This window comes from Prinia subflava, chromosome 14 (assembly GCF_021018805.1).
Source record: "Prinia subflava isolate CZ2003 ecotype Zambia chromosome 14, Cam_Psub_1.2, whole genome shotgun sequence".
NCBI lineage: Eukaryota > Metazoa > Chordata > Aves > Passeriformes > Cisticolidae > Prinia > Prinia subflava.
The window spans coordinates 2,468,541-2,756,898 of record NC_086260.1 but is presented as its reverse complement, the minus strand read 5'-3'; the positions used below and the strand labels follow the sequence as shown (position 1 = coordinate 2,756,898).

Sequence of the window (288,358 nt, the reverse complement as noted above, 5' to 3'; positions counted from 1 at the left end):
CAGCAATCCCAAACTTCCTCTCCTGGAGCACCCATCCCGTTGTTCCTCCTGTTGCAGGGGCTGGATCAGGCCACGGAACAGGAGTTGGGCTTTGGGTGGTGAATGAGGATGTGGGGGAATTTGAACAATTCCCACACATCCAGGCTCATTCCAGCCCCAGAAATGAGCTCTGGAGCAAGAGGCAGCCAATGCAGCTGTGGGAGGGTGGGGAGCAGGGTCACAGTGGATGAACATTTCTGAGGAATGGGTTAATTTCTCTGAATTATCTGAATTTTGAGAGACGTTGCATCGATCTGGGAACTCTCAGGGCACAGCTGGGAGGCCAAACATCAACCCGGACACTTGCAAGGTTTTCCTCTCAATGCTTTTAACTTCCAGCAGCCCAGAAATGAAGAGCAAAGTACTTTGTTGTCGTTGTTATTGCTGATTGACTTCAAACAGCAGCTGGAAACAGCAGCTAGGAAATAATCAGCTGTAAATTAGATCAGTACACATGCCTTGGTCCTGCTTTGCTGTGGGAATGTTGTGTAAGGAACAGCCAGATAATCCAAGGTCTTGATTGGGGCTGAAGAAATAAGAATAAATTTCCTGGATGTGTCTCAGAATACAGAAGGCAACAATTGATCATCTAGAAATATATTTAAAAATTCTTTGTATTTACATGATCCTGCCATTGAGGTAAATATTCTTTTTTCCCCCCAAGTTTTGTTAATGAAGCCACGACCCTGTGAGGATTTATCAGCTCTGTGAGTGATGGGACTGCAGGAGCCTTGCTGAGCTGACCATGGGGGACCTGCCCTGCTGTGTCCCTGCTCACACCTCCTCAGCTTCCCACCCAGGCGATGGAAACACAAGGAAATTGGACAAATACATCAGAAATCTGGGTTAATGAGGAGGATTTAGCTCAAGGATGTGCTGGTGTTTTCACAAACGGGACAGGACTGCGGGTGACGTGTCAGGAGATTTGTTCAGGCACCACTCTCAGCTCAAAGATCTCAGATCAAAGATCTCTTTGTCACAGAGCATTTGAAAAGTTTTCCAGCCAATAGCACATTGCTAAAGCTTACAGACAATTGTTCTACCAGTCACTGAAAGCACACACACACCTGCTTCAAAGGTTTGTGTGCTTTCTATTAACAATACACAATATCCCATTATTAAGCTTAAAACCTTCTCCTATCTTGCTAAGCATATTTTTCTGCAGTCTTAAGGTCTATTGTAGCCAAGCCTAAAAATCTCAAACTATTGTTTCTTGTCCTTGCTTGCTGAATTATTGTGTCTCCTCTGCTTTCAGGCTCTGCAGCTGCAGCTAGCTCTAAGTTCTCTGTTCTTTCTGAGGCCTGCTTTCACAGCTTCTGAAAGTCTTCTTACCTTTGGTATTTCCCACAAGAGGAGCCCTCTGTTACGTGTGGAAATGTGGTTTTTCCCTTCAGGAAGCCTTTTCCTGTTGGCTGATTCCCTGGGTTGAGGTGTTTTGCTGTGCTGTTCCCAGGCTCCTGCCAGGATGTGCTGTCACTCATTTCACCTTCCCTGCAGGCACTTCTTGAGATGATGAAACTCTTCAGTAGGACTTCCACTGAAAACAAACACAATTCCATCATTTATGATACAAATTCCTTAATTTTCCAAGGTTCTGTGCTTTATCTTCAGAATTACTGATTATTGTATTTTCCAATAGAAGGACGTGGTCAGCACCATAATTATCAGAGAATTCCAGAGTGAGGTGGAAGAGGCATTAAAGATCATCCAGTTCCAACCAGGCTGCTCCAGCCCCAGTGTCCAGCCTGGCCTTGGGCACTGCCAGGGATCCAGGGGCAGCCACAGCTGCTCTGGGCACCCTGTGCCAGGGCCTGCCCACCCTCACAGGGAGGAATTTTACTTTCTAGCAGGGATTTCATGAAAGCATCAACTCCATTTGTTTCTCCACAGTTTCCTATTAAAAAGCAAAATAAACAAGAAATCAAATATTTGCTGGAAAGTTATTTTTAAGCATTCGTTTCATGCTCTCGCTGGAGAGGTAAAACAGCCTTGTTTCCAATTATGGAATAATTTGTGTAATATAACAGGATTTCTGGATTTATTGTCTTGTGTTTTGTTTAGCTCCTGACAAAAGCAGTTTGTTGCTATGCGCTTGATGGGGATTGTTTTTTGGGGAATTTTTGCCTGCTGAATTCACATTTTGTGCACTGCTGAAGATTTGCTCTTGAAGGATTTAGCACTGAGGTATTAGAATTGGTGAGAAATGAGAGTGAGGGGGTACTGGTGCACCTGGGGATTTAACAGTGGGGTTTGCAGTGGAGAGGAGAAAAGATTGGCTGTTTTTTATTAGAAAGCCTTGCCCAGGTGGTGAGGCTGCATGTGCTCAAATGCTGAATATTTCCTTCTGTTTCCTTTCCTTCTGACACAAAACTGACTTTCACAACTGACTTTTTTTTTTTTTTTTTTTCCTCAATCCCATAAATACTGCATGTTTTTGAAATGGAAGCTGTTCCATCGAGCTAAAATTAGTTTAGACACTGTCATACTTTTGGAAGGAAATCTGAGTGCTGCTCAGTGGAAGTGACATTGGGTTGTACTGGAGTGAGTGACTGGATGATGGTTTAAATGCCCCTCTGGAACATGAATACAGACATTTTGATTAATGTCTTTGTCATGGGCAAAGATTATTTAGTTAATGATTTGCAGTTTCCTTTGCCTGGCTCCAGGAAATTGCCAAATCCCTGGGTGCCAGGGAGGAACCAAGCAGCTCGAAGCCATTGGGTTATTCATGTGTTGTCAGCACGTGCCCAAAGCTCCTCTGCATCAGGCTTGAAGCTCACAGGAGAATAAAGCTCATGAAATGCCAAAAATAAAAATATCTTGTATTCATGTATGGGCTCAAAAGGCCAAGGTTATTCGGGAAGGCAAATGCCATAACTAAAAGTGTTGCCCCCTATTCCTCCTGCTTCCCCCTTGCTTCTTGAGGTGGGGTCATGGTCTGGAATGTCCTTTTGGCCATGTGGGACCAGCTGTCCCTCCTGTGTCCCCCCCAGTGTTCCACCCAGTGCCATGGTGGCAGCACAGACACCAGAGCAGCCTTTGGCTCTGTGCTGGCCCTGCCCAGCAGAACCAGCTCCTCATCCCCTGCCTCCCAACCACAGCCCCGAGGGGAAATGAACTCCCCCAGCACAAAGGGGTGCAGAGGGGCTCTGGGGACATGGGGCACTGGGGAGGGGACAAGGGGTGACCGGACAGTGCCACCAGCACCCCGCTGCTCCCCTCCAGAGGCTCAGACAGAACGGTAAAATTGGAGTTCTGTAATGCTAAATGCCTTTATCAGCAGGGATCTCAGCGCTCACTTCTGGCAGTAGGAGCAGCTGTGATAATGCTGCGTGTGTGAAGGAGCAGCCCCGTGCTCTGTGCCATTTTTAGTTTCAAAGCTCATTTCGAACAAAACGTTTCGATGTTTACGTGTGAAGTTCTCTGTAAGCAAATTCATTTCTCCAGCCCTGTTGTGTACAGCCAGTCCCCTTCTCTTCTAGATGCACATTCTATTTTTTTTTTCTTCTCCTCCCTCTTCATTCTCAGCTTTCAGAAAGACAGAAATGAAAGGAGCCATTCAAGGTTTAAACAACTTAAGCAGTTACTTTTAAATTATCTTAACATGATCAAAAACCTTACCAGATTTACCCTTTGGAAGGTAATAAAATAATTTTGAATAGAATGTGACCAGATAAAATGAATATGATTTTATTATTCATGAATACTTTAACCCGAGTGCTTTAATGCCTACATCTCTCTATTATATTAAATAATGGGGAAACATAAAACTGTCACACTGGGGTTTGTAGATTGATTTTCCCTATGGATTCTCCTTATGCTTTCCTGAAGCTGTCCCTGCTGCTGCTAATGGAACTATTCCTTGGACACCTTTTCCCTGGTAGTTATGTTCTCTGTTGAAGACTCCAAATCCCCTTCCTGTCTGTGGGAGATTATCCCTCTTTTCACAGGGAACACACAAATAACTTGATATATTCCTACCCACACGTGCACCTCTGTATCTGCCTTCCTCTTTGGCATTCCCCTTTTATTTTTTCATATGTTCTCTGGGCATTTTTTCCCAAGATATCCCACTGGAGGGTAGATTTGGAAGTGATGTTGGGATATTTAGGTGAGAATCCCATTAAAGTTAATGAGACCTGTGGTTAAAAGCCTGTGCACTGCGTTAACAATGCACTTTACTGTTTATTGTCTGCCTGAGAGGAAAGGTCACATTGGCTCCTTGCTCCTGGTCCTGGATCTTTACCTGCTCCTTTAGATCTTGGAGGTCACTGAAAGAGAAGAAAGAAAGGCACAGGGCCTTGCAAATCTTCTTTTTCAGCTGCCATCATTGTTCTGTAGCTCCAGTTCCTTTTGAAAAAGAAACCTAAGCAGAGATGTTATCCCTAATTGCCAAAAGCACGGTGAGGGCAAGTTCCTGCTGAAGAAACACAAGGTTAACTGTGGTGTTTTGTGCAGAAAATCCCACCAGAACCAGGAGGAAATAGCAGATTTTCTGAGAAGGAGCTTTTATCCCACTGCGTGCTTCCAGAATAGGATGCTGGCTCTGGGCTGGGCACAGTTTGCTCATCCCAATCTAGATAATACATATTAACAATAAATATTTGCCCAGACACTCTAAAGCACAGCACACACCTCCACCTGTGTCCTTGCCTGAGGTGTTTGGGTCTGGAGATTCTGCTGCTGTAGCAGGAGGAGGAGATGAGCACAGGTCTGAGCTGAGAAGGGAGAGAAAAGCAGAAGAACCCAGGGAGTGAGAGTGAAATTCCAGCCCCTCCATCTGGGCTTGGGTTAGAGTAGCATCCAATTGATCAGGAAATTGGTATTTCTAAACACTGTTCTTAAATGCTCTGAAGAATAAATGGTATTTAAGTTCCTTGTGCCTCCGTCTTCTCACGGGGATTATGATATTTAAGTCTTGGTAAACATGAGCTGGGAGCCTCAGGTGAAACATGCAGTAAATGTAATCTTTGTAATGCCAGCAAGAGTCCAGCTTTAGATCCCTCTTTTCATTCATTTATTAGCCCAAAGGTGATCTCTGTTCTCTATTATGACAGAGTTTATGTGGCATAATGAGAAGTTAGCTATTCAATACAGTCCTCACCAACACTGCATTTTTTTTCCAGTTTCTAAACCTCAGTAGAAAATGACATTAACCATTGTATTGAGCTGTAAGAGATGAAGTACAACAAGGTTAAAGACAGCTTTTGTACTAAAAGAAAAATAAGCCTGAGATTAAAATTCTAAAGTTAAAAAAAAAAAAGAATAAAATACATTGGGTGAAATGAAAAACATTAAAATTAAATGACTAACACGGGTAGATGAAGCTCAGTATAAGTAGGAGGGTTTAAGATGAGAAGGCTTTTGTCCAAGAGTGAATTGGCTAATGATGTTGCTAATGTGGGATCCCACAGTTTGTTCCTGAAGTTGCTGCCCAGGGAGTTGTGATTGTGGAGGAAGAAGAGAATTGTGACTGTGGAGGAAGAAGAGAGTTGTAACTGTGGAGGAAAAAGAGAATTATGACTGTGGAAGAAGAAGGATGTCCCTCGCTGTGCCTGCCACCAACCACCAGCCCTTCCTGCCCTCTCATCTTCGTGTGGAGAGAAACCCACTGCAGTGGGAAGGAGCTGTGTTTGCATGGAGGACACTCTCAGAGATTGAGAATCAGAACCATGTTTTCCTGTTGGTGTTCCTTGAGGAATAAAATCTAAAACCATGGCCAGAGAAATGCAAACACCCAATGGAAACATATCCAACAGAGAGCAATGTTTGCTAACTTTCCCTGGCAGCAAGGTGAGCTGGGATATTGGCTTGTGTGGACAGAAGTGTTTTGCCCTTTAGACAGGGAGAGCATGAGTATTCCAGTGCAGACAGCAGGAACTAATTAATTGGTTAATAATGGTGTCATTAATATGCTTATTACTCATTTCCTCGGCGGTATCACACAGGTGCTCCAGCCGTAAATAGCTGCTGTGCTGGGGCTGTGCATGCCCAGAATGAGGAGTGTTCTGCAGGAAAGTGGCTCTGTGGTGGTGCCTCAGGATTTCAGCTTTTATATTTCCCATGTATTCCTAACCCTGCAGTTCTTTAGTGCAGAACTCCAAACTCCACACACAGGGTGAGCTGCTGCTTCCCCAGTTTGGGCACACACAGCAATTCCTCTCCAGGCCTGGCAGTCAAGGACACCTCACTGCCTCAGGCCTGAGAGATGGGAACAAAAGGGAGCTGGGGCAGCAAACTTGGGGTGAATGACTTCATTCCCTGAAGCTGGAATTGGGAGATGAAGCCCCAAAATGCAAATGGACCCAACTGATCAAACCTGTGACCTGGGGTCCATTTTTGGGTGCAGCCCTGGGGGGCTTTGTCTGCCCCAAATGTACCTGAAGGTGCTTCAATGAACAGAACAGCTTTTTATTCCCTCAGTTCTGTCTGCCCTCTGTTTTTAGGTAACCCCAAAGGCATCAGTGGGATCTCTCCAAGGGCTCTGATCCTCCCCTCCCAGCAGATTTCCAGGGACCCTCCCAGTGGAAAAGTTGATCCTGAACATCCTCACAGAGCTGTTGCCTTCCTCACTTTATTCAATACTTGTGTGAAATAGTGTAAACTGAATTAGGGTTTTTAGATAGAAAACAGATGCTTTTAAGATATTTTTCCCTGTTTCCAGCCATGACGACCCCTGAGTGAACACTGGCTGTTAACTTGCACATGGCCTGGCAAAATTCCCTGATATTTCCATATACAGTGACATACAAGGGCAATTCTTTCACATCAATCAAGGTGATTTGGGAACCTGAGTCCATATATAAAAAGGGATATGGGGAGCTTCCTGGGTAGGTGATGAATTGTGAACAAAATATTTCCTTTCAACACTTACGATCTGTCACTGCAGCTTGATTTTTGTTAGAATTTCTATTTCTAAGCAAAGCCACAGTTTCTGATCATTCTGAAAGTTAAGTTTGATGTGTAACAGGTCATTGCAAGTGATCTTAAGGTGCAAGAAGTTTGGAATTATCTGCAAGAAGCTGAGAATCAATATTTTCAGAGAGGGTGGAGATGGAAATGGAGATTGAAGGAAAAATTTCAAACCAGGTGTGTTAGGAATGTAAGAAACTGGTCTTACTGAAAATTGAGGGCAGTTAGGATTTTCGTTATTCATGTGTCTCTAATTCTTATCAGAAGCAAAAAAGGAGGTGCAGCCCTCTATTTTCAAAGGGTATCAATTAAATTTGTAGAGAAAAATGATCTTGGATTCTGGATATTTCCTTGACTTTGTGCCTTCACGTCTACATCTTTGTCTGGGGTCAGATTTGAGACTCCAACAAAGAGATGTAACCAGGAGGGGGCTGGAGAAATTGCTGGAAATGGATTTACCAGGCAGGTTTCTTAATTCCCTCAGTCTGCCTCTTTTCTCAAGTAGCAAAAAGGAGATTATTTTGCCTTTTCTTCTCTACTTCTTAATGAGCGTAAATTTGCTGCAATGGAAACTTTTCCTGTGTCCTGAAAAGTAAAATCAGGACACACCTGCTACCCAAGAACAATAATAATAACAATAATTGCATGACTACTATAAAAGAATTGTTGATGAGGCCTCAGTGGAGTTAGCAAGTGATGAGGATGCTCAAATGAGCAGCTCCATTTGCTTACAGATCCCCCGTGCTCCCACTTCTGCACTTCAGCAGTTGTTGGAGTGTTCCATGGGAATTTGGGAAGCATTTTTGGACTCACAAATGATAGGGAAAATGTCAGGAATGTTGAAAGATCTGCTGGCTCCTCAGCTGAGAAGACTGGGTATTGATTTATACAAGACTGCATCACGTTCATTTAGATAGGTGCTCTGTGTGTTGTATTTTTTTTTTCTTCCCCAATCAATATTTTTTCCAATTTGGCTGCTGGTAACAGTCAGGCTGTAGGCCAGCATTCCCATGTCAGCACAGAAACTCAGCCTTTGCTTTAATTGTCGAGAGCATCTGGCCCTCTTTGCCTCCTGCTTGCCCCATCTGAGCCACATCCCCTGGCTGGAGAGAGGGAGCCTTGAATTTGATAAAGAAGTTGGTTACAAGGCAGTCCTGCAGCTTAAATGCCATGACATTTCCTAGGTATTAACATAAGAACATTAAATTAAAATTAGGCTCCTCGGGGACCGCAGCTCTGTGCGGCCAGGGAGAATTCACTGGCTGATTCAGTGAGTCTCAGAGTTTGGGCTGATTCCTTCCAGGGATGCACAAAACCAGGAGGCAAATTCTGCTCTGAAATCCCCTGAGACAGCTCAGAATCACAGAATGAACTGGGTTGGAAAAGCCCTTTGAGATCATCCGGTCCAAGCTATGACCTCACACCTCCTCATCATCCAAACCCTGGCACTGAGTGCCACATTCAGGCTTTTCTGAACACCTCCAGAGATGGTGACTTCCCTTGGCACAGCTTGAGGCTGTGTCCTCTCATTCTGTCAGTGCTGCCTGGAGAAAGAGCCCAACCCCACCTGAGCACAGGCACCTTTCAGGGAGCTGTAGACATTGATAAGGGCACCCCTGAGTCTCCTTTTCTCCAGGCTGAACACCCCCAGCTCCCTCAGCCGTTCCTCACAGGGTTTGTGCTCCAAGCCCCTCTCCAGCCTCGCTGCCTCCTCTGGATGCGCTCAAGAGTCTGAAAGTCCTTCCTAAACTGAGGGGACACAGCTGGACACACCACTCAATGTCCTTCCTAAACTGAGGGGACACAGCTGGACACAGCACTCAATGTCCTTCCTAAACTGAGGGGACACAGCTGGACACACCACTCAATGTCCTTCCTGAACTGAGGGGACACAGCTGGACACACCACTCAATGTCCTTCCTAAACTGAGGGGACACAGCTGGACACACCACTCAATGTCCTTCCTAAACTGAGGGGACACAGCTGGACACACCACTCAATGTCCTTCCTGAACTGAGGGGACACAGCTGGACACAGCACTCAGTGTCCTTCCTAAACTGAGGAGACACAGCTGGACACAGCACTCAATGTCCTTCCTAAACTGAGGGGACACAGCTGGACACAGCACTCGAGGTGTGCCCTCACCAGTGCTGAGCACAGGGGCAGAATGACCTCCCTGCTCTTGCTGGCCACACCATTCCTGACCCAGGCCAGGTGCCAGTGGCCTTTTTGGCCACCAGGGCACACTGCTGGCTCATGTCCACCTGCTGTCCATCCCCAGGTCCCTTTCTGCCTGGGCCCTGTCCAGCCTCTCTGTCCCTGTCCCGTGTCTCTGGGGGGTTGTTGTGGCTGAAGTGCAGGACCCGGCTCCTGGGGGCTCTGCCTGGCCCGTGTGGGCTGGAACCAGGGAATTGAGCTGAGCCAGGCTCCAAAGAGCCCAAAGCCCATCCTGGGTGCTGTAAATTCACACCAGCAGGGCCCTGTTGAGTCCCAAATGGGCTGGAAATGAGTGTGGATGGCAGCAGTGTTGGGGTGGGGAGCTGAGGTGCATCTGAGCTCAATCCTCTGCTCAAAGCTGATTGCAATTAAACAAACCCACTCCCGGCTTTCCTGTGCAGCCATTCCAGAACCCCGAGCTGGCTTTAGTTGTTATCCACATCATCCAAGTGCTGCTGAAGCTGGGATGGTGTTCCTGGAGTTATTATGAAATAGGATCTGTTGTTCTGCAGTAAATTGGAAACTATAACTCGGGCTTTGATTAATCTTTCTCTGAAACATGGAGGTCATCCCTAACTTCCAGATATTTCTATTCTCTGTGTATATTAATTTCTAGTAGCCTGGGGTTTGATACATATTTCTCTGTTTCATTTCCACAATTAATGGCTCTAAGACAACACAGATAAAAATGCAAATGAGCAACTCATCTTTATGCTTTTCAACTACGTGTTTACAATTGCAGTTACAGTGAGCTTTTAAAACTGCCCAAACAGCTTTTCCTGCAGATAAGAAAATTATGAAGTTACCCTTCTAAATTACAGATTTTAAAAATTGCTGTCATTTTAAATAGCCGTATTTTTTATGTTTATTGGAACTCTTTTGAGTATAAATGCAACGCAGTCTTTCTCTTTTGCAATGCAGAGACATACATGATATTAGCATAAAGAGAAGTCCACAGACATATAAATATGTATTTTTTTCTTTTCTGCAATCTTCTCTGCAAAGATTTTAGAGTAGAGACCCATAAAAGTGAGCATTTCCTGCAATGGTTTTCTCTAAATTCTCTTCCCGGGTGCACTGCTGTGACAACATCCTGGAATCAAATGTGGAAAAGAAAGTACAAGAAAATTGTGGATCTTGACAAAACCATGGGGCTGTTACAGCTGCAGCATAATGGGGGCACTGGGAAATTAAAACTTCCCACTTCTCCCTGAGCTGCGTTTCTACAGCTGGCAGCGAGAACTTAATTTCTGATTATGTGTTAGTTAAAGAGCTGATACAGTTGGGAAGAGGCTGTTGTAAGAGGTAAAGTTTCCCTTCACCTTGCAGCTAAACCAAGAACTGAACTGGGGCAAGTGGAATAAGGAGGTCATGAACATTGCAAATCTGCTGCCTTGGGTGGGCTGGGTTTAAAAGTTTTATTTTTCCCCTGTCCTTTCTGACAAAGAATATTCTAAGGATGAGATGCTTTTTTTATTGAAGTGGTACCAGGTTAATTCTTCAACAGAACTTCTGGCTACGTCTGAAATACAGGGAAAATGTCAGCCTTTGCTCTCCTTGCCCCTGTCAGGGATTTGGAATGGGATAATCTCCAAGGAGATATTGCAATGGTAATGCTAAAAGTTGAGTTGAAGGCAGAAAGAAATGAAAGCACACGGGTAGTTTTGGGGTTTTTTTAATAGTCAGTTGAGGGGTAAGAAAAGAAATAAAGGAAGTAAAAAAAAAAGAAATGTTGGCTGGGGCAAACAGAATTTCCTCACAGCTCTCAGCAGGTTTGGGATAAAGAGAAGAGGCAGGGAATGTCCCTGCAGTGACATCCACTCCTGTATGGAGCAGGGGATCCAGCACTTGAATGGAGGCAACCAAAGCCTTTATTTTATGTTACTGCAGCCTTTATTTCCTTCAAATATCAGTGGTAACTGGGATCAGAACTGGCATTGGGGCTGCAGGTAGGCTGGCCTGATTTTAGGTTGTTTCCTCTCATTGCAGGTGGATATTTCCATGTAGCTTCCACTGTGTTTATGCTGGCAAGGATCACAGCCTGGAGCTGGGCTGGCAGTGAGTTTTTAATCCCAGTTTTTCTGTGACTCCATTCATGTTGCAAGATGTCAGAGCTCTGTATGGTAATGAGCAGAGATTTGCAGAGGTTTTGGTACAGATTTCTCATCACTTTTGTGTCAGATTCAGCTGAGCACGGAAAGCTGCACTAAGCACAGGGATTACAGCCACAGTGAAGAGTCTAAATCTCTTCTCTCTTTTCTGATCACATCACTGTGACTGTAATTATATTTCTGAATTATGTCCTACTGTCAGCTCCTACCTGCCTAGAAGAGGGTATTTGTTTTATCCTTTGTGTTGAGCTGTTTCAGGCAGCGGGGTTGGCAATGTCCCTCTGCTGCTCTGTCTCACATTCAGCACTTGATACCAATTAACAAATAATGGCACTTTCATTCATATCTTACTTTTGTTATTTAACTTCCCTGCTGTTTGAAGGGTAGGAGATGTGTTCTGAGCTCCTACTCTCTCACCTGTGTTCTCAAAATAAAATACACTCAAGCCACACTTCTCTGGGGGTTGTCTTTGCAACACAACTTCTGGGGGAAATTCCTCTTTTTGTAGCAGTGCTGCAAGAGGCACCACCAGGGTCTGTGGGAAGGTGATGCCCTGGCAGCAGAGTTCTCCTGACACCCTCCAAAAATAAAGTATTTTGGCCTGGCAGGCTCGAAGGGCCAGCATTTGCCTGGTGTTTCTCACCAGGACCTGCCCAGGCTCCAGGCTGTCCTGTGCTCAAATAAAGCCCATTGCACTTGCTTGGACTAAGATTTATCCTGCTAAAATCTGGCTCCCTGCTGTTAATGATTTACTCAGATCCCTTTTCACCATCAAGGGATCCACACTGGAGAGTAATCTCTACTTTTTTGGAGTTTGGTAAAACCCTGGTCCTGGGGAATTCAGTTGGTGAGTTCCTGATTATTGGGAGGAAAGAAAAGGGGAAAAGTGCTAAGCCCTAAATTTGTGACAATTCTCCTCAATAATATCAATAATCAAAGATCTGCAGTGACTGTTTGCAAGACGGGAGAGAGAGGACACAAACAATAAAACAATACAGAATTTTTTTTTTTAAAGAAGGCTTTATCAATAAAGGAATCTTCATTTTTTGTTTTGGAAGAATGGTTAGAGATCCTGAAAGTGATGCCTTATTATATTTACTGTGGTATCTACTGCATATTATGCTTTGCTTTCTATCTTTGGGTTTAACAGGGCCATCTGTCAAAAATATTGGTAATAGAGAAATACACTGGATAAGGCAAAAGTAATTACTCACTTTCCTTTGGTCTGATTTACAACAACTTAAGTCAAATAGAAAAGCAAATAATAAAGTTCCCAGGCAAAATCTGAGCGGTTTTGGTATCATCTTTCCCCGAGTTTGCTTTGCAGAATATAATTAAACCTGCCCTTGGTAGATAAGGAGCCCCCCTGCTCTTTCCCATCACACATGGGCTCACTTTGCTCCCCAGTGTTGTTTTGCAGAGTTTGCAGGAGGGGTGGCTCTGCTGGTGCTGCTCACTGTTAGAAATGAAATGCTTGACACGGCCAATATATCAAGCAGCAATTTAATAATTAATTAATTAGCTTGGTAAAGTGGGAGCAAAGGCAGCGCTGGGTACAGTGGTAGGAGTTTTCCCTTCTGACTGCACACCCATTGCTGGACTTGCTGGGATTTTATTTGCTATATTCATACATATTCATAAGCTTTCTCAGCAGTTTCCATTTCTATTTTAACGTCACAATTTAATACTTAACAGCCATAAACCTATAGATTGTCCTGTATAATTCTATAGACTATTGTGATCTATTTCAGTATTTCAATATTCCAGGATGTACATCCAGGATATGTTTTTCCAGATGGTGGGGTTTGGCTTCCAGATGTGAGGGTCCTGTTTCTATTTTCCAGGTCCATCAATCTCTGATAGTGATGTCCAGTTTCCCTCTTTGGGAGCCATCAATCAGTGAGCTGAAATCTTGTTTTCGTGTCCAGGATGTTTTCCCACCTTCTGTGAAAGGCCTGGGCCCCCTTCTTACTTCTTTTGTCTAAAAGCCTTTTTACAATCTAAAACTACAGGTAAAAATTCTTTAATACAAAACAAGCTTCTAAAGTTATAATTAAAAGTCACTTATTACAGAATAGCTTGAGACTTATAATAGGTAATTGCAAGCAAAAGATTTATTCAAAAACTTCTTTCCATGCTTTGCTCAGTTGTTTATTAGAACTCATCTTTATAACTGTCCCATGGCCATGTTCCACAACTACAATTACACAGATTTTCTTCATTTCCCTGACGCGAAACACAACTTTGTATTTCACATCACAGCCCTGGGGCTGACCCTGAAGCCCAGCCCTGGGGAGCTGCAGAGCTCCCAGGGGTTCCTGCATCCTTCCCACCCCCTGTGGCCATCCCCAAAGTCTGCCAGGCTGCTCTGCACGGGTGGGTTTTGGACAGGATGCTCAGCAGCCCTACAAGAGCTCCCAGCTTCTTTGTGTGATGTCTTGGAGCTGCTGCCTAGAGCAGAGACTAGACCAAATTAAAAGAATTAAATGGGTATTTACTAAAGGCTTTCAATAGACACACCTTGGGCATTTCAAAGCCCACCAGAGGCTACACCCAAGGGCTAGACCAAATTTAAGAGAATAAAATGGGGTTTTATTAAAGGCTTTCGACAGACACATCTTGGGCATTCCAAAGCTCCCAGGGGCTACACCCAAAGTGGACAATGGTCACGAGTTTTTCACACAATTAGAAATTTACTCTATCTACATATCAGGGGTTAATCCTCCCATTACAGCTTCAGGTAATGAAGTAATTTACTCCAGGTTTTCCCCCTCAGTTCACTGCTGTTTCCATCTCTCAGGGCCTTAGACAATAAGGTGCCCTTGAGTTTCGGGCCTAGAGAGGAATTGTGTTTGCATAAAATGGGAGAACAGCAGCTGGCAGGCTGTGGAGCTTAGAGTTATACACTAAAGGAAATGCTGCTTCCATCTTCTGCTTATTTGGGAATGGATTTGAATATTTGGGAGATATTTTGCCCACAAATTTGAGACAATAGAATGTAGCTACTAAAATATGCTTTACATGCACCATCATTTATATTAACTGGGGTATTATTATCCCAGTTACAGAATTATTTAACAATGAGTAGTCCTAGGGCATTAAGCAGGAAAATTCAAAGCCACTGAAACAATGAGAGCCATTTCTATTTAGTTAATTTTTTCTTCTTTTCTGTCAGTAGAACATGGTGGATGCCATTTTAATGACCTTTCTTTGTAAATAACCCAATTACCTCAATGAACTGACTTTGTGCACAGAACTATTTTTGTCTGGGGGAGTGGAAGGGAAATCAGAACAGGAAAGAGAACATTAAGTTCATTTTGGGTACACACATTATCTGCAATTTTATTGCTCCATCCCTAATTTTTTTCTTTAATTTTGTGCAGCATTGGGTCTCTCACCCTCCTGCAATTGCTCTTTGCATTGGTTCTTTTCTTTCCTGATTTTAAATGGCCAAAACAATGTGGGTTTTTTTGTATTTCCACTGAAATTTTTAGCTCATAAATTTGCAAAATACCATTACAATTTAGTAGATGAAGAAAGACATTTTTCACTGTTTCTTTCTAAACAGACTTGAACCTCAAAAAACACCACAATTTGGATCTTTCATGAGGCCTGCTGGAGACATTGTGGCTTTTATACAAATTATGTTGTTACCAGTGGCTTGAATCTTCAATAATTCCATGGTGGTTTTGTTCCATGTACCCTTTGGATGTGACAGATTGCAGTCCCTGTCAATAAAAAGGACATTTTATGGTGGTGTCCAGCGCTCTGACAATGGCATTTCTTTCTGTATGAACACACTGGGTAATTTTTCAGTCAGGATCTGTAATAACAGTGAAAAAGGAACTGCATCATTTGAATTATTGCAGGAATGTCCTGGGGTCTGTGCCCACCCTTTTTAATCTTTGTAAATGAAATTAGCTGAGGAGTTCCTTCATGTCGGGATATTTGAGAACTCTCCCCCTGCTTAGGAAGCCATTGGAGAATGGGAGGGTTTAATGGATCCATTATTAAAATTAGACCTTTTTACTTTTAAAATTTTCATGTTGAAATAAGTTTTGCCACTGCTCAGGGACAATAAACTACATAAGCACAACCAGCCTGTGTGTCAGGCAGAAAATAATGGAATAAGGCAAAATCACATCCAAAATGATATTAATATACCTACCAAAAATCATAGCAAGGGAAAGAAAATATTCTACAGTAAATTTCATGTATAAATGTCATATTGGATCTAAGGATAAGATTTATACCTATTTAAACACACTTAGGAATCAGATTTGAGGTAAGATATTGTTTAATAATATTAATAGAGTTAAAATATTGCTATCTCATTAAGGCAGGGGTAATCTGGTCTAATAATATTTTTAACTAATTTTTAATAAATTAATTAATTTTTTAAAATAAATAATTTAAAATCTTTTATGATCAGCATTTCCCTTAATATTTTTTTTCAAAAATTGTATAATTTGAAACTATTTTTCAACAATTTTTTTCTGGAGGCTTAGCCACTTTGTTTTCTTCATTTCTTCAATTGAAATATTGCCTGGCAGGTCATGTTTTATTCCTCCTGTGCCCAAAGATAACTGGGGATGGCTTTTGGAATCAGCCAGGCTTTGGTTCACTCCTGGTTTCAAAGGTTGTCACTCATCCTCCTCGAGCCACAGGGACACGGGACAGAGCTCTGTCTCCTGCTATCTCCCGACGTGTCTGTGACAATAAAATTTCCTCTTTCATGATGAAAATCCCCTTTAAAATAAAAGACAACTGAGGCAAACAAAAATAACTCCATCATGAAAGCAGCAGCAGAAGATGTGCAGCAGCTGTTTGCTCCTGAGTCAAACCAGCCTGAAAAAACCCCAATTTTTATGCCCACGTGTAGCTCTTTTTAATTATCCTATTACTTTAATCACACCTGCTGGCTGACATCCCACTCTGTGCATCCAAGCCTTGCCAGAGAGGAAAGTTGACTGGAGGGAATAAAATCTGATTTTTGAGTATTGTTACCTATTGTTCCTGTGATACTGAGGCTCTGTTGAGTTGGTGCTGGGGAGAACAAACAAGGAAAATATTTCTTTGCTCTTCTTGATGGGAGCTTGGTGGACTTAAAAGTGACAGCTCCAAAATCTGGAGACCCTTAAACCTATTTCTTACTGAAGCAACAAGAGAGATGTGACAATTAAACAGCTCGGTTGGTTTGGGTTGTTTGGTTGTTGTTGGAGTTTTGGGGTTTTTTTTTCTCTTTTTTTTTTTTTGCTCTAATCCAGCAAATTCTCTCTTAAACCTATTCCATTTTCTCTAAATCCCCAACAGATCATTCAGGCTTTAGGGACTCAGCTCAGGGCAAGCTACTTCCACTCTGTGTCTGTCTTTGTCATCTGCTGAGTGGGAATAAGAAAATTTTTCAGGGATTTTTGCTTTCTTGAGAGGAGGTGGAAGTAGTGGTGGACCTTATTGGTGCCATAACCTGCTCTAAAAATCATGAGAAATCTGCTGAAATGAACCATTTTTAAAATATTAAAATCTAAACAGCAGTGACAGAGCTTTGGGCAACAGAGACAGAAACTCCTTTATTGCCACAGCTCCTCAAAAAACTCATTTTACAAAAGCTTTTATCAGGTTGGTGTTTCCACTCATGGAAAACGGAGTATATTTTAATTGGTTATGTCTGTTTAGGGACAATTAATCTATTAATTGTTAATTAATAATTCCTCTGTGGAAGTTTCTGGTGCTTTCAAAGCTCTGACTGGAGTGAACCAGAGAAGGAACCAGGAAAAACCCAAATATTTGTGTGGTGTAAATGCACCAGTCTGGAAGGTTCTCACCCACAAAAGCAGACTTGATATTTTCCTCTGGAAAATCATTCTTGGATAAGACTTGGATTTGCAGAGCGAGCTGGGATGCTCAGCTGGAACCAGTGGTCATTTTAAAATGTTCTGGTGTCACATTCTGTATTCCCTACATTCAGTATTTCTGCTGCAAACGTCAATGATATTACACCACGTGTGAATAAAAGAAGGGAAGATCTTCATGTGAAGCCAGAGAACCTAATTAAGGCAGATCATTAGGGAAGGGGCGGGGAAAGAATTGTAAATAATTGGGGTGTTTTAGTCAGAGCGCCACTGTAGCCATTTGGCTTAAATTTATGGATGTCAAAAAGTCATTTAATTTTTTCCTTAGCAGTGAACCATCTATTTTGACTGATTTTGCACTGTAGGCTCTCACCAAGATTGGGGTGGTCAGGAGAAAACTCTTTAGCTGCAAACTACAAAAGATTTCACTCTTTAAACAAGAGAGTGGGGAGAGAGTGGACTGCAACTGCAAAGGAAATGAAGGGGTTCCTGTGAATTACATGAATATATGGATAGATTTTAGTTTTCCAATAAAAAATAAAGTTGCAAAGCAGTTGATGGCACCTCAGTCCATGTGCACAGGTCTTACCTGCACTTTGTTAAACAATTTCAAACTTGCCTGGATATTTAAAAGGGAACAGCTTCACCATATAGAGAATTTATATGGGAATATATGGAAGGCTAAACGTTACAAACAGCTTGAAATGCTGCTGGGTTCTTTGTGCTGCAATAACAACTCCAATCCATAACTGGAATATTTCTATACAAGGATACCCCTGTGGGATACTTTGGAATGTGTTTATTGGAAAATTCTGGAAGGGTTTTCAGTAGGCAGTGAAAAATCACCTCATCCTTTTCCTCTGTCCCTGTGAAGTCATCCCTGACACACCACTGGATCTGGAATTTTAAGGGTAAGATTTTGGCTCTGTTTTAAGATCTTGGCACAGAATGGAAGGAAAAATGAAACACAAATGGGAGCATTGTGCCTTTGTGCCCTCCATGGTGCTGACTTTGGTGTTTTCCACCATTTCATTATTCAGAAGAGCCTCAGTTTCTCCACACACTCCAGTTTTAGTGTCTGTTCTTGCTCAGGGCTCCTTATTCCTTTGCCCTTGCTAACAGCAGAAAGGAGCCACTGGTTCACTGCAGTGAGACAACACAAAAGAAGCAAAAGCTCCTCAATTTTCTTGGCTGTGCCACCTGCAGGATGGGGAAATCTGAATTTCTGAGCCAGAGCAGTGCTGCACACACACACACACCTGAGCTGAATCTCCAGGGCATCCCAAAAGCCTTCCTCCCATCCTGTTTGCATATTTAATAACTCCATGAAATTAGCGTAGATTTCCGAACGGAGCGAAGGCAATTAAAAATTGCCTCCAAAAATGACGGAGCGAATTAGCTGATCCTCTGCATATCCAGGCATAATTAGGAACCAATAACAGCTGGAAAACAAACGCCAGCCTCAGCTGGAGGTGTCAGGAGGAAGGCATCAGCCAGCACTCCTTCTCCTTAGCCCAGCCCCAGCAGCAGATGAGGTTATCTCATCATAATATGGAATAAACAGGGCCCAGCTGCTGCCCTCGAATTCAGGAAAGAGAGAAGGTGAAAATTGGTGTGGAAGAGGCTCTGACTCAGGAGATGTTGAGAAGATGGAGAATGAAGAAGCTCTTTGGGGCTGAGGGCCTTTCCTGCCTCTGTTCCCTCTTCCTTCTGATGCCTTTTTATCTTCCCTGTATTCCAGGCTCTGCTGCCCAGGGTGCAGCTCTGAGCTCACACTCAGCTCTGCACACAGCAGGGACACAAAACAAATCCTTCTGCTGCACACCAAGGACAATGGTGACAAATTTTCAGCCCCAAAAGCACAGACAACGGTGGGCTGAAGATTGAGAGCTTTATTTCACTGCAATATTTGACATTTTGTGATTCAATAATCAAGAACTGGAGCCTGAAATGCCCCTTGTCTTTTCAGGGATTATAAAGATAAACAGAAACTGGACTATTCCTACAAGTTTTACTCTTTCTGTTCTTGCAAAGCTCAAACTCCACATGAAATGTTTCAGACTGAGGCTGGTAATGGGAGGCTGAGTTTACATCTAATTTCTCATAAAAACCTGATCAATTCTGGTTTGATCTCCATTTAACTTCTCAGGAATTTTTGCAGCTGGGTAATTGCAAAAGTTTTTGCACAATCTTGTATCTGGAAAAAAAAAATCCTTTTTTTTATTAACAGATTAGTTATATTTACAGGACTTTGGTTTTCAAACAAAAAATTCACATATGCTTCCAGGTTTGGAAATCCATATTTTTTCCCCTCTTTTCCTGAAATAGGAGCTCTGTATTTTTTTCCCCAGTGATGTATGAGCTTCATGGGGGCACAGTAAGGACAAATCAATGAGCCAGGTGTGCCCAGTGAATCATCAGGGGCTTAAAACTGCCTCAAGATATATTAACTCAGGGTGAGTTATGCATGAAAATCTCCATTCTCCTAAATATCCATCAGCATGATTTCTGGATAATGGAAAATTACCAGTTGTGTAATCCTGATTTCATATAATGGAACTGGGGCCAAATTTATGAAGTCCTGTTGGGTTTTAATGCAATCCTTTGTGCCAAAACTGGGGAGAACTTCAGAAAAATATGGGCTGAAAAAAGGCTTGGTCTCCGTGTTCCAGAAACCAAAAACACAACTTGCACTTTACTGCAGCACTGAGGGAAGTAGACCAAAAAAAAAAACCCAAAAAAGCTATATTCCACAAATCCTGATTCCCACATATTTGATTCCTGCATGAAGCTCGGGAAAACCTCATAGACATCCTTTTATATGTGCAAGTAAATCAAGTAAATTCTATTTATTTGGTGTAAGCTTTGTAAGCCTCCTCTTACTTTCAGATGCAATGTTTTGCTCAGCAATTTTCATAAAATCATGGAATCCCAGACTGGTTTGGGTTGGGAGAGAGCTTAAATCCCACCCAGTGCCACCCCTGCCATGGCAGGGACACCTCCCACTGTCCCAGGCTGCTCCAGCCCCAGTGTCCAACCTGGCCCTGGGCACTGCCAGGGATCCAGGGGCAGCCACAGCTGCTCTGGGCACCAGGGAATTCTTCACAGGGAACAATTCCTTTCTAATATCCATCTAAATCTCCAACTCTTCCAATGAACACGGCTTTTCCACTCCTTCCTGAAATATCTTTTGCACTTTTGCTCCTCTGCTGTGCACTCAGGATGGAATAATTTTTTTTTTTTTTTTCTTTAAAATGCTGGGAGGTTTTTCCCTGCAGGATAACCCTTCATTATCCTACAGCTCCTCAGGGAGCAGCTCTGCCCTCAGACAGGGAGGCCCCAAAATCTCCATTTCACTTCAGGAGTTCAGATTTGACTGCAGCATTTTATTTTTTTTCCATCCTTGAAGGAAAAGACAGCACCATCTGCTCTGTCTACAAACCTCCTACCTTAGGAACTCTCAGAGTTCTGAAAATCAGGATAAAAAGGATTCCATTCAGTAGCCACCTAAAGGTTAAATCCAAGCCTATGTAAAGAAGAAGAAGTGCAAGAAAGATCCTTTGTCTTAAATCCATTTAAAGTCTTCCAATTGTGGCTGTAGCAGGACTTAGTGCACAGAGCTCATAAAGCTCCAAAATAAAAGGGAATTTCAGCACCTGTAGGAACCTGCATTTCTCAACTATTACACATCAGTGTGAGGGGAATTTTGTGGAAATCCTGAACAGCAGCAACACCTGAGGGCAGGAATGAGCTGAATGAATGATGCTGCACCCTCAGCCAGGGAAAAGGAAAGGTTCCTGTGAGGTAACTCTCAGTCCACCACTAAACCTTGTCCCCAAGGGCCACCCCACATGTTCTTTGCACTTCCAGGGATGGTGATTCCATTTCCTGGTCAGTCTCTTCCAATTCCTGACCATTTTTTCACACTTTTCAGTGGGATTTTTTTCCTAGCCAGCATTTCCTGTTGATGGGAAACTGATGGAAAGGGGAGGGTGAAGACGTTGATGTCTGACTGTGATTCCCACCTTTCCCAGGTGTCGAGGATGTGGCACCAGTGGAAGGAAGGAAGGTTGGTCCTGGCTGTCCTTGGAAGACTCCAGCTCTCCTGGGATCCTTCCTTGGAGTGTAACAGGTGAAAGGATAAATTCCCTTGGTCGCAGTGCACTTACATTGCAAATTTAACCAACTTTTCCAACATCACAGCGCCCACCCTGAAGCTTCAAAGGAGGAAAAAGGCTGATTTAAGCTGCATGAAACAACAAAATCCACAGTGTTCATCATGACAGCAGAGGAATTCTGCATTTCTTTAAAACTCAGCAAAGTTAACACTACTCCCTGACTGAAGTTGGGTAAAACCCCCAATTTTTTATGAAGACACTCATTATGGTTGCATATATTAAATTATCGTTTCAGGGAAAGTGTGGCTGATGTAAGTGAAACCCAAAAGAAATCCTACACAGGCTGCAAAAGAACAGCTGAAGTTTTTCTTCAAAATCAGCTTTTGTGTTCGTAATGTGATAAAAGAACCTGCTGGTGGCAAAAGTTTCTTTGTAAAATATGCAGATTCTAAAATAATGTTTTAAAGGCAAGAAGGAAGACTCAATGTGAAAGTTGTTCCAGCTCTTTAGAAACCAAACATCACCCATGAAATCGAGCAGATAATTTATAAATTTAGAGGAGTTTTACATGAAAATGGTATTTTTAGCTGGACTTTGGCATTAGAGTGTTATGTTAAATGCCCAAAGTCCTTAAAATATGGAGAGTGCAAGACAATATTAATCTGTTTACTTTAATTTTTCAAATATATGAGTCACAGTCACATATTTTTGTCTTTTGTGCCCATAATTTTGAGTAGCTTTAAGGATTTATGACTAATACAGGGCATGACTGTCATTCTTTTTTTCTTCTCCTCAGTGTTAAATATGTGTTTATATTTTTAAAGCCTGTTTTCAGAATTTGTTCTACATTTTCCCTGAGTTCTGCTCCCAGTATCTTTTTCCTGCAGTTGCTCAGTGTTTTATTTAAAGTCACCTAATAAAGAGCGTGAAGTCAAGGTTTTCACACTGTAGGAATATTAGACTTTAAACAAATGTCTTTATCACCCTTTTGCAGTCAGTGTTCAACTAAATGGATGAATATTTGACTCAGTGTTAAATTTAAAAAAAAAATATTCGTAAAAGTGTTTTTAATGTATTCCCTTTCCCTTCCCAAGTGCCATGGAAAACAATTCAGGTTTCAAGAGAGCCAGGAATGAGAGTATGAAGAATATTATGTAAATATGAGTATAACTGTGAATCTCCTTCAATATTTGCAGTCCTTGTGCTTGTGATTTTAGCCACTGAGGGAAGAAATACAGCCTTTGCTGCCTTCATTGTTTTAAATCCTGCTAGGACAGAGGCAGTGATCCAACAATAAAACCTGCCCCTTCCTCTCACTTTTCTTATGTGAATTATTAATAATTATTGTCATTCTTTATAATTCAGTTTGTCCTTAAAACAAGGGTGGTTCTCACTGCAGATCTGCTCCATCGGCTGTGGGAGGGCCTGGCTCAGGGCACTGGGGTAAAACCCCAGGTTTTTGTCAAGATACTCATTATGGTTGCTTATATTAATAATAGTTTCAGGGAAAGTGTGGCTGAGATGAGTGAAACCCAAAAGAAACCTTACACAGGGTGAAAAGGACAAGCAGCACTGGTGCCTGGCACACCCTGAGTGCAGTGAAAACCCAAAATCTCCTTTTCCAAACTGCTAGATCTTCATTTGGCTGGAGCCAGGCTGTCAGAAAAAGCTGGCAGTGCTGTTCCATCAGTGTTTTGGGGTGTGTAGGGGGTGCAGGTGGCTTTCAGGCCAGCCTGGTGTTGGCACCAGCAGGTTCTGGCTGGCTTGAATCCTGCCACAGATGAGGATTCTGGATGTCCACAGCCTTGGCATCTCCACCCTGCTGCTTCAGGACACCTGAGCAGCACAGGAGGCATTTCTGGGCTCCTGCAGAAGAGCTGCAGACCCAGAGGTTCCAGAGATCATCCCCCAAACCCAGGGGGGCGTGGAATTATTCACCTGTGTGTGCTCCTCATGGAATCTTGACTCTTCTGCAGGCACAGGGCTGCACCTTTCCCATGCCTACAGAACCAGGGGGAGTCCAGTGGACTTCATGTGGAAGCTCAAGGACACAAACTTGTCTCTTCTTCTTTTTAATCCTCCTTGTCACAGCTTGAAGTGTTTCCTCAGTCACCAGGAGGAGGTGATCCCACTGGAACAGCTTCTTGTGGAAGTGCTGACCCGCTGACTGTGACCCCTCCAAGATTTCCTGAGGCATCTTTGTCACTTCCCTCACTCTTCTCCAAACTCAGTGTCTGACACAAACTGCAATTCTGCACCGAGAGCTGGCATCACCAAAATCACATTTCTGCTTAATGTAGAATAAAAAGGCTCCTTTTGAGTCCTTTTGTGTGTATTTTCTTGTATTAATAACCTGGAATATTGCAGGTGAGCAGGATTTCCTGCACTCCAGAGTTACCTTGGTCAGGAATAGCCTGGGAGCTGCCAAAACAATGTAGATATTTAATGTGTATAAACCTCACAGATGGTGGTGTTGTGTTACTCAAGTTTATATTGAGAGATAAATTTTCCTCATCTATGCTCTGATTTTAGACAGAGGTTGTTGCTACAAACATAAACAGAAAACTTTGGCAAGGTGATAGATTAGCAAATTGAATTAACTTCCCCAGTTTTTTCAGGGTGTGAGCCTGGGCAATCCTTAGAGCTCTTGTGAAAACTCTTCTGAGCTTTCTCTCATCAGAAGGAGCCTGGTGGCAGCTCCCAATGGCTCTCAAAAGTGGAGAGCCAGGAATGTGCATTTAAAACTGGCACAGCTGCCTTGCTTTCCCTCAATGGCTCCCTCTCCAAAACTCACTGTGCTGAAAAACTGCCGTGGAACAGAATCATGGAATACCCTGAGCTGGTAGGGATCCCCAAGGATCTTCAATTCCAGCTCCTGGCCCTGCACAGGACACCCCAACCATCCCACCCTGTGCCTCAGAGCTGCTTTTTTCCTTTTAAAATGCAGCTGGTGAGTCCTCACATATCCTCAGTGGAAGCTCTGGCCTTATTTCCCATAAATGAGGATCATCATTCAGATGCTATCTCTGGTCTGGAGCAATTCTTTGGTGCCTCCTTCACCTGGCATGTTGTTTCCTGGCTTATTTGATATTCTGCTACCTCTTGGCATCACCAAGGATGTCTCATAACCTCATAACCTCATCACCAAGGATGTCTCATAACCTTATTCCTGTGGCCTGGAAAGTCAGCCCTTGTCCCCCAGGATGTTTGGGGTTCTTAAGCCATTGCAATCTAAAGTTTCCTGATGAAGGGAAGCAGAGGGGCAGAGACTGATCTGATGTCCAGGACAGGACCTCAGGGAAGGGCTGGAGCTGTGCCAGGGCAGGGTTAGGTTGGGTTTTAGGGAAAGGTTCTTCCCCCAGAGGGTGCTGGCATTGCCCAGGCTCCCCAGGGAATGGGAACATTCCCGAGGCTGCCAGAGCTCCAGGAGGGTTTGGACTCTTAGGGATGCCCAGGGTGGGATTTGGGGGGTCTGTAGGGCCAGGAGCTGGACTGATGATCCTTTTGGGTCCTTTCCAGCTCAGGGTATTCCATGGTTCCATATTTCAAACCACCAAAAGCTCAGGCACGACATCATCCCTGAAATGCAAGAAGAACTTGAGATGGGTGGAGGGGAGCTCTGTGACAACAGAGAACAGGAGGGAGAAATTAGCACTGATTGCCCTTGAAGGCCCAGCTCACACTGTGGAGGCATCTTGAATGTGTCACTTGGGAGCAGCAGGTGGCAGGGACTCTAAAAAGCCACCAGAAACACTTCCAGCACTTCAGTCTGAAATTAGCTTTATTTCCTGTACACCCACCCCGGCTGGAAACGCTGTGGTACCACAGGGGAAGGACCTGTGAGCAGGAAGGAGAGGTGTTATGAAATGCCCTGATAGAACTTCAGCATCCACAGTCATAATTATTTCATTTTATTCATGTGTGGAAATGATTTACCAGCAGGTCTTCAATAAAAAAAGAGAAAAGCTCCTGCCTTTAGTGCACACACTCCTGTGTGCTTGCAAACAGAATGCTGCTTGCCTCATGAGCTCACAATGCAAGGAGAACCTGTTACAAATTCAGTCAATGATCCAACAGGAAATTAAACCTTTTAAAAATGGATGAACCAATGGACCAAGTGTAATGGAAGAAAATGCACAAAATGGGAAGAGTGAGTCATTAACTTGATTTAAATATGATTTTTTTCTTTCTTTGGCGGTACGGCACCAAGGTCTGACATGATTTCCTCTTTCAAGGATGCAGCAAGATGGGAAAAGAATTGGAATTAAACACTGCAAAGATACAATATTTTTCTTTTAATTAGAAAAAAACCTCGGTGTCATACCAGGGAGGAGAAAAATACCAGAAAATATTTAAACCTGTGAATCTCAGTTTAATATAAAGTCACCCTTTTCTATGACCCTGAGGAGGAATGGAATTGTTCTTTTTCTATGATATTTAATTATATGCAAGGATAGGAAAGACAGAGGAAAGCTCTTTTACTCTGAATCTGAAGAACTCAGAGCAAGCCAAAAATGCCAATTATTGCACAATTCCCACTCCCAGACCACAGCACTGGGATCTGATTTAAGGAACCCGGCTGTCAGCTTGATTTAAGGATGATGGTGCTCTCACTACAAATAATATCCCACTGCTGAAAGAAAAAATTCATTATTTGCAGACAAGGTCCTTCCCATGAACACACATCCAATGCACATCAAGTCATGGAAATTTCTGAGGTAGTGGTTTGGTTTAAGGAATTTATTTGCAGGGGTTTTTTTTGTTAAGTTACTTTTAAGTTTTCCTTTCCTTTGGTGATTTACACCCCATTTTCTCTGCCTGTATGAAGATCACCTTTGGGAGGTCTTTTCCTCCTCCATCAAAAGTTTTGCCTAATTTCTTTTTTTGGGAGGTAGGAGTGCAAGGGAGGAGCTGCAGCGTCATCTGTGTGCTTTTGAGGTCCTGGAAAACAACTATTTCCTTGCTCAGGATCATCTATAAGTGGGAGTGCGATAAAAATGGCAAAATAAAATAATTTCCTGAGCCACAATGGTCAGTGGAAGTCTCACAGTGGGAGAAAAGCTCCTTTTTGGGATGCTCTCTGTGTATGACTTGTGATGTCCTCTTTGGCACTATTTAGGTGACAGACTGTGGAAAACACTTTTGTTTTAGTGGAGCTCCTCACAGTTTGTCACACATACCCACACTAATAAAAGCATGGCAGGAATAATTAGAAAATCACCCTTTAAGAGGAGATCTTTAGCCACCCCTTTGCCTCCAAAGCTGATAAATTCACTGATAAGGGGCAGAGTGACTGGGGGCACCAGAGGAAATCAAGGAATGGGAGTCCCTGGTAGTTCCTGAGGCGTTTAATCCCAGTGTCCTGCTCGGAGCAGTTCCATCCCAGCCTTGGGAGGAGCAGGCACACCCCCAGGTCTGCTTGGAGCTGCTGCCAATGGGATTATTCTGCAAATGAGGCATTTCCCAAGCCATAAACACAGGGATGCAGGCAAATCCTATTAACAAATAACAGGATTTGTGCTTGCACTGTTCCTCCCACTCACCACCTTCAAAATTTACCCCGTGCTGGCTGAACCGTGGTTCTGCATGAAATCAAGTGAATTAAAACCCATTAAAAAACCCAGCTAAAAACCCCCATCGGATTGCACTGAAGTGTGAATAATGATTCAACACCATCAGCTGTGGTTGCCATAAGAAACAAGATTTCATAACCTATAAAGTGTAGAAGAGACGGAAATGCCACAAGCAACATGAATCTACTAAAATGATAACCAAAATGGGATCTTATTTTCAGTGCTGGAGTAGTTTTGGGGGTATTTTCCCAGCTCCTATGATTTCCCAACAAATCAACAAAAGCAGCTGTAAACCTAAACAGTTTTCAGAAGCCTGAAGGCTCAATCTGATTGACTGTATTATCCACCCTTTGTTAATAGTCATAAATGATTTGTTTCTCTTGGAGAAAACCAAGAAGAACTACAAATAAAGGACTTTTATCTGAGCCATAAGTCACTTCATATCACAGTCTGCTGTTGCACGGTCGAAAATACCATACAGAAGATGAAATTTGCTCTGAATATTTGCAGTGTTTAATATTTTAGAAGTCCTAGCGTATCACTTCGGGAGAGCTGTGTATAAAAACATGAACACAGAAAATGTTTATTTCATTAATAAAAAGTAGAGCAAGCAAGCAGAATAGCATTGCTCCCAAGGACTGACTGGCTGAATTTGAAGCAGAAATCTCTGTTTTCCACGCCTTATTTCTCGTTTGTGTGATGAGGATAAGTCAGCACAGCCCAGGCAGGTCAGTGGGTGATCCGGGCGCGAAGGCAAAGCGCTGTGTGACACATTGTCAAGAGGAAAAAAAGGCTGACGAACACTGGGAGATGTAAACTTTGAAATGCAGTGAAAGTTGTCAGGAAGGAAGCAGAACTGGGGGTGTTTTGTGCAGCTTTGACAGCCGTAGCTTTCAGGAAAAGCTCGTGTTTGGGTCTGCAGAGTAACCAGAGCAGGGTGTGATGAATGGCCCAGCACATCCCCTCGGAAGAGTTTGCACAGGGAGAGAGATGAAAGGAAAGGAAACCCACAGAGCTCTCTTTTCTACACTCAGTAAACACCTCTGGAGAGGAGCTGGGCTTTGGAAGGGATATTTTTATGTTTGAATACAAATGGGTTTCTCCATGTTGTCCGTCCTTCCAGTGGCATTGGACATTTGGTGTTGGCTGCCAGCAATTCCTGGGATAAAACACAACTGTCCACATTTTCCTTTTACTTCAGTAAAAAAAATGGCTAGCAATTAGAAAAGACATGATTTTTTACTCATTTCTCATTTCTGCATGCACTAATAAACTCAGGACACTGAATTTCTCCAACCCTCATTATGGGGACTTCAGGTAAATAAGCACAGAGACATCAAATGCAGGAACAAACTGAGACTGAAGAAGTTAGGAATAGAACTTAATTTCATTTCCTTTATTTCATTTCCATTGCTTTCCTAGCTGATTTCTTTTTCCTTGCACAATGCCATGTTGACACACACAGTCCCAGCTAAGTCACTGCGTGAGGTGTGGCTTTGCACTGCAGACCTGTGCAAAAAAGTGGATTTAAAGTCAAGTGGGGAGCTGCAGGTGAGCCCATTGTGCTGTGTACTCAGATTTTATTATTGCCTGACTGTTATTTAAGCCTGCAGAGCAGCTGGTTAATGTTATATGGATTCATGGGAGGTGTTCCTCAGTATCATTTCTGTCAGGTCCTGGATGAAGCCTCTCCTTGTGGAATGCATGCAGGACTTAAATAACTCCTGTTTGTGTTAGCTCCTCAAATGTTAATACCAGGCTCTGTTCTGCTCACACCTGCACATCAGTTTTTGATGAGTAGGAGCCTACCAAAATCATAACTGAATTTCCTGAATTTCCAGAGCTGGACCAATATATTCAAATGTTTTATTTGGGTAACTTACATCTTCCTGCTTTGGTTTTGCTTTTTGCCTTCTTTTCCTTCCCCTCTTAATTCTTCATCTCCTTTCCATTTAGTGTGAAATTAGAATAAAAAATACTTGGGGGTGAGAAGTGCCTTCATCTGACTGTAAATTCCACAGAGTGGTCTTGGTAGAGCAAGATAAATAACATAAATTATGGTAAGGATACATTTAGGGGCTGGATTTTTGATGGTGTTCTTTTACAGACACCTGCCCTGGTTAGTCTGCAAGATAAATAACATAATCAGATCTATCAAGGAACTAATTTTTATATGAAATGTGAACTGGCAAGTTTGGGCAGGCTGGCAATATTGAGAAACTCATGAGCTTTCATCTGCTAAAGGCTCTGTTGATTATTTTATGTTCTTGAGTGTCCAGCTGTAATAAAGCTCTACAACTCCTCCTACAACTCTTCCGTGGGTCCAGTCAACAGCAAGTCATGCTCCTACTCATGAACTTGGAGAATCTAATTTATGTATGTTCATTAGATGTTTGTCAAAAATTACAAACTTTATTCATGAAGCTTAGCTTTCGCCCATGATTACTTTAGATAAACAGGCTTTCATTATCTTGTAAGAAATAAATCCTTTTAGAGACTTAAAACCAATGCTTCTCAGATCCAAAATTATTAATTCTCCTACTTAAGGAAGTAGAGCTCTCCTGAAGCTCGTGTGAGTGCCACAGATAAATGATTAACATTGCTCTTGCATAATTGCAGGGCCAGGTGAAATGCTTGCATATATATTTCATTGCTATAAAAGGTGTATGAATCCATACATTGCATTTTAAAGATAGAAAAACAAATGTGAGCTGCAGCAGGCTGGCACAGAACGAATTCTGCTTTGCATTTTGGAAGGGCTGTAAATCACTGGAACTCTGCAGTCAGAGTTTATGATTTCCATCAAAGAGCACGAGGGACATATTTCACTGTAGTCTATCCATTATTCTGCATATACTCGAGAAGAGAAACTCAAACAAAGCTCTCATTAGGAAACATTGACAGAGGACCAGCAGAGAATTCATTTACTGGTACATGGTGCTACAGCAAAGCAGACAGCCAGGGCCATATATCAGAGTGCCGTGGGGATGGAGGGCTGAGGAGGAGATGTGCATCTGGACAGGGGCTTTTGTACAGCTCTTCCAAGGTTTCTGTTTGTTCTGATCTCTGGCAGCTTGAGAGCAAATGAAAATTGATGGCAGAGGTGTCAGGGGCTGGGAGGGCTGGCTGCTCCCGCAGGCGCCGCAGCAGCAGGGCAGGGCCAGCCCCGTGGCACAGAGGGGACATTCCTGGGGCAACCAAAAGTCAAAAATCGCAGTGGTGGGGCAGCTCAGCAAGGATTCGAGTCAAGAACAGGAGCAGTGATGAGAGCCAGGGTCAGCCACATCCCCTGGTCACCAAGCAGGGACAAAGGGAAGGTCCAGGTGGGACATCAGAGCCAGGGTTGGGGACAGGATCAACAGCAGGACCTGAGGGTGCCCAGGTGTGCTCAGGGCAAGGCTGAGGACCCACACCTGAAACGGGGCTGGGGAGGAGCCAGGAGAGGCTGCCCAGGGCACTGAAACCCTTTTGGTGCCCTAGGCCCCAAAAAACAAATCTAAATGTCCTGAAGGACTGCTGGGTTCCCACCAGCCACTCTTCTTGCAGCAGGAGTGGTGAGGATCTCCATGGATACACACCCAAAGGGCTCTGTGTGTTTTACAAATGTTTTATTGATTTATCTGCACCTATTTCATGTCCCCCCTGTCTCCCAGGGGTGAAGGTTGGAGCTGCTCTTAGGGTTAAAGTCCTGCTGGGGTAACAGTGTGGAAAGCACTGACAGGATCTAATGGCTTGGCCAGAATAAATAGAGAACAGGCAAGAGAAATATTGTCTCAGCTGGGTTTCTGAGGCTTTGGGTGCTGGTGTGGTTTTGGGCATTTTATTTTGTGTGTTTGAGAAAATGCAGCAAAAATCTGTGATGCATAATTTCTGGGGAAATTATTTTTTTAAATCATGCTTAGTTTTTATTCTAGTTTTGCAGGTATCAATCAAAATATATGCAGCCTGAATAATATTTAAACTTTAATTTACACTTAATGAAATGGATTTTGTTGCTCTTTTGACACTGGGGTTTTTTTGTGCGTTATTAGGATGATGTGATGTGTTCATTGGGCTTCTTTGTGGTAATGATTGTTATTTAGGTTATTGCTGGAACCATACCCTGATACCTCCACACATGGAGATGTTAATAATTGGAAAATTGAGGTTGTGTAAGGATTTGTGGAAATAAATGCATGGCTTTGACACAGCATGGACTGAGCCACTCTGCTCATCTTTATGGGAAATAAATTATTTTTCCCCTGCTTTGGAATGATGAGTGAACTGGGGAAGAAGCTGGGATAGAAACAGATACTCCAAAAGGCCAAATGTGTTAAGTTTTGTTATTCAGTCTTGCTGTAGCTCAGTTTTCATTGCTGCTATGAACCCAGACCTGCTTTAGGAATGGATCTGAAAGCTTTTCCATCAATATCCTGAAAGGAATGTGCACATTTAAACCACTCCAAAGGGCTTTATCTGCATCAGCAGCAACTGTTGCATTTCAGATCTGTTTTATACAAAATTTGTCTGCTGACCATTTGTTTTTCTCCCAGCCAAGCCGTGGCTCTGCCAGGGGTGAAATGATCAGTCCCGTGTCAGGGGTTGTGGCTCGAGGTCTCTCCAGAGCAGCCCTGTGCTGCCAGTGGGCATTTCCAGAGGGAATTGGGAATATCAGCCAGCTTTAATTGTGTTCACTGCGAGGGTGATGCTTTTTGTTAAGTGAAAGGTCAGGAGGAGCTGACCTCGTTTAACGTGGGCTGAGGGGAAGCTCTGACTTTGCACAAGGGCACGGAGAGAGAGGACAAAGGAGGGTAGAGTTAAACTGGATATTGGGAGGAAATCCTTTGCTGATGGGGTAATGAGGCAGTGGATCAGTTTGCTTGGAGAGGTTGTGGCTGTCCCTGGATCCCTGGCAGTGCCCAAGGCCAGGCTGGACAGGGCTTGGAGCAGCCTGGGACAGTGGAAATTGTCCCTGCCTATGGCACTGGATGAGCTTTAAGGTGCTTTCCAACCCAGACCATTCTGGGATTCCGTGATAAATTCCAGGAACCTGGAAAATGTTTCTTTGTCTGGCAAAAGCACCAGGGGTTCATGAAGCCAAAGGCACAGGCTCATGGTACCTGTGCCTTATTTAAGGTTTTTCTGATCAGTTTTCCCTTGGTGTAGGATCAGGGAATGGTTTTGCTGCCACATCCATTATTTGTCAGGATTTATGCCTTGGAGGATTCAGCCACTAAGTTAAATTGGTGTGTGATGGAAAGGAGGAAAAGATGTGTGGGAGCCTCTGGCTGGTCTGGGATGAGGATCTGGGTTGGGAGTGTTGATTCTGGGAATTTCTTGATAATTTTTATTATATACATACACCTGGTCTGAGGGCTACAGACTCAAAATTTATTGTCCTCCAAAGTGATATCACTACTGTAATGATTTTGGTGATGAAAATATGCACAATTCCTTGTCCTTTTTTCATTCCTTGTCATAAAGAGACATTAATATGAAGATCCTAATTCTTTTAAACAAATGCAATAGAATGTACCACTTTACACACACTGAGAACACCTTAGTGATCAAAATGCCTATTATTGAGGAAGGAATTAAAAGTTATGCTACATGAAGACCTCAGTCTTCAGGTTTAACATCCTTGTAGGTGGTGTGAAAATCTATTTGGACAAGAAATTCTCTCTCCCAACTCCTGTGGACTGAGGGAATGAGCTCCAAGTGCCACTTAGGACACTCCTGGCTGATTGCAGCCCCCTGAGTGACAGCAGAGGTGAGGGTGGGGGGCTGGAAGGGGAGAAGCAGTTATGCTCACAGTGATTTATGAATTTCAAATAATTGATGTTTCCAACCAGGGTTCAGTTCTTCATCAGTGAGAAGCACAGCTTGTTTATCACGTTCTTAAATGGATGGAAGGAAATATGTGCATATTAATGTGAAAAAAAAAAAAGACACTTTATAAATGGCTGAGCGAAAATTTTCCATGAGGTTTTAATGAGGATAGATAATAACATGGAAGAGTGGAACCAAATTTGGTTTTCAGTCATATCAGAAGGGACACTTAGTCACAGTCTCCATAGACTTGTTCTTCTGAGGGGCAGTTGTGTTAAAGAGAAATCTCCAAATCTGCTGGATGGGGATGAACTGCAGCTCTGGCTGCTTTCTCAGCTGGATAATGGCTTTTCTGGCCCAGGAAATATTTCCATTTACATGGAACACTGACAGCTGAATGAGTTTCTCTTTACTAGCTCCAAACCACAACATCCCGAGCTTTGGTTTAATCTCAGGGCAGGCTGCAAGTGACCTTTTGATCACATTAGTATTTGAGCTGTTTTGCACTGTCTGTGAATAAAATCTGTGGTATCTTTAAGGATTTAAGAAGTTATTCACCAATGGTTCAGGAATATTTGCAGCATTTAAATAAGGAGGTTATTTGTTGTGAGAAGCCAAGGAAGAGAAGCACGGCCCAACTCAGCCAGGCCTCCTCACCCTGAGAGGTTCTCAGGATCCCTCTGTGTTCCAGGTGTTACACTGAGGCACTGCCATGATTTCTGTGTGATTTTCCTAATAATAATAATAAAACTGCATGGCAGGTGGTCTTATCCACATCTCAGCCTGCCAGCCATATTCAATTTTTGCTGAAGATATTGGTCTCTGGGATATAAGAATTATGTTGGGTTAAGGTTTGTGTGTAGGAAGCTTCTTGACTTTTATACTGACCCCAAATTCCAGCCCTCTTTCTGGACCCTACAGTCAGAGAAATGCTCAGTGTGAAAGGATTGATGGTTAATGAGGTTTAATTGTAGAGTGGGATGCTGAGAGTTGGGGAATCTAAAGAAGCTGATTTCCAGCAGGAGGAGAGGAAGGAGCAGGGTGGCAACACCAGGCTTGTCCCTAATGGATATTAAAGTAGTTGGGGCCTGAAGCTCTCAGCTCCAGTATTTAATAGATGAGCAGCAGCTACAGCTGTCATGCTCTATAGTGGAACAGCACTATTACTATTTTATTACCTTTGATTAGCTGAAATTGTATCTTATAGCCAGCAAAGCCCCAATAAATGTATTTACCAGCAGCTGTATTTCTGCCCAGCCCTGGCACCACGAGGAGCTGCTGCATTAGAGAGCCCCCATCCATCACACTTTGGATTTGAGGCAATATCCTCTCCCCAAATGAACGTCATCACCTCCTAACAGCTGTGGCCACCAGCTCAGGCATGCTTGATGAGCTTGTCAGTGTTTCCAATATAAATTCTGCCTTTAATAGATTTATTTGTAAGTTAGGCCTACTTAGCTATAAAAATCTGCTCTGGGTTGGGACTTGGCATGGAGGGCACTCCTTGGATGGTTTTCTTCACAGTCCTTCTGTGCTTGATTGAAAACTTTTTGCCAAATCCAGTCAAGCATAATAAACTTCTGGAAATAGGAATTAAGGGCCTCGATGGCTGTGTGGCTGTGGTTTTGGTTTCTTCTGGGGGGGAACAGGCAGAATCTATTTATTGCTGATGTGATCTTCTGTCTCCAAAGGGTGTTTGGATATTATCCTGCCCCAAATGGTTCACTGAGAAATGTAGCCCTCCAAAATATCAGCTCTGTTCCCTCCCCTAAGGATGACAGAAATTGGAACGAGAAAATTTTGTGTGGATGTAACAAAATTTGGGCCTTGGCGTTTATTTTTTTGGTTTAATGTATGAAATCCTCGAGTTCAAAAATACTTCAGAAAGAAATAATTCCTGTATTTTGGGTATAGTGAATAATTTCAGCTTCTATTTTCTCCCCTTGTTTCTTGGGTGATGCTGGCCCTAGAACACTCAACCTGTAAATAGGCAGTTTGATTTAGCTGGAAGAGAATTTTTGCTAAAATGCAGTTTCTCTAGAGAAATAAATATCTAGTTTTAGCCTTTAGTTGACACTCCATCAATTGTTAACAGAAAACTTGTTTAACAATGTCCTAAAATGAGACCTGGTAACAACCATGCACTCAACATGCATTTATCAGCAGAAATTTAAATATGGATACATGATGACCAGATGTTTCCATTCTTATAGCAAGATAAGACATCTTAGCAGTCTTTGTGTTTGAAAAGCAGGTGATGCATCTGTTATTTTTTTGTGAGTTTTCATCTTGGTGAAATAAATTTTCAGGCAGAATTCACGTAACTGCAAAGAGAAGCTCCAGTGGATGCCAACCAGCCAAATTTGGTGTGGTCCACGCTTTTTCTTCCTCTCTTCCTGGTCTGTGTTTCTGCTCTGCAGGTGATTGTGTGTCAGGAGTGATCCAGCTTTCCATGGAAATGGGAAAAACTGCCAAGGCAGCGCTCAGCTCAGCGGCTCATTCCCATTTATCTACCTCTTGTAATCTGTAATTAGCTGCACTTCCCTCAAATGCTGCTGGCACCAACATTTTCAGGTGTTCTTTAAACTCCATCTCGAGGATCAGCACCTTGACTCCCTTCCCAAGCCTCTCTGTGGCTGCAGCTGCTGTTTGTTCATCACCAGAGTTCTGAGCTGGCTGTGAGTGGCTGGAGGGGTGAGAAATATCCCAGTTTGACCTCTGAGATCAGGTTTGGAGCAGTGCAAATCCAGCCTCCCTTCTGCTGCCTTTAATGTCTTCCAAACCTGTCAGCAGTGGAAGGAGGCAGGATTCAAACAGCCCTGGGATACGAGGGGAAAATGAGAAATGGGGAGCTCTGCACAGAGCAGCAGCACCATGTGCTATCAGCTCTCTTGAAGCCTTGTAAACCTGTCAGAAACATTCGTGCTAATAGTCCATAATACCTTGTTGTAGAAGCAGTAATCAGTGATTTCTGAACCAAACTGGCAATTCAGAAATGAGTCATGGCTCGCATTGATTTTTATTTTTTTATTTTTTATTTTTTTTATGTGGTCAGCATCCGTGTCAGGCAGTAGCAGCAGCAGCAGCAGTGTGCTCCCATCCCATTGTCACAGGCACAATTCAGGTCTCAAACCACGAGGCACGATTTTGACCTATTGCTATGCAAATTCCCTTCCAATGTGTGTTGGTAGTGTAGAAAAACATGTTTTGACTAAGATCTGAAAGAAAGGCTGCTATTAGAAAGCTGTAACGGAGCCGTTTAGGGCCCAAACTAATAATTTGTTAGGAATTGCTTACCGAAACCTGTTCTTAAAAATTTCTGTTAAGAACAGACTTTAGGTCTAAGGAAACCTGCATTTTCTGTAAACATGACAGCATTCAATGCAGATGGGCAAGAATATTATGGGATGTGTATGGAGGTGGAGATAGGGATGTTTGCAGTGTTAGGGATGTCTGCTCTGACTCTGGAGTGGCACTGAAGCACCGACAGTTCACCCCCACTCATCCATCTCAGAGCCCTCAGGATGTCCCAGTCCCAGCTGTGCCCCATCCCCACCCTGTCCCCAGCCCTGAGCTCTCAGTGCCACCTCCAGGTGACACCTCCAGGGATGGGCACTCCAACCCTCCCTGGGCAGTTCCAATCCCTGATTCCAATTCCACCCTTTCCATGGGGAAATTCCACCCTGAGCCTCCCCTGGTGCAGCTTGGGACCATCCCCTCTCCTCCTGTCCCTGTTCTGATGCCTTGGGAGGGCTGAGCTGGAACAGAGGCTGGACAGAGCCAGTGAATAAAGCAGGGATTTATTGAAAGGCCTTTAGGGCACACCTTGGGCAGGACAAGAGCCTGGCCAGGGCTGCACCCAAGGTGGACCCAAAATGGTCCCAAAATGGACAAACACTCACCAGGTCTCACACTTTGATGAGTTTTGGTCCATTTGCACATTGGGGTTGAATTGTCCCATTCCAGCTCCAGGCTGGGAGGTCCCATCCTTCTTGTTCCTCCCTGCAGCCACCCTTGTTTGTGCTTTGGGGCTGAAAGTTGTCCTTGGTGTGCAGCAGGAGAAGGATTTGTTTTGTGTCCCTGCTGTGTGCAGAGCTGAGTGAGCCTGAGTGTGAGCTCAGAGCTGCACCCCTGGGCAGCACAGAGCCTGAAAAGTGTGAAAGAGAAAACCTGAGGCATTCAGTTCCCTGGGAAAAGGTCTCACCTTGCCCCACCCTCCTGTCAGGGATCTGTGTGAAGCTCAGAGTCCCCCCTGAGCCTCCTCTTCTCCTTTCCCAGCTCCCTGAGTCCCTCCCCACGTCCCTGACTCTGCAGACCCCTCCCAGCTCTGTTCCCTTCTCTGAACCCACTCTAGCCCCTCAGTGTCCTTTCCCATCTCTGGAAAGCTCCAGCCAGCTCTAATCCAGCCCTTCTCAGGGTTTCCTTCTTTCCCCATCAAAGAGAAAATTCTAAATTTCACAGCCCCCAACTCTGAGCACTGACAGAGTTGTGAGAGTTCTACTCCAGGGCTAACATTTCACCACTTTTGTGCCTGAAAGGGAGAAATCCAAGTCAGGAATGACCCCTTTGGGTGCTGAGGCTGGCAGAGGCTGAGGCCATGGGTTATTCTTCTGTGCCATGGGTTATTATTCTGTGCCATGGGTTATTCTTCTGTGCCATGGGTTATTATTCTGTGCCATGGGTTATTCTTCTGTGCCATGGGTTATTATTCTGTGCCCTGGGTTATTATTCTGTGCCATGGGTTATTCTTCTGTGCCATGGGTTATTCTGTGCCATGGGTTATTCTGTGCTGTGGGTTATTATTCTGTGCCATGGGTTATTCTGTGCCATGGGTTATTCTGTGCCGTGGGTTATTCTGTGCTGTGGGTTATTATTCTGTGCCATGGGTTATTATTCTGTGCCATGGGTTATTCTGTGCCTTGGGTTATTCTGTGCTGTGGGTTATTATTCTGTGCCGTGGGTTATTCTGTGCCGTGGGTTATTATTCTGTGCCCTGGGTTATTATTCTGTGCCCTGGGTTATTATTCTGTGCCATGGGTTATTATTCTGTGCCATGGGTTATTCTGTGCTGTGGGTTATTCTGTGCTGTGGGTTATTCTTCTGTGCCATGGGTTATTCTGTGCCATGGGTTATTATTCTGTGCCGTGGGTTATTATTCTGTGCCATGGGTTATTCTGTGCTGTGGGTTATTCTGTGCCATGGGTTATTATTCTGTGCCGTGGGTTATTATTCTGTGCCATGGGTTATTCTTCTGTGCCATGGGTTATTATTCTGTGCCATGGGTTATTCTGTTCACTCTCTCAGTGCTGTAGGGACAAGAACAAGGTTAGCAATTCCATTACAGTTTGATTTTTCTAACGCCATTTCCCTGTCTGGCAGAGAAGGTTAAACTCAAGACACAGAAACATTTTCTTCTGAAGCCTTGACAGTGGTTTCATAAGGATTTCGTGGTCTCCACCACCTTTTCTACTGAGAAAAATCCAGTTGGTGTCAATATTTGCAGAGCTGAGAGTGGACCAGATATCAGAGGTGGTTTATGAAATGTTTGCAGTCCAAAACCAAACAGGAAACTCCCAGGCCTAACACTGTAATGATGAAGGAAAACATCCCTCCAGGTGCTTGCCAGGAGAAAAGTGAAACAGAAAAAATAAATGTTCATAATTTTTAATTTGCCCTGAATAAAAATGATTATGGAAATTGATAATAATTGCAATATATATATAATCACTGGGTTTAAAAGCAACTGTCATGTGGACCCGTACTGAAAAAGGTATTATGAGGCTGCTTAATGAGAAAAAGAATTGTTAATTTTCTTTGCTTAGGATTAGTTTCTGGAGGAATTGATAACATCTGAAATTCCATTTTGAATTACAGTATTCCCTCTGTCCTGTCTTTAGTGAAAATGCACCTTCTCAGTATAACAAATGAGTTATTTCTTTATTTCCACTCTGACACTGAACTGAAAACTACAAAAAAGTGGTAGAAGATGAAATAATTTTCTTATAATTTTCCTATTCAGGAGCCAGTGGATATTTATTTGGTATCCTGGAGATGATTAACATTTGGAGAGGGAGATCAAAAAAATGACATGCAACTAAAATAAAAAAATGAAAAGGAGACAGTAGATATTAAGTCAGACAATTTCTCCCCTTGAGATACTCCATGAAATTCCCATATATTAACTTTAATTTCTTTAATATAAATTTTCAGAAGGGTTGATCTTTCTGTGTACAGAGGAATTACCTGTTATTAATGCAGCCCATTAAGCTGTGTGTATTGAGTTGTTCATCCTGGTGATCGTTCCCAAACTTTCAGAACCATTTCTGGAATGGCTTTTCCATGAAATCCACGACCTGTCCATCACCCACGATGGTGTGCTGGGGGCTGGGGGTTTGAATTGGGGTTTGGTTTGGATCTGCTGAATTTCTGACTCTTCAAGGCATCATTTGCTACCAGAACTCTGCTCCTGTGTTCTTCTGTTTCCTCTCGCTGCTGCAGCCCCTGGAAGAAAATCAGGTTTGCTGTTGTAGTGAAAGAATTGGGGATTAACTCCTCCCCAAAGTCCCCAGCACAGTTCTCAGCTTTGTCACATCTCCTGCTTCCTCCTCCCCATGGCTGCAGTGTGGGAAAAGCAGGAATTTGGTGTTCAGAGAGTGGTGGGACCCCACTGGGGCTCCCCCAGGAAAAAAGCACATTAAAGGCTGCCAGGGACCAGCCCCAAGGAGCCATCCAGAGGCACTGAGGAGGAAAATGTAAATTTTCTATGTTCATCCCAGCACATCCAGCTGCAGATAAGGCCTGGGATGATAAGCAGCAGGCAGGATTGGACCACAATGTGAAATTGCAACAAATTTATCTGAAACACATGGTTTATGTTCAAAGGGACGCTCCCTGAAATCACTAGGGAACATCCTAATCACAGCTTCAGAATTCAAAGTGTAATATTTTATATCTGATTCTCCCATTTCTTTTTTCCTTCTGAAATACAATTTCCTGATATAAGGAGGGGGCATCTCTTCAGTCTTTGATTATTTTTTGACTACTTATTTTTTAATTAGCTTTTCTATTTAATTAGCTTTCCCAAATCACTCTCAGTAGTCTCAGAATATTTGTGGAACAATCTGAACTCCCTCTGGTGGTCAGACAATACTTTTGGAGTCTTACGTCCTAAATCATGAGGGTTTTTTTCAGGGAAATGTGGTGGTATCAGTGGTTACATATTTAGCTGCGAATTTTATGGTATCTCTCATCTATCTTTATGGTATTTTATTTTATGGTATCTCTCATCTAATTCTGTGATGAATTTGGCATTTAAAAATTCAATATGTCATACAGAAAATCCGCTGAATCACTGCAAATAGAAATTAATTGTGTTCAAAAATACAGGAAATGCTCAGGGTGTTGTGTTCCTCGAGGGTTTTAAATATGCCTGAAATGAAAGTGCTTCCTAAACTTAAATTTCAGGATTTGCATGACTCTGCTGACAACAGCCTGTGCTGAACAGAGCTGGGGAGCTCAAACCAATCACCACAAATTCACGTTCTGGTCTGTTCAAATGTGACTTTGGCAATATCAGTGAAGGCACCCGAGTGCCAGTCCTGTGTCTATTAGAAGAGCAGCATCATTAAGTGTGTCATTGCCTATCAATAGCACAGCCAATGTTAGCAGAGAAAAAACCTTTCTGGGAGTATCTTTATCCTCAGCCACGTTCTCAGGCCATTCCTAGGCGATGGCTCCCTCTTCAGTCCTGCAGCAGAGATCGACATTTCTCCTGGCAAATGGAATATTTGTGTTTTATACGAATAATGCCAAACACACGCATTGCCTTTTGCAGAGACATTTACTCCAGAAAAGCTGAACAAAACAATGTGCTGAATACTGGAGGCTTCATGACCAACTTAATTTGAAGCTCTTGGGCTCTGTTTCTCCTTCTTGGGTTATTTTGTTTTGAGTGATTTCTCCTGGATGGAATATCAGGTCTTTGATCTCTGGACTGATTATGTGAGGTTAGCAAAACAATTGAAACAGAGGAAAACACAGCTGATATAAGAAAGGGAGCCACTGAACAGTGCAGTGTGTGTTAAACTGGCAGTAAAACAATTAGGATGTGCACTCATGCAATAAGCAAACACAGAAATATCTGCACACAGAAACATCTCGAGCAGAGTGAGCAAAGCTGATTCCAAGCTCAGGTTGATAATTTAGGCCATTTCATCCTCGTGTTGTTTGACTAATATCAGCAGTTTGCTCTCCCATAAGTACAAAATGATGTTGAATCCTAATGGCCACTTAAGTCATGGAAACAATATAATTAGAGTAATAAATACAACTTCATGTTTTCATAATTAGAGTCATAAATACAATGCTGTGTTTCTGTAATTTACCTGATTGTTATCTGCAATTTATTGTTGTTAGCCCCTAGCACTTGAGGGCCCGGGGAACAGGGGAGTGAACAGACAGAATGTACTGACTGTCCTCAAAATTAAAATTAAAAATCCTGATTCCAGAGGGGGAGGATGGCTGGGGAAGGTCGTGGTGTCTGCAATAATGACAGAACAAGTGACAATAATGACAAGAGCAACAGTCACAGAATCCCAGAGTGGTTTGGGTTGGGAAGGACCTTAAGCATCATCCCAGTCCAGCCCTGGGCAGGGACACCTTCCACTGGGGCAGGGGGTGCAGCTGGAATGGGGCAGTGGAGAAAACAGGGATAGCTTAGGAAAGCTGCAGACTTTGTGAAATCAGGGATGTGCTCAAACCTTTATACCCCTATTCCCTTTCAGCCTCTACCATGACTTTTATTCCTGTGTGGACCCAGGGAATCCCCTGGCATTCCAGCTCCCATAGTTGTTATTCCTGTATTCCTCTGAAGAATTGGATATTCTCTGAACGCATCCCCATGAGTTCCCATGCTGTGGCCAGGGCACCCTATGGAAAACCACAGCAGCCCTTGTCACTGTGGGCCTTTAAAAAATAGAGTCCAAAAGGAGAAAAGAGCCTCGGGAACGCTGAATTCCCATCGATGCAGGGATGACACTGCTCCAGTTCTGTCTCTTTTTTAAACCATATTTTTAATGCAGTGTGAAGGGACTGTGAGCTGAGGGCTGGGTGGTTTTGGGTTGGTTTCTTTGCAGACAGGTCTGGTGTGATGCCACAGAGCTGCTCCAGAGGAGTCAAAATCCAGGTCCATGAGCTCACCACGTTCCAGGAGCTGCTGCTCCCATCCCTCTTTCAAAGGACAGATGTGCAGGGACACTGACACCCTCCACATCCCACAGCTCTGGCAGCAGGCCCAATTCTGTTTATTGAGACACATTAGAGTGACATAAACAAGTAATGTTGTGCTAACAGGGAGTATAAAATTAATTTTGTAATATTCTAAAGGCGCAGTCTCTTTTTTTTGTTGTTTTCCTTCTTTCAAGATCACCTGTAAATCCTTCTGTTCACTGAGGTGTGTCTGGCACTGCTCAGAAACACACTGATGTGATGTGGGGTTGGAACTTCCAGGGTAAACTCTAAATGCTCCAGATGTGCTAAAACTGCCCAGACTAATTCAGATAATTTATGAACAGGAAGCCTGCCAGCCTCGGTGTGCAATAGCTTGGCACCTGCTGCTGGGAAGTAACAGATTTATTAGGAAGTCCTGTGACTCTTTCTTCTCCTTTTTGTGCTGAATAAATTCTTTCTGCATATTAATAGACATATTAGGCAGTGGGGTATAAAGTTCTTCTATAGATTTTTATTCTTTCGAGTGACAGAAAGAAAATTCAAGTGTTCCACTCACCCATCCCCTGATGCCTTTGCCTCATCAGGAAATGATTCAGCAATGCTGCTGCTGATACCAAAGCTTTGTTCAGAGGGTGACACATCAGAGGGTTTGGGGGCTTTATTTTGATTTTTTCTCTTTTTTTTTTTTCTTTTTTTTTTGTTTTGTTCATTAGCAGTTTGATTGCATTTTTGCACCATCAGAGGAAACCCGTTGTTAATCTGTTTAAAGAAAACGATGACATCACTGTGCTTCAAGGCAGATAATTATCTGTGTTAATTACATAAATGTGGAGTCATTGCCTCAGAGAGTGCCCCTGAAGTGTCCCATGGGGGTCACAGTCAGAACAGAGCATGCAAACAATAAATGCAAACGATTATTCCAACCAAAATTACCCACTGGCTGCTGGAAAACCAGTAAATAATTTACTCAGGGTGTGCTATTTGAAAAGCTAAGCAGTGGCAAAGTAGCATGAAAACATTATTGTCAAAAAATTTATGAGATCAGTAGTGGGTAAGAAATTATTCATATAGATCCTATGAGATTCACTTCACCAGCTCTAATTTGAGTTTTCGGAGCTTTTAAAATCACTGCAGTGGTTGATCAGGCTTTGATCAGTGTTTATGTCAGGACAGGAGTGTGGGGATCCTGTCTGGTGGGCACAGCTGAGCTGCAGGGCTGACATTTATGGCTCATTTCCTTGTTTTCCTTGGCACCAGGGGCACAGAATTCCAGGAATTAGGGCCCAAAAGTCTCCCAGGTCTCATTTTTTCATAGATTTCCATTCTTAGAAGGTGGAAAATCATCTGGAAGGACAAGAGATTTTGGGTCTGCTTTAGGCAAAACCAAAAAAAAATAATATTAATAATAAAAATGAAGTTGCACAGTGCTTGGATCAGTTTTTCCACAACCTTGATCTCACATCCCATACCTGGGAGCTGGAGAGAAAGGGACAACTGCAGATCTAAACTTGTGCAGCTGAATTAGGATCCACCTTCCACTTGTCCTTTATTATTTTTTGTGTTGAGACCAGTTGGGGTTTTTTTTTAATTTGTTTTAATGGGTTGCATTTTTGGGGGGTTATTTCAATTTAGTTGATCAATGTCTTGGGACTTTTTTTTTTAATTTTTTTTAATGGGTTGCATTTTTAGGGGTTGTTTCAAATTAGTTGATCAATATCTTGGGACTGTCAGGAAATGCATCAAGCGAGTGTTTCCTGTGTTGCAGGGGACATATTCACTTAGTAATAAGATTTTATTCCCCTTTTTTCTATATCTGAGACCAATAATAAAGAAATTGTGCACAATAGCACCTCAGTGTGTTTCTTTATTTTAAACCTAGGCTTACACATGGCACAGAAATACAAATGTGTACTTTGGTACATGCAAAATAGGAATAACACTTTAAATGGGTGGGTTAGGCTGGCATCTAATTTGCATTTAAAAACATTTATTACTAGTTAATGAATCAATTGATTGCTCAAAGAGCACTTAGTGAGATTTATTGTGTTATCAAAGAGAAAGTCAGTGGCTAAATCAGAGATTGCAGTTGTCACTGGGGGTGTCACTGTGGCTGCACCCTCTCAGGAAGGGCTGATAGAGAGGGCAGCTGTGGGTGGCTGAGGGGTGAATATTGGCAAAAACATCTTTAAAAGAAGCCAGACAGTTGTACATAAATAAAATAAGAGCAAACACGGGGGTCTGAGTGCAGAATCCCAGAGGAGAGATCCCGTTCACAACGGGTTTGGGTTCAGGTTTGTCCCAAAAAATGGAGTTGGAGGGAACTTTCTGCACAGCAGCTGCCAAACTACCCTGAAACATCAACGTGGTCTTGGCAAAAAGAAACCCAACAAAGGATTTATCAGCTCTGCAATGTGTAAGAAATGTCCAATATTTTATTTAGAACAAAGATGTGTTGGTTTATTGAGAGCCTTGCTCAATGTTCCAGCTCCCACTGCCCATTGGGTTGTGTTGTCCCTTAAAAGGATTCTGGTGGCTTTTCCTACCCATGTTTAAAAAAAAAGAAGTGAATTCCTTTCAAGGTCTGAAAAGTGACCTAGCAAACATCCTGACTCTTGGTTTTAAACTCTCTTCTACTTTATATAATTCCAAAATTCCCTTGGAGTGTTCCTGACACTAAAAAAGGCTAAAAGTTCCTGAGACTAAAAGTCAGCTGTGCCTCTTTCCTCTCTGTGACTGCTGCATCCCAGAAATCTCTTTAGGGAGAACTCTCCTTGTTTTCCTTCAAGAAATACGAGCCAGTCTGCCTTGCTCTCCTTTGCTAGAACTCAGCAGAAATGACATAATAAATTAGAATTTTAGTTCTGATTGAAATGCAGGCGCTTTCTTGTTCCTCTTGCCACATCTGCTGCCTCGGATTTCTGTTTGCTCTTGCTCTGCCATCTGCTTTTAACAATAGCAAGATTATAATTTTCAATTTTCGGTGAAATAAAATGCCTCAGGTGTTAATTCATGCTTCACTGGTATCATCCTCTGCTTTATCAGTGCTAAATATGGATCATTGTCTGACTCTGCATCCTTTTTCATTAGACAGTTTAGTATTCTGGCATGATTTGATTCACCTTATTGGACTGGAAATAATGGCCACAGTCTGATTTCTGTCTAAACCTACACTGCAGGGAAAGCTGCCTGAATTTATGCATCCTAATTTGGATCCTGGAAATATTGCTATAACCACGTCCAGTGTTTCCAAACTGTGAACTTAATTTCAGTTTGGAACAGCTCATTTTCAGTGGAAATACCACTTCCACTCATCACTCCTTCCTTACATTGTGCAAATGGAAATTCCCAGTTTTGCTGGGGAATATCAGACACAGTTTATTCTATTTCATTCTATTACATGGCAGAACTAATTCCTTTTACTGAGTGATTGCACATTCTGTCCTCAATAATATTTTTTATGAATGGTCCAAGTTTTGATGCACCCTCAGCTGTATTGTACAGCTATATGTACATTGTATACATATAATATATTATAAATCTGTTGTAATTGTGGAGAAATTATTTTGCATTTTGTGTTGCTTTGGAGTGAGGTGTCCTTCAAGGTCCCTCCCAACCCAAACCACTCTGTGTTTCTGGGATTTGAAGCTTCCATTCATTTAGAAGCAACTGTAGGTTGATTTTTGTGCCATTAATTAGTTCTCTAAATTTTATTAAATATCCATGTTCCTCCCAGCTTTCAGCTGCCTGAGCTGTGAAAATGCAGCTCAAAAGGGACAGGGTGTAAATCCTGCAATTCCTCCTGCCTGGCCCTGCTGCAGTCTGAGATTCCAGATATCCAAAGCATCCTGGATGAGTTCTTGATGACAAGATTTGATCCTCATTTTCCTAATTCACCAGAGAAAAAACAGCTTTTTCCTCCACTACAGCCCGTGCAAGGAACTCCTGGAGGACTGAGCTTCTTCAGGTACAGGTGACAACCCCAAAATTGACAATTTAAACAATCAAAGCTCAGGTTCAAACTCTGTTTTTAGGGCAGCTTTGGCAGTCATTTCCTCAGGTGCATGAGGACACCCCAAATACAGCTCATTTCTAAGTTATTTTAGATTTTAGGAGCTGGGCTCTGGTGGGACAATGAGCTGTAAAGGCAGGAATTTCAGCTGTAGAGGAGATTCTCTGTTCCTGAAAAGTGAATTTCCAGAGAATTGCACATAACTTTATGATATTGCATAATTTTTAAGGGATGCTGCAACAGACAACTCTGTTAATGCTTATCCAGACTGTTGTAACTCTTTTTGCAGGAGGAATTCACTGTGCTAAATTTGGAACAAAGTGCCTTCCAGGAATGATTTTAATAGCCAAGATAAAGAGCCTGCTAGTTAATAAAAAAATAGAAAAAAAAAATCAGAAAACTGTTGAACATGAATGTCAACATTTTTAATGGATTGCATTTTTTATTGTGTGCTGCATGTTTCTGTCAGGGGAATATGATAATTATAAACTAGGAGCAATAATGAGGGTTTGAATATTCATAGGCAATTAAAACACGTCTCTGTGCATTTTGTTGGTGCCCGGTGGGAAATGTTGCTCATTTTTTAGGAATAAGTGGTTCACAATCCTTGGTGGAAAATATGGGGTGGAAATCAAAACACCAAGCAGGGCACAACACTAACAAAGTTCTGTTGATGATGGGGAAGGAAAAACAAATGTTACAGCATTGATTAAAAACATATTAATGAGTGGTTTTGTGTTCCCATTGACTGTGGATTATTAAAATCATGGAATATCCTGAGTGGGAAGGGATCCACAGGGATCAGAGGGAATAAAAGCACTGCAGCTTAGGTTTGAACAGGTGTAGGGATGCTTTCCACAACTCTAAATAATAAATATCTGTTTATTATCAAAGAATAAATGCAAAAATACCCAAACAAATCTGGAAGAAAGGGGATGAGCCAGTAGAAGGCAGGAAAATAAAAGGGAATGTTAAAATAACTGGTGGATGTACGCACTAAAAATCCTTGAGGCAGCACTTGAAGCTTTTCCCTACAGTTTTATTTTGGTACAGCTAAAAGTTATTGCATCCATCACATTAAATGGACAGTTTGGCTTTTAGAGCTTGTCACATTAAGAGCAGATGATCAGTTTGCTGCTGAAGATGAATGAGCCCATGATTTTCAGGGATGTAGTCACATTTTCCAGGTTTTTTTTTTTAATATTGTGTTTATTTCTGAGACTTAAACAGGGCTTGCTTCAGAATTGCTCCCTCTTTGGAAGGGCTCTTCTCTGTAGATCCTTTTTTTTTCTGGTTTGGTGTTCAGGAAACATCACAGGCACGTTCATGTGCTGTGACACGGAGCTGTCACCAGCCCAATTTTGCTGTCAAGCACATCAGTGCCTGATGAGAACCTTTAGCAAATTCATCAGCAACTTTTGGGGAGGGATCCTGTGGAAGGAAGGAGCAGCAGCAGCAGCAGGGACATTTTGGCAGGAATGTTCCTGTGTCCCAGGCTGACAGGACCTGTGGGAATGACAGGACCTGTGGGAATGACACCTGGGGTTCTCCTGCAGGCAATTCCTGCATGGCAGAAATGGCAGGGAAAGGTTGGGGTGATGTGAGCTCGTCTCAGGCTCATCAATCTCGTGATTAATGAACTTGCAGGATGTGCTGCAGAGGAGTTTTCCGTGGCAGCTGCTCTGCTCCACGGTGGAATGCTGCTTCACAAAAAAAAATTGTGATGTTTGCCTCTCCAAACATGGAACTACACCAGATTTATGTCACCTCTATTTTGTTTTGTACCTTGTAATTAGGCATAGATTAAAAAAAAAAACAAAACAAAAAAAACAAAAACAAAAAAAAAAAAAAAAAAAAAAAAAAACAAAAACAAAAAACCAGTTTTATGAGTTTTATAAATAGTGAATCAAAATTCAAACAGAAAAGGATGAAGTTAAGATAGCCTTGATCCAAAATTCCACTGGGGTGGCTCTCCAGCTGTGCCCTTGCCAGCAGACAGAGGTGGCTGCAGGGGAAAGCTAATCTCAGGAAAAACCTGTGGCTAAATAATAATAAAAATATTTACCATTGCTCCAAAGGAGTAAATTTGGTAGCTTGGCCTTGACTGTACAGCTCAGCAGGGCTGGGCAGAACCTGCACTCAGTAATTTCAAGGCGATTTTAATTGATCTCCTCTGATCACCAACAGTATTCTGAAGGAAGAGACAGAACTAAAATGACAAAGGATTTTAAAAGTGGCACATTTTCTTCTGTGGATGTTTCTGTGGCAGGATCACATCCTGTGTGAGGGGCAGTCCTGTCTGTGGGAGCTGTGGCTGCAAACCTGGGAATGTTCAGGGTGTGCCTGGTGCACAGTGAAGAACCTCAGAATCAGAAGAGGCTCAGATGTTTGGGCAGCTTTTTATCTTTGTGTTTGAAGCAGTTTTTCCTCAGATAAATTCAATTTTAAAAACGAGGTGCAAAGAGATGAAATGATTGCTGTGTGTGCCAAGAGTTTCAGCCTTGAATGAGCTGTATTTTATATTTCTCCCACTGGGCTGTTCAGGCTGGGCCAAACCCAGCTCTCCATCAGCTGATGGAGTTGTAACTGTGCCTTCCTTAATCCAATATGGACTTTGGCCTAAAGTTTTTCCTTTTTCTTTCATCCTTTCACCCACTTTGACCCAAAGATGTGATTTTTTTTTTGGGCTGGTGCTGCTGTGACATGAGGGAAGTGAAACGTGGTCCTTCAGTCCATCCACCTTTCAGTCACACTAAAAGCTGCAGCTTTTATTTCTCTTTTCTTTATGGGCAGGTTCATTTCTTGCAGGTTCATTTCTTGCATGTGAGCGTGTGACAGTGACAAATCTGAGTGCACAGAGGGGACACAGACCCAGCAAACTTTGCTGTTCACACTTGACCCTGAATTTAATGCAGGGATCCAAAAAAAATTGTGAAGTTTGCCTCTCCAAACATGAAACTATACCAGGTTTATGTCATCTCTATTTTGTTTTGTGCCTTGTAATTAGGCATAGATCCAAAAAAAAAAGGAAAAAAAGAGTTTAATGAGTTTTATAAATAGTGAATCGAAATTCAAACAGAAAAGGATGAAGTTAAATATCCTTGATCCAAAATGAAGCATTGGCAGGGAGTATCGAAAAAGGGGTTTTTATTTTCCTCTGCCAGCTTGCTTAATAAAGCACAGCAAACATCCTTACACACCCAGAGACTTTTTAATTACTTCAAGAACTTTATTTAGACAATAGTACATCTGAATGTTTCCATCTTTTTAACACTTTCAGGTTTTCTGATGGAAAACCAGTGCATGTATTGAGGTGTTTTGGCATTGCCAAATTTGCAGTGCTTGAGTCAGAAATTATCAATAGCAGAATATTCCCAGCTTACTGTAAAGCCAGTACAGAAGTATTATAAGAGTTTGTTTTGGTTTTTGGGGGATTTTGTTTGTTTGTTTGTTGTTATTGTTGATGTTGTTCAGGTAGCCAGTTGTATGAAAATGAACATTTATATCTCCTCTTCAGGCCCGTATTTGGGATATTCAGCAGTTCCTTTAGTGTGAAGTCAAGAATAATAAGAAATATGTCCAGGAACCTCCCTCCTGAGAACTGTGGGGGGGAAGAAAACAACACAGGCAATGTAGACAGAACAATTTAATCAACCCAAGGACTTCAGAGGTGTTTTAGTTTGCCAGGTTGTAATTTTTTACTGGAGATGTCAGAAAAATGAGGGATTTCTATTAACAATAGGCAGTCTATGTACTGTTTTCAGCTTTCCTCCTTAACACAAAACATACAGAATTATTACCATAAAATATAAGCCAACTCCAAACCCTGATGAAGTGTTTTAATTTTGTTCCCTCCAAAAGTTTCCATCATTTATAAATAATAAACTTAAAAGCTGTGGCCATTTGCTGCACAGCTTCTGGGAAGTAATTTTCCAGCTCACCTTTCTTGCCCACCACAAGCCTGAAATCATCTGCAGAGTCAACCTCTCACATCTCACTCCCAACTTTTCTCCTCTCAGAGGAAACTCTCATTTTGTCAGCAAAAATGGCATTGGCTCTCCGAGGAGAGAAACACAGAAAACTCACCAGGGACTAATTCCTTTAATATATTAAAATACATTTTTACATGCCAGAATATTGCACTGTTCTTTGATGTCCCAGCATGGAGCAAATGATTATGGTTTCATTGTGGGTGTTTGCAAGATGATGAGTGATAAGGTAAGCTCTGTGCTCTCCTATTTTTTATTTTTTTTTTGCTTCTGCTTCGTGGGCCTTGATAAATAATTCATGGAGCAAAATTACTGTCCCAGAAAAAGGCAGTCTGTTTCATCAGCCCTTTCACACTTTATTGATTAACACATATAATTTTTTAATGTGCAACAGCGCTGGAGTTTTGAAGAATAGGGAGTTTGCTGCTCTGTTTCACAGAATGCTCCAGCAAGGAAGGAAAACTGGGACAGCCATGAAAATGTTCTTTTAGGCCAAAGAAGAATAATCCAGTTTGCAGTGGGAATGATGCTGCTATGGATACATTTTAAATTTCACCAGGTAATAGCAAGAACACATGCAAAATTATACCAAAAGGAGAAAGGATGATAAAGAAGAAAATTGAATTGTTTTGAGGAGTTGAGTGCTGGATGTGCAGCTCCTGTAAATCCTCATTTTTTCTTTCCATTCAATAGCCTGGTGCTGATCTTTGCTGGTGCAGATTTGCCCAGCTGAGGTGGCAAAGGAGTGGGATCTGTGATGGAAACAGGAGGGAAATGGAGAAAACACTTCCAGTTCCTGCACATGTGCAAGACTTAACAGGCACTTTAAAACTCTGTCCTTAAAAGCTGCTCTAAGGCAAAACCCACAAACCCTCACTTTCTGAACCTTGCTCCTACACTTGTCCCTTAAAGCCCTGCTGTGCTTTTTTCCACCACATTTTTCAGTTTGTTTGAGGCTCTGAGTCTCTAAAGAGGAACCTCTGCTCCTCTTCAGAGTATTTGAATTTCTCTGATTTACAGGTGGGGTTGCATTCCAGTTATTCCAGAGGATCCAACCCTTCTCCGTGTCCCCTGTGCTGTGGTTTCACAAACCCTCCTGGAAGGTTTTCTCCTCACCTGGCCCAGAGTGCTGTTGGTTTTTAACAAGAGAACAAACCCAGCTCCCTTGGGCTTCCTGGCACTGAGCACTGGTCAAGTTCTGAAAGTAAAAATGAAAATATAACCTGATTTCAAATGTCTGCATTGTGTGAGAAATGATGGCAGCTGTTCTCCCAGGCATTAATCTGTTCTTTTTGATCTGGTGGTTAGAACTTTTGTAAAGGAAAATTTAAATATTTGGGAGTGACTGTCCACAGACTGGGTGTAAACCTGGCCAGGGATGTTTCAGTGAAGTGTTTCACCCAAAAAGAAAGAGAATTTTTAACAGGGAGAGTTAAGTTTGCCAAATTTACCATGCAAAAATTAGAAATATTTTGGAAATGTCAGAAGAAGTGTTCCTAGAATTTTCAAAACCCAATCCATGCCTGTTCTAGAGCTGGTTTTATTTAAAATTTGTACCTGTAATATGCTACTGAAGGTTGTCAAGATTATCAAGAGAAATCTTGGAAGAGCTAAAACTCTTTTCTCTGATCCAACACTAGTTTTTATTCTTTCTTGCAGAGTATTTCAGAACTTTTATTCTAGTATAAATACCATAATGCAAAACACACCAATATTTCCTCACCAGCTATTTGAAAGATTTCTGTGTTTAAACGCTGAATTTATGAAATCATTGTAGTGATTCCACTTTGATTTATGAACACTCAGAACACAGATTAAGACTCTTTCTTTTCCTAGAGGAGGAGCACTGATAGATTTAAAAACTGAGTTTTTTTCAGTTGCAGATGGGATGTAAAGCACGGATGGCCCAGCCCCTGTGATGCCTTTGCAGCTCCCTGTTAATGTCTCTGTCATGGAATCACTGCTGTAAATCTTTACATCAGCCAGCAGTAAATGGGCAAAGGATGAAATTTTTATGATGGCTGCTGTAAAAATGGGTTATAGGAGTAATGATAGGATGGTCCTGGAAGTTGTTTCTGCTGGAAAAAGGGAAGGTGTTCCTCTCGTTAATCCATTCCTTCTGGAAATGGGAAGGCGTTAAAGGAAAGGCCACGTGCCTGAGGGCTGAAGCTGAGCAGGGAGAGATTAAATCACCTCCAGGGACAGCCACAATGTTTAATTTTGGCCAAGGTTCCACTCACATCACATCTGCAAACAGCTGGAAATGAGAACAGTGAGCTGAGGAGGGCTTGAGGGGGGACAGGGAGCGCGGGGTGCAGCGGATCCTTGGTGTGGGAGCCTGGCAGGAGCTCATTCCCTGCCACAGGGGACACTGATGGACAGGGAGGGGACATTAAATCCCACCCAGTGCCACCCCTGCCATGGCAGGGACACCTCCCACTGCCCCAGGTGCTCCCAGCCCCATCCAAGCCTCCCTTGGGCACTGCCAGGAATCCAGGGGCAGCCACAGCTGCTCTGGGCACCCTGTGCCAGGGCCTGCCCACCCTCCCAGGGAGGAATTTCTTTCTAACATAACAACACCAAATTATCCCCTCTCTCTCTCTCTCTTTTTTTTTTTTTCTTTTCTTTTTTTTTCTTCCTTTTTTTTTTTTTATCCACTAACAGATTTTATGTTACCTATGGATCACTCTGTGTATTTTTAAGCAGACACTGACCGAGGCTGTATTTTATTCCAGATGCATCCAGAAAAGATTCCAGTGAGGTATTTATTTAGAAGAAAGACATTTTATTTACAAGGCCTTCAGGATGCGTTCCGCTTTATGAAAGGAAATTAATGCAATTTTGAAAACTGGAGAAAATAGCTGTAATTGCAGCGTGCATGGAATGGGATTCTGGTGACAAAGCACCTGTCAGGTGCTACAGGACCCTGTGGAAAAAGGCATTTTCTGAAATGGATGGCTCCGTTGTGCTGGGTGCTTTTACTCAATTCACCAGCTCCAGCCCAGCTCTGGGACTGGGAATAATAAAGATATTCCACAGGAATAAGGAGCAGCAGTTCTACCTGCGCCTTGTTTGTGTTGCATTTATGGCTCCATGATCCATTGGTTTTTGGCTTTGGGAGCTGTGATCACATCCTGCCTCTCTCTTCCCCATTAAATCTGTTCCCTGGCCAGCTGTTAGATTGCTGGTTTAGGATCCATCATCCACATTATCCATTTATTAGTGCAGTGATGTGAGGGGTCTGCAGTTTGTGCCTCTGGGGCTTTTGGCAGTAATTAATTTCTGCACTGCAAATTTCTTTTTAATTTGCAGGACAAGCAGCAGACAAATGGCTTTCTCTGGTAAATATCTGTATTCCACTGCTGGGTTGGCAGGAGCTCCCCTCCTGCTGCTGTTTTTTGGGACAAGTGCTGCTGATTTATTCTATCCTGTTCAAAAAATCAGAGTTAGAAACAATTCTGAGGTGCTGTGGTAACTTTGATTACCTTGCAATAACCACAAGTTCTCCAGAACTTTGAAGAGCAGAATTTGGATGCTCTGCACCACTTGTTCATTATTTTATTTAACTTTGATCAGGCTCTAAAGGTGTAACAAAATGAAAAGTGAATAAAATGCACTGAAGTAACAAATATTTGATGTTGTGGTGCTCAGGGTTGAAACTTTTGGGGATTCCCTCAGGTTTCCTTGCTGGGGAGCAGAGGCAGAACAGGGACAGAGCTCTCAGGGGTGGCTGCTGGAAACCCTGCTCAAAATGAAGCCACAACTTCAACTATTTCAAGGATAATCTCAGCTTAAAAGTGAATTTTTGGTACATGACTTCTGATCCAAAATACTGATTTATGTTGTCCACTCACAGAACACTCAGTGAGCCCAATTCTTTACTTTTCTGTAAAAAAAAATCTAATATTAATGATCCTGTTGACATTTCATTGGCAACTTCAAACATCAATCCATTTCTACTGAGTGGTTTAACTTTGTTCTTCTTGTCCTGGAATTGGAAAATTTCTGCCCATGTTTCAGCAAAATTTAGTGCAAGTGAGCAAAACATTTCTGATCTTTAAATTGTTGCTTCAACTCAGATTTAAGTGGGAACAAAGAATTTTTTTTCTTTCAAATCTTGCTTTGTAATGACAGTAAGATGAATCAATAGAATTTTTGGTTCAAAATGTTTTTCCTTTAACTTTTGTATTGGTTTTGGGTTAAGCAAAATTATTATATATAAATATAAATTAATTTTTTCAAGGAAGGAAAAAAAAGGGAAAGTTACTTAAAGATGGGAAGAGAAGTGTCATGGGACTGGATTGGTGTTGTGTTTACATCTTCCATTATTGGGAAATCAAAATAATAATTGAAATGAGATACATCTGCTGAAGAGGACTTGATTAAAACCCAAATATTGCACTTGATCAAATCCTAGAGCTTGACCTAAAGCTGGCCAGAAATTCTCTCATCATAATGAGCCTTACTCCCAAGAGATTCCTTTTGAGCTTTAAGAAAATATAACAGGTATTATAATATAATAACTAGTGTGTTTAAGGAAGGGAAAATTGCTTGAGTATCTTGGTTAGAGACTAAAGCAGCTTTAGGAGTCTGCTGTGAAAACCCTAAGGAGGAATTTACTTGCTGGAGTTGTGGACCTGGATATTTTGAGTCACTGATGACATCCTAGGTCAAAAAAGCTGCTAATCCTTGGATTTTGGTTAAAAAAATCTGGTAAAATAACTAACAAGTAGTTATGGCTGTATATTTTACCTACAGGTATTTTTTTTATGCTGTTGGTCACCCAAGGAGGAGCCTTTAATTCTGGTATGGTTTACATAGGAGAAGAAAACTCAAGTTGCTGGTTTATGTAAAATTAGTTTTGATGGCTGTTCTAGTCCTTCTGTCAGAGGTTTTGCTCACCAGTTGTCACGTGGGGGATGAGAGGGGACAATAAATATCTGCAGGAGATGGTTTCTCTGTAATTGAGTGCATTCAGAAGGCCCCATTTGATTGAGTAACTTTCTAAGCTTGGGTTCTTTTAGTTCTGTCTCCTCGTTGGGGTTTTTTTAATCTCAACATGATTTGACAGGATGAATGCTTATTTTGTAATTATGTCTGTGCTAAATTCATTTTCCACTGATCATAATTCTTGAGGGACATCTACAGTGTCAGAAGGAGTTTTCTGGTTAACAGATACAACTAGAGCTCGCTTTGAAATGTGTGAAATGTTTCAGTCCAAAAACAAATTAAGAGCATTGTGATTGCATATTCAAGGAACATCTTTAGCATCACATTTCATAAAGAGTTCTAGTCTGAAACCTACTGTCACTTGCAAAAGGAGATGTAAAAGAATGAGAAAACATCTCTGGCATCACACAATTATATCTAAATAACTAAATTGATCTGAAATACATGAAGATTATAGTTTGCAATCTGTCATGGGCTCATCTCTCTAACTGGGGGACATATTTAATTTCTGAGATGCAAAAAGCTGATGGTGACCTGCTTTTTTCCAACATCAGTGCTGAAGGTTTTTCTGGCCTTAATTTAAATTTGGATGCAATCAAGTCCTGTCCTTTCCTCACCAGAGGCCTGGCAGAAGGTCTGTGGCTCTGTCACCCTTCACCTCAGCTGGGGTGGCTTTCTGGGCTCTCCTCCTCTCATCCTCTCTTCCAGAATCTTTTCCTCTCATCTTTCTCTGCTGGAGCCCTGTCCCAAACCTTATTCTTAAGAACCTATCAAGGAGGGATTATTTTATATATTGATTTATGTATTGATGTTTATACATGAATATTTTAGCTGATACAAATGGAAAAGGATTACATAAATTTTATCTCTGATTTCATTTTCTCCCACCTCCCCATTAATTCTTGATGTCCTTTAGAATGTGTCAAGCCAGCAAACATAATTTTTCCATGGGTCAGAAACATCTCTAGGGAATCTTTATGTCTGAAACCCTGGATATAAAAATATTTGCTGCATTTGTGACCCAAGTGAGCAGCAGCGATGCTCTGAGTTTTCTCTTTCACATTTTTCAGGCTCTGTGCTGCCCAGGGTGCAGCTCTGAGCTCACACTCAGGCTCACTCAGCTCTGCACACAGCACGGACACAAAACAAATCCTTCTCCTGCTGCACACCAAGGACAACTTTCAGCCCCAAAGCACAAACAAGGGTGGCTGAGGGAGGAACAAGAAGGATGGGACCTCACAGCCTGGGGCTGGAATTGGACAATTCAACCCCAATGTGCAAATGGACCAAAACTCATCAAAGTGTGAGACCTGGTGAGCGTTTGTGCATTTTGTGTCCATTTTGTGCCCATTTTGGGTCCCCCTTGGGTGCAGCCCTGGCCAGGCTCTTGTCCTGTCCAAGGTGGATCCTAAAGGCCTTTCAATAAATCTCTGCTTTATTCTCCAGCTCTGCCCAGTCTCTGTTCCAGTTCAGCCTTCCCAAGGAATCACAGCATCTCTGCAGGATGTTCTGGGCTCCAGGACAGCCTCTCTGAGCCATTCCCAGCTCCCTGCAGTCTCTGCACTCCTCTGCCCAATGCTGAGAACTCCCAGAGCTCTTTTGTCTGGAGCTGGATGTGGTTTGGCAGCTCATGTTTTATATCAGCTGTAAAGCCCTGTGGAGTGGTGATAACCTGCTCAGCTGTCAGGGAACTCCTATTTCACAGGGTTTTTAGGTGACCATAACTGCTCATTGATAATTTATCAAATCGTGCTGGGGCTAGGGGCTGGTTATGCAGGTTATATATGGGCTCAGTATTTCCAGATAAGGTGGCTGAGATATCAGTGCCTCAGCCATGCAAAATGACAGGGCACCCATCAGCATCTGGTTAATATTTTGCTGACACCGTGAAATGTTGGCATTTTTCACTGTCTGTGAAATCAGCAATCAAGAAAATCTCAGCTTTTCTCCCTCTTAACGAGACAGATCAATCAGTTCAAACTGGGGACAGCGTTCTGTGCAGCAGAGAGAGAACAAATGTTTGCAAACACTAGTGATGGCAAATTTCTCTGTGTTTTATAGTCCACCACAGCCCAAAATTGAAGTCTTTATGGCTGATGGTGTGGGGAAAACAGCCAGTCCTGTTTGGGAGCTGAGGGTAAATCCAGGAAAAGGAAATTACAGAGTCCCTGCCTTGAAACCCCAAACGCTTCAGACACACTTTATTTCTGAAGCTCTCAGCTCACAGGTTTTGAGATCTCCTGTTTCATCCCTGTGTGAAGCAAAGAAGATTGTCAGTGTCCAGACCACACCTCCACCACCGTGTCTGTCCTGATTAAGGGCTGAAATCTGCAGATGAAGTGCCTGGAGTTTGTCCTTGAGGAGAGCAGGAGGAGGCTGCCAGCAGGGAACTGTATTTCTCCCCCTTAGACGCCTTCCTTGAGAAAACTGATCTCCTTCTGGAGTGACTGAAACAATATTTCTCTTGATGTTATCGCCCATTTCTGCCTTTTCCTTTGAATAAATGTGCCCAGCTCCCATTTGTCAAGGGGAAGGAGGAAGAGGGGGAGCCCTTTGAGGAAGGGCCAGCTCATCACCAGCCCTTTGCTGTGATCCCCTCGGGCAGGCAGAGTAATCCCACCAGCTATCAAACCCCCTGATTGGAATTTGGGACAAAATCTCTCAAAAAACCAAAGATTTATTGAAGAATAAAATCCCTGAAACCTCCAGCATATTAGAAACTGGTACTGCAATGGTGTGAAGTGGGTAAAGATCGTGTTGCCTTCCCCATGCCATAAATTTGTCCAAGGAATAGACCCTTCCTTGCAAGCCTCAGTTAATCAGGGTTTTTTTAACCACTGTCTCAATATTCTAAGGGTTTTTTTTCAAGATGAATATAAATCATTCTCCCAATACAAGCAGATTTCAGTTAAATGTCACGTTCAGATGAATTATAATGATCAGTGAAAAAATGCACGACAGGAAAGAAGTCTGGAGAGGAAAATTCATTTAATGGATTCATTCCAGGCTTGTGTTTTGGAATTAGATGACCAAGTAGGAAATAGGAAAGTTAACCTGTTCTTCATGATGGAATAACTGGTATTGTTCCAGAAAACCAGGGGAGGTGGGAAATATAAATCACTGAATATCTAAACATCTACATCCAGATAAGGGTGTCTGTGTAAATCTAACTAATAGTAGTTAATATTTTAGGTATGATTTGATTTAACCTTCTTCAGAAAACAAGAAACAATTATAATTGTTTTTTTCTTGATAAAGTTAAAGGCAAAACTCAGTAATGTTTAAGAATTATGGCAAACTTGAATTTTGTAATTGTGCAGCCAAAACCCCTTTTTGGATAAGAGATATTTCAGAGTACAAGTGGAAACACTCATCAGTTTGGACAAAGAATTAATTTGTAGCTCTTTACTTACACTCTAGTCTTTTATTATTGAAATATCACATTTAGAGACTTGTAGTTCATTGTGTTAAATACATGAAGCTGCAGGAAAAAATAGGAGTTGATGTTTTCTCTGTGCACCTCTGAGAACACTGCTATGAGCAAAATAATTACTGCTGTGAGTAAAATAATTGTAACACCAATGTAGAATCTTGTGCTGACTGCAGCCAAGAAGTAGCTGCAGAGATTTCCCTAAATATATTAATTTGGAGTAATCATTTAGGTAACAAATATGGATAGAATGTTGTTTCCTTGTTGATGCCAGGGAGAAAAAATTGTCCCATGTTTCAGACAGGAAATATTTTATGGAATATTAAAGGTTTGATATAAATCCACTGAAGGCAGATAACCACGGGTATTTCTGCAGGTGTTTTGGTGTCAAATATGACTCAGTACAAGAGCCAGGAAAGCTGCAGTTCCAACCTCTAATTTATAACATCTTTGAGGTGTCAATTCCCACCCAGCAAACAGTAATAAAGCTCTCAGACAGAAGATTAATGAGCATAATTCCTGCACCACTGGCCTGGAAGTGGGATGTAAACCTGGAGTTTGGGTTCTGCAGTTGTAGAAAGGAGAATTGTAAATGTTGTTAGGAATGTTGGAGTCTGACTTACAAACTTTTACCAAAACTGTTGCTCTTAAAAAAAAAAAAAAAAAAAAAAAAAAAAAAAAAAAAAAAAAAAAAAAAAAAAAAAATAGAATATTTTAAGATTTCTGCTCATGGACGATGTAGATTTTAAATCTCTTAATTATAGATGAGGGTTATGTGTGTGAATATGTGAGGACAGTTGTGGCTGTCACTTCATCCCCCTGAGCACCCAAGTCCCAGTCCTGCCAGGACTTCCTGCCTCCCAATCAAACGTTAATGAAGCAAATCACTGCCCTGGAACTGCTTATCACGTCTGCTTTCAAATACTTCCAATTAAAAATAGACTAGAAATGCATTTCCCGTGCTTTCTAATGATGTTTCCCCTCATTGCCCCTCGTTTGGAGCAGAACTTTTGAGTGGGAATTGCAATAATTTGCCATTTGGGGTTCTGGGGATGAAGTGCTGGACGTGGGGACGTTTCCACCTTGGCCTGGTGACTCAGTGCTGGGGGAGCTCTGCCTGCACACACATTTTGTGCCTGCTGGCTGCAGCCCTGCTCTTTTCTCCATCCCACTCTTTCCTTGATCCTTTCCAGAGCAGAACACCCTGGATCCCAGCCCAGACCATCCCCAGGTGTTGTGGTGACCTGCTCTGCCTCCAGGTGATTGATCTGTAACCATACCCCAAACCTCTCCTCTGGACTCCTCATATCACCATTAACAGCTAATTATCCTCCTAGATCCCACTCATCCTTAAAAAATATGGTTAAGCATGTTCAGAACTTCTTAAACCTTTTTTTTAAGTTTTTTTTTAGCTTTTTTCTCTACGTGTGGAGGGAGAAATAAATAACGAAATGAGTTTTTCATTCGGGTTTAAAGAATGTGACCCTCCTTTTCTGGGTGCTGTCCACGAGCTCCCAAGGCAGGAATTTCCTGGTTAATTCCCACAGAATGTGGGGTGCTATGGACTCTCCCACAGCAGAGCTGGGACTGACTTTGGCTAAATCTCAAATCCTCCCCAGCCCTGGGAAGGCAGAAAATCACTCCTGTGGATAATATTCTGTAGGGTGGCAGCTTATTTTCTTTTGATTTTTTGTTATAAATATTCTGTCAGAGACATTTAAGAATCTTATCAAGGTTCAGTGGGTTCCATAATCCCATTATACAAGAATCATTACTTAGTAATAACCAGACGAGCAATAAAGAAATCAATACCTGCTCCAAAAGCACGGCCTGTGCTATGAAAATCTGCTTTTCCTTCTCATAACACTAATAAGGATGGTGGAGCTGATTTTGGTAGCTCTGTCCTACACATCAATCACAACCTTTCTGTGAGAGATAAACTCACTGAAAGCTGCACTGGAGTGGGAAGATGGGAAAAGGGAGTTGTGCTGGTGTAAAACCCTCCCTGATTCATTTTTGCCAACCTTTAAACCAGCAGATTGGTTATTTTTGCATGCAGATGGTTCTGCAGTGCTAAAATCACTCAGGGAGAGGCCACACCTTGCTTTCAGCTGAATTAAAGAGCATTAAGTGAAAACAGATTGATCAGCATCTCACAGACAGCAAAATGAGTGGGAGCTGAAATGGCTGCACAGAGCTCTGTAATGCCAAGAAAGAGAGTGCAGGAAATAAAAATAAGTTGGAAAAAATCCTAAAATCCCATCTCATTCCCACCTCCCACTGTCCCAGGCTGCTCCAGCCCCAGTGTCCAGCCTGGCCTTGGGCACTGCCAGGGATCCCAGCCCCTCCCCACCCTCCCAGGGAAAAATTCCTCCCTGATATCCAACCTAAACCTCTCCTCTTTTGGTTTAAAATTCTTTCCCTTTGTCCTACTTGTAGCATGTTTTTAGTGCTACATATTTTTAACTGCTTAATGATAGAATAAAAAGTTTGTAATTTTTTTTTTTTTTTTTGCTGTGTGTTGTTCTTAATCAAAATGATTTTTTGCTTGAAACATTAACCAATAATTTATGGTTAATACTGAGAGGGATAAAGTTTTTTCCCTTGTCAAAATAAAATCTATTTCTAATAATAATGAGATTGTCACTTTTCCTATTTTCCCTTTGCTTCCTCTTTTGTTTCTCCAAAATTGATGTTTTCTGATACATTTGTTAAATACAAAACGGAGCGCACAGGAAAGAAAAATCAATCTCGTTAATTACACGGCAGCTTTGTCCAGAATTCATTAACATTAATATCTTATTTTCCATTGTGCATTTTACATGGATTATTTGCATTCACAGACATTCATCAACAAGTGGTGGCTGAGATGGGACACAGAACAGAAGTGACAGTGACCTTCTCGTGGATAATAGAATTCAGATAATGAGATGGTGGAGTCACCATTTAATGACAGATCTCAGGCTCCCAGTTCCAAACTGGCAGGAGATCCAAGCCCGTGGCTTTGGGACAGAATTCCATGGGCTCCTTTAGAGAACTCCTATTGGGATGCTTCAGACAAATTACCCTCAGCAAAGAATATTACATTTTTTTCCCTTTTTGTTCAGGTGTTGGGTTTTTTTTTTTGTTGGTTTTGTGGGGTTTTTTTTGGGTTTTTTTGTGGGTTGTTTTTGTTTTTTGGTTTTTTTTTGTTTTTTTGTTTTTTTGGTTTTGTTTTTTTTTTGGTGGTTTTTTTTTGGTTTGGTTTGGTTTGGTTTGGTTTTTTGGTGTTTTTTGGTTTTTTTGTTGGGGTTTTTTGTTTGTTTGTTTGTTTTTGGGGTTTTTTTTTTTTGTGTGTGGTTCTTTTGGTTTTTTTGTTGTTTTGTTTTGTGTTGTTGTTCTGGTTGGGTTTTTTGTTGTTTTCTTTAGGCTTGGTTTTTCACACTGATTTTGACCTTTCCTTTAAACACACAGCACTTGAGACTTTTAATTAGTCCTTCTGTGAGATCAGTGCCCATGTGAATAATGGTGGTAGAGGTCCAAACCCATTTTCCAGGTGCCACAACCAGCAGGGGAGGAAAACCAACACTGCAATAAATAAAGTAAATTTGCACAGTAAATTCTCTCTGCCTTACACCAGCCCCGAGTCAGAATGGGCAGTCAGTGCCTGACTCTTGCTATTTACAGAGCTGAGAACTTTTCTCAGGGGTGTTCTTGCAGATTTTCCTGATTTCAGGGACATCCTGTGGCACATGAGGACACGAGGCTGTGACCCCTCTCCCAGGGACTTCCCAGCTCCAAGGGGAGGGACAAAAATGATCTGACAAAAATGACAAAAATGACCTGCAGGCTCCTCTCCACTGCTCCCACGAGCTACAGCATGGCTGAAATCCCAAGTTTAAAACACCATCAACAAAAAATCATTTAGGCATTAGGTTTTAAAAATATTCCTTGAGTATTTCTTAAATATTCAAAGAATTCTAAAGCAAAGACCTGGAGTTTTTTTTCCCTCAGTGCAGATGCCAATATCTGGAATTTTATTCCCATCTATTGTCCCTTTTTTTACTGATTCTTACTGTTTACTGTCCATCTCTTTTACTATTTAAAAGAACACATTTTAAGTGCATTTTTAAAAATATTATGCTTATATTTTACCCAGATATTCTACCCAAAGCAGATTACATTTATCCAATATAAAGATATATATTAGCTATATTTACTTTTAGTTCCACGCTGGTGTCATTGTGATATCCGCACCATCTTCATAAACCAAATTCCACGGAAAACACTGAGTTATATCTGATATAACCTTTTGTAAAACAGCTCCAGACATTATGTGAGCTTCCTTTAAAGCCTTTCTAGGAGGACAAAATTCCTTCCTTCTTCTTGCAAAGATGAGATTTGAGTTAATAATGACAATAATATTCACTAATAATGGTCACACACGTCCTTCCTTCAAACGAGTCGTTTGGATTTAGAGACCTTCAAATTCTTTGATCTCCTGATTTACCCAACAGCCAGCAAGGTTAATGCTTAATAAAGTAAAATGCCCTTTTTATAATCACTCCATTAAAAGTGAGCAGCAAAAGGTACATTAAATTAAAGTGTTTGTGATATGGGATCAATTTGGTGGAATCCCAGAGGTCTCCCCGTGCCTCATAAAGAGCTCTGCACTTTGAACATATCTATAAGTGACCCATGGAGAATTTCTCTCCTCTTTAATTTGAGGCATTTAAATTGCTTTTATTGCCTCCAATGGTGGGAAGTCCTGAATGAGGGATAAATTGTCCTGGAAAGGAATTAGGCTGTGGGGGTGTACAGCTTGAATAATTCATACCCTTGCAGCATTCAGAAAATAAGCTATTTGTAAATGGAAACAAAATTAATAATCCTATTCCTTAGGAAAAATTTCTTTTTGCCTCCTGTAAGTGGGAAGGATTTGTAGAGGTATGAATGAGCATATTCTGGATTATCCATGAACTGAGGGGAAAGAGAAAATCCTGATTTCTTGGCCCATTCTGAATCTTTACACCTTATAATTACTTAGAACAAAACTCTAAAAGCTTTTAGTGCCCTGCTGTTTGCTGATTAGTTGTCTCCAGGTGTTACACTTGTTTTTCTACTTAAGATAAATAGAAAGCAAAACCAAAAATATTTTACATGTCTGTGGTTGTTGGATTTTTTTTAAAAAAAGTAATTCAAAGATGCTTGTAAATGTTTAATAGAATTAATATCTGTCTTCATGTCTCTAATCTCAGTTAAAAATATGTGGTTTTTTCCTTGCAGTTGGCTCAAATTTGGAATACGGAGCATTAAAAGAACAAGCTGAAGTACAAAATCATCTCTCTCTTTGTGACCCGGGGATTTTCCCAATCAGGGTTTGACTTTTATGTGCCTGGAGCATCAAATTCTCCAGCCTGAGCTGGGGCACTGAGCAGGAGGCAGAGGACTGTGGTTACCCCAGTTCATGGCCAAAATGAGCCTTGCCAGCCTCTGCTGCTCCCATCATCATCATCATCACTCATTAACAGCCTGCCCTAATTACTGACCTCACACACAAGGACTTCCCTTTGGACATGCACAGGAATCCTCCTCTTGTTGTAACATCACTGTGCAACACCTCGTCCTTAGTCCTGTAATTAAAATTATTCCAGGTTCCAGCCCACTTCCCTTGGGCAGACCTGAATAACCAGACCTTGCTTTGGCATTTTGCATTTCCCACACGCTCAGCTCTGACTGGGAGCTGTAATTTATCAAAGGCACAATGAGAGGTTATCAAAGTCTTGTTTCAGCAGGAGAAAGAGGAACATTACCCTCCAGAGATAAATCTTTCATTAAACTTTACAAAGACCTTAAGCAGTTTCTACCCTATTTATCTTCCCTGTCTTTCTTCTCCACGCTCCAGCTGCCAGTGTTTAGAAAGCAGCACAGGGCAGGGAGCCAAAACAGGAGCTGATTTCTCAGCCAAATGGAGAAACTTGCCTTTCAGAGCTAACGTTTGACTTCATATTTAAAATTGCCCTTAACTTTCAAAATTATCATATTTTTTTTTGTCATGAACTTGTCCTGTACAAGCCCAATATTTTCAGGATGCAGAGAAGGTCAAAGAAAATATTCATAGAACAAAAAAGGTGAATTTGGTGAGGAATAAACTCATCTATTATTATTATTATTATTATCATCATCATCATCATCATCATCATCATCATCATCATCATTATCATTATCATTATCATTATCATTATCATTATTATCATTATTATCATTATTATCATTATTATCATTATTATCATTATTATCATTATTATCATTAATATTTGTCTTGTTTAGGAACTTCATGTCATTTGCCACTTTGCCAGGCAGATATTGGAATATTAAGGAATTTTCTCAGGTGGATCATGTTGGAGAGGATTCACAGAGGTGAAGTAGGTATTGAAAATAAAAACTTTCTCTCCTCCTGAGCTTCTGGGAAAATGCATTTATTATTTTATAATTTTGTTTTAATTGCAGTGTTATTTTTCTCTTCTTCCCTTTTTAAGAGATGTTCTTGAAGAAGAAGGAAAAGTATAAATAAACTAGAGTAAGGATTGCAGGGGGAGCAAAATTATAAAGTTGTGACTTGTGTAATACCATGGTTGTGATTAAATATTAAATTGATTCTTTGTAGGAAAAAAAGACACAATATTTGTCCAGTTCTGACTCAGGCAACACCAAAAAGCAAACTTTATTTTAGGTCTGTTAGGTTTCTCCTCATCCCATGGTGAAATATTTCATGGATCTGTATCTTTCCCCTACATGGGCTCTATAACAAGTGTCTGAAATTATATTTAGTTGATTAATTGCTTCTGTCATGAAGTTGTATGAAATTACATTTCTTTTCAAAGTCCCCTCTTTTTCTCTGTGAAACAGTGATTTATTTAATGACTGTAATGCACTCGGGCCAAATCCATTTAATGTTGTTATATCTATATTGAAATCCCTAATTTATTCATAAAAAGAAGGTGCTCTCTCTTTTAGCCAAGAATTTCAGTCAGAAGACAAGTGAGGTTTGACCTCTGCTACTGCACTGAGACTTTTCCAAATGTGTAATAAATTTTAATATTTAAATTCAGAAATATTTCGTTCTATTTTTAAAAAAAATTACTGAGGGTTAATGAAGAATTACAGATATGAAATAATTTTCAGCACTGGTGTCTAAAATAGCACATTTATTTCATCAGGAGGAATTCCAAGGGTCACATGCAGGAGGGGTAAAATAATTCTGAATTTGTTTACAAGCAGCAGCTGCAGAACAGTTGGGACGAATCTTCACACTTTTTTTTTTTTTTTTAATTTTTTTTAAGTGGCTTTAATGCATTTTTAAAGTGTCCTTACACTAAAATACCATCCAAATTAGCATTTCTGCCCTGACTCCTGCTCTCCCTCCCTTGTCAGGATATTTCTGAGCTGGTTTTGGTGCCATGTAGACAAAACCCTGTCATTGTGGGTGGTTTATTTTCATTTTCTCCTCTAGCTTGCCACATTTCCTGGCCAGTGCTCATCTCCTGGACTGGAGAATCTGTGGAATCCTGAACTGTAAAATCTTTTTACAGATTTCTGGAGGTGCATCTGTTTGTGGGAGATCCCAGTGCCAGATTTAGGATTTTGGGGATGGGAGCTGAGACAACAGCGCTAAAATTTAAGATCCCTTCCTGTGGTGTGGCTCTCCTGGCTCACTGGATGGTATTTAAATAAGGATTATTTTACTTTTTTTGTCCCCAGGGAGTAAAACTCTGGATAAAAAGCTCTTTGAAGAGGGTTCAGTATTGAGGAGTGGTCCTTGCTGTGGTGGCAGAGGCTGCAGTGGTGACAGCCACTGGAATCTTTTTTTTTTTCCAGCAGAGGACACTCCTGATGGCACCTTCAGCTGAGATCTGCATTTTGGGGAAGGTAACTCAGCTCCTGGGGTCAGGGAATGGTGAATCTGGGATGTGGAGGGAGGCACAGAGCTCCACAGAGCCTGGGAATAAAGGGAATTTCTGCAGGTGGAAGGAAACCAATAATGAAAGGTCTTGGGAGGTTTTCCTCCAGGTGTCTTGGGAGGTTTTTTAGCCAAACTCTCACAACAGCTCTAAAGCAAAGCAGGTTGTAGAAAACACTAAAAAATTTTGTTTTAATAGTTTCCTAGTCCTTTACTCCGGGATATCAGTGGCAAAGCAGCCCTGGCTCCATCAGAAGTCAATCTGATTTTTGACAATTTTTCCCCCAGGAGCCCAGAGCAGGTGGAATTGTTCAAAGGCAGCTTTGAGGCCAGGCTGTGTGAGCAGCTCCCATCCCTTTTCAAACACGAGGTGTAACGAGGAGTGAAGCTCCTGTTGTCACTCATTTCTGCAGTTCCTGCCTTAATGACTCCGGGATAAACACTGGAGTTCATTCCAAACCTAAGGACACGATAATCCTCACCCAGCTCTGAACCTTGCTCAGAGATGCTTTGCTTTCAAGTTTGCTACTTGGAATTTTTTTTTTTTTTTTTACCGTGGGATTGAATGTGTAAAGCTCAAATTAAAGGAATAAGTCATCACTCCTCAAAGGAAGCTGGCAAACTTTGTGTATCTTCTTTTTTTTCAGCTGTAGTTTTTTAACTTAAGTCCTTCTTGTCTTGATGCTGCTGCAGTGCAGAGTTCCCAAATAAGCTGAGAACAGCCTTATTAATCTCTGATTAGACAGGCAGCTCTTTAGTTTGTACCAGAAAGACTTAACAAGGGCAGGGAGGCAGCAAAAACTTCAGCTGAGCTCACGTCAAACTCCAAAGCTTCCCATAATGAGCTGCTTAAATAATGTCACACATTTTGCCATTGTCAAATGAGGCTGGTTTTAATTTTTTTCCATGCCTTATATCAGTTGCAGGTACCTAAAATATTGAAGGCTTCACTTACTGAGTTCTTTTAATTTCTTTTTTTTTTTTTCTTAAAAATGGGGAGGGGATTTACCCAAAACAGGGTAAAAGACCACAACAAGGTTAAAGGTCTGGCAGTTAAAATTACACAAGTGAAATTTCATTGATGCCAACTAAACCTTCCTGACCTTTGCGTTTATAGCTGGTTTATTCCAACTCCTGTGATTTATTAAATAATAATGGATGTTGGGATTTGGGACACCACAATTCCTTCTCCCTGCTTTGGCTGGCTGAGGTTTATGAGAGAAGGATAAGGATCAGCCCCTCCTATTTTTGGGATCCCTTAGGCAAAGAACTGAAATTCCTCTGCTGGGCTCTGAGCATCCTGGTTTACACCAGATCTTTATTTTGGATTCCTGGATGACATCAAGCTGATGTGGTGCTGCAAATGTGGGGTTTGTTCTCCCTCTTGTGTTCATTCCCAACCCTGATTCCACAAAAGATCCTTTTTGAAGCTGTTCCCACCCTAATTCTTCTTGTCACGGGTGAGAAAATTCGAGTCAAATCCTTGGTGAGTCACTTAAATTAGTTTTCTGAAAGGGATGTAGAGAACTTACAGGAGATTTCAATTTCTCTGCTGAAGGAAAAGAATGGAGAGGAGAAAGGGGAAGTTTCTCTCATGCTAAGAATCTGTTCTCCTAAAAATTTTCTGTCCTTCCTTGTGTTTTTCCCTTTTGCACTCTGAGGTGCAGTTTAGAGCAGCCTTCAAGCAGCACTGGATCACTAAATCATGCTAAACACATGCAAATATTCAAATTATCTTTCTGATAATTCCCCCTAATTCAAAGCCCACACCAGAAAAAAGCCTATGATTAAATCTTTTTTTTTTCTCTTTTGCAAACTGACAAGATATTTTCTTGCTTTAATTGACAAAAATAGGTTTGATAGTTTTGAAGCATTTAGTTATTTTGCTGCTGTCTTTGATCTGTCATTTGCTTGATTAGCTCAAATTTTGAAGGGAAAGGTTGATTTGAAATGGGAAATCTTCTTATTTTAATTTTGAAAATGCAAAAAGAAGACATTTTGGTAATTTTACCAACTTAGAAAATATTCAGATTTGCTGAACTGGCTGAAACTGGTTTGTTTTTGTTTTTTCCTGCAGGAGCTTTGGGTTTGAGGGTTAATAATTTTTCATTAAAAGGCATTTTTAATTTTTTTTTCCAGACTGATGGCTTCTGTTCTCCTGCTGAAGGGACTGTGAGGTCCCTGTGAGGTTTTAGAGAGAGATCTCAAAAACTCTCTTTAAGGCAAGTGGACTTCAGAGTTTTATCAGAGTCCAACTTCCCAACAAATCCATCTCTTTACACTATTTCCCTGCAATTTCCATGCAGTTATCTGGTTAGCTTTGTTCTCAAATATTCAGTGTACTCTTCAAACTCCCAGCCACTCTCATCAGATTGCTTTGCAGAAAGAACTGAGGAACACACAGAATTATTTTTGGAAGAAAAACACTTTCTGTAATTGGTGCTGCAGAAGGGCCCAGGTTTATTAGCATATGATTGCATTTGGGAAGTCTGAAGTGCTGCTTTAATTGGAAACTAATTTGACAAAGAGGAGGGCAGACACGTTATCTAAATTAAGAAACAGAGAAATAAATACGCCCGAAAGAAAGTCCTGGTGGTGTTTAAATTGAGTAGGAAATTCAGAGATATCCATCTCGGAATATTTCAAGGAGCAGGTATTGCTGTGAAGTCCCAGCTGCATCCTGAAATAAAACATTTTGTCATAGCTGCACATCTCAACAGAGTGAGCTGCCCAGAACACAGAGGCTTCATAAAGTTGATTTTTAGAAATAAAACAGACTTGATTTGGAAATAAAATGTACCATTGCTATGGAATATCTGCTCCTCTGGCTGCTTGCCAGGCACAGCCCGGATCTCCTCCTCCCTTCTCCTTCTCCTTCTCCTTCTCCTTCTCCTTCTCCTTCTCCTTCTCCTTCTCCTTCTCCTTCTCCTTCTCCTTCTCCTTCTCCTTCTCCTTCTCCTTCTCCTTCTCCTTCTCCTTCTCCTTCTCCTTCTCCTTCTCCTTCTCCTTCTCCTTCTCCTTCTCCTTCTCCTTCTCCTTCTCCTTCTCCTTCTCCTTCTCCTTCTCCTTCTCCTTCTCCTTCTCCTTCTCCTTCTCCTTCTCCTTCTCCTTCTTCTCCTTCTCCTCTTGCCTTCTCCACCCCAGGGCTTTATGGAAATCTCTCCTGAAGTTTCTGAGCTGTGGTGGATGAGGAGATTTATACACAATTTTTCCTCCCATCCATATTTTTACACGTGGAGGGATGTGCTAAGGGAAACTTCTCAGGGAATGGTTGAATTATTCTGATTTTGTCATTCCTCATGTTGGTAACCAGAGCACACAAAAACACAAAAATATCCTTTAATATCCAAGTTAACGGGTTTTGATCACATTGATATTTTCCCTGTTTTCCAGGCATCCAAGACATCAGACAAAAAGGGTGAGGAGCAAAATTCGGGGTAGTCCACAGGACTGAGGTGAGGTGTAGGGCAAGGCTCGGTGTCCTGCAGGCAGGCTCAGCCTGGGGCTGTGTCTGAATTCAGGAATTCTGTGCCCTGTGCCCCTCCAGGCTCTGGAGTGGACAACCACACTCTTCCCTCTGTTTTTAGAACTCCCTGAGTAGGGGAATAGAATAGAATAGAATAGAATAGAATAGAATAGAATAGAATAGAATAGAATAGAATAGAATAGAATAGAATAGAATAGAATAGAATAGAATAGAATATAGACCTATATTAATAAATCCTCACACAAAGTTTCCTCAGCACTGATCCCCCACCCATTTTGTCAGGAGGAGGTTCCCTCCTTTTTCTAGCCCTGATCTGGGTCCTGCAGCAAGAGTTTCTAATTTTAGTGAATTTAAGTTATTTAATGTGAAAAGTTAACTTGAAAAACTGATTCTGATTCATCTTCTGTGTCCTGAAGAAAGTCTCTAAAATGATCTAAAAGTAAAAAATAATTGCCTTCTGCCTTTCCAGGATTCATTAAAGGAATTGATTGACTTTGAGTGGCTGCAGAGCTGGCAGTGCAGTCTATTAATAGCTGCACTCTGAAGAGGTCCTGCCCTCTGTTAAGTGACCACTGCTGCCACTTGATGGGACCTGTGGCCTTGTCAGAGGAGCAAAAAGAGACCCTGGCACAACAAATGTCAAGTCAGCTCAGCAGCTGGGATGCAAATTGATTTATTCCTTACAAATTGTGCAGGTTCCACCTGCCAAAATCAGCCTGTTGCTGCTTTTGTGGGACCACTGCTTTTCCTGCAGGGATATGTGGGAACCATTCCAGCTTCCTGTGCTGCTGGAGATTTGTGTGGTGTCTCAATCCAGTCAGGAATGAGAAAATAACACGGAAATGAATTCCCAAGAGGGACTGGCAGAGGACAGGAAGGAAGAGCTTGGCCACCTTGGAGATGTTGGTGTGGCACGAGGTTGGGTTGACCTTCAAGCTGCCAAAAAGGCTTTCTCCACCCTGAGATCTGCAAAAAGGATGAAAAAGTGGCTCACAAACCTTTCTTTTCCTCCAAAGCAGACGGCTGAGATGGGGTCCAGCCTCTTCTGCTGTGGCACCAGAGAAAAGATGAGAGGAAATGGCCTCAAGTCATGCCGGGGAGGTTCAGATTGAGCTTTAGAAAATGATTTTTCACTGAAAGGTTGGTCAGATCCTGGAATCAGTCACCCAGGGAGGTGATGGAGTCACCACCTCTGGGAGTGTTCAAGAGGCTTCTGAATGTGGCTCTTGGGGACAAGGCCCAGGGGTGACCATGGAGGTGCTGTTGGACTCGATGACCTTGAAGGTCTCTCCCAATCTTGACCATTCTGTGCTGGCTGCTCGTGGTTATTTTGGAAGCCCAGGCATGGAAAACAACCTTAAATAATTCTGTATCAGCCCCATGAATGACTGGTTAGAGCTCCAAGGAGCTGGCACAGGGGCCAGCATTTTGGGAAAATTGGGAAATGGGAAAATTGCCCATTTTCCTGTTGCTTGTTTTCAAGAAAAGAAAGGTTTAAAACCTTCCAGATCTTGCAGACTTTAGGAAGAACGCAGGCAGACAGGGAATGCTTTGAACTCCCATAGAAGAAGGCTGTTAAAGTCAGTCTCTGTTACAAATTTATTCTGCTGTGGTGGCTGTGAATGTCCAAAGCCAGACTTGTTCTAGATTTATGTGGAGTCATACATTATGTATCAGCTATAAAAAAAAAAAGAAAGGAAGAAAGAAAGAAAGGAAAGGCTTTATGATTTAGCACTAAATTTTTAGAAAATAAAAATTCTGCTGAAAAAGGAGCTGTGCAACATTAAAAATGCCAGGCCTGTGATCAACACCTCCTCCTCCTCTCAGCTCTCTTTGATGCATTTCTATTTGGCCTCATGCTGGTAGGGGTTGTTAAATTTACATTTCGTGTCAGAGTCAAAAGTCAACTCCAAAAGCTGCGGAATTAGCATTTAATTATGAAACAGTTAGAAAAACCAAGAGAAGCAGGATTTTGGCCTTAGTAAAATGAAAGACTAAAATCAGTTATTTGTGAAAGGTTGATTGCTTGGAGTTCATTAGAAAAGTGTTCAGCACTTGGAATTTTACACTCTATAATGTCATAAAAATACTTTCCCAAACAGCAACAAGTGAAGATATTCCATACTTATAATCAGATCAGATAATTCTTTAAATACAAATGAAACCAAGACTACCCATTTTGAACTTTACAGCAGAGCTGGGAGCTGCAAGGAGGTTTGGAAAGAGAAAAGTGGCTCTGCTGGAGGTTTGACTTAAGCTCAGAGTGTCTAGAAATAAATAGAAATCAATCACTGTAGGTCACGTTTGACAGCACTAAAACTTAATTAAATGGTGTAATTTTCTTTTCAAATTACAAAACAGCCCGCAAATTGGGTAATTGTGAAACATTTCCACCGTGCTGATTAGAAAACTGAATACACAAAGGGATTTATTTTCAGCTGAAGGAAGAAAAGTGGAGAAGGGTGAGAGGACAGAACATGTGAAATGTTTAGAGGAGGAGTGGGATGTGTGAGACTGAGCAGGTCGTGGTACCCCGGGGCTGTGGGGCTGCTGAGCTCTGTCAGCAGCACCTCCACGGGGCCTTGGAGCTGCTTGGCAAAACTGAGTGAAAATGGTAAACAGTGAAACTGGTGTGAAAGCACGAAAAAATCAGCTTTATTCTACAAACAGCACCACAACTCCAGGGTTTGCTTCCACACCTGGAATTTTCTGGGCATTATCACATCACTGGCCTTAAGGGGTGAGCCACAGTCCTGTGGGATGGGGTTTCATGGTCATTTCTGGATGTGTGCTACTCAAGAAATGCAAGTTTGAGGTGGGTCAGGCACCAAAGTTCAGCTGTTCCCTCCAGGGACAGAGCACAGGCTCACTCCTGTAGGAACAGATTAAAACAAGCCTACCTTAAAAAGGTGGGGTTTTTTTATTTTGGTTTTTTTTTTTTTTTTTAGTAGGATGGAACACAAAGACCAGCACTTTATATCATCTTATTTGGATGATTTAGGTTCAGCATTAAAGCCTCAATCCAATTGTTTGGACTCATCAGCCTCAGCCTGAATCTCTGGTGACACCCAGGGGTCTCAAACTGAGAGCTGCCACAGCTGGCTCAGCTTTCATTTTCAAGTAAGGGTGACCTGGGCCCACAAAAAAAGGGTGGAAAAAAGAAAAAAATGGTGTTGCTCATCTGTTCTGCACCTCATTTACCTAAACTGTGCTCAAGATGGGAACTTCAGGGGGTGGAGAACAGTTCAGAGGCTCTGAGGAGCATGAAACCACTGAAATTCAGATTTCTTTCCAAGCACTGGGTTTTTTCACTCTTACACTGAAAAGACATGATCTTGCCATTTTTTTTTTTTCCTGGAATATTGAATATTTGTGCTACTTTGCAATTAAATAAGTCCAGTTTATCTCTTAGTCTCATATGTGCATAACAGTGAGGAGGTTGGAATTCTTCTTTGGATTCATGTCCCATCGGTTTTGTACAGAGGGATATTTACTAATAATGAATGTAAATACAAAGGAGAGTTCAAGCAATTAATTGTGGAAATGGGAAGAAGAAAATAACCCCAGTGTTGTACTTGGAAGCAGCTTTTCATTGGGAAGGTCTGGGAATTTTTTCTGCTCTTTATTTAACATAAAAGAAAGTTATGTTGGATTTGTGACCGTCTAGAAACTTAAACTAATGAAAATAAAGCTGTAAAAAATTATGTTTCTCATATGTAGTTGTTGAAAACCTTAACTAATTTCCAGTAGTTGTTGCGAAGTTATACCACAGAGCAATTACTACATAATTTAATGCTTGGTTCTAATTAATTTGTATAAAATATTACTTTCTAAGCCTTTTTATTGGTGTGGCAAATTTACATTGCATTTTTTTGCACCCTGTATATTGCAGCTCATGTAATTACTGCTCCTCCTGCTGAGCAATTAGTGGGAAGGAGTCCCAAAATTAAACTAAACAGAGCTCTAGAGCTGCCTGTGAATTTCTGCCAGAGATTCTGAGCAGTGCCATACACGAAGATATCAAATCCTTCCTGCTAAGACTGCGGGCTTCAGTTCTAGAGTTGTTAATCAATTTAATTGATTTAATAGGCTGTTAATTGATTTAATAGGCTGTTAATAGGCTAATTATCAGCGTTTCCTAGGCAAGACTGGAGTCACTTCATTTTCTTTTAGTGCTCAAAGACTTTGAGCATCTTGGATGGTTTTCACAGATCTTGCTCTGTAATAAATCCACTTATTAGACAGATAAAAATAGAGAGAGAATTTCATTTTAGTGTGTCTTTAACGAGTTTGATTATTCTCTGCCTGTTTACCTTGCAGCTTTATGGTTCTGTTTTCCCCAGTTTACTGCCTGATACTCCACTGAGCACCTCGTGCAAGGACTTTTATGGATGCATAAAAGCAAAGCGGAATTGTTTCCTTTGAACTGCTCCTCTCAATAGGAGCTGGTATCTCCTGGAAAATGATAAACCTTCGTTTAAAACCACATCCGTGAAAATCCTGGTAAAATTCATTCTCTTCTTGTGTTATCTGAGTCTCGTGGTGTGTGGAGAAATCTGAGTTTCCTTTTGTCCCATCACATAATTCAATTTTCCAGCTGAAAGCCCCATCCCCATCGGTGATCCTGGGTTTCCACAATGACACCTCAGATGGAGAATCATTTTAAGGTGAACTGCACATTCTGAAGAAAGATGAACTCCACACTCCAAACTTGATTTTTTCAGTGGTTTCAGCAGAAAAAGAAATGTTAAACTTTAAGGCAGAGCTGCCAAACTTTTCCTGGCTTCCTGCAAGTAATTCTGCCTCTCTGTCTCATGAGTCAGCCCAGCCTGGGTATAAATTTAGTAAAATGCAGTTTATATTTTCTTAAAACCGAGCTGTTGTTTTAAAATTAAAGTTTTCAATTGAGTCTTAAAGATATATTAAAAATGCCAACTTTATTTCAGAGCAAAGCCATGTATGAAAGTGAATTTTTATTGTCTAATTCTTCAGTGACAGTCGCTGACATTGGATTTTGGTTTTGCTGGGGGCTGAGATTCAGGAATATCAGGAATCTCCATCCACAGCAGGAAGTGGCTGTGACAGAAATTTGGGATAAAGACCCTGAGGTTGATTAAATCTTGTTGTCCGTGTTTATTTCTTCTTGATGTGGCTCCAGTTGGGGAGTTTGCAGCCCCAGGGATGTGTTCACACCTATTCCTCTGCTTCAGGAGAGTTATATTTGTAGAGTTTGGTCTACCTGTACATTAAAATTTCATTATTCTGGCTTAGAGTGCTCATTAATGATCACTTAAAACCAGCCCAGAGTGTCTCAATCTCTGATTAGAAGCAATGGGGATGTTTTCATTTAAACCTTCTTTGACCCTGGGGAATTTTGGATTTTATCCCCTTCCCAGTGAAACTCTGGGGAATACAAAATCCAGCAGTCAGTTCAACATGGAGTGATAATAAAACAATAAAATAAATAAAAATAAAATTTAAAAATAAAATAAAAAATAAATTAAAATAAAATAAAATTTATAATGTCTAATTCTTCAGTGACAGGCACTGACATTGGATTTTGGTTTTGCTGGGGGCTGAGATTCAGGAATACCAGGAATATCCATCCACAGCAGAAAGTGGCTGTTACAGAAAAATAAAATAAAATAAAATAAAATAAAATAAAATAAAATAAAATAAAATAAAATAAAATAAAATAAAATAAAATAAAATAAAATAAAATAAAATAAAATGGTGTTGTTGCTGTAGAAGAGGAGTACAGGTGACCCAAAACCTGATCCCTGGAGCTGGGCAGGCTTGGGATCATCACTGGTGCTGTTTTATCAGACAGCCCTGAATTCCCTGCAGACAAACCCTTTGAAATTGCCCTGTTAGAACAGGAAATTGTTTCGTTATTGCCCCAATTTTCCCTGACAAACTACTTTGTCTAATGAAAAGGATCTGCTTTCTCGCTTAGGAGGGAAGTATTAATAACTCTAATTGCCACTTATTAGCGATTTTACAAGATGCTGAGCACATAAGTACACTTTCCAACAGTCTATAAAAAAAGAACAACATTAAAAATAATGTGATCACTACGAATTGTTTTGTGGCTGGAAAACGGGATTTTTACAGAAATATTTGGACATTTCACATGGGGCTGTTCTGGGACAGGGAATGAGATCAGCAGCATTGGTATTTTCAGGACAGCAAGGGAGAGGAATCATCTGGTACAACTAAAAATTCTCCCTTTAAGTTCTTTGCAGCCTCACACAATTCAAAGACAAAACTTGAGTGTTGCCTGGTGCTCTTCTTGATGGGAGCAGTTGTACAGACAAATCCTGCAGGTAAATGAGTTATAATCTTTACAAAAGGAGTTTGGCACAAGCATTTCTGCAGGGTAATCCCTTCAGGAGTGTTTGTTCTCATTTGGGGATGTTCTGGTTTTATTTTGCACTGTCAGGTTCCAGTTTCTGCACGAAAATTCTGTAATGAGGCTTTGCATACAAAATTTGATTAAAAAAATAAAAAAAGGTATGTTCTGGATTGGTTAAGAATTGTCCTTTTAAAAGTTCAAATATCTAGTTTTTACTAAAATTGCCTGCATTTGCATTGAAAAAAGGAGATATAATAATAAGTGTGTGTATGTATACAAGGAATCACAGAATCATTAAGGCAGAAAGAGAACTGGTTCTGCCTCCACACTATTCCTGATACCCCAATTTATTTATTTCTCTATCTCATCGCAGCAAACTCCACAGAACAAAGCCCTCAGTGGATGGAGAGGCTCTGATACAGATCTTTCCTAAAGGGATTTGCCTCTGCAGGAACAGCAGGCATGGGAAACTCCTCTGGAAAGTGATGAGCACGAAGAAGAAGAGGCCAAACTTCTCCCACCAGTGAAGGGTTTGTGTCTCCTGCTTTGACCCGGGGTGTTCAGACCCTCCACCGATCCCTAAACACAATTTCCGTGGGCTTTTCACACCGATCTTGGATGTGACAAAGCCCTTTTATCTGCGGGGAGAATCCTTTCCCTTAGCACCACCCCGGATGAGAACCGATAATGTGCCAAAGGATGCTGCAATCCAAATCTTCTGGCTGGATTATCCTGGAGGAAAACGCATTTCCCAACACTCCTTTGAGTCCAGGAACATTTCAGGAACGCACTTGTGCTCAATCAGACGGATAATTCATTCTGTGCTGCGTTTACATCGGGCATTTCAGAGGGGCACAAAGGAGGAAGGAGATCAGGCAGTGCCCAAATGAATTTAGCCATTCCCATGTCCACAAGCACCTAAATGGATTACTTAGGAAAATCAGCAGTGCTCCTTGTACAGATGGGTAATAAATTCTGTTTCATTACAGTGACTGGTATTTCAAGATTTAAAATGAAGACTGATTAAATCAAGTGAAATACGCACGTAAGTTGTCATTATGTGGATGGATACACCTTACTCTATTAAAATTGGATTTTTGATTTGCTCCATGCTTTACTTTGCAGCTCATTTCTGATGACAGTTCATTCCTCCCACATCACATTATAAATTCAGCTGTATTTTAGCTTTGGATAGAACAGGGGGCTGTGTGTGTGTGGAGGAAACTTTGTTTCTCTTTTTCCCCCCTATTTTCCTGTGTCAGTATTTTACACAAGGTCAATAACAAGCTCCAGTGTGTTTACAATTACCAAGAGGATGAGATTTGTTATTGTGCCCCGACAAATGTGCTGATGCTTCCATTATTTATGGAGAGGAGATAAAAATCGTGCAACGTTCTGAGACAGAAGTAAGGTGTGTGTGGTTTATATCTGTATTTTTGATGAGTTCTCTTAATGGGGTATTGGGCAATGCACAGACCTGTGACCGTGGGATGTAAATTTTTCTTTGCAGTAAAGCTGTCCAAGGTTTGTGGGGTTTTTTACGACTCACATTTATGCAACTTGGGGGGGAAAAAAGGAAAATCTGACTTTCTGTAGTATTTAAAGCCAGAACTGATTGGTTTGTAATGGTTGTGGTCTCAAGAGGCGTGAAAATAAGACAAACATATTCACTTAGTACTGAGGGTACCTTTTAGGAAAATTTTTCGTGAGAATTTTTTGTTTCTTTTTGAAGGGACACAATTAATTTTTTAGAATCTAAATTAATATCCATGCTCCCGTGGCCCTTGGCTCAGCTGGAATTGCTGGGTTACACCACGAGCCTTGGGATGAGTCCACGGAGAGGAACAGAACCCAGCACGGGCAGAGTTTGGGAGCCCAGCCCAGCACGGGCTGTGGCACAGCTGGGACTGTCCCCTCCTGTCCCTGCTGGGACAGAGAGGGGTCAGTGTCCCCTCACCAGGCAGCGAATGAGGATAAGGTGGGGAAAAGTCTCATTTCCACTGGCTCATTCCAGCTCCTTTGGAGCTGGGGTATCCATGCAAAATCCCCTCTGTCCATCCCTGTGATGCCAGCCCCTCGCTCCCACGGTGTCACCCTGGGGTGACAGCTCTGTCCCTGCTCCACCTCCTGCTGCAGCTCCCCACGAGCCATCCCAGCAAATATTCCTCCCTAAGGGAGGGATTCTGCCCCGGGAGAAACCCAGAGCCCCTGCCCCAGGTTTGAAATTGCCCCGGGAGGAGCGTCTCTCCCTTTTCCCATGAACTCCGGGGAGCAGAGCGTGCTTGGTCTCCTCTCTGTGGCTGGAATTTGGAGCTCTGCATCCTGTGCCTGTGTGAGGAACAGCTCCTGCTCCTTTCAGCTTCTGAACCAGCTAAGAGCAGATTCCTTCTGCTCTCATTGGCTGAAGTCACCTGAATATGGATTTTCCCCAAGGATTTGTTCCTTTACCTCCCTCCTTTACCTCCCTCCAGCTCTTGCCATGAGTTCCTGCCTAGATCCAAGCAATGCTGCTCTTTCTGTTTTTATTGTGAGATGTAAAAGAATTTAATTTGTTTCAATTTATTTTCTTGAGAGAATTGATTTTGCACTAGATTTTAACAGCTTGGTTTAGGTGGAAAAATGTTTGAAAGCGAGATTTGATGGAGTTTTGCTTTATGTTCATCTCACAGCCTTTATTCATTCTTTAGCTAACTTGGGTAATGAAAACCACTTTGAATTCCAGAACTGTACAAAATTCTTACCAGTCTCTAAGAGATCCTTGAATGTTTTATTCTCTGGTGGAAAGGGAATATTTGCTAAGGACATCTTTGCTGAGGCTGGGAGAGCACCTCTATAACTGAGCATGGGCCTTTAGTGGGGTGTGAAGTCTTTTCTGTGGAGTTATTTTAAAGATCTTGAGAGCAGCAGCTTTTTCATAATTCAGTGTTAATTGTGCATTTTGTCTAGAACGAGGCCCTTTATGCACCTTTTTATTTTCTCTGCTGCCACTGCCGTGCAGCTCAATAATTCTATTTGTATCAACACTGCCAAACTACTTAAATTTTAATTTTTTTCTCCATCACACACTTTAGCTCTACCTCAGCTGCTGAATACCTTATGCAGGGGGGCTGGAAAAGTTTCCTGCTCACACACTCAGCGTTGTATTGTGGATATAGAAATGGGTCCTGAAAGCATTTTTGATGATGTGCTGCTCCTTTCCAAAAAACAATGAACTTTTAAATACCTTATTAATTATTTCTGTGTTGCTCTGATATATGTTTGGTGGTAGCTGAGATATGATGGGAATTCTTGAGCTGAGTTTTGCATGGAATAATCTCAGAGGAAATTCTTACTAAGGGAATGCAAAGCTTTTTTCCAGTAAAATTTCTGTGGGGATCCTGGTGCACTTAGGATAGAGATACAATTGGATAAGGGGGAAAAGTTGTGCCTGTTTAACTTTGAGTGAGAGGATTAAATTCTGCCTGCTGTGAAGATGAAGCACAGAGTCTTTAATTGCTTTTTGGGTGTGTTGAGGCTTTGTTTTTTTCTATTCCTGGTTTATTAATGCTCAAATCTCAGAATGGTTTGGGTTGGAAGGGACAATCCCATCCCACCCCTGCCATGGCAGGGACACCTCCCACTGTCCCAGGCTGCTCCAAACCTTTCCAACCCAGCCCTGGGCACTGCCAGGGATCCAGGGGCACCCAAGCTGCCCTGTGTCCCCATGCCAGGGCCTGCCCACCCTCCCAGGGAAGGATTTTCCCAATTTTCTGATCTGATTCTGCCTTTATCTCATTCTCCATCACTTTCTCCCTGATGGTGTAACACTTTGTTGTAGTCAAAATTCTGTTGTTGTATTTAGAGAAGCTTTGGGCAGCAATAGAGATGGCAAAGCAGTCAAAAAACCAGAAAATAGATATTTTAGATCATTCTTGCTTTTCCCTTTTGTACAGTGAATGTTTGATTGAAGGGTGAAGGTCAAGCTGAATTAAACAGCAATAAATGACAGCACAGACCAGGTATAATCAGTACCTAAATTAACCAAAACAAGTAGTCAGGATAACAGACAAAACTCTTCTGACTTGTTAACCACTCTTAAAATTTAAAGAAAACAAACAAAAGTCAGAAGAAAATCTGTAAATTGCTCTTCACTACCCAAATTCTACTTTTGTTGAGCAGGGATGGGAAGGGCTCTTCAAAGACTGCCACAATTTCCATACCTTTCCCTCTAGGAAATGCTATTTATTATTTAAAGCCTTTTTTTTTTTTGTTAGTGTAGCAGCAAAAAGGGAAAGCAAATATTCAATGTAATGAAGTTCATTACAACTCTCTCATACATGGAAAAGTTAGTGACAAACTGCCAGAGGTTATAAATATCTGCTTATAAATATTTTAAAAAAATCAGTCATCCAAGCATCTCCTTGTCATCAGCAAAGCAAACTCTTTAAATTTACAAAAGCAATTCCTCTAATAAAATGATGGTTCAGGGCTGCCATCAGCTCCTGCTGGTGATTTGTCACCTTGTGCTGACTCAGACAGAGCAGTGCTGCTGCTGCCACTCCTTGGGATGGAAATTGGGGCTCTTTCCAGGCAGAAGGAGCATTTGCAAGGAATATTCCTCACTCCTGGGCAAGCTGGGGCTGCCTGGCACTGGAAATGAGGGGTTTGATTCTGCTTTGCCTTGTGGTGAATCAGGTGCCAAGCGAGCCCTGCAAATCCCTGCAAATCCAAAAATTCAGGGGTATGAAACAGTTTGGTGCTTCAGTGAGTGAAGTGGAATAACAATTTGGGAGAGAAAAGGTGTTTTTTTGTGGTTTTTTGTTGTTGTTTTTGGTGGGGTGTTTGTGGTGGGTTTTTTGGTGGGTTTTTTGGTTTTTTGTGTGGTTTTTTTTTTGTTTTTGGGGGGTTTTTGGGGGGTTTGTTTGTTTGGTTTGGTTTTTTTGGTGTTTTTTGTTGATTGTTTGTTTGTTCGTTTGTTGTTTGTTTGTTTGGGTTTTTTGTTTGTTGGTTTGGTTTGGTTTTGGTTTTTATTACCATAGTGGAGTTTGTGAGGTTTCAGGAAAACAAGGAAATTACCATTGATGTAAAAAGTGGATGGAAATAGAGTCAAGAATTCCACTCCTCACCCCCAGAAACTCCCCTGGCAGCCTCTGCAGGCTCCTCTGGTGGAGTTGAGCCAATATTGCCATTAGAGCAAATTCAAAATTTAGGGACCTAAGAAATAACTCAGATATGTGAGTGTAGAACCAGAAAATATCTGTCCTTGGATTTGCACAGGTTACACCTTGGGGATCAATCAGATTAAATCATGGAGTCATCCCTAAAGAAACCTGGGAATATAGAGATTAATCCTTTGGTTTTAAATATGGATGTACAAACAACATCCAGTGTGGTGTTGTTCCATAAAACATCCTCATATTTCACACCCTCACCCTGTTTTTTGGTGTTATTTTAATTTACCTGCCTTGCTTCTGTTTTCTGTTCACACACAGGTGTTTTGAAGGGTTCCTTTTTTACTTTTTAATGCAAGGGGACCTCTGGATGCTCTACAAACAACAAGAGAGAGTAATGAAAAAAAATTAATGTCTGTTTGCTGAGCTGGGGAAGGCCAGGACTGGCAGGACAAGGGAGGATAAAGGTAAAATGTGCCACATTTGATTTCCCAAACCCAACAAAGCTGGGTGGGAGCTGTGCCTTCCATCCAATTTGTGCTGCCAGAGTGGCTTTAATGAGGTTTTTCTAAATGATATAAATAGAAAATTTTTGGTAAATACAGGAATTAGGTGCAGACAGAAGAATTATGAAAAAAATAATGGGGATTTTATAAAAAAAGAGCAGTGTTCAGCATCCCGGCAGGAGGGCAGCGGAGCTGTTTCCTCCTGGCATCACAAGAGGGCACTCAGCAATTGCATTTCTGATTCCCCTCCTTCGGAATAAACTCAACACTCAATTCTACACAAAGGGTTCTCATGCGTCACCGCAGGACCGGCTGCTGATAAATGACCCTCGGCAGAAATGTAAAATAAATGTTGTGTGCAAACAGCGCTGGGATGGCGCTTTGGGGAGCCAGGGAAGTTTTAATTCCGGGTAACAGGAATTTATTTATGTCTGAACAGAGCCTTCCAAACATTCCTGCAGGACAGGGAGCAGCTCCGAGCAGAACATTCACTGAAAGGGGAAAAAAATCCCAAAAAATCTGGTAGAAAAGAGGATTTTCAGGGTTTGGAAATGGGGAATGTGTCAAAAAAGTTCAGGTGGGAGAGGCAGCCTGGCTTTGGTGCTCCGTGCCAGGGAGGGCTGATCCTAAAAACCAGCTTAGCCCTGTCCCTGCAAACACAGACAGTTAAATATAAATACAAACAGCTAAATGTAAGCATTTAAGAAAAAATACAAATACAAACACTTAAATGTAAATACTTAAGAAAAAAATACAAATACTAACAGTTAAATGTAAGCATTTAAGAAAAAATACAAATAGAAACAGTTAAATGTAAGTATTTAGGGAAAAAACCCACAAATACAAATGGTTAAACATTTAAGTATCAATACAAATACAAACGGTTAAATACAAACATTTAAGTATCAATACAAATGCAAACGGTTAAACATAAACAGTTAAATATCAATACAAATACAAATGGTTAAACATTTAAGTATCAATACAAGTAGTTAAATGTAAGTATTTAAGTATCACTACAAATACAAACAGTTAAATGTTAAGTATTGAAGAAAAAATACAAACAGTTAACTATAAAAATTTAAATATCAATACAAATACAAACAGTAAATAGAAACATTTAAGTATCAATACAAATAAAAACGGTTAAAGATAAACATTTAAGTATCAATACAAATACAAACAGTTAAATGTGAACCACTCTGGATAAGAAGTGCAAACCCCTCCAGCTGTGTGCTGGTGTTCTGTGTTTTCCCTCCTACCCAAGAACCACGGAATCACAGAACCCTTGAGGATGGAAAACTAATCCAGGGTCCCTGAGTCCAGCCAGGAGGGAGGAGAGATGGGAACAAAGGTGTCAGGACAAAGGTTTGGCTCCCGGTGTGTGCCTGGAGCTGTGTGTGAGTTCTTGTGGTGGGTGTGGAGCTCTCCAGACACCCCCAGCTCTGGAAGGCTCCCAGGAGATCCAGGAGAGGTTTGGACAGGACAGGACAGGGATCCTGTGGGACACTGGAACATCACAGTGCTGAGGCTGTGGCAGGACTTTGCCTGGACTCATCAGTAATTGTTTGGACGAGCCAATTAATCCCGCTGAGATTGCCTTTAGAGGTGTTTTGTGCAGTAAGTTATTTTTGGGAATGCAGGCTGAGGTAGAGCCTCGAGCCCTGCTGTGCTCCCAGCTCTGAGCAGGGCTCCAAGCAAGTCCACCCTGAGGTTTTCCATCAGTCCACATCCTTTTTCCAGCTGAGAAATCGGTGCTGAAGCATTTGGAGCTTCTCTTATCTCTGGTTCCATGTGCCACAAGCTCTCTTGTTTAAATTAAGCCCCTCAGTTTCCACCAGAGGCTTTCCCAGAGAGAGAACTGCCCTGGCACCCCCTGTGCCCCTCCTTCAAAGGGGGGTCCTGAGCAATTCCGTGTGATCCAAGAGCTTCTCCCCTCTGTGCTATCATCAGGAAACACGAAGTTCTTGGCAGGTAAAAGAATTCTTGGCTGTTCAAGGCAAAACCAGAGACAGCAAATCCCTGCACCTGCCCCTGAGCCTGGTCCAGGATCCTTTCGTGGTGTCTTTGCTTCAAAGCAAAGCTGGAGCCACAAACCCAGGGATTTCTTACAGGGACCTTTCCTCCTTTTGTTAAAAGTCCATCATTTGGCTGCTGCCAAAAAGGAATCTAAACTTTGTCACAAGAAGCCTGTTTAAAGGAATTGCACCCTTCAGATGAGGGCATTCTAGGACAGATATTATGCACAATGTTCAGAAAGTCCTAAAACCCTGGGCCCTGACCCTAGAAATGAGTGTTGCTGTTTTCCTTCCTGTGCCATTCCCTTGCTTTCAAATCTACTGTAGTTAAAAAAGGATGTGGTTTCTCTTTTAAAAAGAAAGAGGAGCAGGAAGCTTGTTTATTCTGAATGATGGCAATGGTATCAAACATTTAATGTCCTTAAATGACCTGAAGTGTTCTAGCTCTGAGTTGGAGCCACAGCGTTGTTTGAGGTCTCAGGTTTGTGCCATCCTAAAACCCACAAAACTTTGATGTCCTGCACAGCTGCAGCATCTCAGATGGATGAATACACAAAAGATGTGGGAGCTGTGAGGTCATGAACCAGAGATGTTGCCCAACAAGAGCACAGAGAACAGCGGGTCCTGTTCAGATCAGAAGTGCTGTGGTTACAGGGTGGAAATGCCAGAGCTGTGATGGGTTCAGTCACGTGGAGTCGATTCATACTGACAGAGGATGTGTCCTTTTCTTCAGGGAGAGAGCCAAAGGTCAGGAAAACGTTCAGGGAAAAGAACAATTCCAAGTGCTGAGTCATTCTGTGCCAGTTCTGAGAGCAAAGGCTTTGTGTGCTGGGTTTGTAGAACATCAAACACGGGCACACAACTGGGGAAACACAAAGGGAAAGAAATCAGGTGGGAGCTGGCAGGGAAAGGCTCATCCTTTTCAAACCATCTTTCTGGGAGTGAGCTCTGTTGTGATTTCTAACTGGAAATAATGAGAAACAAAAGCCAAACATCTGAACTGGCCAGGGGAATCCTGCACAGCAGGGCCTGCTGTAGCTGTGTTGGGAGATTTCTCTTTGTGACAGCGGAGAAACCTCAGTTGGTGGGTGAGGGAGAGTGAGCCAGACAACTGTGATTTTCCTGGGAAAAGGTTTAATGAGAATGTGAGGTGAAAGAAAAAGTCTAATTTGATCTCTCCATAACCAAGATCCCACGTGTTTGGCATGAAAATTTAAATGTGGAGTGTTCATTTCACCCGTGGTCTGTAATCCTCCAGAAGGAGATTTCCCTTTTTCATGAAATACAACAACTCATCATCCCTCAACTCTCTCTGGTTGCCCAAAGCTGGTTTTCCTGCCTGCTGTATCTAATATTCAATAAAGAAGGGCAAGAACATTGATTGGGGAAAATGCCTTATGGAAAAAAATCTTATTGAGGCATTTGTGCCTCTCTCTTCCGTGTGGGCTGTAGCTGCTGAAAATAACAAGACAGAAAATTAATTCCATAATACACCAATGAAATTTTCTTTAGCTTTCCCAGGGATCTTGCCCAGATTTGACTTCTGTTGGTGGGATTAGAGGCTGAGGTCTCCCAGCTTTGCTCACAGCATTTGTCACCCCAGCAATTGCCTGGTGCTGCAATTTGGTAATTTTGGGCAGAGCTGTGGGAGCTGCTGGGGAAGGTCCCTGCAAGCCTGAACAAGGACACCCAAAAAGTGGATAAAAGACTTTCCTACTCAAAATACCAGATAAACAGAGTGTTAGATGGGTTTAATAATTGCTGCTGGCAACTCAACCCTCCTGCTGTTAAATACAACCTGGGAATGTTTAATGCCTTCAATAATCAGATATTTTTCATATATTTGTGGTACCTTCTGCAGGCTGTAGGAACCTGGCTCTAGGTCTGCAGGCTCCAAGGCTTTGGAGCAGTTCCAGTGAGTAATGGTGGATAATTTAAAGGAATATTTGCAATTACTATAATCCTTTCATTATACTGTGTTTTACATCCCCCAGCAACAAATTCCAGTGGTAGCAGCAACGAACTAGCTGAGAGTAACATTTCCTAATAAAGATCAGGGAAATGAAGATGACAATTGCTTCCCATTTTTCCTGCATCCTGTCATGATGTGAAAATTCACAGTAATTTCACTGCATAGAAATCTAATTAATCAATACATTGGAATTGCAGTCGCAGCAGCTACTAAAGTAGGGCTCAGGATTAATTTTTCCAGCTCTGACATTCAAACAGCATTTCTCTTTAATTCTGTTCTGTATTTCAGCACACAAAGTGCTGCATTTAAATAGGAACTGGATTATTTAATTATTCAAGTTGATTTAGGTGGGTAATTAAATGCTTCTGCTAATATATTATGTATTTTACATTTTATTTCCATTAAAAGTGATTTTTAAGTACAAACTGAAAAGATTATTTGAGTTTCCAAATCCATTTTCTAGTGCTTTTTCTCAATTGCCTGATTGCTCATCCCCCAGTATTTCCAGCTTTGAACCAAGAATCAGAACAAGCATTTATGGAAACCAACACGAGTTCCCACATTTGCAGTTACTTGTTTTAGTAACCCTTTTAATCTGGCATTTGAATTCCACCTTTTCCAGCTGCCTAAAACACTGTGAGCAAATTATCCTCGGCAAGTCACCCATATTTTCTAATTCACAGAACCATCTTGGGATGTGCTGCTGATGTCTCATTTGGGTGGGGTTTTTTTTGGTTGTTGGTGTTTGGTTTGGCTTTTTTTTTTTTTTTTTTTCCTCTTCAATTTCTGCTTTCAGAGTAGGACAGTGGCAGTGCCCAAGGCCAGGCTGGACAGGGCTGGAGCAGCCTGGGACAGAGGGAGGTGTCCCTGCCATGGCAGGGGTTTGGATTTATCTGATTTTTGATGCCTTTTCTCTTCCTCAGCTGTTTGAGCAAAGCACCAGGCCTGAGAGGTGAAGTTTCAGAGCAGTTTTTGTTTCTGGCTTCCCTCTGGAAGTTGGGAACCAGTTAAAGTTGAGCAACTTTCAGCCAGGAAGTCTCCCTGGCTACCAGAGGCTCGGGCTGTTTTCTAGGGACAGTGCAAAACTGGGATGTGGAAATATTGCAGATTCCTCGTGTCTTGTACACAGAGCACTGAAATCCCTCCATAACAAAATCAGCATTTATAAAAAAAAAACCCAATAAAAACAAAGGCTGGGATGAGGGGAGTGTTACATAGAACCAGGAACAGTCCCTGGATCTGGTGTGATAACATCACCACCCTGAAGATTCCTCCTGGATTTTCCTGCTCTATCACACAGCAGGGTGGTTTCCACACAGGTCATTATAAAACTGCCAGGCAGCTGCTCCTTGGCACTCAGGAGCTATTCTGGAAAGAACTGGGGTGCTTTAACAGGGTCATGTGCTCTGATGCCTCAGGATTTCAGCTTTTATATTTCCCATGTATTTGTAACCCTGCAGTTCTTTAGTGCAGAACTCCAAACTCCACACACAGGGTGAGCTGCTGCTTCCCCAGTTTGGGCACACACAGCAATTCCTCTCCAGGCCTGGCAGTCAAGGACACCTCACTGCCTCAGGCCTGAGAGATGGGAACAAAAGGGAGCTGGGGCAGCAAACTTGGGGTGAATGACTTCATTCCCTGAAGCTGGAATTGGGAGATGAAGCCCCAAAATGCAAATGGACCAAACTGATCAAAGTGTGCAAACCTGGGACCTGGGGTCCATTTTTGGGTGCAGCCCTGGGGGGCTTTGTCTGCCCAAAATGTCCCTGAAGTCCCTTCAATAACTAGAACAGCTTTTTATTCCCTCAATTCTGTCTGTTTTTAGGGAGCCCCAAAAGGCATTGGCTGTAGGGCAGGTTCCAGAGTCCCTCCCCACTCAGAGCATCCCAGCAAGGAGCTGTCCCTGCTGTCCCGGGGTGTTTGCTCTGCATTGTGCAGGGATCATCCCGTGCCTGACAGAAGCCCTGGTGACAGAATGGGCCATATCCAAGTTTTAGGGCTGATCTCTTGTGCATGAATTGGGTTTCTGTTTGAATTTTGGCCCTCTGCAAAGCTGGCTGCTCATTTTGCTAAGGCAAACTCAGAATACTAAACAGGTAATTAATTTCTGTTCTTTGCCAGGAGTCAAAAGGCAGTGTTCTCCAGGCATTGAAGGCTGTTGAGGATTTTCATGAAGCTGAGCATTTAAAAATATATATAAGTAGCACATTGCTGGAATTTGTATGCAAGTATCGCTGATATTCACAATTTCTTTTATTAGTGCCTGTGTTTTTCTTCTGGCTTATTTAAAAATGCTCTTTGTGGCGCAGTTGTGTTTGTTGAGAGGCTACAAAGCTCTCTAATGAGGTTAGGATGTCTGACTCACTTGTACCAGAGCAGTTTCCTTCTTGCAAGCAGAAAAGAGTGAGCCAAGCAGGGTGAGGAAAGGCACTGCCCCCCGGGATGAAATGAGACCTCTGTGCTTCCCTGGAGCAATAACAGGAAGATGAACCAGGCCACTCCAGACTGCCCCAAAAGCACCCTGGTGATCTCATCCTGCCTGCCTGGCCTTGGATGAGCTTTGCTGTGGGAGGAGGAGAGAGAGGGAACAGCTCCGTTCTCTGCTCAGGTCATGAAAAAACAAACATTTCCAGTCAAAAAGAGAAATCTTGGGGAGCTCCAGGCAAGCTGGGCAGTAAAAAGAATTCCTACTCTTGGAAGCAGAGTAGGAATTTTTGAGCTACGTGATGAGGGAAATCTCAGGCTGACTCAGGCCAAGGCTGTCAGCTGAGAAGTTCTTTGCTATTCCCAGCAAAAGAGTGGAGAGGTGCAAATAAATATAAATCACCTTGTTACACGGCCAGAGTGTGTAATTAAGGACTCCAGCCCTCTGAAATGGGGAATTAAAGACCCTGGGCTGAAGGAGGGCTTTGTGTCCAACACACAACATTGAAAATCTCATGAGGAGCTGTCCTGGAGAGGAGCTCAGCATTCTGAGCTCTGATTCCTGCTCTGATTCCTCCCTGGTCTGGTTTTCCCAATAAAGCTTCCCAACATCTGCCTGCTCCCCCATCTGAGCAGCCACAGAGCCTCCAGGCAGGTGGGATTTGGGATGATAAAGGAGATTTGGAAGCCCTAGACCTGGTGTGCTCAACTTTCTGCAATATTTTCCTGAGCTGAGCGAGAGGAGCTGACAAGACAAAGCCTCTTGGAAGCTCAGAGGGTCTGCAGAACAAGGAGCTTTTTCAGGAAAATCACAACTGAGAGAACCCGTGCTTGTTTTGTTTCCCAATTTGGATGGGAGGCTGCTGTTCCTGAGGATGTGTTCCCACGTGCTTCACACTCAGGATGGTTTTGACATCCTCCAAGTCTATGTGGGTATTTTTAGGACCGTATTTTTTATCCAAAAAATGCTCCAGTAGACGTTTGTACCCACCCTGGCAAAATCTGCAGCCAAAAAAAGCAGGGAAAGGCAGTGCTGGAAGGCAGCACCACTCCAGCCCCATGTGTTCAGGAGGCACAGCAGAACTGAAGCCAAACCCAGCTTCTCTCTCACCATTTTAAAGCACTAAATGTCAGGAGAGCTTGGCAGCTGTCAATAGAAAGCGTTTCCCCTTTCACACTGGTCATTATCTGAGTTTTATGCACACTAAATTATTTATTAATTTGCCTTAATAGAAAGAAAATTGTCATTTTAAACCCCCACTAAATATCTGACGGAATGTGTAAACTGAATTATGGCCAATATTGATCTGATCTTGTGTATATATACTGACTTCCAGTCACTTAAAATTAATATAATTGACTATAGGAGTGCCAGGCACGTTCCTGGAAGGCAGATTAATGATCTGGTGAAGTGATCAAGCACTTAGTGGCTTTTGGCTGATAAATCATTTCAACTCCTTTCTACGTAGGGCATTTAATTATGGTCATTTAACCACTGTTGACTGTTGTGCCATTGTATAAACTAAAGCAATCAAAACATTAACTTGAGAGTGGAGTTGGAAATTATTTTATCCACAGCCTTGCAGCTCCTGTATGAGCAATGCTGTCACTTAAGCAGGGACAAATTTGGCTTTTTGAAGGAGTCTTAAATATTTCAGAGAATTTCTTTCTTATTTAGCTGTTGGTTTTAGGGGGTTGTTAAATATTTTCACCTCTTTCTGTGCACACAAAGCAGAGATGCAGGGTTATGTAGCAATACCCAGGCTGCTCAGGGAGGCTGTGGAATCACAATCCCTGGTAAGGTTCAAAAAATGCACCTGGGACCGTGGTTTAGTGGTGGATGTGGCAGTGCTGGGTTATTGGCTGGACTTGGTGGTCTTAGAGGGCTTTTCCAGCCTTAAGGATTCCATTTTTATGTCAAATCAGGAGTGGAATAAATGCTGGAGCAGCTGAGAGGAAGGGCTTCCCTGGGGATCACACCTTAAATCCCTGCCAGTGCAACTAAACCAGTTGTTCTCTGGCTGCTCAGGTATGAATTTGGGAGTGTTTCAATATTTTCCTAATATTCTTCTTTGGCAGGGTCCCTCGCAGTGAGAAACCTTGCAGTGGAACCAGTTAATCAGTTTGAGCCCAGAAATAGTAATTTAAAGCTGAAGCCCCAAACAAGATTCTTTTCTTCCCGCTGGAAATCACTTTTATCTGCAGAGCAGGGCTGGCAGCAGGTTTGGCTCTTCCCCAGGGAGAACCTGCCTGTGCTGGAGACATAAAATCCTCCTTCCTCCCTGATTTCTGCATTCATGCTTGGAAAAATTGCCTGCCTGCTTAATTTTACTGTTTTCTTTCTGCTAATCTCCACCTTGGAAGGACTTTTCAGGGGTTTCAGAGGAATGGCAGAGGTTGACACCAGCAGGCTGAGCCACACAGGATCTGATTTTTGGTGTTGTTTTAATAATAAATGAGGTGAAATAGGGCTGGTGGCTGCAGTGGCAGCTTGGGAGGAGTCAGAGGGAGTTTGGGATGCTCCCATTGTTGCAGAACCCCCCTGATCACCCTTCCAGGGCTTTCCCTGCCTCCACACCCTGCCCTGCTCCCTGAATTGGGTGTGCAATTATTGGGGGGGGCTTGGAGCAGCCTGGCCCAGTGGGAGGAGTCCCTGCTGTGGCAGGAGTTGGGTTCAGACCAGCTTTAAAGTCTCTGTGAGCCCAAATCATTGCAATTCTGCCACTTCTTGGGTTTTGGAGGGAAAGTCAGAGGAATTGCTCAGGCCAAGGGAGGCTTTTCCCCCCACAAACCACAGAGGTGCTGCTGGAGTTCCTGTAGAGATGAGACAACTGTTACATAATTCTGCTGGGATTTTGGGGGGAATTCTTTGTTTTTATGGAGTAACCAAGGTGCCAGTGCAGCTGATGCCTTCAGTTTGAGCTGTCATGTATTCCAGCCCCTGTGCTGCCCAGGGTGCAGCTCTGAGCTCACACTCAGCTCTGCACACAGCAGGGACACAAAACAAATCCTTCTCCTGCTGCACACCAAGGACAACTTTCAGCCCCAAAGCACAAACAAGGGTGGCTGCAGGGAGGAACAAGAAAGATGGGACCTCCCAGCCTGGAGCTGGAATGGGACAATTCAACCCCAATGTGCAAATGGAGCAAAACTCATCAAAGTGTGAGACCTGGTGAGCGTTTGGGCATTTTGGGACCATTTTGGGTCCACCTTGGGTGCAGCCCTGGCCAGGCTCTTGTCCTGCCCAAGGTGTACCCTAAAGGCCTTTCAATAAATCTCTGCTTTATTCTCCAGCTCTGTCCAGTCTCTGTTCCAGCTCAGCCCTCCCAAGGCATCAGGAAGGCTTTTCCCCCTGCCTCAGTTCCCTGTTGGAGCCGGGGCTGGGAGGCTCTGGCTGCTCACTCAAGGACATCCTGACCCTGGTGTCTCCTCACAGCCACTGCCAGACCCCTTAGGGTGTCTTTGAGTGGCAGTGGTGGCCTCGGGTGACCCTCAGGGGTGGCACTGGGCTGTCCCTGGCTGTCCCATCATGGGGAAGAGGGGCTGCTCCTCCCCAGCCCCTTGGCAGGGAGTTGCTCACGGAGCTCCCCTCCATGGGAAAGCAAACTCCGAGCGGCTGCAGCGGGTTCAAAAAGCACACACTAATTAAATTAGGCTTAATCATTAACCTACGAGAGTTAATTTTCTGTTTTCATGTTCTAGTCGGAGTGGGGAAATGTAAATACAAATACAAATATAAATACAAATAAGCCAAAGAGGCGATGCCACCACAAACCCTCCTGACTTGGAGAGCCCAAAGGTGCTGAGGTTGGCCAGGAGGTTTGGAGGGCACCAGGGAGGGAGCCTGGGGTTGAGGAGGGGTCTGGCAGTGAGGCCTCAAAATGGGTTTATTTGGTGATGTTTTACACAGTAAATCATGGATTTCTTTGCATAACCTTTTAGTGGATACGATTTTATACCATTTATGCTAGAAATGCATAGCATTTCTAGCCCTTCAGTCCTGGTGATGTCAAGGTTATCTCTGACCCCTCTGGGGGCCTCCTGAGGTCTGGCAGTGAAGCCTCAAAATGGGTTTATTTGGTGATGTTTTACATGTCAAAATCACGAATTTCTTTGCACAACCTTTTGCTGAACACGATTTTATACCATTTATGCCAGAAATGAGCACTTAGCACTTCGGTCCTGGTGATGTCAAGGTTATCTCTGACCCTCCTGGACTCCCCACAGAGATCTCCCTGTTGGAGTTAATGTAGAACTCAGGATTACAAATTACAACTAAACATTTGATGATGGGAAAACACCTCAGATCCATCTTGGGATGGACTGGAATCAAGGCAGCCAGACAGGATTGAGGGGCTCTGTCCCCTTTTCTGCTGCTTTGGGTCAGTTTTTCACAGCTTCTCCTAAATGGACTGGGAATTCCTGCTGGAAGCAGGGGGAGGAGCTGTAAAAAGAGCGTGACTTTTGCTAAAATGTCATTGCAAGCTGTTCCTGGAGGAGGAATGAGGGAAAACAACGCCGTGGTGTGCGAGGCACTGCGATGCCTTTGTTCTGTGCCAGCCCAGCTCCCAGAGCCCGAGCAGGATTCCAGCCCTGCTGCAGTGACATTTGCAAATGAGAGCATGGCAAGTACCGAGTTTGGCCAGGATAAAATGCTCTTTTTAAGGGTGGGGGATAAAAAACTAAAAAAAAAAAAAAAAAAAAAAAAAATCTGGCTTAATGGAAAAGGGGAATCAGTCCAGGGGGAAAAAATATAAAAAGGTTTAAGAAGCAAAACAGAATTTGGAAAGAGTGGAGCACGAATGCCAAATCACTCAGGAGAAAGGGTCTTGCAGAGGTAGAATGAGAAGGGCTGGGAGGGAAGGGACGGGGAGAGGGGGGAAACAGCTTTTGGAATGGCACAGAGGCTTAGAAAGCTAAAATGAAAACAAAAGGCCAAGGGGGAACATTCACATGGATATAAGGAAGAATGAATGGCTGTAAGGCATTTGAAGAATGCCTCTTACAGTCTCTGAACTGAGGATCCTTTTAAATTTGTTTGTTATGAATTTTACCCTGTGTCCTGTTTTGCTGTTTGGTACGAGGCTGTAATGTGAGGAACACAGCCCCGTTTCAGGGAGCTGCCAGTATTCCCGGGGATTTCATGGATCTTAGCACTGCCCAATGTCCCTTTCACCCTGCTGAGGCAGTCACAGACTGACTGGGGGTGCCTTTGACCCCCTCTTTGTGCCCTCTGTGCTGTAACAAGGGCAAACTGCGAACCTCAACATTTTAAAAATGCGATTTAGAGGCCAGGAGGAGCAGCAGAAACAAACCCTGTCCCAGCACAAACCCTCAGCAGCAGCTGCCAGGGCTGGGGGCAGAGGTGAGCTGGCACCTTGGTTTTTCCCTTTCCATCTCTTCCTGAGCAGAGGAATTGCCAGCACGGCTGGAGAGCAATGCCAGCACATCCATCCTGGAGGCCAGGCCAGGTCTGACCACAGGGACAGCCCCTGAGCTCACCTGGAGGGGGAACACCTGAGGCTTGGTTTGCTGCTGCTCCCAGGGGTTTGCAGCCTGTTCCCATCAGAGAGGGGCCAGGTGAGACTCTGCCCTCAGGCAGGGACAGAGGGACTGTCCAGGAGCCCGTGGGATGATGGAGTGACCTCCTGGAGGTTTGGGTTCAGGGACAGCCCTCGGTCCTGCCCTGCTGGAAGGACCTGACACAGATTCAGGGCACCCTGCACCACTTCTCCATCCTGCCAGGCACTTTGTCCCATGGTGAAGAGGGGAGATTGAGATAGAAAAGGAATTCTTGACATTTTTCTGCCTTAATGGGGATGGGAAGCCGTGTCTTCCAACACTATATATTCAGAAAACAAAGGCTTTGACTGGCAATATAATCATAGCCTGGATTGATTATCAACTTATTGCATTTTCTGTCATCATTTGATGTCAGCTTACAGGAGCTGGATGTGCCTGCCGTGGCTGGGAGATTTTGTACCCAGTTCTTGCAGTTTCATTCCAGAGCTTTTCACATTCACCCAACAGTTCAGAGATTTCATTAAACACAGAGTTTAAGTAAACCTCCACACTGAAATTCATCTGCTCTGGCATTAGAACCGTGCAGAAACGAGACACATGGAAAACGGCTATTAAGAATAATTAATACCGAATTTAATTGACAATTACTTAGCAAGAGTGATATTTGGCTTTCAAAGGCCATCTACATTTACGGTGCGACACAGAACAATAAAAAGAAGCAATCTGTTTTATGGAGATGAGCATAAAGAGGGGGGAAATGCAAATGCTGGGCTCCTTTATCCTGGAGCAGGGCAGGTGCTCCATGGGAGGAGCTCACACCTTAATCGCAGCTTCTGAAGGCATCTCCTCGTTGTTTCCGAGTAGGTACAGGCTGGATTTTAATCTTTTTGGGAAAGGAGGCGAGAGCTTTTCGAGCTGGTGTTATTTACATATGAAAGATTCACCTGTGGTGTTCAGAGCGTGAGTTTACCCACGGGCAGGTGACTCACAGCCCCGGATAAATTCACTTTTATAGTCAATCCCCGGCACTTTGTGATGCCTGGGAGTGTTTTTGGTGGTTTTTTTTCCTGTTCATAGTTTGAACACTGATCTCCTACACTCCCCTTTGTTCCCATGCTCACATTATCACCTCTTCCTCACCCTTTAGGCTTTTCCCCCCACACTTTGTGAAGCTTTTAGATGAGGGCACAAAGGAAAGGGGATGGAAATGAACAAATTAGAGACAGAATCTGTAATGGAATGAATGAAAAAGGCCGAGCACCATAAGGAATCAGTAACTAATGAGTAGGAAGCACTGTACAGTATGTCATTCATTTAGCCCTCCCTGCTCGGGGTAGCAGCAGATGGTGCCCTGAGGGACTTGGATGTTCCCATCCATGCTCCAACACTACTAAAGAGGTGAGATGAGAGAAGGAGACGAGATGGATCACACCAATCAGCCCAGCAGAAAAATGGTTATGATTACATAACTAATGACCCAGGGAATTAGACAATATCAAAAGCAGGAAGGATGCCAGTGTGAGCTGTGACACGTCTGAGCAGCACAGGCAATATGGGGGCTGTGTGGTTAAGGAAAAAAAGGGGGGCTCCTCATCAAGCCTTCCAAAATAATCCTTTTATTTGACAGCAGTTTCCCTGGATGCTGAGGAAACTCCACCACTGGGTATTCCTGCAGTAGGTTGTGTACTTAAAAGTTCTCTTTTTGCCATATTTAGCTTGGCTGGAAACTGTTTTTTCTCCATTTTTCTGGAGAAAAAAACAGTTCTCATTTGGTGTGAGTGCAATAGGAAGGGGACTGGGGGCCCAGCAGCTGTGCAGGGGCTCTCAGGGTGGTTCCTGCTCCTGCTCCTGGCACAGGGAGTGTGTAGCTACTCCTAGGAGTGCTTCTACTCCTCCAGGAACAGCAGGGAGCTGTGTGCCACAGCAGTGTCCTCTGTAGGACCAGAGCTCTTGGTCACACACCATAAAAGGGTGGGATCATGACCCTACAGGAAACTGAAACATCCCACACTGAAATATTCCAGGGGAAAAAAACATTGGATGAAATTTGAATTTACACAGGAAAATCTTTTCTTCAGCTGATCTCCCTCCCCCAGTTCTGATCTATTTTCTCCTCCAGTTTATTAATTTCTTTCTAGAAATGTTGGGATTGAGATTGCAAACTCTTCCTGCCTGTGCTGCAGTCCTGATTCCAGGATTCTGTTGGAGGCTGCATATGTGCTGCCAGCTCCTCTGATGGAGAGAGCTGACTCTGTTGTCCCACAGCTCACAGGGCTGGCTGCAAAACGTGGAGCAGCCCCAAAAACCATACAAAATGCAGCTTTTTTGCCATCTGCTGGAAAATGTTAATGAGCTGATGATCTCATCCTCGATTTCAGACAGGTGTCCACATCCCCAAAAATGTGACGAGAAATGACATCTCTGCTGACAGTCTCATCAGATTAATTGGGGCTTCAGGAGTGAGCTAATTCTCACATCAAGAGGCTTGAGAACATACTGCGGGAGCTGTGTGAAGAACCTTGAACCCCTGCTTCTTGTCTTGCCAGATCAGAACAGCTTTGAGGGGCTGGATTAGGAAATCAATCCCCACACACTGACGTGCTAATCCCCCCAGGGACCCTCATTAAACACCCCTCAGAGCAGATATGTGCAAGCAGGAACTGCAGCAGTGCCACGTTTCATTTGGGGTGCTTCCAAACAGCTTCATACAAACGCATTTAAAACATTAAAGCGTTTAGCAAGCTCCCCAAATAATGAATTTGGGCATTAAGTGGGACCCAAGGTGTTAAAAGCAGGGGGAAGGGTGGGGTTTTGGTGGTACATGGAAAATTAAGGGGGGAGACTCGGAGGGGTGAGGGGGTTCTGCTGCAGGAGATGGCCATGCCAGGGAAAACCTCCCGTGAGGTGCTCCAGTGCCACGTGAAGCTAATTGGAATTTTTCTCCTCTTGGGACTCTCTTCTGTAACCTTTCCCCAATAATGGGGAAGAGGCTGCCATCTAATTTCAAAATAAATATATTCCTGGCTAATTTATATTATTTTTTTCCCTCTTTTTTTAATTTACACATCCTTTTCTCCCCACTGGGTGCATTTACAAACAGGAATAGCTGCTCTCTAAATAGATGGAGGCTCTTCCCTCTAAGGCTGGATTGCCACACTTGGTGGGTGTTGTCTCCTTGGGCCATTCCTGGCTTTGCTCGTCTCTGTTTTCCTTTTTTTTTGCACCAATTCCTGCAGGATTTGGGGATTTTGAGCATTGGGGTGATGCAGTGACATCACCATCATTCACCAGTTTCCATTGCCTGCCCTGCACAAACCTTGCAGTCCCTTTTTGGGACAGCAGATGTTTTTCCAAGGAGCCAGCTGGGGAGGTGGCTGAAATCCTACCAGGACAAGTGTTCTGCTGGTGTTACATTTGCCTGGGGGAAGGTGGGGAAAAAAAAAAACAAACAAAAAAACAAAACCAAAAAAACCCAAAAAACCACCAAAAAAAACCCCACAAAAAACCCACAAAACCCCCCCCCAAAAACAAAACAAAACAAAACAAAACAAAACAAAACAAAACAAAACAAAACAAAACAAAAACAAAAAAAACACCCCAAAAAAACCCCAAAACCCACAAAAAAACCCAAAAACAAAACAAAAACAAAAAACCAAAAAAAACCCCTAAAAATACAAACAAACAAACAAAAACAAACAAAAAACCCAAACCCCCCCCCCAAAAAAAAAAGGCAAAACAAAATCAAAAACCAAAAACCCCTGAAATATCCTGAGTAAACTCATTTATATTTTTACTCTTTGGACTTGATTTTCTGTAAGGAGTTGCTGACCCTGCAATTAAAAAAATAGCATTATTTTTGTTTTAGGCCATTCTGGAATTTGCAGCAGGGAATCAAATCGTTGTTAATATTTAAATATTTTGTAAAGAAGAAATAAAGCAGCAACAGCATTTCAGATCTGATATTTTAACCCCTCAAAACTTTTTTGTGGGCATAAAAGTGTGCATGATACTGAATGTATCAGTTTTACTCCATAAATGCCTTGCTATTCTTTCTTATTTTTGAAATATTTCTGTGGATAAAGACGGCACTTTCACTGCTCACCTGAAGTCCCCAAATGTGGTAATTTGAAATTTTTAAAGATTATTGACCAAAAAGACCCAGTGGGGCTGCTGTTACCTGTTTAATGCTTTGTCTGGTAAATGATTTCCTATAGGGAAAGTGATATGGACTACTGCAAGTCCCAGCTGAATGAAAAAATAGGATTTAATGTTTGGGGAATCAGAAAAGGGAAGAGCAGCAAAAGATTTGGATGTCTTCATTCTCATTCTTCATCAAATCTCATGTTTGTGTTTATTACTTGAAATAAATGATCAGCCAGCAGGAATGATGGCAGAGGTTTTGTATTTGGTGGGCTTTTGGGTTGGTTTTGGGGTTTCTTTTGGTTGTTTGTTTTTGTTTTTTGTTTTGGTTTGGTTTTGGTTTTTTGTTTTGCTTTTGGGTTTTTTTGGGTGGTTTTATTTTTTTGGGTGTATGTTTTTTGGGGGACTTTTTGTATGTTGATTGAAATGTTATAAGGACTTTACACTAATTATTCTAACTACTCAAAAACCCCAATATCTCATCCATTTAGAAAAAAAGCAGGTTCCTCCAACACACAAAACACCCAGATACGAAGTGCAATAGAACAATATTAATTTCCAAGTCTTATGTTCTTTGTAGTGGCTTCCATCAGATTTTCCTGAGTTTACAAGGTGAAGTTTACAAGGATATTTTAACTCTTTTCCTTCTCAGTTGCTCCCATAACCTTGTTTTAGCCCACCACGATTTGCTGCAGCTCTCACGAGTCAAAGGGCTGCTGTGTTCCTTTCTTTCCCCTGTAAAATCTCTTTTTTTTCAGTTTCCCAGATCCCAGACCCCACTGTGGCTGAGGATCACCCCCAGTCCTGCTCTGGAAGTTTTTCTCCAGCAGGAGAGGCTCAATCTCATCCCCCCAGGACACAGAAATCCCTGTTTTGTGGGGTTGTGTTATCAATTTAAACTTCAAATAAACATCTTACAGAGTTTCCTTGACTGTGAATTATAATTTCTTCCTTCATTTGATCCCCTTGCTCTTTCTTGATCCTCAAAGCAGGCCGTGCAAGGCTCTGTTTAATTGATTATTTGGCTGTTATCTGTTTCATCTTGCACAATTATCAAACGCTTTCTTTGGGGGTTTGTTAGCAGAGGATCAGCTGGATCAATAGCACAGAACAGAGATGTTAATTGCTTTATCTACAGCTACTCTCACTTTTAGTCCCCCTTGTCAATCCTGCATGTCACAGTGGTGTGAACTCGTGAGAGACTCCAAACATGCTGCAAATTCAAATTCATTTTGTTGTTTTGTGTTAGATGTGTAAGGTTTAGCCTCAGCTGACACAACCTTTGGGAGAAAATCCCAACTTTCTGGGCTCTTTTCTGACGTAAAACCAGATTTGATCAGTCAATGCTGTCTTATTCTGTCCTCTTGAAGTCTTGGCAGAACGCTGTCTAGAAAATAGGTGATCCTTGTTCCCTGCAATTCTACCCACTCCATTTGTAGAGATTCCACAAAAATTGCTTCTGTAGGGTCAGCGTGGGTCAGAGATCCTTGATGGGCATTGAACTTTGGGTTTGAAGTGACTTATTTTGATGAACAGCTAAAAATTTACACTTGCTTTCAACCTGATGGGAACAAAAACATCAGAACCTTTAGAAAAGCTCTCTTGGTTTGCAGACAAGTTAGAACCTGCAGGTTTAAATTAGGTGTTAGGAAGGAATTATTCCCTGGGAGGGGGGGCAGGCCCTGGCACAGGGTGCCCAGGGAAATTTTGGCTGCCCCTGGATCCCTAAAAGAGCCCCAGACCAGGTTGGACATTGGGACAGTGGAAGTTGTCCCTGCCCATGGATGGGGGTGGAATGAGAAGATCCTAAAGGTCCCTTCCAACTCAAACCATTCTGTGCTGCTACAACTCCACAACCTTCCTGCATGGGTTACGTTTGAGCCATTTTTAAAAGTATTAATTATATGTATTTCATGTGAGATATGAGAGGAAAAAAAATTATACATAAAGTTTCCAGCAAGCTGCCATGTAAATCGTAAAAGCTCACTGTTATCACTGGCGAGGAGCAGCCGTTTATGAAAGAGATTATTTTCTTTATTTCATGTTTTATAAGGAGATATTTGTCTGGTGAGGGAGTATAATTTGGAGTGGAAAGCAGATCATTTTAGGTGCAGGTGACAGGATGACAGAGAATTACATATCATTACAAGATACAGAGAAATTTGTGTAAATATTAATGCAGAAGAGGGGAAAAGAATGGGAAAAGTTGAAGGGGGAGTGTGGAGGAGGAAGAACAGACACGTGGGTCAGGTCAAGAGTGTGGCAGCTTTTAGAGCAGTGCCAGAGATGTTTTAATGTGTTGAGGAACTGGTGGAATCAAAGGAGAGGTGATGGAGCTGTAGGACAAGGATGTGACTGGTTTGTCAGCTCAGGGGTGGCAGTAATTCTCCTTCTGTCTGAATCTTTCCCCTTCCAAACTCAGCAGGAAGGAATTGAATTCTCGGGAGAAATTTTGTTGTATTAAAAGGGATCGACTCATTATGCTACAAACCTTATAAAAAACAACTGTTTGGAGATGTTGCAGGGTGATGTGACACCCTCTGGGATGTTGGCTTGGATTGAGAAATGCCCACACTTGGATCTTTCTCCCAAAGCCCTGGGATCACTGAGGGAATATCAACACAGGCAACACTCCTCTCTTTTTTATGTTTGAGCTGTTTAACCAACTTATCTTTGTCTGGACCCACAACAAGAGGGAGCTTTCAAAGCCACGTTATCATCCCTCACTTTCCCCCTCTTCTCAAGGCTTAGGTTTGAATAGAAATGTGTAAATAATTGGTCAATAACAGGAGGAGGCACTTACTGACAATCCTGTGAGGAGTCCTCAAGGTCAGATCCGGACAACAACCAGGGAGATTTCCCGTGAAGTTTTGTTTTTCTCAGTTCCAACTCTTTTCTCAGTTCATTTTTTAACTGTTGTTGCAGATTTAATGTGTATATATCTACATTTTGTGTGTGTTTGTGCAGCACAGGTTGAGCACACTGGAGACACATCAGAGGCAGTGATTGATTTGGTAGACAATGACCAAACATGTTTAAAACACTCCTTGTTCTTGTAAATGATAATTGTTCCCTTTTTTTTAATCTATCCTGAATAAATTGCCCAGACACAAAGTGTCATTAAACGCTCCTCTTTTACAGCTTACCATTTCCCCATGTCCAAATTTCAATATTAACACTGTGTTCCTTTGTGAATTGAGCTTTTATTCATTATATTCCTTTTTAGACTAATAGTTATTATTATGCTGCTCATACTTTAGCTTCAGAGCTAATTATAGTCTTTGGCTCTCTCCTTCTGGAATATAGATACTGATATATATTAATGCCACGTACCTTGCTCTCCAGCCAGCACTTATTTCACAAGGATGCTGTGATTTTGTCCTTTTAGGCTGACTAGAACATCCCAATTTTATTTATTTTCTTCTTTGCATTACCATTTCGCCTTGCTGAAAAGCATTATCAGGGAGAAATCTCTGCAAAGAGAGATCACACCCCTCCCTGGCAGGGTTGGAAATCCCTTAATGCAGCCATGTACTGTCAACTCACACATAATGAAAATGTCAATAGTGCTCAGATTGGAGCAGTTTAAGGCTCTGAAACAGATGTAGCTCCACACCACATAAATCTATTGAGCAGAGAGGGGGGAGACTGCTTGGTCACACAGCCATTACAAAAATAAAAATAAAAATAAAAATAAAAATAAAAATAAAAATAAAAATAAAAATAAAAATAAAAATAAAAATAAAAATAAAAATAAAAATAAAAATAAAAATAAAAATAAAAATAAAAATAATAAATTAAAAAAAAAAAAAACCCAGCCTGTAACTGAAATGAGCCCTGAGGATCCTGCCAGCAGTCACACTGCAAATAATGCAGAGTTTGATAAAGCCTGGCCCAGTGCTTTGGGTGGTGGATCCAGGGGGATCAGAAGGAATGAGATCCCAGTTCCTGCTCCCTGCTGATGGGATGGCAAACCCTGCCACTCCCACCCAGCCCTCAGCTCACCTGGCTGTAACACAGCAAGAAAAAAGTGATTTTGTTCAACCTTCACCTTGCTGAATCCTGTGCTGGCAGGGTGGAAGGTGGAGAGAGAAGTTCTGGTACAATCCTGGACACAATTCCAGAGGAGCAGCTATGGAAGGCTGGGATAAAATGATGGAATCTGTGGGACACACACTTTTCTTGGTGTCTGTCCCTGAACCATGCAGGAAAACCTGAGCTCTTCCTTTCATTTGGCATTCCTGCTTTTGGATTGGCTTCTTCAGATTTAGAGTCTCAATCAAGACACAAGGACAACATCTGAATCCACTCAGGAAATTTAATATCCTTCAAACAGTGCTTTGAATTTTCATTTTTATCTCCTGTCAAGTCTTTTTAGATGAATGTGAGTGATACACAGTTGGTTGAGACCTGTAAAATAGTCACAAAATTACGTGAAAACTGCTGTTTAATAATCAGTGGAAAGATAGCTCCCATGGAAGTGAGTGACCAAAAGGTCACACACATCCCAGGATTTATGAGCAGGGTAGTGTTCACACAATTTGTGCAATTTAGAAATTTCAGGGAGTACAGAGAAGACTCAGAGAATGGTGAAGTGGTTGGAAAATTTGTCTGTCAGTAGGAGACTGCAGGTGCAAAGAGAATATTAACAATTCACCCAAAGAGTCTCTGCCTTTCCCTGTGAGAACCCAAATGTGGATAATCAGCTCCTTCAAAAGTTACTGTGAGATGCTTGTCAGGGGAAAAAAAAGAGTCATAATCTCAGCAGGCAATTAACCATTTCTACTGCTGAATGTTTTCGTGGATTTTCTCTCAACAGCACTTTTCTTAGAGAAAATTATTCCACCTCCCATAAGATCTGCTTTGCTGCAGCGAGGATTTATTCAAAGAGCTTCCAGGAGCAGCGAGAGCCTGTGAGGTAAAATCAATGACTGAGTGTAGATATCAGCAAGGTTTCTGAGCTACTCGTGGTCCTGGAGAAGTTAACAGTGCTCCTGAAAACTGGGGAGCCATCCCTTAAATTCAGAGGATCTGAGCAGTGCTGTGCTGAGGGCATTGCTGGTACCTGTGCTGGTTTTGCTTGACAGGGCAGAGCTGTGCTCAGCAGAGATCCTGGCATGCACTGAGGGGGAAGAGGGAACACTGAGCCCATTTTTCCATATATTCATCATTTCCTTGCCTTGCCTGCACACACACACAGATTATGATTTTCCTCCACATTTCCTCCCTGAAATCTATGAGCTGTTTGTATTTACCTTCCCAACCACTTATTCTGTATTGTTCATGATATTTATTTACCTTTGAAATTGCTCCTAATTCCAGTTCCCATTAATCCCATTTAAAGGGTGGCCACATTGACATCCTGCAAGGACATGGAGGAAGGACATGGGCAATATCTCTATTAATGGGGGATAATCTTATTAATGAGTGAAAATAAATCAGCCTGCTGTTCAAAAAGATAACAATGAAAAGGGAAATTATGCCACAAGGAAACGTAACCACACTGGGGAGGCTTCCTTGTCTAGAAATTCTCTTTTTCAAGAGTATTTACAGGACTGGGAGAAGAAATGCCTACAGCACCCAATATTTCAGTGTTGTGGGTGGGATTTGTTGCTCTTAGAGCAACGTTGTTGTAAATTAGTCTTTGCCAGATGCTTTGTCTTGTGGCCTAAATTGCTGTAAAGCCCATTAGGGTGTATAATGCACATAAAAGGGACAGAGGAGTTGCAGAATCACTGCGATAAGGGATTATGTGTTCCTTGATTGTTATCCATTAAACAAAAGGAATTTCATCATCCCACTTGAATCTTGCCTTAGATGCTTGTGTTTGAATCCTTAATGAAGATTAAAGGCTGGAGCTGCAATCTGCCGATGGAATTTCTCCTCTCTTACGTTATTGTTCATTAAATTCCAGTTATTCCTTTGTGCTGCTGGGAAAAAAAGAAAGGAAAAAAAAAAGAAAAAAGGTGCCAGGGAAGCACCTGGGATGTTTTAAATCACAAATGCAGCTGTTGGGGAAGGGGTGATGGGCAGGGAGTGTCCTTGGCCCTGCCCTCACCCGTGGGGCTGTGCCATTGTCCCCCCTCCAGACTGAGAGGGACACAGGTTATTTATCAGCCCAGCAAAATGATGTATTTACCCTGAGATTCAAGGCTCCAGCCTGGCATACAGCACATTCTACATTGCAAATGCTTCACTGCAGGCTGGGCTGGGCTGGAGTTATTGGGGAATTAGTGGGATTTGAATATTCTCCCAAGAGCTGAGTCAGACAGCATCACTGCTAACCCTGGGTGTGTGCAGCATAAAATTGTAACCAAGCAACAAACTGCCCGTAGTATTTTATTCTTAGTGGCTTATTTTTATTATTGACACTCTTGGTTTGTTGATCTGTTTGTGTAATACAAAAGAAAATTTAAGAATAACTTTCAAAACTATTTCCCAGCACGATTTCTGTGGATATTGCCATTCTCCCATGAAAATCCTGTGTGAAATACATTCTGTTATGAGTTTTGTTTTCAGAGTTAAAAAGCTCAAAGAACTGAATAGAAAATAAGTGACCTGTGATCCGTTTGCCTCAGCTTTCCTTCCACCAGTTCATTTTCACTCAGAGAACTGAATTTTCCTCCCTTACAGCCTTGGCACTGTGGTTGTTTAGCTCTGGGGACTGTCTCAGGGAATTTTCTTTCTTGTCAGCAGCTGCTGAACGTGTCACCAGCTGACTCCGAGCTGTCCCATCAGCTGAGCCCCTGCAGATGGAGGAGAGGAAGGTCTGGCCCTTTCCAGGCTGGTCTTGAGGTCACTTCTTTGGGTAAGAAATCTGCTTCTGGAGCTCGGCAGGCTGGGATTTAACTCGTTCTGCAGGTTCTCGTGTGTTGTGGTGCTGGTGGAGAGCTGCATTTCCTCGTCTGGGAAGGACAAACCTCTGCTGAGCTCAGCCTGGGGGTGGCTCCACCAGCACCGGGGGCTTGAGCTCCTGGGTGAGACAGGAGAGAAGGACCCAGCTTGGCTAAAGCCACATGCACAGACACCTGGTCACAGCACCCTGGGACCAAGAGAGCACCAAGTGTGTGCCCTGCTGGCCCTTTTTCCTCCTGGGATCCCTGCTCTGCTTGGGCTGAAGAGCAGACACCGAGTTTAACACCCTGGCTGTGAGTGCTGAAGGAGGTGAAATTTGCTTTTGCCTTTTCCCGTGGTTCACTTTTCCGTGACTCAGTTTTCCTTCTCTCTTTTTTATGAGACAAATTATAGCTGTACCCTCCCTAGGGTACCTGTAGAGCTCTGACAGTGTCACCTGTGGGTCCTGTTGTGATGGTCTTGTGTCACTGCAAATGGGAAGAAAATGTTGTGAGGACAATGTAGACTGAGGCACTTTCCTGTTCTTTCAGGTGGAAAGCAGATAATACCTCAGGGCTTTGTTGTTATTCTGTTTTTCTGAAAGCAATATTCAGGGGAAGGTCTGCATCTGCTGAGCCCACCTCCTTTCCTTTCCCAGCTCAGAACTCTGTTTCTTTGGGGAGACAACAAGAGCGTGAGGGCTGGTTTTAATATTAATTTAGAATCCCAGTGTGGTTCCTTTTCAAACAGAAAATTGCTCTCTATGCTGAATGATGCTGATGCACGCAGGGCTCAGAAAACAGCCTCGTGTCTTGTTTAAGGCTTGGAAATTGGAAAAATTTCAAGATATGATGAGTGTGTAGATTTCCTGATTCTTTTTGTCGTGTAAGGCCCTTGGAAGATGAGGCGGCGGAGCGATTTCATGCTGTGCAAGATCCTGTCATTGGCAGGGTCTCTTTGGTAATGGAATTTGGGTTTCTCAAAGCACAGAGGCTGCGAAATCAGCCTGCATGAAAAGCCAGGGTTTGGGGCTTGTAATTGTGACACTTCAATGAGGAGCTTGAAAAGTGATGTTCAAGGCAGTGCTGCTGCCTGGAAGTGTCTCCCAGAGTAGAAAGGTGTAGGACAGAATGGCCAAAGCAGGAAAAATACCTTAGAAATAAAATCTGGTTGTGTAGGATTTGAACCAACTCCATCTCTAGCAGCAGGATAAGATCTTTCACCCCACCTGAATGATCAGGAGGTAAAACTGGTTTTTACTCTTTATTTCATTATACTGCCTATTAAAATCCTCATTTTAATACAAATGTAACCTTCCTGCACTAACATTTAATGGGCTTTTTACAAAAGGAAACTTTAAGTCAGAGTTTGGGTCCTTTATGATAAAGTTCCATTTTGGAGCAAAATAATTCCACTTCAATTTTCAAAGAGTTTTGAAGTCCATTGAAGATGGAGATAGGTGAATTTTTTTTCCTAGGATTTTTCTCCCTGATGTAAGGCACAGTAAGGCACACGGCACTTTTGTCAAAATAGTGGTGAAATTGCTACAATCTTTCATTTTTATTTTTGGTTCTGTGTTGATTAATCATAGAATCTTTGATTGGTTTGGATTAGAAAGGATCTCCTCATCCAACCCCCCTGCCATGGGCAGGGATGCCTTCCACTATCCCAGGTTGCTCCAAGCTCTGTCCAGCCTAGCCTTGGACATTTCCAGGGATGGGGATTAAAAGCAAACAAACTGTTATTACAACAATTGCCAAAAAAAAGTCACGATTCTTAGTGATTTTTCCCTTAAGCAGTGTCTTGCAATGCTTTTGAAAGAGGAGCTGAGGATATTTGTGTGTGCTCACAATGGAGGATGAGACAGATCCTGAGTGTGGCTCCAGTTAGAAAGAAAGAAAATTTGACCAGGAAAATGTTTATTTCTACCATTTTCAGACTGATGGCGTTTATCCACCTTCTCTTACAGACTAAAAAAACCAAACTACAGGCTGAGTGGGACGGGGTTTGGAATGTTACAAGGATGAGATGGGTGTGACAGCCCTGGCCAGTTCTGTGGCAGATCCACAGCGTCCTTGAACCCCACCATGCCTGGCAGAATTGCCCCCTCCTGCCCTGCCCTTTCTGCAGCTGAAGCTTCTGAACTCTGCACGTCCAGATTGCACGAACTTGGATTTAAATTTGGGTGTTTGTTCTCTGGATAAATATTTGTTATGGGTCCCCAAGGCCTCAGCCTTCTGTTCCGTGCATCCATAAAGCCTCTCTGCCACTAGCTGAGGACGTGGGCTGAATTGGCAGTGTCCCCCTGGTGCTGTTCAGCTCCTCATCACCTGAGCTCAGCTCTGGGCTCCCACTCCTGTTGGGTTTTTATCTTCTTTGCTCCCTGTTAGAGCCGGGATTAACGCACGGCAGTCACAGTTTTGTGTTTGGACTCGGTGTTTATTAATTCTTATCTATAGCACAGTCTCAGGAGTCATGAGCTCTAGCTAACAAGGTGGAAAATGGCTCCTCTCTAACCCTTTCCAAGGTCTTTTAAGCACTAATTATCCAATAACGAGATGACACCTATTTATACTTTTGACCCAATAATCAAATACCCGGGGTCTGCAGTGTGGACTTTTTCATCCAGTTAGGAAAAACCACCCAAACCCCTGAAGAAGGTGAAAGAGGAAGAACTTAGCCAAGGGCCCAAATCCTCCATACTGCTTTATATATATTACTATATACTAAAATCTTAAACTCCGTTTTTCACCCTGTGAGATCACACAATCTCTTTCAAATTACACACCCACAACCCCAGTGCCATCACTCAGTTTTGGAAGTCTGTTCCACAGCCTCAGGTCAAATCCAGTGCCTGCTCGAGGGTCAGTGCCTGTCAGCACAAAACCCCTGACATTCTCCAGGGTTCCAACACATTCCCAGTGCACATTTGAACTCAGCATCACTGAGCCAGGGCTGCACAGGGGTTTGTGCTGCCTGTGGGATCTGTCTCCATCCCCCTGCTCTGAGCCCAAATCCTCGCAGTGAAGAAAATTGCCCTGCCCGGGGACACCAAGGCTTTTTTGTTTTCATGGGGTTTAACCTGAAGCAGGCCTGTGCCTCTTTCTGGTGATGCATGGCTTTTCCCTGGGGGCTGTTTTACTTTTTAATGTTTTCTCATGTCCTGCAGATGGTCGTGTGGGCCTCCAAGGGGATGGGCCAGGTGCTCTCCTACACTCCTGCAGAGCATCCACTGCGAGGGTTATTGCCTCACACAGCAAATGGATGTGCTGGACTTATTTTTACACTCTGCAAATGAAACTGTGGAGTTTGTTTGGGCTGGTTGGTTGTGCTGAAATCCTTCATGAATCCTTGAATTGTGGTACTCAAATAGCAGAGGTTTTCCAGCATATAAAATAACACTCCTGGAATGATGGCAAACGATCTCTGCCCCTGTGTGAGCAGACAAGAGGAAGAGGGAGGCCAAAAGGCTGAGAGATGGAATACATTTCTGTAAAATCCTGTAAAAAATATGTTGATCATAGGAATAAGAGAGTAGCTACAGCTTCTCACTCACACAGGACCCTTCTCCCCTGGCCTGGAAAACAGAGTCTGGGCAGGATTCCCCTGGGGAGCTCGGAGAACAGGCGAGAGCAGAGCGATGGCACCTTTGGGTGATGAAGAAAAATAAAACCCACTAAAATCCTTGAGTTCCCTCCTCCCTCCAGCACTGCCCGTCCTTTCCCCTAACAATTTCCGAAGGGCCCTGGCTTAGGAGCAGGTCCTGGCAGCTGAACTCCTTGTTCTCTCTCGGAGCCGGGAAGGGGGGTGGGAAGGGAGGGAGGACTGAGGTTCATTTGAGGTGCCCTCAATGGGCGCTCACAATTAACAACCCAACGCATCAGTGCCCGCAAATAGCCTGAGTGCCCGCATTGATGGGCTCACAGAAACCTCATTAGCATCTGGTGGAGCTCCAGTGTCCAACTCCTTGTCCAGATTTTGGGGGTTGGAAAGCTGGGAAGTCTCTCCCTCTCCCACACACATCTGTTTGTGGTTTGGGATGGATCTTTGGGAGGAGGGATGTGAGGTTTGGAGGCTTTAGCAGCTTTTGTTTGTCACTGAATCATCAAAGTGACCCAGCAGAGGTGGGATAACACCACTCTGAGGGAGTTGGTCCCAGATTCCAGCCCTAAACTCTGGGGCACAGCACTGAGCAAGGTGCACTGAGCGGGAATCTCAATTTTAAACGGCTCCACACAGGACACAGAGGTTTAATTTAGTGGATAACAAACTTGCCCTATTCCCTGGCACTGCGGCCCGTGGATCAGATGGATTTCATGTGTGACTAAATATTCATGTATGAATGGCAATGGTCTCAAATCCTGCCCAACACGGAACTACATCTGAGCCCTCTCTGCAAATCTGAATTAAATGGGAAAAGCAGCCATGCACTTGGGGGAAGTGCTTGTTCACAAATCAAATTAAACATGAAAAGCTGAATAAATGCTAAAAATTAGGTTTTGATGAGAAAGCTTTTTTTTTAACAAGGTCTGTGAGGAATTTGGGGGATTTCATTCCTACATCTCCTGTAATGAAAGCATTCATGAATTCAGGCAATTTTTTGAGCATGACCATTTATTTCCAGTGAATGGATTAAAGAAGCTTTGGGAAAGCAGAAGGTGTGAGTTTAAATGCAGAATGTCAGAATTGCTGCTGTGAAATCTATAATTTAATCTTGCTTTATCATCCTAAGAAAAAGATGGATTTCCAGTAATGGATTGTCAGTTTTAAGCTGCGCTGTAGCTTTTTGTAACAAGCACAAGTAGATTCTTGTCAACCAGACATGCAATATTTTTTCCACATAAATATTTTCCCTTGTAACATTCTGTCCTGCTGCCTGCGTTTTTTAACAAGAGACCATTCTTTGCGAGGATATTTTCTCACATCACCCAACACGAGGGGTGAAGGACTGGGAGTAAAAAGCTTTTGCAATTAAAATTATCCTGTTTCAGTTGAAATCGTCTTTATTTATGCGGGGCAGCCGCTCATCATAATTTATTCAGCGATTTCTCTTTCTTCTGTACCTGAAGACAGGCCTTGCAAGTCAGAGGTTACAACCCTGCAAAGAGGAGCCAGTAATTACACCTGCCAGCATCTCCCCCTGGCCCCTGGCACAGCCACCCATCAAGGATAATTGGAAGTAGCTAATAGGATAAGCTTTTATTTCTTCAGGTTGTTTTCCTGTGTTTTCCCCCTGCTTAGCAAGGGGAAATCCATTAACTGGTGAGGCTCCACCAGGACTGTGCTGGTGGGCACACGAGGGCCGAGTCCTTGAAGCAGCAGGGAAAGGACAAACATCTTCAAGAGGGAGAAAGAGATGTCTTTTATCATCTCTTTGACATCTAAATTCCCAGCTGGAGCTGCCCCAAAGGAGCAGCAGCCATATGGGCTCCACCTGAGCTGGGCTGGGCAACAGGTTTGCTCTGGGGCCAGCTCAACAAGGCACAGGGGTTTAATCCAAGGAGCCAACAGAGCTGTGTCTGGGCATGGTGGGACAGGAGGAGACCCCTGGAGCTCTGGGAAGGACGAGAATCCACACCCTGAGAGCTGAGGGGTGAAGAGGAGCACCCAGCATCCTTTATTCCCTCAGCAGTACCTGTTCACAGCCTGGTCAGAGCAAGAAGTGCTCAGTGCTGGAGGCTGTCATAGCAGAGGTGCGAGTCCTGAGGCCAGCAGAAGGGTAAAAGTCATGGGGAGAGGATAAATCACAGCTCAGGACACCCCGTGGGGGATGAGGATCTCAGACCACAGACCAAGTTTGTGGTTTGCATCCCAGCCTGGCCTGTGATGCTGCTCTGGTGTGTGCCAGGTCCTCCTCAGGCAGAGGGGAAAGGGAACATGGATCTGTCCCCTCTGCAGGCCAGCTCCACAGCAATCCCTCTGCATTTCAGTCAACTTCTAAAAACGGAACAGAACCCAGAACTCCCCAGGGAAGGGAGACCCTCGGAGGTCAGAGAGCGGCGTGAGCGCGGTCGGCACTCAGGGTTTGCTGGTGGCTGGCTCTGAACCCACCCCTCCCTCAGCCTGGGGAGGTTTTTAACACATTTTGCCCAAAATCCTGATTCCCCTCCCTGCACTTCCCCTTCTGGAGCTGTCTCTGGCAGCGCAGTGTGTGTGACATCCTTCACCCAGCTGTCCCTACCCGAGGGCAGCGATGCTGTCGGATCCACTCCAGGGCTCTCCTAAGTGCCACATCCCTCCTGTGCCTGTCCCTGGGGATTTTAGATTTGCCCCTTGCAATCTTCCCCACACAGCTCGGTGCCTGCAGGTCAAGGTACGTCAAAATTCCTGAAGGGATGCTATTAACTCGTGTTATTTGGGTTTAAAATATGCAAACCCATTAAGTCGAGTCACCTGCTGGTTTCCTGCTGGATTTCGTTTCCAGACCAAATCCTGTTACCTTTGAAAGAGCACAAAAAGTGGGTTCTAAATAGCTCCTGTTAGGAAAAAAAATCAAAATTATGAATAAGGACGTTTCAAAGCCTTTAAACCATCTGCATGCTGCCAGCTTACCTATTGTGCCTTTAATTTAAAAGGAATGCTAAAATGAGTGCAAACACTGGAAATTATGGCTCTCTGTGGAATACTAATCTGTAATATTTGCATATTTCTGACATTTTAAAATTCCCCAGACTCTCATTCCTCCATGCTCCCGTCAGGGCAGTTTTGAGGACGTTCTGTGGTTGTGAGTGAGGAGTGAGAGCTGAGAGGATCTCATCAGGGTGATTTGGAGAGCCTCCTGTAATTTTGGGATTTGTCTGGTTAAAATCAAAACTCCATCCCTCAACATTTAGGGAGGCTGTAAGAAACATGATTCCATCTGGAATGCAATAGGATTTTCTTTAATCATCCTCTTCCTATGTCCTGTTGCACACTGCCAGTGTGCCAGGACTTTTATCCTCCAGCCAGTTCCTAAAACCAAACACGGTCAGGACCAGGCTGAGGGAGTGCTCAGCCCTTTATAAAACACCTGGATAGGATGGTCTGGATAAAATAAGGTGAGAATTTTTGCAACAACTTGGAATTTATATTTAAGGCTGGATTTTCCACAGTTTTTTCGGCCTCAGGTGATGCTGACTAAAATGCTCTTCTCTGTGGACCACAGAAAACACGGATTTTCTAAAAGGAATGGGAAAGATCATTCTGCTGCTCACCTGTGCATGTGCTTTGAGGTGTGTTGATGTAATGTGCAACTAATTTTGGTGCTGGGAACTGTGTTTTGGGGAGACACCAGTGGTACCAGTCATATTTGTTCTCAGGTTGGCCCTGCTTGGCTGCACTGAAGAATCTTTGCCTAAAAATCAGAGCAAGAATAAATCAAGTAGATAGAATAAAAATCTATATACATCTATTTCAACTGCTGAGTTAAAACAAATGTACACAGATTTACACAGATATAAAACCAAAAGCAAAACATTATTTTACAACTCATTCCAACACTAATTCCACACTGCTGCAGATATTCCTCATTTTTCTCATTCATTTCCACTGCAGAATTCCCAAAGCCCAGAACTTCTGCTGGGCTTTATCAGGCCTTATCTCCATCACCCTCTCCACCAGTTCAGAAGGATGTGACTGCAAGCAATTAACATTTTGATGCACTTCACCATGCAATTGCCAGCCTTTATTTTCTTCCCATTAAAATCATTGGCTCAGTTTACAGCTGGCTTGGTTTTTAATCTGGTTTTTGCTATTCCTGTGGTAATGGAATCCATTCAGTTAACACTCTGTGGGCTGGAGGGGAACACCAATCATTAAGTAATGCCTATTTGCCCTGGCCAGGCCTGGAGGAGGGTTTGCTTTTTGCTGTGTCAGGGGTAAAAATTTAGAAATTTGATGCTGTCAAGCATTACCTGAGGAATCCAGGTAATTATTTGGTTTCACTTGGCTGTTGGTGTGGGGAACCTCAGTGTTAGGATACTTGATTGTAAATGAGACAGTTTGGCTTTGGGTTTGTATTTGGTGGTTTGGGGCTTTATTTGGAGGGAGAACATGTCATATTTCAGAGGTTTGGGGTTTTTCTGGCTGGTAGTGGGGTTTTTTTTTGTTTGTTTGTTTCTCTTGGATTTTTGGTGGGGTTTTGTTGAGTTTTGGGTATATTTTTAATGGAATCAACCTTGTTTTGTACAGCAAAGGAAGCCTGGAGAAAATGTGTTTGAATTCTGCAGCCCTGCATTGTGAGATGAACAGCATGAGAGAATAGAGCAGGAATCAGTGAACCTGAGGTAGACTTGAACTTTGTGGACTTTTTTTTGTTGTAGATTTCTTTTCATTGCCATGGGAGGCATCTCACTGTTGGCCAATGCTCCTGAACTCATCACAACCCCCCTGAATGGGGAGCAGCCCTTCAGTGCTGCAAGCAAAATATCCACAATATTTGACCAGGATGAGGAATCTCCCTGCCCAAGAGGGAAGGAATCCCAGGAGGGGAGTGCCAGCCCTGGAAGGTGCCTGGAATTGGGGCACAATTATTTGGGAACCACTGAGCATCCATCACTGACTGCCACCCCACAGGTCTCCTCTGGCTGCCTCCACATCCTGTTCTTTTCTTCCCAACTGCTCCAGAAAGCATGAGGAACATGGCCAACATCCCTTTTTCATTGTTAATAGTTCTATTTTGCAGGGAAAGCAGATCCAGGGCTCAGATATTCAGTATGTATTCATTCAATAGTTGGATTGATGATCTCGGAGGTCTTTTCCAACCTTAGTGATTCCATGAAAACAGTAATAGGCTAGACAGGAATAAATCTGCCCTGCCTGAAATCCTATTGCAAATCATGGTGTGATCCACTGTTTTAGCAGTCATGTCAAAAAATTATGATTTTTTATTTTCCTGGGTAAGAAAAAAGCAACAGACAAACTTACGAAAATCGACAATTTAACATAAAATGCAAAGTAAGGTTTTTTTTTTCTCCAAGTCCTGTTCCAGCAAACCTCAATGCATAATTCACAGCAGTTTCACACACAGACCCATTACACAACTGGTGTGTGCTTCAGGAGGAAAACACACCAAATGTTTCCTGCTTGCAAATCTCACAAAATCCGGGGTGATTTTCAGTTTCACCAAGGAACAGGAGACCCACACTCCCATGGCCTTGAATTTTGTGGTTGGAATGTTTCATTGCCAGAGGGGGGAAAAAAAAAAGCTGAACAGCCTGTTCAATTAAAATCAATGGAAATTTTCCCAGGGACTTCAGTGAAACTGAACTGAACGTGGGCTCCAGATCTGTGAGGATGGCTGGAAGTGGTCCGTGGAGAATTCCAAGGCAGGCAGCTTTGAACTGGATATGAAACAAACTGGAGACGAAGTGCCAGGGGCTGCCAGTGGGGCTGTGATAAGGCAATGTGCAAACCCTTCCTCTGATAGCCCTGGAATTGGCTGCAATTAAGTGTGATTTTGATGAGGAGCACATGGAATTTCCAGCCCAGCAAGCAGCGCTTGTGCAGAATTCCTGCAGAAGCTGTGAGTGTCTGCAGGCAATCCCTGAGGCTGCTGTGTGTGCAAAGCCTGTGGAAACTCCAAATTCCCAAAAACTGGGAGAAATTGGGACACACTGGAGTGAAAGATTTGCCAAATTGGAGTTTAATGAGAGACTGGGAATGGAGGAGGCACCAAAACCTTTGTGAGGAACAGAAAGAAGGAGTGTGCAGGGCTGCAGACTGAAACAGGGAGTGTCCCAAGCCCTCTCCTCTCTCAGGTGGACGCTGTTTGCAGGGCAACCCCTGAGCTCACCGAGGTCTATTTTGCTTTTATTTTCAGAATGATGCTCTGGTTCACTCAGTGCAAACATCAAGGATAACAATCAGGCAGCTGCTGGGGCATTGACACGCACCATAAAGCTGGTATACATTGTAAATATGGTGCACACAGTAAATATGGTGCTCAAAGAAAAAGATTTTCATTTTTCTTCTCATTGTCCCTTCATTTCTTCTCTTTCACCTCTGTTATTTTGGGCTGGGTAGGTGCTGTTTTACCTCACTAAGGTAAATAGTGCCTAATTTAGGGGATGGTGAGGATCCTTTAAGGAATTCCCTAAAAAGTAACCTTAATTACTGTTTCCAGCTGTAAGGAAATGTGCCTGCCCCTGGCAATGCAGGAGATGTTGCTGAATGGTGACAACATCGTCCTCCACCTCCTGAGCATAATAATTCTTCATCTTTCCTATTTCAGCACGTGGAAGGGCTGAGCCTGTCTCTGAATGTCCCTGCTTGTGCTTGCCCTTATAAATTATATTTGTACAGAGCATTTTCTCAGTGATTTGGCTTCAGGAAAAGGCAAGAGGCACTTCAAAACAGCTCCAGCCCAGAAGGGATCATCAAAGCTGTCCTGGTTTTCAGGCAGCCTCACAGAAAGCAGCAGAGCCACGGCATCTGCAGGTGGAATTTAGTGGAAATGTGCAGTGTGAATGAGCCCGGGACTGGCAGGGCAGGGCAGGGGGAGCTCCCCGAGCTGCTGTAAATGATTCCTGCCCTCAAGGATGTGTCAGGAAATGCTGTCAGCTGCCTGCACTTCGCAGTGACAGGATTTGTCTTTATTGCCCCCAAACAAGGCGCCTGCCTGTGTTTTAAAATGGGGTAGAGGATTGTGTTTGAGCTCGCAGTTGATAATTTTGTTCATTGTCAGGTTTTTCTGGGTGAAGATTGCAACAAAAAAGATGTCTGAGCCCAGATTAAGCCTCCAGGCATCGGGTGATTTGGAGCTGGGCTGTGACCACGCTCCAGCCAAGTCTGGGTTTAATAAACCTGCTGGCATCTCTGGATGTCCCGTGGGACCCTCAGCTCTTCACTCTCTGCTGCTGACACAAACTTCTTCATCTGTGGTGCTGCTTTTTTTCAGGGGAGGAGCTTTTTACTGAGGATATTTGCTGGTTTATAGCCCTGTTCCTTTCTGCTTTGCCTTTCCCACCCATGGCAGTGCCTTTCCCTTGTTCCTGCTGTGCTGCAGGTGAGCTCTGCTGCTGGTTCAGCAGGGACCCGTGCACAATTCCATCACCATCACATGAACATTTTTACATGAGAACAATTTCTGATTTACCACCAGCTCCTGCAGCTCAAACTGCTCCAAGGGTGGGAACACTTACTGCAGTCGTGGTCTTGCAGGACTGGACATAACATTTATTTCTGTAAATGGCAGAAGTGCTGAGGAATTTGGAGTCTGGGTGTGTCCCACATTGAAATCTGCACGTTTGTACTGCAAAAGCTGTAATGTAAATACAATTATTCTTTAGTGGGACTTAATCTGGGCAGCTGAATCCACCTGAACTGGAGCTGGGATGAGCCATATTTGTGCTAGGAAGGTGTTTTAGCAAGGTTTTGTATTTCAGACAGCCCTTACATAAAAATGATGAGTTAATAGCATTACCCGAATTTCATGCCTTCATGCCCACAATTTAATCTACAATTTATGGTGGGATCCAAACCCTGCAGCTGCTGCTGGTGGAAAGCTTTTGTTCCTACCTTAGGAATTGCTGAACATTTCCCTTTTTGTACCTCAGCAGGGTGAAAACCACTGGGGGAAGGTTCCTTTATGAAGGGCTGGAGAGCAGCGTGGTCATTTTGGTTCCTCTCTGCAGGAAGGGAAGCAGGACCCACATCTGCAGGGTTTTTGGAGTTTTTGTAAAGCTCCTCCAACAGGAGAGGATCAAGGTGGGTCCTCAGTGAAGATCCCAGGAGCATTATCCCAAAATTCCATTCAGGGATGTGTAATGAGGAGCTGGATCCCACTGCTTTGACTCTGAGGTTACTCAAGTGAGTAAGAGCTTTGAGATTTGACTTCCCTGCTTTTCAGTGCAATACTTTGGATTTGTTCAGCACGAGATTCATATGAAATACTTCTAGAGAAGGAAAACCAGCAGGTTCTCAGAGCCCCAGCACTTGGCATCCCAACAATTTGTAATGATAGCTCCAGGCTAACTATTTTTTCTCCTTGACAATTTGTGCTGCTCAGCCCAAAGCAGGAGATCTAATTTGTCTCTAGAGCCACGGACAGAATGAAAAGTTGGCTTCCAACTGGATCTCAGGGCTCCACAGAAGGACCCTTGCTGTGGCCTGGTGCAATGTTGTTCTTTTATCATCAGATTTGAGCTCTAAAACTCTTCATTATAAGAGGTATTCCTTCGATTCCATTTTCAGTGTTATTTATTGTTATTTCTACAGCTATTATTTGGTGCATAACATTATTCCTTAGACAGTCAGCAGGTCTGAACATGCAAACGTTCAGATGCAAATTGCTGATATCTGGCACTGAATATGTATGTTTGAAACCAAACTCTGCTACTTGTGAATAATCATTATTCTTAGCTCTCGAATCTCCAACTGTTTAAAAGACAAAGTTCATTAAGTTAATTACAATTTCGTGATGGCAAATCATCTTGTTGGCAAAGTCACTCTCTTTGGGAAAGCAAAAAAGCCGCAATGTAATCAGATGCTGCAGCAGAAAGCAGTTTAAAAAGGCAAAATGATTGAAATGAGTGCATTTTTAAACTCAGGGCAAAGTCAGTGTGTGCCAGTCCCAGGTTCTTTGTGTCTTTCTTTTAGTCAAACAATTGATTTTTGTGTATTGTTTTTAAGTTGGCCACTGCAATGGGTAATTCATCATCACTGAGAGATAGAAACTCAAGCAGTCTCCAAAAATAATTGAATTTTTCAGAAATTCTCTAAGGGGGTGAAAAATCCATAACAGCCATTAAATCCTGCTCTTTGTAGAAGGAATATGAAATACTACAATTATGTTCAAAAAGAAAGAAAAAAATCCCTCTTTAATTCCAGTTGCTGAATCTGGAAGGAATAATTTGGTGTTTTGTTATGCTGCTTTACAGTTTCAATGGAATTTGAATGGAAAAATGTGATAACACGTATCAAAAATGTCATTTATAAGGGGAGAGAGGAAGCTGTTTAGGAATTGCAGACTGACAAAGGCAGGAGGTGACAGCCTTGATCTGGAGCTGGGATCTGCACAGGAATTGGTGATCCATAAATGAGGAACCGTTCAGTGCCTGCCCCATCCTGGCATTTCTGTGGGATCCTCATTTTTAGAACATCTCCAGATCTCCTTTTAGCTCTGCCCAGCTGTGATTCCTTGGATTCTGTGTGCAATTCCAGGCCATGGGAAGGAGAAGAATCCACCTTGGAACACCCCTCTGCTCTTGGCAACATCACAGCACCAAGAGCAGGATCCAGGTTTGAGCTCTTTATCCAGGAGATGTTTCAAGGCAAGTATTATCAAGAACATTTCTAAAACACATGAAGGAATTAAGACAGCTTCTCCAAGGTTTTTGTTCCTTTCCTTGTAGCTGTAGGATTTGAGTTGTCCATCGTCTTCAAAAATGGATTAAAATTCTTTATAAATCTGGTGTTTATCGGTAAGACTTGAGCTCTAGTGGTCATACATCAAATATTTGCTATCCAGGAGAGAGATCACAAATATCTGTGCTTAAAAAGGGCTCACAAAGATTAGGAGAAGGATCCATGTTTTTGGAAATGGACCTACACTGGCATGGGTTAAATGGGAAAGGAAGCAGATCCTGAGGAGTAAACAGAGCTGTGATAATTTATTACAAGAGATTTTTTTTCTATATACATAATGGCATGCTGTAAAGCAATAGATCATGTGAGATGAAGCCATAGCATGACAAGATGGATCATTTAAGATATTAAATGATGCTTTTCTGTGTACTGTTGTTACCCAAAGTCTATTAAAAAAGTACTGGACAGGATATTTTTTCCCATCACTCTTGTGTGCTTAGACCTGGCTTAGTAAATCCACTACATCATGAGCTCCTGCCTGGGTTCAGCTTTTAGAACAGTTTACAGTTCTGAAAGCATTTCCCTGAAAATTGTGATTTTGTTGGTGTGTATTAGGGAAAAGATCATTTGGGAACAAAGGAAAGCAGTGCCCATGCTGTGTTGTAGGATCCACACCCAGTTGTAGCAGGGAAATGGCACTGCTTGGGTTCAGGTACAAGGATTTGATTTTGTGTTGGCTCTTGAGATGTTTCCCCTGGCTGCTGTGGGGGTTTGCTTTCTCTCCAAGAGGGTACAAACCCCAAAAATCCGTGTGTGGCCAGGGTGGGGACACGATGCAGGAGCTTGGGGTCTGCCCCAGCTGAAGGATGAGCAGTTCCTTCTGAAGTCCTCTGAGGGTGCTCCAGGCTTAGTTCTCAGTGTGAACCCACCTTTAAGGCAATAAAACACAGAATCCCAGAATGGTTTGGGTTGGAAGGGGAGTTAAAGATCACCCATTCCACCCCCTGCCATGGGCAGGGACACCTTCCACTAGCCCAGGTTGCTCCAAGCCCCATCCAAGCTGATGCTGGATACTTCCAGGGATGCAGCCAGAATATGCCAGAATATTTATTTTAATTTAAACCCAGAGCTATTTCCATGGTAGCCAAGAAAATATTCACTGGGTTTGCCATTATCTGTCAGATTTTATCTGAACCTGTCCCTACCAGTGACTCCCAGCTCTGGTTTGAGGCACTGTCACAAAGGAAGGGTCACTGAGTTGCCACCCCCCTTGGAGAAAGGGAAGAGTGACTGCCAGTAATACCCTTGGCTTTATGAAGTGGAAACATCTTTATTTACAAAGGGCACTGGGATCATAAATTTGAGGCAGGGCTGATGGGGAGCTGGGTTATAACCTGAGGGGGAAAGCACCGCTCACTTCCAGCCACCCAACACCCAGCTGAGCTTGGCTCTACAGCAGCAAATCTCTGCTCTTAATGGAACTATGAGCTCTCATTTTTGGCTTTTCCCAATTTTTTTTCAAAGGTTGTCCAGCACTTTGTTTTCCTGCTTCTTGTGTCTTGCAGCACTTTGTGTTTCTGAGGCATTAACTTCCACTGAGGAATTAACTAGCCAGTGTTGGAGGAAGGATATAGGATTTCATGGACCAGCGGGCTAATACGATGTGAAATCCTATTTTCCTATCATCCAAGTGTCTACAGAATTCCAGGTTAATGTACTTTGTATTATATGGTTGCCACCTGTTTATATTATCAGTAGTTTGAATATTTGAGCATGACACACTCCATTTCCTACCTATTTGTCTTGTGTTTCCAGAATGGATTCTCCCAGTGTTTCCATATTTAATTTTTGGTCTCCTTTTTCCCCAAAAAACAAGTATTGTGGCCTAGCATGAGTACATTAAATTTTCATTAAGAAATTATATAGTTCACAGCACAGATTTAATTGCTCACACCCCTACCTGGTGTAAATCAACCCAAGCAGCATTAATCCTAACAAGATTTCTCACCAGCTGAGGACCTGCTCCTGTGGATTTTTTGTGTCCTCAAAGCCGGGGAAGAGCAAACCTTCAAAAAAACACCTTGGAAGATGGTTCCCTTCTGGCTGAAAAATCACATTTTGCCATCATTTGGGGGACACCATAAATCCCCCGTAAGCAGCCCCTGGTTTGGGTGCATACATTTAAATCTGTGATGATGCCAGGGTGGGTGTGAGCACCCCGAATCTCCCGGGGTCCTTGGATCATCCCCGCATCTGGACTAATAAATGGCAACTGCATTTAATGGGGAACAATGAACCCGGGAACAAAGGGGGAGAGCCGCGCATCTGCCGAGGGGAGGGCGCCGAATACTGATGAGGACAGAGATCTGGGAGTTGTTGGGGGAAAAAAAAGAAATCTCTAAAGCATTCAGCTTAATGTGCGACTGCAGAGAAAAGGGCAAGCGGAGCGCCGGCTTGTAGTGCTGGGGGAAGGCAAAATAAATCAAAGCAGCTGCCTTTGTTTCCGTCAGGCGTTGTTTTTACATCACCCAAAGAACTGAACTTTGTTTGCTATTGGCCACTCTGGCTTCAGAAGAATGTGTTTCTGACTGGAGGGGATTTGGCGTGCACCAAAGTAAATTACCGTCTTCTGCATTTTAAGATAAGGCAGAGGAAGAAACAGAGCAAAAATCAGCTCATTAAGAAGTAAAGCGACCACTCTGATTGGGGCAATTGTTGTCAGAGAAGAGCGGTCTACAACTTGACCCGAGGTTCAACTTCAGGGAAAAAAATGAGAGGATGTGGAAATATTACCTAAAACACGGTCAATTCAGATTGAGAAATAAGTGTTTTGTTGAAATCTCATTTTGTGCAACTCTAAAATGATGTGAGTTATCACTACAAAGACAGCAAACGATAGAGGAAAATGTAACTGCTGGGGAATGAACAGAGCAGAATAATGAGCTCAGTGCTCTTATCTGCTTACCAGCATTTGGGTTTTGTCATGTTTTAATTTTACAAGATTCCCAGACCAAAGGAGGGACGATGCTTAACCCAAAACTTGCAGCAGGACCTGCTGCAGATTTTGGGGGCCGTTCTCTCAGCGTTGCCATCACAGCCCCTGGCATTGAGGAGTTGTTGATTCAGCCATAAATAACCCCTGCAGTCTGGAAACCCGGAGTGCAAAATTCCAGCTCAAATTCAGCCACAGGGGCTGTAAAATGAGACAGGAAGGAGGTGTTCTAAGCAATGAGAATTTGTCCTATTCCTGCATTCAGTGAGGATATGGGAACCTAAGGCATTTTGTTATGGCCTCTAGTTCCACCAGGGGAATTTTAGATATTAGGAACAATTTCTTCACTAAAGGGTGACCAAGCATTGAAATGCTCTTCCAGGGAAGTGGTGGAATCACCATCCCTGGAGGGATTTAACAGATGTGTGGATGTGGCAATTGGGGGCAGTGGTGGCCTTGGCAGTCAGTGCTGGTTGGACTCAATGATCTCAGAGGGCTTTTCCAGCTTTAATGATTCCTTGATTTTTATTGGATTGGAAAAAAAGATCTAGAATATTTATCTTCTTTTCTCCTTGATACACTTTGGGCTTTAAGTCTGAGTGTCACATCCAATTCCTTGGACACTCCAGGGATGGGCTCTCCAAACCTCCCTGGGCAGTGCCAAGGCCTGAGCTCCCTTTCCATGGGGAAATTCCTGCTGCTGTCCACCCTGATCCTCCTCCTGTCCCTGTTCCCTGGGAGAAGATCCCGAATCCCCCCGGCTGTCCCCTCCTGTCAGGGATTTGTGAGAGCCACAAGGTCCCCCCTGAGCCTCCTTTTCCCATTTCCCATTTCTTTCCAGCCCCAAACCCTCTCAGAACATCTCAGTATCACCAGCCAGGCACCTCTCACCTCCCTGTCTATCCATCCCCTGTCTCAATTTCTGACTCTGATGTATTATTTTTCAGAATTATTCCAATTGAAGTCAAACAACAGGAATAAATTAGAGGAGAGTGGTGAGCTGAACAGTTTTCACTTTAACAGTATTTTAATAATCAGCAAAGTCACCCATGTATGGTAATGATAAATTGCTTTGCTACAGGCTAATATAAACTTTACAAGTATAATAAATATTTCTGCTTGGCCGAGAAAACTGAAAAACTGGAAACTGCTGAAATATGTGCATCAGAACGAATGAAGATGAAAAACTGGGGAATATTTTTAAAATAGCTTATGCTTTTTGTAAATTAAATCTCAACACGTCTTTACAGAAACAGGGTCACTGATGTGTTTATGGTCTAGCTGAAATCAAGGAGATTTTGGTATCACATAGGTACAAAACTTAGATTTATTTCTTTCCATGTTGCTGTTATTGAGATGGGATTAAAAGATTCAGGGTTATTTAAAAGAAATATGTCCATTTCAGATTTTTCAGCTAGAGATTTGCTTGTGACACTCTGTGTTGTTGAGTCAATAAAACTCACTTTTTTTTCATAGGAGAGCCCTTTCTTTGGAGAGTTACAGATGTGATCCGTATCAAAGAGAGTATTTATCAGAGACAGAATGAGATTTTTACAACAGCCCTGCAAAATTAGTTTTTAGAAGTTCCCACTTCCCATCAGCAGCCGAGGGATGAGGAAAGTTAATATTGTGGTACCAGGAATAGCCTGATGTGAGAATACAGGTAATAAACCCAGAAAATAGTAATAATTTCATTAGGTCCTTTAATCCCACTTATGGTTAGTTGGAAGTGAACTGGGAGAAAAGGAAGAGCTTCAAGCCACTTGAAAATTGGGATTCCAAGCTGGCTTCCAGCTTTGTTGTCAGTGCTTGTGACACCAGCCTCCCACTCATCCCACAGAGGATATTTTCCAGTTTTATTCAGGTTTTTTTCCAAAGTTATCACATTCCTCCCCTGCTAAGAAACATCTAACTTCAGTCAGAGCATCCAGCTGCAACAGCCTGGTTTTCATCTGTCTCTTTTCCCTGGAAAAGGGGGAGAAGTCACTTGTCATTGTCAGCTCCTTCCATCTCGGAACCCTTTGTATCAAGCGTTTCATCCAGGCTTTCCCAATATTTTAAAGAGAGATGCAGTTTTTGATATGACTTCAGAATAAATGCCAGGGCGTTCCTGCACCTCCCTGTGAACATTTCCAACGTGTTTTTCTTTTCTCTGGCTTGTGTTGATTTTTCCTGTGCATCTTTGGTTCTGCTTTGTTGGTAGAAGTGGTGGATGGGGAAAAAAAAGCTTTCCAGTTTCTGCTTCTGGTTTTATTTCTTCACCTTTTTTCCCTTCTTTCTCTTTGCATCCAGCTCTGTCTCCACAGGAGTGACAAGGCACTGCTGAGGGTTGATGTCACCAGTGTTTGCACTTCCTCTGCGAGGGACAAATGTCACGGAAACAGGTGCAGAATAATCTTCTGCCAACACCATAATCCCCATTGTGAGAGATCTTTGCAAGGTCAAATTGTAACAAAGGATTTGTATATTTTCCAGGTCTGGCCCTGGAGAAGAGTGGCATCGTTCAGCTTATCCTTAGGACGAGGAGGGCTGGAAATCTGAATCGACCTTTTGATCTCAAGTGTAAGTTTGAAACAAAATCTTGCTGATGGTCTCCTCCAATTTTGTTTTATATTTCCTTCTGTATGCTTTGATACATGGGTATGACTCCTGGAAGTGCAATTCCTGTCAGGAATAAGCAGCATTCTGTCTTTGCACCAAATAAAGGGAGGATGCTGTGCTGCAGGAGGGTTTTGGGTCCATCCTGGCTCATTGCCCTCCTCCCCTGACTTTTCAACTCTGCTGAATAATTTCACTTATTTCTGATTGTGTAAATGCTGTGGACAAAAATCATTCTCTGAGATGCAGCAGATTTCTAATTCCTGTATGGGTTTGTAGCAAATGAGACACTCAGAGCAGGGAGGATAAAAATGAGAGCAGGTTTGTGTGCTGGGTCAGAGCTGGGCCCTTTCCATGGTGCTTCTGGGGAGCCAGGGCTCCGTGTCTTTTGTGGCTCAAATTGAGCCACATCAGGAGCCTAATATCTAAATAAAGATGATTAAAGGGAACAACTGCACCCCATTCACTCCCTCATTTGGTAAGAGCACACACAGACTTGAAGCTTGATTGCCAGGGATGCTCAAGAGGTACTTACAGCACTCTAAATGGTCTGTGCACGTCATTGATGCTCTTGGGATCAATCCAGCTCCCTGTTCCTCCCTGGGCAGCTGGAGGTGGCTGCAGAGGGGACCAGGAGGTCCTGCCAGGAGTGGGGCAGTGCTGGTGACCTGATCCTGCCCCTTCCACCCAGTGGGATGTGGGGAAACCACTGCTCACCCTCAGGGGTTTGTGATGTGATTCACTAAGAACACAAAATTCAGCCTCTTCTGTCAGGAAATGATTTTATGAAGTTCTCATTTGACATAAAACACAGGGAACTCAATTTTTTTCTTTATGTTTTCCCGGATAAGAATGAATCCATGGATCCCTTGCTCTGAAGGGAGGAGGGTCATACCCTGCTCTTTCTAGAAAAGCCTCTGATGAGTCTTCCAATTGTTTTGCTGCTTGAAACACCCATTTTATTGCTCTTGCTGCCACAAATAGTGCTGGTATTCCTGCTTGGCACAGCACAAGCTTTTCCTGGCGGGGCAGCAGGAGATTCCCAGAAGAAGGAATTCACAATTCCCACCCACGCTGGGAACACCTCACGTCCCTTCCCTGTTTGCACAGGAGAATGGTGCAGGCAGTGGGGATTAATTAGGATTGATTCCTGCTGTCTCAGGGGCACACATGGATTCTCCTATAATTGAGAGAGGTTCCAGTGATGGAATTGAGCTGATTAGGCTGAACAAAGTAATGTTGCATCCACATGCATCCTGCCTCCGTGTAATTAGAATTGTTGGTCTTCCAAGAACAACTGGGAGTGGAACACCAGGAACTAAAGGATTCTGTTCATGTTTAGGAGCTCGTGGTTCCTTCTCCAAGGTGCTTCTGGTCTAAAAGGGAAATGAAAAGGTGAGAACAGCAAGGGAATGAAGGGGGTGAAGGATTTTCCTGAGATGATATCCCAGGATAGCTGCTGTACTGGGTAGAATGGAAATGTCCAGCGTTTCTGCTCCTGCATTTTTCTCACTCTGTTACCTTCAAAGCTTTAAACCACTGGAGTACAGGCACCTTTTAAGTTATTTTTTAAGGTCTCTGTGCCTTTAAAAGCAAAAATAAATTACTGGCTGGTAAAGGGGGACTGAAAGGATGTCAAACACTGGTGCAGGTACACCCAGCCCTGCGTGGTGTCACCTTGCTTTGAAAATCAGCAAATTGTCAGTGCATCCACAATGGAAGCACACAAAAGTTGATATTTGATTTGCAATTTGCTGTCTAGGAAGATCCCAGCAAATTTCCCTTTTTAAATCATTTTTGTTTTATTTCATTTTATTTTAATTTTTTACTCTGAAGAGTGCTGTCCTCAGTTCTGGGCAGGTGAAATCTCATGGCAAACCTCCTTAAAAGACAGATTTTTTTCTTTTTCATAATTTATTGAGGTATTTGAAAGGTTTATGGCAAAGGGAGCTCTGCCATCCCACATTTACATAAGCTTCTTATGTCAGACAATACCTTTGTTTGTTCCTGAATACACCATGTATTTTTCCTCCATGTTTAAATGTGGATTCACATCAGGGGATGATAAAAGCATTTGAAATTAAACAGTTCCTGAGTTAAACACAGCACCTTCTTTCAATTAGGCCTTCATACATTATAATAATCCCTATTTTGAGATTATTCCACTACGTAAATGGAAGATTATAAGCAAGAATGCTGAGAAAAACCCCTCTCCCCCTCCAATTAACAATTTATCCTCTGAATCTTTCTGTGTAACACATTTCAACCCACGTGGATCCAGTTCTGCCTTTACTCGCTGAGTTTCACAAATGTTGCACACTGGTGAAAAATTTCTGGGTACTGATTTTAAAACAGTTGGGTTTTGGCAAAATTTTCCAGTGCTCATCAACACCTGGGATCCAAAATTCAGCTGGATGAACTGTTAGAGCAAGGATGAACTGTTGGAGCAAGATGTGTAATGAGCAGCTGAAGGAAGGGCATAGGGCTCGCTGAGGATACTTTTATTTTATCAGGATTTTCTGGAAAATGCTCACAACTGCATTTACCCTAAAGAGAAAAACGAGTTTACATGCAATACCACTCTGTGCATTTGTTTTGGTTCAAGTCTGAGTGGTAAAGGCAAAAATACATATTTTTTAGAGCTACTGCTTAGTAGCCATGGCCTTTAAGGGTTTTATGGAGGGGAACAATGCTCTGCATCATCCTGGATTTCTGCTTTGCCAATTTATTTCTTTCCTGCATCTGAACAGCTCTTGTTGGAGCAGCTGTAGGCTGGAATCCCTGCATCTCCTGCATGCTGCACGTGAGGCTGGCTGTGCTGGACACTGAGGTGCTGCCCTGCAGGGGGAAAAAGCTCCAGCTGATGCAGGAAACTTGCTCAGGGTGATGGGAGCTCCTCGTGGAATCTGAGGTTGGCTGTGTGTGAGGAAGACTGGAGGAAGAGCCATGGGGAGGGGATGAGACTTGGGGGGGATTTTTTCCATGGGCAAGCAGTGATGGATAACAGGGAATGGTTTTAAACTAAAAGGGCGGCAATTTGGGTTAGAGTTGAGGAGGAAATTCCTCCCTGTGAGGGTGGGCAGCCCTGGCACAGGGTGCCCAGAGCAGCTGTGGCTGCCCCTGGATCCCTGGCAGTGCCCAAGGCCAGGCTGGACACTGGGGCTGGGACAGTGGGAGGTGTCCCTGCCATGGCAGGGGTGGGAATGGATAATCTGTAAAGTCCTTCCAGCCCAAACCCCTCTGGCATTCTCAGACCCTTCCAGGTGTCTGGCTGCCCCCAGGACTGGCTGACTGTCCATGGCACGCTGCTGTCACTCTGCACAGGACATTTCTCTGTCCCTCTGCAGCAGGACACTTCTCCCATGTCTTACAGGCAGATTCTTGGAAAGGCTCAGGTCACTGTGTGCCCTCAGTGACAGCAACAGCGATGGGATCCCCAAACACTGCACTGCATGAAACACCTCCTTCATCTTGTGCACAGCTCTGCTTCCCCAGCCCTTGGTAGTTTTTCTAAATATCTATTTAATGTCAGCTTCATTTGTTTTAATTCAGTCCAATATTCCAAACAGCAGCAGCTGAAACACCTATTTCTGCAATTAGTGCAGTCTTGCTCCTGCATGATAATCTTTCCTCCAAGCTGCTGCCAGCTCTGAGAAGTGCACGTAGAAGAGAACTGGCTCTCAGTCTACTTCAGGGTAACTGGAAGTGATGTAACCTTCAGGAGCAAATACTGGTGGAAAAAATATCATGTAATTTAATTTCTAGGTGGAGGCACAGGCTGTAGAATTCCAGATTTCACCTTTTCTGCACTGAAATTCGAGGTGTGATGCACTATTCAGTAACAAAAAGCTGTCTGTTCATCACAGGGCTTTGTTCTGTCACTGTGCCACTGTGACCCAGGGCTTTTCTTGTGAACTCAGGAGTTCTGGTCAGGTTCTTACTGATCACACCAAACCTTTGTGTCTTCTCCAGACTGAGAGCACTGCTCGAGGAAAGAGCTTGTGTATCCTGTAGGGAAGGAGTCTTTGCAAAGAAAGGTCTCCTTTTGGCTTTGTTTTATGTTCCCAGGGCAACTCTGACAGTGGTTTCTGTTCTAAAGGTCTGATGAATGTGGATTGACTTATTTGGGAAGCTCCCACAGTGACTTTGCCCACAGAGCCAGGTCTGCTGCTCATGACACTCCTTCCACAAGAAAGGGGTGTTGGTTTTATCAACCTCAGGCAGTGCAGAGCAGCACAAAACCAAAGAAATTTGTGTCAGCTAAAAACCCTGGACCGTTTCACAGACCAGAACGTGTGGCTGTGGTGCTTCCAGAGGAAGTGATGTGCTCGTGTGTCACTGCAGCATCCCTCATTGCCTGGCCAGCCCTGGCATGGTGACACATCCCATGGACTGGTCACATCCCCTCTCTCCCAGAGTGTGAGCTCTGCTGCTTGAGCTGAGAGTTTTCACAGACATAGAAACAAGCATTTTGCTGCTTGAATTGAGAGTTTTCACAGACACAGAAACAAACATCAGGGCCTCGTGTCAGGCCAGAAGCAGCAGCCAGACCGTGGTGCCATGGAGGAGCTCTGGCACCAGGAGAGGGCATCACAAGCCCTGACTCTCTCCCAATGTGGCCCAGGGCTGGAATTTCCTACAATCCAACAGTTTCTGTTCCTTCATTCCCATGTGCAGCAATACCCCACGATCTGACAGTGGAAACGCTGGGGTTTTGATGCCTTGGGGAGGCTGAGCTGGAGCAGAGACTGGACAGAGCCAGAGAATAAAGCAGAGATTTATTGAAAGACCTTTAGGATACACCTTGGGCAGGACAAGAGCCTGGCCAGGGCTGCACCCAAGGTGGATCCAAAATGGTCCCAAAATGCACAAACGCTCACCAGGTCTCACACTTTGATGAGTTTTGCTCCATTTGCACATTGGGGTTGAATTGTCCAATTCCAGCCCCAGGCTGGGAGGTCCCATCCTTCTTGTTCCTCCCTGCAGCCACCCTTGTTTGTGCTTTGGGGCTGAAAGTTGTCCTTGGTGTGCAGCAGGAGAAGGATTTGTTTTGTGTCCCTGCTGTGTCAGAGCTGAGTGACCCTGAGTGTGAGCTCAGAGCTGCACAGAGCCTGGAATACAGGGAAGAGAAAACTCACAGCATCAGTTTTACCTACGAGAGCTTGTGGCATCCTGAGCGAGTCAGATTTTCCTGCAGGTGACACTGAGTGGACAAACGCTCCTCCAGAGGCTGCCGTCCCAGGCTGGCACTATCCAGAGCAGGGATGAGCAGCTTTAGCAGAGCTGAGGAGCTCCTTGAGAGGAGCGAGCTGCAGACGATCCCTCCCTGCACAAAGTGTGAGCTGCAGCGTCGGGGAATTTGCCTTCCCTCTGCTCTCCTGCCGAGACGGTGTGAATGGGCTGGTGATGGTTTTGTTCTCTGCTTAAATCTCGCAATCTGATTTTCAGCCTTTGAGCAGTCTGAGGCAAACTGTGCAGCTGGATAAAGAGGGAGGGAGCAGCGGGTGAACCGGGGGAGAGGCAGAGAGGAGCAGCTCCACGGATGGACTGCAGAGAAGCTGGGGCAGAAAGGCCTTGGAGGGATTAATCATCTTCCCTGTCCTTTTTGCAATCAGACACATTTTCCTGGCCTGCTCACACGAGTCCATGTGTCTGCCAGCTGCCTCTTGCAGGCTCTGAAAGAAGTCATTGAGTGTCTCTGAGAAAACTGCCTTGGCTCACGGGCTCAGAGCATCAGACTGACTCCACACAGGGCTGGAGCTCCAAAAAACCCAGCCTGAGCTGCCAAGCAGGGAACTGGAAGCAGAGGTTTGGAGAATGATGTTATCCCAGATAAAATAACACACTTGGAATTATTATCTCCAGCCTTGGAGCACTGAGAGTTGTTGAATTTCGTCAGGTGTCCTTCGCCAAATCACCACTGTCAGCCTGGCACGGGTTTGTATTTCAGGTCTTTGATCCTGCAGCTTCAGGAAATGCATGAAATTAAATTTAAGGAAATGAAACAAATTGCAGAAACATGAGGAATGTCCTAACAAAATGTGCACCAGGTAAGACTGGGTGCCATGAGGCATCACCTCAGGCAAAACCTGTGGCATTCACTCAGCGGGGTGATGCTGCACATGCCCTCAGGTGGGCACAGAAATTCCCACCAGCAGGATTTCTGTGGATGTGGCCATCCTGGGAAAGCCTCTGTGATAGAGCATTTGGCTCCCTGTGCTAATTTAACCTATCTCCAAAATAACATCCTCGTCTTTATTCAGCTTTGAAGCCGCACAGAGGGATTCCCTGTCTACCTGCCCTCCCTGCACATCCAGGATTCAGCAGCTCAGCAGCCCTTGGACAGCCTGTTTCCATAACAACAGAGAGGAAAAACCTGAAAAGTCCTGGTAACTGCGTGCAGGGCTGCTTGGAGTGGCCTCCCTGAACCCCTCCAGGCTGGGAGGAGACCCCAGAAAATTCCCTTTTCCCCCCACCAGCCCCTCCTCCCACCTCCCTTGAGGGAAAGTGAAATTCTGCCGAGGTGGGAGCTGGAATGAGCAGCTCAGCTCTGACCCTCCCACGAGGGGCTGATGCCTTTCAGCTCTATCAGTTAATTTTTATCCATTATCCTTCTGCTGTGCATCCTCTTCCCGAGGGCAGTAAAAACCTCAGTTCCCCTGTGCAGACTCTCCAGGCACCCCCTGCTCCCTGGGGACCCTGAGCTGTGTTTAAGGAGCACCCAGAAGGTGTCTGGAAGCCCCAGGGACAAACCACCCTGACCTTCAGGGTGCCATGGGCATCGTGGAATCACAGAACCCAATCACAGCATGGTGAAAAAAACCCTTTAGTCTATAAAACTCACACTGGTATTGCCAACACTCCCCATTCCACTGGCATTGTTTGCACCAGCCCCTGCCTGATTTCTGTATTTTTGGATCTTCAGGAGTGAGGACACATCCCACACAACGCTGAACTCGTGGTCATTACTGCAACAGAAATGATCATAAATTATTCTGCAAGCAAAACAAACCCTGTGCAAATTGGACAGCAAAGATGCCTCTCTAGCTGCTTGAATTGAAGGCAGTTTGGTGTTCTTGTCCTGGTTCAGAAGGAACTTGTTCATTTAATGAGCAGAGGCTCATTCTGGTCAGTGTTCCCAATTTCACAGGGGTGCCCCTCCCTGCTCATCAGCATCACTCCTGATTTATCCCAGCACTCAGAGCATGCTCCTCTCTCACTCAGCCTTCTTTATTTTATTTATTCCAGCTTGTCTTTGCCCTCTGTGGCATCCACAACTCAGAGGCACGAGTGAGAGCCCTTACTCAGCACAGGTGACAAGGCAGTGCCAGTGAAACCCCTGGAATTCATTGTCCTTGCCAGCCCAGAGCCCTGGAGTGGGAGCAATCCATTTATCCTCTCCTCGGGTCACCCTCCGAGCCAACATCCTCATCAGCATAAACACCCTTAACACCCTCATCCTCTTCATCACACTTCAAGCCATATTTTACTTTCTCTTGCCTTTTGCATGCTGAACTTGGCAATTTCTCCATGGCCTTGCACGACTTCTCCCACTGACTTTGCAGTCACCCTGCAGTGGAAACCTCTGGCTTCTCCCTTTTCCACCCAATTATCTCATTTTCTTTGGTGGAGCAAAACCAGATTTGCTGGGAGACACATAAGCAAAGGTTCCCTGGTCATGAAGGGAGCTAATGCTTAGGACAAAGATAATTATTTATCTTGAAGGATAAATATTTGCCATAAAATCGTAGAGAGAATATTGTATTTCACCTCTACCGTTGTCATGATCAGTTTGTAATGAGCTAATACACAATGTATTTTAAAGAGAAAACATAGTTCCTATTTAAAATTACTCAATTTTGAGCTACAATGGTCAATTAATACATTAGGAACCATCATAGGTGCCCCAAGGGGTTATCTTGGCTTTAGCAGAGCAATATTTAAACCCAGCCTTGGCTGAGTGGTCCGTGACCACATCTAGGCCTGGATTAAAAGAGGCTTTGTCAGCACTGGGCTTGTCACAAAACCCTCTCTGGAGATCCACAGCCATGAACCTGCTGCAGCCTGCTCAGTGTTTGAAGTTCAAATAACATCTTTCAGTGAGAAAACATGAGTCAAAACACTGAAGTGGAAGCATTTCTTACAGGTTTTTTTTTCTTCCCCAGTGTGTGAATCACTGGCAGCACTCACACCTCCAGCCATTGCTTTGAATATTTCAGGGATTTTTTTTTAATTTGAAGATTTTTTTTTTCTTTTTTCTTTTTTTTTTTTTTTTTAATTTTATTCTCTCTCAGCTGCTTGTGATAAACGCAACTTCTTATCCAATTTTATATTTCAATGTGGAACATCAAAAGTGCTCGAGTGTTTCAGGTAAGTCAACACTGTCTTCTCTTTAAATATATAACCTGCTTGGAAATTGCAGTGTATTTCTAACTGCTGACCAGCACTGCTAACATTTAATTGAAATTAAAATTACATTAAACAGCAAATCATTCTCCTGTGAATTTCTTGTGCCATCAACACGTCACATTTGGACACGCAGTGACAATTTTTCACGCCGTGCTAAAGTGTCACCGAAGGGTGGCACAGTGGGGGGAAAAAAAATCCATCTGGGCTGGATTTCCATCTCCAGAAGAAGCTGAACCCCCCAAATTTTGCCAATTCCTTGGTGTTTCAGTGCCTTGTCTGGAGGGCTCGGAGCTGTGCCAGGGAGCAGCGGTGACAGCAGAAATTAAATTCCAGCGCGTCCCTGTGCCCATCTGGAAACAGCAATCCAGGCTGCTTCCCACTGACCTCACCAGATTAATTGGCAGCTGATTGCCTTTATATTCTAATTTTCCACCGAAGGGCCCTGTTGTGTGTCAGCTGCTGGGCCTGCAGAGGGGCATCTTCGTGTGGAATTGAAACTTGTGTGAGTGAAACGATTCTGAGGGACCTGTTTATTTTGAGGTCTTGTTTTGTCTTTTCATCCCTGATTATTCCAGCTTTGGGAAGACAGGTTAGCTTACAAGGATTTCCTTTCTCAGGGGTTTTTGGCTTTGCTTTTGCTGCAGCTGCATTATTTAACATCCTTCTCTTTGCTTTCAGTCAGTTCAATCTCTTGGCAATAAGGGGGAAAGAAAACAAATTGATTTTCAAGAAATATATAAGGTTATATGACTGGCTGTTGTGAGAAGAGAAAATACAGTCCCTTAGTCCCTTACAAATTAGGAGATAATTAACAAGTGAATGCTGCAACTACTTAGATTGGAATGAGATGTAGACTGGTAGAAAAGGCTGAAAAAAAGTCAGATTTGAAAGATTTTTTTTATTTATAATTTGAAAGAAAATGGTAATTTCACCCTTCCAGCTCCCCCCACCAAGAAAATGTGCAAGGCTTTCAATATATTTTAGATGGCACAGGGAAGGAATCTCATTTTAGCAAAGATAAGAGAAACATCAGCAGTTTGAGTGTCCAGAGCTTTAGAGAGGACTGAATATCTCTGTCTGGAAACAACTCCTTTTAGAAAAGTTCCTTTGGTACAGTGGTGATTACTGTCATCCTGGGAAAATGATGCCTGCCTTGCATTCCTGCCCAGAGGTTGGGTGTTGGCATGGGGATTCCTTTCTCTGCTGGCTCTCTGAGGGATGTGTGCAACTCCTCGAGTGTGGATTATCTGCAGGGCTGTGCCACGGGCCTTGGGAAGGCTGGAAATTCACAGCCAAATGTAGATTATTGCATCTGTCATTTTTTAATCGTTACCCATTTGTGTTACACACATGCATTTAGCTCCCAAAGGAGGCAGGACACTTTGAAAATGTCTTTTCTGCAAAAATGCAGAAGTACTGAGAGAGCAGATTCACCAAAGCTGAACTCTGAGAGCTGCTAAAGGTGATGGAGACACTTAGAAAAGGATCCAGGATGAGTTTTCAGCTGATGGAAAGCGCCAGAGCCAGATGAACTTCGAGGAGTGGAAGTCAGCTCAGCTTGGACTTGATGGTAACTCTGAATTGTTAAATCAGTGTGTACCTCAGCAGGAGCACAAACAGGGTGGATTTGTCAAAGGATTTTTCCTCCCCTCCCTGCTGGAATGACCCAAACAAGGATGCCCTTGTAGGATGACATATATCTACTTTTGCTGTTGATTTCTGACGGAGCAAATTATCTCCCTGAGGAATTTTTGAAGCCCTCAAGCAGGACGTGGCTGTTGTAACAGGATTTTTCCTGCTCCATCCCAGAGCTGGACTGTGCAGCAGGAATAAGATCTGGAGTTTGCTAAAGCTGCACCACTTCAGAGTCAGAAAAGTCTCAAACTCAGTTTCCTTTTGCTGACAGCACTTGGATTAATCCTTTTGAGGTCACCTTTCTGCATCCTTGGCTGGATCTTGTGCTGAGTTGGGCTTTTGCCACTGCTGGGCATCAACCTTTGTGATCAGCTGACAGGAACTTCTCATATTCTACCTCCCAGATTTAATCTTTTTTCTCGAGCTTAAGGGTACTTTAAAGAAAAAAATCTGGTCTTGGTGTCATAATGGCCCATCACAAATGATTTACCACAAGTGTGAAAATTTTGCTAAAGGTTAATTAAACTCTCTGCTTTGAAAAGAAGTCACAAACTACAAGAGCAATAGAGATTTTTTTATATCTATTTCATATTCTCTGCTCATTCAGTTGTGGATTTTGTAGCCCTCAAACAGAAAAGGTTAAACCTGTGGCTTTTAAATCCCTCTCAGGCTTATGCCCCTCTCAGAGCTCTGTAGGGATCCCAATCCATAACTTGAATTCCTTGTCCTTGCTCCATCCCATCACATTTTCTGGATGCTCTGGAAGAATCTCCTGCTTGCTCACAGCCAGCTATGAGGTTAAAGTCACCCTGCACCACCTCATTTACTCTTAGGTTTAATCTGAACGTTTTGGAAGTATATTTATCTTTTTATTTATATACTAGGAAAAAAAAAAAAGCTAGACAGCCTGCCTATTGAAATTATTACTATGTATTATCATTCTTTACAAACATAATTCTGAATATTTGGGTAATCCCCAGCACTTCAAATCCTTACTTTCTTGCAAGAATATAATTTTTGATTCACACTCACCATCTTGCCTTAGTGTCAACAATTTCAGTGTTTACTGATTCTTATTTTTAATAACATTTCTTGGTTTTCCACCACATGAATTTATATACTTGTGTAAAAGGTTGAAGGGTTTGCTTTTTTAACAGTGTTTTCCCAATTATTCTATTTGATATTCCCATTACTACTTTGTTTTTTTCTCATTGAATGTCTTGTCTGAAGGACACTGAAGGGGGATAAATCATTTATGTGCTCTGTTACGTGAGAATTGCCAATATTTTTAAAGAATCCTCACATTGTTGGTCAAGCTGTCACTTCCCTGCTTGCATAATAATTTTGGATAACTGCTCATAGCCTGACTGTGCAAAAAAAAAATTGCTTTAATATTGAATTATTTGTATGCTGTTGTTTCCTGAGCCCTCTAGACTTCCATAACTTTGTCTGTCTGGTGGAATTTAAAAGCAGTCTGAGTTGTAATTGGAAAATGTGTATCATAGCTTGTGGTGTTCAGAGGCAAATTGTCTGGGCTGAAATTGCTGATGCAGGTGACCTATTGAGCACCCTGCGAGCCACCAGGCACATTAAATTGGTAAAGGAGCACAGGCAGCACCAATGGCTTCAAAAACACCCACTTATTGTTTTGGGGGGTTTCTATGTGGATTTTAATGCAGATTATTGTGATAAAATCAGCTCTGTGGATGTAAAAAATGGGAGAATACAAAGGACAGCACGAGCCAAGCCCAGGGTTTGCCCCATCTTAGGAGATCAGGGCCGTTTCCTCCTCTCTCATGAAAACCAAATGAAGCCCAGGCAATCCTGTCCACGTGTCTGCAGTTTGGGAGGGGGTGCCTGGTGATTCTGATTTAGCTGTTGGTGTTCAGAACTGTGACTGCTCAGATTCAAGGGCAGCACCAATCATTCTGGAAATGCTTGTTATTATTGCAATCCAAACGGGTTTGATTCTCAGCTAGAAATGTGCACAAACCATTTCCTTACAATCCTTTACAATTTTGTTTTTTGTGTTATACCAGAGTAGGGTTTTTGCAGTAGAAAATTTGTGGAATTTATGTCAGTTGACCTTGACAGGAAGAAAGAAAGGAAAAGAAAAAATCACCACAAAGCACTTTTATTCAGCACTTGGTGAGCAATAGGTCACTGGAAGAACACGACAGCGCTCATGGATTATCCAGGCAAAGGCTCCTCTCTCCACATCCCACCTCCACACTGGGCAGGGCTCAGAACAACTGCAGGACCTCTGAGGTTTGCTGAGGTTTTGTCCAGTGAGCAGCAGCCTTTGCTCAGGAATAGGAAATCTTTATTCCTGGGCTCCTTTAATCTCTTCCACAAACGAACGAGGTCGATGCCATTGTCCTGATGTGAGTCCCGGTTCCATTTCTCCAAATACTGCAGCTTCCTCCTCCTGGGCTTTGTGCCAGTTCTGGCAGGGACCAAAGATGCATTTTCACAGCTGCTTTTGGGAAGTGCACTCACTTTTCCCTTTAAAAGTCCTTGTTCCTCTGCCTGGCAGAGCTGGCCAGGGGCTGCTCTCCCACCCTTCCCTGGGAGTGGCATCCCCTGGACCCCTGGCAGTGCCCAAGGCTGGCTTGGAGCACCCTGGGATGGTGGAAGGTGTCCCTGTTCATGAATTGGAGCTCTAAGTCCTTCCCAACCCAGATCATTCTGGGATTCCATGGAAAATTCTGCTGTGGCACCTCTGGAGCTCAACCCGTCCTTCCATAAATTCTGTCAAGTGAGGCCCAGTTTTGCCCCAGCTTTGGTCCAGGGACTCTTCAGTTATTTTCTGCTGGATGAAATGTTCTCCAGAGCTCAGTCTGTCTGTCCTGAAGCAGAGTACAAACCCGTGTGGAGCTTTCTGCTCCAGCTGGGAATTAAACCGGAATCCCCATCTCCAGGCTGAGCTCTCTCATCTCCTGCTGTGCCTGTTTTTCAAGGAAAAGAGACCACGACCTCCTTTTTTGCTGGAAACATATGGAAAAACGTGGCTGGCCAGAGGATACCCGAGTCAGCCCACTCTGTGAATTGTTTTCCATCCTGATCTTTGGAACTGAACCTGTGGATGAACCCCCTTGCCTAAATGATCTTTCAGATGCATTGTTACATTCGTGCTCTTTAATGTGGGGTTGTTTGGGTTTTTTTGGATTTCTTTTCAACCTAGATCTTGCTGCTTTCTTTCAGAAGGACTGACTGGAAAATAAGAACCAAATATTTCCCTGCATTTGAGCCTAAACCTCTCCGTGTTTGCTCAGCACAGGGGCAGCTCGCAGTATTTTGGTGTCAGATTTGTTATTACAGATTAGATCAATTGTCTGGCTGCAGTAGCAACCCCCCTGTTGTAATGCACTTAAGTCAGTTGTGAAATCATGGATTCAGTGGTGGGAAAACCAGAAAATTCTCCATAACCCCTCCAAGCCATCAATTTATGCCCTGAAGCATGAGATTTGATTACCATTGTTATTGTCTTAGCTTGCATAGTTACAAATGTTATTAGCAGTCATAAAATTACCCAGCCTTAAAAAGAATCAGATTAGGTAAAAAAAAAAAATCCCAGCATTTCACTCCAAGTTCTTCCAAACCTGAATTCCTGGGATTGCTTTGAACTGCAAAAAGTGGTAATTCCTTTAATTCACTTTAAATTTGCTGTCCTTTGATCACGTGGATGTCTCCTGGAATCTCATTAGGAAGGGATAGGTGAGCATTTTCTGGAGTTTCTCTCTGGTCAAGACCCATCCAACTCTCGGTATTTCAAAGCTAAGTGTTGATGAGGTGTGTTTATAATCAGATCACTCAGAGCTGTGTTTAATAAACCATCAGCAGGGTGTGCATCACCCTCTCTCTCATCTGTGGTTTTTCCTCAGTGGTTCAAATCTTTTCCTATGAGCTCCAAGCTCCCAAAGCAGCTCAATGCTGCTCACGCTGCATCTCAGCTGGTATAACTTAAATACTCTAAAAATTCAAAAGTTAAGGAAAAAACTGCTAGATGTTGAAGCAGGGCATAATTTCAAAATTTAGATGGCATCATGTCAATTATTTTAGCCACTTAATTTGTCCAGGACCAAACCAGATTCCCAGAAGCTTATCCCATTTTTTTTTTACTCCATGTCAAGTTGCGGTTCCTGATATTCAAATGCATTCCCATTTTTGCATATCTACCTATTCAGAAAATTACAGCATCTTTATTAAGGAGCTCTGCTGATGGGCTATGTGCTGGCAATTACAAGCAAATTGATTTCCTCCACAGAAAATCTGGCCAATCTGTTCTTTTGTCCTGAGTATTTCATGTGTCTTAAATGGCATTTAGAGTAGGACTGGGAATCTTGTGAGCCTGCCAGCAGACTCTGAACTGGGTTAAGAGTGATGGGTGTGTCTTGAGGGAGAACATTCAGGGGATCAGGTAACAAGTTACATTTAGGATTGGCAAAACACACCCGCAGCTCCTTCTGACTGCTTCAGTCAATGCCTGAGGTGAATACCCTGAGGGGGTTTTCTCACCCATGGTTTCAGACACTAGCATGCGTTTAATGTGTATTTTAAATGTGTGGTCAGTATCAGCCCAGAGAGAATTAATTTTTCCAGTGTTTCCAGCAATGTTGCTCTCTCATTCTCACATCAAGCAGAGGGTCTGATGAAAAGGCCCCTTGATTTTCAGCAGGAAATCCCAAAATAGAGAGCAGTTTTGTGAGACACAGAGAGGACCACACTGAGCTTCTCTGTCCCTATTTTTGTTTGGTGCAGACTTAAGTGCGACGACATTTGCCCCATTTCATTGCCCAGTGAAATGTGAATCACGATTGATTACGGCTATTTACACTTTACTTAAGGCAAACCCTCTTCTCAAACAGATTTAGTTGGTGCCATGTTATTGTTATTAACAGGAACACATTTTATTTCGCAGGTCTGGGGAAGCTGCTGTGCTTGGGCTTCCTAGCCAGAAAAAAAAAACAAAACAACTTTGTGCACAATTCTGGGTGAAAAATGAAAAACCATTCAATGTGTTCCATGTAACAGCCTCAAACCTGAACATGGGAGAGGGCCTTGGGAAAATCACATTGACAGAGAGGATTTAAAAGCTGGGCCAGCTGAGCAGGGAAGGGAAGGTCCAAGGGAGGGCTGCATTTTGCAAGCCCAGCTTTCCCCTGTGGCACAGGGGTGTAGGGATGGGCAGGGATGTGGGACATGGCTTTGGCAGCAGCCCTGCCTCCAGCAGTCTCTGGAGATCATTAAATTGGTGCCTCTCCCTGTCAGAGCCCTGCAAAAATCAGCCTGGAAACTCCTGGGACTGCTGAGGCATCCCGGGTGGAGCTCAGGATGGGCTGGGCAGGCTGAGAGTCCCTGGCCCCGTTTTTCATCCTCCTGGCAATGGCAGGAGGGGCAATGCCAGCTCCTCCTGGCAATGGCAGGAGGGGCAATGCCAGCTCCCCTGGCAATGGCAGGAGGGGCAATGCCAGCTCCCCTGGCAATGGCAGGAGGGGCAATGCCAGCTCCCCCTGGCTCTCCCAGCTCTCCTAGACAAGCAGCTTCCCACCCTCAGCATTTCCAGCTATTGCCAAGGCTCCAGGGAATCTCCAAACCTCTGGACTGGAGTGATGGGTTGTTGGTACTGGCTCAAATGGCTTTTCAACCCACGGGCAGCCCTCAGCCCTTTTTCTGGAGCTGCCTCCTTGTCCATTTATCTCCCCAGTTTCTGCTCACAGGGCACAGGCCTGTTGCTTAGCTCTGGGTTGCTTTGGAAAGCAATGTGCTGTAAATATAACATTTTACTGTCTTCAGATGGAACAGTGACTCAATTCAGGACCTGGTGTGGAGGGCAGGATCCCAAGGGAGGATTCCCAGTCCTCTGTGTGTGCTCTGGGCTGGGTGTTTGCCACACAGAAATCTGCCCAACTTCAGAGCTTCCTCAGCAGCTTTCCATGCTTTGCTCCACGCATTTATATTGGTGCCAGTCCATTTATGTGTAGTTTAATATAAAAATTCTATGGATTAATTGCCTGACTTTGCATGACTGCAAACTTACCATTTTTTAACTCTTTTGCATTTACTTAACAAACATATTAAACTATTCTGCCCTTTTCCCTTCCAGTTTTCACATCTCTTTGACTGCCATCTTTATAATGCCTTTCCCTAAATTTAATTATTCACTTCCCATCCAAAAGGCAAGCTCACCTACTTAAAATCTGCTGGGAGATAAACACCACCAGTTGGCAAGCACATCCACAAATTCCAGTTGCCACTGTCCCAAAAATCTTTAACCCAAATGCCAACAATCCCCGGGAGTGCCACTGTGATTCGGTAGGGTGGGTTTATGTTTAATGCCCGTGAATGTTACTGTGTGATTATTGCTCACTGCATCAGCAAGGCTCAGAGAAAAGCAAAGTGCCCAAAGGTCAGCAGCGAGGCAGGGATGTCTGAGGAGTCCGAGCCCTCATGGAAATGATTCTGTGTGACCCTCCGGACCTGTCGGGATGCAGTGCTTAGGACAATGAGTGGCAGGTTTGTGACGGCTGTCTTTACCAATCACTTAAAAATCCAGCCTGCTCCACGCAGGGCTCAGGGAATGGAGCACAGTCCGGGCGCTCAAGTGATCCTGAGCTGGTTTTGTGCTCATGTGCAGCACACGCAGCGAAAATCTCACACGGGGGGCATCTGCAAAAGGAAAGATCGAGGAAAAGAGGGTTTGGGAGCTTTGGTGTTGGGGTGGGTTGGGTACGGGAGCGTTTAGCAGGGGAGAGGGGAAGGGCTAAACCCGGTTGCGGTTTTCCTAATCTTCATCCTTTCCCCTGAAAAGCAGCGACAATTCTACACCCGAGAGAGGGGTAAGACCAGGCGGGGACCGTCCCTTCCCCGCCAGCGCCTCCCTCCTCCTTGCTGTGTTTTGGCGGAGCCCGTGCCCGCCGAAGCGAGAGCATCCCGGGTCCTGCCGGGGCAGCGCCCTCGCTTCGGCCATCCCTCCTTCCTCCTCCTCCTCCTCCTCCTCCCGGCCCGCTTCTGGGCTGGCCGGCACTGGGGGTCCCTCCCCGGCACTGGGGGTCCCTCCCCGGCACCTGCCCGCCTGCGGGACGCCCCCCCGGGCTGGGGGCGGGCAGGGGCTCCCCTCGCTCCCTCCTCTCCTCCTCCCTCCCCGCATCCCTCCGCTCCCGGCGCATCCGCAGGTGCCGCCCGCAGCCGCGGGGGCGGAGGCTCCGCTGGCAGCCGGCTCCGGCCGAGGGCGTCCGGATCGGGCAGGTGGGAGCCGGAGCGGGCCCGGGGCCGGGGCGGGGGTGGCTGTGCCCCGGGGGAGGCCGTGGGGAGCGCGGGGGTTCTGTCGTTGCCATGGCTCCCCGCAAGCTCCGCCGGAGGAGATAGCGATGCCAGTCACGGAGGGACCCTCTCCCTCCTCGTGGGTGTGGAGCGGGGCTGGCTTTGGGGTGGTTGCGTTGGGTTTTTCCGCTCCCCCTCCTTCCCTTCCCTCCCTACCCCCTCCTTTTTTTTTTTTTTTTTTTTTTTTTTTTTTTTTTTCGGGGTGGAGCGATTAATTCGGAGCGCCGGGACGGGGCTGCGGAGCTGCCGCCGCCACCGGGACCCCTCTGCCCGCCCGGGCTCAAGGTACGGCGGGGACACCGGCACCGGGGAGGGGCTCCGGGGCTGTCCGGCCGCGGGGCTGCCCTGCCGCCTCCCGAAGCGCTCTTTAATTATTCTGGCTCTGATTTGCGAACTGCTTCTCCTGCTCCCGGCACCGCACCTGGTCCGGAGCCGGGCTGCGCCCTGCGGAGCGATGAGGAAGAGGAGCCGGGCTCAGCCCGGCCCGGCCCGGGGTGGGTCCTGGGACAGCTCGGGGGGTCCCGGCGGGTCCCGAGGAGCCGGCCCGGCTCCTTCCCCTGCCCGAGGAGCCTCTCGGGTCCCGCGGGCAGAGGAGGCGCTGCCGCGGGAAGTTTCGGGGTGCGGAGCCCTGCGGAGCCCTGCGGAGCCGGGGGCAGCGCGGGGGGCCCGGGGCAGAGCCGGAGCAGAGCCGGGGTCGGGCTCGGCACTGCCGGCTCGGTCCCGACACGGCCCCTGTTGCTTTAGGGGGGCTCAAGTTTGCGAGCCCGGGTGTCCTGAGCCTGCGGCGAGCGCTTGTTTCTGCTTTCCACATGATTCTGGAGAGGATTCGGGGTGGTTTTGCTGCAGTACCTCAATAATTACCCAAGTCCCCAGGTTTTGGGGTCTTTTTCGCTGGGGAAGCGATGTGCTCGTGTTGCACTCCAGGAGAGCTGCCGGGCTCTGTGTGTTACTGATTTGTGTTGCACGATCAGCGAGCATCGGTGAGCTTGGTAACGCAATCCAAGGAGATTCTGTTTGCCAGCAGTCAGGCACAGCAAATGTACCTGGGCTTTTCATCTGCCGCTTGTGTCTCTAGTGATACTTGGCTTCTTTTGGGGTAGAAAGGGCGCTGAGCTGTGTTTTGCTGGATTATGTGCAGGTACTCAGCACTACCCGGGAATACTTTTGCTTGAGACACGGTTTTGGAAAATTTCAGCAGAGCGGTGACAGGTGGCATTTCTGTGTCCTTGCCAAGGGTTTGGCTGGTGTGGTCGGGTTGGTATGTGCTGTGTAGCTCCCCCAAATCCCATTCCATAAACCATAAATAATAAGTGTTATGATTTTAGATACAGGTCCGAGGAAAGGAGAGGAGGTGAAAAAGCTGTACTTTAAATAAATATGTATTTTTTTGCTATTTATGAACATGAAGTGCTCCTTGTTGGAGCTGTGCTTGCCATCCTCTGGCCATTGCTTCCCACGTGTCTCTGCTCATCTTCCGATGTGAGGTATCAGAGTGCACAACTCCTGCCCTGTGAGCACTTCTCTCTTGCTTAAAAAGTAATACCTTCTCTTTGCCTTTCAAAAAAACCCACAAAAACAAAACCAAGCCAAATAAATCCGTGTCTGAATGGGTCATTAAAAATTAAGAAAATTCTGGTTCACCAGTTTCTGGTCCTCACTGAGGCTGAGCATCTGCTGTCAGTGGAGTCTGGCTTGCAGAGGAGCTACAAGTCCAGACCATGTGACATTAAAATAAGATGCACAGGATAGGACACCAAGGTTTGCAGAAGGCAATTTCTTTAGAAATATTGCCCAGTGTATGGGAAATTATCATTAAATATCTTCAGTAAAAAAACACCTGCCAGCAATCAGGATGTTGAAATTTTGCCATATGCAGCACACAGCTTGGAAACCAATTTGTTTCTAAACTCTTCCTGTTTAGTATTGATTTTTCATCAAAATGGGGATGGGATGAATCTTGAATATGAAGCTGAAATAAAGAGGCTGTTCTTCAGCAATATACATTGAACTCAGTGAGTGTAATTATTGTGGGCATTTAGTGTGAGTTACTTCTGTAATTAAACTCCGTGACTGAAAATATAACAGTCCACTTCTTTACCCCAGGAAAGCCAACAGATAAGCCTTCATTCAAATGAAAGATTACATTATTCACAGCTTGGATGTGTACCTCGAGTGGCTTGGACTGGAGCCACCTTGTTTGCCAGTAAAATTTTACTTTATCACTTCTATTTGGGAGGAAAAAAATGGAACAGAAAGGAATCTATTCTTTACAGAATACATGAAATGAAAGGATGTTGAGGACAGTTGCTCCTGTGATAAGAAAGGATCTGCTCCTTTCCCCAGTGGGAGAGGACAGGGACTACTTTAAACACTACTAATTAGTTCAGTTTATCTTGCACGCATTACAATGCTGTAGTTAGTTAATTATAGCTTTTGCCATTAGCACTATGTTAAGAATAATGAATTAACATATCACGGCAGATCAAAAGAACATCTACAAAGTTTATCTTAGAGGGGGGAAAAAAGTGTTATTGTGTGTCAGGAAGTCCCCCTGGCTTTCCCAAGGCACAGATTTTGTTGGAATTCCTGAGTTGGTGCTTCAGAGCCCTGTGAATGACTTGAATTGATCACAAACAAGTGACACTGGAGCTCTTGGTTGCTTAGCAACCCACCAAGATGCCACAATTTCTTTTGGTGTATTTGTCCAGTAAAGTAGAAATTCGGTTTTGTTACAGATCATGGGTTCTTTGCTAACACAAAGCTCACCCTATAATAACCCTAAATCATGGAGAATGAAAATTGATGTCCCAGCACAGAGTGTGGGGGCAGCATGGGCATGAAAACAGAGCAGGAATCTCATAACCATATTCTGGTGGTGATGTGCTCAGTGTTTTATAACAAGTTCCAAATGTCCTTTCTCGGTCAGACTCCTAAAAACCCCAAGTGGGACAAGTTCTGTCAAAGAAATCCATCCCCAGGTGCTGTTTGAACATCTCCCCCTGTGCTGTTGTGAGCTGTGAGATCCCACGAGGTCTGTGGGGCTCCCCTGTGCTCCACTTTGAACTGCAGCTGCAGTGTGTGGGTTCACTGTGGCCTCAATTACCCCATGGCCACAGGGGAGCTGTGCTGGGCTCTCCTCACAGCACACTCTGGCTCCTCACCACATCTTTTTGTGGAGGGGAATATCAGGTTTAGTGCTCAAAGAGCAGAAGGAAGAGAAGTGTTATCACCTGAAGCACCAACATTGCTTCAATGAATTGTGTTTTGGTGAGTGAACTCTTTTCTGTCACCCCTGGCTCCACGTGTGCTGCACCTTAGTGCTAGAGGGCACCTTGGGAGGGAATCCTGCACGGCCCCATCCTCACTCTGCTTTTGCTGGGGCTACAGGGAGCCAAGAGGGTGAGTCTGGGCTGGAGCTGAGCCAGGACATTTCAGGAGCTCACTCTGGGCTTTCCATCCGTGCCCTCCTGAGCTGGAGCAAAGCCTTGCAGTGGGTGTGGGTGGACCTGGGGCTCTGCTTATCCCCACCTGTCTGAGCCCTGCTCTTTGCTCATAGAGACAAATCCTCTAAAACTGTACCTAGGAAAAGCCTGCCAGGGCTGGGAGACCTGCAGGGTGTCATGGCACTCATTCTTCCTAAACAGCAGTGGCATTCTGGAAGATTTCTTCCCTCTGGATGAGAAAAAGAATCCAGGTCCTTCTCTTTATAAAACTTGAGTGTTGAATAATTTACTGTGTGTGGGACTAGAGGGGGAGGCTGTAGCAGTGCCCACAGGAACTGGACCCCACTAAACCAAATCCCAGCTCGTTGTCACCACTCCTAGGCTAAGATCATTGTAGTTCATAATCTGTGTGCTAGTAATTAATTGCCTTTCTAGGCTCAGACAGACTTAGGTGAAGAGCTTAGGTGAAGACCTGTGAGCTTGGCTGACTTTGTTGTGTTTGTTTTGTTTTTTTCCTGTTGTTTCTGCATGACAAAGTCAGTGCTCAAACCTCAAGGTTGTTGTATTTAGCTTTTTTCTTCCCCTAGCTGTTTTCTTCTGTTTTATTCATTGATTTCTGTAAGTGCATTTGCATTCCCAGATGCTGATTAGTGATTGCCTGTGCACAATTAACAGATGAAGGCTCTTGGTGATATTTGGTGCCTCAGGTTTCTCCTCCCAGCATGTCCAGGCACCCTGCAAGAAGCACGCAGTGTGTGATGGCTGTGGTGATGTTATTTGCTGGGGTTTCAGCACTCCCTAGCAGATGTTTCCTTCTTCCTTCATTGCACCTGGATGTATAAAAATAAAAAAAAATGCAGATGGAGAACAGTTTATCATTAAAAGTAGTGTCTGTTGTTACAGCTTAACTAGCTTGTGGTTTTCAGTGTGATTTCCAAGTGCAGATCCTGTTCCATGTAAGAAGGACAAAAATTGTTTTCTTATTAGGGCTTCTCTTCACATTTTCATTTGACCCTTGCTAGCCCTCTCTTTTCTCCATTTATGAAGAAAAGGACCAGCTTTGAGTGGTTTTCTCCTCTTGTTTGTTTTTTCTCTCTTGCAACAGGATGAAGTTAAATCAGAGGTGTGGTGAGGATGTGATTTAGGGTGAAGAGGAGGTTGGGGAGGACAGGGATGAGTCTGCTTGGGTCCATCTTTGCTCCTGGCCTGAGGCACAGCAGAATTGATGTGTCAGGATGCTGCCTGAGGCAGTGGTGGACAGCAGGGCTGTTTCTGTGAGAGTGCAGCTTCTGGGGGATTTTCAGGAGCTGGTTCCAGTCTGGCTGTGAGGGCTGGGCTGAGCTGCCGGGGGCAGCCCCAGGTGAGCTCCAGACAGGTGAGCTCAGCCTCTGTCCCTGTGCCAAAACCAGAGGTGCCAGTGTCCCTGCTGAACCCCCCCGTGTCTGCAGGCAGGGAGGTGAGGAGGGTGACACTGCCATGATCTTTGTCATGTGCAGGGCCCTTTGCATTGCTCTGGGGCTGCTCCTGCTCCCCAGCCTGGCCCTGTGTCACTGTCCCCTGCCTGGGGATGCTGCTGCACTCCCTCCTACTCCTCCTCCTCCTCGTGGGAGCATCAAAGGCACCACCTGGGCTGCTCATTTCCGTGTCTGAGGGGGCTTTAAAGGTGGGATGAACCCACTGAAGGGGCTCTGATGGCTGGGGGAGTCTCTGTGCCCTCCTGGAGAATACAAAGTGTGACTACAAACGAGGCTGCAGTCCCCAAGAACTCCAAACAGTCCGGTGAGCCAAAGCCCTCTGACCTCTCAGTACAGCTCAGATATCAGATGATTTTTGGTACTTTCAGAAACCTCATTTCAAGCTTCTCCAGTTTTTGGGAGGCCCATGGGATGACTCTGCAAGGTTTAAGTCACTCCTCAGAGCACCATCGTGGCTGGAATGAATGGGAAAGGCAGAAATCCACTGAGAGGAGAAGGAAAAAAGAGAAAAGAAAAAGCAGAATTGGGCCCATCCACCTTTCAGTGCGTGTCTGCTTTGGTGACTTCTGGAGTGTGACACAAGCAATTCCCTGTCAGCCTTCCCCGCTGGCTGACACAGAAGAGGTGGCTTTGAATGCTGCCTGCTGTGCCTGTGTGGCACTTGAAAGGAGAGAGGGCTGCCTTGAAGGAGCGTGTTCCCACAGCCTAAAGGATGTTTGAAAAACGCAGCGCTGCGTCCCGTCACGCGCTGTTCCACATTACACCCGATGGAAACCTGGAACAATGTCTCAGGAAAAAAAATGTGCCAGTGTGCATCCCCAGTGCTTTAAATAAAATCAGTCGTGATGAAAGGTTGCTCTGCTGATAGGGAAAGTTAAATTAGGATTGTGGGGCAGATTTTTTTTTTCTGTTAGAATACACCCCAACAATGCTTTCAGCTAAAGGAGTGATTAACTCAGGGGCTTTTTTAAAAAACACAAGCTCAACATTTTTTTTGCAGTTTACTGAACTCAGAGAATGGTTAATAAGAAGAGATTGCCTGTAGGTTTGGAAGCACCCACGTGTTTTTCCCAAGGTTGATCTCGTAGCTTTGTCTGTCCATCACTGGACTCCTTCCCTCTGGGCCAGGTGGTTGAGTCAGGTCTGTGTGTACACTTGCACCCATGGTTGTTTGTCTAATTTTGTTGATTTTACTTCTTCGTAACCAAAATACTCCATACCACAATCTGTTTGCTGAGTTCAGTGAACTTACTGCCTAAAATTTGGGTTATTGCTGGAGTGCTTTATTGAATTGGGGCCCAGTGCTTTATTTTTTACAGGTTATTCTTTCATATCACTTCACTGATATTTTGTTCCAGTGAAATTTCATTGAGAGGATAGATTTGAGAGGATTTATGTTGTAAGTCAGAGGAGGTCCTGTCTGATTTTTTTTTTATTATTACTCAGTTTTGTGGGAATAAACTGTATTCAGTGCTTGTTTTGAGTTCTGCCAAGGCATTGGTCTAAAGTGCAGTAATATTGGTCATTACCATCCACATTCCTCAGGGATAAATATTCCTTTTGTTGCATCTGGGCAGAAGAAAATGGCACAGAGCAGAACTCCTGCTGTCTGCCAGTACCAATGGCAGATTTTATACAAGATATTTTTAGGATAAAAATAGTCACCGTGGTGACTTTCAGGCTGGATATTGCCCAGGCAAACCCTGGTGAAGTCATGGCGCCACTGAAATGGATGCTCAAACTCCCAGTGACCTCAGCAGAGTCAGGTTTTTGTCCCAGGAGTGATGAAAATCTAATTTACAGCCTAACCAGTTTGAGGAGGAGGTGTAATGGCCCGGCTCCTTGACTGATACAAATGAGGGGGGTTCAGCTGAGGGGGATTGAGTTACCCTGACTGGAACCTTCTGGGATTTAGGAGAATCCGGGATCCACGTGGGCTCTGCAGGCAGGAGAGTTGGGAGCTCTGTGACTCTGCCTCCTCCCAGGTGCCACATCCCTGCCTGGTGTTTTGGCTGGGAACAGCCAGCAGACAGCAGAGCATTGCTGTGTGCTGAGGCACGGATGACAGCTGTGGTGTGCAGGGGGAGCAGTGATTAAAGGGCTGTCCCCCTGTACAGAGCTAAGCCATACCTGCTCCATTAACCTGACACTGAAATCCTCAGTAATTGCTCGGGGTTTACCACCTGCATGACAAATGCACCTTTCTGGCATTGAGGCTGGGCTCAGGCTCTCACCAAATCTGGGATTTCCGTGAGCTCTGCTGAGCCTGTGGAATTGCAGCCTCCCTGCTGTCCTGGGGTTCTGCTCACCCTGATTTTTGGTTAATTCCTGCCCAGACAGTGCCTGCCTGCTGGGAGAGGCTCAGCTTGGCTTTTCAGCTTCGCATCAGATCCCAGGGAATTGCTGCAAATTGAGCTGTTGGAGGTGTTTTAGGGAACAAAGGTTTATTAAAGGTGAAGCACAGCCAGTGTGGTGGCACCAGAAAGTAATCAGAGAGTGACAGAGTGGCTTGGGGTGGAAGGGACATCAAAAATTGTCTCATCCCCTCCTCTGCCATGGCAGGGACACCTTCCACTGTCCCAGGCTGCTCCAAGATCCAGTGTCCAACCTGGTTTTGGACATTTCCAGGTGCAGCCACAGCTGCTCTGGGCACCCTGTGCCAGGGCATCCCCACCCTCACAGGGAGGAATTCCTCCCCAGTATCCCATCCAAAGCTGTTGTTTCAGTTTGATTCATTCCCCCTTGTTCTGTCACTACGTGTCCTTGTAAACAGTCCCTCCCTATCTTTTTTGTAACAGTTATTTGGTGATGGAGCCCCTAAAGAACAGGGAATTTCTCCCATTTCCTTCCCTGTGAGCAGGATGCTGCCTTTTGGAGCACTCCACCTCATTATCCTGCCAGAGCAGCACATTTTCCCTGGCAGCCATTCCCCCTGTCAGGCATCCCTGTGCAGTGAAACCTCACAGAATTCCAGCTGCACAGCAAGAGAAAAATTTCATCTTTAGTGCATTCAATTATGCCTCAGTGTTTATTAGAAAAAATTAAAAAAACCCCAAACAACCATGAGAACCACAACAGGCAACAGACCTGGAGGGTTATTCACAATCTTATCATGTGCACCACAAAAAAAAAAAAAAAAAAATTGGAGTAATCTTTGCAGTCAGCAGATAAGCAGCATTGTCCCTACAAACCTATTCCTCTGTGATCCTCCAAAATGTATGCTGAGCTTGTCTGTGCACAGAGCTCCCTGGAATGGGTGCTTAGACCAAATTTTTTATCCCTGGGTAGGATATAGTCAGGAATGTTGTGTATTTTCCCTGCTAATTACATAATGCACTGACTGAAAAGAATAATGTATGCAAAGTTTGGATGCTCAGGCAGTGACAATCCATTTAACCATTTATAGCTTTATGTATTTTCTAATCCCTGAACCCAAATGTCCCCAGAGAGGGAATGTGCCCTTAAAAATTTTAGTCCTTTAAATTAAGTGAATTTAAATTCGCTCATTTGCATATTTTCCCTTTCTTTGTTCTGCCTGAATGAGATATTACTCCAGTAATTGAACTGTAATTTCAGCCCAGGTAAATGATGTAGGACAGGCGCGCTGCCCGAGCCGCTGATCCGGCGATTTGAGCGCACCTCGGAGGGGAGAGGCTGTCCAGGCCACTGAGCATCACCCAGCGTGGGGCTGGCACTTCAGAGTTCAGTCAATCCCTTCTGATAAATGTGCTCCTGGAGCAGGGGCTCGAAGGGATGCAATGGAGGGAATTCCTGGGAAAGAAACTTCTCACTGAGCTGATATCATAGAGAATTCCAAAGGGGTTGGGGTTGGAAGAGACCTCATTAGATGATTAGAGATCATCTTGGTGCAGCCAAGGCCAGTCCAAGCTGTCTTTGGAGACTTCCAGGGATCCAGGGGCAGCCACGGATTCTCTGGGCACCCTGTGGTGGGGTATTCCTTCCCAATGCCTCACCTCAATTTCCCCTCTTTCAGTCTGAACCCATTGCTCCTTGTCCTATCACTCCAGTTTCTGATGAAATACATAGCTGGGTCAAAGCTGAATTCTCCTAAAAATAAAATTTTACAGCTGAAACAGAGCAGTGAAGCTTCTGGAAGGGTTTTCATGAGCAGGCTCTGGTGATGGCTTTTTGGTGGGTGTTGTTCTCAGCCCCTGTGGGACAGCTCAGCTGGGATGGGTGGACAGGAGTGGTGTGGGAGGGAGAAGAGAGTCTGTCCATATCTGATGGAAAAAGTCTTGGTTATGATCTTTGAGAAGGATTGGGTGATGCATCATACAAAGATGGCAAAGTGGTTTGGGCTCCATTATCCTGTTGTAATGACTTTTCCCCTCTTCACTAATTGTTAATCAATGCAAACCAGCACACCTTTGTATATTCTGCGGGGATACAGGAGAAGCCCAAGCGGGGAACGCAGAAGAGGTCAGAGATGATTGTCTGGAGAGCTTGGCACCAATCCCAGAAAAATAAAGGAAAAGTTGATAGAGGACTGAATTAAAATGGAATTAAAGAACAGAGATAATTCAGGCCTCTCTGGAAAGGGAGTAGTTACAGGTTTGGTAAATGAGGATATCGGAGGTTTGTGTCAGAGTTTCCTGGAGTCAGATGTGGTATGCTGTGAAATCTCAGTTAAACCAAACAATCCCAACAAAGCTGCGGTGTGGAATTAGCAGCAATCTTGTTTTATAAAATTATGGAATAATTTGGGGTGGAAGAGACCTTAAATCCCCCCCAGTGCCACCCCTGCCATGGCAGGGACACCTCCCACTGTCCCAGGCTGCTCCAAGCCCTGTCCAACCTGGCCTTGGACACTGCCAGGGATCCAGGGGCAGCCCAGCAGGCTGAAGGACAAATAGGATGGTTTCACACAGGGATTTTATCTGAATCCATGAGAGCGCTGGAAAGCTGGGGTCAGTTTTGGTGTCAGCAGCTGAAAGAAAGGGTTTACAAACCTGGAGAGTCAAGGAAATAACCACAATATTGATTTGAAGAGTAGAGGAAATTCCCCACAGTGAGAGATTTAGAGCTCAATCTGCTTAGCTCATCAAAAAGAGGATTGAGAGGGGACTTGATTACAGGGACAAGTATTTTCATGGGGAAAGCATATCCAGCTTTTTAATCAAGAAGAGAAAAGAAAAATCAGATCCGATAGCTGCAAGCAGGAGCCAGACAATTTTAAATTAGACATTAAAGACTTTTTTTTTTTTTAAATCTGTGATTAACCACTGGAATGAGCTGTGATGTGTTCAGATGGAGACTGGGTACCTCGTGTGACACAATCAAACACGAGTTGCTGGATATGATTTGCAGAGGATGGGAAAAAACACAACAGAATGTGCTGCACCTTAGACGTGCAAAGGCCCTAAAATCTGTGAGTGTTGAAGGGGCAGTCAAAGGAAGAGGAAAGAAAAGGGAGGAATTTACATGGGAAGGACAAAAAGGGGGAATAGAAGCATGGAAAGGACAAAGAAAGGAGTTTCAGAGCTTCTGTTTGGGAGTGTTGGAGCATATGTGTGAGCAAAGTGAGTTTTGGCATTGGGAGCACCTTGGGTGTTGGCAGAGCTGGAGTCATCTGTTTCCCAGTCAAAACAGCAATTTTGGATTGTGGGCTTTGTTAATGATGATAAAGAACCCTCCTCTCTGTGGCTGTGCTTTTGGCAGTGTGGTGGTGCTGGGGGTGCTGCCAAGAGCCAGGATGGACCCAAGGGTGGGAGCCACAGGAGAGCTGTGCCACCTTCCCCTGCGTCCCTGGGCATTGCTGGGACGTCCCCTGGCAGCACAGAGTGGTCACTGTGGGCTCTTGTTACACCAGTGTTACACACAGAAGCCTTGACAGAAATTAATGTCTTCATATTTCTCCCATTGAACCAAAATTTCAGGAAATCCCACAGGGAAAACTCTGTGGTCTCAGGATTTTTGGTGTGTTCTCTCCATGTGTCTGTCCTCTTGAAGTTGTTTCACCAGTGGAGTGATTGAGACTTCTTTTCTCCAAGAAACATAACTCTATATTGCAACTGTTTACAGTGCCTAATAATGAGATAATCATTATTTTAAACCTAATAGTAAACCTAAATAATGACCTAATCATTATTTCAAACCTAAATAAACCTAGTTTTTCTGTGGGGTGGTGCAGTGGCTCAGTCGTGACTGTGCTCCAGGTGACTTTGTTGCTGGTTTTTTTGGGTTTTTTTTCCTATGGATCTTCAGCTGTAATGAAAGTGAAGGTGCCTTAAAGACTGTCAGTAATTTTGCTGTCATGGGAGCTCTTTAGCCAGGACTGGAAATCCCTTTTCCAGCAAAATTTCCAAAACTCTTCTCCACAGCAGAGAATATTCTGTCGTGGTTGTGTGGAGGGAAATCACTGCCATGTGCTCTTTTTTTTCTACTCCATCCCAAAGGTGTCGCCTTTGTTTAGCAACATTTCCTGCCTTGTTTTTGGACTGGAAGAGAGTCACTATTTCAGGATCTTTTCAGTGGAAATAGGAACATGTTTTCTTTGGACTGTTTAACAAAACCATAAACTCTTTGTGACCAATTAGAGCTCCAATTACCTGCAGCTCTGTTTCTGCCTTGGATGGCCGTGGACGTTTTGCACTGCCAGCAAACCGAGTTCCAGAGTGTAGAGTTGGGCTGGTTATGGCCATATTCTTCTTGGAATTAGGAAAGCTGATAAATGGGAATAAACTGATTTATTGGGGAAAAAAATACTTAACAAAGGATGTGTGTCCTACCTGTAAGAATTGGCTGAGTGGGCAATAATTATTCCAAAATCCTGTTGGAATATATCGACCTCGATGATCATTTTCATTCTCAGTGGATATCCCAATAATTGTCTCTGCCTGAGGATCCCCTGGAAGCTGCTCTCAAATCAGAGCAGCCCTTCAGCATTTAACTCCTGAAATTGTGACATCCATTAGGAACGAGGAGAGGTAGGAATTACCCTATTCAATCTGATTAAAGATCCAATTAAGTTGGAATCCTCTCTCTATTAGTAACTAACACCACATGACTCAACACCCTGAGAAAAGCCCCAAACCTTCTTCCCTCCTCCCTGGACTCTCATCACAAATAAGGAGCAAATTGTCCCTTGAAGAATATTTTTTTTTATTTTTTTAGTTTAGTTTAGTTTAGTTTCCCAAGCGTTTCCAGCTTGGCTTCCATCCTGAAACGTGAGATCAATAGCCCTTATAAATTCTCCTCCTGCCTTGGGAAAGTATTATTATTAGCACTTTAAATACCTGTTCATTCTCCTAATCATCCTGCCCTTTGTATCAATGACTTTCTTGTGTCAGACGGGTCGCAAAGTTAATTATGGTGGTTTCCTTTCTTGTTTTAAACGTGCTGTGTCTTAACTCCAGTGTGATGATTGGAGTGGCTGTTTGACCTTGCTTCACCTGTTTTCATAAATACTTGTGTCTGTCGTGTCCATTCCTTGAAGCACTTCATCTGTACATGAAATCCTGAGGATTCTTCTCATTCCTTTCTTAAAGGCACTTCTAATATTTTCCTCTTTTTTTGTTTTTTTTTTCTCATTTAGTCCTTTTTCCATCTCAAATTTTTGAATGCAGTTCTGCTTGATGTCAAAGGCAAAAAATAAATCAGCACATCTAAATTGCTAATAATTATTATTAAAAATTATTTTAGTCCTTTCTAAGGATTTCTGTACAGAATCCTCATCTCAGTTGCATCTTGAGCACCTTGGGCTGCTGAGCAGATGCTTCCTATTGAAGTGATTTTTATTCATTTTTGTGGAAAGCAAACAATTCAATTGAAACCCTCTTCTCCCTCAGCCTCCAGAAGGCCAGGGGCTATTTGTTGAATTTAACTTCAGTTACATCAAATGAAACAAATCCATTGTGACCCCTGAGGAAGCCTCATGTTTTAGATCATAGGTGGCTTCTAAATATAGGGATGGGAAATTAATGTCTCCCTGGATGGATGATCCTGTAACTGTCTCCTGCAAGGGTTTTCACAATTTCCTTTGAGCTGAGTGGCCCGGTCATTTCTGAACAGGCTGAAATTTGAGTGGATAAAGTGTTTAAAAAAATGTATTTATGCTTATATATATGTGTGTGTGTGCACAATTAGTTAAAATACTGTATTTGGTTTTGCACAGAATTTTTTAACCATTGTGGAAGTTCATGGAAAAAAATCATTTGGGAGATACATCTATAGATAAATATCTTTATTTTTGTTTCAAAACCATTTTGTGCAACAGGCAGTAGCTTTAGCCTTGGGCTTTTGAATCTGATACTACATTTATCTTCCCTGAAAATAATCAGAGTACAGCAACCTCTGATGTGCCTGAAAGGGAAACAAACACAAGTGAAGCAGCTAAATATGGAGCAGATGAAATGTTTTGATTCATTCCTGAGCTATGAACTTTGAAATTTGATATTATACACCTATAATGTGTTTTCATGAGTGTCCCTGTACAAGTGCATTTATACCTTCTATTCATAAATAAAGATAATTGGGGTTTTTGCCCTGTGTGAGCACTCAAGGAGTGCTGGAAAGCTCAAACACTGATGTCTATTTCTGCCTAATAATTAATAATTACCTGAGAGGTGGCTCAGATTCCTTCTATTTTTGGGATATTGTTTTATTTGGGTGCTCCTCTCTGAGTAATAACTTCATCCTGTCTTTGGCACTGGCACTCTCAGTGGCAGATGTTGTGACTCAGAGCAGACGAGAAGATTCACATTTATATTTCCTTCCTTTTTTTTTATAACTGACTTGCCCCCAAGGCATGTTTTGACAGGGAAGATATAATTTCAAATTAAATGTGAATGTGGAGGCTTTCCAAAGCTCCAAATTGCAGAGATTTCTCAGCATGGCTCAAGGAGAAATAAAACTCTCCATGCTGACGGGCTGCTGTGATGGGAGGGGGCAGCAATGGTACCAAAATCTGAGTTTATTGCCTTGGTACAAATTTGGACACAGGAGAGGCTCTGTGCATCCCTGAGCTGTTTCCACTCTTTCCACAACCTTTTCCCTTCTGGAAATCTCAGGAAGGCCAACGGGGCACAGCTGGATTTTCCCTTCCACCTTTTCCCTTTCACCTCCAGATGGTGACTGGTGGTTTAACATCTTATTTATCAGGTGAGACTCTAGCATCAGTGAGCACAGGTATTTTTAGGAGGAAGAATTTGGTGGCAAAGCAGGAATTCCAGAGGGCCAGGAAAGGCTTTTTGTCCCTGCCAAGGTGTTGGCTCTCATTTTGGATGGATGAGGAGAGGATTGCCCTCTTCGTTGTGGTGGGGTTTTTTCAGCTATTTCAGGAAATTGGTATCTGTGATCTGTATGTCTTTTCAAGGAAAAAGACTTAGCACTCCAGATCTAAAACATGTGAAAGGATGTCCCAAGTTTAAGAGCAGAATTTTCTTCCTGATGAAGCAGAGCACAGAGTAATTTCCGTGTTCCTTGCCTGAATCTCCAGGTTTCTGTCCCAGCCCTAACAAGGTCAGGTTTGCACTGTCTGGAGCTGCTCCTCTTTGTGAGGGTTCTGCCTGACTGAGGACATGGCATCTCCTCACTGTTTGCCTTTCATTTCCCCGCCTTTATTCTCTTTTTCACCTTTTGTTCCAGCGTTTGGGCTGTGTTCCATCTCCTCCCTCTCCAGGGCTCCTGTCCCCACTGCTGGCTCTCAGGGCAGGGGGTGTTTCTGCAGCCCCTGGAATGTTCCCAGGGTGTTTTGGGGTCAGTGGGGTTGGATGCTGATCAAGGACAGCTTTCACCAGGCATCTGTTAGTTCATGCATCTCTTGGAAATGGTGGAATTGCAGAAATGTGTGCCCAGGCAGGATCTGTCCCTCTGCACCAACATCCCTCCCTCTGCTGCCCCTGGAGCCCTTTTTGTGAGACATGGCCATGAATTTCCTCTGTGCCCCACCTTCAGGAGCTTTCCCCTTCAGTGCTGAGGATCCAACCTCGGAAAGGAGCGAGAGCCAACTCGGAGAGCTTTAACCCATGGTAAGTCAGATGTCCTGGGGGAGGAGGGAGATTAAAGAGCCCAAATTCTCCAGGAGATTGTCACTTGGCTAATGATGATCGTAGCCCATGGCAGTCGGGGATGATAGGGCTGATACTTAGCAGGGGTTGTGAACCAATTAGCCTGCTCAACAAAACACTTGGTCCACTGGGTGCAAATGTTAGGAATATTTATAGGGCTGGCTCCGCAGTCAGCTAATCAAAACTGCAGAAAAAGCTACTTAAGAGCCTGTCCCAGGCTCTTCGGAGGCCCTGAGATTACACAGCTGACAGATAAACAAATGTTTGCCCATGTAAATATTAGGACTCAAAGACTGTGTTTGAACTCTTTCTCAGTTTCCTGGTGGTGTAAAATCAATTAGGGGTGATTAAAGCACGCTGGAGTGCCCTTCCCTGTGGAGAGCAGGCTCTGATGGTGGCTGTCCATGGGCAGCTCCTGCTGCCTGCTCCCAGCTTGGCTTTTGGGGTGTCCCATGGTCCAGGGGATGTCACATCGGCTGGCCCAGGTGGGGATGTCACATCGGCTGGCCCAGGTGGGGATGTCACATCGGCTGTTCCAGGTGGGGATGTCACATCGGCTGGCCCAGGTGGGGATGTCACATTGGCTGGCCCAGGTGGAACAGCAGCAGCACAATAAGAATTGTACATGGTTTAATATCACGGTATTAAATAATAATAAGCGTGGTTTAATAATAAGCGTGGTTTTCATTCATTAACTGCCTGATGCTTCAGCCCTGAGTGTTCTATCAACTCCTTAACCCATGAACCCCTGAACCTGCTGCTTTTCCAAAACATGACACTATTGAAATAAACACTGGTCTCTCAGTTAGTGCTGTCCAGCACCTTCTGCTGCTGAAGCAGAGACTTGGTCCTTGCATAAAGTCTAATAGTAGAGTTGGAGAGAAAATAATCTATCTTAATTTTCAGGCTGGCTGAAATGTTTCCAAGGGTTTCTCTATTGGCTTGTTTATTTATTTGCACTTCATTTCGAATTGTCAAGGTTTTCCCCCTCTAATCTCAGGCCTCAGTTGCAGAAACAATTCTGTAAAACAGACAAGAGTAAGAAAAATCCACAGGCTTCCCTGGAAAGGCTTTCTGAAAGCTGAGAGTGTTGATTGCTCAGATTGGAGGCATGAATGTGTTTATACGTGTCTTTACAGAGAATCTGCAAATAGAAGATCAGCTTCTAACCCTACTGCTCAGCTCCTCACCAAATATCATCCCTTGCTGTTTTGCAGCTGTTATTTTACAGCAAGTGATCATTTTGAAATACAACCATTTTGGGTTTGGGGCTCAAGGTGGTTTTCTCCAGTTTATTTGAAAAATCACATGTTAAACTGGGGCATTTATTGCACTTGGCAAGGTCTACACTAGGTCTTTACTTAAAGAAAAATCGAATTTTTAAAAAAGCCAGGTTGCAGATTGTTTGGGCGAGCACAATGTAATTTTATTTTTTTATTATTATTATGGTTTTTTACACCCCTCCTGTGAGTAAAAGCTTTCTTTATGCTGCTGCTATTCTGGCTGTAAATGGCTTTAAGTGCAGTGGGTTTTAATATACAGATGCTCTTTCTGATAACTCCTATGAAAATGACATAATGTCTTTTTTGAGCCTGAAAGGCACCATTCTCATTGGTCCTGGTAATTGTGTTAACAGTGCTCTTTATTTGCAGATTTTCTTAGGGTTTTTTTTTCTTTCTTTCTTTTTGTTCATGTGTGTATCAGAGATGCAACACACTGGCAGTTAAATGGGGTAAAAATGATCTTTTGGAGAGGACGGTCCAAGTCCATGGAGACTCTCCAGGGATCTCATTAAAGCATTCTTTCCTAATCCAGTGTACTGCAATATCAGCTCTCTGAATCCCCACAGTGTGGCATCCTGATAGGTTAGTTTACACAGAATTAATTGTCTAATTTTGCAAACAACCAGTACAGTGCACATTGATTATTTATTTATTTATTTATTTAGCTGTCTGTTTTTAATCTGGTGTGTTGCTCTTGTGGATTCTGCTTTGTATTTCAAGGTAGTTTTTACAGCCCTTCTCTACTTACACCAGTTTGTCATGGCCTATATCACACAGGAATCATTATTTATTTTTATCATTCTTCTTTTTGTCCTTCCTATATATAAGAATTGTTGGTAATTTAAGCAATAATTTTCTGTGTAAATAAAGAACAAGTGTAAGGAGGTTTCAGAAAAGCAAATTCAGGTTGTTTAAGGCTTCAGTGGTTTAGGTGCTCCAGAGACCGCTCCTGAGAGAGCAGCTTGGATTTTCCTTGTCCTCAGAGGTCACCTGGCTGCTTTGGTGGCACTGGAATAGCACAGGGAGAATGAGCCTTGCCCAGAACAAAGGACCAGCAAGAGGAAATCAGTTGATACAGGAGCACAGAAAAATGCATTTGAATAAAATCTCATGGACTGGGCTGCAAATTTGGCTTGAACAGGTTTTTAAATATACTTGGAGGGTCTGTTTTAAGGTACAGTTCTTGAGATGTAACTTGCACAGAGAGGATTTTTTGCATTAGAACCAGAGGATTATTCAGGTTGACAGAGACCTTCGAGATCATCAGGTTGAGCTGACCACCTGTGGTTTTTAACCACATGAGGAAGATGGATTCACTCACAGTAATCCCTCAGCTTGCTTTGGCCACGGTGGCTGCTAAAAACCTGCTGCTCCCAAGCCCCTGCTCCAGACTGCTCCCAGCCCCAATGTCCAACCTGGCCTTGGACATTTCCAGGGATCCAGGGGCAGCCACAGCTGCTCTGGGCATCCTCTGAGTAAAGAATCTTTCCTGATATCCCATCTAAACCTGCCCTCCTTCAATGTGAAGCCATTTCCCCCTGTGCTGTCACTCCATGCTCTGACAAATCGTCTCTCCACCTTTCTTTCTTTCCAAGTGGGAGTCCAGGCAAAGGGAATAGGAGTGAAAAGATGCGAAAATGAGATAACTTTGGTTTATGTGAGGGAGATGAAGGCAGCAGGATGAGATGAGAGAAAGGACAAGTCAGGATAGCTTATCTATAAAGGAAACAAAACCCAAACAATGCAGCCAAATTATCCTCAAGGCCTTTGTGATTCAGAAAATGTGTTAATCAACACTAGAATTTCATCTTCCGCTTCTCATTTACATACACAAGACATTTTCCAGTGAAAACATCAACTTCTTGTGTAAGGAGTGGGCACTTTGGACAATGTTTGTGTTCTCTATGTTCCCTCCTTTGCCAGCATGTCTAGGATGGTGAAAAGAAGTCAGGGAAAGTTTGCTTTGCCATCTCATTTATTGTCCTTTTAGCTCTTGCTTCTATTAAAGCAATTCAGGAGCAGCATACACTGGGGATTTATATTGCCACAGCTGTCCCAAACTCTTTTTGCAACAGGGATTGTATCTCCCTGCTACACACTGGATCTGAAAAATGGAAAAGGTCCATGGGGTTTCTCCATCAGCCCCAAAGTCCCCAGGAGCTGCACACTGGGCTTGAGCAGAGCTGAGGCTGTTAGGAGGGAATGTTAGGACGTTCCCTGTTGGGAGGGGATGTGACACGATCCTGTCTGGCCCTGTGACAGGGCTGTGACAGCGAGCAGAGCCCCCAGAGCCGTGTCCCACCCTGGCCCCGCCGGCAGCGCACGCGTTCTCCTCCTGTCAGTTGTTATCTGGGGCTGTTGACATCATACACCAAATAACACTTAAGGCAGGTCTCTTCCCACTCAAAGATGAATTCCCAGCACAGTTGAAACCTCCAGGGCCTTTGTCACCGACTTCAATGGGCCTCAGCTCCCACCTCGTGGCTCCATGGCAGGAAAGAATAAATCTCTGCCGTAACCGCGGCTGTCGGTGCCACGCGGGGGGAAAGGATAATTAGCAGTCAGTCATGGAGCTGTGTCGTGGTTGTTGTTGTCTGATGAATAATAGAACTGAGTACGAGTGAAACGCTGCCTCCCGAGTGGGTAAAGTGATTTTAGCAGATTAACATGAGTGTAGGCAGCCAAGAAATATGGCATGAAAACCAAGTGTGAGAGGAGTTCTAGACAGAAGACATCAACGTTCCCGTCTGTCTGGCGTCCAAAGCAGGCTGTGGATTTTTGTGTAAATACTGCACCAGGAAGTTGTGGGGGATCAAGAAGACAGAGTCTTGTGCAACTAGGATTCGTCTCTTCTTTATTTTCTTATGGAAGTGGGCTGATGTTTTTAGAGGAGCATGAGGGAGATTTCAATGAACACTCTTCTCCCTTTTTGCTTCTTGTCAAAAATACCTTTGGAACTTGTCAGAGGAGCTCCTTTGTAAGGTGTTCAAGACCAGCTTGGATGGGGATTGGAGCAGCCTGGTCTAGTGGAAGGTGTCCTTACCCGTGGCAGGGGTTTGGAACGAGATGAACTTTAAAGTCCCTTCCGAACAAAACCATTCTGTGATGGCACGAGGACGATGGACCACGTTTTATTGGAAACCCTGGCTTGGAAACTCTGATTCCTAGCAGAAGGATGGTGAGACCAGCTGGTGCAGCAGACCTGTGGGACAAAGATAGGTGCTGGATCTGCAGATCTGTTACCTCTGAGCAAAGCCAGCAACAATTAAAGCAGAAGAAAGGCAGCCCCGTGTAGTTTTAATCATTAGTCTCAGTTTGTCGTTGGTCTTAACGCTGCGTGAAGCTTTGTGAGAGCATAAAGGCAGCTCTGTAATGCCGAGCCTTTTAACCAGCCCTGTTTGTGGATTGTGATTGGCAAAGCCATTGACTTCATATTCTTTCATGTTCTTTCTGTTCCCTCTTGTTTTGATGTTATCCTGCAGTCATCTTAGCTGCGTATTAAACAAGAGACTACTTCAATATAAAATGATCAAAGGGCTGAGGGAACACAGGGCCGTAAAGAATATATGGAGAGCTCGGGGAGAATGGTGAGTTGAATTTAAAGGCTTTTTCAAGCTGCTTAATTCCTGCTTAGATTTCTGGTGTCACCAATAGGCGACAGTCCCTTTCTTTAAATCTTTTACTAAGGACTGACTGGCAGAATCGCTGTTTTACATGGGGTTTAAAGAGTAAAAGGCCACCCTGAAGGTCAAACCCTAGGAGATTTCCTCTAAGAGCTCATTGATTCTCGTAGATTTTTGACTTGGAGAGAGACCACTCCTTCCTAGATGTGCAGCTTGGATACAAGTGCCTCAGTATGTGCCAGCACAGAAGGCAGGAGCCAAAGTGTAAGGGCAGGAAAAAAATTAGAGAGAAAGATGCTGTGGGGCAGACAGACAATGATCTCAGTCTTGTATCACTCAAACTGGTGACATTATTAGCTGCTGGTCCATGAAAAAAAGGGCAGTATTATTTTATCTGTCTCAGAAATGGATTATGTTAACAATGAAAGTGGGCAGGATAAAGATTTATGGCCCTATCCTCAGCTTGAGTAAACAGGCAGAGGACCTGAGTGCGTGGGGATGGAAAAGATGGGATGCAAATGCTGGGGATCTGGTTTTCTTCACATACAGACACAAATTCAAGGGTGCTGTGACTGCACAGGCAAGTAACTGTCTCTTTTTTCCACTAAAAAATTCAGATGAGCGTGTTTTGCCTCTCTAACCTCATTAAAGTGTTGGCTTTGTGAGCTGCCCAGTGCTGTGGTAGTGATTAGCAAAAGCCTACCCCATAAGCAAACTCTGCTATTACCTACTCCTGTGATATTTCAATCTGATTCATTAGAGAAATTAGCATTTTTATGGACTAATTAGGGGAAAATGTTGCTCGTACTCTTCCTGATATACAGAGATTTTTCACATAACAAAGCCACATATAAGTGAAACATGATTCTACCCCTCCCAAAAAAAGGAAGAAAAGCAAAATTATTATTCTAATTAACACAGAATATTGGGAAGATTTGAACTTAAAACTAAGGATTAAGAGAAGGTTAGATTGTTGGCAGTTTGTCCAGTCTTTTTGAATTTGAAATTCCAGCTCTCTTTCAGCTATTTTGGTTCTTGAGGCATAAAAATATTTTAAAAGCTGTCAGTCAGTCACTGTATTTTTTGTGACAGTTGCAAAATGCACAGTAATGAGAATGAATAGTAATGAGTGCATTATTCAGCAGCTATAAATACCAATTGATTTCCACTGTAAGTTTATATATTTCAGTCAACATGCATTTTTAGCCTTATTTTTTCCTGCTCTTTAAAACCAGGCTCAGGTTTTTATTAGACTGTAGCTAATAATCATTCAAACATGTCTTGGTTTCCCTAATGAACCACTTGCTTTTGAAGCTTAATTCTAAATCTGCCTGTGTGTCACTTGCTCCTGCTCACGTTTTCTGTTTGCCAGGAGGGTAAAAATGGGTGTCTGGGACTAAACATCTGAGGTCGTCTCTGTGCAGGGGAAGTGTTGGTTTTTTTCTTTTCTGAGAGGGTGGAACAGCATTTTTTTAATCAATGCAGACATCTCCTGTTTTGATTGTTATGTTTTGATAATGATCCTGCCTTTCAGAGGCTCGGAGCAGCGAACCCCTCATTCTGGGCTTCCGTGGAGAAGGCAAAAATCTCCATTTTGCACAGAGGGGAGAAGTTCAATGAGGCCTTGTGGTGCCAGGGGAGGCTGATCAGGCTTTAATTGGCTCCAGCTGATTGGCTTTTAGACCATGCTACTCCTCACCTTCAGTTGGATACTTCTCAAATACATTTGGAATTTCATATTGCGTTTGAAAGTGTCGCATAGCATCAGAATAATTATTTAAAATGGTACTTGCAGTGATAAGCACAAGTGAAGGTACAGTGCACCCTGATAAGCACAAGTGAAGGAGAAATCATTCACATTGTGGAGGAATATAAGTAGGAAGGGACCTTTGGAGGTCCTCCTGTTGAGTGTTGGCATGACTTTGAACTTAAATCAGGTTGCTCAGGGCTTTGTTGGGTTGAAGACAGGAATTAGGATTCTTTCTCTTCTCCCAGCTCTCCTCCTAAGTGCTGCATCTCCCTCATCATCCTGCTCCGTTCTGCTGAATTTTTGCGTGTTTGTCAGTGTTTTGTACCAGGGAAACCCAAACTGGACACTCTGTTCCAGATGCACTCACCCGTGGTGAGTGAGGAGTAAGAATGGCTTTCCCTGGCTCTGCTCCTGCAAAGGGAGCCCGGCCTGAGGGTGGCATTTGTCACCATCACTGCCACCTCCTGTTCGGCTGTGCTCCCTGGAGCTGCCTCCTGCTCTCTGGGCTTCAATCCGTGTGTTTTGTTGGAATGTGGAAGGTTTCTGTCAGAGGCCTTCTCCCCGAGTGGCCGCCCCGCTCTGCGGTTCTGGTGTCACCTTGCTGCTCTCGTTGTCCCAGCTGCTGATGAAGATATGAAGATTAAACAGATTGTAGTGAGGGAGATTTGCTCCATAACCTTTGGGATTGAGCTGAGAGCCACCAAGCAGTTGGATGTGGGTGTTTCCATCTTCCCCATCCGGAGGGTGGACATGGCAGTTGCCTTTTCCAGACACCAGAAGGATCCAGCACTTGCCCCAGCATTTCAAGGGCACCAAGAGCGGTCTCAGGATGATGTCAGTGTGTCTCCTGCCCACTCACTGACCTAATCAAACTCACAGCTTGATTAGGTGGTTCCTAACAAAGGCTGCTTCTGTTGAATCTCAGACTTCCCCACCCCACACAGAGACGTCAGCAGCTGGGCAGCCTGAGGTGAGGCCTTGCCAGTGAAGACTGAGACAAAACCTTCACTCATCACCCCCTTGTACCCTTTGTCAGTCGTTTTGGTGACATATCCACGAGTGACTCACATTTCCCTGGTTGTTTCCTGCAGCTGGAGCTGTGGGTGAACTTTTCTGACCAGCCACAGCATCCCTTGCCACCTTCAGCTCCACCTGGGATTGGATTTGCCTTTCCTCATTTTTTCCCTGCTGTTCAGGCCAGGCTTCTGTAGCTCTCCTGGCCAGTCCCACTTCCACCTTCTGTTCACTTTCTTTCTGTGTTGGAGCTGGGTCAGGGATTCCATGTCCAGCCAAACCAGCCTTCTGCCACGTCTGCTCCACTTCCCACTCATGGGGGTGGGTTGTTCTTGTACTTTGAGGAGGTTTTTCTGTGAAGATCACAGACCTTTCCTGTGTCCTTCTGTCCCCAGGGCAGTCAGCCGTGGCCTTACAGCTCCCCCCTCCCTGAGCCAGCCAAACTGCTCCCCTGAATTTCAGTACTGTCAGGAAATCTCAGTTGCTGGTGCATCACCTGTTGCCGTATTTTGTGAAGGCTGATTCAACCTTTATCCACTTCCAGTTCTTAACTGGGTGATGGGCAGCAAAGCCCCCATCCTCTTTGATGGCCTCTCATTCTGGCCTCTGAGAATTAACTCCCAACAAACCTGTTTCCCAGCATAAAATCCCTGAGAAATAACTCTGACTCATTCATCTCTTTTGAGGAGAATTCTGTTGTCTTGGCATTTATTTAGACTCCTTCCAATCCTTTAGAATTCCTTTTCCAGCAGAAACATGTATTTTTTCTGATTGAAATTAAGAAAAAAAAAAAGGAAATCCTCTTGGACTCCAGATACTTGGAGTAGCATAATAAATTAAGCATCTTCTTGATGACCTTTCTTGCTGAGGGATTGTTGGTGTGAAGTCTGTGCCTGTCTGTGGGCACACTTCAAGCCTCGAGTGCCAGTGTAAAGCACTCATTGAACTGATGGCTTTTTTCAGTCGCACTCTTCCCTCCTTGTGCTTTCAGCAGTTCAGAAGTTGGGATGCTCAAATTGCCCATCTTGACCTCAGTTGTCTCCTGTGGTAATGAAATGCCCTGTGCTGCTACTTAGGCCATTAGCTGGCACTCGGAAGTTTTATTTCTGGCTCTGCAATTATCCCACTGCTGTAATTTCCTTATCTGGACTGGGGATAAATAACAAAGCTCTCCTTCTTCGTAGAGGGCTCGGAGATGTGATGATGAGAAATGCTATATAAGGGTTCAATGTTGTTGTGGGAACAAATATCACTTTGTTTGCATGGCTTGACCATCTTAACAAGCAAGCAGAGAGTTGATGACCAAATCAAGATAAGAATTGAACAAATGAGGGATAATGAGCAATTTCAGACTATAGACTTCATTTTTTCCTTCTGCTTGAAAGTCATTCACTTTTGTCTGTCTGTAGAGGATTTTTTAGTCTGTAAATCATTTGCCAGTTGGGTGTAGAAATCTTTTGGTTTGCTTGTTTCATGATTTGCTTATCATTTTAGATGCCAAATAAGTTACTTATTAGTTTGTATGATCATTAGCAATCTCAGCATAGAATCACATATTATAAGGTTAAATTTCCAATTTTAATGTTGGACAGTTTTCAAGTGCATTTAAAGGGCATTTCCTGGGGAAAGAAAACCCAGTAAAATTACAGCTTACCAGTGAACTATCCTTATAATGGGAAAAAATTGCCCTTCATTAAAACTATGCTCTAAACCCATTTTGAAAAGGGCAGCAGAAAACTGATCATTTAAAAAATATTTTCAAACTTCTTTGCCTGTAATTTTCACTCAGTGCCATGGGTTAGGTCCTTCTGGTCTTTCAGAGTTCATGCTCATGACAGCTTGCATGGGATTGACTTCTGGGTTGTAGAGTAGAAAAAAACATCCTCAGTTCAATTTGCATAAAAGTTTTAACCAGGGAACATAAGGAAATAGTTTGTCAGGTGGGGTAAATAAATTTAACTTCAAAAACCTGCACTGATTTATTTGAGTTGAAGATGATTTACCTTCAAACTGAGAGAAGGTTTAGATGGGATTTTGGGTGGGAATTGTTCCCTGTGAGGGTGGGCAGCCCTGGCACAGGGTGCCCAGAGCAGCTGTGGCTGCCCCTGGATCCCTGGCAGTGCCCAAGGCCAGGTTGGACACTGGGGCTGGAGCAGCCTGGGACAGTGGGAGGTGTCCCTGCCATGGCAGGGGTGGCACTGGGTGGGATTTAATGTCCCTTCCACCCCAAATCTTTTGGGGATTCTGTTTCTCTGTGCTGAGAGTTGCTCGAGAGTGCCTGGGAATGGCCATGAGTTTGGGTGTGAATAGCTGACAAATCAGGTTTTTTGAAGATTTTATATCTTCAAAAAACACAGAGCGAAGTTTCCTGGCTGCTCTCATTCCTGAAACCCCAATATTGTGATAAGATTCCATGGGTCTCCTGGAAAATGTGGATGTTTCTCAGCTGGTGTGCAAACACTGAGGATTCTTTCTGCCTTCCACTCAGAGAAACCCTTTTGTCAGCCCATCTGCTCTGCTTGCCCATCCTCAGTGGTGAGGAGCTCAGAGCAGGGCTGTGAGGCAGGTTTGAGCAGGAGGAGGTTGTTAAACCCAGTGCAAGTGCTGCCTGCACCTCGGGGACATGAAATGCAGAATGATTCCAACTAACAGGCAGGTAAAGCGTGCCAAATTCCACCCGAAGGGCTTGAGGGCTGCCGCTGCTGTCGGTTTTGCTCGCTGACTTTTATGGACCATCAGGATATATTGACCCAGCAAGGGAATATTGACAGAGGTGATTCTGCTGCCGTCCCAGGCTCCCTGAAGGGGCAATAAGAACACCTGGCGTGCACTGTAAATCTCAACTCAACTCGTGTGTGTCGTGGCACGGCGTTTAACTGCTGAGCTGCTCGCCGGCGGTGTGAACACCAAACCTGGGTGATTCTGCACAGACCTTGACATTTTCTTTAGGGAAGAAATGGCTCTGCTCTCCCCGGGTAATGACAAGGCTCGGAGAGAGACTGTTCAGCAATGAGGGTGCTGGAGCCAAGGTGATTTTCTCCTGGTAACTGTTCTAACAGCTTTTAATGCCCTACATCCGTATTATTAAGCTCGCCACCTGAATTATGTACTGGCAAAGAGCTATAACATTTCTTATGCCTGAGTAATCGAGGACCCAAATCTGGCCCAGTAGACTTGATTTACAAAAACGTGTTCACGGCTGCCTTCTTTTAGTGGTGCAGTAAATCACAGGAATTGTCAGCCAACACCATGTCATGGGCCCAGACAGCTGTGATTGGTATTGCAAGGCTCTCTTCATATTCTGATAGCAGTTCCAGTAATAAATAAACAGATAGTTGAGCAACTTGTAGCACTGTGCTTGGAGTAATTATGAGCCACCTTATTCTATATGTGCCACAGAGTAGAAACATATTTTTATTAATTTTTTTTTCCTGGTGGGAAAAGTTGAAATATGGGCAAAGCCTGTCTACTAAACTAGACTTCTTCATTTTATTCCTGTAAAATGAATACCTCCTACTGTTGCTAAAAGGAAAATAATCATATTATTTACGGAACTGAAATATGCTTGTGCTGACTCTTCTCAGCACACTGTCTTTGCTGAGTTGCGTTCAAAATGCACATGGGTAAAATTACATGGAGAATGTTTGTTTCTTTATTAAAGAGTTTCTTTTCTCTCTTGCTGTTTTTTTCCTCAACCCATATTAATTTCGTATACTTAATGTTAGAAGACATCACTGTAAATACTCCCCTTAGCACATTTGCATTGATGAGGGATCCATAAGCTGTAAGGACCTTGACCTTTTGCTGGGGAAGTTTATCCCCTTCATCCCGTGCTATTTTCCAAGGTGGTTAAAGCATCTTTGGGTTGCTTGACAGAAGCTCCTCCTTGGAAAGCCCTCAGCTGTTTCCATGCACACTGCAGCTCGAGCCTCCCTGCTGGTGCTGGAGCTGATGGGGACAGTGCCCAGCCCCGGGTGCTGGGATTTAGGTCCTTCCATCCCTTTGCCACCCACACGTCCCTGAAACAGGACCAGCCTTGGTGGTGTGTGCTGGGAGCAGCGTCAGGGCAGGTTTGATGTCCAGGAGCAGCCAGAGCAGTGCCAGGGCTCCATCCTGCCCAGCATTCCCCTCCTTCAATGCCATTCTTCTTTCTCAAGCCCTCGGGGACAGTCTGAATTACCTTCCTCTGTTTCGCAGGGATCTGCAGCAGGCACGATTCAAGTGCCATTTCAGTGTTTATTTGTCGTTTGCAGAGCATCATCTGAGCCTGCCTGGCAGGTTTCTGCTTTGCCATTTGTGTGTCTGTTTGGGAGCAATGCACGGATGGAACGTGAAGGTCACATTGCAGCAGGGGCTGCTCATCCCTCTTTGTTTGCTCCTCCTGTGCCATCCCGAGGTGCAGCAGCCTGGGGAGCTGCTGGTGCCATCTGTGGCATGGCCAGAGGCAGAGGGTGATGCCAGCCCTGCTCCTGGTTCTGCTCAGACACAGCCCTGTTGCAGTGTACGTTTCCAAATGAGGAAAAGGGGGTTCAGTTTTACCCCTGACTTTTATGGAAAGGCACTGAACACTTTCTGTGTTTCTCTCACCGTGGCCTCCCTTTCCCTTTCCCTTTCCCTTTCCCTTTCCCTTTCCCTTTCCCTTTCCCTTTCCCTTTCCCTTTCCCTTTCCCTTTCCCTTTCCCTTTCCCTTTCCCTTTCCCTTTCCCTTTCCCTTTCCCTTTCCCTTTCCCTTTCCCTTTCCCTTTCCCTTTCCCCTTCCCCTTCCCCTTCCCCTTCCCCTTCCCCTTCCCCTTCCCTTCCCCAGTGGGAACACCTACAGTGGAGGTCCCTGAGTCATTTTTTTTTTTCCTTCATGTTGCAGAAGAGTCTTGGGCAAAATGCTGGATCTCCTTCCCTGGGGAATTGCAGTATCACTGCAGGGAGTGTTGGATTTGAGGTGGAGGAGGATTCGTGGAGTTCTTTAGGAAAAGCAGTGGAAGGTGTCTCTGCCCATGGAAGGAGGGTTGGAATGAGATGATTTTAAGGTCTCTGTCAACCATTCTGTGATTCTCTGAGCCTGGAGTGAGGCTCTGAGCACAGAAATCAGCTCTGCCCCTGCTCTGCCTTTGTCATGGGAAGTATTTCCAGTGGTTCTGGGGAGCAGTGAATTCTTGTTGTTTTAACTCAGCCTGGAGCCACAGGAACTGCTATAAATTGGCTGGCTCTAATAAACCCAGTGCTGTGAATCAGCTGATTGATACTTGTAGAAATCTTGTATTTTTTCCCCCAAGTTTTCCTACACTTTTCACTGGAAATGCTTTTGATATAAACCCTTTTCTTCAATCTGACAGCTTTTTTTGCTCATCCTCTGTCCATACAGCCCACTAATAACTTCAGCCCCACAGACCTTCTCTCCAGGAAATGCCATTAAGATTTTCTTTTACCAAAAGTGAGCAGCCCTTCAGAAATCCTTTATCAGTCCTGGTTTTTCCTGTTGTGGTTTGCCTCTTGCTTTCTTTATTTTTTTTTTCCCATGGATAGCTGTAATTTAAAGCTTACAAGATCGATAAGTCCAAGATGCACAGCATAAATGGGAGAAGCAGACAAACAACTGGTAAAGATAGGAGACAGCTGATGGAAATGAATTCAGCTATAAAGCATTTGAGTTACTGTTCTCTGCTGTGATTGCTGAGAGAGATTAAAAAATAGGAGGAGGGAGAGATACAAATCATCATTCCCTCCTCCCTTGGAATCTAAGGCTGAGACAGTGTTGAATTTTTTCTTTTTCTTCCAATGCCTCTAAATAAACAGGAGATTTTTTTTATTATTATTATTTGGAGGAGAGCTTTTAATCAATTGCAGAATTGGCTTAATAGCAGAGTGTAATGGCAGGAAGTCTGGAGCTGATGTAATAACAGCATCTTGTCCTGAACTCCCTGAATCCAGCCCTGTGACAAACTGAAAGCCTGGAAATGGCCTCTCTTCTGCCCTGCTTTGTGGCAGAAGGATTTTTCCACTCTGCTTTGCAGCCCTGGTGATTGTGCACGGGGCTGGGTTGGGGTTTGCTCTGATTTCCAGCCCAGGCATGTCTTGCAAGCCTCGGACCAGGCTGGCACGGCTTAGTTGGGCAGTGCCCAGCTGGCACAGGCTGTGGCTCAGGCGATTTGCATTTGGCATTACAAATTGCAGTCACATTGCTTTGGGGAGGTGCAGGCTCTCTGAAAGGCCGTGTGGTGCCAGCAGGAGAGCAAACACTGCTGAGCTAAAGCCTCAATAGAAGTCAAGAAGGATTAAGGTGCAGCTGAAAGTAGAATTGGGGTTCCTAAATCACCGCAGAGCTTTAGAAAATGTTTTCTGTTCACATCAAAACCATAATTTATTGACAGAGGGCTCAAACTGTAAAATGTGTGTGTTAGTAAGTTGTGTTTCAGTGAAACTGCAAACTTCTGTTATTGAGGAGATTCTTATAAGTGTTCCCTGTGTGCCCATGGCCACAGAAACTCCCCGAAGGGCTAAAGATGCATGTGGCAATAAGCACTGACATTTTCTGTGTTTGCATCTGTGCGTGCTGGAGTTGTCTCTGTGTACCCCAAAAGATCAGGGGCACTTTGCAATGTGAATTTAGAATGCTCTGGGAAAGGAGGTCCAGGTGCACGTGGGCACCTTGGAAGAGGAATTGGCCCTGTCCATGGGGAAATAAGTCTGTCTGCACCTGGTGAGATGAGAGCAGATAAAGAGATTATCCAGTAGTGACAAGACAGAAAATAGGTTGGCTGAATTCCTCTTGATCACTTCTTCTCCCTCAAGACGTCTTTCTGAATATCTTGTCTATCATACAGAGGCTGGAAAGAAAATCACTTTTAAAGGTGACCCACAGAGGTAAAACCAGACCAAAAGGTGTTTGTGTGCTTCTTCTGCTCCTGGGTGACACAGGATTGGTCTGCTGTTTACTCTGTGGGTTGTAACATTTGGGAGAGCAGGGAAAGTGAGATTAGAGCTCCAAAACCTTTTCCATGCTTTGGCTGCTCCCAGCACACAGTGGAGCATCCTGTGACCCAGCTGAGGGTGGGAATAGCGAGGTCAGTGGCAGAGGTGTGTCCTGTCCTTGTAGAAAAGATACAGAAATGGTCACTGTGTTTAAAACAGGTGGAATGTATTGGGAAAAAAAAACCCAAAAAACAGTTAAGGGATCTGTTTCCTCTTGGATGCACTTTTCTTCCACGAGCCTTTTTTATTTCTTTTCCTTTAAAGGAAAGTAACTATTGAAAAATCACTTTGAGACGTGTTTCATGTTAGGAGAGCAATAATGTAGGTGGTGATTGATAAGATTTATTGTTTCTGGGTTTGTGTTATCTTGTGATTCTGAGGAAAGCTGAATCTTATCTGTTTGGTGCTGTATAAACACTTAGCAGGCTTCAGAGAGCTTGTAATGTAAGCAGACAAGAAAGGCAAAGCAAGAGAGGGGAATTGTGCAGAAAAGTGCCTCATTCCAAGGCTGCAGACCAGATTTAGAATAAAAATCAGATCTTCTCACTTCGGCCCATTTTTTTCTATTCCATGGGGTATGTTGCTTGCGTTATTCAAAAATGGAAAAACCTCTCATTTTCCAGGTAAATGAAGGGCAAGGAGAATGAGATCAGACAGAAACTCAGCACACAGGGGAAAAAAAAAAAAAGCAAAGGAATTGTACTGATAAAGGGGCTGGTTTTAGATAAATTCAACATATGACATGCCATTACTCAATTCACAATTCTGTCTTTATTTCTAGATGCACTAAAGTGGGGAGAAGAATTCAGATGTAAAAACCACAACCTGACCATGCACTGACGAGGGAGCAGGCCCATGTACTGGTTAGAAATACATATTTTTCCTTCTTAATTCAATATTTGTGTTTTGGATGTCGATTTTATTTGCCTCTCTTTCTGAATCATTGCGGTTTAAGTCCTAGTAACCATTCTGGACCCATTTGATGCCACTTCTGTCTGGAAAAAGCTCTCTGTAAAAGCACAAACAGGTGTGTGTGGATCTGTTTGTGCATGTAGGTATGTTCTGGAGTGATTCCCTGTGATTTTAATTCCCAGGAGGATGTTGACATGCTTTCAGAGCCTGACAGCTCCGAGGTCAGATGGAGCTTGTTTGTCTTCTCTTTTTGCAACTCAAGCAAATATTCATTTGTTATTGTGTGAGGAGCTGAGCCCTAAGCCAGGCTTTATCCTGTCGTGGCAACTAATTGGTGAGGAAATCGTGATTTTACATTTAAACAGCCCCCTCAGTCCTGGAGAAAAAGGTGCTGTGACCATTCCACCCTGATTATTTCAAGGTCAGTGTCCCATTCTGCTCTCCAGCAGCTGCTGGTGGCCATCGGGGCAGGGAGGGGCTGGATGGATTTCCTTGGATTTCCTAAAAGTTGAAGAGAAATAGCGGAAGAGCAGGGCCTTTGTGGTGGCACTGCCAACAACTGTTCATAGGGAAAAAAGCCTTTGGAGCCCTGGGGTTATTTATGGCTTGGGCTTCTCCAGGACACTTTGTTTCCACGGGATTTTAGTGCCCAGGGACCCTTCCTGTGGGGAGATGTGCCTGGAGGAAATAATCACACTGGCAAGGGGTTCTGTCTATTTATTTAACTATTTTTAAAACCTATTCAGAAAAAAACACAAACCCTCCTGTAATTCTGTTTTCTTTGTGGCTGCTGAAAAGGGAGTTTCAGCTACCAATATCTGCATTTCCCATGAACTTTTTACTAACAGGAGCATCAAGGTGAAAGCTTTGCCTATAATGGGAATTATTTACACCACAACTTCCTTTTGAGCTGCCATTTTTTAGGATTTTGTGTTCCGCTCACTGGCCTTGATTACTGTAGAGAGCAGGTTTTGTATCTGCTGCTGAATTTCATTTTGTGAACTTTTGTGGTCTGTGAAAATCGGAATGAGAATGTTATTGACAAAATGTAGTTTGTCTGAATAGTGTTTAAAATATTTTAGGATTTTTTTTAAATGCTTTTCTTATACCCACTGATAAATTGATTTGCTCCGTTACAGCCAGCGATTGTTCCAAGTAGAAAATAATTTACTAATTTCTGATTAACCCCAGCTAATCAGGCAGGCAGTGGCATCCAGCTGCTGTGTAAGTCCAGATCTCCATTAAATCCGGTTATATTTTCATTTATGTCATTGTGGGAGCAGCTCTGACCTGAAAAGCTGACTGCCTTGTGTGTTTGTGAGCTAGCTGATGAACTTTCCCTCTTTCGAGACCATCCAGCTGGAAAGGCCCCCATGGAAGACTGGCTGGTTTTTGGGTATGAATGAAAAAAAAAGAAATATTTACTCTGCTTTTCATGGGGACAATCTGTGTTGGTTCTTCTTGCACACCTCCAGAACCTTCTCTTAACCTTTTATCCCCCACCTCCTCTCTGGGAGGGTGTCCCAGGGGCTGAGCTGTTCCATTTTCTGAGAATTCAGGTACAATTGAATTCTCAGAAATATATATTAAATAATAAATATATATTTATTTATATATAAGTAATATATATTAAATAATATATATAAATACAACTGAAAAAATTTCCCGTGCAGGCTGGAGCAGTTTCCTGCATGGAATCACAGAATCATTGAGGTTGGAAAAGACCTTTAGGGCCATCCAATCCAGGTGTCTGCTGCAGCACTGCTGGGGCCACCACCAACCCGTGTCCCCTTGTCCCCAAGTGCCACATCCACGTGGTTTTTAAACACCTGAAGTGCTGCAGCCTTTGGAGCTGGAGCCTGGCTGTGCCTGCAGTGTGGATGTTTGGGAATTGGAGAATTTCTTCCCTTTGGATCCCCACTCAATCCGCCCAGTTTTGTGTTTTTGTGCTGCTTCCTCCCTGACTGAACCCTTTTCTCAGGGCAGGGATCAGCCTGGTGACCTCCTGGCCCTGCATGACCAGAGAATGAACCCAGAGCCTTTCAGAGGGGGCTCCAGACTGGAGTTAATCTGTGCTGCCCCACAAATAACTGCATTTACTCACACAGGGGCTTTTGATTTAAGTGAATTTCTCCTCTTTGTCAGAGAGAGGGATTGTAATTAAGATTCCATTGTGTGATGAGCTCCCTATATTTAGAGCATTATTGGTGGATCTGTTACCTTTTAAAAGATATTTGGCAGTGGGAAAGTTGGTAATGGTTCATTTTTCACTTAAAATTCAGGGCATGATATGTGAGGCTGTGTTTATGAGGAGGGTACATGGTTCTGTCATTTTCTACTTGCTTAAAAGCTACATAAGTGGTTGAGGAAGCTCCCATCCTGAGGAGAAGAAAGGGCTCATTAAAAAGATTAGCTCATAGAGAACAAATTAAACTTCAGTGCCCTGCATAAAGATTATAATAACTGTAATAATAAATGAATTAATAATGCATTAAAGGAGAATTCCTCCAGTCAGCTTGTCACACGCTTATCCTTGAAAATTGACTTCAGTGAGTTGTGTCACTTGAGCTAATGACCTTAACTGATGGATTGGGGATTTTTCCACACTCCAAAATCCACTCAAACCCACTTTTCTGTATTTTTGACAGTTAGTTTGCTGGATAGACAGGCAGTAAGTTGGGCCATTTGGTGCTGCAAGCTGAGGGGGAAGCTCTGGCTTTAACCCCAGGTAATCAGAATCTGTAAATCCTGAGCACTTGGAAAGGGAAAAATTGGCAATCCAGTGCTGGGGTGTGCACAGCTGCACCAGAGGTGAACATCTGGGGCTGATGCGGGACACAAAATTGAAATGGAAGTGGCAGAGAGTAGGTTTAGATCAAATATTAGAAGGAATTCCTCCCTGTGAGGGTGGGCAGCCCTGGCACAGGGTGCCCATAGCAGCTGTGGCTGCTCCTGAATCCCTGGCAGTGCCCAAGGCCAGGCTGGACAGGGCTTGGAGAACCTGGGACAGGGGAAGGTCCCTGCCCGTGGATGGGGTGGGAATGAGTTGAGCTTTAAGGTCCCTTCCAACCCAGATCAGTCTGGGATTCTGTCTCTGGAGCTTCCATAAATTCGAAGGTTTTGTTCTCACTGTTATAAATATGAAATCCTCAGGATTTAGGAATAAGTTATCAAGTTCAGCACTGAGTAAGAGGCATCCATGGGGCTTTAGCTGAGGAATTGTAGGTGCTGAGGCATCTCTAGACAGCAAAAAAAGTGAGAGTTTGGGGATTTCTGCAGTCTCCCCTGGGTAAGGGCTGAGTTTCTACTGGTTATTACGCTGGGGAAAAATTGAATTAAGGGAATTGATTATCCAGACATGGTAAGCCAAAGCCGGTTGTAAAACGCATCTTTAGGCACCTGGGTACCTTTAAAATTAATCCATTATTCACTCCTGAAGCCCAAACCTGCTCCTCCAAACCCAGGCACTGCTGAAGGTGGAGTTTACATGAGCCATGAGGTGGTTAATTCTTAGAATCTTGAAAGAATTGAGGCTGGAAGGGACCTGGGGAGGTTCAAAAAGGAACCTGTGGGCTCCAGAGATTATGGAGAACACTTAACCTGTTCCTACAGAATCATGGGATGGTTTGGGTTGAAGGGATCTCAAAGATCATCTCATTTTCCAGCAGCCCAGTTTATAAAGATCCTGTCCCACTGGTGCTTCTCTGTGTCCCCAGTTCCACCTGCAAACATGTATTTGTAGGTGTTGATTTAACACTGAGCTTTGCCTCTGAAAGACATGAAAGCAAATTCCTTTTGGGATGCCTTTTTTAATTTGAAAATAATTGAAAATGCATCTCTGGTGTTTTGTTGCTTTTATTGGAAGGGAATTTTTTAATAAAAATCTCATTCAGCATAAAAAGGGCAACATCAATGGGGGTCTTATCAGTGTTTTGCATCATGTTAATACCAGAGCCAACAAAGAGTTGTGCAGGTATTATACCAGAACAAAGGAAATTATTCCAGGGGTTTCATCGGAGGATATTCTGAGTTTGCTTGTCAATTCATGAATATCTCCTCTGCTTTATTTGCTGGCTGCTGTCTGAGCAGCTGAACAGTTGCTGGAGTTTGCACAGGGATTCTTTTCTCTCCCTGCACTGCTTTGCTTTGGCACGTTGTTTGATCCACGCCGGGAAAATAGTGAGATATCAAACAAAAGTGATGCATTAATACCTGCAATTGCTACAGCTCAGAGGAGCTCTGCATCACTTGAAATGGTCACTCGGGGTGCTGCGAGTACAAATCTCCTTTTCAGCCTTCCCAGCAATAAAGACAGCAGAGAATTATTGTGAATTTGGAGCAGTGAATTGTGAATTTGGAGCAGTGAATTATTGTGAATTTGGAGCAGTGAATTGTGAATTTAGAGCAGTGAATTATTGTGAATTTGGAGCAGTGAATTATTGTGAATTTGGAGCAGTGAATTGTTGTGAATTTGGAGCAGTGAATTTGGAGCAGTGAATTGTTGTGAATTTGGAGCGGTGAATTGTGAATTTGGAGCAGTGAATTATTGTGAATTTGGAGCAGTGAATTATTGTGAATTTGGAGCAGTGAATTATTGTGAATTTGGAGCAGTGAATTATTGTGAATTTGGAGCAGTGAATTGTGAATTTGGAGCAGTGAATTATTGTGAATTTGGAGCAGTGAATTACTGTGAATTTGGAGCAGTGAATTATTGTGAATTTGGAGCAGTGAATTGTTGTGAATTTGGAGCAGTGAATTATTGTGAATTTGGAGCAGTGAATTATTGTGAATTTGGAGCAGTGAATTATTGTGAATTTGGAGCAGTGAATTGTGAATTTGGAGCAGTGAATTATTGTGAATTTGGAGCAGTGAATTATTGTGAATTTGGAGCAGTGAATTGTGAATTTGGAGCAGTGAATTGTGAATTTGGAGCAGTGAATTGTTGTGAATTTGGAGCAGTGAATTATTGTGAATTTGGAGCAGTGAATTTGGAGCAGTGAATTGTTGTGAATTTGGAGCAGTGAATTGTGAATTTGGAGCAGTGAATTGTTGTGAATTTGGAGCAGTGAATTATTGTGAATTTGGAGCAGTGAATTGTTGTGAATTTGGAGCAGTGAATTGTGAATTTGGAGCAGTGAATTATTGTGAATTTGGAGCAGTGAATTGTTGTGAATTTGGAGCAGTGAATTATTGTGAATTTGGAGCAGTGAATTATTGTGAATTTGGAGCAGTGAATTGTGAATTTGGAGCAGTGAATTATTGTGAATTTGGAGCAGTGAATTACTGTGAATTTGGAGCAGTGAATTATTGTGAATTTGGAGCAGTGAATTGTTGTGAATTTGGAGCAGTGAATTTGGAGCAGTGAATTATTGTGAATTTGGAGCAGTGAATTGTGAATTTGGAGCGGTGAATTATTGTGAATTTGGAGCAGTGAATTATTGTGAATTTGGAGCAGTGAATTATTTTGAATTTGGAGCAGTGAATTGTTGTGAATTTGGAGCAGTGAATTATTGTGAATTTGGAGCAGTGAATTTGGAGCAGTGAATTATTGTGAATTTGGAGCAGTGAATTGTTGTGAATTTGGAGCAGTGAATTTGGAGCAGTGAATTGTTGTGAATTTGGAGCAGTGAATTATTGTGAATTTGGAGCAGTGAATTATTGTGAATTTGGAGCAGTGAATTGTGAATTTAGAGCAGTGAATTATTGTGAATTTGGAGCAGTGAATTGTTGTGAATTTGGAGCAGTGAATTATTGTGAATTTGGAGCAGTGAATTGTTGTGAATTTGGAGCAGTGAATTGTTGTGAATTTGGAGCAGTGAATTGTTGTGAATTTGGAGCAGTGAATTGTTGTGAATTTGGAGCAGTGAATTATTGTGATTTTGGAGCAGTGAATTGTGATTTTGGAGCAGTGAATTTGGAGCAGTGAATTATTGTGAATTTGGAGCAGTGAATTATTGTGAATTTGGAGCAGTGAATTGTGAATTTGGAGCAGTGAATTGTGAATTTGGAGCAGTGAATTTTTGTGAATTTGGAGCAGTGAATTATTGTGAATTTGGAGCAGTGAATTGTGAATTTGGAGGAGTGAATTATTGTGAATTTGGAGCAGTGAATTATTGTGAATTTGGAGCAGTGAATTGTTGTGAATTTGGAGCAGTGAATTGTGAATTTGGAGCAGTGAACTGTGAATTTGGAGCAGTAAATTATTGTGAATTTGGAGCAGTGAATTGTTGTGAATTAGGAGCGGTGAATTATTGTGAATTTGGAGCAGTGAATTATGAATTTGGAGCAGTGAATTATTGTGAATTTGGAGCAGTGAATTGTTGTGAATTTGGAGCAGTGAATTGTGAATTTGGAGCAGTGAACTGTGAATTTGGAGCAGTGAATTGTTGTGAATTTGGAGCAGTGAATTATTGTGAATTTGGAGCAGTGAATTATTGTGAATTTGGAGCAGTGAATTGTGAATTTGGAGCAGTGAATTGTTGTGAATTTGGAGCAGTGAATTGTGAATTTGGAGCAGTGAATTATTGTGAATTTGGAGCAGTGAATTGTGAATTTGGAGCAGTGAATTGTTGTGAATTTGGAGCAGTGAATTGTGAATTTGGAGCAGTGAATTATTGTGAATTTGGAGCAGTGAATTGTGAATTTGGAGCAGTGAATTATTGTGAATTTGGAGCAGTGAATTGTGAATTTGGAGCAGTGAATTATTGTGAATTTGGAGCAGTGAATTGTGAATTTGGAGCAGTGAATTATTGTGAATTTGGAGCAGTGAATTGTGAATTTGGAGCAGTGAATTATTGTGAATTTGGAGCAGTGAATTGTGAATTTGGAGCAGTGAATTATTGTGAATTTGGAGCAGTAAATTATTGTGAATTTGGAGCAGTGAATTATTGTGAATTTGGAGCAGTAAATTATTGTGAATTTGGAGCAGTGAATTATTGTGAATTTGGAGCAGTGAATTATTGTGAATTTGGAGCAGTGAATTATTGTGAATTTGGAGCAGTGAATTGTTGTGAATTTGGAGCAGTGAATTGTTGTGAATTTGGAGCAGTGAATTTGGAGCAGTGAATTATTGTGAATTTGGAGCAGTGAATTGTTGTGAATTTGGAGCAGTGAATTTGGAGCAGTGAATTATTGTGAATTTGGAGCAGTGAATTGTTGTGAATTTGGAGCAGTGAATTTGGAGCAGTGAATTGTGAATTTGGAGCAGTGAATTGTTGTGAATTTGGAGCAGTGAATTGTGAATTTGGAGCAGTGAATTGTTGTGAATTTGGAGCAGTGAATTGTTGTGAATTTGGAGCAGTGAATTATTGTGAATTTGGAGCAGTGAATTATTGTGAATTTGGAGCAGTGAATTGTTGTGAATTTGGAGCAGTGAATTGTTGTGAATTTGGAGCAGTGAATTGTTGTGAATTTGGAGCAGTGAATTATTGTGATTTTGGAGCAGTGAATTGTGATTTTGGAGCAGTGAATTTGGAGCAGTGAATTATTGTGAATTTGGAGCAGTGAATTATTGTGAATTTGGAGCAGTGAATTGTGAATTTGGAGCAGTGAATTGTGAATTTGGAGCAGTGAATTTTTGTGAATTTGGAGCAGTGAATTATTGTGAATTTGGAGCAGTGAATTGTGAATTTGGAGGAGTGAATTATTGTGAATTTGGAGCAGTGAATTATTGTGAATTTGGAGCAGTGAATTGTTGTGAATTTGGAGCAGTGAATTGTGAATTTGGAGCAGTGAATTGTGAATTTGGAGCAGTAAATTATTGTGAATTTGGAGCAGTGAATTGTTGTGAATTAGGAGCGGTGAATTATTGTGAATTTGGAGCAGTGAATTATGAATTTGGAGCAGTGAATTATTGTGAATTTGGAGCAGTGAATTGTTGTGAATTTGGAGCAGTGAATTGTGAATTTGGAGCAGTGAATTATTGTGAATTTGGAGCAGTGAATTGTTGTGAATTTGGAGCAGTGAATTATTGTGAATTTGGAGCAGTGAATTATTGTGAATTTGGAGCAGTGAATTGTGAATTTGGAGCAGTGAATTGTTGTGAATTTGGAGCAGTGAATTGTGAATTTGGAGCAGTGAATTATTGTGAATTTGGAGCAGTGAATTATTGTGAATTTGGAGCAGTGAATTGTGAATTTGGAGCAGTGAATTGTTGTGAATTTGGAGCAGTGAATTGTGAATTTGGAGCAGTGAATTATTGTGAATTTGGAGCAGTGAATTGTGAATTTGGAGCAGTGAATTATTGTGAATTTGGAGCAGTAAATTATTGTGAATTTGGAGCAGTGAATTATTGTGAATTTGGAGCAGTGAATTATTGTGAATTTGGAGCAGTGAATTATTGTGAATTTGGAGCAGTGAATTGTGAATTTGGAGCAGTGAATTGTTGTGAATTTGGAGCAGTGAATTTGGAGCAGTGAATTATTGTGAATTTGGAGCAGTGAATTGTTGTGAATTTGGAGCAGTGAATTATTGTGAATTTGGAGCAGTGAATGATTGTGAATTTGGAGCAGTGAATTGTTGTGAATTTGGAGCAGTGAATTATTGTGAATTTGGAGCAGTGAATGATTGTGAATTTGGAGCAGTGAATTGTTGTGAATTTGGAGCAGTGAATTGTTGTGAATTTGGAGCAGTGAATTGTTGTGAATTTGGAGCAGTGAATTATTGTGAATTTGGAGCAGTGAATTATTGTGAATTTGGAGCAGTGAATTGTTGTGAATTTGGAGCAGTGAATTGTTGTGAATTTGGAGCAGTGAATTATTGTGAATTTGGAGCAGTGAATTATTGTGAATTTGGAGCAGTGAATTGTTGTGAATTTGGAGCAGTGAATTATTGTGAATTTGGAGCAGTGAATTATTGTGAATTTGGAGCAGTGAATTATTGTGAATTTGGAGCAGAGCAGGTGCCTGCAGCAGGGATGGCCCGGGGTAGGGAGGGAGGCACAGCCCTGCCTGCTGGGCTGGGTCTGCTCCTCCAAACCTCCCTTGCTCCTCTCTCAGGGCAGCAGAACTCTGAGATGTTCTTAAATTTCCACTAACGAGGCCGGGCTCATTAGCACCCTCATCAAATGGCTTTCAGTTGCTATCAGTCTGACTTGGATTTGAATTGATGACCTTGAGATAAAAGGCTTTTTATTCTATTACCCATCTCCTGAGCCATCAAGTCTTTAATATGCCGTGTAAAATCAGTTTTCAGATGGTATTTCTTTTATATAATATCGTCATTTGTTACTAATGATGTCTGATTTTGGGTGCTACAAGCTATAATTGTGCACAATAGTACTTTTGTTATTCCTATTATTTCAGATTTATCTGCTGTATTACCAGATACTTGTAGACACAGAGAAAATAGATTGGTAATAGAGTGTAATCCAGTTTTATATAAACGAGTTAATAAAATCACATAAAAACACAAAGTTAAATTCAGCATCAGCAAAGCTCATCTGTTACTTCAGTAAATTGAAGTATAAAATTCTGCTTTGGTGCTGAAATGAGCTTTACTGCAAAGTGCTATATGGGACCAGCAAATGTATGGAAAATTAAGGAAAAATGAGTAAGAATATGTGATACAAATATCAAAATGAAGGAGGTTTATTACACTCCACCCTTTTCCTCCTGAAGGCTTTTCCCTGAGGATAATGTGGAGAAGATGTGTTAAAACCCAATGTACCCAGGAGTGCTAGAGGTGCAACAGGGGAGCTTTTATTGCTTTGGTTTTATGCCAGTTTGGAAAAGATAAAACTGGGAGCACTGGGATGAAGAGGTGCCTTTAGGAGGAGATGCTTTGGGAACTCTCAGGTATGGACAACTTCTTGTCCATGGTTGAGCTGGCTTGAAGATATCCAGTATGAATTTGAGAAGGAAGATATTACAAGGCTGCTGCTGCAGCAGTTGTGCCAAATTCAATGGTTTTGTTGCAGAAGAGATAATAACATTTTTAAGATGTTATTTATTGGGGTTTGACACTAAAAAATAAGGGGTAGAATGCAAATCTGGCCCAGATTTTAAGGGGTCACCCAGCTGAGCCCTCTGGACCCCAGTGCATCCCCTGCCTCCAGCAGAGGTGGTCGTGTCAAGGTCATTTTAGAAGCTCCCAGCAATGGGTCACAGCAGCTTTCTTGGAGATAATTTATGAAAATAATTAACTGTATCGCTCAGACGGCTTTCCATACTGTCTGTCCCTAATTTCCCTCTCAGTGAATTAAGGCAGCCATGAGTGGTGTTCCCAAAGTAGAACTGATTGGAGCCTTCTTAATTAAACCCTGTCATGTGTTGGAATATTGCTGCCGTGCCCCTTTTCCAGCCCCCTCTCTCGATGGAGAGAGCAAATATTCTCCTTTCTAGGTCATGTTTTCTGACTCTCACGTGGGTAATTACCTCCTGTGTCCTGTGGTTAACATCTGGTAATATTTCCCCAAACACCACTTGTGTCTGGCAGCAGCCTCTCCTTGCTGACTCACGCTTGGCTTTTATCCTTTCCAACCTCTCTTCCCATTGCCTGTCTGAAAAAAACCTCATATTTTAAAGCTTGCCCTTGGTTATTCCCAAAATAACCAGGACTTTGTATTAAAATCCTACTTATTTTGGGAATTATTTCCTTTGAATTATTATTATTACCTTTTTATTAAATTATCTTCATTACTTCAGATTGTTTTTCCCCATCAGTGTTGTCCTTTGGGGTCCTGGTGATTCCCTCACACTGTGTACAGCTCATAAAAATATGGGGCTAAGGCAAAAACCTGGTTCAGGTGTGCTGGTGTAGGCCCCCAATTTGGAAGTGGACAGACAAAAATAATCTTTGAGTGTCTTTATTATCAGTGTGAACTCACAAGTTGTTGAATGGACCTTACTGTGACAAACATATTCTGTTTGTCTGTTCAAAATGTATCACAGCTAATTCCCTCCTGTGATAGGGTAATTATCCTGATTTTTTAAAAAAGGAAAGATTGGGTTGACATGATTAGAACTTCAAATCTTGGCAGTTTCTTCTCACTTTATATTCCTGGAGGCACTTGTAATTTAATTGTTTCTTCATTTGTTCCTGGATCTTCCCGTGATCTGAATTTAGGCTTCTGGAGACCTCCTTTTTCCCATTTGTAAAAACATCTGCTCTGTTTGACCATCCCTTGCCTTCAGTCATTCCCAGAGAGTGCTAAAAATGGATTCCTGGTAGTTTATAGAGAATTTCAGTAGATTCAGAAGCATTTCAAAAGGAATTTAGCCCTTATGACTTATCCAGCTGTATCTTACCCACACAGTCCTCAGCTCTCTGCTCAGTCCAAACTCCAAGTTTAAATGAATTCCCTTGAGGGTCTGGTCACTGTAAAATGTCTTTTTGTGAAGAAATAGGTTAAAAAAGATGTAGAAAATGCCAACCTTTTGTGATTTGCAGTTCTTTTTCAGGTAGATAATGGACTAATGTTGCCCTTTACCTTTACAATCCCTTTTTTCAGGCAAGGTAGGAAGAAGGGATCTCATCACCAAAAGTAAAAAGGTTCTTTTGTAAATGACCATCATTTTTTCTTTTTTTTTTTGATTAATCATGGTTAATTCAACTAGTGAAAGGTTAGAAAAACTCATTAGGATTTATATGAATGACTTCTTATTGCTTAATTAGTCTTCATTAATTGGATTCCAAGACTTGAAGATCCACATTTCTGCATTACTCACCCAACCCACAATAACCAGGCAGCTTTAGTATTATTTTTACAAGTGCACTGCAGGTGTGGTTCTGTTCTCCCATTGCATTTCCTGCCCTTTTTTGCTGTCCTGGTGTCTGATCCTTACTTAAATCTGGGTCAGCAGAGCAAATCCAGTTTAACAGCAGCAGCAGCAGGAGGAAGAGTTGGTTTTGGGCAGCTCAAGCATCCAACACAGAGGATTTAGAGGGATGGCAAGGGTTAAACTGGAAATCTCACCCATCTTGGAGTGCACTGGGATTTTTAGAGCTTGGTGGCCCTGCACTGTTTCTCATGACGATGGCAAAAGGCTAATTGGAATAATAAATACATGGTAAATGGGATAAATGTATTAAAAAAATAGTGATAAGCCACACATTCTGAGATGCTCTCAAAAAACTGCAGCCTGTTTTTTTGTTATGCTTTAATAATTTATTCCAAGTCCTGCCCCTGCAGATTTGGAACATTAATGTATTTCCTTCTGCTATGAAGAATATTCTTCATTTCTGCAATGCCACCATCCACTTTGGGATTTCTGAGACAGATGTGATATTAAAGTACCTCCAGTCCTGTGCTTTGGAATGAAGGAAATAATTTAAAAGCAAAAAACAACAGAGTACCCTTCAGAAAATGGAAATATAAATTCATTTTCTGAAAGTGACTGAGCTACTATTGAATTATTTTCTAGATTCATTATTTGACAGAATAGCATAAGAAAATGCCAGAGAATGGAGAGTGATTAAAAATGTAAGAATTAATATCAAAAAGTAGATAAGCAAATGCTATGTATACAGATTTGCATCCTGTGATGTAGGGAGGATTACAGAATTAATTTATCAATGGAGTTTATTTTGGAAGTCAGTTCAGGTAAATAAAACAGCCCCAACGAAGTCAGTGGGGCAAACCCAGAAAAGTCAGTTGAATAATAGGGAAAAAAAAAGCTGAAAAAATTTGTATGAATTTTTTTCCTTATCAGGTAAAATACTAAATTAATTAAAAATAGGAAGACGATCAGTCTAGAAATTAGAACTGCGATTTTCTGTGAAGTTGTGGTAACTTGGAAGGCCTCAAAGAGCGGCGGTGTGCAGATGGGATTCTGCTGGCACTGCCAATGTTCCATCTGCAGGCAGCGGTGACTCGTGTGCGTGGGGAGGAGATGCCGTGTTTCCTGACACTCTGAATCCCAGTTCTGGCAATTAATCCCAGTTCTGACACTCTGAATCCCAGTTCTGGCAATTAATCCCAGTTCTGGCAATTAATCCCAGTTCTGACACTCTGAATCCCAGTTATGGCTCTCTGAATCCCAGTTCTGGCAATTAATCCCAGTTCTGACACTCTGAATCCCAGTTCTGGCAATCAATCCCAGCTCTGACATGGAATCCCAGTTCTGGCTCTCTGATCCCTCCTGGTCGGTGCAGTGTCCATCTGTCCTGTCCGTGCAGTGTCTGTCTGTCCTGTCTGTTCAGTGTCCGTCTGTCCTGTCCGTGCAGTGTCCGTCTGTCCTGTCCGTGCAGTGTCTGTCTGTCCTGTCCGTGCAGTGTCCATCTCTCCTGTCCGTGCAGTGTCCGTCTGTCCTGTCCGTGCAGTGTCCATCTGTCCTGTCGGTGCAGTGTCCGTCTGTCCTGTCCGTGCAGTGTCCATCTGTCCTGTCCGTGCAGTGTCCGTCTGTCCTGTCCGTGCAGTGTCCGTCTGTCCTGTCCTTGCAGTGTCCGTCTGTCCTGTCCGTGCAGTGTCCATCTGTCCTGTCCGTGCAGTATCCGTCTGTCCTGTCCGTGCAGTGTCTGTCTGTCCTGTTGGTGCAGTGTCCATCTCTCCTGTCTGTGCAGTGTCCGTCTGTCCTGTCCATGCAGTGTCTGTCCTGTCCGTGCAGTATCCGTCTGTCCTGTCCGTGCAGTGTCCGTCTGTCCTGTAGGTGCAGTGTCCGTCTGTCCTGTAGGTGCAGTGTCCGTCTGTCCTGTCAGTGCAGTGTCCGTCTGTCCTGTCGGTGCAGTGTCCGTCTGTCCTGTCCGTGCAGTGTCTGTCTGTCCTGTCCGTGCAGTGTCTGTCTGTCCTGTCAGTGCGGTGTCTGTCTGTCCTGTCTGTGCAGTGTCCGTCTGTCCTGTCCGTGCAGTGTCCGTCTGTCCTGTCCGTGCAGTGTCTGTCTGTCCTGTCTGTGCAGTGTCCGTCTGTCCTGTCCGTGCAGTGTCTGTCCTGTCGGTGCGGTGTCTGTCCGTGCAGAGTCCGTCTGTCCTGTCCGTGCAGTGTCTGTCTGTCCTGTCGGTGCAGTGTCCGTCTGTCCTGTCTGTTCAGTGTCCGTCTGTCCTGTCCGTGCAGTGTCCGTCTGTCCTGTCCGTGCAGTGTCCGTCTGTCCTGTCGGTGCAGTGTCCGTCTGTCCTGTCCGTGCAGTGTCCGTCTGTCCTGTCCGTGCAGTGTCCGTCTGTCCTGTCGGTGCAGTGTCCATCTCTCCTGTCCGTGCAGTGTCCGTCTGTCCTGTCCGTGCAGTGTCCGTCTGTCCTGTCCGTGCAGTGTCCGTCTGTCCTGTCGGTGCAGTGTCCATCTCTCCTGTCCGTGCAGTGTCCGTCTGTCCTGTCGGTGCAGTGTCTGTCTGTCCTGTCCGTGCAGTGTCCGTCTGTCCTGTCGGTGCAGTGTCCATCTCTCCTGTCCGTGCAGTGTCCGTCTGTCCTGTCCGTGCAGTGTCCGTCTGTCCTGTCCGTGCAGTGTCCGTCTGTCCTGTCGGTGCAGTGTCCATCTCTCCTGTCCGTGCAGTGTCCGTCTGTCCTGTCGGTGCGGTGTCCATCTGTCCTGTCGGTGCAGTGTCCGTCTGTCCTGTCCGTGCAGTGTCTGTCTGTCCTGTCCGTTCAGTGTCCGTCTGTCCTGTCCATGGAGTGTCTGTCTGTCCTGTCCGTGCGGTGTCTGTCTGTCCTGTCCGTGCAGTGTCCGTCTGTCCTGTCCGTGCAGTGCCCGGGGCTGCTGTCGAGGACGCGCTCTCACATGTTGCCGTTCGCGGTTCTCTCCTGTGCCCGCCCCGGCGTTCCCTGCCCCTCGGGGATGCCCAGGATGGATCCCCGCTTTCCGTGCCCCTCCTGTGGGCTGAGGAGACTCCCAGGATTGCACCCTGCCCGCCCAAATCCAGCACCCGGCAGCAGCAGGAGGCTGCAAAGTCACTGCAGCTCCCGTTTCTAAGGGCTGCCGTCGGGCCTGACAGAGACGTGACAAATGTCTTGGGGGTTTTCTTTAAATGCTGCTGAGCTATTGACATGTTCCCGCCAAACCCTTCCTGTCAGGCCACATCATAAATTGCTGCTGTAGAAGTTATTCCTGAGCAGCTCAAAGATGGATCGTTGTTCAGTTGTACCGACAGCCCGTGGGTTTTAATCTGTTTATTTGGCTGCACCATCTCCTGTGGCTGCCTGGAAATAGGATTTCCAAGCAGGCAGATATCTCTTGGAGAATTCTCACTTTGCATATTTCCTCACTACTCCATTTGAAAAAAAAAAAAAAAAAATCAATTTCTTCTTAACGTTTCCATGCCAAGCTCAGCATTTTTTATCCTGCCCAAACCAAAATCATTGGTTGTGTCTGAGTATGGCAGAGCAGGGCAGTGGGTTATTGCTCACTGGCCTGATGCACCTTCTCCCCTCAGTGTAGTTATTCCTCTGTCCCTGCACAGGGCTAAGGGTAAGTACAGGACAGGGGCTGTTCAGTGCCTGGCATGATTTGGATGGACTTTATTATCATTAGCAGGAAGGGCAAAGCCAATCACCACACGAGTTCTTTACAAGGGAATTATTTCCTTACGTACATGTAGGAAGAGTCAGCCCTAAGTGCTGTTGCCTCATTAAATTCAAGGACTTGGGTCCTTGAAATAGGGTTGGTGTTGGGGTTAGGGTTGGGTTAGGGTTAGGGTTGGGATTGGGGTTAGGGTTGGATTAGGGTTGGGGTCGTTATCTCTCTCCCACATTGAACAGCCACAGCTTTTCCAAAGGCTCCTTTCCCTGGAATCTGCTGCCTGGCAGGCAAACACCTGACAGATTCCTGGAGATTATTTTGGGTGAATCCCTGCCTGGGCTGGGGGCTGGAGCTCTGCTGGCTGTGCAGAGGTGCTGCTGGAAGGTGTGAGGGCACCAGGACGGGGCCAGGATGGATTTTTCCCTGGGAAGAGGCTGCTGAGGAATAACCTCTGTCCTTTCTGATGGTCAGTCTGCCTTGGCTGGAGCTGCCCACGAGGTCTCTGTGGTCACAGCACAAGTTGTGTCTCGGGGACAGGGCTGAGGGGACACCCACTAACGAGGGACTCAGGGACAAAGGGACACTGTCTGCGCTCGTCATCCCTCATTTGGGAATTAATGAACGAGACACCAGGGCTAGGAAACCTCTTCCACTGGGCAAGGAGAGCTCTCCACTGAGTTCTTGCTGCTTAATGATTTCATTTCGGGCTTGAGGGACTCTTTGTTGCTGTGCAGTGGTTCTGGGCAAACTGGTTTTGGGGGAGGAATTGATATTTTCAAGGATGCTTCATGCCTGTGTTAGAGAATTGCTTATTTTTCCTAATTCTTTCATGAAATCCTGCAGATTAATGATGCAAAAAAAAGGGCTTTTTGATCATCTGTTGAGCTGCTGTGTGTGTCCCCACAGGGTGGTTGTTTTCATTAACCAACTCGGGTTTACAGTTCTACAATGCAGATTTATGTTAAAAAGTTAATAATAACCCTAGAGCACAAAATAACAGGGAAAGCAATTCTCTCCAGGTAATTAAAAATCGAGCCTTTCTTACAGAACAAGATATTCTGTAACCTGTGAACCTCAAAACCTGTCGTGGTTTCCTCCAGCCTGACATCCCCAGTCCGTGCACGGGGCAGAGCTGGTGCCTGTTCTGCCCTCCCCAGCAGGCAGGAGATACTCGTGGGTTACTCACAGCCCCTGCTCTGCCAGCAAACGAGCTGGGGTTTGCCAGTCAGCTGCTCTCAAACTGAATTTGCAATGGTTTGTTTTTTTTCTCAGTGGAAGCACTGGCTGGAGTTTGTTTCTTTTGCAGCTCCCCTGCTTGCCAGCGATGGAGGGGTTTGGATAACTGGGACAGGCTGCACAAGTGTAAAGAGCCTCATTTCCTCAACAAGCTGTCCCAGAAAAGAGCATTTCTTTTCTTTCCCTTTGCCAAGGGAAAAAAAGCAAAAAACCCCACAACAAACCAAAACCAGTTCTCATTTATCCAGCCCATTTCAACATCATAACCTTAACCCCCAGTCAAGATGTGCAGTTTTTGCCAAACCCCTGCTCATCACACAGGATTTTGATCTCTCTCTGAAGGGTTTATATTTGAGTTTTTATTTTTGAGAATGCTGGTGAGTTCCTGGGGAGGGGCTGTTCTGGGGTGTCCCAGCACCTCTGGGTGCTGCTGTCCCGTCCCCAGGGCTGGTGGGTGAGGATGGCTCAGTCCCCAGAGCTGAGGGCTGCTGGGGCAGATTGGATAATCCAGCACTTCCCAGTAAAACCCTGAAAGCCCAGCCTGGCACTGAATAAATGAGAATTTCATCACAAAGGTGATAACAGAGACTTTTCTACTTTTAGAAACATTTTATTGGGAAGCAGTGGCTTTACCAAGGACTTCCATATTTCAGCTTTGGCAAGGCACCAAACACCAAAACAGCCCCAAATTCAGAAAGCACTGGCAAAACTTGTTTCTTGCTTTGCAACAGAGAGCAGTTCTTGATGCCACTCACCAAAGGACTTCTTCAGCCAAGGGGCTGGAACACGGACATTTGTCTCCCTGAGGGCTGCTGATGCTTTTGACAGGTTTTTTTGGAGTTCCCATCACGAGCTGGAGCCTTTGGACTCCCTGAGGATTGCTGGCAATGGCCAGCCCTGAAACTGCATTTCCCCTTCCAGCAGGAAGTTTTAAGGAGCACTAAGAGAAGGTTGCCTGGTATCAGGATTAACCTGAGCTTGGGTTTCTCGTGGCACTGCCTCTGTTCAGAGTCATTCACTTGCAGGATGGATGAGCTGGAATTCAGAGCTGTGTCTGAGGGAACATCGCCCCTCTTGATCCCACAGGGGCAAGAACCAGGTCTGGGTGCTGGTGATGGGGGTGATTGTGCCACAAGGCAGCAAAGGAGCGTTGGGGCACCATTTTGGGGAGAAATACATCAAGAAAAGGATTGTGTGTTGAAGGAATTGGAGTTTTTTTTCTGTGTGTGTGAAAGGGTAAGGGAATGTTTTGGTGTAGAGTGGTAGAACTGCAAAGAACAGAGATTTTCAGACTTAAAATATCTAATTAATATTACTGATTCTTTGCCTTGCTGTGAGTTAAGTGTCCTTTCCAGGCCACAGATGTATTTTTATAAGTACAAAGAATGAATATTGTGTTCCATGTGCTCAGGTAGGAGCTCTGACATGCAGAGCCCAGGCTGGCACCTGGTCCTGAGGGGCTGAGCTGGTGCTCATCCCTGCTCCATTACTGGGCAGGGAATAATTCAGGAATATCCTTTTGGAATTAATCTCTTCAGACTTCCATCATACCTCATTTCATTGAGAAGTCTAACATAAGGAATTAGCTTAATTAATGATTAAGGGTCATTAATTTGTGGCTGTTTCTGTGGAGGAGGTTGTCCAGTTCCCTGCTGAGTTGTCCAAATTAGTGACCTGGATGCACTGGGTATTATTTACTTGTTTTACAGCAAGATATGGGACAGATCTCTTTCCTTCCTCTTCCCTTGGGTTTGGATGAATCATCAGATTTCTCTGACTCAGTTGGGTTGAGTTTTTTTTTGTCTCCAAGTCTGCCACTTTCTCCCATCTGCAATCCATTGAAAAGATGGATAAAAGTACTTCCAGGCTTTGAAATCACCAGGAAGCTGCAGAGAAGCAGCAGCTTGGTGACGTAGCAAAGGCAGGTGCACACTGACTTCTGCTAGAAAACTCAGAATAATCAAAAACAATTTACTGTTTGGAAATGTGATTGCTAAAAAAGGTGCCATACTTCATAAATTGGTGCAGGGTCTTCTGGTGAAGCCTGAGATCCTCCTGGAAGGAACCTGATCCCCTCTGTTATTTGCAGGTTCAGGGTGGAAAATGAAGATGTAGAAATATTTCATGATGATCTAAGTGAGAGGCCTTCATAGCCTAGGGTGGACTTGCTGGGAGTGACCTTACTTGAGTGTTAATTATTTACACACTAATTACTCAGAGTTTCATGGTACTTCCAGTAATTTGGCTGCATAAAATTTATTGATAAGCTGATCTTAACAGAACCCCCCCCAGAAAATGAAGGAAAGTTTAAGGGATAGGATTCTGGTAATTGCAAAAAAAAAAAACCAAACCAAAACAAACAACAACAAAGAAAAAAAATCTTTGGAAAAGTTTCAGATAGCTCGGAGAGTCAGAGACAGAAGTGAGAAAAGTAGAGGAATTAATTTAAAAAAATATTTAAAATACCATTTGCTCAGCTATAACAGAACACAGAATTTACGTCTTTCTCGGCCAAGTTCAGCTGACTCCTTTTAAAAGAGGAGTTAATTGAGATGGGGCAGAAGGACAAACTCAGATATTTTAGGATTGCTCTTTGCAAGTGGCACATCCAGGGAAATCTGGTGCTGAACGTGGTTCTGCTGCCATCTGATCCAGATTTCCAGCGCCGGGATGTATCACCCTGCAAATTGCAAAACTCGGGATTAAGAAACGCTCCTTGTAAATGTGCCAGCCCAGCTCCTTAAAAGGCTCCCAGAAAAGATGAGTCACTGCTTAAATGGCCACTCGGTGCATCTGCAGAACACTTCGGGTTAAATTCCCTGGAATTGTCAGGGTTCCTTGGGAAGCTGCTCTGGGGGGCAGAGACAGCAGAAATCCTGGAGGAGAGGAGGTGGCATCAACCCAGGAGGAGCATGAGGGGACAGGAGAGGTCCCAGAGCCATCCAGAGCAGTGAGGAGGAGGAGCACAGAGGCTGCCCCAGGAAGGTTTGGAATTTCTGAGCTGGTTTGGGGGTCTGTGGCTGGTTGATGCCACCAGCAAGGGGCAGATGTGAGATCTGGGCTGGTGCATGGGGTGGGAGGCAGGCTCTGGGAGTTGTGGTGGTGTCAGAGCACCCTGGGGAGATGTTTGTGATGGGTGACCCCAAGACTGAGCTGGTACTTTTTGGTTTTGGCTGTCTCCCCACCTTCTCTTTGTCTCTTTGCAGTTGTGGAGCTCAGTGCCTTGGTTATTGCATATATCAGTGTAAGATCAGGATTTTTATCTATAAAGGCAGGATTTCTGAATTCTGGTCTTAACCCAGATGTTTTGTGAGTTTTGTTATTGCTGTTGTGTTTTTCTGTTTTGGTTTGGTTTGGGTTTTTTGTGTTTGTTTGTTTGTTTGTTTGTTTGTTTTTGGGGTTTTTGTTGTTTTTGTTTGGTTGGTTGGTTTGGTTTTTTTGGTTTGGTTTTGTTTTGTTTTTGTTTTTTCTTTTCTATTATCTCTTAACAAACCCTGCTTTCTCAATCTCCCAGCTGTGCCCAATGTCCCCTCAGAGCTGCTGGGCAGAGCTGAGACATCCGAGTTTATCCTCAAGTGCCCGGTGCTTTCTGCTGCTTAGAACACCTCTAAAACAACCTTGACTGGAACAATCCCTTTTACCTGCTCTGTCCTCTGGGTCAGAGAGGAATGAGATTTTTAGCCAGATGCACCAGGTTTCCTTCACTGAGTGTGTCTCTGATACATTTGAGCTTTGTAAAACCCAGATTCAGGTGCTTTGTGGGGACCTTTCAGAAAACTCTCGACTTTCTCTGCTGGAAATCAGATTCTCTCCAGCACTGCTGGCATTTTTAGAGTGTCCTACCACAGCCACTGGGTACAGTGAACACTCCCAGCTGGCACTGGGTGCAGTCCCCAGGGCTAATGAGCTCCAGACTTGGCTGCTCTGGGATGTGCCAGGTTTTGCCTGGCAGTTTTGGTTTTTTTTCTTCTTCTTTTTTGGCTCCTTCTGAAGGAAAGCAGCTTCTTTCTGTCTCTGTAATAAATGGGGACAGCTGCACGTCAAGGCAGTGCCCTTTCGGATTCTGAAGGTTTATCTAAACTTGCAATTTCTTGGAATTCCTTCTGGAGGTGAGAGTCAAGCTCTGCTGGAATCTCTTGCTAACTTTGATGTTTCCTTAGTGGGGATTCTACCTTTGGCTCTACATGGACAGTAAGCAAATGTCAATTATTTTTCCAGACAGGGGGCCTTGTAGGGATAAAAGTTTCTGATTTTCATCAGGAAAAAATGGTGATAGGACAAGGGGAAGTGCTTTGGGCTGAAAGAGAAGGAGATTAATGGGATATTGGGCAGGAATTCCTCCCTGGGAGGGTGGGGAATTGGCACAGGGTGCCCAGAGCAGCTGTGGCTGCCCCTGGATCCCTGGCAGTGCCCAAGGCCAGGTTGGACACTGGGGCTGGAGCAGCCTGGGACAGTGGGAGGTGTCCCTGCCATGGCAGGGGTGGCACTGGATGGGATTTAAGGTTCTTCCAACCCAAACCATTCCAGGATTCTGTGCCACATTTAATAGGACTCTGTCCTTGCTTTTTGCCATGAAAGCTCAGACTAAAAGAACATAATAATATACATAAATTTTTAGTATTTTCTATATCCTTTTTTACATCTTGCTGATTTTTGTTTCTTTTTTGTTTCTTCTCCAGTGTTATTTTTGTCTCCTTTTTACTTCTTGTTTCCCTTTTTTTTCCCCTTTTTGCTTCAAAGCCACAGGTTTCCCTAATCTGTGAGGTACACACCAGAATTTTCAGTTCATTTACTGTTCTCCTTTGCCAACTGCATTTTTTGCCACTCCACGTTATTCCCAAGTTTTGTTCTTCCTCCTCCCTCCAAGCTTTGCTCCACCGGAATTTCCCAGCCCATCCAGAGCATCTCTGCTTTATAATTACTTTACATTTCTTTATGGCTCCTCTTTAGGCAGGGGAATTGCATAAGTTAATGTGAATAATACTAATTATTTTGGATCTGTCACTGCACGACTGATGATGAATAATGCAGATACTGCTCTGCTGCTGGATGCAGTTGTTGGGGAGTTTTGCCTTTTTCTCCTCATCACCTGCCTTGAAGTATTGTGACATTGGATGACACAGATAAACCTGGGGTCTGTAATTAAGGTTGATTTAAATGATCCTGGAAAATACTCAGTTTTGCGTGTTCTCGTGGTTTAAATGTGGTTTAATCAGTCCTGCAGTTTTCCTCTGTGCTCAGAACTCTGCTGACATTTCTCCAAAGGAATAACAGGATAAATGTTCTCCACAGGAATATCAGTAGGACAGAGCTTCCAAATGCCCCATGTTGGCATGTTTAAGTTTTCATATTAATGATGATAATTTTGGGCATTAGATCAATGAATTTTTCCCATCTATCTGTGAAAGGCCTGGCAAATAGCACTGAGGAGGGAATTTTAGTGCCTATGGATTTGACTTCTCTAAAAGAATTCACCTTATTTTCCATGAGCATTGAGGTGATTGGGTTTTTTTCCACTCCTGCTTCCATAAAAAAAGCTTTAATTCTCCTTGTACAGGCTTTTGCAGCTGCAAAAAAAAGAAATTTGATGAAGGCAGTGACTGAAGCCATGGGTTCCTCACCCCCTCACGGCACACTCTGCCCAGAATCCATGGAAAATGTACAGGAAAAGCTCTGCTTAGGCAGGATCTTCTTTCCCCCCACAGTTTGCCAGCAGAGCTGCTGCTTGCAGGGCTAAAGAAAGGTCATTTATGAGTGATGGGTGAGGAATTTGTGAATATTCAGTTTGTCTATCTGAGCTGACACTGAGCTCTGAGAGCCCTGTCCATAACTGGCCAGACAGACATTTTCAGGCTGGATTTGATCCCCTTCAGGCATAAATTTAAGAATTTAAGTCTTCTCTTTTGGAGTTTTTTTCCTCCCATCCCCTCCCTCTGTTTTTCCCCCCTGTTGCTGTTTAATATTAAAATGCTGCATCTCATGGTAGGGAGGTCAGCAGGGGTCAGCATCCCCTCAGCCCAGAGGGGATGTTAATTGTTAATTATCAGCAGTGCAGGTTCCAAACCCCTCTTGGGTGGGCTGGGGCTGCCCAGATCTGCTCTGGCAGCAGGGAAAGCTCAGCCTCGTGTCCAGAGCTGGTTCCTGGAAAAGGAGGGCACGGGAATGCAGCTCTTCCCCAAAAGGGAAGGTTGGAAGGATGCTCCTACAGCTCCAGAAAGGTGATTTTATTCTGTCTTAGGCTTGGAAATAAATCTGAATGTCTCTTTCTCAGAGTGTTTAGGAGCAGGAATGCTGAATTTCCAGGTGTGGTTTCATTCCTCACTTGCAGGTGAAAAGGATGTGGAAAAGGACTAGGAAAAGAAAAATTGGCTGTGTGTTGATGCTTCCTACAGGAGAATCCTTTGAAATTTAGCAACTCAACTTCCCAAAGTCACAATTCCCAGTCAGGGACGATGTGTGCTGCAGTAAAAACCACCTTGGTGATCCCAGAACATAAGGAATTCAAAGTGTATTTATTGACTGTATGGCTTGAATTCAAAGATCTTTAAACAAAAAAGACAAACAGACAGACAGAAAGAAAGAAAGAGAAAAAAAGAGGCAAATTTTCCCAGCAGAAACATTTATAGTGGGAAGAAATAATTTGAAAAATTTGATTTTTTAGCCTGAGGCCAAACAGAGCAATCACATACAGGATGAATCAGATGGATTCCATATACAGAATGCTGGGAATTCTGCTTTGAAGCATTAATCAACACTTTCATGTTATGATTTTTAGCTTTGTAATTACAATCATCAAGTATTTACCAATGGAATACTTCCATTGCAGAGATTTGTTATCAAATTGGACGTGGGGCTTAATTTAGATTAAACTCAGGAACTCTGTGTCTGGAAATCTCTCAGTACTTTGTGCCTTGCAGGCAGAAAGTGCAGAGGAAGAACGTGAGAAGGAGAGGAAATAAACACCCCAACTGCAGAGACAACACCACACTGGTTTTTTCTCTTTTAATTAACAAGAAGGGTTCAGGTATGAGAATGGAACCAAATCAGTTGATGTAAACTCATTGCAAATGCAGATACCAAAAGATTAAATACTCCAAAGCAGAGTCCTGTGGCAGCTGGGTTTAGGAATTGATCATTGTGAGGCTGAGCCTAAGTAATAAGCATGAAATATTAATTAGGCTCCTGGTATCTCGTGAAATAAAGGTGCTTTAGCATTAAGAAATGAAATTGAGCCAGATTTAGAAGAAACACTTCAAATTATTTTGTGCGATAAGCTAACACAAATATTGACTCCCTGGTCCACTAATGCAAATAAATTAAATTATTAGGGATTAGTGGCTGGTTTGAACTGGAGAGAACCCAAAGCAGGAGCTTTAACCTTCTCCTGCTCATCCCTGGCACTTGGGATAAGCAGCACTTGTGTCTCCTGCACTGCAGCACCGCTGCTCCCCAGGGAAGTCTTTGGTCAAATTAGTCCCTAATCTTTGCTAATGTGCTCTCCAGAGGCTCCTGTGGCTAAATGCTCTGATAAGGAATAGGATATGCAAAGCAGATCTGCCCTGGCAGGGCCTGGGCGTCAGGAATGAGTGAGTTACAGCAGGGAAGCTGAGACCTCGACTGGTAAAAGTGATCTGTGGAACTCAGATGTGTCCAAGGGCTGGGTATCCACACTGCACTCTGCAATCTGCAGGGTTTTGTTGTCTGGGTGCTGCTGGGATGAGAGAGGGAAAAACTCCAAAGGAGTCAGGAATAGGGAGGGGTTTGACTCCCTGGGTTGATGCCTTGGGCAGGCTGAGCTGGAGCAGAGACTGGGCAGAGCCAGAGAATAAAGCAGAGATTTATTGAAAGGCCTTTAGGATCCACCTTGGGCAGGACAAGACCCTGGCCAGGGCTGCACCCAAGGGGGACCCAAAATGGTCCCAAAATGGGCAAACAGTCACCAGGTCTCACACTTTGATGAGTTTTGGTCCATTTGCACATTGGGGTTGAATTGTCCAATTCCAGCTGCAGGCTGTGAGGTCCCATCCTTCTTGTTCCTCCCTCAGCCACCCTTGTTTGTGCTTTGGAGCTGAAAGTTGTCCTTGGTGTGCAGCAGGAGAAGGATTTGTTTTGTGTCCCTGCTGTGTGCAGAGCTGAGTGAGCCTGAGTGTGAGCTCAGGGCAGCACAGGGGCTGGAATACAGGGAATTAAAACTTCAGGGATCAGGGTGAGGAATTGGAGGGGAGTGAGCGGTGCCAGGGAGGGGACACTGCTCTGAGAGGAGGATGATGCTGCCAGTGTCACTTTATCCTGCCTTTCAGACTCTTCCAGGAGGAAGGAATCCCTGGGAGAGCTCTGTTGTGTCATTGTCACTGACTGTCCAAGACCATCTCCTTAACTAAAGACACCACAGCAATTTGGGAAGGGCTGCAGTGACAGGGTCAGATTTGAGATTTGCAATCCACATCATCCTGCCCTGAGCTCTGTTCCACCTTCACAAACTTTTCCCAGAGTGCAGAGAAGTTCTGCTGAGGCTGCCAGAGCCCCAGCCCAGGCTGCCATGGCCCTCACTGCCCACTCCTGCCGTGCTTTTGGACCAGCAGTTTTCCTTGTGTACCCACAGACGTCATTAAGAACCACTGGCCCAATTTCTTGTTTCATTATGGATGACAAAATAAAACATTAATAGGTTTTTTAATATGAACTGGGAGTTAAATATTCATTATTTCTTATTACTTCAATGTCACTAAGCCTTTGATGTGCTGGAGCTCCAAATCTCTTCTCCCTGCTCTCCACTTGTGCCCTTTTAGCTCCTGAGCGTGAAGGGCTTTGCTTGTGGCTCCTGCCAGGCTCAGCAGCTCCAGGGCTGTCACTGATGGATGGGATCTGGGATGGGATATGGGATTCATCCTGAGCCCTGCCTGACTCCTGGCTGAGCGTTGACCCTGGGCTCTCTCCTCCCTAAAGCCAGGCCACTTGTCTGTCCCTGTTTGTGTCAGTGTCACACAGCCGTGGCAGGGACATTAAATCCATCCAGTGCCACCTCTGCCATGGCAGGGACACCTCCCACTGTCCCAGGCTGCTCCAAGCCCTGTCCAGCCTGGCCTGTGTTTGAAGTTCTGGAATATTGGGGAATGGCTGTGCCCAGCCCTGGGCACTGAGTGTGGCAGGGGATGTCATGTCTGTGATGAAGCAGCAGCCAAGGAGAGAGGGAAGGCTTTGCATTTTCTTTCTTAGAGCTGTTTATGTCCTCTCTGTCACCTTCAGAGCCCGCTGTGTGTCTGGATTGTTGTCTTAGTCCTTTCCAATCCCGAATCAGCCTTCATGCAACTTGCTAGCCTGGACTTCCCCTTCAGATTTATTCTGTTCTGCTGTGATGTGTTCATAGATTCACAGAATTATCTGGGTTATGAGGGATGTACAGATCATCTGTTTCTACCCCCTGCCATGGCAGGGACACCTCCCACTGTCCCAGGCTGCTCCAGCCCCAGTGTCCAACCTGGCCCTGGGCACTGCCAGGGATCCAGGGGCAGCCACAGCTGCTCTGGGCACCCTGTGCCAGGCCTGCCCACCCTCTGAGTAAAGAATATTTTCCTAATATCTAATCTAGCCCTGCTCTTTCTCAGTTTGAATCCATCTCCCTTGTGCTGTCCCCACATGCTCTTGCAAAAAACCCCATTTGTTTCTGAGCGTGTTCAAATGTTGACTTTCCGCTGTCCTTAAATGCCAAATATTTTCCAGAAAAATGACATTTGAATGCCATATGCATTTCTGTGGCAGTTTTCCCGGAACAGGAGCAGAATCTCTATAACTGTGTGTGAAATATTTGTGTCTTACCCTTACTCAGAGCTTAGTTCACACCAAGGTACCACAATCACCACTTGTGTAATTCCCTGAGGGTGTGGTCTTAGTTCTGCTGAGGGGAATAAGCAGCAATTCTAAAATCAGTATTGAAAAGGGCTTTTTTAAGATGAGGAAAAGGTGTAAAAGTTGATTTTATTTATCAAGTATAACCATGAATTATGAGTATTGTGTACATTGGCCTGTTATTATAGATTCTTGTCATGGAAGTTGCATCCTATGGGTCTGGGCATTTTCAAGTCCAAAGTTCCTCACAGTCAGGTTAAGGAGAATTCTTTATCAGAGACATGATCTCCCCTGAAAGAAGGTTCACGTTCTGCTTTCTGTGTGATTAAATACTTTGCAAAATGATTTAATTTAAAGTTGAACTTGAAAGCAAACTGTTAGGTTTGTGCAAGGGCAGGTCTGCAGGGCAGGTGATTGCTGTTCTCTTGTGGAGTTTGGCTGTGAGTAGTGGAAAAAACCAGAGGTTGAACAAGTGACAGAATGAAAAATATTTTCATTTAATGCAAAAAAACTTCCACAAAAGTCCAGATTCCTGACACAAATGCTGATTTCTCACTCCTGGGTGTTGTGTTTACAACCAGGAGCAGAGGTGAAATTTATGAAATTTATGAGATTAAAATTATCTGGAAAAGTCATGCATGCATAAATCCAGAATCTAAGATTAAGATGCTTCTTTCTTTACTCCTTATGCCAAGCTAATCTTGTGTAGTTTATGCTCTGCTTCCTTGGGTGACCTGGTACCTTTTGAATTTTCCAAAGTTGTTCCTTTCAAATTTCATAATTCACCCAGGGTGAATTCAGGGTGTAGGGAGGAGCTGGAATAGCAGCGATCCTAGGGACAAACTCCAGCACTTGATGAAAAAATAATACAATCAATTAATAGATAATCAAGTGTTAATAATTGAAATGAACCTGGCAATGAGTGCTTTTAATATTTAAACATTATTCTGATAGATGAAAATGAATCACAGTATTACCTGTCTGCCTGGAGGGATGCTGGGGAGAAATTCAAGTCTGCTCCTTAACACAACAGATCTGAAACCCACTGGAACCTCAGCTGATGTTTTGTGGTTCAGAAGAGGTTCAAAATGTATTTCCAATGTGTTATCTACATTTTTGGAAGCTTTCAGGGGAAAGAGCATCAATATCTGCAATGAAATACATTTGAAAGAAAGTGGAACTTGCTTTTGGGGTGCTTTGGTGGGATTTTTTGGTTATTTTTTTGTTCGTTATGGTTTGGAGTTTATTTTGGTTTGGGTTTTTGCCCTTTTTTACCTTTTTTTGCCTTTTTTTGCCTTTTTTTGCCTTTTTTTTGTTTTTTTTGAGGTTTGTTGTTGTTGTTTTTGTTTATTTGGAGTTTCTAGGGGTTGTTTTGGAGTATTCAGAGGATGTTGCTGTGATGTTGCTGCTTCAGGTGGCAGAGCCTGTCCTTGGCCGTGACCCCAGGAGATTTTGGGGTGCCTGGGCTGGTCTCAGGTGTCTCTGGAGCTGATCCTTGGCAGTGCATGGAATATTTTTCCAGCTGCTCTGGCTGTTTGTGTCAGGATGAGCCAGGCTGGCTGTGACACCTGAAATCTCAGAGGAAAGGAAAGCAAACCTGCATGGACTTGTTCCTTCAGGTGTAGGAAAGGAATGGTTGAAAGATGAATTTACAAAGTGATTACTCTTGATTCTTCCAGCTGTTTCTCCAAAGGTTCTTCAGCACGTGTTCATTTGAAATCAGGTTTCTTGCAGCATTTCACTTCTATAAATTGCTTCAATTAACACTGCAAAAAAAAAACCAAAAAAAAACCAAAAACAACCACCCTGGAGGACTGGAATTTTGTTATGGATTTTATTCTTCAAACCTGAATGCTAGAATTCCTCACTGGACTGGATTTTTTTGCTAAGGGCAAGGAACAACTCTGGAAAATTCAAAAGGTACCAGGTCACCCAAGGGAGCAGAGCATAAACTACACAAGATTATCTTGGCATAAGGAGTAAAGAAGGAAGCATCTTAATCTTAGATTCTGGATTTATGCATGCATGACTTTTCCAGATAATTTTAACCTCATAAATTCATAGCAATTCATATATTTCAGTCTTGAAACTTAAAGGTTTTCCAACTCCTTAGAAAAACCTGTTTCTGTTGCCCTTGTCCCCTTTCCCAGTTCACCTTTCAACTCTAAATGCAATAATTTATTGGCAGCACTTTGGATTCCAGTAGTTGGTGCTTTATTTAGTGGCTCTGCAAGAAGGGCTGGGATAAAAATTTGGACTCAGGAGAGAACCCAGAGGTTTTTATCCACCTCATGGAGAGGAGCACTACACTCCCTCTTGGAGAGTTGCTTTTCAAGACATTTATAGGAAAAGGTGGTTGAAATAGTTTGGAAATGAGGAGTGTGGTAAAGGGAGAAGGGATCTGAATCTCTGGGAAAAATTCTTTATGAAATGGCACCCAGTTTTGTGTTCCTTGTTTTCTCCCCTAACCTATTTTAATCTTGTTTTAATTTGGTTTTTTATTTGTTTGTTTGTTTGTTTGGGGGGAGTGTGGTAATGGAGGTATTTGACAGACAATAAACCGTGTAATGACCGTGATTAACATTCACAAAAGGTAATTCAGGTGGGGAAAAAGCTCGGCAAGTCTAATAAATGCTTCCGCTTCAGATCTGCCTCTTAAATTCTTGAGGGGAATTACACAAACCACAAGAAGAAAACCCCAAACCCACTCTGGGATTTTCAGACTACCCCGGAGATGGGGTTTACAGATTACTGGTGGTGTTTAGGTGAGCAGAGCATCCCCATCCCTGGAAATATTTATTGCTCCCCATCCTGTGAGCTGCCTGGGGGGCTCCTGTCCTGCAGGGATTGGGGACTTGGGGCTTCATCTGCTCAGAGCCTGCTGAGCCCCGAGGTTTTAACTGAGCTGTGCCAAGGGAAAGCCCTGGAATTTGTGGGTGAAACAGAAATCAGGGAATGTTTCCTGCCCCTGCAGGAGGGAGAGCCGGGCCGGGGAGCTGGATGGGGTCTGATGTTCAGACAGCTTTCAGCAGGGCTGCTCCTGTGCTGGCTTGTGCAAAGTCACCTCTGATTGTCTGTTCTGGGCTTGTCATCTGTCACCGCTGCTCTGTCTGCTGGCCATCCATGTCCTCTGGACAGATTTATGTCACACCCATCCCTCCTGTCCTGTCCCTGCACCGTGACCAGTATCACAGCAAACAATGAACAAAGCAGATGCACATTATTTCTTAATTATTATTACTTTATTGCTATCTATAAATAATTTCTCTTCCCCCCCCTTTCCCCCCTCCCCTCCCAAAACCAGGTTCCTATTTGTTTTCTTTTTTCCTTTTCTTGTTGTTACTCTAATGGGCTGTCTCAGCTCCACAGCCATCAGAAATCTTGGCTTGATGAGGCTGCTATGAAACATTTAAAGATTTAAATTATAAACTCCGAGGGAGAAAACCAGTGATGCATGATTAGCTGAAAGTTTTAAACATAATAGTGGTATTTTTCATATGCATGTACAGAAATGGCTTATGTCAACTGTAATGTGATTGTTAATACATATTAATAGAGTCTGCTGCAGTGTGGATGGTTTGAACACCTTTTGGCAGATGGCTGTGGTGTTAGAGAATGCACAGTATAAATTAGTCATTTAGGGAAAGAAAACAATGCTGGAGTGCAAACGGTGGCTCTGCTCAGGGCTGCGGTTCCAGCACATCGCTCCTGCAGCCAGGAGGACGAGAAGCAGGATTAAATCTAAATGAACAGATAAATTCCCGTGTCAGAAAGGAGCTGGGTGTTGGTACAGCTTGTTCACATCCCTGGCTGTGTGTCTGTCTTTGATCTCCTGTCCCTTGGATGGTGCAGGGCTGGGCTGGGGCTCAGTTTGTCCCTGGGAGGGTCGGAGTGGGGCAGAGCCCCAGGGCTGGGAGGGTCAGCTGTGTGAGCTGAGGCATGGAGCAGCTCTGCCCTGAGGAAAGGCTGAGAGATCGGGATTGCTCAGCCTGGAAAAGGCTTTGGGATGACCTAACTGTGCCTAAACGGGCTCCAAGAGGGCTGGAGAGGGACTTCTGCAAGGGCCTGCAGGGACAGGGCAGGAGGGAATGGCTTCAGGCTGCAAGAGAGTAGGTTTAGATGGGACATTAGGAAAAATACTTCCTAGATAGATCCTGGCACAGGGTGTCCAGAGAAGCTGGGCACTTCTTCTGTGGCTGCCCCTGGATTTCTGTGAGTGTCCAGTACCAGGCTGGACAGGGCTGGGAGCACCCTGGGACAGTAGAAGGTGTCCCTGCCATGGCAGGGGGTCAGACAAGATGGATTTTAAGGTTCCTCCTATCCCAAACCATCCTATCCCAAACCCTTCTGTGACTCTCTGTGGAAGGCAGTAACCACTGTCTTAAAACTGATGTGAGATGTGAAAGAAGCTGATGGCTGAGCGTTGTCTCCTTTTTGTTCTGTGCTGTTCAGAAAACAGAATTAGCCGGTGATGAATCTGCGAGTCCTGTAAGTGTATTCCACTTTCCAGGTAGTGGCCTGACAAATGGCAGGGATTTTGTAGGAAATCACTTTAGCAAACGCTAAAGGGCACTCATCTCCGAGCCAGAGTGCAGCAGCTGCTTGGGCAATTTATTGCTGTGCTCAAATTCCTAATCGAGGCGCTTGTTTGTAATCACTCTGCCTGGTAACCCCGGCAGGGCTGGGGGAGCCTAGAAAGAGATATTTAAAAGCAATCTGCATTTTTCTCCCTTGGAAGTCTTGGGGGCCACTCTCATTCCTTGAGTTTCCAGCAGGAGAGGCAGCAGCTTTTGGCTTCTGCTCAGGATGATTGTCAGGGCTCTTCAGGAGCTTTGTGCAGAGCTTTTGGAACATATGTGTGCAGCAAAAACCTCGCTGCTGCTGCCTGGGCACGGCCCCACAGGCAGCCTGCCCTGCTGAGCCTTGGGGATTGCACCTTCCACACACCTATGGGCAGCCAGGGCTGCTCCCCACCACGTTCATCCCTGTGAACCTGCTCCGTGGAGAAGCCAAAATGAATTCTAGCGCGAATCACAGGGCGTGAGCAAACTGCCTGTTTTTACTGGGTAGGGCTGTGTTTTCTCTGGAGGGAGAACTGTGCTCCAAACCCTTGCAGAGAGCTGGGTGAGGTGTGAGAGCCCAGGCTGGCAGGTCTGCGCTGTGCTCTGACACGCCGTGTCAGGGCTGCTGCCGATGGAGCCGAGCTCTTCCTGGGATGCAGCGATTGCAGATGGAGTGATGTGTAATTTACTGAGCTGCCTGTTAATTCTGCGAGGTGATGGAATCTCCTGGGCATATAATTACTGCAAATGTTTACTTGGCTCTACCACGTCGCTTGACATTACCCTCCACAAGTTTGTACCTTGCTGAAATTACGGCCTGCCTATAAAACACCACGGTTAGGCAGCAAAATATGAAAGAAGTATGGATGAGACTAAAGGCATTTTAAAAATGCTTTCTATGCCTTGGAATTGCAGCCATTCATCCCATCTCCTGCTGGGCGCACACTTTGTAATAGCTATTGTTTCCACGGCTGGGGTTTAATTCTCCTCAGCACGTTGGCAGCGCTGGTGTTCTCAATAACAATCCTCCCAGCAAGGCTGCGGGGAGCAGCCTGACTGACAGATATTTGAAGCTTTTTTGTGGTTTGGGATTAGTGGGACGTTCCCAGGAAGCCCTGTTGGAGTGGGTGATCCGTGGGATCCTGGCTCTGTCACCTGTGGGGGAGCTGGGGTGGCTTTGGGGGCAGGTTGGGGTCGTTCCTCCCCGCAGGTGACACTTGAGCCCTGTGGAGCCTGGCCAGAGGCACTGCTGGATTTCCAATGACATTAAAGCCACCCTCTCACTGCTCTTGGCTGAATTGGTGCTCAGGGGCTTTTCAGTGCCACAGGTCACCCCCAGAGTGCAGGTATGAGTTTGAGATGAACGTTTTGGGGTGTAGGGGTGACCAGCAGGTGCTGGGTGAGGCTGCTGGACACGTTCTGCAGCACCATTCCCATCTACACAGCAGCCACAGAGTGACTGGGCTTGGAAAAACCCTCCAGGATCACCGAGTGCCCCATCCCCACCTTGTCCCCATCCAGAGCTCTGAGTGCCACCTCCAGGTGACACCTCCAGGGATGGGGACTCCGAACCTCCCTGCCAATGCTTCCTCACCAGGAGCAACAACACATGAGCCACACTTTGCAGCAGTCTGGACATTTTCTGGAGCCCTGGACTGTCCCTTTGGACAGGGAGAAGGGGTGCTAGAGACAGGATGCAGCTCCTGGGAGGGTTCCTCCTCACCTGCAGATTCCTTTCAGCAGCCCTGGAGCTGATTTTGCAGGCAGTGAGAGCCGCTCCCAGACGCTTGGGATGCCCAAACTTGTCGTGGACTATAGAGGCTTAAAGTATTAGTTGAAAACACTGATTTCTTTGAGTGTGAAAGTGGTATAAAGTGGTATCCCTTGTGCCCAACAAGCTTCTGTGAGCCCTTTTAAACATCAGCCAAGTAGAGAATGGAAACAACTTTCACTCTAATAAAGCCAAAGTTGCAAAATTAGAAATGCTGTTATTACAAAAGAAAAGCAGACAAAATTAGGGAACAGCAGCTTCGTGTGTACCTGGATTAGGAGCTGCTGAAGGCGTTACCTCCAAAGGAGAATCTTGTTTGTCTTTGCTTTGGTGAGTTCAGCCTGACAGTGCTTGGGTTTTGGACAGGTCTCTTGGGAGTGGAAGCCAACCTGGAGATTTCACTCTTTGTTTTTTAATCTGCTGCCTGCTCCATAATGTCAGAGGTATTTTAGAAGAGCTCTCAGGCTTCCCTGGTTCCTGCACTGATTCAAAGGATCCGTGAGTGTTGTCAGCTTGGATTACCTGCCTGGTGCCAGAACAGGGCCAGTGACCTTGGTTTGTGGTGAATGGAGCTGAGGGAAGCAGAGGGAATGGGGATGCTGCTGGTTCCTGTTCCACACGCAGCACTGCATCTCTTTGCTGATGTTTATAAACACGTAAATCATATTAATGAACCCCCCCAGAAAGATTTTCCTGAGATAGGTAACAGCAAGTGGCCCCAGCCCTGTTTTTCTTCACCAGTTGCTGTTACTGGAAAGGCAGCGAGCTGTTGTGGTGCATGAGTGGAATTTGACAGGTTTCCCATGGAAACAGAAGATCAGAATTTTATTTCTTCTTTGTCAGTGAAGCTGATGTCAGTCAGGAGCATCTGTGCTGTCCTCAGAGGATACACCCTGGTGTAGGCTGGAGTAAGTGAAGGCTGAGTGTACTGAATAGTCTTGTCTGCCTTAATGTACCTTATTTATATATATTTTAAAAAATTGTTTGGTGATATGATACTAGTATTTCTTTTTGAAATTAATTCCCACTGTGGCTCCAGCCTGGGGAGCTCTGGCAGGTTTGAAACACTCTCAAATGCAGATTTTGCTGCTTTGCTTTCTGCTCCCCCCAGACTGCCACTGCCATCTCAGTGTCCCCAGTTCCCTGCTTGGGGCTTTGAGACCCAGGCTCTCTTTCATTTCTCCCCCAGTGGGTTGCTGCTCCAGCCTCACAGATTCTCCCACGTCCCTGTGCTGCCTGTCTCTGCACAGCACTGATCCCTGCTGGGCTGCATTCCCGGATTTTGCCAGATTTTTTGCCATCCCTCTCCCAGGATCTGTTCCCTCTCTGATGGAGGTGGAACAGCAGCTGCTGTGAGGCCCCAGCCCGTTCACACCCAGCCTGGTGCTGCTGCACCAGCCTCGTTTGCTTTTGTGCCCCTCTTGCTGCCTCCTTTTTCCTGAGCCTCCCCTCTCTCCATCTCCATTTCACACTCCAGGTCCTTCGCTCCTCTCTGCTGCTGCTCCTCAGCACTTTCATCCCTTCAGCCTCATGGAATCAGGGAGTGGTTTGGGGTTGGGGAAGGGGTTTAAAAGCTCATCCACCCCTGCCATGGCAGGGACACCTCCCACTGCCCCAGGCTGCTCCCAGCACTGTTCAGCCTGGCCTTGGGCACTGCCAGGATTCAGGGGCAGCCCCAGCTGCTCTGGGCACCCTGTGCCAGGGTTGCCCACCCTCCCTGGGAGCTCATCCCTTGCTGCTTCCTCATTTCTGCATGGAGGGGGACCCCGAGTGTCTGTAGCAGCTGTTGGAACAGCTTTGCTCAAAAAGCATCACGTCTTTGTTTCCCTTTCCTCCCTCCAGTGTCCTGGCTCTGATTAGGAGCTGTGTTTGGGGTTTTTTCACACTAACTTGGCTCTGCTGCTCCCAGTGTGGAAATAGGTGAGAATCTCAGTCACACCTGGCGCAGGTAAAATGAGTCAAGACACATTTGCTTTATGAAACATCAGCTGGAGCTCTATCTAAGCTAGTCAAGCCTTTACTGGCGTTGGGTCAAGCCTTTAATGCTGTTCCCAGGGTTACCTGCTGGGAGGGACAGAGGGAACAATTCTGTGCACACCAGTGGCAGAGGAAACCCAAGGCTTCCCTGATCCTGGTTGGGAAATACCACAAAGCATCCCAGAGGCACTGCTGGGCCTCCCTGCTGACTGGGAAGAAATTCTGAGAGCAACAAATGTGTAAAAACGTGTTTGAAATCTGTATTTCTCAAGAATTCTCTCATTCACGTCATGAAACTCACCTCTATTTCCTGCCTCTGTGTAAACCTGCTTAGTATGGGTTGTGATATCATTTACCTGATCTACTCCTCTGTAATTGTGGGAGAGAAGGGAAGAAAAAAAACCCAAAAACCTCTTTATGAAGTGCTGTGCCAATTTACCGTGCCATAAAGGAGATATGCCATAGTCAGTGCTAAGGTCTAATTATGTAAATGGCATAATTTAAGAATCATTATTAAATCCCAGCAAGCTTTATTTCTTTTCCTCGTTGTTGATGGTTGTCCTTGATAGGAAAATGTCATGATGCCTATCATAAAAATTAATTTTTGTGGGGATTTCACACCCTTGCAGGGGCTTGGAGGCCTGGCAGGGGAGGGTGGAGGCTGATTCCTCTAATCCTTGCAAGAACAAATGTTGTCCACAAGGAGAGCAGGGAGGGGAGAGAAAACTCTCACAGCAGCAAATATTTAATTAAAAAATGCTGCTTGGGCCAACTAGTTGTGGCAGCAGCTGCTTAAACAGAGATCTGTCCTCTAAATAACTTCAGCTAAATAAAGGAGAAGGAGAGTGGAGGGGAAAGCTCCAGGGGCTTGTGCTGTAATTGCAGGAATGGGTTTCATTTCTGCATTTTGGTGTCTTCAGTAGCCATGAGCTCCTTCTCTGCCTGTCTGGAAAAACAGGATGCTTCGAGCTCTGGAGGTTTTACAGAGGGGGGAGTGCCAAGAAAGCCACTGCATCACCTGCTGCCTGCATTTGGGGTGGGCAGGGTCTCATCAGGGAGGATTTTCTGCCACCCAGAGTAAACCAGTGTTGGTAGGTACAGAACTGGCTCTTTTCTAGCTTCAGGGAACCTGAAGGAGACTGAAGGAGTGGGAGCTGTGTCTGTGCTGCAGCAGGGCTGGCCTTGTGCCCTCGTGCCAGGGCGCTGCCCCAGCCATGGGGACTTCTCTTTTATTATTTAATATTAACTCTGCAGACTCTTGGTGAGCTCCCTTTGCACCTTCTGCATCTGCCACGTCGTGAGCTGGACCTCTGAAGGGTCCGTGCCATTTATTTAACATAAAGTGTTATTTATAATAACGTAGTCCCAATTTTTAGGGGGTGCCTCAGAGCATCCCACAGGCTCCCAGCTGCAGTTTAATTCCATAATAAATGTTGTTTGACCAAGCAGCTGGGCTGGGCTGGATAAAGGAATGTGAGGTGTCCATGGGCTGTGTCAGGAGAGCTCTTTGAAAGGCTCAGATCCATAAGGAGCAAATCCAGGAGTCTCTTCCATGCTCTGGGGACATTTCCAGGCTCAGGGCTGCAGGGAAGTGTGAAGGAGCAGAAGTTAATTCAGAAATATTTGAGAGAAAAGTGTGTGGAAGGCCTTGTGCATGACTGACTCCTCTCTGTGATATTTTTAGTGAATTTTTAGCCACTTTCTGGTTTGTTTTTATAAGGACCATAATTAGGTGTTGTGAGATAATGATTAGAGGGCATTAAGTTTATCCATGATATGACACAAGTGAGATATAAACAATTTGACCAACACTATTGACAATTTCTTTAATTTTTTTTTTTTTTAAGAAGGCAGAGCAGGGTCTGTGGTGCTGAAGAAGCTCTGGATGAAGTCTGCAATGCAGTTTTCATGCTGGTGCCATGGAAAACCCTTCTCCCACTGTGCAAATCATTGATTAGAGCAACACCTCTGCAGGTGGCCTGGGGAGCAAAAGCCACCCTTGTTCAGCAGAACTTGGTGTTGTGGACAGAATGGGCAGGGAAATTCTGATTCTGCCTGTTTGACATGCAACATGAAGCTTCCCCTTGCAGTTTTAACTTCAGCAGAGTTTAATTGTTCAGGCAGAACTTTCCACTCCTGATATTTGCCTGCTGTACTTCTAATTTGATTTTATTTACTTTAATTTCCAGCAAGGTGGAGTGGAGTTTTTTCCAAAACTGAGGAAGATCATGGTGGGTTTGTGCTGAATGGAGAGCCAGCAGCTTTTGAAACACAGGTTTCATATTGGGTGGTGGGGTTTAGGTGAGTGGATTTTGCTGTTGCCATGGAAAGGAAAAACCAGAAGTAAAAGAAAAGCAGGCACCTAAATTGCCTTTTAGGTAGTGGACACTCTTCTGGGTTGTTTCTAAACCTTGTGTGGCCTGGGGAGATACTTTACCAGCCCCTCACAAGCTGAGGGAATGGATTTAGTTTGGCGCAATTTCCTTCCAAACAATTTTCCCTGGGTACTGGGTAAGCAGGTAAAGCCCATTTTTCCAAGCAATCCTATTTTCCCAGGGTTTTTCAGGCTGTCTGAACAGTGTGTTTTGCTGCCTGTGTCGCTTCCTCATTGTTTTCTGCTCAGCCACCTAGCTGGAGTCAAATTGTACCTCTAAAGATCAACTTAAAATACACCCTGGGCTCGTGGTGTGCCTGCTGAAACATCTCCCGTGATCACTGCAGGTGCTGCAGTCGCTGCCAGTGCTGAAGGGAGGATGGATGTGGATCCCGAGGAGAGAGAGGCAGAATTACAGAGTCTCTTCCCTTTTCTTTCACAGCTACAGCAGATATATTCAATATATTGTCAGCCAGCTGTCTTCAGTGTGGTTGATGGATGTTTTGATTCAGTGCCTTGGAAAAAAAATGGTATTAATGGAGAAAAGCAACTGTTGCAGCTAGAAAATCATTGGGGTTTGGAGTGTTTTGAATGATGCTTTTCCCTTACAATGATAAAACTACCGGAGCAAGTGCAGAAAATTGCTGCTGTGCTCAGAAATAATCCTCACCTTACCAACAACTTGATTTCCCTGAAAGCTTCGCCAAAAAACATTTCCATTAACAGGAGCTCTAGGAACCAAATGATGAGCAGATAAATTGCAGCATTGTGCTACTTAGGAGAATGTCTCAGGCACTCCTGGTACGATTCTGAGCTCTTTCCTCCCCCGAGATCCTGACAGAGATTTCAGAAATGTGTCCCATCCTCCTCATGAGTCTTTAAAAATGAGTTCCTAAGAAATGCAGGTGAAACAAGAGTGTCTCCCCTGGGTGGGCCAAGCTGCTGAATGTGTGTTTTTATTTAGGCTTTTTGGGGGGTTTATTGAGCTGTGGAGTTCTTCGTGGAAAAAGGAAATTTTTATAGATTCCAGGTGAAAACAGGGAAAGTGGGAAATGCCAGAATCAGGATGAATTATCCATGCATCTCTAATGCCATCCCATTTGCTCAGTACTCAGATTCCTGATGCACAAACTGGGCCAAATCCTACAATTATTGCCACAAATCAGTTCCTGTAGAATCAGAGCAGGATTCCCAAAGTGAGAGGTGCTGCTCCCTGTCCAGACAGGCACTCCAGGATTTCAGAGTGATGTGGATGGTGTTTCACCTGTACCCTCAAACATTTCCGTGCAGTGTCTGTGTGAAATCACTACACTTCACTCGATTTTTAAATTTTTTTTTCTAAGTAATCCCTTGTATCTCTGGCAACATAGAAAATGTTGGAAGCTTAATGGCCTTGACTTATCAGGAAAAGCAAGTGTTGGGAGATCCTCCACGGAGCTGACAGAGGTAATCTCTGTTATTACACGGAAGGAGGAGAATCAGAGGCAGGCAGGGAGTTCAGAGCCTGCTTGCTGTGAGACTCTCCATGGTCACGAGTCGCTGGCTGCAATTTAAATTAGGAACACGCAGTGTCCCAGTGACTTTCACTGCCATTGTGCTGAGGGGCAGGCTAAACTGAGAGAGGAGGTTTCCTGCAGGTCTGGGGTCAGTTCTTCTTGGGGTTTAGGATTTTTTGTGTGATTTTTAGGGTTTTTCTCTCTTGGGAATACACTGAGCATCTCCCGAGTCCCTGAGGCAGAGAAGCTCTGTGTGTGTGCATTTTCCTGGCACAGATGGAGCAGGGAGCTCAGATTTAGGGGGTTTGATATCTGGCAGTATTGCCAGTGTTTTACCTCCCAAGTGAATTCACCTGCCTGGGATGCAGCAGAAGATGATGATCCCTAATGGCTGGAGTGGGAGTAATGGCTGGTTTCTGCTGGTTTTAGGGGTAATCCAGTTAAATCCCCTTTCCCCCTGTCCGTGTTGTCTCCTCGTTACCAGCACAGGGAGCTCTCCAGCAAACACAAACCCAGCTGGGAGAATCACCAGCACCAAGTGGAGCCCGGGTGCCCTGCCCTGCTTTCTGCCATTGTCGGGTGATTTTCCTGGCACTGGGATGGTTCCTGTGCCTGGCATGGAGCCCATCAGGGGCTGGGTGTGTAAATTTTCCCCCTCCTTTGGTACCTGAGAGCGTTCCTGTCCTGGCAGGATCCCGAGGAGCCCTTGGCTGTGCCTTTGGAGTGCTTTGTGCTCTTCTCCCTGAACTTTCTGCTGACTGAACAACCTCATTAGCCCTGGGCCTGCCAGAGCTGTGCCTGGCACATCCCTGCCCACGTTTCCCAGTCAGCAGAGCTGTCCTGGCTGTGTGTGTGCCAAATGTGCTCCAGGCAGGAGCTGGAATGGCTCGGAGTGCCTGTGGCGTGTGCTGGCTTCCAGGAGAGCCTTTCAAGGTGAGGCAGGGCTGCTTCAAGGAGGAGTCGCTTTACTATAACTCATGTTTGCTTGTATTAACAGCAGAAAGCTCATGATGTTCCCATTATTATGTGTTTTGAAAGGGGCAGGATGAGGGTACAAAAGGAGCAGGCACCTTTGCAAATTTGTGTTGAAATTTCGGAGAGTTTGCATCGCCTCTGTTGGCAGAGGCTGTCGTGGGCAGTCTCGTCTGAGCACAAACTGCAGCCTGTTTTCCTTTCCTTTTTTTCCTTTCCTTCCCTTTGTGCCTGCCTGCCACAGCCTCACCCCCATCACCCACCCCACCTGCTGCTTTCTGCTTCATGCTTGACCTGTGAGCTGAAATGCTAATGGCTGTTGAGAATTCCAATTAATATCAAACTAGTTTCGGCCAGAAAAGTGCTAAACTCGTTCAGGGGATGCAGCATCCCAAGGAAATGCAGAACGGCAAAATCCTCAGACAGCAGCTGAATTTTTAACAGGCTGTGCTTTCAGGTGTGTCTGCAGAGCTCAGCTCTGGGCTGCTTTGAGGGTGATGGTCACTGGGTGTTTGTAGGTCATGACATTCCTCTGCCACTGTGTTATCACCTCGTGCTGGAATAGTTTCTGTGTTTCCAGTGGTTAAAAAAGGAATGGTGTGTGGCCAGACCTTCAGGCGAAGGGGACAAACCAGACACCCATGGGGGATTAGGCTGCTCTTACATCTGTAAATGTGCATGTGTAAAGCCAGACACTTATTTGGTGGTGACTTGTACAGGAATTACACAAACTACACTCTATGGTGCAGTGAAGGAATACAGTCTAAAATTCCAGCATGGTACTCTCAATTCCACTCTAAATACCTTAGAAACTTGCTAATTAAATACTTGTGGGTTTCTCAGAAGTCTGTGCATCATCTCCACAAGCAGTTTGTGTTGCAGGATGTTGTACATACACCTGGAGTACACTACATTAAATCCAGATTTTCCCTTGAAAGAGAGGTTGGTGCCACAGTAGAACTGGAAGAAGGCTTAAAGGAGATGAATGTAAAAATATGGATTAGCTCCCACTCAAGAAAAGATTGTGTCTAGAGACCTAAACTTGTCTGTCACAGGAGCTGCTGTGGTGGCCCAGTGCTCACAGTGCTCAGTGCTGCTGCCCAGTTATCCCAGTCCAAAAACAAACTGGAGAAGGAGCAGGTTTATGTGTTTATGTGCAGTGAGGATGGGCAGGGAAGCAATTAAGAAAAAAGAGAGACTTGAGGGGATTGCACTTCAGGATTTTGTTGGGAGCAGCTGGGAGCAGACAAGGGAGTGTTGGTGAGAATGGATTGCTGGTGCTGGCTGCCTTTTCCTGGGCTCACACATTTGGATTCCAAGATGCTCTTACACCTCAGCTCGGGGTAGATCTCCGACAGAAACACCAGAAACTGAGTTTCCACAGGCATCCAGCTGAGCCCTGGGTCACAGCTGGGGGACAGCCCCACTTGTCACCCTGCCCTGCTTTCCCAGATCCCCAGGGCCTGGCAAGCTGGCCTCCCAAATTCCTTATTTATCCCTTAAAACTTTGGCTCAGGGAAATGGATTCTGTTCCACTCCTTATTGAATTGAATGTTTCGCTGTAGCCTTACGTGTGTATTTCTTTTTTAGTTATATTCATTCCAGTTTTAGAGTGGTTTTTCGGTTTGGAAACTGAAAGACTGATGGATTACAAAATTGGGAAGGTGCAATAGTTGCAATCATAGTTGAAAGATGCAAATTTTGTGAAATAACGCTGAAGTTGTGTAGCTGCACTGCAAACTTTTCCTTTGGATGTGCTGTCCTATAATGTTTATTAAGTCCTTGGCAAGATAAATAATGCATGGACTTTTCTCACTAAACCTCCTGAGAGTGGAATTGCATCTAAACCAAAAATATCTCTGTGCCTGTTGTGTGCTGTTTGGAAATACTTTGCCACGGAAGGAAGAGCAGCTTTCTGATTTGAGTGATTATTTTAATCACCTCCAGCATATGCATCATGGGCTGCTTTTTTAGGAGCTGACAACATCCCAAAATAGGTGACTGGGGAAGAGTCAAGTGAAGGTTATCCTCTCCCTGCTGCTGACACTGGGATGTCAAAGAGCTTTTAGGGGAAAAGCAATGGGTGCCTTTGACACCTGAAATAAAATGGGGTCCTTATGAATATTCCCCTTTCTTTTCCAAACTCTTGAGTGGCTCTGCACTCCAGGGGTTTCCAGAGAAAAAAAAAAATAAAAAGGAGATCTATAGCTGCATAAAAACTGATGCTGGAGCAGTTCATTTGTAGCTGAAACGCAGCAGAAATCTCCACCTTTCCCAGGTAATTGGTGAAGCAGGGAGCTCCTGGAGGTGTGGAGAAGCTCAGAGGTGATGGATTCATTGTGTGAGCTCCCCGGGGCCCTGCCTGAATCCCAGCGCTGTCACCCCTCTTCTGGAGCTGCTCTGGGAACCCCTGGGAGCACTTTTCCTTACCTTCTGAATTTTCCATGCCCCACTTGCTGGAAGGCTTTGCAGTGGAGCCCCTGTGCTCTGTAGCACTGAACTCATCTTTTCCTGCATTAACAATTCCATGTGGAATCTTTAAACAACCAAACTTTTATATTTTTTTTCCTACCAGAAAGCAATTTTTTTTCCCCCAGAATTTTTTCCTGTTGTTCCATAACTGGGGCCACACAGGAGGATGTAATTTCTAATTACAAATATTTGCCAGTCCTGTAACATCCATGTCAGTGAGAAATTAAACCTGGTTCTAGCTAATGAAAAGCTCAGCCAAGGGATGCACCAGAGTTAAGCTGTGGGAATCCATTACTTTCCTCAAGATTTGTGCTGTACAGGGCTTAAACAAGGAATATTTGAAGAGGGAACCAAGGAGCTGAGGTTGATGCCATATTTCGTAGTGTATTAGAATTTCTCTTGGAAGCAGTAGACCAGTAATCTGGGAATTTTGGCTGTCATCCTGCTACTATTTATGAGCAATTTTAATGCAGTAATTACATGTAGGGAAAATTGTTCGCTAGGTTGATGAGATAAATGGAAATATAATCTTTTTTTTTTCTTGTTTGGTTGTCCAATATTTTTACAGCATCCTTCTGGAAGCAAGGGGATGTAATAAAAGAATCTGGAACTCCATTGCTCCTTGGAAATACTGATAGTTTGAAAGATTTGCTCAGTGTAAGTTAAAGGCAGCTCATTAAACAAACAAATGAGCTGTCCTTAGAGCAATCAGTATTTACTATTAACTGAACAGCACAGTAAATAATGAATTGCAGGTAAGGAACTACAGATAAGTATTTGCAGTGAATTCAAATTACTTGACTTGAGCCCGAGGCAGAGAAAAGCAAATAGAAAGATAGAAAGAGGAGGAGGAGGGGGAAAGAAGAACGAGAGGAGGGGTTGCAAATGTAACAGTTCTTGTAGCAATCCATGTTCATTTGTTGTGCAGGAGAAATGTTTTCTTGGGCAGTCTGGGCCCCCTTCCCTGGTGTGAGTGGTGCTGCAGTGAGAACAAAGGAGGATGTGGAATTCCTGGGAAAAACAAGAAGAGAAGACTTGGGGGAGACTTAGAAATTTTTTCCAGTACCTGAAGGGGGGTTATAAGAAGGCTGGAGAGGGACTTGGGACAAGGGCATGGAGTGCCAGGACACTCCAGGAAATGGCTTCCCACTGTCCCAGGGCAGGGATGGATGGGTTTTTGGGCAGGAATCCTTCCCTGGGAGGGGCTGGGATGGATCCCCAGAGCAGCTGTGGCTGCCCCTGGATCCCTGGCAGTGCCCAGGGCCAGGCTGGACACTGGGGCTGGAGCAGCCTGGGACAGTGGGAGGTGTCCCTGCCATGGCAGGGGTGGGAGAAGGTGATTTTTAAGTCCCAGTCCAACCCAAACCATCCTCTAATTCTGTGAGAAGCAGGACTCTGGGCCTGGCCCAGCTGGGACAGCAGGGCTGATGTTTTTCCCAAGGTCAGGATTTTCCAAGTGGGTCCCTGGCACTCTCCTACCCCAAGGACAGAGCTGAGCTTTGGCACCAGCGAGACTGAAACCTGCCCGTGGCTGCCAAGTGCCTGCACAGCTCCCTCAGTCATTTCTCCAAATTACTTAGGCAGCAAAATCATTCATTTGCTGGCACAGGTTGAGAAGTTTGGGGCTGGAGTTTGATCCTCCTTGGAGGGAGGGTTTGTCCTGACTGGAGTTTGGGTGCGTGGCTGTGCCTGAAGCCAGGGTGGATGGGTTTTCTAGGGATATTGCTCATTGAGGAAGGGGCTCGGGGAGTTTCGGGTGCTGGAGGTGAGGGGGAAGGTCAGGGATTTAATCAGTATCTCTGCAGTTTCCCCTGAAGCCTGGTGGGACAGCCAGAGGTACAACAGGTGTCCTGAACACCTAAAGCTTGGCAGCCCTGCCTAAATGTCACCTTGAAAAGGTGAAGAGCTTGGCTCAGGTCTCTGCAGGGAGGATGTGCCTCACCTGGGAGCCTGCTGAGCACCAGAACAGGGCACAGAGGGAGCAGTGAGTGGGGCACATCAGGGGAGATGTGTGTGAGGTGCTGGCATCCCATAACCTCTGTCACAGCCAGGATATTGCCCTGCCACTTCATCAGGGACAGCAGGCACAGGAGATGGAGGCTTCTCTTGCTGCTGATGCCTTGGGAAGGCTGAGCTGGAACAGAGACTGGACAGAGCCAGAGAATAAAGCAGGGATTTATTGAAAGGCCTTTAGGGCACACCTTGGGCAGGACAAGAGCCTGGCCAGGGCTGCACCCAAGGTGGACCCAAAATGGTCCCAAAATGCACAAACGTCACCAGGTCTCACACTTTGATGAGTTTTGCTCCATTTGCACTTTGGGGTTGAATTGTCCAATTCCAGCTGCAGGCTGTGAGGTCCCATCCTTCTTGTTCCTCCCTGCATCCACCCTTGTTTGTGCTTTGGGGCTGAAAGTTGTCCTTGGTGTGCAGCAGGAGAAGGATTTGTTTTGTGTCCCTGCTGTGTGCAGAGCTGAGTGAGCCTGAGTGTGAGCTCAGAGCTGCACCCTGGGCAGCACAGAGCCTGGAATACAGGGAAGAGAAAACTTCAGGCATCACTGGGAGGTTGTCACAAGGTGAATATCTCCACAAGGAGCCTCTTGCTTGATTCACATCACCCCAGGACTGCACCTCGTGGGGACCCCTGAGAATAAACCAGCCGAGGTCCAGCAGAGCTGCAGGGAGGTTTCCAAGTGGAATTGTCTGCTGGCTGTGCCCAGGTCCATCCCTCCTGGTCCCCCTGTGCTGGCTGCTTCCAAATGCTGATGCTGTCAGCCCCCAGCATTAGTATTCCAGCCAGGGAGCAGGAGTGAGGTGCTAGACAGGCCGACTAATTACAGCAGCCTGCAGAGGCAACTCAGGCTGGACCACATGATGAAGGATATACTGCTCACTTACAACGTTGCTGCTTTGCTCTGGCACTTCATTTAAGAAAATGAGAAAAAAAAATAAGGTGTCAGCTAATTGGTTTGGTTAAGGAATCGAGCTGTGCTCTTGTTTTTTTCCTTGAATTTAATCTGAATTTATACAATGCTTTGTGACAATCATCCAGAACAAAACTTGCTGTGACCTTAGCGAGCTGCACACCTCCTGTAATCCCAGCTCCCCTGCCTCTGGCTGTCATCCTGACCTGCCTGCTCCTGTCCCCAGGGCTGTCAGCAGATGGAGGAGAGGAGGCTCTCACTGCCACCAGCCACCATCTGCAGGCAGCAAGGCTGGTCAGGCTTCTGTGTGCCCAAACTGCAATTCTGCATCCAGAGGGGTTCTGTCAGAGCATCTGTTTCAGAGCTGATAACACAGATCTGGGGCTGAGGTGTGCCAGGGGCAGTGAGGAGGGGGAGAGCCCCATCCTGCAGTGACAGCAGCCATCAGGTGGCTGCTGGCTGTGCCTGCTGTGTGTCCTGTGTGTCCCCTGTGCTGTCACACTGCCCAAGTTTTGGCAGGCTGAGCTTTGGAAAGCTCCCGTGCTCACAAATCAGGGCCAGGAGAGCTCAGACTGAGGGAATACCGACTGCCACAAGCAGAACCACTGGTGCTGCATGATCCTGGGTGATTTACACCCAGGATAGCCTGGGGGTGCCAGCTGAGCCTGTCCCCTGTCCCTGTCCCCTCCAGTGCCCTTCTGCAGAGCAGGGCACTAAGCAGATCAGTCATCTTCTTCCACCAGCAAACACTCCGGGCCTAAGATACTTAAAAGACATCTGGTTTTTAGCCTCATTTCTGAACAAACGAGGCTTATGTGATTATAGTGTCTGTCACACGCCCCTCATTGGCCAATTTCAATCCTCAGCTGGGGATTTTGGTCTCCCAGATGGGAACTTCAGGAGGTTTTGGTGGGCTGGTGATGAGTGAGCAGAACTCGTCCTGGAGGGAGGGAGCTGTGCTCATCTCAGAGTTGATGTCAGAGGGAATGTGCAGGGGGAATGTGCAGGGGGAAAGGGAGATCTCTGTTTGTGGGGAGCAGCAGCCATGGGGAGAAACCCCCCTGGGCTGGAGGGTGTGGGCTGTGTGGCTGAGCTCTGCCTCTGCTCCAGCTGTGCTGGGCAAGCACGGCCATCTGCAGTGCCACCTCCTGCTGTCCCCGTGCCAGCTGCTCCTGCAGTGCTGGGATTGCTTTTCTGATCCCTGGATTAGCGGGGTGGGATGTGCAAAGATCCAGGAGCTGTGTGTGAGGCAGGCTGACTGGGCAGGGAGTGCCCTGGAGCAGCCTGGTGGGCTCTCTGCCGTGGAGCTGAGCCTGCCAGGCTGTGCCAGGCTGGGCTGCCCTCTCACTCCGTGCCTCCTGCACAGGGGCCAGGTCTGCTAAAGTGTTCTGTCAAAGTTATGCTGACAGCTGAGGTCTGGATTCTCCTGGGAGTGATGTCCCCTAGCACTGCTGGAGGGTGCACAGGTACACACAGGTTAATAATTCACCCTGGTGCCGTGGATGGTGACTGGAATCCTCTGTGCACACACTCGTGCAGAATCACAGAATCCCAGAGTGGTTTGGCTTGGAAGGGGCCTTAAAAATCCTCTTCTTCCACCCCCTGCCATGGCAGGGACACCTCCCACTGTCCCAGGCTGCTCCAGCCCCAGTGTCCAACCTGACCTTGGGCACTGCCAGGGCTCCAGGGACAGCCACAGCTGCTCTGGGAATTCCATCCCAGCCCCTCCCCACCCTCCCAGGGAAGGATTCCTTCCTGATTTTTGATCTAAATCAGAATTCTCTCCTTTACTTCTCTGTGAATTTCACAGAAATGCTCATTAGAGCCAGATCTGTCTCCTTTTCGCAGACACACAACATTTTTGCCTTGTAATTCAGAACCTCGGGATGCCTAATGGCATGTGTAAAACCCACGTAGAGGAGTTCTGGAACTGTGGGGGAAAAGCAAAGGTTTCATGTTCTGGTTCCTAGTAATGAACTAAATGAGATCGTGTCCTTCTTTGAGCATAAATGAAAGATAAAAGACAGATGAGATTTATGAACAAGGCCATTAGTGTACCAAATTTCTCTCATTAGATCTGTTACATTACTTTCCAACTTACACTACTCTCATTAGAAAAATTTATGAACTGGAATGATTACAAATACACCATATTCTAAGCCATCCCTGCTTTTAATTGCCAAACAGCAAAAAAAATTAATTATACTTGTGTGCTACAACAGAGCTGTACTTTTGTGCATGTGTTTTGTTTTGTTAGAATTGAAATAGAGGTTGTTCCTGAAGCCAGGGGATGGGAGGAGAGGAAAATGGACCATTCAGTGCAATTTAGCTGCACACCCAAAGCATTGTTTTAATTTTATAACCCAGGTTGGTATTGCAGGCTAATATTGCTGTTTGTTCTCCCCACCAGCCTCCCACTTCCACATCCCTGTGCCTGATTTGGAGCAGAAGCACAAGGTACCTCTCATTGTGTTTGGACTCCTTGTTTACAGAAGAGTGATGGAGATGCTATTAAGCACAAAAGGCATCACCATATGCCTGTTTTTCTTTGTATTGAGTTTGGCAGCAGCTATTGAAATACCATTATCAGGTGAGTTGTAGCTATTTGCTGTGCACTTCGCTGGTTTGTTTGGTATTCCTTTGCAGCTATCCCTGAAGGAAAAACATTAAATCCTCCTCTCCACTTGTGTTCCATTTGGAATGTAATCTTAGCCACAATGTGGCCTTTGGGAAATTCGGGTGTGATCAAAAACTAAGCTGTCCTGTTTGGGCCTGCTTAAATGGAGCAGTAAAGTTGTCTAATGACATCTCTCTGCTGTTTGCCATCCAGCACAACTCCAACTCCCGGGGTTTGGGTTTGTCCTTCACTTCAATTCCTCATTTTGGCCCTGAATGCCCCTGAAGCTTGTTTGATGTGCATTAATCCCTCCTTGCAAGCTGCCATCCCAGCCTGGGGAAGGAGCAGGTGGATGTCTCAGGGCCAGTGCTGAGAATCCCAGAGAAGGATTTCACACTCGTGTCCTGCCCTGGGGAGCAGCTCCTGCCTCCCTGGCCGGCTGGGATGGATTCAAAGTGTTTGTTTTACACAGGTCAGGAGCTTCCAGGACACGTGTAAAATAGGGATGAGGCTCACAGGGAACAACCCAAGGAAAGCCAGAGGACCCCTCTGCCTGGAGTGCAGCCCAGACCTCCCCAGCTTTGCATTTTTCAGACATAAATGGACCAGGAGGGTTGAAAACTGCCTTTTGCTTTGTTGTTTTTAGTTGAAAAAGAAAACCAACAAAACACACCCAACAAAGCAAAACTCAACAATAGTAGGGTTTATGAATTATGATGGGGAAAAATAAAGAGGTAAACTTAAGGAATAATAAATTAAGGCTCTTTTCAGGGTCTCATAGGACATGGGCCAGTTTCAGGGCATCCTGAGGATCTGCCATGAGCTCTTAGCACTCTGGAGCCTGCCAATGGCCCTGGGTGCAAAGAGGAAGCCAGTCCTGCAGGTTTAAAGGATATTTTTGTAAAACTATCCAAATTTGCATTGGGAAGTAGAGGTTTTTGGGTTTTTTTTCAGGAAGGAGCTGCAGTGGCTCCTTGTGTTTCAGTAAAGCCCAAGTGGAGCCGTGACTGTAAAGCACAGGCAAACTCTCTGGGCATCCACTGCTTTTATGAACCTGCCCTAGGGAACCACCTAACCCTTAATTAGCTGTAATGAAGCATTTTATGTTATAATAAAAAGTTATTTCTGATCAGTGGAGCTGGTGGGCTTGGAAGTGTTGAGACCATATGATATGACAAGACTCCACATTTCTCTCCAGCTTTGAGCTCCCTGCACTCGAAGCAGCACCCAAAGAGCATTTTAATTCCCTTCCTGGCTGTTTATAACAATGGAGGGATCCTATTATCCCTGCTCCACTGCAGGGAACATTCTCCTCCCTCTGTTACACAGGCTTTTAAATGCTTTAATTCCCTCAGAAAAAAGGGAAAGTTGGTGCAGCCTCCGTGCGTGACCACGCAGCTGCACCCTGGGGCAGGCACTAAACCAGCCTTGCAGCCCATGGCTTTCCTGGCAGTTTTCTCTGGGATGGAGGCAGCAGTTTGCTACCTCTGTGTGTGCATCTGTGTCTGGATTAAACCCAGCCACTGACTTCATCTGTGAATAAATTTGCCAGGCCACAGCCCCGTGCTCTGGCTCTGGCATGGTCCCAGCTCCCCTCTGCCCTGGGTGGGTTTGGAGGGGGTGAGGGTGGGCACTGCCCCTCTGCCAGGCCTTTCTTTGGCCACAGAGGCAGTGACAGTGAGCAGAGGGTGCTGTCCATGCCAGGGAGGGGATGATCCTCTCTTTCCCAAGGCAAGCCTCACTTTCTGCAGGAATAACCCAGTCCTGCCATTGTCCCTCCCCTGCAGGGCAGCCCAGTTTGGCTGGAGGGGGTTCTAACCCAGTTCCTCTTTGTGTTCAGTTTCCCAGCTCCCAACAATCACGGAGCAATCCCACGCCCAGGTTGCCTACCCCTTCGATGAGGACTTCACCATGAAATGTGAAGCCAGAGGAAACCCCCAGCCCACGTGAGTACTGCTGGAGGAGCAACCAGCAGCTGAATTTGCTTTTAACCTTGGCCAAGCATTGTTGTGTCTGTCAGGAGCTGCTGCACACAGCCCTGCTCATCATCCTCAGAGGGGTTAAGGTTTGGCTTTCCATCAGCTTTTGCTGCTCCATCACTTCCCCTCACCCTGTGGACAGGTAGCATCACGGTTTTCCTTGCTGGGGGATGTTTCATTTCTCTGCCACGTGCCAAATTCAGCCCATGGTTTAAAAAACTCAATTTTGTCTGGGCTGTGCCATGGTAATCAGAGGGGCCCAGCAGTTCCTCTGCCTCTGTAGCAACCCTAAAAATCCCAAACACATTGAACTGCGTATTCAAACCCCACATTTGCATTTTATCAGATACCTTGCCTGTACCTAACGTCAGCAGGGCCGTGGTGATGGCACAGATAGACACACAAGGAGTTATTCAGATAAATATCCAAAGATAAGCTCTGCATTTTACACCAGTGCGCAAAAGAGAAAGATTTTTGATTAAAATGTGATTAAGAAGAGTGTAATAACAATACAGTAAAACTCCTCCTGAGGCCTCCACCACTGAATGGTGTTTGGGCTAAATGAATAGCTGGTTTGAACGACATTTTTTTCTCTTTAATCCTTCCCTTCTCCTTTCTTTGCAATACAATTTCAACTTTAATAGGCATTCTTTTATTTAGATCAAGGAGATTTGGTAATTTTTAATTGAGCTCTGAATGGGGATTTGTAGCATGATAACAAACTCCCTTTGTTCCACTCTTTTTCAGTGCATCAATGAAAAGTTTCCTGGTGTATTTAAATGATGTGATAGTGCCTGTTATGTGAGGGGATCCCATATTCCCTCCATCCTGGAGCAAGGCAGTTTTGCCAAGAGCAGTGAAGTGCCAAAACATTTTGTTGACATTATTTATTCTCTTAAAACAACAACAAAAAGTAAGGTACATCTCCCACTAAATTGATGTTGCACTGTAATTTCCAGCTGTCTGATTTTAAATCAGTTTAGGCAAATTTCAATCCACCTGAGAATTGCAGGTACAGGAGCTGTGACAATTCTTTCAGCATTCATCAAATGATGCGATTTCATTCAAAATGAAATCAAAACTACAAATGGTTCTGTGGCAAGGAGAAACTCAGTGGAATCATCTCATTTTCTCCTGATTCAGCCATGGTGGAGGGTGGGAGAAGCTCTGGTGGATCTTTGCCAAAGCAGCAATCCCACTCCAGGCACAGCCTTTGCAGCCCTCCAGGTCCTGGCAGTGTGTGGCTTTCCCAGGTGCCTGTCACTGTCCCTGTCCTTGCTGCAAGCTCTGTGCTGGTGTCACAGCCAGCTGGCCAAGGGCAGAGAGTGGAAGGAGAGATGTGCCCAGGAGGCAGCACGAGGCAGAGGAGCACAGTGGGCGTTGTGCCGTTCAACTCTCCCCTCTTACATGGAGTTTTATTTTGATAAAACCCTCTTGGCCCCACATTTACCCCTGATCAATACCAAAATCCTGTCCTGGGGCCTGCCCACTGTAACATTCCTTTTGTTTTTCAGCTTTAACTGGACCAAGGATGGAAAACCGTTTGATTTATCGTCTGACCCGAGGATAGTTCCATCCAACAACTCTGGGACTTTTGTGATCCAAAATCGAGGGCTCATCAACAATTTCCAAGGGAAATATCGCTGCTTTGCATCCAACGTGCTGGGAACTGCCATGTCAGAAGAAATCGAGCTGATTGTTCCAAGTAAGGGCTTTACTTCTGGTTTAATTTCTAATTATTACATTTATTGTTAAGATGAGAACTGTCCTTCCTCAAAATAAATGGGAAGGGGCCCCTCACTAGGGTGCTGCATGGCAAGATACGAGTTGTTTGTTGTTCAGTGAGCATTCAAAGAAAATAATTGTATTTTCTCCTTGGAATGATTTAATTTAATCCCCAGTTTTGAGGACAGAAACCAAATCTGGATGCAGAATTTCAGACCACTGAACTATCAACTCCCACAGGTTATTACTGCAAAATAGCAACGGATGCAAATGTTTGAAAGCTCCAGGGGAAGTGATTTGATCAGCTGTGAGTTCATTAATCTGATGTCAGCAGCATTCAGGGTTTGGGATAAATACTGATGGGGAGAAGAATAAAGCCCTGGAACTGAATGGAAAATAAGCTTAAAATCAAAGCAGGGAAAATCACTGATCCTAGAAATTTGTGCTTCCACTGTTAGCACAGAGGAAGGGCAGAGGGGGAAATGGGGGACTGAGGACCAGGTTGGTAGAAGTGGGATGAAATTTATGGATAGAATCAAAGAATCATTAAGGTTGGCAAACTTTAAACTCTTTAAAACAATGAGCCCAACCCTTAACCCGGCCCAGCCAGGTTCAGCATCCAGCCGTGTCCCAAAGCTGACACAACTGGTTTGTACCAACCCAGCTCATTGCCTGTAGTTTGGAATATGAGCCCACATTCTGGTTCTAAATTCAGGATTGAAGCAGACGAAATGAAAAGAGGGGAATCAGAAGCAGAATCTTCCCAGGGGGAGCAGGAAGGACAAGGAACTGCCCCAGCTCCACGAGGGAGCAGGGTGAGAGCCTGCAGCAGGTTGTGTGATGCAGTTCAGTGGCAGAGATGGAGAAAAGCAGCAGTGCAGTGGATTTTTTTCAGATTAAATCTTGCATTTTCAAGCTCCTACAATGTTTTGTTATCAAATATCTTGACAGCTCCATGCTGAGGTGGAATCCATGTGGCAGGGGATGCATCCCCAGCCTTCTCAGCCCCAGAGTGACAGGAGGTGGCTGCTTTTGTGCAAAAACCACTTCTGGCAGATCAGTGCAGATGAAATGGGCTAGGAGAAACATGAATGAACCTTTCTGTCCTGCCTTCAGCACAGGAAATTATCCTGAGAAGCATTCAAGGCATAGCCAGGGCTGGGAGAGTCGTGGTGCTGGGGGCACACTGAAAACAAGACATGGCCAGGGCTGGGAGGGTTCCTGGGAGGGAGCTGCTGAGGATGCCATGGAAATGTATTTTATGTAAATGTATTTTATGAGTGCTCCTGATGAAAGACATGCTTTATTTTCCTTCCATCCAGTTTTATGGATTTCTTTTTTCCTTGGAAATCTATTCCACGTTGCAGTGTGCAGCACAGTAATCCCTGGTGCAGAGCTTGGAGTCTGGTGAGGAATTAGCAGCATTTCAGGGGTTGCTCTGTGGTTTAGTCTCCATCACCTTGCAGCTGTTTCAGGGAAGAGCTTCCAGAGCAGGGGAGAATTGCAGAAAGCTTTGGGGCAGTAAACTGAGGTTTATTGAGCTCCACAGGTAGGACAGGGCAGCTGGAGCTTCAGGCAGGGGCAGGAGAGTGATGCAGTTAAACTTCAGACAGGACACAGTTTTTCACTTTGGACTCTGGCCAGGGCAGTGGGGTTAACACAACTTCTCTTAAGCAAAATATCTCCAACTCATGACATTTGAGAGGAGTTAAAGTGCTCAGTGTCATGTTTGTGCCTCCAGCAGCAGAATGTTCTGATACTCCATTGCTGCTGAACTAAAAAGGATGTTAAAGATGGAAAACAAGGAGTTCATGTCTGTATTTGGGATTACTGAATCTGTATTCAGAGAGGAGATGTTTTGCTTTTAATGAAAACCAGTCTAGAGTGGCTTAAGTAGATATTAAATATATTGGGAGTGGGTGGCAACAAAATTATGGAGAGGTTACAAACATGGTTGTTATCAAGAGCAAGAGGAATTTTAGTGCTAATATATGCAAAGTCCTAAACCCAGAAAAAACCCTACATGGTGCAGATAATGTATTAGAGGGATTTACCCCAGTCACACATCTCTTAAAGCACATTTGCTGTTATTACAACTCTCCTGCCATCAGTCCTTTCATTTATGGGTGCAGTGTAGAAGCTGCAAATTAAATCAGGATTCAGAAGGGAGAAGGAAGGATTCAGAAGGCACCTTTGATTTTCTGAGGTGCTGGAGGCTCTACAGCCGTGCCCCAGTGAAAGCTGCTGGTGCACAGCCCTGCTGGGAATCAGGAGGGGCTGGGGATGGACTGGGGATAAATCACCTCTGCTCACGCCCAGGTCCTGAGGCAGGACTGGTACATGTGGGATCACTCCGTGCATTCCTGGCAGTGATGCAGGGGTGGCAGAGCTGTGCCAGCTGCATTCAGGTCAGATGTAAAGCTCCTTGGCAGAGTCACCGTGCCAGGGAAGGGAAGAAAACCCCAGCGAGGCAGAGCAGGGCATTTCTTTCATAAATTACATTTCCACTGCAGAAGCAGAACACTGGGTCTGTGAGGCTGCTGCTGAAAAGGAGAACAAAAGAATGTTTACTCGCAGTAGTCATTCCAGGGAAGCAATAGAAATGTCAGCAGAAATGATCATTAAATCTCACCTACATAATGAAAATACCCCACCTCCCCTATGTAGGATGACATTAAGGAGAGGGGGAAGAATGGGCTCCGAGGATCTCGATGTGTTTGCAGCACTAACAAAGGCCAGATTGTTACAAGATACATTCAGCATGAAAATGAATTGAAATGGTGAGAACACAGACTTCAGCTCCCCTCCTCCAGCATTTCGGGAATCTGCTGCCTGAATTAGTGAGCAGGCCCAGTGCCAGGGGAAGGAGAAGAAGTACGGTTTAAACTTCTTTAATTAACTGTGCTCTAAAAGACTCTGCATGGCAGACTGAGTTAAGATTTATGCTCGGTGTTTCTAAAGCTGCTGCTCCAAAAGACCAGAGACCTGGGGATGGAAATATTGGCTGAATGTAAAATTACCCCGTGGCAGGCTGTGCTCTGCCAGTGATGTCAGTGCAAGAATTCCCAAAGAAAGCCAGGCCTGAGTTAATATTCAAACACCCAGGTGTGAACATCCTGAAATCAGTAAGAGATACTGAGCTGATACTGAAGTAGGAGGTCTCAGTTTTGTGAAGGCTTTGGTGTAGCCTTTAAGGAAAAGAAAACAGAAGAGAGCAAATCACTGGGACTTTGCAGGTGATGGGAATGAAATTTAACCCCCTTTCCCCCTAAGCCAGTGACCTTCACCCATAGCAGCTTTTCTGGCCACCTAAATCATTGGGCTGGCTCTGATTCTTCCCTGTGGCCATCATTTTGGAAAGGATAACAGAGATTTACACAGAAAAAAGCTGTTCCTGATTCCCTTCCACATCTTCAGGAGCGAGTGCACTCCCAGCCACGCTCCTCCTGACAGCCAGGCTTTGCTAACTTTTCCAATTTAAGGCAGCAATTAAAAAATCCATAAACAACAGGGTCATATCTCATAAACAGTTCAAAGGCTGCAATGGAAATTGCAGATTTAACCACTGCTCCTTCTCCATGGATCAGAATATCAATTGAGGCACGGAGATGAGCCCTGGAAACTTCCCAAGCTTCACTCAGAGCAGCTCAACATCAGGGACTGCAAGTCGTGGTTAAGATTCCTTAAAATGTTGGGCTGTTTGCTGTACAAGATACAGATCTGTATGAAAAATCATAATTAAATACTAATTTAATTGTCTAAGGAGCTGGAAATTTCAAGGTTATAGAAATTTCTTGACTGTTTCTGCTTTGCCACATCCTTTAAGGGTTTATTTGTAAGAAAAAATGTGAGATATCCATGATGGATCAGGATAAGCTCTCCTTTACCCCAGGATATCTTCAGTAGAATCCACAGGGAAAGTTATAAAACCAGACCTGGGTTACAGTGATGCTTTCCTCCAATAATTTCACAATGTATTTGCTGATTGCTGGTTGAATTCACTCCCATTTTACACCTGATATTGGCAGAAACAAGACACAGGGATCTCAAGGATGGGTTACCTGGAGAAATGCTGTTCTTTTGTTCAATTTCTCAACACTTGACCCCAAAACATGTGAAACACCCGATGGAGTGGGCTCCATTCTCACATAAACTGGAATCAATTGCCATAATTGATACAGTTTTAGTGTGAGGTCATTGTGATCAGCAGTAGGACAAAAACTGAGCTGGAGGACAAAAATTAAGATGGACACAAGGTGTCCTGAGTGGATCCCTGAGTAAATCTGGAGTTGGGAACTGGAGTTCCCAGCTCTGCTTGCTGCATTTCTGAATCTCTATTTCTGCTAAACTCAAATGAACCATTCCCATTGCACTGTGTTGGTCTCCCTGCTGTTTTTGTAGGTTGAGAAACTGCATTTTCTGAAGGATGAGGAGAGACTCAGGCTCCTTTCTGGGTTTTCTCCCACCCCCCAAATTTACCAGTGGTGCTTGAGCCTGGTCTCAAGCACAGCTCGGTCATTAAACTTTGATTCACCCCAGGGATTAAGCAGATCCTGGCCCCTTGCACAGATGACTCTGGCCACTGCTAATCCTCCATTCCCATGGTTCACACACTGTCAGAGCACTTCAGTTCTGGGTTTGGAGTCAGGGAAAAGCCCTTGGTCAGCAAAGCCTTTCCCAGGAGTGTTTGAAGAGGTGTCACGGTGGGATTTTAGGGGATTCTCCAGAGCTGGAGCTGGCAGTGCAGGTTTCCATCCATGGCTGCTCCACTCACAGCCCTTGATCTGTGTGTGCTCAGAGCCCTCCTGGCCCCTCAGCCTTCCTCAGAGTCACTGAACCCCCCTGCCCTCCCCTGTGCCCTGGCAGAAGCAGTGCCCAGAGCTGTGCTGGCTTCTCTGTGCCTCTCACCACATCCCTGGGAGGGATCCCATGGAATACTGACACAGTGACACAACAGCCTCAGTGCTGTCCCTGCACACACATCAGGGGCATTTTCCAGTGGCCGTGAGTGCACTGAGAGCTCTGGACAATGCTGAACACTTCCAGGGCAGTGGAATTTTATTTTGTGTGATGCTGTGGAGTCTAACTCAGCTATGATCATTTCTGTGATCAACAAATCAGTGGTGATTGATGCTGGAATGTCCTCTAATTAGAACATAGGAGCCCTGCAAAAAGATCCAAAATATTGCCTGCATGCACGTCCTGAAGATTGATGTGCAAAAGGCAAAGTCTAATGCGACAGAGGCTTTTTATTTTTAATAAATCTGAATTCAGGAGCAGGTATTTTTCTAGTCTTCGAGACCAGTGGGACCCCAGCAAAAAAAATGGTGCTTGTCAGAAGGTTTGGCTTAGGAATTTATCATGAGTTTTCATCTCTTGCAAAGCTTCAAGGATTAAACTATTCAAATGTATTAATTATGAGGATGAAAATCAAAGTTTTTCAGTGCTTTTCGTGGTGTACTAAGCAAAAAAAAACCCCAAAAAACCCATCAAATGCCCTGATCACCTGTGGAGCAGGTACTTGTTGGAGGTGGAGGACATTTGGGGTCAAATTGCTGCTTCCCCAGTGAAGTCCAGCTGCCAACATCTGGGCCCAGGTTGGAGATGAATGTCTGTGCTGCCAGCTAATGACACCAGGGCTGTGACTTGTCACTGTCCCCTGGTGGGACACAGTAAATTTCTGTATAATTCTGTAATTACTGGCCACAGAAATTCACTGAGAAGCCCAGTGGTTATGGCACCCAGCTGGGATATCAGAAACCCAGATTTAGTTCTGCTAAATGAGGCAAAAAATGGGTTTGAACAAGGGGTTCCAGTGTCCTAAATAAGTCATCCCATATCAGTCCATTTGCTGATCTCATTGCTTGGGTCAGAAATCCCTTATCCTTCACCTGATCCAGCTTATTTAAAGTTTTGTTGTGAGTGACGTGCTTTGGGGAATAAATAAGCTTTAGATCAAGAAATTGGCTTTTTCCTGCTGGGAAATATTCCACCTCTGCAGTCAGCAGATGAATTTCCCAGGGCCCGAAGAGTGCAGGTTACTGAAGGTACTGAATATGAATATGCAGCTCTTTTTTTTTTACCTGAAATTTCACCTACAGGGTGTGTGATGCTCATTAGCTGCATTTTGCCTCTCCTAAGAGTTCCTCACCTATTAATAACTCTCCTGGAGATAAAAATCTCTGCAGTCTGCATTCAGGCAATCAGCACTGGAGTGATTGCTTCTTTTCATGTTTACCAATCTTGAGATGTGTGAAGTGTCCTCAGAGCCCTGCATTTCCCCCCTCTCCTTTCCTCTGCCTCCTGCACTGTGGTGTTGCAGATTCCCTGCTGGAGCACTGATGTCTGGAGTTGTGGAGTTGCTCTCACTGATTTGTTGATCACAGAAATGATCATAGCTGAGTTAGACTCCACAGCATCACACAAAATAAAATTCCACTGCCCTGGAAGTGTTCAGCATTGTCCAGAGCTCTCAGTGCACTCATGGCCACTGGAAAATGCCCCTGATGTGTGTGCAGGGACAGCACTGAGGCTGTTGTGTCACTGTGTCAATATTCCATGGGATCCCTCCCAGGGATGTGGTGAGAGGCACAGAGAACCCAGCACAGCTCTGGGCGCTGCTTCTGCCAGGGCACAGGGGAGGGCAGGGGGGTTCAGTGACTCTGAGGAAGGCTGAGGGGCCAGGAGGGCTCTGAGCACACACAGATCAAGGGCTGTGAGTGGAGCAGCCATGGGGAAGATGGAAACCTGCACTGCCAACTCCAGCTCTGGAGAATCCCCTAAAATCCCACCGTGACACCTCTTCAAACACTCCTGGGAAAGGCTTTGCTGATGGTGTGTGAACCATGGGAATGGAGGATCAGCAGTGGCCAGAGTAATTTGCCAGTTTGACTCTGCACAGCCAGGACCTTCCCCATCCTCTGCTGTTTAATTGCTGCTCATTTTGCTGGTCTGAAGTGAAACTTTGGCCGGTTTGAACTTGCCCGAAACGAAAGCGGGAGGCGACGTCAGCCCTGAAGCTGCCCGGGCTCAGATCCTTCAAGGAGTGGTTCCATTTTGCAGGCTGCCTTCCCTGGGATCATCTCCAGGCTCAGATCCTTCAAGGAGTGGTTCCATTTTTCAGGCTGCTTTCCCTGGGATCATCTCCAGGCTCAGATCCTTCAAGGAGTGGTTCCATTCTGCAGGCTGCCTTCCCTGGGATCATCTCCAGGCTCAGATCCTTCAAGGAGTGGTTCCATTTTGCAGGCTGCCTTCCCTGGGATCATCTCCAGGCTCAGATCCTTCAAGGAGTGGTTCCATTCTGCAGGCTGCTTTCCCTGGGATCATCTCCAGGCTCAGATCCTTCATGGAGTGGTTCCATTCTGCAGGCTGCTTTCCCTGGAATCATCTCCAGGCTCAGATCCTTCAAGGAGTGGTTCCATTTTGCAGGCTGCCTTCCCTGGGATCATCTCCAGCCCAGCCCTGCTCCCTGTTTCCCCACAGGAGCTCCAGTGGCATTTTGGGCATCCAGATCTGCCCAGGTGTGCCAGGCACGGGTCAGGCTTTGGACAGGCTGGCATCAGGTGCTGTGGGTGGTGGAACACTGACCCATTAACAATTTAGGCTGTGTTTAAGCCCAGCTAGAGCAGCCCTCGTGCAGCCCTGTGAGCTTTGTGCCAGGGCTGTCCCTGCACCCTGAGCCTGCAGGAATCCACGGTGAGGAGGCAGCAGAGGCTTCACAGCAGCCTTGCTCTGCTGCTGGGGATGCTGAGGTGATGCAGTGTTAAACATGGCCAGGGTGTAATGAGCCCCATGAGGATGTATCAAGGTCTGAGGGCTGACCTGCAGCCTCCACAGTGTCCTAGTAATATTGTGAGATGGCTCCTTGGGTGTGTTTTGTGAAGCAAAGGTTTTAATAATAGAGAAAATAACAAACAATACAGAAAAACCAAGGAACAAAATCCTTGCACAGGTGTCAGAGAAGCATCTGACACCTGGCTGTGACACCCAAAAAATCCCTGAGCATCTCTGTGCTCTTTAAATACTTAATGTTTTAGGAGGGCTTTTGGCTTGCTGCCAATAGAAACATCCACAGGTTTTGAGAAACATTTCCAAAGCCCAGCCAGTGCCCCTGTGCAGGGTGAGAGGAACACAGAAAGTTCTGGTGCCTTTCCATAAAAGTCAGGGGTAGAACTGAACCCCCTTTTCCTTCTTTGGAAACTTCTGCCTGGTCGTGGAGGGCTGCAGAGAAGAGCTGGGACAGCTCCAGGCACAAGCCTGATGTCTGACCCACCTGCAGTGGCTCGCAGGGGGTCCATGTTTTATCCAAGGCTTTCCAGAACATTCCCTGCTGGTTTCTGATCCCCTGGGAGCAGCTGGGGCCAGCAGTGCACAGCCCTCTGTGCCAGGCTCGTCCTTAGGGACCCTGTGGCCTGGAGTGTCCCTTCCAGAGTGTCCCTTCCAGACAGCACAAAGGAGCTAAAGAGAGTGTTTGAAAAGAAAATTATGTTAAAGTAAAGCCCAGGACATCACAAACGAGTGTAAACATCCCCATTCAGTGCCTGGCTTTGGAGAGGATGCTCCAAGAACTGTGTGAATGAAAGGATTCCTATCCTGAGTGTCCCAGAATGCAGAGATTCCCTGCTCTGAGTATAACTCACCATTACTCTGTGCCTCTGTGGCAATTAAAATCCCTGTTAAAGGCAGAGAATGCAAAGAATGATGTAAAGGTAAATATTTTATTAAAACTGTATCAAGGGGAAAGCAAAAGGCAACATTTCAAAATGTTCCAATAAAAGAGGAACTTCTTTGCTGTTTTTTGTGCAGGTGTACCAAAGTTCCCCAAAGAAAAAATCGAGCCTCTGGATGTGGAGCATGGAGATTCTGTGATCCTGCACTGCAACCCCCCGAAAGGCATCCCCCCTTTGCATATCTACTGGATGAATATTGGTGAGTTAATGGCTTTTGCACAATTCCTACGAGGGGACTCAAAGTTTTGTCTTTCAGAGCAGTTTCATTGCAGATTCATCAGGGATAGGAATTGTACTTGTGCAACTGCTTGGGAGAAATATCTGGATATTGAAGAACAAAATTAAAAAAACAGAAGATGGAGATCTGGTTTTACATGACCCAAAGTTAAATTGTTGAGTGTGATAAATGCCAATAACTCACCTTTTGAAATTTATGAAAATTTAATAAAGAATAAAAATTGGTTACAAAAATTAATACAATAATAAAAGTTTTAAAAGTTTTCAGAGACAGGACAAATAATGAGACAAATAAGAGCAAAGAAGGTAGCCCGGGTCTACCGTCCCCCCTCCCTCTCAGACAAAGGCCGTGAAGGAGAAGGGCACTCTTTGGGAGGAATGTCCCCTTTTTGAAGACCAAAATTTCACGATTGTGCAATCTTTATCTTAAGACAGACCCGTTTGCCCAGAGTCCCTCTTCTAATCTTTGGCGTCCAGGTGTCTGGCTCGATCAGGTGGCCCTTGTGGATTCAGTCTGGTTTGACCAGGTGGCTTCTGTGGATGCAGGGAGATATGCCTCTTGTCTTCTGAAAGTCCTAAGGGGGGGTTCTCTTCTTCTTGTTGTAACTGTTATCTCTGTTGAGAAACACCTCTGGGCCTCTCCCTTTTTTTTTTTCCTTCTTGAGCTAAAGAAAATATCTTACACACAATTCTTTTATTACTAAAACTTAATGCTAAAAATTACATTTACTATATTATTTAAAATGTTAATATTGCATAACTTTTCTACCTAGCATATTACATATAGTAAATATCTGCGTAGAGCCACACACACAATATGCCTTTTTCACAATCCCTCCTCTTTCTTTTTATAATATAATTGGCTCGAGCGATATTTACTGCTCTCTTGCATCCCTTCTATGTTCATTTTCTTCATAAATCAGTCTAGCTTCCTGGAGGGGGTCTTCTACTCTGTTTTGTTTCCTTAAGACCATAATCTTTTGTACCGTTTTTGTTGTATCCATCTTTTGATCCAAGGTCACTAATTGCATACCTTGAACTACACTAGTGATTAATCTGATAAAACAAGGGATCAAACAAGGGGGAAATATTCATAAACTAATCCCCTTCAGGTCTAGGCAAAAAAGAAAAATTCCTGGCTGTATGATTCTTAGAATACAGCTCTCTTTCCACTGAGAGGGAGTTTTGGATACGCCCCTTTTCCCACATATCCAGAACAAACCGTCTGGAGCTTTCCAATAGTCCAATTTTTGCTCATCCATATTCTCCCAAAATTTAGAAATCTCTGGGATGCCAACATAAGGATTCTTTCCTGTATCATTACATTGAAAAAGCCTGATTTTATTATTATATTCACAATTTCTGTTTTTTTCTTTTTTTTTTTTTGGGTCCAGTACATGGTAGGTTCTTCTGGGATCCACCATACAGAGGTTCTATTACTAACCTTGTATCTTTTACAGGGAGTTTTTCCTACTTCATGGAGGAACTTTTTTCCTCCACGTCAAAGACATTCCTCCCCTATGACCACTGAACTTAAAATCCGTCCCTCTGGCCGATTTTCTCCCCTTATACTTGTTTGGTTCCACTTAAGGAGCTCGATTGGGCCTAGGCTGCTGCCTTTCCATGGCCATTCTTCTGACATCAAAGCCCCTCCACAGACCCAACAATTGGTTACGTTAAGTTCCTTACTTATTCTTTCCCCCAATTCCACAAACAGATTTTTACCCATCCGTGAAATATCTATTTCTTTCTCTAATTGTTGTTCCAATTTCTTATACAAACCGTCAAGTGAAATTGGTACAGGTTTAGGTGATGGTGTTGGCCTAATTTTTTTTTTTTTTTTTTTTTTTTTTTTTTGTCTATCAATTGTTCTTTTACCAAATCCTTTGCTTTACTCCTAGTAATGTGGGTGAAACACATCCATTTGTCCCCTTTTGCACATTCACTTCCCCTTAAATTCTCTGCAATCCAATACTTTTCCAATTGTACATGCAGTTTCCTAATCTGGAAGGGTTATAACAGTGACTGTTGATATGAGTGTGAGAAATAAAGAAGGAGCCTCGGTGTCTTTTCCATATACAGTTTTGGTTACACCTGTAGCATGGCCCGGTCAGCATCCCAAAAGGGAAGAGCCAGAAAATGAGTGACAGAACCAGGAGAGGTCCAGTATGGCTTATAGTCCCACCTCCCATGCCTATGGGGTTGCAGCCCACAGCAGGTGTATGTGATCTTCTCGGTGGCGATTATAGAGGCCAATCTGGTCTTGCCCTCTCCTCTATTGTCACTTTCTCTTAGCTAATTTCCAGGCAAATCGTTCTTGACACTCCTTAACCGTGGTCTCCCACTTTTCCTCAGCCACCTCTCATTCAACAGGCACTAATAATTCCCATCCATACAACAAAGTTATTATTTTAGTTGTTTCAAATTCTTCTTGGATAGGGGGCTCAGGTGACACTCTACGCTTCATGCAACGAGAGCGTCGTTTGTGTGAACTACAGTACTAATTTTTCCCACAGCTCAAACATTTACATTTACACCAACCAGCATGTCCAGTATTTGGGTGAATCAAACAGGGTATTTTGGCTTGGCAATGTATGAGGTTGTCCTTCCCCCTCCTCTTTATATAAATCACAGGCTAAGGCAAAAACACAGGGGTTTTCTGTCCGAAACAATCCCGATCCTCCTGTCTGTGGTGGAAGTATTCCTTCCCAGGGAGGGTACCGGAGGTGTCTCAAAGTTTTCCCAGGTGGTATTTGAAACCACTGGTGCAAACTCGGTCTAGCTTCCCAGTCTGGTGTGATCCTGTGTATGTTTCCTGGATCATGCGGATCTCCCCAGTTCATCACCTCTCATTCCCGTTTTAGGGTTAATTTCGTATCACCCGGTTCCGATGATATTGTCCACTCCTTAGGCTTCCTACAGGTCCTTTGATTCTGCTGGCGTGGATCCACCCTCGTTCCTTGGTCTGGATCGCAGCCTCGGTTCTGAAAAGGACTTTCTCATTTTGGAGTTAGAGATATTAATCACAACAATTTTGATATGGTGCAATTTATAATTCCTTTGAATTATATTTTGACACAACATAATCTATCTGTGTGTGCACCATATAGCTGACAGAAATGGCAGCACATTAAATTGATCATAGGTTTTAACAAAATCTTGGAATACAAGCTGCACAATGCTAAAATGTTGTTATAAGTATTACACTTAAATTTTATATTATAACTAAGTTCTAAATGATAACAAAAAATGGTCCTGTCTTTGTCTGAAAGACAGGTGTCTGCCAGGGAAAGCTGGAGCCACCCTTGGAATGAAGAATTCAAACTCTCTCCCTCTAAATTATTGTAATTTTGAAAATTAGGGAGCTCTCAGGTGAAGATATGGGACTATAATAATAGTTCCTTTCTGGTGTGTATACACAGGTTAACAAACAACACCAACCTTAGCATTAATAATAAACAGAAGCAGAACTCAGGAACACTTCCCCAAGGACACCCTGGGGCTTCTGGGATTTCCCTCTTGGGGACAAAGACATTCATTCGCTTCTGCTAGGGTTTTCTTACAGAGCCAGAGCTGCTGGGCCTGGGGTCCCCAAAGCTTTGAATTAATTGTTGTAATACTTTTGGCATAAAATGTGTTCCTCTGCCCAAGTCTTTCTTATTAACCATTCTATATCTTGGACTAATTCTTTTTCCAAAAGGGTTTTACTTACCACATTAGCAGTAGCCTTGGCAGTGGGAACTGCCTCCACCCAATGAGTTAAATGGTCTGTTATTACTAATATATATTTCCATCGTTGAACTTGAGGAAGTTCTGTAAAATCTACTTGGATACTTTGAAATGGTCTAAGGGCTAATTCCTTACCTTCCAGTGTAGTTCTCTTCATTATCTTTTTATTTTATCTTTTGACAAGTTATACATCTTTCAGTTACCCTTTTTGCTACCCCATAAATCCCAATGCACCCATAGTTTCTTAAGAAATAATCACACAAAGCTTGGGTACCTCAGTGAGTTTTCTGATGTATGTCTTCTAATATTTTTCTAGTAAGTACTTTATTAAGTAATTGCCTTCTATCAAGAAGTTTCCATTTCTTTGATTCATCTGGTTCACCTCCTATCTCTTTCAATTCTTTTCTTCTGTTTCACTAAATTTTGGAATTTCCAACATCTCCTCATTGGTAGTTAATACCAACATTACTTTTTCCACTCCATTCTCTGCTGCATCCTTTGCTTCCTGATCTGCCAAATTATTTCCCCTTACTTCTGGAGTTACTCCCTTTTGGTGACCTCTAATATGTACTACAGCTATCTCTTCAGGTAATTTTAATGCTTCTAGGACTTCTAAAATGAGCCCCTCATGTACTAATCCTTTTCCTCTTGAATTCAGCAAACCTCTTTCTTCCCCAATTTTCCAAAGGTATGTACCACTCCAAAGCAATACATGCTGTCAGTGTAAATTGTACCCCTTTTACGTGCTAAGTGTTCCAGTGCCCTTTTTAGAGCATATAATTCACAGGTTTGAGCTGACCAGTTTGAAGGTAATTTCCCTTTTTCAATAGTTTGCATGTTCTTCCTATCAATTACTGCATATCCTGACATTCTTTTCCCTTGTAGGCATCTGGAGGATCCATTCACATAAATTATTTCTCCTTCTAGAAGGGCCTGGTCCTCAAGGTCTTCTCGAATCTTTGTCTGGTATTGGATAATTTCTAGACAATCATGTATTAAGTTATCTGTTGGTTCTCCATATAAAAATTGAGCTGGGTTCAGGCTTTTATTTACTTCTAATGTCAAATCATCACTGTCTATCAAGATCGCTTCATATTTTAGCATCCGAGAGTCTGTCAACCATTTCTCAGCCTTTTGGTTTAACACATTTCGAACTGCATGAGGCGTGCACACAATTAGTTTACTTCCCTTAAATCTTGTACCAGCCTGTAACTTCCATCAGACTTTTTTACTGGAAGAATGGGGGTATTATGAGGAGACATACGGGGTTCTAGTGTACCATCCCTTATCAGTCCTTCTATTACCAGCTTCAAACCTTCCCGTCCTTCTAATGAGATAGGATACTGACGCACCCGTATGGGACAATCTTCTCTTTCAATTGTAACTTGTATGGGATCAATATTCAATCCTCCCCTATTTCCTTCAGCAGTCCATACCTCCTTCTTAATTTTCTTTTTATCCTCCTGTTCTAATTTCAATATTTTAGCTGTCATCTTCCCATTTTCTGGTATAACTCCTATTCCTAATTTTATTTGGAAGTCTCGTCCCAATAAATTACTCCTTGTTCCTGGGACTAACAAAACATCTCTTATCTAAATTCTGGTATCTCTCTATATCACCGCATCCCTGATGACAGGCAAAACTCTTTTCTTGCTCCCACCACTCTACTGCATCTTTACTTACACCATGCCTTCCTGAAATATCTACCAAACAAATTCTTCTTGCTATTGTACCTTCCACAAATTCCAACTCTTCCTCCTGTCTGCATCTTCCAAAATATTTTCTACACGTCTAATTTTATAACATAGACTAAGCAAATAATCCAGTGAACACTAATACTTCCCTTTCTTCACTCCTCCTCCTTCCACATCTATTCATCAGCTGTAGAAGAGACACTTAAAAAGCACTAAACACTGATTTCACATGGCCAAGCTCTCTCTCATCAAGTGAAAAACGCTTGAAAAATGTTAGCACATCAAGCAGCAGCCATTTATTTAAAAAGCACAGCTTCAGACACTGTCTCCTTTCCTCTCAAAGAAACCACAAGTCCTTCCTAAAATATCCCAGAACACGTGTGCACACTGTCTGAGTTTACAGGCTACCGATTTGAGAGAAACTGAAGGCCAGCGCATGAGAAACACTGAAAAAATCTTTAAAACTTCTATGACCCGAGTCACTTGGTCATAAGGAAAAGGGCAGCTGTGGGCGCTGATAAGTGAGCTGGAGGAGGGGCAGGCAGGGAGCTGCGCGTCCCACGCGCGGCTCGGCGCCGCCGCCTCCACTGGGCAGCCCCTCTGCCATGGCACGGCTGTGCAGGAATGCGGCGGCCGCCCCTCTCCGCCACTGCCACCGGGGACGAGAGCCTCGCTCGTCCTCCTACTCCCGGCAGGAGAGGCGCTCGGCCACCGTCCCTCTCTGCCCACTCCCTTTCTTCCTGAGAAGATCTGCATTGACTGCCGTTTCCAAGGGAACGGCTTCCCCAACAGGAAGTGGGAAGCCCTGGAGGACTGATCACTGACCCCTGGTCCTCCAAGGACGGGGCATGGGCGGGGTCTGCCACCGGAACTCCCGAAGGGGAAGCAATCTCCGGTCTCCTCCATGCGGTCTCGTTCCCGCATGGCCCACGCTGGCGGCCCCAGCCGCCTCCGGCAGTCGCCCAGCACCTGGAGCTGGAATCGCTACTGAGGCAGCTAGGGACCGGACCAGCCCGCCACACGCCGACAGCGGAGGAACCGCCGCCGGGAAGGGGGGAAGGGGGGGAGGGGGAGCCCGCTGCCCCGCCGCCGCCGCGAACGGGAGGGGGGGTGTGAGGGGGTACCCGCCGCCGCCGCTGGGAGGAAGGGTGAGGGAACCAGCCGCCCCCACCCCCGCTCTGCAAGCGGAGGGGGACTCACCACCGCGGCTGGGGAGGGGAGGGAAACCGGCCGCCCTGCCGCTGCCGCTGCTGCTGGGGGGCTTTTCCAGGGTCGGCTAAGCCACCACGCGGTCACCCCCCCACGTGGCTCATGGCGACTGTACTCGCCGATTCCAACAAAAGCAAGGCAGTGGCGGCAACGCTCAGCGCTGCTAAGACAAATTAACAAACAAATACTGGGAATGAGGCCGAAAAAGCCATTGCGGGAAAACAGCGAGAGGGACCGGGGTGGGGGCTGGGTACCGTCGCTGCAGAGAAGCGACAGCCGGTCCCGAAGCGGCGGGCGGAGGGACCGGGGGGGTGCCAGTCCCGACTGAGCCGCCGCTGCGAACAGCGAGGGGGGGGCAGGGGGAAACCGGCTGGGCTGCCGCTGCGAACAGCGGACTCGTGCCTGGGATGGAAACTGGGGCAGAAACAAGCGACAAGCCAGAACCTGGGGCAAGCACAGGGACTGAGACAGGCACCAACACCGGAGCCGGCAATGCAACTCATGCAACTCCCAAGGGACGATCTTAGGGTGGTATCTCTGTCGATGGTCTCTCCCCACTGGACTTCTATCCCTTTTCTTTCAAAATTTTCTCTTTTCTACCCATCCCTGTCTCTGTTTACCTTCCCTTTACCCCCACAAAAACTACTTTTCTCCTTTCTCCCACACTATTTCTTAATACAATTTACCTTCTCTGAGGAACTATAATAAAGCTTAAAAAATAAAAATCTACACTTTCTATACTTTCATTCATCCACATTCACTCCACTCTATTTTTCACTTACTCTCACACACAACAAAACAATCACAACTACAAGGTACCTTTTACTTTCCACACACTTTTACACTCTTTAAGAGTACCTGGCCAGAAAAATGCCCTTCATAAACCCTCAATCTGGCAGTGTTGGGGGTTCTCCCCAACCCCAGGTGCTCTTGGGTTTATTTCATAGATTCTGCAGAATTTAACATAACCCTGGATGTCTCGGAATTGCTTCCTCCAATCCAGCTGGTTATCAACCCGGGCAGACAATGCCCTTCACAAAACCCTCAATCTGACAGTGTTGGGGGGTTCTCCCTTCCCAACCCCAGGTGCTCTTGGGTTTATTTCCTACATTCTGCAGAATTTAACATAACCCTGGATGTCTCAGAATTGCTTCCTCCAATCCAGCTGGTTATCAACCCTGGGTGCTCTTGGAATAATTCCTCAATCCCAGCAAAAGTTTTTTAGGGTCCCCTTTTTTTCACACACTTTACCTTTTCCCTGGGGGGGTTTCTCTCACTCCTTTTTACCATTCACTTTCGTCCCGGTGCTGGCCGCCTCCCTCGCGGGACAACGGAACCGCAGCGTAGGGGACTCCGCACTCGCTTGGAAGGTCCGGGTGTTACCCCAGCCCGCCTCTCAGACACACACACTTTCAGCCCCCGTTCCGCGCCAAACGCTGCCACCCCCAATCCCAGCAATTCTTACCACTCCGTTGTTCTTGGGTCTTTATTCTTCGTGTACACTTTGATGTTAGGAGCTGGTTACCGCGGTTTTTAGGGAATTCTTTCCCTTCTCTTTGCCTTATTGCCTCCTTTTTGTCCTTGGATCTTACCCCTTTCTGGGTACTCTGCGAGGACCAGAGCCGAGGCCGCCTAATGCAGGCGGGACGCGTCTCCCTGGTCTCTAATCCTCTCACAGCACTCACAGTGGGGGTATTTTAAACCATCCCTCTGCTACCAAATTGTGATAAATGCCAATAACTCACCTTTTGAAATTTATGAAAATTTAATAAAGAATAAAAATTGGTTACAAAAATTAATACAATAATAAAAGTTTTAAAAGTTTTCAGAGACAGGACAAATAATGAGACAAATAAGAGCAAAGAAGGTAGCCCGGGTCTACCGTCCCCCCTCCCTCTCAGACAAAGGCCGTGAAGGAGAAGGGCACTCTTTGGGAGGAATGTCCCCTTTTTGAAGACCAAAATTTCACGATTGTGCAATCTTTATCTTAAGACAGACCCGTTTGCCCAGAGTCCCTCTTCTAATCTTTGGCGTCCAGGTGTCTGGCTCGATCAGGTGGCCCTTGTGGATTCAGTCTGGTTTGACCAGGTGGCTTCTGTGGATGCAGGGAGATATGCCTCTTGTCTTCTGAAAGTCCTAAGGGGGGGTTCTCTTCTTCTTGTTGTAACTGTTATCTCTGTTGAGAAACACCTCTGGGCCTCTCCCTTTTTTTTTTTCCTTCTTGAGCTAAAGAAAATATCTTACACACAATTCTTTTATTACTAAAACTTAATGCTAAAAATTACATTTACTATATTATTTAAAATGTTAATATTGCATAACTTTTCTACCTAGCATATTACATATAGTAAATATCTGCGTAGAGCCACACACACAATATGCCTTTTTCACATTGAGTGCATTGACACAGCACCTCATTAAATGTGAGATATCAAATAATTCATATATTGGTGAGTCGTGATGAGGAGTCCTGCATTTAAAGGAGAGAGGCTATCACGTGTCAATAGGTTATTTCTGTCATCATTGTTTTCCTCTTTCCATAATAAATTGATGATTGATTTATGATCCTACGGGAAAAATAATCCACCAGGTTATTATATAATTAGTCCTTGTGAGTTTCTATCCCGTTATTCTGCAGTGTTTGTGTTCTGCAGGAATTTCTGCCTTTTGGGAAGCAAAATAACTCCGCTTTTTAATTATCAATCTTTCCTTATCAGTTATATAGGTATCTATTATTATATATATATTAAAAATATCACTTGTACATTGAATATTGGTAAATATCCCATTGGCTCTGCTGGGTTTTCTGCCTCTTTTACTTCAGAATTCCATCCCCTGTCTGTGTCTGGAATGAAGCACAGGAGGGAGCATTTGGTGAAGCAGCCCTTTGTTGTCCCCACCTCACAATTTCTCTCCCTTGCCAGACCTGCAGCACATCCCACAGGACGAAAGGGTCTCCATGAGCCTGAAGGGAGATCTCTACTTTGCCAACGTGGAGGAGAGCGACAGCAGGAGCGATTATTGCTGCTTTGCAGCCTTCCCCAGGCTCAGGACCATCGTGCAGAAAATGCCCATGACGCTGAGGGTGTCCCGCTGTAAGTGTGGGCTCTGAGCTCCCCAGGCTGCAGGGCACGCAGGGGTGGGCATGCCTGGCTCTCTCAGCACAGGGCACCTCGCTGAGTTTATTCCCTGTGTTATTGTGATAAACGCCAATCACTTGCTTTTTGAAATTTAGGAATATTTAATAAAGAATAAAAATTGGTTACAAAAATATTAATACAGTAATAAAAGTTTAGAAAGTTTTCAGAGACAGGACAAATAATGAGGCAACAAGAGCAAAGAAGGTAGCCCGGGCTTTTGTCCTCTCTCCCTCCCAGACAAAGGCCAGGAAGGAGAAGGGCTCAGAACAAAGAGAAGTCTTCTTTTTTAAGCTTTCAGTTTATGACTATTCATATCTTACGTAAAACAAGTAATTTTCAGCCATTTCTTGTCACAAAAGCTTTCTGTTAATTAAAAAAAACGCATGAGAGTATACGTCCTTCAGAAAGTTAGGTTCTATGGATAAGAGGCCATAAATTCTTCTTCACTAGAAGGTTTAGGGGCCCCTGTGAATGTTATCTCTGTGCTGAGGAATTTTTCTTCTTGAGCAAAAAAATATAACACACATACACAGCTTCTATTGTGCTACAACTTATTGTTAATTACAAAACTACATTCACTATATTATTCTAATGTTAATATAGTATAACTTTTCTATCTATCAGATTACATATAGTAAATATCTGCGTAGAGCCACACATACAATATGCCTTTTTCACAGTTATTAACCTCGTTCTTTGGGCTAAATTTGGCTGAGAAAAGCTCCTTGCTCTGTTCTAGGCAGCCATCCCAAGGCATCAGCTTCTCCTGTCCCATCTGGGCTGCCAGAGACTGATGCCTTGGGATGGGTACCTGGAACAGAGGCTAGACAAGATTTAGAGGGTAAAATCAGGTATTTATTAAAGGTCTTCAACACACACACCTTGGGCAGTCAGAAACCTCCCAGGGGCTGCACCCAAGGTGGACGATGGTCATGAGTTTTTCAGACAATTATAAATTTGGTCCATTTGCATTTTGGGGCTTCATCTCCCAATTCCAGCTCCAGGGAATGAAGTCATTCACCCCAAGTTTGCTGCCCCAGCTCCCTTTTGTTCCCATCTCTCAGCCTGAGGCAGTGAGGTGTCCTTGACTGCCAGGCCTGGAGAGGAATTGCTGTGTGTGCCCAAACTGGGGGAGCAGCAGCTCACCCTGTGTGTGGAGTTTGGAGTTCTGCACTAAAGAACTGCAGGGTTACAAATACATGGGAAATATAAAAGCTGAAATCCTGAGGCATCACAATCAGACCCCAAAAGTGCCCTGTCCTTCCTCCTGCTGTCCCACAGTGAAAGCCAAGGATGCATTAGGGAATTTTGCTGCTCCTGAGTCCAGTACATGCCCCAGGGATGGGACCTCACTGGGTTTTGGGGGTTTTGTGGCACCTCCTTGCTGGGCAATGCCTGGTTTGGTCCAGCTGCAGCACTGAGGTTGGAAGAATGATTTTTCCAGGTTGTTCCAGGCAGCCTGAAACATCAGAAACACAAGAGATGTTTCCAGTTCCTTGAGGAAATTATGTGTGGGGAATAAAATATTCCAGTTGTTCATTAAAACCTCTGATCCTTCAGGCCTACCCAGCCCAGAAAGCCAGGGAGAATTTTGTCTTCAGGAAAGAAACCCTCATGTTTAATACGTGATTTTGAGAGTTTTCTTGTTGGGATAAAAAGATAAAGGATTAATAGTGGCTTTGTGTGCTCAATGCGTGCTTAGACCGTATCTTGGGATAATAATTGTGAGAAAAACATCCAAATTAAATGTTGCTCTCCATCGCTTTTCAAATGGGTTCAGTGCCCCACACATGCACACAGAGATTAGAGAAAAACAAGATGGGTTTTGGCTGCTGGTAGCCCTGGAAGTGGCCCAAAAAGCCACTTCAGTGTGTCCACCTTGTCATCCAAGCCTCAGGATCTGGGCCAGGAAAAGATGAGAGGCATGAACTGAAAGGGTTCTGTAAACTCAGCTTGACATTGCCCACTCCACTCAGTGCCAAAGGCCTGGTGAGGGATTATTATTAAAAATAAGCAATGAGAAACAAGAGAATGGATATATTTTATAACATTGCTCTTTGTGAATACTTAGTGATTTTTATTACTGTAGATAGCAAGGATGAAATACTGATTATATATCACCCATGAGGTTTTTTTCAGAATATCACAAACCTTTAAAGCATTTTCATTGTATTTTCAAAACTCTGTTGCTCATCTGTTGCTTTCCTTTATATTTTTCATTCCTTCTTTTTTTCTTTTGGGGCAGAAACGGGGAGGTGGGGAGGGGCATGGTTTTGTTTTGGTTGATTTATGGTTTCTTTTGATTCTGTCTCAACCCTGCATGTTTGTTTGGTTGTCATTTTTATTTATTTCAGTAAAGCATGCTAATGACTCAGGCTCACCTAACGCTGCTGTTACTAAGGGTGAGTTGAATGCATCTGTTTTTAGCCTTTCAACTGAGACTCCACCAGCTGAGGTGAAATGGGAGCTGCTCAAAAACATCACAAAAGCCTCTTGATTGCCATGGGATGGATTTAAGCAGCCCAGGGAGCACAATTGGCTCATCTTGTAGTTTCTGAGAGCAATCTGCAGGGTTTTAAATAAAAAAGCAGGTTTTTTACTTGAGGAAGGAGCTTTGTAAGGAGGTGGAAGTGAGGACATTGATGTTCTGGGTTTCTCATGTTATCAGTTCAGAGCAGGAGCCAGAGCTGGATGCTCCAAATCATTTCCTGGCAGTTCAGAGGGCTCTGAGAGGAGACAGCAGCTTTGACACCACGAATTCACATCCCAGGGGTCACCCTGGGGCTGCACTGCTCAGGATGAGCTCAGGCTGTGGATTTATGGAGTCTGGGGACTGTGCTGGCTGTCCCCGTCACCTCGGGGTGGATGGGAGGTGGCTCTGTCCCTGAGGTGCCCTGGCTGTGTCACCAGCACCGGTGACACTGCAGCAAAGCACTTCTCCCCCTGTGGGTTCCCACCTCCCCTCTCTGTGGAGCAGACCCTGGAAATGTCCTGAAAATTTCCTGAAAATGTCCTGAAAATGTCCTGAAAATGTCCTGCAAATGTCCTGCTCTCCATGCAGGCAGCAAGGTGGCTCCTGCTGCAACCCTCCACCTGGTTCCTTTGTTTCAAATATGTGAAATTTGGAGTCTGTAGCTCTTGACTCTTCATTTCTCCAGTTAAATGGCTTTTAGGAGTCCTTTTTTTTTTTTTTTTTTTTCTAATGCCCAATTTTAACCTCCTCTAGGAGATTTTTTTCTCTGCCAGACAAGCACTGAGGTTTCTGAAAAGGGAGTTATCCTGGAGTGTTTTGGTGTGGGAAATGGATTTGTTGAGAATCTTTAAAGCTTGATAGAAGCCTTATATAGTATATATTTGCATGCAAACTTTGAGATAGGAAATGCTGACTTAGAAATGCGATGGAATAGGACAGACATTGTTGAGGGAGAAATGGAACTAGAAACAAGTTTCAAAGGATGGTTTTGTAAATAAGACTAGATACTTTGGAGAAATAGAACTACGAAAGGTGCATTGTAGTAAGGCTTATGAGGGTAATTTTAGATGATTTGCTTTAAGGTATTTTTAGTATTGTGTGGTAAAAGTTCCTAATGTGGGGATGGATAACTCGCAGCACTCATCACTCCTCTGACTTTGCCTGGGGAGCAGGACAGGCAGGGCTGGTGCCACTCCAGGAGCTTTTTTCCCCTCCAAGGGATGCCTGAACTCGTGGTGGGGAGTTCACATTCCCTCCATAAAATCCCAAAGTCAGGGGATTTATCTGCCTTTGGCAGATGGGAAATGTGTGAGCGTGTCCAGAGGCACCAGCAGGCTCTGTTGCAGCTCACTTGTGACACAGATCTGTACAGAGACAAAGCAAGGGGAAATTAAAATTAAAAATGACAAAATGGTGCAGCGAGATCTATGTGGTCTTCTACCAAATCATCCATAAGTGGCTATTTTTTTAAGAACTTAGCACCATTTGGGGACTGATTCATTAGTGTGCTAATTGTTATGATAGTGATAACTGGGCAGCCACTGAACCCTGCATTTTTCATCCTAAAACCCTTGTTTGGCAGGCTGGAACAAATGGGCTGTTGGAATCAAACACAGCTCAATCTTGCTTTATTGTTTTACAGTCTTCCCTACAAATTGTATCTCCATTACTGTAGATTTAATAATTGGAGCAGGAGGGACAATTCTGTGGGATGCTCAACTCAGGAAAGGTGGGGTTTCACCTGAGGTTTAAAAGATGATGGAGCCTGTGCAGAAGAGAGATGGTGTGGTCCTAAAAATCAGGAATTGAGAGGATCAGACTGCCTGAAGGGTGATAGGAAGAGCCAGAGCTTGGAAAAAAGGATCAAAAACTGTAGGAAAAAGAGTTTCCCATCACTGCTGCCAGTTGGTATCACTGTGCCTCCCCTCTGACTGTTACCAGGGGAAATCAGGGTTCCTGGATTAGTCTCAAAGTGACAAAATAAAAAAGAAAACACAAAAATGGATGTCAGAAACCTTCTGGCAGCAGTGATGCTTGTGGCATTATTGAAGAATATCCAAGATTTTCCCACCTAACTCCTGCTCTGTTTTATCTTTCAGCAAATTTTATCAAGGAAAGGAAACCCAAACTGCTGATCCCTCCTGAGTCTGCTGGGAGCAGCTCCTCAGTCACTGTCATCAAGGGAGGTGTCCTGCTCCTCGAGTGTATTGCTGAAGGGCTGTGAGTAATGAAAATGCTGCTCAAACTTCATCTTCTTTGAAGGTAGAAAGGAGCAAAGAAAAGGGGCTGTTACAAATTGTGCAACAGTTTGAAAGGGAGCTCCTGTGCAGAGCTTTTTGCAGCTGTAAAGCAGCACAGAGTGCACGCAGCAGTGGGGTGTTGGTTATTGCTGTAGCTTTTAAACAAGTAATTAAAGCCACAGTGTGGTAAGTATGGATTTTTTTTTAACTGTTCTATTAAAAAAAAGATTTTTTTTCAGTAGTGTTACTTCTGAGATGTTGAGGAACTAAATAATATCAGCATCAGCTTCAGTGCTTTTGTTCACAACCTGTAACTGGGGTTTTTTTCTGGTTTTGCCAATTCAGTTTTGCTGCACAATTTAAGATATTCCAGGTGTAAGATGTCAGTTTTTTAAAAAGCAAAGTTCTTGAGTGATGTAGCACAAGATATCTTTTGAGGAATGGTTGGGCCATTGAGGGAAAATTCATCAGTTCCAGCAGGAGGTGCTGGCTCAGGTGTGAGTGTGAACCTGGCTGGTTTCTGTGTCCATTCCCCAGCAGCCAGAATTCCCATCAAGGATGTTCATTCCAGTGTCCTCACAAATGACAGGACATGGAGGAACAAATCCATGGCTGTGTGGGAATACAGTGAACCAGCATCAGCTGTGTTAGCTTGATCCTGCTAAATCCAACAGCAAAGGGCAAACCTCAAACCTTGGGCACTGCCAGGGATCCAGGGGCAGCCACAGCTGCTCTGGCACCCTGTGCCAGGCCTGCCCACCCTCACAGGGAAGAGTTTTTTCCTAAAAACCCTTCAAAATCCCCTCTAAACCTTCTCTCAGTTTGAAGCCATTCCCCCTTGTCCTGCCACTCCAAGCTCTTTCAAATAACCCCTCTCCACCTTGCTGACTCCCTTCAGGTGGTGAAAGGATTCCTGTAGGGAAGGGTTAAAATAGCTGCTTTATGATGGGAAATCAGGACAGTTTTGTCCTTGTGAAGAACACAGGCCAAACTGAGGGTCAGGAAGGGAAGAGACTGAGAAATTGGTGTTGAGTGCCACCCTCCCAAGGAGCTGTGATCCCTTCTCAGGCCTGTTGCTGCTGCCACGAGCCCGGCTTTGCTCTTCCAGGTTCCCAGCTTGTCCCATGTGCCTGTCAGTGCAAATCTGAGCTGCCCCCTGAGAGACAAAGCATCTGTGCACCCAGAGAAAGCAGAGTCCCTTCTGCTTTGGCTGGAACAGAGCTTTGTGCAGAGCAGAGCTCTGAATCACCGTCCCAGAGCTGCAGACTCCGCTCCACGCCGAGATAATTCCCATTAAAGGCTCTGCCACTCCATTCCCTCCATAAAATCCCCAAGTCAGGGGATTTATCTGCCTGCACATGTTTAGGGCATTTTGTTTTTCCATATGGGCTTGAAAGGGCATTGCTGGTGGAAGCTGGCAGGGAGTTGAGTTGGCATTCCTGAAAGGAGGTGGATTACTTGTCTCTGTTGGATTCACTCCAGGTATCTGCAGTGAGTTTTGCTTCCCTCTTGCAACATTTCCTTGTCTAACTCATCCCCTACCAAGCGAATCTGCCAGCCCACAAACCTCCCCAGAGCCACAGCTCTGATTTTTGAGGGTTTCCAAGGGGTTTTCGTAGGGAAATCACCTTGGGAACACTCAAATAGGAATTTTGATGTGCAAGAACGAATATCAGATACAAGAAGAGAAAGCCAGAAAAGTCTTTCTGTCCCTTTGGAAGAAGGTAAAAAGAAGGAAATATTTTTGTTTCACTCAAAATTTTCCAGTAAACGCTTCAGAAAATGAATTTTTTGAACAAAAAGGGAGAATTTTTTAAGCAGTCACTTCAGAAAGAACACAAAGTACTTCTTTATCATATCACCAAGCATACATTTTCATCAAAATGCTTCAAAAATGCAACTTTTAGAATAAAATGTTATTTTTCTTTTCCGAAACTCCCCAATTCAGCAGAAAAATGATCAGTTTTGCCTCCATCTCTGCCAATCCATCCTGCCAAATGTCCACAGACCATGGAAGCGGATTTCAAGGAACTCAGATCAGGGGCACCCGACCGCAAAACAGGGAATTAAGGACATTTCCAATCTGTCACTTTTGAAAGATTTATACCCCGAGTGGCACGAGGGCACGGCCTCGGGGCTGGCTCGGGGACAAGGGAGGGAATGAGGGGATATCTGCTCAGAGCTGGTGGAACACCAGAATCCCTGGGTTCCTTTGTGCCTCCTGCCCGGGCACGGTGCCACGGGCACAGATGGGCACGGGCGGGAGCAGCTCTGGCACCGCGGCCGTGTCGGGGTGGCCACAGCGTCTGTCCCCAGCCCTGTGTCACTTCCAGAGGGTGGGAAGAGCCTCCCAGCCACCTCCAAAGAGGCAGGCAGGGAGGGAGGGAGGCACTGCAGTGGGTCTGGCTCTTCTGCCTGTCCTCAGGTGCCCTTTTGGGGCAGGATGGAATCAGCTCCAGCCCCTTTCCTGCTGCCCGTGCCAAGGCACATCCAGGGAATGCAGCTCTGCCCTGGTGAAAACCCCACTCAGAGGGGTTGTGCAGAGCAAGGAGCACCAGAGCAGCTGTACAGCATCACCCCTAGGAAGCCCCAGAGTTTTCAAAGTTCTGAAAGCTCAAAATGCTCTAAAAACCTCTCCCAAACCCAGCTGGGTGTGAGCTCCAGCAGCTCTGCCATGAGAAGCATCGCAGCAGCGTTTTTGCATCCAACTCAAAATCTTCTTTTCTTTCCCTTTGTTTTCAGCCCAACTCCTCATCTCAGCTGGGTCAAGGTCACGGGAAACATGCCCAAGGAGGAGCCAGAGACAGAGAATTTTGGGAAGACCCTGAAGATTGAGCAAGTGACAGCAGCTGATGAGGGGACGTACCAGTGCACGGCCAGCAACCCCCTGGGCAGGGCCAGGCATGAGTTCCACGTGCATGTGGAAGGTGCTCAGTTCTCTTTACTGAAATTAATGTTTTGGGACAGAAAAGGTGGGAAAAGAGAAGTGAAGGAGGCTCTTTGCTACTATGACTCAGGCAACTCCACCAATTTATGCCAGCCTCATGGGTTTGAGAAGGTTTGCACGAAGTAGCACCTCTAAAACAACAACAAAAAATATAAATAATGCTTTTTGTTTTTTCCCCTCTACCATGAAGGTCTTAAAAAGCAGGAAACAATTTAAATACGTGAGCAGGTTCAATACTCTAAAGATGGGAGGGAGTCAAGCAGAGATATTGATGAAATGTCTTGTACTAAGATGAAGGTCAGAAAAAAGATCTAATTATTCTTTTTGCTCTTAAAAACGGTGAGATTGGCTCTGCTGGGCTGGATCAGAGGGACATTTAGCTCAAGTCCTTTTCTCTGGTTTCCACCAGAAGTGGGCTCTTAGGAGGGCTGTGAAAATTCAGTGAGCAGACACAGTGCCACTCCTTGCCTCCTTCCTTTGCTGGGATTTGTGTATAGGCACAAACTGAGCTGGGAGTGCTCCCTGAAAAGTACCATAAAACCTGTGGAACAAAGTAAAAAGATGCTTTCTACTATTTTTAGCAGCTAAAAAAATGGAAATATGACCCTTTTTGTCACCTCACTGAGCACCCAAGGCTCCTTTTTCCCTTCTCCTCCTCCCCAAACCCCAAGGTGTGCATCAGATGCCCTTTCCCAGGAGCCAGCAGAGCTCTGAGGAGTAAACCCCAAACCAAAAATCCTTGTTTCAGAGCCAGGAACTCTCCCTGCCACTTTCTCTGCCCATAAATAGCCACAAACTGAGGATCCTGAGGCCCAGCTGAGAAACTTGCTGAAAACATTTGCCTGATGAAAAATGCTCCAACCTCTGCTCTGCACTTAAGAAATAAAATTAATCCCTGGCAGTTTTACCCTGTTGGAACCTTCCAAGTGCTTGATTTTCATCAGGGCTCCTCATCCCACTGTGGTCACAGGATTTCTGATGGGGGAAAAGCACTTTGAGCTCCCTGCTCTGGGTTTGCTCAGCAGCTGAGGAAAAGATTTTCTCCCAAACACTTCCTTGTCTAATTCATCCCCTACCAAGCGAATCTGCCAGCCCACAAACCTCCCCAGAGCCACAGCTCTGATTTTAGAGGGTTTCCAAGGGGTTTTCATAGGGAAATCACCTTGGGAATACTCAAATAGGAATTTTGATGTGCAAACACGAATATCAGATACAAGAAGAGAAAACCAGAAAAGTCTTTCTGTCCTCTCCATCCACTCAACCCAACCTTGTCCCTTGCACTCCTCTCTCCCTTGCTGGGAGTGTGGCACAGGAGGATCCCAGGGCATGGCAAGTTCTCAGCTGTGGTGGAGGGAAGTGCTGACTCCTAGAAATCCTTCCAGATGGTTTGGAGCATCTCTGCTGCAGCAGAATATTTTAACAATCTGGCTATGATTTTCTCGGCTGCAAAAAATCGATTTTCTTCGGAGAAATTGCACGAGCTGCAAAAACTAAAATACCAGAGAAGTGACATTAATTTTGCAGTTTAGAATAGTGACCTTCTTCTCCCACAGTTTCCAGAGGAAGGGAAACTTCCTGGCAAATTGCTATTCCTGCTTGACAAACAAGTGCCTGGAAAAAGAGAAAAGAAGGAAATTACCCCACTGCAGCGATTGCAATGTAAAAAACCCTTTTCCAGTTGCTGTTAAATCCATTTTCCATGTGTGTAACTAATGGTGGCTCCTGTCAGCAGCAGGGGTTCTTCCTATTAGGAGTCACCTCACATCCAAGGTATCAAGGTAAACCTGAGCCCAAACTCTGCTGTCTGCCACGATTCCTGAGCAGCAAATGTGGCTGTCATTAATCAGAGATGGACACGTTCATCACTCTTGCAGGAGCTCCTGGAGCACTCTCAAGGGCACATCCTGAGCTTTAATTCCAGGAGGCTTCAGGGAGCTCGTGCTGATGTTGGGCTCCTCACACCCGACAGGTTCCTCTCACAGGATGCATGCAGGGAGAAGAAAATTAAATATGGAAGAAAAATTATCTGTTATTAACCCCCAGCCATCCTCAGCGGAGTGCTGGGGTGTAAATCGGGATTTTTCTGTCACTCTGCAATGTTTTCTGTTCTACTTTCTGGTATTTGAGGACCTCAAACCAACATTCCACCCTTCTAAATACCAGTTTTAATGATATTTGCATGCAGCCCACTTGCTAATCCTACCGAGTCTGAGGGCAAAGATTCAGGCAATCATTACCAAGCATATGAAAATATTCAGCAAGCAAATTGCTTGACTGCTTGAGCATTTTAATCTCTCTTTGCAAGGGAAGATGTAGCCTGGAATACCTGAGCAAACTGTTGTTATTAAAATGAGAGAGAATTATTTAAAAAGAAATAGCAAAGCTAGCCCACAAGTTGTTTTGTCTTCAAGTTTTTATTTGGTTGTTGGTGGTAGTTCACCAAACCCAACAGAAAATGAACGTACAACCCACAAATCTTGCAGGATCATCATGATCTAAAGTTGCTTTGATCTAGATTGAGGCTCCTAGGTGGGGTTTAATAGAAATAATTGTTACAATATAATGATTAATTATAGTAATAATGTAATAGCTAAGGGCCTTTGCAGTTATGGCTCGTAATACTTTTATTACTCAGCCAGAGCAAAAGAAAAGAGACTGAATTAATGGGAAGCAGAAGCAGAACTGGGTTTTTTAATCAGGCTCAAACTTTCTGTTCCACTGGAAAATTGCTCCAGCAGGGATGCAGAGCCCAAGGTGGCAGCAGCAGCTGCTGCTGGCCCTGCAGTGGGATGGATTCCCTGCCTTTGGGAAGGTGGGAGGAGAGCTTGAAATAAACTTCACAGATGGAAAAATGGTGTGGGAAAAGAAGGATGGGCTCCAGTAAGCACAAGTGCAGAGCAGCTCTCACCAGGCAGAACTGATTGGCTTCATCAGCACAGGCTGGGGAGTGCCTGCTTGGCTTTATTGGGAGAATCCACGGGGTGGCAAGAGGAAAATGGCTGGGAAGTGTCAGCCTGGCAGAAAAGGCAAAAATCATCCTGGAAAATAGAAAGAAAATTGTTGTTGCTGAGATCTGAGAAGGCCTCACCCAAAGTAAGCAGATTTACAACTTTACCTTCTTCAGGAAAGACCAGGAGAAGGGAGCAGGGGTGAACACAGAGCTCAAAGTCATGGCATTTGGGAAAAAATAGATATATTTAATTTAGGAGAAATTACACCTGGGGAATGCACAACAGCCTTCAGAGGAAGAGAAGTTTCTCCACAAAATTCCCTTGGGGTGATGGAAGACAGGGGAGAATTAAACTGTAACAAGGCAGAAGCTGGTTAGATGTCCCAAAATTGTTCTACTCCTGGGAAAACACAGTGGGAGAGGCTGAGGGGAAGGTTTGGATCCTTTGTGGGTGGTTTAGATGCAGATGATCCTGCTCTGCTGGATCACTTTCATTTCTGGATCTGTCAGTATTTCCCATAAAGACATAAATCAATCAGGAGGAGCAAATTGGGAACTCTTACCAGGAAGAGTAAGTGATGCAGTGAAATATTTGCTATTCCAGATTAACTATTTGATTATCCAACTCCTGGATTTTGTAGTGGCTAAAAATATGTGTGTATTTTGTTATATTTTATATGCTTTAAGCAGTATAGCACATCTGCCACGTGGAAAAGAAGTTCTTCAGCCTCTCTGTGAAATTGCATTTCACACCTGGCAAAATCTCATTGCTCTTCACTTCCTTGGAGCACCCACAGCAATTCAAGGCTGAGAAAGGAAAGCAGTGACATCAAAAATCAGCTCACCCCTCCAGAGTGTGGGCACAGGTGGAGATAGGCAGGGATCCTTCAGGTGGATTTTATTTTGTATTATTTTATCATTTCATTTCATCTTTGGTGTCTCCAAAACAAGGAATATCCTGTCTCAGTTTGTGGCAGATTTAGAGGAAAAAATCCAAACCAGCAATTTAATCAAGATTGCTACAGACATTTTCACCTCCATGCCTTCTTTTCCTGCTGAACCCATGGTGTAATGAGAGAGAAGGAAAAAGATCTGCTAAACCAAAATATTCTGGTGTTTGCAGAGTTTTTTTCCCTGGAGCCACATACCAGGGAGCTTAACAGATGTGGTCATGTCACTGTGGGATGGGAAGCAGCACTGAGTGGGGATGTTGGGAGAGGAATCGCTGCTGTGTGAAGGAAATGGGATGATTTTATCATTTTAAATAAGCTTTAGTGGCTTGAATTTGACTTTGGTCTTTATATGTTAATGAAACCCTTCCCTGGTGCTCTCCTGTGGGGATGCTGGTCTGGGTGTGGAAACGCATCACACTTTGAGGGTGTTTTCTTTAAATATCCGTGTGAATGTGAGCAGGGATGGCAGATCTCACTGATAACATCTGCTGCTGTATTACCAGGCAACAGCTCTGTTAATCTTCAAAGCATTTTATGAGCATTAACTAATGAATCCTCCCGACATGAATGAAACTAATGAATGTTTTCCCGACATTAGCTCACCTTTTTAATAGGGAAAGAGACCCTGTGATCCTCCCAGCGCTTGCAGAAGAGGCAGAGTCAGGTCTGCTGTTAAAATCTCTAAATTTGGTGCTTTTCAAGACGAAATGATGAGTTCAGGGTTGTGTTTTGGGTGGAGGGTGCAGACTGAAGGCTTAGGGACCTTCGTTCAGTCAGTGAATTAAGCATTCATGAGATGAATTCTCTTTTTATCCCCTTCAGCTCCCTTCCCTCATTAGGGATGTCTGTTCCCACGGAGGTTTGGGTACCTGCTGCTCAGGGCTGCCCTGCAGAGTTGAGTTTTCCCGGAGATTCCCCGGAACAGCTGGGGAAGGAGAGCACAGGGAATGCGGCAGCTCTTGGCTGCTCCTCTACCACCACCCTGTGGGCAGCCAAACCTCTCATCCCCCGCGATGAGGAGATGCTTTGCCATTCCTAAACGTGTTAGGGATCCCCCTCTGCCCTGAATGCACCATGAGGAAACAAGAAATGAAGGTGGTGGTGCATTTCCTCAGCACGGGGAGAGGGGCAGGAGGACCAGTCCTGTCCTGGAGCTCTGTCACCTCCCAGGAAAGGCTGTGGGAGCCACTCGTGCCTGGGGAGGGGGATTCAAGCTGGATGAATATTCATTCATTCCTTGTTTGCCTTGCTGAAATAGCCTCACTTTAATTCATGAATCACACTCACCTCTGAGGGTCCTTGTGGAAATGCCCAGTCCCCCCTCCCCAGCCTCTCCCTCTTGTGGGCATTCATTTCCCACCTGGATAAAGGCTGCCCGTTCCTCCACCCTGCCTGGCTCTCACCAAGCCTGCAGGACAGCACTGCCCTGTGCTGGTGCTGATTTTGCCTTTCCTTTACACGGGAAGTACAAGGAATCCAGTTCAGCTGGGATGGGCTGCGAGCAGTGGCTGGGAAGTGTTGGTGGCGTTTGCCATCTCCTGGAGAATCCCAGCAACAGCAGAGCCACACCACGGGCTGTGGCTGGTGCCTCAGGATTTCAGCTTTTATATTTTCCATATATTCCTAACCCTGCAGTTCTTCAGTGCAGAACTCCAAACTCCACACACAGGGTGAGCTGCTGCTTCCCCAGTTTGGGCACACACAGCAATTCCTCTCCAGGCCTGGCAGTCAAGGACACCTCACTGCCTCAGGCCTGAGAGATGGGAACAAAAGGGAGCTGGGGCAGCAAACTTGGGGTGAATGACTTCATTCCCTGAAGCTGGAATTGGGAGATGAACCCCAAAATGCAAATGGACCCAACTGATCAAAGTGTGCAAACCTGTGACCTGGGGTCCATTTTTGGGTGCAGCTCCTGGGGGGCTTTGTCTGCCCTAAATGTCCCTGAAGTCCCTTCAATAACTAGAACAGCTTTTTATTCCCTCAATTCTGTCTGCCCTCTGTTTTTAGGTAACCCCAAAAAGCATCAACTGATCCCTGCTCTGTCTCTTTTCCCAGAGCCTCCCCAGTGGCTGAAGAAGCCCGAAGGTGGCGTCTACAGCGTGGGGACAAACCTGGTGCTGCTGTGCGAGGCCATCGGGAACCCCGAGCCCAGCATCCAGTGGAAGCTCAACGGGATGCCCATCGATGGTAGGTGCAGGGCCAGGGGGCTCCTCCAGGCCCTGGCCAGGGCGGGTGTGCCTCTGGACCACCCACAAGTCCTAACGTGCTGAGCGATGTCTGGTTTGGCACCTCTTTAGCTGTTAATTGTTTACTTACTTAAATAAACTAATATTTAAATAGGATTCTTGGGGAGGGTAGTGGTGAACATCGCACATGTGGAGCAGCGGCACCTTTGAGGCGCTGCCTGTGCCTCACCTGTAACTCTCCCATCTTTTGGGGATCTGGGACAGCTCGAGGGCTCCTTTGTGCTTCTGAGTAAGCCCAAGCAGCTGGGGAGCACTGCTGTAGCAGTATTATTATCATTTTAAAAAGTCTCTGTGGTGAATTTACTGGAATTCAGTGCTCTGGAGCACTTTCCTCAGGCCACAGCACTGCTGGCAAACACAGAGCCCTGGAAGTCACCAGCTGTTGGGCAAGGTCTTGGCTGGATCCTCAAGATGTCCTTTCCTTTGGCTTCCAGGCAGTGAGGAGAGGCTGGGAGCTCCCCAGTCAGGGCGTTCCTCCCTCTCCTGACACAATCTGGTGTTTTCCAGGCAGGACCTTCCGCGGGAGAGTGTCCACCAGGGAGATCAGCCTGACCAACCTGCAGCTGCAGGACAGCGCCGTGTTCCAGTGCGAGGCCACCAACAAGCACGGCACCATCCTGGCCAGCGCCAACGTCAACGTGCTCAGTGAGTGCCCTGGGCTGGCCCCTCCGGGGGTCACAGGCCCCTTCCAGGGTCCCCCACACCCTGGCAGGTGTCCCCATGGTAGGAAAGGATTTGGGGTTCGTTCTTTGTTTCGCTTATGAGGAAAAGAAGCAGAAACTTCCCTGTGCCTCTCAGTGTAATTGGCCCAGTGCCAGCACAAAGGCAGCTGTTGGAAGCTGTCCCTCAGGAAATGTGGCTGCTTCTGTTGGGCAGCAAGCCAGAAACCCCTCCTGGATGGGTGAATACTTAAGACAGAGCAGGGAGTGTCCCGGTGCATTTTTGGGGTGTCTTAGCAGGTGTAAGGAACCTCCTGCACCTTGCACAGCTTTTACTCTTTTGTTCTGTACAGTTTTTTATTTTCACTTCAATTAAAACCTTTTTGCTTTTCCAAACATCTCCGATCATGCCACCTCTCTAATTTTTCATGAGCCATTTCTGAGAGGGTGCTGGCAGCCCTCAGAGACTGATACACCTTCCTGGGGCTAAAAACACTCTGGCCTCACACAGCAAATTATCAACAGCCCAAGTCTGAATCCTCATCAGCATCTCATGGTTCCTTTGGACTGGCCCCAGATCTTAAGGAATATTGTCCATATTTCTGCAACAGGTTTTGTCATGGGCAATGTTATGTACTTAGAACAGGCACTCCTGAGCTTTGATGTATTTTAAAAACATGGTTGTGGCTGGGCTCAAAAACTTGAATTCAAGCACAGTGAAACCGCTGGGGACTGAATTGTTACTGTAACACTGGTTTTGAATTATTAAGTGTATTTTTAATCTTTGATTTCAGTTGCAATGCTCAGTCTGTTCTTTGAATACAGGGAGTGAGGGGAATTTATTTCATAAAAAACATCTCCAGAGGCAGCAGATCTGGGTCTATTTTCTCTCCTGGATGTTTCAATTTCTGCCATGTCCAGCAGGAAACCCCTGTTATCTCTGCCAGTGAAGCTTCTGGGAGCTCAGCTGCTCAGCGCAGCTCTTCCAAACACCCGTGAAATTCCCATTAAACACCTCGGCCTCTCCCCCTGGCTGGAAAAGGGGAGGATGCAGGGCCAATATTTCTGTTCCTAGTTCTGAAATGCCGTGCTGCTCACCTTGCATTCTGTCCTGCAGACATTGCCCCCCTGATCCTGACCCCGGATGAGGAAAACTACGCCACGGTCGTGGGTTACAGCGCCTTCCTGCACTGTGACATCTTCGCCTCACCTGCAGCAGATGTCAGATGGTAAGATACTGGGAATTGGGTTTTTGTCACATCAAACAAGTTCCTGAAGGTTTCCCCAAGTTATTATTATTATTCCCCTGCTAGTTATTATTTCTGTGGAGTTAAGAATAGAAATCTGCAAAACTGAACTGTGTGTAGTGTAAGTTTTCTGTGTTTAAATGCACTTTTAAGAATTCTGAAGAACTGGTTTGGGAAAAAAGAGTTCCTGGAAGTTCCCAATACCTGTTTGAGACAAATGCCAGGCTATACATTAAGGAAAACCATGCTGTTTATAGCCAAATCCTGCTGCAGCTTCATCAGTTTAATGCTGGCAACTCTTCAACTTCGGGCACATGACTGAGGTGGGAACACAGTGACTTACAGAGCACATTGACCTGGACATGCTTCCGTAGGGTTGGAAATCACAGGATTGTCACAGCAGGTGACAGGTGCCATAAAATTGCAGGTGGCAGCTGCAGATTGAAGACAGAGTGTTTTAGAGAACTTTTTAGACTCTGTCCCTGTGTATTTAGTGTGCAGGACCCTTAAGTCCCTTTATGATTTGCTGCATGTGGATAAAGTGCCTCACTAATCCTGACTTTAACTGCTCAGTGGCAAAGCTGAGTCCCCAAAATTCCCCTGCAATAACCCATAACCATGAACTAACACTTCCTGCAGTAACCCAGGCCTGTTTTTATCATCTTTAGGACCAAGGATGACAGCATAGAGCCCCTTTCCACATTCCGCTACGAGCTAAACAAGAACGGCACCCTGGAGATCAGGGACACCAAGAAGGAGGATTCAGGATCCTACGCCTGCTGGGCTGCAAATTCCGTGGGGAAAAGAGCAATCACTGCTAATCTGGATATAAGGGGTGAGGACAGAAAAAAAACTTTCACAGCTGCCAAGATTTTATGTCTACCGTATTTCAGGAAGTAGTAAATATTCAGTCCACGGCACAGATTTGTTCTGTGACTTTAGGAATTCTCTGGATATTAGGACCTGACATTGTCACAGGTCTCATCTAGATCTCGCCTTTAAAATAGTCCCAACTTTTCAGCTGGATTTCTCCATTCTCACACACGATGCTCATTTCTTCTGGATGCTTGCAGAAGCTGCACAAGCCACCAAAATTTTGCATTTACACATTATCTTGAAAGCATTTTCCCTCCTTTTTGTCATTGCCCTGTTACACCCAGGGCTGTTCCTTGGGAGCCTCTCCTGGGCTTGGTGGGGTCTTTGTTGATCCAGATGTGTTTCTGCTTCTCCCTCAGCTGTGGGATTCCCTTCCCTAAAATTCCTTCCCATTAGTGATCATCCCAAACTGGATTAATTCTGCAGTGGACACCAAACACATTGCAGGGTGCTGCTGGTTGAAGGAGTTTGCACTGGGCTTTCTCCTGTTTGTTGATAAATATTTTTAAACAGAGCATAAAAATACCCTCAGATGTGTTTACTTATAAATTTTAGATCCACCCTTGTGCTGCAGCTCTGTTTTAAGGGATCTGTGTTTTCCCTGGAGGGGGTGATGGTGGTGGGCAGCTCCTGTTGGGCATTTAGTGGCTTTTCTACAAATTTACTGAGGATTTAGGGCTTGCCAATAAAAAAAAAAACCCTTAAACACTCAATTAGCAAAGCTCTCTGATGTAGGTTTGCTGTGACAAACCTGAGGAAAAATCCCACTCTTTGTTTTCCATTTCCACCCACTCCCTTGGCTTTGGGAATTTTACAGTGATAATAAACATGAAAATGTACAATGAAATTCTCACAGAGCAACATTTCACTGCAGAAATAAATTCAGCTAAAAACTTTCTTCTTACTTATTCATCTGTTTCTGCATTCAGATTACAGTCAATTAAAAGAACAAACTTGATTGCAATAATTTTTTCACACTTGACTTTAATAAGCTTGTAATTTTTCTTGGATCATTGCCAAAGCTTATTTCAAATGGCAATTAGACATAAAAATTATATTCAATCCTTTTTTTTTATCATCCATTTCATGACAGGCTGCTAACAAAGATTTTCACCTGTAACCTTTTTTTTTTGTGATTTTTTTTTGGTGGATTTTTTTTCTGCAGCTCTTTGGTTTCGAGCGAACTAAAAAATGTTTCAAGATATAAAACATTTGAAGATAAAAAAAATGTTTCAAGATAAAAAAAATGAAATCCTGGCAGATATCTGTTTCAAATGCCACCATCCTTCACTTGAAATGTTTGTGTATATAAAAAAAAAAAAAAAAAAGAGACATGATTGTTGCTCCTGAGGTTGATTTGTGTAGATGAAGTGCTTGGTGAAAATTTGATGTAATAGGCCCTCTCTCACCTAATCAAAGTGTTTTTCTGTGATCAATCAGATGCTACAAAACTTGTTGTTACTCCGAAGAGCCCCCGAGTGCTGAAATCACATTCAATTTTATTGAAATGCCAGGCTGAGTATGATCCCCACTTGAAACACAGCTTTAAATTATCCTGGAGGAAGGATGGGGATGAGCTGCCAGTCAACAGCACGGAGGGTGGCAGGTGAGTGGGGAGGGAACAGGGCTGTTCCTGATCTCAGCTGGATATTCTGGTGTGGTGCTGGAGCTGGAGTTTCATTAAACATGAGCATTAATAGCCTGAAATGCAAATTCACGTCTGCAAAGAATTCTTCATGTGATACGTGAATAGATCTGCATTTTATACACATCTAAATACAAATGCAGCAATGTGAGTTTGGAGCCAAATGGGCTTGGGTTTATTAATTCTGTTACCATCACAGCAGAATATAAAGTTATATATTAATATATACGTTATACATAAATATATTTTTATGTATAATATAAATGTTGGCCCAGCCCAAAACACAACCCTGGCCCCAGTGCAGGTTGTTTCTCCACTTCAGTGGAACCAGTATTTTCTTATAGTTTGCACTTATTTGGCCAAAACAAAGTCTTTGCAAGGCTGAAGTGATGGTAAACAGGTTTCAGGGATTCTGCCACGAATTTTTCCTACATATCAGTTTAGGATTTGCAGGTCCAGGCTGAATTTTGCCCTATTTTTGGGTTTCCATGGATCTCCAAGGGCTGGAGCTCAGCCTTTATTCCACAGAGGGGTCCCACAGGGGGCAATCAGATGTCTTTATTAATTACCACAGGAGAGAGATGACTTCCTAAACTCTGCACAGGCTGAAAATCCCACTGAGCCCTTGTAGGATGGTGAGGCAGTGCCATGGAAATCCCATGTCTGCCCATGGCCTTGGATTCTTGGCAGCTTCCCTGGTGCTCTGCACATGACACAAGTGCCTTGGGAATGCTCAGTTTCCCTCAGCCTTTCAGAAGTTCCATCATAAACCCCATATTTTTGTCTCATTATTGAAATGCCAAAATCCTGTGTCACAGACTCTCCTCCAGCACATCTCAATGCGGTTCTTTCCAGGGCAGGACTGACAGGGCAGCCTCCAGCCACGGAGGCTAAATTGCCACAAAATACAAATAACAGTCCTCAGCACAGCATAGAGCAGAGCCACAATCACATTTTAATGTAACAGGCCCAGTGTGCAGCTATTTCATGAAAATGTCCCATGCCAGATTCTTTTATGAACAACTTTTCGGAGATCGACGTTGTGTTGATCGTGTCATATACAGATTTTTCTTATCCTTACTACCTTTTTTTTTTTTTTTTTCTTTTTTTTCCCTGCAGGATAATCCTGGAGAGGGATACCCTGTTCATACCCAGTGTGCTGCTGGAGGATCAGGGGGTTTACACCTGCGTGGCCAGCACTGCCCTGGACGCCGCCGAGGCCGAGGCGCACCTGATCGTTCTGGGTAAGGTCGATTTTCCCCGCTGTGCAAACAGCTCCTTGCAGCAGGAATTGCCACTGCAGCACTTCTGCCTCTTTGCTTCTATTCACAGAGCCTCAATAACCCAATTTCACAGAGCCTCTCACTCCTTAAGCTCAGCTGTGCTGTCCCTTATCTCCAGGAAGGGCGATGCTGACACAAACTCGATTTATTTTCATCTTCGGTGTAGTAAGATGAGGCAGCACTTTGGCCTCAGTTCAGTGCCTGCAGGAGTTGCTCAGGTGTGAGAAGGTGTGGGAGCACACTAAGAATGGTTCTGCTGCTGCTCTGAAGTCCTTGGCCAGTCCCTCCCTTTAATGAAGGTTTGCACAACAACTGGACTATTTTTTGAAGGCCAATATTTGGATGTGCGGCTCCTCAGAAGATCAGTGTGAGTTAAGCACCTGAAGGGAATCCATTATATTTGTGAACCTGAGCATAAATGATTGTCCAGGGGCAAAGAGAGGAGAGCCTTGACCCCCTGGGTCTGAAACTTGGCCCTCTGACAGCATCCTCACAGCCTGCATCCCTCCCAGGATGGGAAGGGACCACATGGAATTACCAGGATGAACTTGCGACAGCAGCCAAAATTCTGCTTTGTGCTCACAATTTTGGCCAGCCTGGCCTAGATGAAGGCGTCCCTGCCCTTGGCAGGGGGCTGGAATTTGATAATCTTTAAGGTTCCTTCTTCTTCTGTGATTTTATGATTCTCTGTCAGTTTTGCATCATTTTAATTACGTTTATTTTTGCTTCATTTTACATTTTTATTTATTGCTGGCGGTGATTGCAGCAGGAAATAAGTCAATCTGCCCTTCAAGATGTTTTCCCACTTTAAAGGAGTGATATTTTTCAGTAAATAGTAAATTAGGAAGATGCTGTGCACATTATTTATGGTGCTGTGTCCTTCAGTGCTGTATAATTCAAAATGTTTGTAGACTACTTGTTACTTCAGTTATGAAAATTTCATAAAGCACTTTATTCCTTTTTAAAAAGGTGCTTGGCAGAAGAAGAAAAACAGTTTTGTGCCCTTTTCCCTTGTTTCTTGTATACGAGGAAGGTCTTGGTGAATTAACAACATCAGTTATTTTCCAAGTGAAAAATTCAGGTTTTTTGCAATCAAGAGCTTGTGGGCTGACTGAAGAACTAAATGGAGACGTCAGATTAGGGGCAGCTAAGAGTAAAATAAATATTCAATTAGAATAATTCTAAGTATTTGTTGTGTGTTTAATGAACAGGTAGAGGGGTGAGAATATTTAAAGTGCACCATCACCATCTTTAAATTAATATATTGAATTTTAACCAGCTGTGTTCCAAGGATAGGGCAGCAATATGCCTGTAGATTAAACTGTGCTTTCCTGATCTTTTTCCCAGGTACGGGAGAAACAGGGAAAGAATTACAAAGAAAAGAAAAAAAAATATCCAAATACAAACTTTTTAACTTCTTGATGTACCCTTAGATGAAAACTCAGTATTGTATTTTTAAAGAAATCAGTACAAACACAGTGAATTTTTTTCACAATGATAAAGACAGTTGTGGTGGTGGAAGTCAGTGTTTTTTCTGTAAGAAATGGCATTGTCAGTCAAAAGTTTAGTTGGGACAGCATTAGTTGAGCTGGCAGGTAGGGAATTTCCCAGTTCCCTATTCATGTTCATCCCCACAGCTGGGATAATGAATGTTCTCCTTCCACTCACACCCTCCAAGGCCAAGGTCAGTAACTCCAGAGCTGAGGCACCTTCTCCCACCCTGACTCGTCCCAAGTGATGCTGACACGTCCTGCCCAGAGCAGTGTCAGCTCCCTTTAAAGATTGAACAGATCTTGGAGCTGATTTGGAAATAAAAACCTGTTGCTGCAAGCACAGTAATGTGGGTAGAGGGAGCTGAATTTGAGATAGATTTTGTGTTTATAAGGGAAAAATCAGCACCAGATGATTCGAGATCTTTCAAAGCAGTTCCCACTTTCCACGATCTGTCCATCCTGATATCAGGAGGTGTTTCACCACCATCTTCTCTGACTGTGCTGTTCCAGCCCTCTGGAAAACGCCTGGACAAACAGAAATATCTTGCTGTGCTCCCAACACTTCTCCTTTGTTTCTCAGATGTTCCTGACCCACCCGAAGACCTCCAGCTCTCGGAAAACCAAAACCGGAGCGTTCGACTCTCCTGGAGGGCTGGGGCCAGCCACAACAGCCCTGTTAATGGTAGGAAGGGGTTTTCAGCACATCTTTTAGGGCTGTTCAGAATTCTGGCACGTCCTGGTTGTCCCAGGACACAAACCCTGCTGACACCCAGATTTAAGCACTAACTATGACAGTTCATTTGTTAAGTTCGTTTCCACCCGCGCTGTTCACACTAAGTTGGATTTTTTACCTTTTTTTCCTTTGCTTTTTGTCTTTTTTCCTGCCCAGAGTCAATTATAGAGTTTGAAGAGAACCGCTGGGAGCCGGGGAGGTGGCAGGAGCTGAGCAGAGTGCCAGGGAATGACACCACAGCCCTGCTGTCCCTGGCGCCCTACGTGAATTACCAGTTCCGCGTGGTGTCCGTCAACGCCGTGGGCAGGAGCCAGCCCAGCAAACCCTCCCTGCGCTATGCCACCCCTCCAGCTGGTAAACCTGCCTCTGCTTTCCCAAATATCAGCATTTTCAGGGTTTTTTTTGGAATATCTGTGCCCTCCCATCCTCCAGAGGGTGTGAAGGAATCAGGGTCGCTCGCACTGATCGGTGGCAGCCTCAGGGATTGTTAAAAGTTGGTCCTGGGGTGGGAATTACCCCCAGGTGGTTCAGTGGACTGGAATAACCCTCTGTGGTGGGGCAGGTGACCATTTAAATTGGCTTTATTCACTAAAGAACTGAATTTTCAGAAAGGTAAAATCAGCTGGAGGATGTCTTGTGACAAGCCATATTCTGATATTTTAAATATTAATGAGATGGGAACCCTGCTGGGATGAATTCTTCTGTGATTGGTAAAAAGAGCAGCCCAGATGTTGCACATCAAATGTCCAGGCGTTGTTTTGAGCATTTGATGTGCAGTTAGAACAAATCTAAATTTTAATGACCCAACTTGCTGCACTGCATAGAATTCCTGAGGATTTTTATCCTCCTCCCCAAAGGGAGGAGTCTGTGCTGCTGGGTTTTCCTACACCCCCAGCAGCCCAGTCTGCAGATTTTCCACCCTTTGCAGACCTTCATGGACAAACAGCTCCCAGAGAAGGGCTGGGTTTACAGAGGGCACTAAGCCTGTCAAAAATCTCCATTTACAGAGCATTCACTGAGGCAGAAGACATTGTCTCCTTGAAAGTCATTTTAGAGGCCAACTGTTCAGCACAGCATTTGCATTCCTTGGCATTTTCTCTCTTTTATTCCCCATTTACACCAATTTCAGGTCCTTCTTCAGCTTTCCAGCTGTGTGTGTACCTCTAATGATGCACCTTCTGTTTTTCATCCCCACAGGGAGAAAAATCTCTTCCTCATGATCCCCCCACATCTGGTGCTTTCAAATCCAAAAGTCACAGTTCCCTGTTAGCTGGTGCCTCCAACCAACAGGGGCACTTAGGAATCCAAACTGCATGAACGACGTGTTTGGGTCCCATCAGATTTGTAATTCAAGTAATTCATCCCATGAACATTTTTTGTTTAAGTGTCTGTCACTAATAGGGGAATTTCCCATCCTTTTTGGCACTTAAATGCTAAATGCAAATAAACAGGATGTGCAAACTAACCTTGTCACCTGTGTGGTTTCAGCTCCAGATAAAAACCCAGAGAACATCAGAGTTGAAGCTTCCGAGCCCAATGAAATGGTGATGAAATGGGAGGTAAGGCAAGATTAGCAAATCCTGTAGGAACAATCCTTTATTCTTCTAGAAGGTGAATTTGACTTAAATGTATTCTGGGTTTTCAACCCCAGCATCATTTTTGTTTCAAAAGACTGTGTTTTATGTCTGACTTCACAGGATGTTTAAAAAATACAGAATTCCTGTAAAGCAGAGTGAGAATTCGCCAAAATTTGCTCTTCTCTGCTTCTTGTATGCAAGAAACAGCTTCAAATAATTGTGGTCTTATCCTGCTCTGCAATTCAAATGAGCAGCCAGGCCCAGGGAGGGGATGGGTGGCTCATGCCTTCTGCCCTTCCAGCCTGGAAGTTTAAAAACACCACAGATCCCTTGCCCAAGAGAACGTGAGCTTGAATTTTTACACCAAGAACTAAAGGAATGTGGATAAACCTCCAAAGCCTGTGATGTGCATAAAAGGAATTATGTAAAAGTCTTGAGGATGGTTTCCAGACTTCAAATTTCCTGGGTTTTAAGCCTGGAGCTCCTGTGCCAGCAGTTGAGTTATGTATTCCTTCATTTAGCACAAATATCCACAGCTGTGGAAGGAAGCAGGTTTTTGTTGAGGCTGGAATTACACACAATTTGCATGAGATTTACTCTTCAATCTGCTGCTCCCAGCAAAGAACAGCAAATGTTTCCCCAGTGGGAAGTCGTGGTTTGGGGTGTGATTGCATCCAAAAGGAGGTGGCCCTCAAGATCCATGGGCTTGGATTTTGATGGGATTTTTAGCCTGGGGTCAGGGGAGACAATCCTGCCTCTCAGAAAAGGTTGGATTTGCTCTTGGAGGTCTTTTCCAACTTTAATGAACCAAGGAAATGCAGAGTTTTAGTACCCAGTATGTTTGCTGGGAAATACTGGGATGGCCAACACATCTTTGAGCACCAGGAACTTCAAAACCATTGCTCAGAAAGGGCAAAAGTGGAAGTGAAAGCTGAGCCTGAAAGGAGAGGATGGGATGGAAAGGCTCGGTTAAATCTTGTTGAATCATTAAAATGTTGTTAAACAGGATATTCATTTATTTATGGCATTTCCTGTGTGCTTTTCAGAGGAACTGCTGGGCACTGCACATGCTATTTCTGACAGACAAAGGCTGCAGAATGATGTTAATCTGCCTATTTTGGATTAAGAGACCAGCTGAGCTTTAGTGACTGGGATTTTCAGCCAAGGATTCGCAGCTTTGAGGGAGATCAAAATAGGAGTCAAGCAGTGCTGCAATTTAACCCTATACAAGAAGTCTTTTTTTTTTTTCAGGAGGGATTTTTTTACTTCTCCAGCTTCTCTTGCAAATCCCATTCCCTGGGATCTTTGCTGTGGAGGTGGTGCCTGTGAGAAAGATGCCCAATCTCCCAATTCCTTTGCCTCAGACATCCCAAAGGTCCTCACAGCAGGGCAGATCAGTGGGAATTTTTGCAGATCCCCCAAATTTACGTTTCCCCTGCATGAGGAGCATCAAAGAGGAATCACTTTCTACTGGTATTTGGTGCTATTTCCTGTCAGACCTCTTGGATACAAACCAGCTGTTATATATTTCATATTTCCCTATATTTAAATATTATTAAAAGCAACCTATATGGTGAGAAACTACCACAGCTGTTCCAATGTATAGCTTTTTTGGTAGGGTAGGTGATTATTTAACTTTCTTAATTAAAGTAGTGCATTTTCAGAGAAATAAACTCAACTTGAGGGTGTCTCATGACAAGATATTGCTATATATCTCCTAATATTTTATAAATTCATGTTAATTAGCTGGAAACCCTGCTGGGATGAATTCTCCAGCTGATTGGCAAAAGCAGAGTGGCCCAGCAGTTGCACATTAAATGTCCAGGCGTAATTTCAAGCATTTGGTGTGTAGTTAGAACAAATCTAAATTTTAATGACCCAACTTGCTGTGCTACATAAAACTCCAAGATAAAATGCAAATTTTGTCTCTGCTAAAAGGCACACACAGCCTTATGCCAGAGTGTGTAATTCAGTTGTGCTGAAACCGTGTGGTTTTACCTCACACAGGAAAACCTGTGGCAAAACAAAACCTGATGTGTGTAGGAGGCAGAAATACGGCTCCTGGCAATTTATTTGGATTTTAATCCAAGCCTTTCACCCTCCTTTCTCTTGAAGTCCTGATGTTGTTGTTCCGATCATCCTCAAATTAAAATGACAGCAAAAAGCCAAAGCTTTGGGGTTTTTCCCCCTCTTCTCTCCCAGTGTTTTAATGCACATCCCAGAATTATCCCCCCTCCCCTCAGCTGCTGTTTTGTGACTACAACAAAGGCACACAAGATCTCCTTTAACTTCTCCCCAGCCACTGAAGCCCGTGGAGAGGAACGGGCCGGGGCTGGAGTACAAGGTCAGCTGGAGGCAGCGGGGCGTGGAGGAGGACTGGAACGAGGAGCTGGTGAAGAAGCACTCGCTGAGCGTGCGGAACGTGCCCACCTTCGTGCCCTACGAGATCAAAGTCCAGGCCGTGAATAATTTAGGGTCTGGCCCGGAGCCCAACGTCACCATTGGGTACTCGGGAGAGGACGGTGAGTGACAGGGGCTTGCCTGTGAAAATGGGGGGGTTCTTCTACTGTATTGGGGCGTGGGGTGATGGATTAGGCAGCCCAGAGCTGCTGGAACGCCTGATGGGCTCCGTGAGGTGTGGACGTGACCCGTGCTGGGTGCCTGGACACCAGCCTGCTGCAGTGTGAGGGGTTTTCTGGCCTCTCATTAATCTCAGTTGTTGGCTGAGTCTGGGTGCTTGTTTGAAGGCCACGGCCCATGAGAAGTCTCTGAAGTGTAGCAGTCGTGTTGTACTTGGTGGGAAAAAAATCAGTGGTTTCTGTGAGGCTTGACCCAACAGCTTAACACTGTCAGAAGTTAAATACTCTGACAATTAGGGACAAACTCACAGGCACTGGGTGTTTGAGTGAATTCACAATGCCACATTCCTGCAAGTGCTGGTGTTACCTTGTCCATGAGTCCCTGAAGAACGTGTCATCTTCTCCAGCCCCGTGGTTTTCCATGGCTCCCAGGTGGAGTTTCAGTGCTGGAGATGGACTCGGTGGTGGTCAGACAGGAGAATCCCCACTGCCCTCCTAGAACTGGGAGCAGGAAGGTCTGGTGGTGCAGAAGAGGTGGTGAATAGCGAGAACAAGCAGAAAGAAACTCCACAGCATGTTTATTTTCTTTGTCTCGCTGTGATGAGTCTAATTTTACATCTACCAGTGGAAAACCTTCCTCGCAATTCAGTTGTCAATGGATCAAGGCCTCCTTTTTTCAGGCACTGTAATAGCTCTCTGTGTTGTGCAGTGATTAAAATCCTACTGTTTAATGAGCTTAGTTGTAAAATGAAATTGATTATAAAAAAACCCTTTATGATTGCCTTCTTGAGTGCCGTGTTAATCATTTTTTTTTATTCTTCTCACTGCTGTAAGCATTGCTTGAAACAGGAAATCATAAATACTGGTGTAGAAATTCATGTGTCCCAGTGCACATGTATCCCAACCCTCAGCAGAAAAATACAGAAAAATAACATTTATTGGCCCATTCCACCCACTGGATGCAGGTGGAATGGCTTTTTGCTTGCCTGCAGTGAGACTGCATGAAGTGGCACAGCTGGAGCAGGAAAGCCAAGCCCTGGAGCTGTGAACAGTGTGAATCTGCACTCTTGGAAGTGTTTTTAACACCTGGGACTTTTGTTCTTACAGTTCCAGATGCTGCTCCCTCGGGCGTGTCGGTGGAGGTTGTGAACAGCACCCTGGTCAAAGTCTTCTGGTTTGGGATACCAAGGGACAGAGTTCGTGGGCACCTAAGAGGCTACAAGGTTACAAATTTTTCTATAAATGTTTGTATATCATTGAATAAATTATTAAATGAGTCCTGGAGTGCAATCTCTCATTTGGGGGAAGGTGAGAGAGACCATACAATATAAATTGTTACAGAAATCCCAATCTCCTTGCAGGTCAGCTGGTGGAAAACAAAAAGCCTGCTGGATGGAAAGAGGCATCACCCAGAGAAACACTTCCTGACGTTTGTGGGAGACAGGAACTACGGGATGATTCCTGGCCTGGAGCCCTTCAGTGAATTCCGCTTGACAGTTTTGGCTTTCAACTCCAGAGGAGATGGCCCTGAGAGCTCCCCCGTGGTGTTTGAAACTCCAGAAGGAGGTAAGACGAGAGGAAAATACAGGATAGAGGGACATAAACTGAAATTGTCCTTGGGACAAGGTGAGTTGATTCCCTTATTTAAGGTGATAGTAAAAACTCCACTACTCGTAGAACCCTTCACTTGAAAGGGGAGCTGTGGGTGTTGAGCTAAATTATATCCTCATTTAACAAGAGTTTGTAGGGTCAGACCTGTTCACTCTCCTCTGAAAGCTCATCCCTGTGTCTTCCAGTCCCTGAACAGCCACGTTTTCTCAGGATCATGAACTTTGACAAGGACTCAGTCACTCTGTCCTGGGGACTTCCCAAGAAAGCCAACGGCCACCTCACTGGCTACATTCTGCAGTACCAGATAAGTATGTGCCTGCTTTGCCTTGAGTTCAGAATTGAGGCAGGGTTAGGTAAGGAAAACTCCCAGATGTGATGTGCACAGAGGGCAGGCTGCAGTCAGCTCCCAGAGCTGGAATTTTTCCGTGCACTTTCTCCCATGGAAGCTCCCATTGCTGCCATTCCCCGTCCCACATTTATGGGCTGATTCAATTATTTGATATTGGCAAATTACACCTAATGTAGTGGTTAAAAAGACCCGTAAATTGTAGGTGCATTTTACTGGAGTGAAACTCATTTAATACAAAGTGAATTGTGATGAGAGCACTCTATGAAGCCACATCGATGTAGATTATTATGTCAGGGAGCTTCTCTCCCCTAAGGTGCCTCAGCAGAAACACGAAGAACCACCTGAGTCGTGGTGTTGAGGAATCACACTGAAAACAGCCAAATTCCAGGGGATTCCTTTCTTTCCTGTTTGCTTAGAAAAGAAATGAGAAACAAAGACAGTCTCAGGCAAGACCCAGTACTTAGCCCAGACTGCCACAACACCAGCTGTGTGATGTGGTGATAATTCAGTGTTTTTTATATGTTCTTTGAGGGTGGAAAAGGATGAGTCTGTGCCTTATTTATAAAAAAAAAGAATCCCCCATGTACTTTACACTTCTCTCTGACAGCAGAACTGCTCAGACACCTTTGCCAACAGGCTGGTGTCTGGATCTTCCCTTTGGTTTTGCTGATTATGGGCACAGAGTGCATCCATTTACAGAATCCTAGTTTGGCTCAGTTTGGAAGAGACCACAGAGTCCTCTCGGTCATCCCACCGTGCAGGAGTGTGTCCAGAGGGCTCTGGAATATCCTCAGGGAGGGAGACTCCACACCCTCAGAGAAGTTCTTCCTTGTGTCCAGGCAGAACTCCTTGGGCACCAGTTCCTGCCCATTGCTGGGCACCACCAAGCACAGCCTGGTCCACCCTCTGACGCCTCCCTTCAGATATTTCTGTGTATTTACAAGATCCTCTCTCCATTTTCTCACAAGCCCTCCTTGAGCAGCCAGCTCTGAGGAGCCAGAGCAGCTCACAGCTCACCAACCACCCTCTGAGTTGCCGGTAAAAGTTTGCAGACATTTGGAAGCAAAGCAAGGAGCAATTCATAGATATTTAATGATCTAGGAGACAGCCATTCTTACCTCGCACTCAGGCTGTGCATATGTGCAATCAGAGAGCTTCTCAAGAGCAGAGATAGCTCACTGAGCCTTTGGGAGGTGGACACAAGGACATAAATCCCATTTAGGACTGGCAGGAAAGGCACATTCACTCCCCAAAGCCTTCCCCAAGCCTTCCTCCTCCCGTCTCCCTCCTGGGGGTGCCCAGGACACGTTTCCCTGGCTCTGACCGAGGTGCTCTTCCCTTGCAGTCAACGAGACGCACGAGGTGGGCGCCGTGAGCGACGTGAGCGTCGCCAACCGCTCGGTGCTGAGCTGGCGCCTGGCGGGGCTCAGCCCCAGCACCAAGTACAAGTTCTACATCAAGGCCTGCACGGCCAAGGGCTGCGGGAAGGCGGCCACCGAGGAGGGGCTGACGCTGGCCCAAGGCAGTAAGTCCACAGAGTCCGCTTTGGGTGTGGAGGAGCTCTAAGATTAGCGGGAAAATTTTGGGTATCGGTAAAACAGTATGAAACAAGGGCTTGATACTCTTGTAAAATCGTGCCTGAGGTCTGCTTCTTTGACTAAGTGACTCAGTGGAAAAATGTTGTGTATTGGTAAAACCTTACAAAATAAGGGTCTTGATACTGGTGTAAAATCATGGCTGAGGTCTTCTGTTACTGCAGCTAGGTAGAAAAGGACTACGGGAAAGTGTAAAACCTTACTAAATAAGGACTTGATACTCTTGTAAAATCGTGCCTGAGGCCTGTTTCTTTGACTAAATAGAAAAGGACTATGGGAAAGTGACTCAGTGGAAAAATGTTTCTTATTGGTAAAACCGTACTAAATAAGGGGCTTGATACCGGTGTAAAATCATGGCTGGTGTCTGTTCTTTGGCTAAGTAGAAAAGGACTATGGAAAAGTGTAAAACCTTACAAAATAAGGGCTTTGGTACCCTTGTAAAATCATGGCTCAGGCCTGATACATTGACTAAATAGAAAAGGACTATGGGAAAGTGACTCAGTGGAAAAATGTTGCTTATTGGTAAAACTGTACGAAATAAGGGGCTTGATACTGGTGTAAAATCACGGCTGAGGTCTTCTGTTGCTGCAGCTAGGTAGAAAAGGACTACGGGAAAGTGTAAAACTTTACAAAATAATGGCTTAATACTCTTGTAAATTCATGGCTCAGGCCTGTTTCTTTGACTAAGTAGAAAAGCACTATGGGAAAGTGACTCAGTGGAAAAATGTTTCTTATTGGTAAAACCGTACTAAATAAGGGGCTTGATACCGGTGTAAAATCATGGCTGGTGTCTGTTCTTTGGCTAAGTAGAAAAGGGCTATGGAAAAGTGTAAAACCTTACCAAATAAGGGCCTTGGTACCTGTGTAAAATCATGCCTGGGGCCTGCTTCTTTGACTAAATAGAAAAGGGCTATGGGAAAGTGACTCAGCGGAAAAATGTTGCTTATTGGTAAAACTGTACGAAATAAGGGGCTTGATACCGGTGTAAAATCATGGCTGAGGTCTTCTGTTGCTGCAGCTAGGTAGAAAAGGACTACGGGAAAGTGTAAAACTTTACAAAATAATGGCTTGATACTCTTGTAAAATCATGGCTCAGGCCTGCTACTTTGAGTAGAAAAGGACTGTGGGAAAGTGACTCAGTGGAAAAACATTGCTTATTGGTAAAACCATACGAAATAAGGACTTGATACTGGTGTAAAATCATGGCTTAGGCCTGCTACTTTGGCTAAGCAGAGAAGGACTATGGGAAAGTGTAAAACCTTACAAAATAATGGCTTAATACTCTTGTAAATTCATGGCTCAGGCCTGCTTCTTTGACTAAGTAGAAAAGGACTATGGGAAAGTGACTCAGTGGAAAAATGTTGTGTATTGGTAAAACCGTACTAAATAAGGGGCTTTTGATACTGGTGTAAAATCATGGCTCGGGTCTGTTACTTTGGCTAAGTAGAAAAGGACTAAGGGAAAGGAACTGAGCTGAATTGGAGGTAGAAGAACAAGTTGTACAACTATGACGTGCTCACATCGTGGTTTATAGTGGTTTGTTGAATTATATTTATTATATTTATTATATTTAAATGGAATGCAGCTGGAAATGGCCTAACTGTTTAAAAAGGCCTGGTTTTTGCAGTAAAGGGCTCTCCTTTGCACCTGCCTGGGGACTCTGCATTACTCTGCCTCACAGCAGAAAAATCCATTGGGAATAATCCAGGTTTGATGTTTCCTTTGTAATTAGGGGAAATAAGTTTGTGTTCCTTGCCATGAGAGCAGTCAATGGACTTTTTAATGTGGCCATGGTGCTCTTCAGGGAAGCAGAGCTCATCTGTTTCATTTTGCTGTGCAATCCTGTTTCTATTCCCACCCATCAACTCCTTAAGCCATGCTGGAATAAGTGAATTGCATTCAGGCACGAATAGAAAATTGAAGATGCAGATAATCTGTTCTCAGTAATATTATAAAAACAAATTCTGCCCGTGCATGAAGATGGGGGACTGCCAGCAACATTAGGGTCAACTGTTTGACATGGAAAATCCAGATAAACATCAAGCTGACTGCTTATGCTCCATTATTTATGATTATTTTATCCAAGACCAGGAGCGAGCATTTGTGTGCCACTTACACCCCGTGCTGAAACACTGATGTTCAGTGATTTAAAGGAAAATCCCAAGCACTCTATGATAGCTCATCTTTCACTTTCAGCTGAAATGAAATAAAATGTACTGTGCTCAGCAAGTCTCAGAACTCCACAGGACTGAGGAGCAGCTCCTTGCTATTAATCAGAAACCATTGCTGTGCACTTACCCCAGGGAAGGAGAAAGAGAATGTGATGAGCAAAAGAGTCCTGGCTGCATCATTTTTAGCAAAGATAACAGTCTGCAGCAGTGTTGATACAGAATAGAAAAATGGCCCATGTGCTGTTGGACTTCCAAGTTGCAGAATTCTTTTCAGTTACAGGTAAAACAGGTAAAAAGTGTTTTAAACCTTCACATCCCAGTTCCAGATCCAGTCAGGAGCTGCTGTTTGTTTTCCCAAGCAGTAAAACTCCTTCTCAACTCCCTTTTGGCCTCCAGTCTCACTGTAGGATACAGGTACTCACCTGGTAGCAACTATTAATCACCACGACTTAAAATTTATTCCTCATTAAGAAAAGAAAGATGTCTTTTTTTTTCCAAGATAAAAATGCCCCATTTTCCCTCATTAGCTGCCTTTTCTGGCCTTCACTGGACAACCAGAATAATGTGTTTTGACTCCTTGAAATGATCTTGTCACAGTTTAGAGATGTTGACATTCATTTTGTTCTCATTCTCTACCTTCCTAAACTCTGTTTCAGTGGTGGCAACACCTGATTCTTGTGGAATATTCTTAGACTAGAGGAGTATAATTAATGAAAGCTGCAAGGGTTCACTCCTATGATTTATGTGTGCTCCTTGCTGCTCCTCAAGCCACCCTAAATTAGGGCACTGCATCTGTCACTGAGATGCCATTAGAGTTCTGTGTCATTATTTGCTGGCTAAATTGTTCAGATATTTTTCACCTAAACATGCTAGGCCAAAAAAAAAGAGAAAATCACTCTTTCATTGACCTCCTTGGGGTTTTAAGCTGTGGTTTGGGGAGCGAGGCAATTGCTCAAAATTAAAACAATCTCTCTTTTTGAAGGAGGGGAGTGATTTCAGAAGTCAGAGTTTATCATTTCCAATGACCCACGTAAATGACAGATATAAAATGTGCTGCCCTCTGAAATGAAACTCCGTGATGGAGCGCTGCACGTTTATTTTGGGGCTTGATTCAGTGATTCTATAACCACTCTGTTCCAGTTTAATAATAAACCCATAAAGCTCTCGTTGTTCATTTTAAGGCTTGGGAAACTTCCACTGCCAGAAAAGTGGAGATGTTGAGGTGGCAGCTCTGGATTTATTGGCATTTTATTTTTTTTGCTTGATCTTCACCACTGCTGTCACTTTAATTTATTTGCAGTTATCCCTGCTGCTGTTGTCTGGAATTAGAAAAAAAAAGGGAATTTCCTTATTTAATATTTGTGAGGATTCATGTAGCATCACAGAAAACAAGTCTGTACAGAGAAAATAACTCAGATATGAAACCTTGATAGACCACCTAAGATCTTTATCATTTCTTGATAAAATGATTATTGAAGCTGGGCAAACAGGAATTTGGATTGTACTACAGAATAAATAACAGCTTAATTTCAGTGCTTTCATCTTGGTTTCATTCCACAGAAGGAGGTATGTTGTCCTTAGAAAATGACTATAATTTCTGTCTTCATATTTTCAGGCAGTATGTCTTAAATGACCTCCAAACTAATTAATTTTCCCCTTGAAAATGTCAATTTCCCCAAGATCATTAGCCCTCAGAAACATAACACAAAATAACGTTCTTGCAGAAGTGAAAAGATTAATTTAATGTAGCAGCCCTTCTTTAACACAAAGCTCCTTTTCATCTTGTCACCAGCGTTGCTCGGGGATTACCAAACTCATATTACATGTTGAGAATTATCATTGTGTGTCCAGAAATCCAAGCATTAATGAGAAATTCATCCACATGAAGTCACACAGTTGTAGGTTTATTCTCCAGAGAAGGCAGGAAATAAAATTTCACCAGTTTCATTCTATTCCAGTGGCCGTTGGCACGGTATTCCCAAAGGATTTTGGAAAATTTTGGGAAGCAGGTCCTATCCTTCAGGACCAGAAAAACCATTTGGAACAAGGGTTTAGCTCTCTTTTGCCATGGGCACAGAGGAAAAGGAATCAGAAAATACCTTTCCTACATATAACCACTGGTGCTGTTAGCAGCAAAGCCTATCTGCTCACAATCAAGAAAATCTAATGAAATCAGAGAAAATTTCTTGATTACCTCGCCTGGAAATTTCCCTCAATAAACTTTACATACAACAGGTTTGCTAATCTCTGTGGTCTAAAATAATCCAAATTTAAATGAATTGCTTCCTGCACTGAAAAGTCCTTAAAAATGAAGGATACTTGTGCTGCATATTTATGCATTTTTAATAGCCAGGCAGCAGGGGAAAATGAATGGAAGTTCAACTTTGCATTTATTGCAGCAGATGTATTTAGACAGGTATGGTTATAAATTAAGATGCTGCCCACAATTAGTATGTAGCTCTCAGATCACCAGTTTTTTTTATATAAGTATATTTTATAACACATGTGCTGACTTTTGGAGAACACTCTGGAAAATCTTTGGGGGTGGTTTCTATTGTTTTTCCCTTTATACCATAAGCTTCTATAAAAAATGTGTGTTCTGTTCTCCTCATAAATCCTGGAGCCCTGTAGGAATATTGTAAAATTGCAGTTCAGTGTTTAATGTTCATGCAAGTCCCATGGTGTGGCTGATAAATAGTGGGGGAAGATGAGAAGTGCTGGTGATATGCCTTTATTACTAATGCTCCTTCTCCCTTATTGGAGATTAAAAACCCAACCCAACTGCTTTCAATTTTCTGCAGCTAATTCCTGCAGCTTTCAGGATGTTCCTGGCCTTCCAGAATGAGGAGCTTTGCCTTGTCTGTGTGTCTTTGTTTTTATTTTCCAGGAGGCCACAGTGCTTTTTCTATTCCAGCCACCAAACCCACCCCCATTAGCAAAACTTTCTCCTCTGTAGGGCCCTTCTTGGCTGTGTCACACAGACCAGGAAGAAATGGCATGGCAAGAAACCTCATCATCACCCAGGACACCTGATCTGAGTTTTAAAGGAAAAAAAAGAGTGTGTTGGGATGGGAGATGATAAATGGAGAGCTGTTGGTAAATCCCCAGTGCCAGGTTAGGCTGGGCTCATCCCAAGAAGTCCATCCCAGCCCTGAGCTGCTCCATGTGCCAGGGCAGTGGCAGCTGCAGCATCACACAGAGCTGAGCAATAAGTGGACAGAAAAAGGGATTTTTTCAGCCATCTCACTTCCCTCTTTCTGCTTCTCTAAAGAGCTGATGGTTCAGAAAGAGGCTGCCACAAGCTGGGAACAAATAGGGGGAAGAGAGGGAGTGGGAAAGTTGGTTCAAGAATATGCACCACAAACCACCTGCCAGGAGCTCAAGGTTTAGAATTTGCTTCCCAGGAATTCAGGAGAAATTCTTCCTTAGGAGGCTGCTGGTGTGAACACCTTGGATCATGTAGTTATCATGTCATGCACGAGTGTTACGTGGTATTTAACAGACATTGGGTTGAAGGTTCATGTTCATTCCTGTTCTTTTATGGATAATATTCCCACTTTCCTGATGCCTTGATTTTAGAGCGTGTAATTAAAATATACCTGTGGTATCCTGTTGCCTAATTTGTGGTTTGATTAAAAACTATAGCTGGGTTTCACATACTTCATTTAGCAAAAAATTACCGATAGATGGATGAATTTATGCTAATGAGCTGTGCCTCAGCACCAGCAGTGTTTAAGCTGGATGTGTTCTCTCCAGTCCCAGTGGTCTGCTCATTTAACTGCTCATTGTAATACATGGAGAATTGCCTTGAAAAACTCCCCCTGAACTGCTGCTTTGACTGTGCTTGGATTTATCTTAATCTTTTTTCTTTTTCTCCCTTCAGCTGTCAACTCAGCCTTAATCTCCAGCAGCTTCCTGCTTTGCTTATTTACTAGTTGAAGTATTAATGAGCGTTGTTGCCCTGTCAGTGCTAATTGGCCGAGTAGTTTTCAGATTATACTTTGTGCTCAAGCTTTAGTTTAGATGGCTTTGGACAAAACAGGCAAATCAGGCAACTGAAAACAATTCGGGAATTATTTTTATTAAGTGCAGCCCCATCCAGATTTCTCTGCTGCCATCGAGGACAGGGACACTCCTGTTGTAAGAGATCTCTCCATGTCACACACAGTTCTGAGTTTGCTGAGCAGGCTGCTCATGTCCAGGCAGTGATTGTCAACTGCTGCAATGTCCTTTTTCCTGCTTTCCACAAAACCTGTTCTGAAAAATCTCACTTAATGCCCACAGTCTGAATGCAGATGGGTTTACAGAAGGTGTTTTGCAGCTAACAAGGTGCCATAACCAGAACTACTGGAATTTACCTTCTCCTAATCGAATATTAAACTCATCAGCAACACGTAAATGCCTAAATATCCATTTACAGGCAAATTGTTGAGCTGTTTCTAAACCAGTGCTTTGTGCAGGCATTGTGGAATTTAAAAGGACACAGAAAATCACTGCCAGGAGAGAAGCAAGGACAAATCCTGCTGTTAATTTTTTTCTGGGAGACATATAAGAATCCATATCCAGCTAACAAGCTGTCTGTGCTTCCCCGCTGAGTTCAGTTCAATGGGAGAAGCATCAAACCCCAGATTATCCATACAAAGCAAACCCATTTGCAAGTTGTAATTTTTTAAGCGCGCATTAGTTAAAGCAGATCCATAATCCCCCATCAATATTAACTTTCATCCTGGGAGATGTACAAACCCCCTTCCTGAACATCGGGATTACTCCAGTCTGCTGTTGATTTCATCTGGTGGAACACTAAAAATCAAACAGAGGCGATGTTTGGGGGTATTTTTTTTTTTATGGCTTTGGAAAATCAGATTGCCTGATGCCAAATGTTTAAAATGACGTGTTTTATTTGTCTGTTACTCGTAACTGTGCATTTCCTAGGCTTTTTGTCCGTGAATGCCATTAACCCCTGTGCCTTGGATGTGTGCATTCCCTAGGTAAAGGGAGCGGCAGGATTTCAGACGCGGTAAAGCCCACGCCAAAGGTTCGGCCCAGCGAGGCCCTTGAGCCTGGCACTGAGTACACAATCCGCCTAGTGACTAAGAACTGGGTGGATAACAATAGCATTTTTGAAGATGTAATTGAGACCAGGGGGAGAGGTGAGACACGAAGCCCTCCGAGGCGCTGAACGTTTGTTTTTCCGTGTGAGTCGATGCCGAGGTTCCATCCTGTGCAGTGTGAGTGTCCCAGACTCATCCTTCCGTGGCCCTTGCAGTTGAATCCCATGGCAGCACAAACACATCCCAGGCTCTTGGCTGAGCCCTGTGCTCTCCCCCAGCCTGGAACAATCCCAAACCTTCACAAGCCTGTGCAATGTGAGAGGGCAGCTGTGACAAAACCCATACGCGGCCGGTTTGGTGATTTGCACGTACTGGGGGCACTTTTGCCTCTCTCTCTCTCTTTCGCAAAACTGCTTTTGCATGAGAGGCTTAACAACTCTTTGCTCAGCTTTCCTGTGTGGTGCTAATCCTGTGAGTCAACTGCTCTCTCAGAGCCACCTTGCCAAGTGTCTGTGTTGTCCCTTGTCACCCGCACGCTCCCCTGCAGTCCCAAGTGTCACACTCCGGACATTCCTGCCTCAAGTTGAGCACCATCAGTAGTGATAGACTGACTCCATTAAGATCCAGAGAGGAACATGATGTTCGTGTTGTTGAGGGGTGCTGCCCTTTCCCTCTGATTAATTTTCTCCCTTTTTCCTCCTCTCCCACCTCCCCCAGCCTACGCTGGCATTTACGAGGGGATCTCCACCCAGGGCTGGTTCATCGGGTTGATGTGTGCCATCGCCCTGCTCACCCTGCTGCTGCTAACGATTTGCTTTGTCAGGAGAAATAAAGGAGGCAAATATTCAGGTAAATGGATTTATTGTCCTCTCCCTGTGTTCACATGTTAATAACCACCATCCTTCAGAGGTTTCTCTCTGGGGGCCGCAGGGCCGCCAGCACAAACATCCAATTAGGGTTTGTAGCTTTTGATAAATACCCACGGAAGGGATTTTAATGAATGTGAGTGGGGCTGTGCTGTGTGCTGGTCACAGAGCCTGCAAAGGCCTTTCCCAGCACTCCTGGAACAGTCCAGCATTTCATCCAGCAAGATCCTTGCTGGCAGGACTCCCTGCTCACTTTCCACCTGGGAACTGCTGCTGGACACAAGGACAGAACTTCCACAGGCAGCTTAAAAGTGGAATATTTTGCTAAAAATGACCTCTGGCACTTACCAAGCAGTGAGTAAGGATTTAGGTAAATGTATTGAAGTACAAATCTGGTTGCCCAAAGAGGTTGTGGATGCTCCATCTCTGAAGACATCCAGTGCCAGGTTGGATGGGGTTTGGAGCAGCCTGGGACAGTGGGAGGTGTCCCTGCCATGGCAGGGGTGGCTCTGGATGGGATTTAAGGTCCCTTCCAACCCAAACCATTCCATGATGCTATAAATACTTGCTTATAATAAATTAGGGAATGCTCCCAAACTCTTAGAAACTCACAGGTTGTGTCCAGCCAGTTCCAGGCCAGCCCGGAGGTGATTGAAAATGATTTTCCCATTTCTTTTCCCCTGGGAAAAGAAAAATGCGTGGCAGAACACAACAAAGAGATCTGTCCTTTATTTTATTTGCACAGTGAAAGAAAAAGAAGATTTGCATCCAGATCCTGAAGCTCAATCAATAAAAGATGAAATCTTTGGGGAATATAGGTAAATAGGACCTGCTTTCACCAGCCTTTGTGTTTCTTGGGGTTTTGTTTGTTTCCAAATGCCATCATTATTCGGGACATTTTTATGGCATGCAATTAATGCTGTTTTTCATTTTCAAAGCAAACCTCATAGGAGTGGATAAGAGTAGGAATATGAAGGTATATCCAGTATATTTCAATCCATCCAAGCTGGGATATAAGGAAATGTTGATGTATCGGTGGTTATTTTTCATTTTTTTTGTTTTTGTAATTAGCATTGTATGAATAATGTAAATATATATGATAATTTGGGGTACTGCTGAAAAGCCCACTGAAGCCAATGGATTGCATTCTGTGTCTTCAGTGGGGTTTTGAAACTCAGACCCAAATCGTGTGAAATGGTCATTTCGGGGAAGAAAACAAAGAAAAGTTTGTAATATGGTAAAGAATATTAAAAAACCAAACACCTCTCTACAGAAATCCCTGTAGGAGAATTGAAATAACCACTTTGGCTGTTTTAAAATAACTAAAACTTCTAGCAATACGTAATTGTGATATGTGGGAAAATACATAATTATAAGAACCATGCTGGAAAACTGGTGTTGCTGCCCTTAAGAGCATAAAATTACTGTTGAAATCCCACTTATATATACTACATTATTTGTACTGGAGAAGGGCTTTTTTTTTTTTTCTGCATAATTTCATCTTTATTTAATTTTTAATGCTTTCTAATGGGACAAATATTTAGCAAGGTAAGAAAGCCCTGAGGTTAATAACTTTGACCCCCTCCTTTCCCTATGAAATCCAAACTTGTCTTTTTTTCTAAGGAGAAATGCCCTGTGCAGAAAAGTAGCAAATTTTTTTCTGTGTTGTTTATGCACATATTGAGTCCATCCTGAAGAAATTAAGCTCAGGTTCATTTCTCTGTCCTTCCTTAGATAAAATTGTCCAAGATTTGACACTGAATTGGCATTAGCAGAAAAGGCTGTACTTGAGTAATTAAGTTCCTAATCCAGAGGCCTAATTTAGTTTTTTTATATAATCTTTTAATGTTTTCCCAATGCCCCCCAAATGTCCTGTTCAGGCTGTTCTAGTTTCTCTTCTGTGGTGCCATGAGGAGGAATGGGCAGCAGAATTCCCCTTTTTTCCCAGAATTTTGGTGATGGGCCTGTCCTTTTTCCTGGAATTTTCCCTGAACAGAGACTGCAGATGCAGATGTTTATTCTGCTCTGGTTTTTCCCAGTTCTTCCCCTTTTTCCTGGAATTTTCTGTGAACAGACTGCAGATGCAGGTGTTGATTCTGCTCTGGTTTTTCCCAGTTCTTCCCCTTTATCCTGGAATTTTCCCTGAACAGAGACTGCAGATGCAGATGTTGATTCTGCTGTGGTTTTTCCCAGTTCCTCCCCTTTAGTAAAGTCAAACTGCAGTGAGATAAACTCCAGTAAAATACCATAATAGCAGGAAAAAAAGGGAAAAGCATCTTTATTGGTCATTTAAACTCAAAGAGAGGCTCCCAAAGCACTGAGATGTGACCCGTTGATGTGACATCACTTCATCCATCCACCTCAAAAGAAAAATGAAATAAATTGGCCCTGAGTGTTGCCCAGTGTTTTATAAAATTAAAAGTGTCTCTCTGTGAGGTTCCAAATACTTGACATCAGCCCTGGTGGCTGGAACAGACCCCTCCAACCCTTTCCAGCATCCCCTTTCCCTTTCTGTCCATTCTGTCTGCCCAAGACAAAAAGGGGGAAAAAAATCAATTAGATGGGTATTGATAATGCTCATTAATCAATTAATTTGTTGGAATAATGACAAAATCCTGTGTGGACATCACCCAGGGCAGCACTCCGAGGGCAGATCTGATATTCTCACACCCTCCTGTCCCTGACTGTCCCCTTCCCAAGCCGAGAGCAGTCTCCGTCCTTGCCCTGAAAGGCGGATTTTTGGAAAGGCGTCTCTTTGTTTTGTAGTGACAGCGATGAAAAGCCGCTGAAAGGCAGCCTGCAGTCACTTAACGGGGACATTAAAGCCACTGGAAGTGCTGATAGTCTGGTAGATTATGGAGAAGGGGAGCATGGCATGTTCAATGAAGATGGTTCATTTATTGGAGCTTATTCTGGATCTAAGGAGAAAGGATCAGTGGAAAGCACTGGCAGCTCTACGGCAACTTTTCCTCTCCACGCCTAAAATTGGTGTTTAATTGTGATGTTTGTCCTGGTTGGCTCTCCACAGTTCCCACCTGAGCTGGGGAGCAGGGTGCCAGCTGAGCCAGTCAGGAAAACCCTGACATCCAGGTAACACAACAACGAGTCACTGCCACTAAAAGATGATTTTTCCACCCTGATTTCTATGTGTTTTCCTCTCAGTAAAACAGGATAATTCTTTATGCTACACGATGTGTTAGTCTGAGCAAACCAGAGTTTCTCGGTGGTACATCTGTGTCCTTACCTGCTGCTCCAGGTGTTTCTTAGGCTTGGAATATGTTTCTCTGTGTAGTATTTTTGCTCTGTTTGGCTGTTGTCACGGGTGTATGTGTAAAATTCCCTCATGGCCTCGGTTATAACCTCGAGGCTGTGGCACCAACAAAACCAGGTTACTCTGCAAAGTGGCACAACGAGGAAAATTAGAATTTAAAATACCAGAGAAATATATTCTATATATTGTATAATTTTTCCTAAAGAATGAAACCCCTTTGTGTATGATATTCAAAAATCTGTTTTAGTGGTTACAGCTGACTTCAATTACCAATAGAAATGCAGCTTTACCCACAGGAGAGTGTGGGTGAAGCTGCTGCCCAGTAGCTGGCACTATTTCCTTAAATAAGTTAAGCTGCAGCTCTTTCCTGTGGCAAGGCAAAACAGGGTTCCCATCCACCATCACTCGAAATATTTTTCATTTTTCCCAGCTGCAAGCTGCATTTCTAAGCAAACTCCTTGGTGTCTGTTCTCATATCTGTATATTTGTGAGCTAGCCAACATTTCATGGAGACATTGTACATATGATATTAATATTGACACAAGTCCAGAGCAGCCTGGTTTTATTTTGAGCTGAGACATGTTGCTAGCATGGGTCTGTATAGCTGTGTAGGAATGAGTAGAATTGCTTCTCAGTATGGATTTGGACCAGCAAAATTAGTTTTCAGAAGGAGTTGTGTGTATAGGAATCATCCAAACCTCACACCATTCAAGCATCACCTGAACTAGACCTACCTGACTTTTAAGAGTTCATTTCTTTTCAGCCTATTCACTGTTAAATAAACAGGAACAAAAGCAAAGAGAAAATATTATGGTAGAGTTTGCTTTCCTATTTTGTTGACTGAATGCTGGTTTAAATCTGGTTCTTTGCCTCTCCAACACTAACTCAGCCGAGCTGTACAGCACATTTTTTTGGTCTTTTTGTACTGGAATCTCCTGAAGCTCTTTTTAATAGCATTTTGTATTTTTCAAATCTGCTTGTTTGAGTAGAGCATCAACCGTGGCTTCATTTCTCCTGTCACTCCCATTTAAAAGTTCTTCAGTAGTTCCTGCAGGAGGAATAGATCCTAAAAGCTGTTTGGCATCCTGAGAACAATTAGACAAACATCCCCAAATGCTCCTCCGTGATTTCAATGGAAGAAAGAGAGGAAGCAAGAATTACTCACCTGGTTCTGAGTTTCCAGCAAGGGCTACAGTTAAGCCCAGGGAAATGCAGATTTTTCCCTGTGGATCCCACACGGCTCTCCCCAGGCTGGGGTTGCTCCTCCGAGCTTGGCAGTTTCTGGAAGTTTTTGGTGCTCAAGCTTCTGCTTATCTGTGCCTCTTTTTGTGTTTTTAATTGGAGCTTTTAAGGGCTTTTTATGTAACCTCTGTTTGGGAAAAGCAGCCCCTCCAAAAGCCCCATTCAGGCTGTGCCTGTGAGTATAAAACGGTGAGTGGAAATCTGCCCTCAATCAAAAATTATCCCATCCCATATCAGTGACCCACATTTTTCACTTTTTATTATTTATAAAATCCTATTTTCTGTATTTCACTCAATCCAAGCACCAAAAAAGTCCAAAATCCTTTTAATTTTGGGGGGAAAAAGTAATTTTCCAAAGCAGGCAGTGCACAATTAGAGAAATGTGAAAATTGGTGTCTCAACAACAGAGACATTTCCCAGCATCATCTTTATCTGCTGACTCGTGTCTGCTGCAGCCCAAACCAGATAAAATCTAAGAACTGATTGGGCTTGTGACAACCTGCTGCTTGCTTTGGGCTGCTTTTAATGTATTTCCTTTGGAAATCATCTGCAGTGATCAAAAATCTTTGAAAATGAGGGAATAAAATTGGGGTGGGCTCCCCCAAATCCTCCCTTTGGGCATCACTTTTTCCTGTGGGTCACTGCAGATAAACCAGAGCCCAGAAAATGCCTCTGTTAAATTTCTCTGTTAAGTTTCAGTGAGTGCCAAACGATGCAATAATTGATGTAAATCCCTGTTCAGCTCTGGCCCTGCTGCTGCTGTTTGTGATGCGCTGCTCAGCCGAGCTGGTGGCGCTGCTTTTCCCACTCAGATTTGAATTCTCAGCCTTAAATCTTGATGTCGGCGTTCCACGATGCCTCAGGACCTAAAAATCAAACAAGGAGGAAAAGATGTGCAATGGAACCTGGATTTTTGAACACGGGTTTTGAGGAATGTGCCCGATGAATATTAAACAAGCGGCTCAAACTCCCAGGAAATCTCACTTACCTGAGCCCTTCCCCAATCATTTCTTTCCCTTTTTTCTTCCTGCACTGGGATTTTATTTTCTGCTGTAAAGGTACTTGGAAAGTGCAGGATAGTGATTTTTTTTAGAGATATTATTTTGTTTTAAAGTAACAGAGCAAGCTGAGGTTTTCCTGAGGAGTTTTTTGTCATTGCCAGGAGCTGGGCTGTGTTTTTGTCTTGGTGTGTGACAGGTGAGAGGACGTGTGACCATGTGGCTCAATAAAAGTGTCACCAGCTGCACTGCAGTGTTGGAAGGGACCCACAAAGTCACCAAAGTCCAACTTGTGCTCCTGCACAGCCCCAAAAATGAAACCTTATTCTGAAATAGTGCACTGAGTATTAAATCTTTGTGTTTTGTTTGTTTGGGACTTTTTTGGATTTTTTTTTTTCTTCTTTCTGTGGCCAGGAGTGTTTATTAAAATTAGCTGCTGGAAATCTGTGGTGATGTCATTAATTAACACCTAGCAGGGAATTCCAGCCTGCCTGCTGGGAGGAGAGAGTCCAGCCCTGGGAGCAGAACAGGGAATTTTTAATTACCCCGTGCCATGGCTGTGCTTGGGTTCCTCAGTGCCAGTGTGAGAGGGGAAATGGCACTTTCAGATTTGATATCCAGGTCAAGCCAGGATGAAATTCCAGCTATCAGGGAGGAGGCATTTTCCTGGCCCCACAGGTCCAGGTTTGGGGATTTAAGCAGCCTCTGGAAGAAGAGAGGGATTTCTTTTTGCTGAAAAAGTTGTGCAGTTTTGACCGTGCATCAGATTAAACAAATAAAAACAGATCTTCCTAAATAATGGGGAAAAACCCCTCTGTCCTTTCTCCCAAGGGAGCTGTTTGGATTCCCAGAGCAGCATAATATTGATTTGGTGTGGATTAATTTTCCTCTTATTTTTATATATATACACATATATATATATATAAAAATGTAATTACATTATCAAGAACTTGCAGGAACAGCTCCAGCTTCCCTCTGTGGCAAAATTAGGGGATCCAATCTCCAGAAACCCTCGTGGCTCTGCACTCCAGCAGGATAAAATACAGCACTGGGCATCAAAGCCCTGCTGGGGCTGCATCTTCAGGAAGAGCAGAATTAGGAATCAAATCAGAAAATGGCTTTTCCCCTCTGGATAAAATTGTGTGTTCATGTACAAAAAAAATTAAAAGCCTTCATTGTAACTCACATATTTAATGGATCCAATTAGCAAATCATTTAATGATTGATATTTGAAATTCCAGTGAGTAGCTCTTTTCCTGGTGACTGCTTCCATTGACTGAATGGCTCCAACCCAGTGCACGAGAGGTTTTCATTGAAGTTTTCAGGCCAATATTATTTTTGACATGAAAACAAATAGTAGCACAATCTTTCTATATTAAAAAAAAAAAAAAAGAAAAAAAGGAAAGAAAGAAGGTGGGGTTTTTAAACAGTGATTCCACATTTTGTAAAGAAAAGTTAGAATAACATTCACTGCTCGCTGAGCTTTTGAGAGGAAACCTCAGCATCATTTTTACAGCCATTACTTTGCAGATGAGAAGTGTATTTAGGTTCTTTTGCTTACCTGTAAGAACAGATAGAAGGAAAGGAAATTCTTGACGAAGAATTCCCTTTGTTTGCCAATGGATCACACCCTCATCCCTGTCAGCGTTCATGACAAAAAACAAAGGTACAAACCAGCTGGAGTAGCAGGACATGTTTACATTGCAGCTCTGGATCTCTCATGTCAAATCTCAAGTGATCTGCACTGATTTGTTCTGTTTTCAGGCAGGAGCCCCCGGGGGCTTTGAGCCAAAGCATTCTGTCTGTTCATTTTTTATTATTACGGTTCTGACTTTAAACAAGAGACTTTGTAATTTCATGAGAAAAAGATCAAAGCAAATGTGGTGTCACCATCACAATGTTACTTTTTTTGGGAGCTAAATGTTAGTGTGCATTGATTAAAGTTTAGAGAAACGTGTTGTACTGTAGTTGCTGTTTGTACCACGCAGGTGTGCACGTACGGTTTGAAAAGATATTTTCATTTTACATGAAATACAACTTTGCTAATAAAAGTTTGACTTGATGTAATCTTCAAAAGCCTTGGCTGCAATCAGCAAGTTTCTTTTGTTTGATTTGGGGGGTTTTGTTGGATTCTTTTTTCACTTGGCGCTGTTTATTTGCTGGGAATCTGATTTAATTGTGACTCACAGCCCTCTCTAGGCTGTGACCTGTGGGGGTTTTTTTTGGTTTCACACCAAGGTTGAGCTGCCCTTGGCTTTCACTGGGATTTTGGGACACCAGGGATCATCATCCCTTTAGATATGACACCAAAGCAGGATGAGCTGACCTGCAAACAGCCTGAATTCAAATTCCTCACTGTGATCCTCTCCTGGACCAAAGTATCCCCCTAGATACTGTCAGCACCTCCCCCAGGTTTTATTCACCCTGCTAGCAGCACAAAACCTCCCAGCACACAGAGTTTCTACTCCTCTTCATCAAAGATCACCAAAATATTGGTAATCTTATAAAGAGCCAGGTGCACACAAACCCAAAATTACCTTTTCTGTTGTTTTTTTAAGGAAAAGTACACTTGTGCCTTAAGTCTGAGATCTGTATGTATTGATTTTATAGGAATTTAGCAAATGGGCTTTGTTTGCCAAGGAAAATACCTTGGTTCTTTCATTACTCCCTCCCCTCTGCCCATCACCAATAAATATTCTGTTCTAGGATTGATCCTACTCTGACTGTCCATGGGGAGGGTTCTGCAGCTGAACACAAATTCACCCTCCTGATACCTGGAACAGCCAAACTGAGGACTCTAAAGGACAGCAGACAAATCCATGGCAGCTGACATTGCTGAAAAATCCCTTTTTTAAATGTATTTAACAGGAATCTGAAAGATCTGGTTATGCTCAAGTGTGTTGAGCATCACCCTTGATGCTGCTGTGGCTTCCGTGCTGTTCTGAGGGAATTTCATTGAAATATTCTGTGCTGTTCTGAGTGTATTTCTCTGTATTTCAGTGAAAGAAATTCTCCTTTTTTTGCCACATGTTTTTAGCTGCTTCACTTCAGCAGAAAGCCTTCAGGACTTTTTTTTAATGCATTCTTCACCTGCAAAAACTGAATACCCTCAGTGGGAATGCAGGCCTGTGCTAACAGGCATTCACCTTTCTGGGAGGCACCAAGGGCATCCCAAGAAGGTTTTATTATAATTCATACCCTGGAATAATGAGATTTACACTTTTCTCAATAGTATAATGGGGAGGAGAAAGTCCTACAATCATGTGCTTCACTGGAGTGAGAATAAAGGTGCTGCTGCCACCAGCAGGTGTGTGGGAGCAGATCTCACAGAAGTTTAAGGATAAAATATGGGATTTATTTTCCTCTAAGAGGCAATTTGTATGAAATATGCATTAATAAAATATTCCTGGACTATTTAAAATGAGAGTGAAGCAACAACTTCCACTGGTGCAGGAGCTCTGGTTAATTATGTATAATTTTGAAAATACTTGATATTTCACTTTTGGGACAAAGTTGTCATTATTAGACCTGTTTTGGGGGCAGAACATTCCTTCTATTGCTCCAACATTTCACTCTGCTCTTCGGTCTCACAAGGAAATATCATCATTTCCCACTTCAGCATGTGTTAACCAGCAGAGGAGTCCCTCAGTCCCCCCAGGGAAGCACCAGCAGTCTCACTCTGCTGAAATGTCTGAGCTCTGCAGATTTCTAAGCTCATTTAACAAGACTTGGGTGTTGTTTTTACTGCACTTGGAGCCCACATGATGTGGCTAAACCCACCCAGAGGAGCTGCCCCACCCCATTGTCTGGATGTAGAAATTGGCATTTCTGTAAAAAAACCACCACTCTTTGTATTTAATCTTATTTTTTCTGTAGAGTTTGTACTTCTGTGCTCCATATCCCTCCCACCCTGGGG

The 288,358-nt window shown here is 44.2% G+C and overlaps 1 protein-coding gene across 9 annotated transcripts; it reads left to right on the top strand.

The window, feature by feature from the left end:
* The first annotated feature begins 140,262 nt into the window (after positions 1-140,262).
* Positions 140,263-286,518, top strand: CHL1 (cell adhesion molecule L1 like). 9 transcript variants are annotated; one of them, XM_063411337.1, is made up of 28 exons: positions 140,790-141,110; positions 171,189-171,270; positions 218,739-218,918; positions 220,786-220,891; positions 222,439-222,629; positions 231,455-231,577; positions 241,172-241,342; positions 243,742-243,789; positions 245,960-246,080; positions 248,843-249,027; positions 255,006-255,137; positions 255,704-255,841; positions 256,973-257,084; positions 257,771-257,937; positions 259,419-259,584; positions 260,743-260,867; positions 262,980-263,081; positions 263,289-263,486; positions 264,621-264,691; positions 267,009-267,231; positions 268,396-268,511; positions 268,650-268,854; positions 269,085-269,207; positions 270,594-270,773; positions 278,003-278,164; positions 278,783-278,914; positions 279,677-279,749; positions 281,698-286,518. In XM_063411337.1, exons 3-28 carry the CDS (start codon positions 218,828-218,830, stop codon positions 281,912-281,914), a joined length of 3,678 nt encoding a protein of 1,225 aa, XP_063267407.1. In that variant the 5' UTR covers positions 140,790-141,110; positions 171,189-171,270; positions 218,739-218,827; the 3' UTR covers positions 281,915-286,518. The 9 variants fall into 9 exon arrangements, with proteins under 9 accessions (XP_063267399.1, XP_063267407.1, XP_063267403.1 ...); XM_063411329.1 differs by lacking the exons at positions 140,790-141,110; positions 278,003-278,164 and adding an exon at positions 140,263-140,750; XM_063411333.1 differs by lacking the exon at positions 278,003-278,164 and having other exon boundaries at positions 281,960-286,518.
* The last annotated feature ends 1,840 nt before the right edge of the window (positions 286,519-288,358 follow it).

Excerpts from the sequence above, each read along its gene's own strand:
- CHL1 (XM_063411337.1), top strand. The coding sequence starts at position 218,828 with ATGGAGATGCTATTAAGCACAAAAGGCATCACCATATGCCTGTTTTTC. Across the intron at positions 246,081-248,842 it reads GAGTGTATTGCTGAAGGGCT|CCCAACTCCTCATCTCAGCT; the intron begins GTGAGTAATGAA and ends CTTTGTTTTCAG. Across the intron at positions 264,692-267,008 it reads AAATGGTGATGAAATGGGAG|CCACTGAAGCCCGTGGAGAG; the intron begins GTAAGGCAAGAT and ends ACTTCTCCCCAG.